The sequence below is a fragment of the Amblyomma maculatum genome, chromosome 1, assembly GCF_055883805.1.
Source record: "Amblyomma maculatum isolate TAMU_Amacu chromosome 1, ASM5588380v1, whole genome shotgun sequence".
Lineage (NCBI taxonomy): Eukaryota > Metazoa > Arthropoda > Arachnida > Ixodida > Ixodidae > Amblyomma > Amblyomma maculatum.
The window spans coordinates 314,566,153-314,854,510 of NC_139344.1; the positions used below are offsets into that span (position 1 = coordinate 314,566,153).

At 47.0% G+C, this 288,358-nt stretch overlaps 8 protein-coding genes across 17 annotated transcripts in view; 4 read left to right on the forward strand and 4 right to left on the reverse strand.

The window, feature by feature from the left end:
• LOC146207156 (proton-coupled zinc antiporter SLC30A2-like) overlaps positions 1–5,749 on the reverse strand; it is a 52,863-nt gene extending 47,114 nt beyond the window's left edge. Inside the window, exon 1 of the mRNA XM_084576353.1 lies at positions 5,732–5,749. Within this exon, the coding sequence (XP_084432479.1) occupies positions 5,732–5,749 (18 nt within the window). The remainder of the gene's footprint in view (positions 1–5,731) is intronic.
• Positions 5,750–21,215: 15,466 nt separating this feature from the next.
• Positions 21,216–74,082, reverse strand: LOC146207157 (haloacid dehalogenase-like hydrolase domain-containing 5). 6 transcript variants are annotated; one of them, XM_084604858.1, is made up of 10 exons: positions 74,065–74,082; positions 62,200–62,482; positions 61,014–61,126; positions 55,377–55,467; positions 52,326–52,362; positions 51,911–52,085; positions 36,886–36,931; positions 30,015–30,157; positions 26,675–26,837; positions 21,216–26,249 (listed from the first exon to the last, which is right to left on the reverse strand). In XM_084604858.1, exons 2-10 carry the CDS (start codon positions 62,398–62,400, stop codon positions 26,046–26,048), a joined length of 1,173 nt encoding a protein of 390 aa, XP_084460984.1. In that variant the 5' UTR covers positions 62,401–62,482; positions 74,065–74,082; the 3' UTR covers positions 21,216–26,045. The 6 variants fall into 6 exon arrangements, with proteins under 6 accessions (XP_084460984.1, XP_084461055.1, XP_084460829.1 ...); XM_084604929.1 differs by lacking the exon at positions 74,065–74,082 and adding an exon at positions 64,867–64,883; XM_084604703.1 differs by lacking the exon at positions 74,065–74,082 and adding an exon at positions 63,776–63,838.
• Positions 74,083–93,769: 19,687 nt separating this feature from the next.
• Positions 93,770–94,954, forward strand: Dpck (Dephospho-CoA kinase). The gene has a single exon (XM_084605055.1). It carries the CDS (start codon positions 94,057–94,059, stop codon positions 94,750–94,752), a length of 696 nt encoding a protein of 231 aa, XP_084461181.1. The 5' UTR covers positions 93,770–94,056; the 3' UTR covers positions 94,753–94,954.
• A 49-nt stretch (positions 94,955–95,003) lies between these two features.
• LOC146207159 (uncharacterized) lies at positions 95,004–112,392 on the reverse strand. Of its 2 annotated transcripts, XM_084604977.1 has the most exons (9): positions 111,872–112,391; positions 111,661–111,811; positions 111,345–111,566; positions 110,763–111,261; positions 109,523–110,007; positions 105,236–105,409; positions 104,385–104,485; positions 99,683–99,821; positions 95,004–95,216 (listed from the first exon to the last, which is right to left on the reverse strand). In XM_084604977.1, exons 1-9 carry the CDS (start codon positions 112,045–112,047, stop codon positions 95,004–95,006), a joined length of 2,160 nt encoding a protein of 719 aa, XP_084461103.1. In that variant the 5' UTR covers positions 112,048–112,391. The 2 variants fall into 2 exon arrangements, with proteins under 2 accessions (XP_084461103.1, XP_084461137.1); XM_084605011.1 differs by lacking the exon at positions 99,683–99,821 and having other exon boundaries at positions 95,041–95,216; positions 111,872–112,392.
• A 5,165-nt stretch (positions 112,393–117,557) lies between these two features.
• Positions 117,558–121,257, forward strand: LOC146207160 (uncharacterized). The gene has a single exon (XM_084605119.1). The coding sequence runs from the start codon at positions 118,125–118,127 to the stop codon at positions 120,072–120,074; it is 1,950 nt and encodes a 649-aa protein (XP_084461245.1). The 5' UTR covers positions 117,558–118,124; the 3' UTR covers positions 120,075–121,257.
• A 2,389-nt stretch (positions 121,258–123,646) lies between these two features.
• On the reverse strand, positions 123,647–128,610 carry SA1 (stromal antigen). Its single transcript, XM_084605189.1, has 2 exons — positions 127,586–128,610; positions 123,647–127,144 (listed from the first exon to the last, which is right to left on the reverse strand). Exons 1-2 carry the CDS (start codon positions 128,258–128,260, stop codon positions 124,499–124,501), a joined length of 3,321 nt encoding a protein of 1,106 aa, XP_084461315.1. The 5' UTR covers positions 128,261–128,610; the 3' UTR covers positions 123,647–124,498.
• A 43-nt stretch (positions 128,611–128,653) lies between these two features.
• On the forward strand, positions 128,654–216,749 carry Ctps (CTP synthase). Of its 4 annotated transcripts, none has more exons than XM_084605273.1 (18): positions 128,654–128,826; positions 129,235–129,415; positions 129,500–129,669; positions 129,959–130,060; positions 130,136–130,252; positions 130,333–130,416; positions 142,178–142,357; positions 144,784–144,972; positions 159,617–159,705; positions 159,847–159,941; positions 164,748–164,854; positions 179,761–179,857; positions 184,654–184,806; positions 195,835–196,070; positions 202,882–203,134; positions 210,886–210,930; positions 212,190–212,273; positions 213,899–216,749. In XM_084605273.1, exons 1-18 carry the CDS (start codon positions 128,743–128,745, stop codon positions 214,147–214,149), a joined length of 2,517 nt encoding a protein of 838 aa, XP_084461399.1. In that variant the 5' UTR covers positions 128,654–128,742; the 3' UTR covers positions 214,150–216,749. The 4 variants fall into 4 exon arrangements, with proteins under 4 accessions (XP_084461399.1, XP_084461558.1, XP_084461463.1 ...); XM_084605337.1 differs by having other exon boundaries at positions 128,669–128,826; positions 129,188–129,415; positions 213,899–216,101; XM_084605401.1 differs by having other exon boundaries at positions 128,684–128,826; positions 129,208–129,415; positions 213,899–216,746.
• Positions 216,750–282,201: 65,452 nt separating this feature from the next.
• On the forward strand, positions 282,202–283,559 carry LOC146207163 (tetraspanin-33-like). The gene has a single exon (XM_084587087.1). The coding sequence runs from the start codon at positions 282,285–282,287 to the stop codon at positions 283,125–283,127; it is 843 nt and encodes a 280-aa protein (XP_084443213.1). The 5' UTR covers positions 282,202–282,284; the 3' UTR covers positions 283,128–283,559.
• Positions 283,560–288,358: the final 4,799 nt, after the last annotated feature.

The window sequence follows — 288,358 nt, forward strand, 5'->3', positions numbered from 1 at the left end:
GCCAACATCAGACACCATCGGGTCATTCTAGGCGAGAGTATCTGCGGATACTTTCTTTTCTCCCATGATGCCGAGGAGCGGTTGGTGATCATTTAATACGGTCACGTGCCGGCCAGCGATGTATTGGTGAAAATGGCTCACGCCGAAAACTACTGCGAGACCTTCCTTGTCTAGTTGGGAGTAGTTTTTTTCTACGGCTCCCAAAGTTCGCGACGCGAACGCAATTGGGGCCTCTCTGCCGAACGCATCTTTCTGGGCTAAAATCGCCCCGACGCCATATGGTGACGCATCCACGGACAAAAGTAGAGGCTTTGTCTCATCGTAATGCGCAAGCACTGTGGAAGAGCGAATCAAACGCTTGAGCTTATCAAAAGAAATCTGGTGCCTCTTCTCCCACGTCCAGGGTGTGTTTTTTTCCAGAAGCTTGTACAGCTTAGCGGCAACCGTAGCTCTGTTTTCTAGAAACCGGTCATAAAATGCCAAAAGCCCTAGTAACGCCTGCAGAGAAGTCTTGTCAGTCGGCCTTGGAGCCTGAAGGATAGCCTAGACCTTTTCCTCGGTTGTATGAACGCCTTGCGCGTCAATTTTATATCTGAGAAATTCGACTGACTTGATGCCGAAGCGGCACTTTTCTTACTTGAGGCGTAGGCCTTTCTCGCTTAGCCTCGACATGACTTTGTCTAGACGTTGCGCATGCTCTGTAGCGTCCTTCCCACTTACAATAATGTCGTCAAGGTAAACACTCACCCCAGGAATTCCTGCCAGTGTTGTCTCCATCATACGCTGTAAGATGGCTGGCGCAGAGGATATTCCGAAAGGAAGCCGTTTCACTCAGAACAGTCCTTTGGTAGTGTTGACGGTGAGCACTGCGGCCGTCTCGTCGTCGCCCTTGAGCTGCTGATAAGCCTGGTAGAGATCCAACGTTGAGAAAATGGTTCCACCACGCAACTTTGCGAATACCTCCGTGATTGTTAGTAGTGGGTACGCCGTCGTCTTGACCACTGCGTTAACTGTGCTCCTGTAGTCGCCACAAACACGAAATGTTCCGTCCTTTTTTACGCACCCACACTAAAGGTGTAGCCATCTCGGCATGTTGCGTTGGTTCCAGGGCCCGTATTCCGAGTTTGCGTCGTTATCCAAAGTGTCGCTATCTACCGTTTTATTCGCAACAACCCGCAAGACCAGCGACAGCTGTTCTGGCGGGCCTGCAGGATTGAGGCGGCCCATGAAGCCCTGGACTGAGGGCTCCACTCAGGAAGAAAAGGAAGTTTATATAATAAGTGTTTTTCCTCCTCCTCCTCCCCGGCCTCGAGTCATCTGATTGGTGCAAACGCCGGAACATGATGTTGCCACCTGTTCCGGTTCCGCAGTAGCAACATCCGGTTCCTGCGTTTTGACCAATCAGATTCAGATGACTCGTGGTCACGTGAGATAGCGACACTTCGATAACGACGCAAACTCGAAATACGGGCAGTAAGGAGTGGTTCTTTTTATCTTCTTCTTTCTGGTAACAAAGTATTGTGCCAATAGCAAGATACTTGTGAGAAGACAGTGCTCTTGTTGAGCACTGGTAAATGAGTTTTATATACAGAAGACTATTTACAATGACTATATACAACTCAGCGTGATGTCTCACCGGCCGCCCCGTGAACCCACTCCACGGCTACTCGGGAGCACGATCCGCGTGCCCGGCTCCGGTCGAGACCAAAATCTCTCTGTTCTGCGATGGTGCAGAGCATCACGCGTCCCGCGCTCTCTCACCACGCGAAAAGCAAAAAAAAAAAAAAAAAAACACGAAGTTTATTTGTTCTAAGGCGCGAGCAGGAGGAGTCTCGTCAAACCAGGCAGGTTCACATGTGTTTTCACTCTCTCCCTAAAAGCTCCGGCCTCGGCGCCGTACACAGCCTGGAAACGCGGCAACGAACGCCCACCCGCAACAGGTACAGCGACACCCCCTCGAGGCAGGCAAGGTAACGCCAATCCCGGACATTGTCCGCACCGCGCCACGCCGCGGGGCACCGGCCCTATCGAAGAGTGGATGCCCTCGCTAACCGCAAGCCCCCCCCCCCCCCCCCCCCCCCCCCCCATCACAAGCTTAACTCTTTAACGAACTTCGTTTTCCCGTCTCCCCGCCTCGGACGTGTGGGCGATTCGCACTCGGCCACGGAGGATGCTGTCTTCCCGCACTCTGCGACCGGGCGGAAACGCGGCCATCAACTGATAAGGGAGACTTCTAAGTTCTGGTTCATTTTGGTTAAAAAAAAATACGGAAACGAGCTTTTAGCGAAACAACGAGCGCCGTCCGAACAAAAGACCCCGACGCCCCCGCCGTGCGTAGAGCGGCTATTTTGGTGGTTAGTATGGCACCGGTTAAAATGGAAAGAGGCAAATGAATGACGCCAACCTTGCACGGGACCAGGATGTCTTGTCGTTGAAGACGGTCGAGTTCTTCCATTGCCTCTCGATACGCAAGGGGCACTGGACGCGCCTTACAGAACTTGGGTGTTGCGCCTTGCTCTTAATCCAAATGAACCAAGGGTCCCGTGTAGCCGTCGATGTCTCGCTTAAACACATGATGGCGTGCGAGAACCTTTTACAGCTCTGGTGTTGGCTCAGCGACCTGATTAATTCCGTGCAATCGCATGTGTAGCGCGGAAGACCAGTCACGTCCAAGCAAATTGCAGCCAGATCCTTTCATTACCAGCAAGGGTAGCACATAGTATTTTGATTTAAATCGCACACGAACTTGTGCCGATCCAAGAGTGCGAAGTTCCTCTCCCGACCAAGTGCGCAAGTCAAGGGGTTCTTTTGTTAGCTTTGGGGCGTTCGATCATTGGCCATGTTTGGCGGTAAGTAGCCTCGCTGATTAAAGAACATGCGGCGCCCGTATCGACTTCGAAATTGAGCGGCCTTCCCTCGATTTTCACATCAACAAGGAATTTGGGGCAGGGTTTTCGCTCACTCCCTGCGTGCAGCTCGTAGCACGAATCGATGTACGGAGTATCGTTGCTCGTGGACTGAGCGTTCACAATGTGCGTTCCTGGCCTGGTGTTAGGCTTGCCTTCCTTGGTTTCCTTCTTGCGGGAGATGCACACTTTCTCGATGTGGCCTTTCTTAGAGCAAAAACGGCATTGTGCAGTCCTGAATTTGCAGGTGGGAGCCTCGAGCCAGCCGTCACATCGATAACAGCGTCGTTGCTGCGGTGGATTCTTGTGCTCCTTTTTGGGTTGCGAAGTTTTGTATACTTATGCGGAGTTCGTCACTCCCTTGAGTCCTCGCTGCTGCCTCGACGCACTTTCTGCTGACATGGCCAGGTCAAAAGCACGCTGAAACGTCGTCTTTCTCCGCGAACAGTCTCTGTTGGAGGTGCTCGTCGCGGATGCCGCAGACGAATCTGTCGCGAAGCATGACCCATGACGTCTTGGGGCAGCATGGTGGGATTCATAAGAGCAGTTGTGTCTCCTTCTGCCGATGAAGTCGATGTTGCCGACGTTGTCGTCAGCACTCCGAAGTTGCAGTCGGCTGTCAAACTTCTGAGGGCTGCGACGTAGTTGCTGATCGATTCTTCAGGCAGTTGGTCGCGTCGCTGGAAGGCTGTACAGCTCAGATGGTCTAGGGTCGAAGTGCTTCTGGAGAAGTGTGACTAGGTCTTGATAGCTGACTTCTCCAGGCGTCTTCGGCGCAACCAGCGCGCAAGCAGTCTCGAAAGTCTTGGTTCCACAAAGCGTCACGAGGAACGCGCGCTTCTTCATATCGTCGGTGACGTCGCTTGCAACGAAGTATAAAGTGAGACGCTGCATCCACAAAGACCAATTTTTGCCATTGAACGGCTCGATGGCGCCGTGCTCCTGTAGCCATGGCCTGACTTTCAACTGCGTCTGTTCTAAATCCAACTTCTCGTCGTCAGTGTTATGTTTGGGGCGTCGGAAGCCCCGTGAGCGAGGAACCTGTCGATTAGGTTGCTGGGTAGAGACTGCATTTATTGCACCTTTCGGAGAGAGGAGAAAAGAAGGAAATAGAGAGGCGCTTGTAAAGAATGCGTTGCTCCTCGTGCTCTGGTCGCGCGCATGGTCCGAGGACGGTCCAGTTCCGCACGGCTCGGCATGGCAACTGAGCGGCCATGCGTCCGTCCACAGTGCACAACGTGTACACAACACATCGAAACGAATCTCTTAATTCTCTCACTTCCTGGTTGGCCAACTCCATTTCAATCTTTGGGTTGTACTGTCGTTCTATTCTTGTCGGGCGCCATCTAAATGTTTGGGATTTCACGGCCCTATATTGCAGCCACAACTGAGAGAACAGTCGCAGCATAAGTTGGCTTCGGCGCAGTGTAATGCTCTTCCGCGGCTTTCGTGTACATGGCAAAGTGATTTATTAGCACCGCCATAGGGCCAAATCGACCGTACAAAAATGAGGTCAGGCAAGCCTGACAATGGCAATGTTATTGTAAAAACATGGAGCTGTGCTAAGGCTAGCTGCTAATAGTACACCTGTACTACAGTATGAGAGCTATACGGGAAAAAATTACGGTAGATTTGCGTAGTTAATCAAATTCGAAGTAGGTGTGTAGCACTGCTTATCCCTGCTATACCTTTCCATCGCTTGCAGTCGCGCAGTCCGTTGTCCTTGAGTTTCTAACGCACGTTTGTTACTCTTCGCTTCGGCATCCGTTTCACGATGACGCTTAGTGTCTTGAGCAGTATCCTGAGCACGCTCGGCACGTTTCCTCATTCTTTGTACGCGTAGATCCTTGCGCCGTTTAGCTGCAATGTCAGAATCAGTAGACACCGATCCCGCTGCCTTCGCAACCGTTGTACTTCAGCACATCGAGCACGGCGAACCTGCGCCGCAGTGGCAGATGGTCCGGCTTTATCTATTGCGACGCGAAGCAAACGCGTGGCGCAGCCGCGTCCTCAGCTTTCCTTACACCATCTTCCGAAATGAGCGAAAACAGGCACAATGTACTCCTTTACAATGAACTGCTCTGCGGCCGAAAGGTCTGGGGTGGAATCATAGAGGGAGAGAAAGAGAGAGGGAAAAGCGCTTGAAAGCACAAGCTGCTTCACGACGCGGCGAGTAACTCGGATCCGAGATCCAGGGAGCACCGCGCGTGAACGTCTGCTGTCCGTGAAGGCTGAGTAGTGACTGATACGAGGGGAGAGATACCGAGGACGCGCGAGCGACACACGACAGCTCACTCCGGAGTAACACACGCTTTTGCAACGCTGCCCAGTGACGGCCGCCACGCCCGCAACAGACACGCCCATATCTCACTGTCTTACTCTCTCACTGGGTGCATCTATGCAGCCGCTTCTCAGTGTTAAGTTGCGTGATGCGGGCGTCGCCACTTTTCCTTCCTTCTAATCAAGTTCACGGGTGGACAGAGAGAGAGCGAGCAACTTCTGCTGCAGCTGTGCGGCCGCTCCGCCTCCTCAATGCTGAGTCGCGCGACGCACACGTCGCCACCTTCTCTTTCTTCACTTCAAGTTCACGAAAAGAGAGAGAGTGAGCGGCTTCGGACAGACATCGGCGAAGTCCGTGATTGCGGCCAGTATAGTGCTACGCACTAAAAAAGAAACAATCCATGATTTCGGCTTCGTGGCTACTCCGAACGCGAGACCATACAAGCATGCTTGAACTTTACATGCCCCCAAGCTCCACACCGCTGGCATCGCGCTCGGAGGTCTTCACACCCCCAGAGTAACTAGAAAGGATTCGTGGTCCTTACCGCTCTTAAGATGTCCATTGCGGTCTCGTGGCCGGTTAAGGGCACAGGATCAGGCTGCGCGGCTGGCGTTTCGCGTTCAAGTCCTTGGCTGCCCATCTAGCAGCAGCGGCGCATGCGATTCTTCTTCTTCTTGTTCTTCTTGGTTTTTTTAAACATCCTTTTGGATTGGATTGGATTGGTACTGAGGCTTCCCTTTTTTACCAGGTGGACCAGACAAGTCCTAGCCAAGTCAATTCCCTATCTAGTATGCCTTATCCAGTTCTCAAGGCGTCGTTTGGTTGTCTCCACAGCCACAGCCCTCTCATCCCGCTGTGTCGCATCACTGTCCACCGCAGCGTCTCCTTGTGGCTGTCCAGACGTGAACCCCAGCACCTGCGGCAAAGTTGACCCGCTAGGCTGACATGGCATGAGCACTTGCACGGCCGCTATCGAGCGGCCGTGGCACTTGGCAAGTCAACACAATATGTTCGATCGTCTCTATCTCCCGCCCGCACACCGCACACAAGACATCCGCGTTGTCCTTGCCCTCGATTCGCGCGTGCCATTTCTTCGAGCGCAGCACCCCCGCACGGGCCTCAAAAAGCAGGGCGCTCCCCAGGGAGTTGTCATAGAACAGCTCCTTCTCGTCGTCACTTCGTTCTCTTCTAAACGAGCACATCGAGCTCGTGTGGCCAGTCATTCCGCGGCTTCTTCTAATCGCGATAAGTGTCCGTGCCCAGATATACAATTCTGAAACGGCGCTGATTGATTGATTGATTCATTCATCGAAACTATATATAAATGCATGGAAATTCTAGGAGCCTTGAGTGGGCCGCCTTGTGTGGCAGTCCAGTGGCCTGCGCAGCAGCGTGGGCCCTATACGAACCAGTCCTCGTTGCTGTTCGGAGTCCTCGCTGTGCAGAGTGGACCCCCACTGCTCCAGATTGGGAAGTTTATCGACAGCGGGATTGAATTAGTATGCCCACCGCATGCGAAAGGCCGTGACTATTTCTTGTATTATTGGTTATTTCTTGTATCATTGAATTACTGTTTATATATTATGCTATTTTTTGTATTTATTGGTTTGTATACAGGGACTCCGGAACTTTTTTTTGAGTGGGGGGACAAATGTTGTCAGTTCATAATTGTTATTTTTCAGATAATTTTGATTTTATTTTTTATTTTAATTTTGTTTTATTGTTAGTTAATCATTTTATCTTAATTTTTTATTTAAATTTAGCCCCAAATTTACACTTTGTAAATTTAGTTTTACGCAATTTGAAAGCATGTTTTACCCGTAAAAAAGAATGAGGCCATGAGTTGTTCGCAAATACAGCCTTCTAAAACACTATCGCACTTCGTACTTTCAAACTACTCGTTACTACTCGCTCACAATTACCAACATGATTCAAGTTCAAGCAATAGAAAAGCTGGTTTAAACCAGCTTTTCGAACATAACTTGAGGAAGCCAACAAAAGGTTGTTTAAGGATTCCAACAACTTGCCTTACTTTGCGACAAGAAATTGGGTTGTTGGCTCAAGGGTGCCCTGTTCTTACAATCTGTCAATTTTCACGCCAGCGAACGAAATTTGGGCAAAGAATTGAAAAAGGGCCTTAATTTGGTATGAAACAGATAATAAAAGCCTTATGTAAGGTGCTTACTGGAGCACCAAGACCGTAAGCAACGTCCGCAAACCAAAGCGACGGGGGTAGCGTTCGAATAAACAGTGCAGTGCCAACAAGGCTCCGGCTGAACTTCATCTACCTCTCCGGGTTGGCGCGCGAGCTGATGGCGATCGGGATTACTACAATACCCCCCGGCGGAAAAGGAGCCATCCTGGCGACTCATGGTGAGGAAAGGGTAGGGGGATCATAATACGGCTTGAGGCGGTCGACATGTACAGTTTCTCGGCCGCGGCGGCGATGATCTGGAGATGGGTTCAAGGGCTCTACTACGTAATTGACGGGAGAAGATTGTTCGAGAATGCGGTAAGGTCCATGATAGCGCGATAGGAGTTTGGATGAGAGGCCGGGTGCAGAGGAAGGCACCCAGAGCCAAACGAGGGCACCTGAGGGATATGAGGGCGCTGGATTTGTAGGGTCCCGGTTATGCTTTGTTGAGCCTGGTTCCCCGTTGTGAAGGAGCGCGCCAATTGTCGGCATTCTTCGACAAATGTGTGCGCTTCAGACAGTAGAGTGGTCTCTGAAGCGTCGGGGTGGTAGGGCAGGATAGTATCCATGGTGGACGTGGGTTCACGACCATATAAAAGAAAGAAGGGGGAGAACCCAGTCGTAGTCTGCGTAGCCGTATTGTAGGCGTACGTTACAAAAGGCAGCACTTGGTCCCAATTAGAGTGAGCGCTATCAACGTACATGGCTAGCATGTCACTAAGAGTGCGATTAAATCGCTCAGTCATGCCGTTCGTTTGGGGGTGATACGCTGTGGTGCTCCGGTGAATGATCTGACACTGTTTGAGGAGGGCTTCGACAGTGTCGGAAAGAAACGCACGTCCGCGGTCACTGATCAATTCTTTCGGTGCGCCGTGACGAAGAACGAGGCGATGCAGAATGAACGAAGCAACATCCCGTGCGGTGGCAGACTGCAAGGCCGATGTTTCCACGTAACGGGTTAGGTGGTCAACGGCTACGAGGACCCAGCGGTTGTTAGCCGACGTGGTCGGAAGCGGGCCATACAGATCGATACCGACACGGTCAAAAGGGCGGCTGGGGCAAGGCAATGGCTGCAACGGAGCGGCTGGCTGAGGGGGTGGATTCTTGCGACGTTGGCAGGCGGTACAGGATCGGATGTACTGACGAATGAAGCGGTACATGCCGCGCCAGTAATATCTCACACGCGGTCGAGAATAGGTTTTCATGACACCTGCATGGCCGCATTAGGGATCGGCGTGGAAAGAGGCGCAGATTTCAGCACGGAGATGTCGCGGAATCACGAGAAGCCACTTTCGCCCTGTAGGATGGTAATTGCGGCGGTATAAAAGTCCATCACGATCGAGTGGCGAAGTGGTGGGCCTGACGACGAAGTACACGTGACGGAGACAGCTTTGCGGGCGTAGACAGGAATGTTAAGAGGGAGGATATCCATGGATCCTTCTGCTGCTCAGATTTCATGTTGGTAATGTTGAGCGGCGACATATCGTAGGCACAAACGAAGCCAGCCGTCCAGTCATTAGGGAGCGGAGAACGGGAAAGGGCATCAGCGTCGGTGTGCTTGCGTCCAGATCGATAGATGACGTGGATATCGTGCTCCTGAAGACGTAACGCCCAGCGGGCGAGGCGGCCGGAGGGGTCTTTGAGGGAGGATAGCCAACAGAGCGCGTGATGACCGTAAATATAGGGACGAAACTTGGTAATGGCCCATATGATGGCCGGACACTCCTTTTCGGTCACAGAATAGTTCGATTCCGCTTTCGTGAGGGTACGACTAGCGTACGCGACGACATACTCGGAATATCTAGGTTTCCGTTGAGCAAGAACAGCGCCCAGACCTACGCCGCTTGCATCAGTGTGTATTTCGGTCGAGCAGGCAGGGTCAAAATGGCGGAGTATAGGGGGAGAGACTAGTAGGCGGCGTAGTGTACTGAACGCAGCATCACAGGCTGGTGACCAAGAGGAGAGGTTCGGGCCTCCGGCGAGAAGTTGCGTTAAAGGGGCGATGATACTGGCGAAGTTGCGGATAAAACGGCGGAAATACGAACATAGACCGATAAAGCTGCGAAGTTCTTTCAAGGTTGTGGGCTTGGGGAAGTCTGCGACGGCACGAAGTTTGGTAGGATCCGGTAGAACGCCATCCTTGGATATGACATGACCAAGTATTGTGAGCTTGGTAGCGGCAAAGTGACATTTCTTCAAGTTGAGCTGTAGGCCGGCTTCAGTAAGGCACGTAAGGACACGCTGAAGGCGCAGAAGGTGGGAAGGGAAATCTTTCGAGAAAACGACAATGTCATCTAGATAACAAAGACACGTTTCCCATTTGAGCCCAGCCCACTGAGAATGTTATCCATCATTCTCTCGAAGGTGGCGGCCGGGCGTTGCACAGTCCGAATGGCATCACATTGAATTCATACAAGCCATCGGGAGTAATGAAGGCTGTTTTCGAGCGGTCAGCGGAAGCCATCGGTACTTTCCAATAGCCGGAGCGCAAATCTAGCGACGAAAAGAACTCCGCTCCTTGCAAACAATCTAGCGCGTCGTCAATTCGTGGTAGTGGGTAAACATCTTTGCGGGTTATCTTATTCAGACGCTGGTAGTCCACACAGAAGCGGATCGTGCCATCTTTCTTCGTCACCAACACTACGGGGGAGGCCCAAGGGCTATGAGATGGTCGTATGATGCCCCGTTGAAGCATATCGGCGACATCGTCACGAATGACGCGGCGCTCAGTGGGCGACACGCGATATGGTCGCTGCCGCAGGGAAGCATGAGGACCAGTGTCGATTGCATGAGAAACGGTCAAGGCGCGGCCCAAGGAAGGCTGGGACACGTCAAATGATGCATTGAAGCGCTGAATGAGGGCGACTATTTGATCCCGTTGTGCGGACGGAAGGTCGGTCGCGATAGCTCGATGAAGGGCGTCGACAGGAAGCTCATCACTCGTAGCAGCACGAGACGTCAGGGCAGCGACGTGAGGAAAAACTTCAGGTTCGGAGAACATGTAAGTGCGATCAGGGTCCAGCTCTTCAATGTAGCCGAGGCACTCCCCGCGAAGAACAGCCGCTGGGCAGGGAAAAGGGTTGGAAGCATCGATAACCAGCTTCCATCAGAAATCGTTAGAACGGTGAAAGGAAGAAGGAGGCGGTTATGGTGGGCGGAGGCGAGTTTGGGCGTAAAGAGAACAGGACTAGGGAGGGCAGATGTCGAAATAAGGGGAACGAGAACAGAAGAAAAGGGAGGAATGTCGGTGTCCACAGCCACAAGGAGTTTAGCAGGGCGCACAGGTGGGTCACACAGGGAAACATTACACACAGGGGAAAGCTCAACTTCAGCACGGGCACAATCAATCACAGCACTGTGAGTCGACAGAAAGTCGTAGCCGAGGATGATGTCGTGGGAGCAGTCGTAAAGCACCACCATCTCGACGAGATACGTAATGTATTTGATGCAAACTCGTACCGTGCACGCTGCCACAGGGGTGATGCGCTCTGAACTGGCCGTACGAATCGAAAAGGCAGAAAGCGGCGTCGTGACCTTGCGAATTTTGCGGCAAAGGGCATCACTAATTACGGAAACGGCAGCACCTGTATCCAGCGCAAGAACGGGAAAACCTTCTACGAACACTTCAATGAAGTTGGCGAGAGAAGGCGGATGACTTAACGAGTTCGTCAAACGCGCAGTTCTTGCCTACGGAACTGCGGCATTTAGTTTTCCCCTTGCGTAGGGCCCTGTCGCCAGAGCATCGGCGAAATGGAACGTCGGCGAGGCGAAGGCGAATGGCGTGTCGAGTACTGAGCCCGAGGTGGAGACGATCCAGAAGAGACGTTGCTCAAGGGCGGCTCAGGATCGTAGTGGTACTGACGGACTGTGTTCTCAGGATGAAGCGGGCGCTGACGGCAAAGGCAAGCGACGTGACCCGGGAGCCCGCAAGCATAGCAAATTGGGCAATTGTCGGCGGTTCGCCATGGGTTTGTAATGCGTCGTCGCGGTCGAGGGATTCGAGACTGAGGGACCATGAAACGAGGTGGAGCATAAAATGTAGGGCCGTTCTGGTAAGTCGATGTAGGAAGCGGACCGCGCGCTCCAGCGGTTACTTGAGCGTAAGTGAGTGGGGCTTGCACAGGAGCGATGGGAACACTAGAAGGCAGCCCTTCGGCGACTTTCTCCTCGATAACTTGGCGGATAGCCGGCGAGATGGATGGCGCGTTGGCCGGCGCTAATTGCGAAGTGCAGACGGTCGGCTGAACTGGATGGAGGAGGGACAGCTGACGTGTAACTTCTTCGCGGATGAAGTCTTGGATATTCTGCATAAATTGAGTCTGCTCCGCAGATGGCGTAGCCAGTGCCAAGCCAGCAATGCCGGCAGGTGCGGCAGCCCGCCGCGTAGAAGCGCGTTGCTTTCGTAGCTCGTCAAACCTAGCTCTGGCACAGGGTTATAACCATGAATATTCAGAGGATGTCCACAAATGGTCCTTATGTCCAATGTCATTTGTCAATATTGTGTGGATATTGAGAGGATTATTCGATGAAGATAATCATTTAGTGGATATTTTGAAGATATTATTTGGTGGATGTTTTTTCAGTGTATAGAAATCTGGGTAAACTGCCTAAATGTTTTAGTGGATGTATATTTAACTTGAAGTTATAAACGCAAACATATTGCGCATGTGTCGTCTCATACAGGGGAGATACGTTTACTTATTTTTTGTCCTCTTTTTTTGTCTGAAGGAATTATTTGTTATTTACCGGCACATTTATTATTTTTTTTCATGCATGCCAACACGTGCGGAAGACTAAACTTTGTAGACACTCCTCACGCTGTGGTCACTGTCACGAACGCCAGAGTTCCGAAACGAGAACCAACAACAAAACTCTATCAGCTGGCAGCCTAGTAGGCACGGTTGGATGGATGGATGGATGGATGGATGGATGGATGGATAAGGCTGAACCCTTTGAATCGGGCGGCGGCGCCACAGGCTGCCTAGCCGTGAATAGTAATATATAGTGTGGACCTATTCTTGCCTTCCTTTCAGCCACCAATCAGCTAACCTTCGTTTGGTTATTTCTACCCTTTTAAAGTCTATTTTCCCTTCATTATCCTTAAACCCCAATGCTTTGGCTAAATCTGGCCCATTGCCTTGAACTATAGGGCGGAGCCCTTTACAGGAAATTATTAAGTGTTCAGGCGTTTCCTCATCCTCCCCACACACCCTGCACAGCGTGTCTATCTCTTGGTACTTGACTCGGTACGTCTTAGTCCGCAATACTCCTGTCCTAGCCTCGAACAACAATGGGCTGCCCCTAGAATTATCGTAAATGTTTTCTTTGGCTATTTCCTGCTTGAACGTTCGGTACATTTCTAATGCTGATTTAGTCTCCATCCCTATTTTCCACAGACCCCTCTCTGTTTCCTTAACCTTTTTCTTAATTGATAATTCCTGGCTGGTCCCCCTACTGCTGTCCAAATATTTGCTTGCCAATTTTCTTGTCCGCCTTCTCCATCTTGTGTCAACATTCCTCATGTAGAGGTAGCTGAAGACTTTCCTAGCCCACCGCTTTTCTCCCATTTTTCTCAATCGTTGCTCAAACGCTATCTTGCTGCCAGCTTCCCTGCTCTCAAAAGAAGACCATCCCAGGTCACCCTGCACACCTTGGTTTGGCGTATTCCCATGAGCTCCCAAAGCAAGCCTACCCACCCCGCGCTGTTTAATTTCCAACCGTGCTCGGACCTCTGATCTCATACACAGGACTGCGTTGGCAAAAGTCAGACTAGGAACCATCAACCCTTTCCAAATCCCTCGCACCACTTCATACCTATTGTAATTCCAAAGCGCCCTGTTTTTCATGACGGCTGCGTTTCTACTTCCCTTAGCTGCCACATATTTTCCATGCTCCGTTAGGTATTCAGCTCCAGTATTTATCCACACCCCAAGATACTTGTACTTATCCACTACTTCCAGCATGTCCTCCTGTATCCTATGTTCGCCGGCCTCATTATCATTAAAAATCATGACTGCCGATTTTTCCTTGCTAAACTGCAGACCTAACTTATCTCCCTCTGTACCGCAGATATCCATCAACTCCTGCAAATCTACCCTGTTGTCAGCCATCAGTACTATATCATCTGCATACATTAGTCCTGGTAATGACTGTGGGATAAATTCTCCTTGCTTGAATAAAGAAAGGTTGAAGCCGAGTCCACTCCCCTCTAGTTTAGCCTCTAATCCTTGCAGGTACAGCATGAACAACAAAGGTGACAGGGGACATCCTTGTCTAAGCCCCTTCTTTACCTCTACAGGCTTCGACACCTTTTTTTCCCATTTTATTAGCACTTGGTTATCCTTATAAATATCTTTTAAAAGATTAGTTACTCCGCTTTCCACACCTAACACATCCAGAATACTCCATAAGGATTCTTGAAGTACACTGTCATAGGCTCCTTTGATATCTAGAAAAGCTAGCCATAGGGGTCTGTAGATTGTCCTCTAACCTCCTTTGTTTCCGGAAGCCATTCTGCAGCTCTCCCAGCACCCCCTTGCTCTCTACCCATGCCTGCAGTCTGTCCTTTATAATCTGCATCACCACCCTGTAGACCACTGATGTTACTGTTATGGGACGGTAGTTGCCTATGTCAGCTTTGTCCCCCTTTCCCTTATATATATCATGCTCATTCTACTTAGTCTCCATTCATCAGGAACTTTGCCATCCATTAACATTTTGCTCACCACCTCTCTTAACGTTTCCTTAGACTTTGGGCCCAACCTCTTTAATAACCTTACAGGAATACCATCTGGGCCTGCTGATGTGCTACTTGGTACTCTCTTCTCAGCCCTTTCCCACTCTCTTTGTCCAATTGGAACAATTGCACTAACCGGTCTATCGTCCTCTACTAAGGCACCTAGTACATTTCTTTGTTCTTTAAACTTTTCTCACATCGTTAGTCGTATATGCTCTATTGCCTTTTCCCCTTCTAGCCGAATACCTTGATCTGTAACAATAGACCTCTGCTCTAGGCTAGTCTTATTACTCAGGGAATTCAAGTGTTGCCAGAATTCCTTAGCTGAATTTTTATCCCTTTTGTTTACTTCTGACAGCCACTGGGAACCTTGTCTTCTAATTTTCTCATTGATTAAGTAGGATGCCTCCCTTCTACATTTTATGTATTTATCCCATTTTCTCTCAACGTCTGCTTCTGGGTCTCCCCTATGCTTAGAATATATGTGTTCCCTGGAGGCTTCCTGGCGTTTCTCTATGGCCTTCTTCACCTCCCCATCCCACCGGCCGCGCCGCTAGCGCCACCGCCAGCACTGCCGTGGCAGCCGCCTCAGCTTGCTGGCTGCGTTGTTTTGGTGGTTCGTTCGCTTGTTTTTTTTTCTTCCGCGTGTTTGTGTTTTCTTCGCAACGGCGGCCTTTTTGTTGTGTGCTTCACGTAGTCCCGCGCCCAAATTCGGCCAAGCACCAGACAGCTGTGCAGGAGAACAGCTAAAATGGTGAGTGTTGGTTACTGTTTGACAAACAAAGTGTTACTGGTATTGTGCAATTTTAGTGGCGGTGATTTTACCAGTCGGTTATCATTTCGGTTAGGGGCATACATCGCTAAACATACACGACGTTTAGTTCGAGCTAGGATGATTGAACCGTCCATGTGGGCAAAATACTCAGTGACGCTTCTTTGCCTCTAGAAAGCAACATGCGTGTGGGACTTGTTGTTGAATAGGGAGGGCAGCCAAGCTAGCGGCATTCAGATGCGATTTTGGGTGTCTAGACAGCCTGAACTCGAATAAAACACTTCGCAGGGAAGTCCCTCCGCCTACCATATACATTACCTCTTATTAGTAAAGTAGACAGCTTCTAAGCGCAGCTCTAGAGGCAGTTTCGGCCTTGTCTTGTGATTGTGAAAAACAGCTAAGAGTCGCTCATTCATTGCTACTCTCGAATACGGCAGGCATTCAAGGGCTTGGGTTTTGATAACTGTTAAAGTTCTTATGTTTAAATTTGCTATGCTTTTAATCTTGTTTAGGAGTCATCAGCATTTTTCTGAATTTAGTCATTTTTTAACATCGTCTAAATTTTTCTGGTGTTCATTCCTTGAAATTTTCTTTCATGTAAGTCGTGTCACACTTATTGAGATCCTAGGGGTCTTGTATGTTTTTTCTTACACATGTTGCTTTTTAATTTAAGCTGAATGTTGCCCTGGGAACACTATGATTGCATCAAAATCCTTTCCACAGTTTGCGAGGCCCAGCATATGTTTACGTTGTATGCATGTGTATATTGTTGGTGTAATTACACAGATGAACAGTTTCCTTCCAGGATACCCACCATTTCACTTTTTTTTTTTTCCGGTTTATATTAAAAGGACTGTCGTTACCACTTCTTGCAGTGTGTTTACAAAATATTTTGTGAAGAATGGAGTGCTGTCTCCACAGGTGTGCTTGTTTAGGATATACTGCCAGTGCATTCCGACTGCTGCCGAGTTCATTTTTCCAAGCTCAGATTGCATCAATGAACATGCTTCATTTGCCTCATACCCACCATTCTACTTTTTTCATGTTTGTGTTAAATGTGCTGCCGTTACTATTGAACATGTATTTATATATGTGCATTTGTATATTTACAGGTCATCAATGTGCCCCCCCGGACCTGATATCACAGAGGCAAAATAAAACATAAATGACCAAATAAACATATGACTGTACAACAACAATAATTTTTCTTGGTGATTTTCAGCAGTCGCTGCAAAGTATGAAATCAATTAAGCTTAGTGCACTCTAAATCTATTTAGGGCATATTCCCCAAGGAGAAGTATATTTACAGGATGGTAGTAGCTGCACAGTAACGTCCACCCACCCTACTTTATAATAAGCGAGTAATTGCTCAATATCCACCCAGGTGGAGCCATATGGTGCTTGGTTGGACATTATTGAACAATTATTCGCTTATTATAAAGTAGGGTACTCCTAATGCACAACTCACAGCACAAAAAATATATTTTTTAATATCCACACAATATCATTTAATGTCTCATCAATATTGTGTGTGGACATGCTGTGGGCATTATATGGGGGTCCACAAGTGTCAAAATGAACATTCCATGGATGTTATGTCAACATAATATCAACTTTTGTAAACATCATATGGACATCAGATATCTATTGGTGGATGTTCATTGAATGTCCATTGAATATGATATGGTTTGCTGGGATACGGAAGTAGGGTCCCTGGCCGACATCATATAGTACGCATCATCAGTGAGACCTTTTAGAACATGTGTGACTATTTCGGGCTCGGGCATGGACGGATTGACCCGCTTGCAGAGGTCAACCACGTCCTCAACGTAGTTGGTAAACGTTTCCTCGGGAAGTTGAAGCCATGCATGGAGGCGTTGTTCGGCGCAGAGTTTGCGTACCGCAGGACGGCCGAAGACATCCGCGAAGTTCTTCTTGAAGACAGACCACGTCGAAAGATCGGCTTCGTGGTTTCGAAACCACAGATTTGCCACGTCCGTGAGGTAGAAGAGGACGTTGCTCAGTTTTATGGAATCGTCCCAGCGGTTGTAAGTGCTGACGCGCTCGAAAGAGGCCTGCCAGTCGTCAACGTCATGGTCGTCGGTACCACTGAAGAAAGGTGGGTCACGAGGGCGTTGTGCCCCGGGACAGAAGATGGTGGCAGGAGTGGCAGGGATGGGCGCCGATGGTTGGCTGGGAGCGTCCTGCATGGTTGTGGCCAAAGGCGGTAGCGTGCGGTTCCGAAGTAGTGAGGGGTGTTCGCTAACCGACGCACGGCTGCTACAGCAGCCCACTTCGAACACGGAGAAGCTGCGGCAGCGCGGCCCCAGCAAGATGACTGCGTAACACAACCCTGCGAAGACCAAGGTAGTGTGGCCCGATCTAAGGAGGGATATGTGTACGCTAACCGGTGCATATGCAGCTGCCCTGCCTCTGCACTAACGGACGAACGGTCACTCCAGCTGCAGTGTCTCCTCCCGGTCCTCCGTGCTTGCGAGCCGGTCACTTCGGAGACCAGACACCATACCAGCAGGGGTCCCCTTACCCGCGACGACGCGCGGGCCAATGAAACCCGAGCCGCACGGTTCCACGGAAGACATCCATTCCTTGGACCGTGTGCGCGACCAGGCGCCAGAAGCAATTCTTCACCACGGCCGGTCTCGAGGGGGAGCGCGTTTCTCTCCCTCGAGACCGGCCGTGGCTTCACAAGGGCTCGCGTTTCTCTCTTTCCCTCTCTTGCAAAAGTGACAATAAACTATATATTTTCTATCCGGTAAACGAGTTGAGAAGTTCCTCGCTCACGGTGCTTATAACAACGGGTACCATCGGTGATGTGACGAGTGTGTCTGTAGACTGCAGAGGGTGTGTTCTTCAGCTTTGTTTAGCGTGTCGTGAGGTGTGGGTTTAGCCTGTCTGTAGGCTTGTAGGAATGAGGCAAAGGTGCCGGTGGACGGCAGCATTCCCTCCCGTTGGTTCCGTGTGTCCCAGGAACCGTACGATTGGGGCTCGAGTAGGGGGGCGTTTTGCTAAGAGTATTAGGCCTGATTGATTGATTAGTCCGTTCTTAATATTTCGGCAGGAATTTCGGGAATATGTGGGCACATTATAGGGTTTGGGTTGGTAGCTAGCACTAGCGCAGTGACTGCCTCAGTCGGCGTGAGTAGGGTTGGACGTCCGCAATGACGCGTAGTGGATTTTGCTCTCGTGATTCGTTACGACGATGGTCATCCACCCTTGGCTTGGACTGGCTGCATCCCCGAAGAGCGTGTCCGGGTGATCATCCCATTTCAAGAACAGGCTTTCGGCTCTGGCGCTTCTTCGCATTATATGCCGGATGCATATTTCTTGGTATTCAGTGAACATAGATGCTCTTGCGGAAGCTCCTTCCTTTGGCCTACAGTGTAGGGTAAATGTGAGGTTATCTTGCTCAGATATGTGTCTGGCATGTTCGAGTGATGGCCAGAACTATGACAGTCCTTGCGCCTCTCGCATTTCTGAGATACATTCGCTGCTGCACAATTTCGATTAAGGGACGGAAGGAGATGCAGGGAAAGCAAGTTTACCGCAGAGATGTTTCTCTTATACCAATCTTCCGTTATTTCCTCGAGGCAAGTTTTGTTTTATTCGACAAGTATATCGAATAGGTTAACGTCCCAAAGCGACTCAGGCTATGAGAGGCGCCGTAGTGGGAGGCTCTGGAAGCTTTGCCCACCTGGGATTACAGCCCCTTCTTTAATGTGCATAGCATATATGAGCCCTAATTGCTTTTATCCTTCATTAAAAAGCGACCGCCGCGGCCGAGTTCGATCCCGCATCCTTGGGCACATCAGTCGAGTGTCCTAACCACTGCTCCAACGAGGCGAGGCAAAACAGGGTTGAGCGATAGTATAGGAAAATGAGTTCCTCTCAAAACTCTGCTAATCGTCAATATACCCCTAATGCGCGCTTTACTTTTTTCTTTTTCTTTTTCAGTTCTATAGCGCCTTCTGAAAGTATGCGCTATCATTTCGGCTAGTATGTTTAAAATCGCCCACACACAGCACGGCAACACATGCAAATTATCATGAATATCCAAACAGCATATTGCAGTAGGGACAAGACGTAGCTAGCGACGCCCGTTCATGGCTTGAGCGATCCCCACCTTGCATGAACAATTGCTCCGCAACCACCGACCGGGGCTAGACGTACGCGGATGGGCTCCCGCCCGACGCCGAAAACTGCAAGTCGTTCTTCCCACCGCGGACTCGAGCGGCGCTGGCGCGCGCTTGTGTCCGCGTATTGAGCCAGCTGGCCCTACGGCCTCCCTACAGATTCGACCTTTTCGGCGGGGGACTTGTTGGCGGGGGACTTCCCGATGGCGGTCCAGCCTGCAAGCACGCAGTCAACAAGCGACGGGCACCGACGACCTCCGGCGCTGCATGGTATACACAAACACAATACACACACAATAGAATTAAACAAAGACGTTAACACAGATGACGTGTTAACGTCTTGGCTTAATTATCTTGTGTGTATTGTGTTTGTGTATAACCATGCAGCGCCGGAGGTCGTCGGAGTCGTATAGCCAACTAGCCCGCTCGCAATAGTACTACTAAGCGACGGGCGCAGAAGCTCCGCTGACAGTCCAGACAAGCTGAAAATTCTCCTCTACTTCCGATTCTTCTGCCTCTGTGCGGGGAAATCCGTCGAACGCACTAGAAAAACTACCGAAAGACTCATCAACCGGGCATTCGCCGTCCCAAACTTCAACCCCTTCCGAAAAATATCAAGTCCTCATTCGACCAGTACGTGGACTTGCGCTAGCTCAAGAACTACCCGGCTCGGATAATTTCGATAGAGCTTGTTATGTATAATCGTTTGGTTAATACCTTGTTAAGGAACTAAGCAAAATGATGAACAAAGGACAACTGAGTTTAGTGGCTAGAAAAAATTCCAAGGGTTCAACGCTGCTGAACCAAATATTGAGCGAAAGCATTAGCTGCGGGTGACCGAGCATTGTTCTTTTCCTTCTTCCTCAGCCCAAGCCGTATGAACATGCCTTAGTGGCCTACAGGGGTAACGTGAATGCCAGGATCCTAGCAGGCTGATTCTGACATAACCATCCCATGTGAAACGAGACCCAAGTTGGCAGCTCCTGCCAGCCCACACCCGTGTCACGTGGGGTGTGACGTCACAGCGTCACGTGGGTAAGACGTGGCTCCGGCCGCGCTACGCTGAAGGTTCGAAACCTATAGTAGTATTGCTTTCGCAATAAAAGGAAGCACTTCCTAACGCGATTGGTTCGCACAAAGTTCGTGCAACGACTGCCTGCCACTGAGTCCCCTGACGCCTTTTTCGTTGTCCCCTCTTCCATCCTTGCCCCGAAGACCCCTCTTTTCTCCCCACTCGAGGCTCCGGCGTTGAGTGGGACTTTCCAGGGACGTCAAGCGACTGGCGCGGCCCAGGGGGTCGAGCGGCGTCCTCCTCGAAGCGGCCAGGAGGTCATAAATTAGACCACCCGAATGTCCGAAATAACGGAGGCGGTAGTCCAAGCATTCTCCGCATGGAAAACAGTTCTGTCGCGAACAACGTTCACAAAAGCGCTAGTCTTTCCTGCCAAGACCTGACGAGGGTGAAAGAAAAGTGCATCCTCTGATCTTACGTTGGGTCCAACAGCCTTGTGATCGGCACCTCTTACAAAGGCATATCGGTGAAGCTTTCTCCAATTACCCACCTCACCCTGAACGAGAGCATCCGTAAGCCTTGTGCATGCGCATCCAACCCTTTTCCAGCCACCACACTGAGGGATCATCCACGGACTTAATCCCCAAGACTCATGCGACACCTTCATGGCGGAGGCCGCGCATCAGATAAAACCTCATGAAGCTCTTCGACGCCAGAATTTTCGGCTCTTCGAAGACAGCCTTTCTCACTCGAATGACCCCACCTCCCCCGATCCGTATAGACTACGATGACTGCGAATATTTATGCTTCGCGTACAGGCCAGCCAGGCAGTTCTCCCAGACGTCTGTCCGACACCGTCTGTGTGGGGCTCAGAATTCGCTCCTAGCACATCAAAGCCAGCCCATATGTGGACTGTGTGGCGGTCAGCACGAGAGGGGAACTCGAGAGCGTCTGAAACATCGACAGCGGAAAAAAAAAAAAAAACACGATCCACCACTGGCAATTGTGCCACGAGTCATCAGTGCCGTCAAGACATGGGACCCCAGATCTACAACAGATGGTTCTCAATGGACGATGAGAACCATGAGACGATGAGCAGCCTCCACTCGCGAAGCCCATCCAACTCCAAATCCCGGATGAAGACACAATTGTTCAACACCATGCGAGGATGCAATATCATTGCTTTATTCATAAATAGGCATCTCTAGCTGTCACAGTGGGTCTTCAGTATATGATAAATTAAAAATTACAGAGTTCACAGTATATAATCCTAAAAGGGGAAAAAACTAGTCAGTCACCTTTGTTCAAAAACATCTTGTTGCCTCTACTACATGTAAACACAATTAATGGTGTTGTAAGATTAGAGGGGAAAAAAAGTTTAGTAAAAAGTCAAGGCCTTGTCTAAAAAAACTCACTAACCGAAACACCACTAAATAATGTGCATTCCATACAGACTACAAAAAGGCACTTCAAACACAAGTTATTTTTAGCACACAGTAGTTATCACTGTTTGTTGCATTCCTAACCAGACAGGAAACTATAATTTAACAGCAGAAATATATTAACCTATGCCGAGGAAATTCTGCAAGCAACAGCACTACTACAAAATGGCAAACAGAAGTGTGCCCAAGGCACCAAGGAATTATAGCAAGACATTAAGCTTAAATATAAAGAATATAGTGGTACTCTAGAACGGCTTGTTCAACTACAAAATGATAACTATATGCTTCCACACACAGAAGCCAGACCTTCTAAAACAGGCTACTGTATGTCTCAAGAAAAAATGTAAAGTACAGGACAAATATCAAAGCATACCTTATTTTAAAAAGAGCGAAAAAAGAAAAAAAGAAGTTGCAGTTGTTTCAAAACACTCCACACCAAGAGTCTTGAAGCATAATGTAAAGGGATCATTCTATGGACACCCAGTGATCCAGCACTTTTTCAACCTGCGGGGATATTATTGAAAAAATCTCACAGGTTCCCTACACTTAAAGACTACACTTACCAGCATACTTTTTCTTTTTCCAACAAAATCCATGATGGTCGAAAAAACACTGGATTACTTGGCGTGGAATGACCCAAAGTCTATTTAAAAAGCAGTGTTTGAACTTTCCACTACCGAAAAAAATATGAGGATTGAGATTAATGTAGCACTTGTGAAGATTACGAAGACATTTAGTGCACTACTGACACACACGCACACACACACACAAATGAACAAGGAAAGAACATGCCATGAAGTTAGGCAACCCTCTGAGCCTTTGCAGTGAGTAAAGTAAGTGCAATAAAAATGAGACGGCAACAGTGCACTGCAATGTAAATAGCTGAAAATAATTACAATTATGATGCAGGCAAAACAACAGACCGCTTATATAACCAGCAACAATAAACAATGGTACACAAGCATTAAAACATTCTCCAAAGAGTTATCAGCTTCAGCAAAAGAAAAAAAAAGTGTAAGCTGCCTCCTTAGTAAAAATTAGCACAGCAGTACAAGGCATTGTGAAATGTGAGCAAGTTTGTGGACAATCCAGTCACGAAGCAAGCCCTCATTTCAAGCCCACTCGGCATAAAAAAACAGCACACCTGAACAAATACTATACTAAAGTAAAACTCTCGTGTGCGTTATCAAAGGAAGAAGAGAGAGAACAAAAGTAACCAAACCAAACATGCCTGCTTTAACGAAGTCCTGTAAACAACGCAGTATACAGGGTCTTGAATATTTGAGGCCCGGGTTTTAAAAAAATCCTGTGCAAAATCTACTGCATTATTCGAGCTGAAGTAAGGTTCACAAAGTAGCAAAATATGGTCTATGTTATTTGATAAGTGATTCGACATTGGTACTTGCCTAAATTTTTCAGAATCGACGAAAAACTGCTCTCGGCGGTGTGCACAATTTTCGCAGAAGAGAATAGAAAAGCTGCTTTGACATGGTGCGCCATCTGTCGAACAGCAAGACAAGAGCGCTAATGGGCGGGATGGTGCTTGCCTCAGCGCTCGACAGATGGCGCACCATGTAAAAGCAGCGTTTCTATTCTTCTATGAAAATTGTGCACATCGCCGAGAGCAGTTTTTCGTCGATTCCGAAAAATCTAGGCAAGTACCGATGTCGAATCACTTATGAAATAACGTAGACCATATTTTGCTACTTTGTGAAAGTTATTTCAGCTCGAATAGTGCAGTAGATTTCACATAGAATTTTTTGAAAACTTGGGCCTCAAATATTCAAGACCCTGTATATGTGAACACTGTGCGTTGAACAAATGCAGAAAGTGATGCAGTCAGTCTGGAGATGGCATGCTAGAACACACGAATGTGACAATTCTGATTAAAACAAGTCAACTAAGATAAGAAGTGAAATGGGTCAATGTAATAGAAAGAAAAGGAAGAAACAGAAGGCAAAATTGTTGCTTCTGTTCTTCACAAATTCGGGCCTGCTAATAAATTCCACAGGCACGAAATTCTAGCCATGGGCCAGAGTCCTTCAGAAGTCTTTTGATAGTGTGCTCAATGAAAAAAGAAAAACAAAACAAAAAACAAAAAAACCACTGCAAGAGTTGCCAAGCCTTTGACACAAATCAGAAAAAGCACAGAAAGCTTACATTTCTTATTGTCAGGTTAAAATCCCATCTGTTAACTTGTCACATATATTCTTAACATAGACAAACGTTTTCCTTTGGAACATGCTCTAATAAAGCTCATGGCAAGTCTAGGTGTGGCTGCAGTGGAAAAAAAAAAAAATCTAAACCTGTTTGTGATCGTGGCTTTCGGCCCACAAAAAACAGGCAAAGTTACACTGGGCTATTAAAAAGCTAAGATGAGCTAACAAGGGAGCTAATGCATCTTACATACAAATGAATGCTGTAAATTAAATTGCAGTGAATTAAATAAGTGTATTTATCTGTCTAGTGAATTCCCTATTAAGGGTAAAAACATTCCTAAACTCTGCATTTGGGCACGCATTAGTTTGTCAAAAATGTAATGTGTACTAAACTTCTCTCTGCCCTCGTGTGCCAGTCTGCCCATTTTCTCGAGGCATATTTGATCAAATATGGGTCTTGTAGCCAAGAAAATAAGAAATAACTAGTAATATACCACATGACCTGGCTACATTGGTGAGCTTAGACACATTCAGAATGGTAAAACTTATTGCATTGTTGCCCCATGTAAAAAATGAAAAAGCAACACAGTGTATTAAAAAAACACGAAACTTTAAAACTTGTCAGGAGGCTGCGATGACTTTACACGTATAGCAGAATGTGGATGATACTAATACAGAGAAACTGATGTAATAAAGTGTGCCAAGCAGACAAGCATTCCTCTTTCCCACCCACAGTCCACACAAAACTACAAAATAAATGCATTACCTCCTTTCATACACCATGCTTCCATTATCGAAGTGTCATGTGATATGCATCTAGTATCTATCACTATAATGGTAAAAATGCAGCCCTAGCTACTTAACCACGAATAAAACATAATCAGGAAGAAAACCTAGCCCTTAGTGAAAGCATACGCTGATGGCTGGTCATGTAAACAAAAAAAACATTATTGGAGGCGACGAATGTATACACTTATTGGCACAGTAAACAAACTTCCCACACTGCATCCAACCAAGGATGAGATGGTGCTATAACAGCAACCACCAGACGTGTTTGCAAGAGCTTAACCCATTAAAAAAAGTTCTTGCTAACATGTGGCAGCATAGCACACTGTAAGGAGCCACACCTCGATTGTTTGGGAGGCACAAAATCCCTCAGGAAGAGGCTGGCGACAGAAGGTTTGTCTGCTGGCACCCACAGCTGTCCGAGCTGCCAGACCTGGAGAGATTTACGCTCCGCTGTTCCACCCAGATGACTAAACATGGGCTGCCTCCGCTTCACCGCCGCTACTCCTGCTGCCTGACCTGGGGGCTGCGAACGAGTCCCTTGTGCAACTGACTGCCACATGCTGCAGCGCCGAGGCCTGCGGTGGACACCACCGTCAACCCTATGCCTCTGTTCGGGCCGCAACTGGAAACCATCGACTACGTCACTGCCCACTCGCCGCATCTCCTTGACGTGTGCCCCCCCATTCGCAACGCTCATTCAAATCTTGAGTGGACTTTTCTTTTCTTTTAGATTTCTTTGTCTTTTGCGCATGCATTCCTTTTTTCTTTTTCCATGCGTGTTTACATTCTGGTATTTCAAAGGTCAAATCAGTGTTGTTTTTTTCCTTATGCCACCGCCTCGTGCTTTCATCTCACTGTGGTATGATACCAGAAGGTACTTTTTCCCCGCAGTTTTCCCCTCATATCTCACATAAAAGTAACGAGAAATGGTGAATAATGTATTTTTTCAGCCACTACATGTCAACAGCAGCATCAAGCTGACACTGTGCCCCGCCGTAGCGTGCAGTTTCTCTTGCAAAATAAAATGCTTTTCCTGCTTGCTTAAATCCTCCTAGACAACCACAGCAAGAAAGAATGCCACAGCTCTTGTTACACTCGAGTGTTGTGCGGTATTCTGTAACAGCCACGATGCTGAGCATGAAGAAAATTCTTGAGAAGCCCCTGGAGCCCAGTTCCTAACTGCACCTGTAATAGGATCAGATACCTGGGATGATGTGTTTAACCACACCATGCATATCTACCATGCATAAAGCAAAAACTAAGGACAATGAAACCTATTGCGTCAAAGAAGCATTTGCAACCAGTCTCAGTCAAAGAAAAAAATCCCAAGGAGCACCTTACAGCTACTTGCTTTCCAGTATCAAGCTGTCATACACTACATATAGAAAGAAAGACATGGCTAATTTCATTTCTTCTTTCAACACCGACACAGACAGGAGCTGTTACATGAACATCTCAGACAAGCTATTGTGTAACAATACATTTGAAATAAAAAAAAAAGAGAAATGCATGAAGCCAAGAATCCCTAAAAGAACATAACTGAGAGAGCAAGAGGTGTGCACGACACAGTCCTCATTACAAACCATAGTGCACTGCAACAGCATCAAGAGAAACCTTCCCGTTCAAAGATTAGGTCGACAGCAGAAAGGATGTTGTCAACGCGGACCGCTGGCTCCTTGAGACCAACTTCGACAGGAAGAAAGTCGCGCGGTGTGTGTTCACAGGTGTCATCGTGCAAGTCCTCGTTGTACACTCCCGTGTGTACCAGCACGGAAATGCAGCTCACGGCACCACAGTTCCCCACCATCTGTGCCAAACAGTGAATGGCCACTTTTAGCACCCAGAGAGGCTTTGAAGAAACAAGGGCAACATGTGCAGCCAATATCACTTCATCTCTTTTTTTTAAGGCTTGAGGTCGAGTGCCCGTTGATGAGTGCCTAACAACTGCTAGCATGAAGCAGAATTTATGATCAAAAGTAGCTCAGGGGCCTTCTACATAGTATGCGACATAAAGTGCAGTGTTACAACAACACAAAAACTATCAAACACTTCATGTTCATTAGGTTTCACAAAAAAAAAAAGTAATGAAACTTCCTGCAGCGAATTGATAAGCAGAACCTTTTACTGGCTAACCTGCACACAAAGCTGGTGTACCAACTATTTTTTTGAAATGCATCACATAGAAACATGGGAAATGGTTGAGAACCACCAAAAAATGGTGGTGAGGCTTACCTCAGCGGTAGTGCGAGCATCCTTGGACATGGTGGAGTTCAATGTCTGGCGGGCAGAGTTAGAGCCGGCTGCCAGGATCGCCTTGGAAAAGTCGTCTTTTCGTCGACGCTCCAAGTAGCGGTTGTACAGATTGGCTCCATAAATGTCAGTGTTTATGTTGTCCCTTTAAATCAGAAAAAAAAGAGAAAGAAAAACAGCAGGAAACAAGTAGTTGAGCTACCAAAGAGAGTAACACAAAATGGCCCAGGCAGAGAAAAGGTAGTGGCATTGTGGGATTTAACATTCCAAAATGTCAAGTGGGCAACGAAAGACACCATAGTGAAGGGCTTCTGATTAACTCACCAGCATTCTTTGACATGCATTGACACTGCACAGTTCATGGGAATTTTCGCCTCTATCACAATGCAGCCACGACCTTCCTATCCCATGGCCTTGGACTAAGCAACCAAGTGCCACAGGCAATGCGGCCAAAGTACATGCCTTTGAAGATGATGATGATGCTCGGGGCCATACCCTTTCCAACGGGTTGGCACCAGAACTGGTGCACAGGCATCAACACAAAAACCATATGTGAGGATGCTGCGCCCAGACGCGGCAGCCTCTAGGAAACAAACTGGATGACAGTCGAGCAGACGACACTCAGACGCTACCATACTACTGACGCAAAGAAACAGTATAATGGAAGATGAATGCAAGGCAGCTGACTAATAAATGCACATTTTGTACAAGCACGTGATAAGAAACAGAACTAAAACGAAAGAGAGAAAAAAAAACACAGCTTGAGCTAGTAACGTTGTCTGCTACATGGCCACCGCTGTTTACTTGGTGTCGCTTTGCCAAACAAGGGACGTGCTTGGGACCTTATCCTGTTGATCCCCATTAAGTACACGCAAAGACGTGGCAGTGGCGACATCATATTGCACACTTTCCATGTGGTTCCTATAGGAGCGACGCATCGCAACACTGCACAAACTGGTTTGCCACTAAGGGCATGCGGTCGAACCTATGTGTTATGCACGCAAGTTGTCCACGCATGCACGGACAACGATTGGACGTCACCGGACGGCACTCTATATATTACGTGTCGCTTTTGAGATGTGTTTCTGAGTACAATGCGTGCGTTGAGCAGACGAGCTCATGTATCTTTTGTACTTGGGTGCATTGAGCAGGCGAGCTCATGCGTCTTTTGTACTCAGGTGCCAACGTGCATCTGAATCCCACCCACAGTCGGCACTATTTCTTAAATTAAAAATGCTGACAGAAATCTAAAAGCTCAGTTTGCGGTAAGCGCAGTTAGCGGCATGACAGCCGTTTGGTCTGCCATGTCGGCTTACCGCGGCTTCGCGGAATGGCCGCGATTGATGCTGTTTGTGAACAGAATATGCAGCACACGTCAGTTTATGTTGTCACCAACTGCGCCGGTTGCGAGGTCAGCAAACTGTTCACGAAGAAACGAAAATACCAGTTTTAAAAGTATCTGCAGCTCTGATGGAGCTGAAACTTTGAGGTTAAGTTGCTTGGCACGTCAGGAATAGGATGCAATAAACAGTTCATATTCCAAAATGGGTGTCTTAAACAGTGATACAGGAGCTATGAAAGATGCTGTATTGGACAGCTCCATCACACAGCACTTGGGCGCTTTTTACATTGCGCCACCATTAAAATGTGTCTGCCCTAGTAACTGCTACGATAAGATAAAAGCATCACATTGTGGCAATGCAAAAAACTTGCTCATCCATCGTGCATCAACACAAAAACCGTACAAAATCACGACCCTTACATATTATGACCCCATGTTCAAGCATTTCCATCACACTTCTATTATATCTGTAACCCCTACTGCTGGCCAGCAGTGCAGGGCTTCTGTAGCCTCGTTCTGAGGTCGAATCAAGCAAGGTCACCACCCAAAGTTAAAGCCTGCACATGAGACACAACCAATGGCAACAGCCAGCATTAGTCAGGGTGGCGCAAGTGTGCATCCAAGCCCACGACATGCTACTGTAGTGTCAAAGCAGTAAAGATGCCAATGCAGAATAGGTTCCTATTTCGAGTATCCATTCTTGCTGACCTATCTGCTTGACTCAGCAGCAATTGCGTGCACACTGGAAGTCTCTTTGGCCATCTACTTTTGGACAGACTGGACCTGACCCCTCGGCTCCCCGACCTTACTTAATGGCATTTACATAGGAAAGCTGAACACCTAAAGTCTAACAAGATTCAGTTGGGTGTGCATAAATGTCGCTCATGTGGTGCTCTCAGTTCCAAACTTCACATGGAAACTATAACTGAAACTACACCATCAAAATGACTGCACGCTTTGGACCATCTTCTTCATGTTCAATCTGTGCCCGCGTTAACACTTTCCTGCCTGCGCCTATTCCCATCGATAGCACGCTATCGATGGTTTCACGATTCAAATTTTCCCCCTTTCGAATTGCTCCTCGACGAGTGGCGTTATCCAGTGGGAATTAGAAGAATCCTTCTTTCAGCTTCGCTTTTGGTTTTATAGTTTTTTCCACTGTGCCGCACCCGTCCAGATGGTCTCCGGAGTCAGGTGATCGGGGCTCTTTGTTACATGATGGCATCGACGTCGCATGCTGCTGCTGCGCGGTAACACCGCATTTCCTTGGAAGTTGACGCATCTGAGTGCTCATCTGTGGATGCTAACAGCATTCAACTCTTCAGACTTGAGCACCGACAGTGAAACTGGGTCAAACCGACACGGAACGTCAATAGCCATGCCCTGACAAGTCTTGCTTTCACCCCCGAAAAGTTCCGCTTTTGCTGCGCACTGATCAGAAGAGATCAGTGTTCTGAAGGTCACAGGTGTTACCTGCGGAGTGTCAACGTCTTTCGGGCGGGATTACTTGCCGCCCTGAGCGCAGAGAGTCGTGTTTTCCGCTAGAAGACAGCCAGAGGTCGACCTCGACTACTGTTTTCTTTCCGAACTCAGCAAATGCTGTACACAGAAAGCTAGAATTTCAAATTGCATTGGTTTTTGTTTTAAAAATGTATACATTAAAATTTTTTAATGTTTTATCTGCGTCAAGAAACTTTAATGCTTTTGTGCGTTTGCTTTAACTAGAATTTTTTTCTGATAGGTTCTTTTTTTGTCACTTGCTCAATAAATATGTTGATTACCACTAATACCATTGTGAAGAGGAATTTCTCCTCTACTGTCGATACTAGACACTCCTGTACCAAGCAAGTTTTGTAAACAAAAAATGTTAATGACGCCATCCGAAAACCACCGCTTTTCCCATGGGCAGGAAAGTGTTAAGAAGGAGCGTGCACAAAGATGGCAGGGCAAGAGAAAAAACACAGAAACAAAGTCACGCACCCGATTGCGAACAAGCGGCGAACTGGATGTGTAATGCCCAGCCTGAGGGCCTCTTCCTGAACACAGGACTCTGCATGCAGGTACGTTATCTCACTCGGCTTTCCAATCAGGGCAGTGTAGATCATGTCTCTGCCCGTTACCTTCTGCAAGAGTAACATCAACACAGCACAGTTCTGCTGCCATAGCTGCACATGTTCGCACTAAATCAGCACAACAGAAAATACAAAAATAATTGGCGCTGGTGTACCTTTAACGCATTTAGGACATATCAAAAAAGCGCTACAATAAGATGTAGATGAGCAGTCTGAGCAGTCTCCCCTGAATCCATGCCAAATTTTACTATTTTTGAAATGACTCGGAGCAGACTAACCAAATCTACTAGTGCCCTAATATCTTGAGGACCTACCTCTTGTTCACCTTCTGCTTAGTATTGATGCCTGGCGCTACATGTCTAGTTTTACCAACTCACCCCAGACGCAAAGCTACCTATAACTGCGGTAACTGCGGCCGAGTCACGCAAAGGCTTGAAAGTGCGAGTAGTATTGCTTTCGCAATAAAAATTCTGCAAAGCTTTCTCTCTCCCGTTCGTCCCTCTTTTCTGGTCTTCATTTGCAACAGCACTTACTATGCATGCGCCGACAAGCCAGCTCAGCATGTGGCAGACAGACCATCGGATGCTTTCTCCAGTATGTATTGTGAACCCTCTGTGCGTGGCGGGTGGTGTGCGACGTGTGTCGTGCTGAACGTGCGCTATCACGTAAGCTATCGCAGCTGCGGACATTAAGAATTTGGATTAATCAACGAAACTATGTGGTCAGCTGTGATCATGACGCCGGCTTTCAGCATCATTCACTTCAAACAGCATTTGCTGCTATCGCACATTCCAATGATTTTGTGGCAGTGGACGGCACCAGCCCCAAGCGCGACGTGATAAATCGAACCAGGCTTGTGCAATCAAGCCATCAACGGGCACTCTACCATATTCGCTCCCCGCCACCACAGGAGCTAATGTTAAAAGATAAACACACTGTGACGTTATCACCGCGCAGTATCTAGGTGCGCTGCCAATAAATGAGCTGTGGAATGCGATGGTGCAAAACGAAAAAGTGCGCCACTGACTAACGCATTTACTGCGAAAGCAATACTACTCTAGGTTTCGAGCCTTCAGCGTAGCGCAGCTGGTAGCCACGTCTTACCCACGTGACGCTGTGACGTTACACCCCACGTGGGCTGGCAGGAGCTGCCAACTTGGGTCTCTCATTCCACATGTGACGGTTATGTCAGAATCAGCCTGCTAGGAGCCTGGCATTCACGTTACCCCCTGGCATTCACGTTACCCCTATAGGTCACTAAGGCACGTTCGTATGGGTTGGTTAAAGCGGGGCTTTATATGTGGGCTGAGGAAGAAGAAAAAGAAGAAGAAGAACGCTCGGTCACCTGCAGCTAATGCTTTCACTCAATATTTCGTTCAGCAGCGCTGAACCCTTGTAATTGTTTTTTTGTTTGTAGCGAGAAAAAAAAAGACAGACAGATAACTTGGTACAGTTGGACCTGGATATAACGAAGTTAACAAAAGTTCGCAATTTCTCATTACATGCAGGTTTTCGTCAGATGCAGGCTTTGTATGAATGCTCGCACGAATGATGCAGAAACTAAACCGAAAGGCTTTAGATATCAGTGAAAGTAAACTCACCCTTCAGGCATTTATTTTACAGTAAAAAAACTGCGTAATCTCTGCTTGTTTCCGCGCGAGCGAAGGAACAACACAGTGCTCCAATGAAGCTAAATCATGTAATGCTCCTTTGTCATCGCACGAGCCGACGAAACGACGCAATACGTCGATTGCGTTCATCACCTCCTTCGCGGTGGGCACGTCACATGGATCTGGCTCACAGGAACCATCATCACAGACATCGAGATTTTGCATGTTTTCGGCAAGTGCCTCATCATTCATTTCTTCCGTAGCGACGGCGGCGCTGTCGGCAAACAAAAAGTCGCTCAGGTCGATGTCGTCGGGGACACCACCTTTGCTGCGTAGCTCATCCCATGCTTCGGCCACATCGGATAAAGCTGAAGTCTTTTCTTCCTCGTCGTCGGCACCAGCCTGCATGTTTTTTGTAATCCCTGCCTTCATAAAGCACTTCTTAATAACTTCTGCCCTGACTTTTTGCCAGGAGGCAGCAAGCATTTCAACTGACTGATAAATATCTATCTTCAGCTCCCATTCCAGACGGATGTTCAGAAGAAGCTTCTGTATCAGTCGGCGCCGGTAACAGCATTTAAAACTGCTGCTGATTATTCCTTTGTCCAGCGGCTGTATCAGTGATGTGCAATTAGCCGGGAAGTAGTGCAAGTTCGATGTGAGACAGCTGCAGGCCTTCAACATGGTGCGCAGCGCAATCGTCCAGAAGAAGCGGCCTTGCCGCTTGACATCCTGGTTGAAGTCTTTCAGCCATTCAGAAAATATTGCCCGAGTCATCCACGCTTTAGTGTTCTCCATGTATTTCACAGGCATAGGCTTCGTCCCCTTAAAGCACCTGGGACAGGCACTTTTTCCCACAACTAGCTGGACTCGCTTGTCAGTGCCGTCGAGGTTGGTGCACAGTAGAACTGTTACGCGGAGTTTGCTCTGCATTTCGCCGCAGCAGTCATCTCCTTTAAGTGCCAGAGTGCGGCCTGGAAGCATCTGATAAAAGAGAGCCGCCTCGTCGGCATTATAGATTTCAGCCACTTCGAAGCTGCTCAGTATTCCAGGAAGCGTGTCAGCCACTCACGAAGCAGCAGCATCGCTGTCTGCAGAGGCAGATTCGCCGCAGATGACTTTCGCGATGACATTGTGTCGGCTCTTGAAACTTTGAAGCCACCTGTTGCTTGCTTTGAAGTCATCATGGCCCAAGATGCACGCAAAATCCTTCGCCTTCTGTTGTAATATCGCTCAGCTTATGGGCACATTTCTGGCTCGCGTGTCCAAAAACCACGTGAACACTGCCTTGTCCACATCATCATATGTTGACAGTTTGAATCTTTTCTTAGCCTTTTTTTCAGGCTCCACAGTACTTCTAATCTTCTCTTCCACACTCAAAATTGTTGACAGGGTGCTCGCTGGAATGTTGAAACGAGCGGCGACGTCCTTCTTCTCGCCCGCGGAGACTGCATTTAAAATGGCAAGTTTGTCTTGAAATGACAAAACTTTTCGTTTTCTGGCCGTTGAACTCATCACGACGAACTGACGCCGCAGATACAGGCGGAGCCCCATGAATAGGCAGAAAAACTGGCCTAGCACTTCCGAAACACATCTGGCGAACCAACACTGCAAATCCGCAGACACACAAGACGTGCACAAGACGCAGAACAACGGACAAGATGGCGAATGCACAACATGCGCAAAAATTGCATGTGCTACACGCACTTACATTACCTACAAAGAAATCAACTGCAGCCACAAATGCCACCTGGTGTTGCACTACACTACCAACGCCTGAGGAGGCTGCTGCGTTAGCCACAGAGCGGCGCTAGACTATCATCATCATCACTAATTTTGCTTGATTTCTGCGATTACAGGCGTTTACGTAGCTGCTGGCTTCTTAGAGTTCTAATATTCACTAAATTATTGCCTTTCTTCGGCCAAATTTTCAGTAAAAGCTAAAAAAATAATGAGTGATCAGCTTCACGAGTTCGTTACAGTAAGGTTGAACGCCGCAACGCCTTCGTTACATAGAGGTCGAAAATACATTGGCTTCAATGGGTGTGGCGTTGGGGAATTTAAAAACCTTGTTAAATTCAGGAACTCGTTGCATAGAGGTTCGTTACATCCAGGTTCAACTGTAGTTGGTAGGGGCGAACGACAACAGCGAGTTGCTAGGACAGAAGGTTCGTTCAAACGTTGTGACGGCGGTGTGCCCCATTTCGACGTAGAGACAATGTCATACCACTAGACGTCTTCTACACCCGAATGAGAATGGTCAACAACGAGAGGCAAGGGGCGCTCATACGCGAAGCGATTCCCCTAAGGCACAAATAAAGCTGAAACCATATAGTAAACTATTATGTGCAAAAGCCATGTCTTTAATTTAAAGCCGAACCTAAGCGTAGCCATGCAGATTGTTCTCACATAACTCTAGGCTTAACTACAAGCTAAAGAACAGTTTATTTTTTCAAATTCTTGGCGGAAAAAGTGGAGGGCAAGTTCATTATTCGACTGGGTTGATTACTCGACAAATGCGGTATCATTTTTTACTATTACAAATAGCGTTTCAAGCATATTTCTGTATATCAAATTATCCAAAATAGCACAAATCAGCGTGAATGACAGAAATTGCAGCCCCTGTATCAATCAAAGCTTCAACCGGTAAACCTTCAGCGATAACAGCAATCACGTTATACGGGCGATCAGGAGGACTTTTAGTAAGGTCGCAGAGTGCAGTTTGACCTCCGGAAACTGCAACACTTAGTTTTCCGGATGGCGGACAGGGAGAACGGTTGCGGGGCGGAGAGGGGAAACTGAGCGACGGTATGGGGATGTGGACCGGCGTCGGGATACATGGTTCCCACGAGGCTCAGAGGAAGATACTGGAGGTGGGGAGGATCGTCGAGGTGGGCTTGGAATAGACCGGCATTGATAATATGAGGTTGAAGGCATGTCGCATTCGAAGGTGTCGTAACCACGGCGCTCGTTCTGAAGGCGGCGACGACAGAAGCGGGATATATGTCCTCTAATACCACAGTAATAGCAGACTGGTCGGGGGGGACGCCAAGGTGCGTAATTGGGTTGTGTAGGTTGAGCCATCGCCATTGCATTGACGTGATTGTATGTTGGTGCTGGTTGGGGCGGGGGAACCAAAGAAGGGCAGGATGCAGCGACGTGCGCGTAGGTCGGCGCTGGGCGGTTTGCAGAAGGTTCGGTTGTCATAGGGCGGCTGATGGTAGCTAACTCTTCTTTAATCATGTTACGGAGAACGGCGTCATTAGGAGGTGCGGAAGTATGATCGCAGCCATGTCAACAGAAAGGATTGAGGGCTTGAAGCTCCTCGCGGATGATTGCTCGAATCATTGCCCGCAGATCAAGGTCAGCAGAGGTCGGACCAGTTGCGAAGCCGGGCTGTAATCGAGAGGACTGCAGCTGGTCGAGGCGTTGACAGGTCGCACTAATTGAATCAACACTTGAAGGATTCTGGGCAACTAAGGTGTGATATGCCATAGCATTGATCCCTTTTAAGACGTGGTGCACACGTTCAGGTTCCGTCATGGTGGGGCTAATGCGCCGACAAAGTGCAAGAACAGCCTCTATGTAAGACGCATATGATTCATCGGGACCTAGAAGGCGGGAAGCGAGCTTGTTTCTCGCGATCTCAGTCCGAACTGCCGGGTCGGCGAAGTATTGGCGGAATTGCTGTTTGAAAGTGGTCCAGTTAGTAGTGTGGGGTTCGCGATTAATGAACCAGTTTCTGGCGACCTCAATTAGATAGAACGAAACGTCGAGGAATTTTAAAGCATCGCCCCACCGGTTATAGGCACTGCAGCGTTCATATGTGTCAAGCCAGTCATCCACGTCTTCGTCACGACGACCAGCGAACAGCGGTGGGTCGCGTTGACGTGTGGGCAGAGTCGGAGGCATCGGTGCAGCTGCGGTAGAGGGTCCGGCCGGGTCGGGATTGCTCTCGGTGGACATGGTTATGGTGGTAGTTGCCAAACGGCGACCGGAACGTAGCTCCAGCGAGAGGCAGCAAGGGGATCGAATTCGACCTCCACCACTTGTGAAAGAAGGCTAGGTTGAGACGGCAAGGTTGTGACGGCAAGGCCAGCGATGACTTGTCTAGCGTTTTAATCCGGTGACAAAACCCAGGCGCGTGCCGGAGCCGGCGCCGCGGGACGATGATGATGGTATGTACAAATGAAAGAGGAAGATCATGGCATATACAAATCAAAGGACATCCACGGAAGGCTCACAATATCAACTATTTTCTGATCCCCTTCAAATTCGATATAATTGGGTACGACAGGCATCTTATTTTAAATTACTTTTGGGTAGCCTCACCATAATATATGTATCATGATGCTGAACATCAACTAGGGCCTGTATCTTTTGTTCTCTCTCTCTCTCTTGTATTTACAGGCTTGTTTACCATGCCTTATACAACATGAAAGTCCCCAACATGTATTATGCACATATTCTTATTTTTCAGGCCTCTAATTGTCACGCTACATTGCTAATTTTGTGTTTAACCAAAGGAAAAAAACAGCACTAAATATTAGACAGAACACACAGAAATACGAACGGGACAGCGCCTGTCCCGTTCGTATTTCTGTTGTCCCGTTCGTATTTCTGTGTGTTCTGTCTAATATTTAGCTCCGTTTTTTTCCTTTAGTTAAATACAATGTCAGACCAACTAGCCCAGCAAGAGATACTGTGTACATTGCTAATTGTTATCAATAATTAAAAAAGATTGTTAATTTTCATAAACTCTGCATAAGCATTACTCTACAACGAGTATTTTTTTCTCGTGTTTGATTCCTTTATCATATTTCACTCTTTCCATTAGTTTATCACATGTCCTTTCTACAAGAACCGTCATGAGACTGACAGAATTTTAAATAAATAAATATATTAGCAATGCACATGAGAAAGTGGGACTAAAAATCATATGTTGAGCTAGTAGGACAACAGATGCAACACACTAGGATAGCATTACAAAGCATTGACAGGAGAGGCCTGCACCGGAGTACAGGTATAAGAGCACATCTGAAAACGTGGCTGGCTGTCAGACCCATGGCTGCTGAGCAACCTGCAGATGTAAGAGAGCCAAAGTGCTCAGGAGTCGACAGTCACTATAAAATGGCAGAAAAACAAGTTCTAGTCTAAAAATTACCTTACCTTGTACAAATTCTCCAAACAGACTAGAAAGGCGCCGTGGCCAAACCTGCATGCAGAGAGAGAGAGAGACAGAAAAGAAAGGTCGCCACTAATAAATGAGAAATATAAAATGCATCAACGAAAACAAAGTGCACATTTAGAAAGTTGACAAATTAAAGAATTTCACTCTTCCATCTCTTGCTTCATTTTGCTTCTTCAGTTAGCAGCAATACCCATATCAGACATCACCACACTGAATGTAACTATTAATGCTACTGTATACCAGGGCCTGTATTCAGAGTTTGCGTCGTTATCGAAAGTGTCGCTATCTTCCCGACCTCGAGTCATCTGATTGGTGGAAATGCCGGAACGTGATGTTGCTACCTCTTCCAGTTCCGTAGTGGCACCACCCAGTTCCGCGTTTAGACCAATCAGATGACTCGAGGTCACGTGAATAGTGTCGTGACGCTGGGGCTAAGTCGACCCGGCCTTCACTTGGTAGCGTGCAGAGACTCCGGGTTCATGAAGGATTGAATCTTCGAAGTTGGTAAAATATGTACAAGCAGGTTTAATGGCACTTTGAGAAAACTTATTTACATGATTATTTACATGAAGAAGGGCACATCAGCAAAATGGCAAGCGTTAAGAGTTCATAGCGAGAAGCGTCTGGATGAGCCGTTTACCCAGGGCTCAGAGCGTCATTTCGTGCTCTGCAATGTCCTTATAACCCCCTATGTCCAGCCCCTCTCTGAAGATGCTGACCAACCAGTTCCAGGGCACGCCCCTCAGATATCGGCATCCAATCGAACGCATCACTGCACTGATGGTCTGATGCACTGACTGGTCCGGCATTGTTTCGTTGGGCGTGGTCACTTGTTGGCGGGTAGAGCTTGGGAACGGCGAGGAGGTACATTTCTATTCTTCAGCAAAGAATCGATAGGCTGGTTCCTTCCTTGGATTTCCTTCTCAGAAACCCAAGTGCACGTGCGCGCTGCATACTGCTCCCAGCATTGTCCCTTTCCAGCAATTGCAAATCTTTCCTGCATTCCCGGGAAATCCTCTAATGGCCGTAATCACCTTGCTCCTTTCTTGTCCTGTACGTCAGCGGACGTGTCACTCTGTCGTCTCCTTTGGACAGTAGGCATTCCTCACTGACCATAGCGCTTCTCGACGGGAAGGTTGAACAATTGAACGAAAGCACTTCCGGCTATTTCCCACAGGGCGACATTTCTTTGTATTTTTCTAGACATTCCCTTGACAGGGCCAATTTGGCATTTGCAGGGTCTCCACAAAGCAAAACAGGCTTACACAAAAGGATTCATGGAAACAGGCTCACTTAGAGCCCTTGTACTAACAGCACATATCCACAGCACTTATCCATGCCCACAGGCGAACAATAAGCGCGCAAGTGCGGATGATGCACGGTCATAACAGCCTGTTGAACAATTGAACGAAAGCACTTCCGGCTATTTCCCACAGGGCGACATTTCTTTGTATTTTTCTAGACATTCCCTTGACAGGGCCAATTTGGCATTTGCAGGGTCTCCACAAAGCAAAACAGGCTTACACAAAAGGATTCATGGAAACAGGCTCACTTAGAGCCCTTGTACTAACAGCACATATCCACAGCACTTATCCATGCCCACAGGCGAACAATAGAGCGCGCAAGTGCGGATGATGCACGGTCATAACAATGCCGACACTTCGATAACGACGCAAACTCTGAATACGGGCCCAGGTTCCCGTCCAGCGGAGAACCCAACAGTAGGAGCGTGTTGAGAAAATTCGCATAGGCCAAAAAGGTCTCCTATCTTGTGTGAAATGGTGGAATTGAAAAGTAAATGAGTTGCATTGAAAAGAAAAATTACAGAGGGTGAGACGAAAACCAAACCCAGGACACCTGGATCCCGAGTCAGGAAAGGGTCGCGCTAAGCCATGCAGGCACATTTATATGGCCTGGTTCAACGAGGCTTTACATCTATGCCTTATGGTACTTACAAATGTACGCTGATGAGTATGTGTAGTGTTAGAGAGGCAATTAAAAGAGTAAGCACCACCTTGCAAGCATGCACTAAATCACTAAAGTGCACGAGATTTGAACCAAAAACCTAAATTATCATTGCCATGCTTAGAAGCACCATTTTGCAAACATTAAACAAAATACAAAATGGCAGAAGATTTGAACCAACAGTTTAGATTGCCACAGGTATGCATGGAAGTGTGTCATGAGTGCATGTCTGTGAGGGGTGGGTGCACACGAATGAGGATCAACAAGGTTGGTTGGTTGGTTGGTTTGTGGGGTTTAACGTCCCAAAGCGACTCAGGGAGATGCTGATGGAAGCCACTCACGCTGTCGCATCATACCCCCAAAGGATGAAGTTTCTTTGGCTAGTCTGTGGGGATTCACAATCCCCGATATTATAGCGGCAGCATGTAACTATGACACGATTTACGCGTGCTGTTAGGGAGGTTGGCGGAGGAAAAGGCGCACTAGCCACTCCCCACTGCCTCCCAGTTTCCTGCAGTGGCGCTGCCGTGGGCTTCCCTCTTACCTCCCGGCCTAACCGTGACACCTTCTCTCCCTGATCAGAGTTGAGGAGCGCTTCTGTCGCAACTCGCTCGGGGTTCTTAGGAGGTTGAGCGCGCACGCACGCGGTTCATGATTTCCGCTGGGGAGACCACCACCATACGCATCTACCGCTATGAGCCGTGAGTGCGAAGTCATGCCAGGTGAGCAGAACACTCCTCTCACCTCCTTGCATGTGCTTCCCATTTTGGTGGGTTTTTATTTCATTCCTGTACACGAGCGGGACGTTCGCTCGCTAAGGCGGTTGTATTTGAGTGTTCTCTTGCTGTGTACTCGAGCACAATAAACCCTGTTTGAGTATGTAACTCGTTTTGTACGCTGATTGTGATTTGTCTTGTACGCTGCTTGAAGCAAAGCCTTTGGAACCTCCATGGAATCGGCCACAGATGACAAACAACCGTCCGCTACGAGAAAAGCGCAGAGTTCAACATTCGGTGCAAGAGGCGGAGCCAGATCATTACACAGACACTACAGGGGCACTTCAAGCTTATGTAAAAGCAAGCACTGACTATGAGAGCTTATATACTACCCTCATTTGTCCATTGCTTCCCGACATACGCCACATATGTTCATACAGAACAGAGGCAACGCACCTTCCTTCTCTAATAGCAGAGCTCGTTGTCATTCGCGATGGTTTGTCCATATTAGGAGACAGCCTATATGCTGCACCCCAGACCATTTTGATCTTGCATACAGAATCTAGCCAAGCGGTCCGAGCATTACGGAGTATAGCCAATACCTTCGACATCAACAATATCTGCAATATTGTGCAAACATATCCTTGCCCTGTGCGTGTGGTGTGGGCTCCCCACACTACGCTCCGTCTCACAGAAGCTGATGATGTGTCCTGTTTCCAGAAAGTGACATGCCTCTGCCTATGTTAAAGTTGTCCGCGAAAGGTGCCGCAGTGCCTGCGAAAGAATTTCTTCGCCGCTCCACGCGTGCTTTAATTCCACTGTGTGGATCAAACCTTCTCGGCGATTTAACTCGCCGTGAGGAGGTGGCACTGAGAAGAGTCCGCATGGGTGCTGCGTTAACACCTGCTGTAAAATCTTCCTGGACCACCCAGACTGCTCCCATGCGCCCTTTCTGCCCTGCCCCTGCTATGGAGGCCACACTAGACCATTTCCTAACAACTTGTCCTGGTCTTCGCGTGGCCCGCAAGGCACACCTTAGAAACCACTCTTACCACCCTACCAGACCGCCCGACACAGGGGTATGGACACATGGCCCACACCACCGAGAGCTGTTGGCATTCATTGCTGCCACAGGCCTGTATCAATATATTTAAACCCTTATGCCGAAGGGTGAACTTGCGCAATTAAAAAAAAAAAAAAGAGTATGTAACTCGATGTTTGTCCCCTCTGGCTCGAACCTGCTGCAGTAGACTTCTCGCACCGCGGGTTGGAGGTCACAGCTTCCCCCCCCCTCGTGGCGCATTCTTTTGAGAATAACCCCCATAAGGTTCAACGTTCTAAAGCAACTCAGGCTGTGAGAGATGCCACAGTGGAGGGCTCTGGAAAGTTTCAACCACCCTGGGTTCTTTGATGTGCACCGACATCGCACAGCACACTGGCACCTTGCTTTTTGCCTCCACAAAAAGTGGCCACAATGGCCGGGATTTGATCCGGCGTCCTTTAGTTCTGCACTATAGCCACTCAGCCAAAATGGCAGGCGGAGGAAGAAGAAGAGGGGGGGCAGAGGTCTTGCGCCTCACCAATTTTTTATTTATTCAATCTAAATTCAATCTTTCATAATTGCATTCCAAGGAACAGAGTAGCATACAAATGTTTTATCTGGTGGCTGTGCAAGCACGTCAGGATACAATTTAATAAAAAAGTATCCAACTATAACCACACAAAACATCTGGCCATTTTTCATTCTTGTTAAGCGCATAAGAGGTTATTAATTCAAAACTGCACTCAAGGAACACTAAGAAAAATTCAATCCAAGTTTTGCACTTTGCAGAAAATTGATCTCATAGCTCTTTTCTGACATGGTGACATATTTGAAAGAGAAAAAAAAAATAAAGAACAAGAAAGAAAGCAATTATTGCCAGAGAAAATAGATTTCAAAATAAAACGTTCTTTTTTCACCACCAGATTACAACTTGTGCAAGCAAGGACAAAAGGAACTCCAAAAAGACAATGTAACCTAGACTCAGGATTTTCAGCTGAATCTTTACGCACTGAAATACCCTCACAAAAAGAGCTGTCAGTAACAATGCCTATATTTTTTCTTTTTTGCCTTATATGTATAGAGCCTTTTTCTGTAAAATCACATATGTTACTGGAATGCATTAATCTATCAATACAGGTCAACTTCAGCTTCCCCATTTTTTTTAACACCATAGGGTGCCATCATATCTGGCAAGAAAAGAAAGGGACATGCTGCAATCTCTGCAAGGGCTGTTTTCTTCCATAGGCTTTATCTCCGGGTCCGAAGATGACTGATAATTTTAACGTGGGACCTGTGGACCTCCTCCGTGGGACATGTCTGTCATGCTTCCGGTCCAAGCGACAAGACTGGCCTAAATCTGCTGTTTGCACAAACATTCTGTGTGCACCTTTCGAGAGCACCCACATCCCTTCTCTACTTTCGAAATAAAGGGTTCTTTCCACGCCCAGTGATCCGGCATTGTTTCAGCCATCACAGATCTTGTCGCAAAAAAAAAACTTTCAGGTTTACATTTACCAGCGTACTCTCTCTTTTGAAAAATATTTTCGCATCCTGACTGCACTTTATTTTGCTATATAACTGGCAGAGAATGCACCAGATAAAACTTTTCTTGCAGAAGTAACTTCAATTGCTGAGTTATGTTAATGGTTGAGATGGGAGATCAAACGATTGCCAAGAGTCGCAAAACAGCTTACTTCCCATTCGCTTCCATATAGCATACAAAAAAACTTGTGAAATTAGAGAGTTTAAACATCTGCGCTGAAAAAGTACAAAAGCAAAGAGGAAATTCTTAAAAATATGATAACAGTCCATGAAATAGGGACCTGTATAAAGGTGTTTTCAGTTAAAAATAACCCACATGCTAATGAGGAAAAATTGCCAAATAGCTAATCATAAGCAAGAACGTTGGTTTTGAACAGCACAAAAACTACTCTTGGTGCGCTAAGCAAGTATAAAATAAATATCTTTACGAGCCTTAAGCCCTATGTAAAAGATAAGGAAAGTTTCGTAAGAGTATTATTTTTTAAGTGCAAGATATTATTTTTTTCAATATTTAGTTCTTTAGGCCACAGGCTCACGCTGTTTTGAGCAATAAAAAACTATCCTTTCTACCCTAACCAAAAATGTGAAATTAACACCTTTAAAATCTTACGTCCCGTTTAACAAATAAGGAAAGTTGCAAAAGAGCTATTTTTTTTTAATGTGAGAAATCATTTTTTTTGAAATCTGAACACCTTAGAGTGCTTCTCGCAGATGCCGATAAGTGGCTGCGGTTTAAGCACGGTCTACAATTTTGAAAACAGATTTCTCACGGGCATAAAGTAAAATCTTTTCGAAGCATTTTTTTTTATTCCTTAAGCTGAGCCTAAACATTATAAAGGTCATTGTTTCGCATTTTTTCTTTGGACATCAAGGGTAGTTTTTCCTGCTCAAACCTGACATGTTGGCTACAGGAAGGACAGGTAAAGGGTAAAATTTTAAACTGGCACTTAAAAAATAATTATTTCAAAACTTTCCTTGTTAGTTAAACAGAGCCTATGGTTCCTAAAGGTATTTATTTCATGTTTTTTCTTTGGCCAGCAAGGGCAGATTTATGCTGCTCAAAAGTGACGAATGGCTGTGAGAAGACATGAAAAGGATTAATAAGCAATAATATCTAGCACTTCAAAAAATAATAACCTCATGAAACTTTCCTCATCTTTTACACAGGGCGCAAGGTTCTTAAAAGTATTTTATATTTTTGCTTGCCATATCAAGAGTAGTTTTTTGCTGCTCAAAAACAATGTTCTTGCTTGAGATAAATTTGAAATACTTTCCTCGTGACTGTGGGGGTTATTTTTGACCAAAAATATATTTTTTTTACTATTCCTTGTTTTATGAATTCTTATCATAGGTTAAAAAAATTGCCTCTCTGCTTTCGAGCTTTTTCAACAAAAAAGTTCAAACTCTAATATCGAATGTTTCTTGTACGTTATATTTTTTGTGTAATGAACGAATTGGCAGTAAGCTGTTTTGTAGCTATCTTATACCCTCTTTACACGGGCAGAGTTAACCACGGTTAGCGTAACTGCGGTTACGCGAAACCGTGGTTAGCCCATTTACACGGCAGACTAAACCATGGTTACACCCCTAACCGCGGTTATCGCAAACAGAGTTTGGCAACCTCGGTTTACGTCATTAACCAAGGTTATGGCTGCGTCTGTTGACTGAGGCTGCTCGTCGGCACCTAAGTGCGCGAAGCGTACGAGAGTGTCTGCTTCAACAGTGTACTTGTTTGCCCGTAATGAATAGGCAGTGTCTATACTGTGCAGCCCGGCGTCTTTGGTTACGGCCTACAGCCAAGCGTCTGCGTACTGGAGCACCATCCTGGGTCTGCAGTATTGTTTGTGCGGCTTGGTGCTAAGCGCGGAACGTCATAAAATGCGCGGTCTTAGCTTCATCATGAAAGTGCACAAGTTCGCAATGTTTGCAGTGCGGGATGCTGCGAGCAGGCTGAGGTATGTTGCACTTACCGCAGTGGTGAAGCGTGCGAGCGCAGCGAACGATGGCGGAGAGCGTAACCCCCTAGTTGTCGATAGGCCTAAATTATTTCTCTTCGAAGCCGCGCCGGTCGGCACTTCAACGCTGTCGAAATGGCGTACTCGTGAAACTTCCAGATTGTGAATCCTATTCTGCCACCGTAAATTAACAATATTGTTACGGGAAATATTCACAGTACGGCAGTTGTCCGCACCACTGAGGATGATCACAGCACAGCACTCGTCTGCGTCTTCTTCTTCTGGGAGTTTGTCGCACTTCTTTTTCGTCAGCACGACCAGCGAATACCGCTCAGTAACACTACCCCCCTCGGGAAAAGCACAGTCCCGGTGCATTCTACGTTTATGAAACAGAATGTGCATAATAGGGCTTCAGGCAAGACACATGCACTATTTCAGAGGATGGCGCTCTGGACGAGGATTTCGGAAGCACAGATTCAACTTCGTACGTGACGTCTGTCACGAGCCGCAAAACTCGGTAAGGGCCTGTGTAACGGGACAAAAGTTTTTCACACAAGCCCACGTGACGGCACGGGAGCCAGAGCAAGACGAGTGACCCTAGGAGTGTAGTGAACAACACGGTGGCGACTGTCGTACTGGAACTTTTGAGAGTCTTGGGATGCAGAGAGCCTGGCATGAGCTACCCGGCGGCCATCATGAGCGCGGGCTACGGCATCACTGGCGTAAGTACTGGTGGCGTCTGCCACGGGTAGTGAGGTGTCGAAGGGCAGTAACGGATGTCGGCCAAATAACAAATAAAATGGTGAGTATCCAGCAGTAGAATGGACAGATGAATTGTAGGCAAATGTCACAAAGGGTAGATGAACGTCTCAATCCCGGTGGTCGTCAGACACATACATGGACAGCATGTCTGTGAGGGTACGGTTTAGGCGTTCCGTGAGGCCGTCGGTCTGGGGGTGATAGGCTGTGGTGAATTTGTGGCGGACGGAGCACGAACGGAGAATTTCGTCAACCACTCGCGACAGAAAGCAGCGGCCACGGTCAGTTAGTAGTTCACAAGGGGCACCATGATGTAGAATCACGTTTTCTAGGAGGAAGTCAGCAACATCTGTGGCGCAGCTGGTCGGGATGGCTCTGGTAATAGCATAGCGCGTAGCATAATCGGTGCCGACGGCGATCCATTTGTTCTGAGGCGGAAACTGGAAAGGGCCCAAAAAGGTCAACACCTACACGGGAAAACAGGTCAGTGGGTATGGGGATTGGCTACAAATGGCCTGAAGGCAAAATTGTGGGCTTCTTTCGACGCTGACACAATTCACATGCGGCAATGTATTGCTGGACGGAGCAGTAGAGCCCCGGCCAGTAGAAGCGTCGGCGCAGGCTGTCGTATGTGCGAGACACCCAGGTGGCCAGCCGTAGGAGCATCATGGAACTGGTCAAGGATGGTGGAACGCAGATGTTGAGGAACGACGAGCAAAAGGTCTGCGTTGTCTGGTCGCATATTGCGTCGGTATGGGGTGTTCTCATGGAGTACATATAAGGAAAGAGATGGATCAGGTCGGTCACAGGTCAGACGGAGGATAATAGAATGGAGCAAAGGATCTAAGTGTTGTTCGTCGGCAATGTTAGAAAAGGCCGACATAGACAAGACACATGCGTCATCGTCAGAGTCGGTAGGACTAGGGGAGTCGACGGGATGACGGGACAAGCAGTCTGCATCTTGGTGAAGCCGGCCGGACTTGTACACGACGGAAAATGTATACTCTTGTAATTGAAGCGCCCAGCGCCCCAAACGGCCTGTAGGATCTTTGAGGGAGGAAAGCCAACACAAGGCATGATGGTCTGTTATCACAGTAAAATGCCGGCCAAACAAATAAGGGCGGAATTTTGTAATAGCCTAAAATAGTGCCAGGCACTCTCGCTCTGTGATAGAGTAATTTTGTTCGGACGTAGATAAGAGGCGGCTGGCATACGCAATCACCCTTGTGCGGCCGTGTTGTCGCTGGGCAAGTATAGCTCCAATGCCATGGCCACTTGCGTCGGTGCGGAGTTCAGTATTGGCAGATGGATTGAAATGGGCCAAGACGGGTGGAGTTGTGAGAGCAGCAATAAGTTCCGAGAAAGCTGCAACTAGTTCAGGCCCCCAGGAGAATGAAACGTCTTTCTTTAGGAGATTGGTGAGAGGACGAGCTAGCGCTGCGAAATTTGGGACGAATCGTCAGAAATAAGAACATAGGCCAATAAAGCTTCGAACATCGCTGGATGAACGTGGGGTGGGAAAATCTCTGACGGCACGAATCTTGTCAGGGTCAGGCTGAACGCCGGCAGTATTAACCAAGTGACCAAGGACTTTGATTTGTCGGTGACCAAAGCTGCACTTTTTGGAGTTTAGTTGCAGTCCCGCGCGGTGAAAAAGCGCTAGGATTGTAGAAAGGCGACGGAGATGGCTTTCAAATGTAGACGAGAAAACTATTACATCGTCAAGATAATACAAACAAGTGGTCCACTTGAAGCCTCGGAGCAAAGACATGCGTTCGAAGGTTGCTGGGGCATTGCAAAGGCCAAAAGGCACGACTTTGAATTGATAAAAGCCGTCAGGGGTGATGAACGCCGTTTTTTCACGGTCTCTCTCGTCGACAGAGGTCTGCCAGTAGCCGGAACGAAGGTCGATGGACGAAAAGTAGCCGGCTCCGTGCAAAGCATCAAGCGCGTTGTCAATACACGGAAGAGGATACACATCTTTTCTGGTTATCTTATTTAAATGACGATAGTCAACGCAGAATCTCCAACTGTTATCTTTCTTTTTGACCAACACAACAGGGGAGATGCCCAGGGGCTACTGGAAGGCTCAATTATGTCGTTCGGCAACATTTTGTCGACCTCTGTTTGGATGACTCGTCGCTCGGTCAATGAGGGCAGAGTGAGCTGTTAAAAAGTCAATGCCAAGGATAATGTCGTGGGGGCATTCTTGGAGGACGGTGAACAACACTGGAGCATGACGACCACCAATGGTAACTCTCGCTGTGCACATGCCAACCACGGCAGCAGGGCTTCCATTGGCGACGCAAACTGTGGGCGAGACGGCTGGAGTAAGGACTTTTTTGAGGCGACGGCGAAATGAGGAGCTGAGAACGGACAGTTCGGCGCCGGTATCAATGAGAGCAGAAACGGGAACACCATCCACAAGGATGTCGATGCGATTATTTTGTAGGGCAGGGGTCAGCAGAGGTTTTTCAGTCCGAGTCACAAATGCAGCGTCACCTCTGGGAGCTGCATTGGCTAGTTTTCTGGTATGTGGCTGGAATAGGACGGGGACAAACTGCGGCGAGGAAGAGGAGAACGCGAGCGTCTGGTCTGCAGGGATGGTGAACGGTTGGCAGCACGAACAGGGACACCGGGGTCAACAGTGGTCTGGTCGGGGCAAGGTGAGGCATAGCGAGGGGCTTAGTCTCCGCGGCGGTCAACGTAGGTGAATTGACGAGATGGCGTGTACCAACGGCTACGGCAGTGCCAGGAAATGTGACCAACGCGGGAGCAAGTAAAGCAGATGGGGCGACTGTCATGGGTACGCCACTTATTCGGATTGCGGTACCGATATCGGGGCGAGAAACCGGCGGTGGGTGAGGCAGCTGCAATCACTGGAGGGGCAGGTCCTGAATCCATGATGTCGGTGCGGCAGGTAGAAGGGAGACCCATATTGGCAACTCTTGGCGAACAACAGCCTGAATGAGTGATATTGCAGCCAAGGTGTTGTCGGGGGAATGCGAGAGTGAAGCTGCAGGAGTCATTGCCTCGAGCTCTTGGCGGACGATGCGGGTCAAAGTAGTGTCATTAGTTGGCGGTCGAGGAGGCGGAAGATCGACACAGGAAGAGCTGGCAGCCGTGTTCGGTAGCCAGTCGAAACGATGAGATATGCACCTCTGTTTCGCTTGTTCGAAACATCGACACACTTGTAGTACAGAGTCCACGGTGGAACAATCCCTGCATAAAAGGAGGTTGAAAGCATCGTCGGCAATGCCTTTTACTATGTGGCAGACTTTATCCTCCTCAGGCATGGAGTGGTCGACTTTGCGGCACAGGGATAGGACATCCTGTATATAAGTGATGTAAGACTCTGTAGACGTTTGCGTGCGAGAAGCGAGCGCCTTTTTGGCGGCAAGGTGACGGCCAATGGGCTTTCCGAAGAGGTTGTAGAGCTTCTGCTTACAGATATCCCAAGATGTGAGGTCCTCTTCATGGGTCTCAAATCACACCCGCGCTGTCCCAGTCAAGTAAAAGATGATATTAGCGAGCATAAGTGTGGGATCCCACCTGTTATGCTTGCTGACTCGTTCATATAGGGCCAGCCAGTCGTCGACATCAACGTCGTCGGTCCCACAGAAGGTTCCGGGGTCACGAGGATGGGCCATGACGAGAGCAGGTGCGGCGGCAGTAGATGTAGCGGCGTCAGTTGTCATAGTGGTGGCAACGATGCGTCGGCCGCTGCGGAGATCCAGCTTGTGACGGGGATCGAAAGAATCACCTCCACCAAGAGATGTTACGGGAAATATTCACAGTATGGCAGTTGTCCACACTACTGAGGATGATCACAACACAGCACTCGCACAGCACAGCACTCGTCTGCGTCTTCTTCTGGGAGTCTGTCGCACTTCTTTTTCGTCACCACGACCAGCGAATACCGCTCAGTAACAATATGATTAACTTTGGCGACGCATTAATCGCACAGCTGGTATAAGCAGAGTGGTGAGCCGCAATGCACTGGCGTTAGCTGGCTTGAGCAGAAACTTGATAGCATCGTGGTTATCGGTCTTGCCAGAAATTTGCTGCTGGTCAGTGATCCTCAAGAGCGATTCAATCCTGATATTCGGCTCAGTATTCCAGATGCCAATAAATTTAGCACACTAATTTGTTTCTGACGTCGGCGCAAGCGATCCGCCATGTCGTTCGCGTACGGTCTGCAGGAGGAGCTCGGGCCAACGCTGCGGTGTTTACAGTGGTTGATGAGGTGCTGCCATCGTGCGGGGCTTGACCGCGCTGTTGACGCCTTGTCGGGCGGCACTCCAGAAAATATGTTATAAATAACATATTTGTAAATGCTGCTTCGTTTCGCAGATCACTGTGTCGCTTCGGCTGTACTTTATAGGCAATGGCGGCCGTAACCGAGAACGGTGGCAAGCTGTGCAAGCACAGCTAACTGCGATTGGCGGTTAACCGTGGTTAAGTTCGGTAACCTTGGTTAAGCGTAACCGTGGTTAAGCCGGCTGTGTAAAGAGGGTATTAGCAATCCTTTGGTCTCCATTTACGACCATTAAAATAATTCAGCAATTATAATTCCTTATGCAAAAATAATTCTGTTTACTACACTCTCCGTCAGTTATACTGCAAAATAAAACTGCCACCAGGACGTGGAAACAATTAACAAAAAAAAAGGGACACCGGTAAGTGTGGGAACCTGTGTGAGTTTTCCAAACGAAATCTGTGATAATCGAAAACACACTGGATCACTTGGCGTAGAATGACCCAAAGGAGAACTTCACAAGCTCCTATAACCTGCCCCATGGAGTTGAAAAGAATGTGCACTTGGTACTTCTTGATAAAGAGAAAATGCATATTGTATATCATGATGCATCTGCATTGTGCTTGTTCTTGCTGTGCATAAACATCTAGGTGAAAGAATTTGGTTCAACGAATTAAGCAATTTTTTCTCACCATGGCTTGTTTAATGTCTCAATATTATGCTATGCAGTTCCCCAAAAAATATTGGTATTAAATAAAACCAAAACTGTACACTGCATATGTATTTCAAACTTTGCACTCAAAATAAGTCTGCCAACACAATGCATGGCAAACCCTGCTGCTTCTCTTTTGCCTTAGTGTTCCCGTGCACAAGAAAGCCTTGCCATGCCAAGCAATGCCAAGCCTGCCAGCTATGCATGAACCACCCACAGCTGTCTGCTTAGACAGGAGTAAAGGGCTCACAAATATAAAGGTACAGACACACAGTGTCAGAACCCTTTATAACGAAACAGTGTTAAAGGCCCCGTTCACCAAAAGTTCGGTGTAGGCGTTGTGAGGCAAAATCATGAGCATGGTGCTGGCAGCCGCACTGACTGGACGTAGGGTTACCCGACATTCCTTGCGGGAGGAGCTGCCAGCTCTGGCCTTTCTTTTAATATAGGAGGGTGATATCAGAACCGGCCAGCCAGAACCCTTGCATTCACGTTACCCCTAGGCCAAGCAAGCACATTTACACGGCTTGGTTAAAGCAGGGCTTTATAAGTGAGCTGATGACCTAAGCTATCGTGTCATACCCTTAAAGGCGGAGGCTAAGTGAACCCTTTTAAATCCCTACCCCATCTCTCAAGTTTCTGTTTCAAGAATAGAAAACAAATGTAAGGACAATGAGGGGCTTTGTTGCAGAACCCCTTTATAGCAAAGTCACTGGGGCCGGCAAAAATCTTTACTAGTATATCGGAGTTTTTGCTCTATCAGTTGTTGGTGATGACATGGTCCTGAAGATGCTGTCTCGTAATTACCTGCCTACTTACTGAACACATCCTGTTGCTTAAAAAAACAAAGAACTCTAAACCATCTCCTTCCTGTCGTCCCTTCAGCGACTTTCCATCGCCCGTGTGAATGTGTGACTTCGGGAGCAGGGATGAGTTTGCCCCGTGCTTGACATCGTGCACCTCCTTTCCACATCCATAATCGCCGGAATCACCCACGTGAATACCACTTAAAGTGAGAGGCAAAACCCACAAGCCACGTCTTTGCTGCCTCGTGCTGCGAATGTTCGGCCATTTCTTCCTTCCCCATTTCTCACTGCACTTTTACTCTCTTTTATTTTCTGAACAGACCACGCTGCCCTCTTTCGATGTTCATAGACAGCTTTACTTTTCTTTTCTGCACGCTGCATGCTTTCCCTCACGGCTACAAGCCTATATAAAGTTGGATTCTCCAGAGTGCTGAAACTATTAAACCATTTGGCATCGCCTTTTTTTTTTTTTTTTTAGAAAAGAAAAAAATTTTGCCTCGCGATTTTCGGTATCTTGCGTGTGGCGAAGTCATTTTGTGGGAGGTCGTCGCCACGGCCAAACGCACTTTACTATCACCGATTTTCACCAAAAAATGTCTTTACTATAAAAGGGGAAAAATGTACAGTCGTCTATGGAAGCTGGACTGGGAGTTCAGTTTTCACTTTACTATATTCGAGTTTACTATAGCGGGGTTCTGCTCTATGAGAAAGAAGCCAACAGCCCCCAACACAAAGTATATATATATATATATTTTCTTTGTGTCAGTCATTGTGAAGCAATAACGTAATCATGGAGGCAAACAATTACAAAGTAGGAGATAAAACAACACCAATGTCGCCGATGAGACCTGAACCCATGACCTACCAACTGAGCTTTGGCTACGGCCGTTCAATTTTGCTCCGAACATGAAATTTAGATATCACAGATTCAGGCCTCACCACCGGTATGTGGTTTTTTCTCCTAATTTGTAATCAATTACCTTCACAATTACATTATTACTTGACAATAATCAACACACATAAATGCTCCACGCTTCCCTTTGTGTCAGCGGCTCCCTTCTGATGTGCTTCTTCACTGCCTAGTATGTCACCTGCTAATCTTATCCATTCTGTCATAGGAGGTCCCCCGGACAGTTTATACTTCGGGACCTCCTTCTGTAATACTGATTATCCATGCACATGTACCTCACAGTGAAAATAAAGATGAAAGAACAGTGTAATTTTATCTCGGACATTACTGTGCCTCACCTGGGTAGGCACGCTTCAGCCATCCACTGCAAGTCCATGTTGCAAGCCAGGATGGGCAAGTGTGGGTATGGAATGGCCGGGGCAGCCGCACATGGGAGGCCGTTGGTCATGAGCACATCAATGATCAGCTGCAGACTGGTCTCCCACCTCACAGGCTCCCCAAACAATACCACAGCTGAAACAACCAACACACAGCCTTCTCAGACCCACATCTAGCTGCACTCATGCTTTGAGAGAGGATTTACATCTCTCAGTTACAACATTATTTTGAGTTTCAAATATAGCGCACTCGAGGTACAGAACAAAGTCTACAAGACCAGTCTGTCAATGACTAAATTCTATGTCGTGCTTGCAAAATTACATAATTATTAGTGTCAACATAGCTCGGTAGATATGACTTATTCATGCATCTTACCTTCAACCCTTGGGAAGTATCGCTCATAGGGTGATGGCTGTTCACAGTGGAAAAGAAAAAATTTTTTTTTTCAGTACCCAATTATCATGTCAAAGAAACTCAATATTTATGATGTCAACAAAGAATTCAAAGACTACAAATATTAGTATGGTTTGCTAAAGCATGATGAAGTAGGTCATAATGAAATGCTCATACAATTAAACCATATTAATATAATTCAGGAGACTAACAGCAACTAAGAAGTAGCAGGCAGCATAAAAGAACAAGTCATAACTTTCGAATATTACCACAATGACCACAATGCTAAGCTAGAAACATAACAACACACCCTTTGCTGCAAATCCACTCATTTCAGACGAATACAATTCAACTAGATCGGTTAAGCTAGAAACATAATAACACACCCTTTAATATAAAACTCATGCTGCAAATCCACTCATTTCAGACGAATACAAATCAACTAGATCGGTTTGATGTAAATGTGATCAACTTCTACATTCCAATTCCAAGGGACTAGATGTGGAATGAAAGCTGGTGCACGAAATTCCGTAGAAAAAAAGAAAGTGTTTATAAAGCCACTGAGAGGCCCTATAAAATGCTATCACTTAAAGCCGCACATTGCCATCTGCTTCCATCATGCCGGACGATACTGCCTCAACATCGCCGCCCCTCCCAACCACGGTCCTGTGTTCTGGAGCTCTACGGCAGCGTGACCCATGCCTCTTCAGTGGCTTAAGTAGTTTTGCTTAGTGAAAGGAGAGGACAACATCTTTACAGTTGGCTAAAGTCATGGCATCGCTAGCAGAGCGTCGAGAATGCTGCATTTGTTGCACTATAGGCAAGGCACTGGTCTAAAATCATGCTACCAGTGAAGACAAAGGCAATCATAAGTCTACACAAAAAGGAAAGACTCACTAATAGAAAGAAGCAGTTTCCAAGCATTTAATACTTGCATATAGGTTAAGGACTCATATCTATATTTTGCTTGGAGTGAGCACCAATAGTATTGAGTACAACCAAAACTGTCTGCCCACTGTTTGGTTCGGTTTATGGGGTTTAATGTCCCAAACAGAGACTTGGGCTATGAGATATGCCGTAGTGGAGGGCTCCGGAAATTTCTTTCAATGACCTGGGGTTAACATGTGCTGATATCACACAGCACATGAACACCAGTCCATTTTGCCTCCATCGAAAAGAGGCCCCTGCAGCCAGGACCTGCATCCTGTTTGGCTAGGAATGCTCAAGAACTACACAAGGTATTACCATGCCACACTAGAGCACTGAATAAAGCGCACCATATCGTGCTCACCATAATTTTTAATAAAAAATGGACTACTGTAATGGATAAAAGAGGAGCAGACAGCTCGGCAATGGCAAATGCGTACTGCTAAGCATATGGAACAGGGCTGTTTTTTGAGCAATCACAAATTCATCATCGCACAAACTTCATACACAGCAGTATGCTCCCATGTTGTTAGTTCACCTTAGTTTTGATCCTGCCTCCATAAGCACTTTTTCTGCACATCTGCTAATTGTGTTTCAGCATTCAAGACACTCTTTCATGTTCATTTAAGCAGCGTTTATATGGACCTGACAGTAGTGGGTTGAGTTATCGAGTCGAAAACCGTTTACAGGCTTCACATAAACGCTGTTGGGTCAGGCTGAGAAGTTGAGTTGAGTCAACTCCTGCATGGGGGTGGGTTGACACAACTGGACTCCACTGCGGGAATCATATAAATGCGGTCGAGTTGTCAGGGCACAGTGGGAGAGGAGAACAGCATGGAAAATGCTAGGGATATGTGGGGGAAGAAAAGCATAATCGGGTGCAATCTACTAGTTCTTCGCCTCGAATCGAGGCACTGCCATAATCACCGCTCTTCGGGTTCATGTAAACCCAGTAAGGTAGAGTCCCCTCAACTTGACTCCTCAACTCAACCCCCACAGATGGGTCCATGTAAACAGGGCTTTAGTATTTGTCAAGTTAATGTAATTTGTCAAAGATGGTAGCATGTTAATCCTCACTGAAAATTGGAAAATAGAACAGACACAATATGTGTACCAGCTTTATCTAGCAAATCACACATTTGGCATTCTTTCCTGAGTTCAGCTTTTTCAGTGGTTTGGTTTGTGGGGTTTATTGTTCAGGCAGCGTAAATATCTGGTGTTATTATTTAGGTTCAGATTCAGGTACACAGAGAGTTATTTCATAAAATGTTGCATAGTTTGGTTTTTTGGCGGGTCATACTTAGCAGCAAAAGAAAAGTTATTACAAACGCTTATCTTACACAGCAACAGCAGTTAATATGATGCATTAATTGGTCAGCGCCTGCGCTATGGCCTCCAACTTCTGAAACGTATGTTTTCAAATAAAGTTTTGTTATGAATAATAAGCACTAAGAGAGGTTTAAAATCATCAGTGAAATGAAAGCATCCCTGTGTAATAAGCCCCAAATATCTGCTAATTCTTAAGTGTTGTCTTCATGTGGTGCTCTGGAAATCTATTTTCTCTACAAGTGAATCGTTATAAAACTGGTTCACAGGAAAGGTGCATGTACCTGGTGCATGTACCTGTCACACTTGTTCTGTGGGCACCTGACCCATACCATAAGGGCAGGGAGGAAGGTGGGAGTCAAAGCGGAAAGAGAGAGGGGTGCCGTAGTAGAGGGCTCCGGAGTAATTTCGACCACCTGGGGATCTTTAACGTGCACTGACATCGCACAGCACATGGATGCCTCTTCGTTTCGCCTCCATCGAAACGCAGCCGGCAACGGTCGGGATTGAACCCGGATACCCCAGCACAGTAGTCTGGCATCTTAGCCACCTCCGCACCGCGGAGGGGAATGAATCTTCAGCTTTAACATGATTTTTAGTAAATGTCTAGGGTACAGGAACCCAGCAAAGCTCCACAAAATGAGGGATCTTTGACACAGACATAGATCGGCATGAAAAGGCTTGCACACAACTAGACTGGAGCTTGTGCCAGGAGGCTACAATATGTAATATACATGCAAGACAAGAGGCAAGCAGAGCACACACAAAATTTCAACTCACCTCAGTTTGTCTGCGCCTATGATCTACAGCATCCAAGAGAGGAAAATGAGATCGCAAATGATCAACTGTCGAGACTTTTGTAAAACCTAGCCTGCAAAGAGTACATATTGTTGCAGTTAAGGCTTCTTATTTTTTTGCACTGCCTTTTCTTGCTGGTTGTTTTCTGCAACTGTGGTGTGCACCATATTACAGCATAGTTATCAGAACATTCGTGATAACCATTCCACACTTGTTGCCATCGATGAGAGATGCACATGGTGCTCTTGCTTAACTCACAGATGAATGAACTCTCTTGTGTTACAGATGATGAATCATTTGTATAACGCACAATAGCATAATTTCACAGCAATACCCAAAACATTCTGTTTTTTGTCACACTTCAACTGTGTAGCGAACAATTTGCAAGATACAGCCAATGCAGCTTGCTGACCACGAAACTTCCATTGCTTGCAATGCAGACGTGTGATAGGTAGCCATGCATACTATACAGGTCAGTGTCTTTGTCACAAAACTAGGCTTCTTGGTGGAACCAGCATATTTGACACTTGTCAAGGGTAGCTTAGTGATTAAGGCCCACTTAATATTGTGGTATATAGTCGCTTGAAATATAATTGGGTCTTTTGTATTTAAAGGAGCACAAGCACCTAATTTGTGTGTTCGTGTTACATCCTTTGTAGTGATGCGTAAGATATCACTGTACCTGGATCACGATGTCATAATCACCTACGACCGCTGAATAATTTATAACTGAATTTCTTTTCTCACCTGTTTCGGTTTCAGCAGCTGCGCGATGGCTGTGACGTCAAAGTCAAATCTAGGTCACGTAATTGATGAAAAAAAAAAAAAGCGATATGATCGTTCCTCTGTTGTTTGAATTCATCATTATCAGCAGCAGTAGCAGGAATATAACCACTGCAGGGTGAAGGCCTCTCCCATATTCCTCCAATTAACCCAGTCCTGTGCCAGCTGCATCCACTTGACTTCGGCGAACTTCTTAACCACACTGCCCACCTATTTTTCTGCAGCCCCCTGCTACGCATTCCTTCCCTTAGAATCTAATTTGTTACCCTAAGCGACTATCGGTTGTCCCCGCTTCGCACTACATGCCCTGCCCACTTCTCCTTGATTTCCAGTAGAATGTCATTAACTCGAGTTATATCTCTGGCCCACTCTGCGCGCTTACTATCAGTTAGTGTAACACCTACCATTTTTCTTTCCATAGCCCTCTGCGTTGTCCTCAACTTAAGTAGAACCCTTTTCATTAGCCTCCACAATTTAGCCCCATTGGTGAGTACGAGTAAGATGCAACGGTTGTATATTTTCCTCTGGTAAGCTGATAGTCATAATCTGCAAATACTTGCCAAATGTGCTTCACCCCAATCTTATTTTCCTAGTTTTTTCCCTTTTATGGCCTGGATCCACGGTTACTGCCAGTCCTAAGTAGACATATTCGCCTATCACTTCCAGTGCTTCGCTGCCAATTGTGAACTGTTGTACCTTCCCGAGGCTTTGAACATTACCATAGTCTTCAGCATATTGATTTTCAAGCCTACCTTGCTGCTATTCCTGTCTAGATCATCAATCATTCTCTTGCAGTTCATCCCCTGAGTTGTTACTTATCAAGGCAATGTCATTGGCAAATTGCAGATTACTGAGGTATTCTCCATCAACTCTTATCCCTAACTGTTCCCATTCCAAGTCTCTGAATACTTCCTCTAAGCAAGCTGTGAATAGTACAGGGGAGATCGGGTCTTCTTGCCTAACACCTTTCTTAATGAGAATTTTGTCACTTTCGTTATGCAAAACTGTGGTTGCTGTGCAGCCACTATAGATATGTTTCAGTACTTTCACATACTGCTCGTCGACATACTGGTTTCGCAACGCCTGTATGACTGCCGAGGTTTCTACTGAGTCAAATGCTTTTTTGTAATCAATAAATGCTATGCATAAGGGCTGGTTATATTCCGAGCATTTTTCTATCTCCTGGTTAATGGTATGATGATCGATAGTAGAGTACCCTTTCCGAAAACCTGCTCGATTTTTTTGCTTGATTGAAGTCTAAGATTGTTCCGATTCTGTTAGCGATTCACTTTAGTAACCACTTTATACACAAGAGATAGTAAGCTGATTGGCCTGTAATTTTTCAAATCTTTAGTGTCTCCTTTCTTATGAATTAAGATAATGTTAGTGTTCTTCCATGACTCCAGTACAGTCGATGACACCGGGCATTGCGTATACAGGGTGGCCAGTTTTTCTAGCACGATATCCCCCTCCTTCAGCAAATCCGTAGTTACCTTGTACTTCGTCACTGGTGGCAACTTTTGAGTGCTTTTCAATACTGCCTATCTCGTTATTGCCCTGACTACTTCGGCTACTATATAAATCTGTATAGAACTCCTCGGCTAATTTAACTATTTTTTCCATATTCGTGGTGACAATGCCCGCCTTGTCCCTTACCGCATACATCTGACTTTTGCTTACGCCTAATTTTCTGTTCACCGCTTTAAGGCTGCCCCCATTTTTTAGAGCATGCTCAATTTTCCCCATGTTATACCTCCTGATGTCAGCTACTTTACGTTTATTCATTAGCTTTGATATCTTTGCCAGTTCTATCCTGTGTCGGGTTGGAAGCTTTCAGACTTTGGCGTTTCCTAATCAAATCTTTCGTCTCCTTAGATAGTTTACGGGTGTCCTAACTATCCTACTTCTACCGTGCACTCAGAAATGATATCTTTGAAATTATTGTTCATTTCTTCTAGGTTAAGGTCATCATCCTCAGTTAAAGCTGAATATCTATTCTGTAGTGAAATCCTGAATTCTGCATTTCCCCTCACCGCCAATTCGTTGATGGACTTCTTCCTTACTATTAAGTTTCGTTCTCTCTTCAGATATAGACTAATTCGAGACCTTATTATCCTGTGGTCAATGCATTGCACCTTTCCGATTACCTCTACATCCTGCATAATGGCGGGGTTAGAACAGAGTATGAAATCAATTTCGTCTTTTAGTCTCCCCATTAGGGCTTTTCTGTGTTCACTTCCAGTTTTTCCATCTGCTGAAGGCATCCATGATTCTTAAGTTATTGCGCTCTGCAAACTCAACTAGTAACTCCCCTCTGCTATTCCTAGAACCAATACCCCAGTCGCCCACTGCCTCGTCTCCAGCCTGCGTTTTCCCTACCCTGGCACTGAAGTCACCCATTAGTAAAGTATACTGCATCTTCCCATTTCCCATTGCCAATTCTACATCTTCGTACAAACTTTCTACTGCCTGATCATATGACTACGTAGGCCTGTACAACCTTCAGTTTATACTGCTTATTAAGCTTAATTATGTTGCCTGCCACCCTGTCATTAATGCTACAGAATTCTTCTATATTACTAGCTATATCCTTATAGACAAGGAACCCTACTCCTAGTTTTCATCTCTCCGGTAAACCTCGATAACACAATATATGTCCGCCCTTCAGTATAGTATATGTCTCATTTGGCCTTCTAACCCTACTAAGCCCTATCACATCCCATTTCATACCCTCTAATTCCTCTAGCAGTACTGCTAAACTAGCCTCAGTAGCTAGGGTTCTAGCGTTAAACATTGCCAGGTTCAGCTTCCAATGGCAGCCTGTCCGGAGCCAGATATTCTTAGCAACCTTTGCTGCATTGCAGGTCTGACCGCCGCCGTGGTCAGTTGCTTTGCAGCCGATGGGGACTGAGGGCCGGGGGTTTGTTAATAGGAGGTTGTGGCCAATTACGAACACTAGGGTGGCCAAATCCTGTTCTGGTGAGAGAGTGCTTTTCCGGAGGCGTTTTCCGGATAGGTCGCACCCCAAATTCACTACAACGCTAAAGCCAGCCTGCCTCAAGAACAGGAATCACAATAAGTGAAGAATCAGTGATTATATAGCTGTTTTTTCATAGTTATTAAAAGGATTTGCAGTGCTAAAAGACAACAAAGAGAAAAAGAAGCACAGGGCGGCACTACAGGTACAGGTGCGGGAAGGTATCCGATGTATTAATGATAGGCTACGGGAGCACAAGAACTCGTTAAGGACTGGCATTGGCTCCAAACTTCCCTTACATTGCAGAAAATGCAGTGATGGCACATGTTGAGCACTTTTGTATGACACGACTGTCTTGAAGAGATGCAAGGACACGATCGCCCGACAGCTCATTGAATCATATCACATTGAAAGAACTGGTTCTGGCTGCGTGTGTTCGGTCACATTGATGCCGCACCGGAATGAATACCCCTTTCTTGATAGTTTGGAAGATTATAGCTCGTTTCAAGATAACTACCCGTCACCTGCTGCATATATTCGCTTGTGGTGTCCCTTTTTTGTCTGTGTCCGTTTCCGTGTCGCGCCGCCGTTAATTTCCATATTCTGTGCGTTTACCTGAAATAAAGTATTGCTGAAAGTAATAGCGCCGTCCTGTGCTTCTTTTTCTCTGTGTCTTTTAGCGCTGCAAATCCTTTTAATAACTATGAACCAACAAACCCAGCTTAGAGTTTTGTTTTTTCATGTTGCGTGGGACCTAGCCTTGATTGTGACGTCATAGACAACTCCCAGCTGCTGAAATCGAAACCGAAACTTGTGAGAAAATGTGAAAATTATTTAGCGGTCACAGGCAGAAAGCAGATTGCCACAGCAAGTTGCGAATAAGAAATTGGAGCCTTCTATTTACAAAAAGAGAGAAAAAAAAAAAAGAAGAAAAACAGGCACTTGGACATCTGGAACACTTGAAATGATTAAAATGCCACGTTAAAAAGATATGGTTGCACAATTCTAAGGTACTGCAAAATGAACTTGACTACAATAGAAGCCTGTGTGCTAATTCTATTCAATGTCGAATTATGTGCAATGTGCACCCTTCAAAACCCTATAAATACAGTATTGTGTGGCATCGTGAACATAGTCTATGGCAAGGCTTTTCTCTTTCAGCCAGAAATAGCCCTCTTTCCTGGTTTTTTTTTTTTAGGTTCGTTCTTTAACGATTGGCTATTCGGATGCACTCTGCTATTATCAACAAAGCCACAATGCCAAATGTTCCTGGTGATCATTCCATAGTTGCCAGTTCAAAACAATCCAGTCAGCCTACGCCATGGCATTTCAAACATCAGGCACTGCAGCGCCTTAAGTGCTCTTGCATTGAAGTTTATCAAACTTAACATCCAGAGGAGTAAAAATACTACATCTGCTGCTCTGTGGTTCAGCGCTAGTGTGAAATGTTCAATACTGTACTTCTGCACACTTTTACAAAGCAATAAGCTACACAATGCTGAGTCAGCAGCTAGTCAATTTGAATACAGAACAGGGAGGAACAATGTACTCAGAAAGGCATACAAGAGACAGCAGAGGGCAAACTATGCAGAAAATACAAGACAAAGAGGAGGCACCATATGCATGGAGTGTCATCGCCTTCTTGTCTTGTGTATTCCATCTAGTTTGCGTTGTCTTCCAATGTGAATCTACATCAATTAGCCCAAACTTTTGCTATACTGCAAGAATAAAGGGGCAGAAAGTTTAAATGGCCCATTCCTGACCTCAATCCCTAGCTTGCCTGCACTCCTTTTTCCCTTATGCTATTCCATAATTACAAACTAAGGTTATAGAAGAGATAAGACAACTTGTTATCTTACCCACGTGCTATGTCCACTATGGGGCCTTGCCCAGAGATCAGGCAATGTTTGTCATGAAATTGCTGAAACATGCGCAGTGGACTGTGAGACATAACCACCTGCTGTTCTGTGATCTGTGCAAAAAGGGAGGGTATGGGAGAGAAAGTAAAAACTGGGAAGTTTGTCGAAAACAGCTGTTCCTGCCAAAACAATGTTGTCATGTATAATTCTTCTTATCCAAACACAGGAATAAACACATGCCTACGCATTTGTTTCTCTAACATGACAGCTGCATAAAATGGAAAACTATGGCACATTCGTCATGACAGTATGACCGACATTGTCAAATAAAATGCAGTAAATTGACTCAATCCAGGCAAGGTGAAGTTCAAAAGTAACAGGAAGACTTTGAGAAGGACATGGAAGGGTGAAAAAAAGCTTTTTTTTCTTTCCTTCTGTAAGCACGAGTGACTGTACAACCAAGGTATTGTAATAGTCTTGGTGCCTAAAGTAGCATCAGAGCTCATACAGTGTAAGAGAAATAGGCAATAGAACCGCATTTAACCTGATGAAGAAGCTGTAAAGAAATCAAACACAGTTCTTAAGTGTGCTTTATCGAGAACAACAAACAAGCTAGACTCTCAACAATTTGAAAGAAGCATCAACAAGTTGGGTACAGTCTTTGCAAACACATTCTATTTTCAGTGCTGAATAAAAATTGCATTACTCATACTGTAACATTCTATTGTGCTGACAGGATATTCCGTTCGCCAAAATTTATTCAGCATGGTGAATTCAGCAGCTCAGCAACATCCACAAGAAGTGAGCCTAATAAAAAATGCATCTTTGACTTCACTGAAATGCCATCCTAAACAAATCCTGCTTACACTCAATGTATTACTGATTGATAAAAAAGGAGAACAGCGCAAAAATAGGATGAAACGAGGAACAACACAGCGCTGTGTTGTTCACTCCTCGCTTTGTCCTGCTTTTGCAGTTCTTTTTTTAGCAATGTTAAATCAACTAGTCCGCAACAACATCCTCGTGTATTACCGATTATGGCTAGCAAGAGAAGTGCATGTACTAGGCCACACGTGCAGACATAAACCAGTAAGCTTGCTTATACCATTCATTACAATGTCCACAGGCGCAGGTATGAAAAAAGAGAACATGCAATTCATGTTGAGGACACTGCAGTTCTACTTACTTTGACTCCAAGCCATTGTGAAAGTTGATCGGCTTTGTCTTGCCGCCGTGAATTGCCAGCATTAGTAACAAATATGGTGGGCACCCTGAATTTTCCTTTTGAGTCCACCAGCTTCTGGAATGCCTTGACAGCATGCGAGATCACCTTCCTGCCTCGGACGATGACGCCATCAATGTCGAGCAGCAGGCCAAAGTGAGCCATGACGACAGGCTACTTGTTGGTCAGTGCGAAAGCGTTGTGCAGACTCCAATGCCACTCCAACTTCCTGATGAAGTTTCATAGACTGCAAGGTAATTAAAAAAAACCTTAAAATGCATTCATCTAAGAAAAAAGAAGCCCTCGCCAGACACTCCAGAATACTTAGGAGTCCCATGTAATCCTATACTTGCCAAGTATGGGCTGATATTTGTGAAAACACTACCGAAAAAGCTAGCGACACCAGTTTCGTACATGCAGCCTGATACTCCAGTCAAGGCCTCGCAAATACCTGACACACGCTTTCTTTCCACTTTTATATTTGCTATATTATCGAGGGGCAATGGCATTTGTAATGTACTACCATACCATGTCTGCCGAGCGGCCTACGATCAAGTCGTAGAACAAGCGAGTAATTTTGAACTTTCGCTACAGCTAAAACGGCCTCCAAGATAACAAAAGCAAATTCTCTGGAAGGCACAGTACTGAGATTCGCGGGGCAAACGCAGTGACACATCCTGCGGCGTGTCACTCTAAAGAGCACATGACACGACCTTGCAGAGCGATTGCCGGCAGCAAACGGGCGGAGCATTACATGATAATATCGGCGATCGACTAATGTCAAAGCACGGCCCGGGAAGTGATTTTAGAAGCGTTCACATCACGAAACGCTACCAGTGCATGATTAGTATCTTCGGAACGTCAGAAGAAAACAGCGGGAGTGGGGCCCAAACAGCTGTCTCCACGGTTACGCAACTCTGTCGCCCGATGCGGCCTGTGAACGTCCGCGCGCTCTTCAAGGTTGGGGAGGCTTCGGCCAATTTAACGTCGTTATCAGCATTACGTATATATGCGCGTGTCATGCCAAAGCAGAAATGCGACACGTCCTAACGCAGCGCTTGAGGGGACGAGTCACTAACAAGCAAGCATTGCTCAAGCATATACTCGTATGACAGAACGGCAAGTGAGAGCCGAGAAGCGGCATATCAGCTGACTCCATCGGCACAGAAAGATCACTGCTTCATTCACGTAAGGAACAGCGAGTGAAGGATACACCGTGTGACAAGCACTTCTTCCGGATTCGAACAGTACAATGATTCGCTAACACGAGGAGTACCGCTAATCCCTTCCGCGGCATTCTGTATTGCAACAGTCACATTAATTAGGAAAGCAGTTTGACCGACGAAGAGAGAGGGGGCCAATGGGAAAAGCCCTCTTTCATACGATTTACACCAGCTCAGTTCACTAGTTCAGACGAACTAACGATTCAAGTAGCTGCTTACCTAGTCATGTGAGATTACGGGGCCAGTTTGTGTCCAAGGGGCCGCATCAATAAGCTTCGCAGTGTTGTTACTAGGTTATTCAAAACGGTTTTCCGTACCTGCCATGGCGACTGAGGAGTTTTCTCCGAGCCAAGGAGGGGTGTGTGCGTCAGTGGCCAATCAGATGCTCAGATCTCATTGACGTCACATTTTGAGCAACTGTCAGGCGGCACGTGTTTCATCTTTTTTGATTGATTGATTGAATTCTAGTTCACTATAATTGAATGTCCTTTATTGAACGGGATGGCTCATGGCGTATGAATTTTCTTGGATGACGTTCGCCTGCGTCCGCTATCGGGGTGATGTCTAGCAGGGGCCAACGTTACGTTACTCTGGGGCTACGGAAGCCAGACTGTACACGCTGCGGTCTCGTCTGGCCGAGGCCATTACGCGTTCGTTAGGCTAGCGAGTATTAGGCGTGCGTGCTTTTCGTGCTTCTTCCATGTACTAGTAACGTTGGTACCGCAGTTATAGCAATAGGTGGTGTCCAAATTCTGGCTGACATGAAAGGCTAATTGGTGGCTGAAAGAAAGGCCACCGCCCGATTCAAAGGGTTCAGCCTTATCCATCTATCCACACTGCGTCACGACAAGGTTCTGTCGCGTGAATATTGACTTCCGGGTCGTTTTTGTGGTTTGCTTTCTGCTGGCATTCCTTGCAGGCGTGCGGTTTCGACCTTTATTCTTTTGATATTTGCGCTTAAATTGCTGGAAATGTGGTGTTGTGCTCGGCTTCCAACTACGGCAACTCAACTAGAACGCGATACAAGAAGTTTCGAGTGTCGTCGAGTTGTGAACGGCGAAAACAGTTGGCCGTTGCGATCCGCTGGCTGACCGTCGACGGCGAGTTGCACGTAGCTAGTGTTTTGTCAATGGCAAGTGTTGGATAGCGCTGTAAAAGCCATGAAATTTTGTGAAGTAGGTTGTTTGCTCTCGTTCAAGAGCGCCAAGTTCTCTCTCGGGCGACTGGCTATGAGCTGTTTTCGCATGATGACGGTAGCAGCGAGCGGTCGTTCCAAATCTTCAAAAGGTTCGCAAATTGTGTTATTTGGCCTCCGTCAGTATAGCGTGATATGATATTGTAAGTACTGAACAGTTTTCTCCCCGGCCATTTCTGCTAAATGTAAGTTTCTAGAACCACGGCTGCTCACCAATCTGCTGCCGATGGTTGGTCTCGTTGCCTGACTAGGCCAGCGCCACCGTTAGCGGTTGTGTTGTACGGTTTATAGATTGTTGTGTAAGCAGTTATTTGCTGATTCAACTCCAGATAACGAAACATACTTTCGCCAGCGAATCAATCAGCGTGAGCACGCAGAAATAGAGGGTTTACAAAAGTACGTCTGGCAACCGTGAGCGGCCCCCAGATCCCACGCTGGCCGCCATATTTTGTTCGCTCCATCCGTTCGCTTCGTGTCCGTCCGTCAGCGCTCGCCGTTCTGTTCGCGCTTTTCACGTTTTAACCCAGTGTGCTGTGCTTGGACCTCTGTTCGGTCCCTAGCGGTTTCTGTTAGAGACGCCTAGAAGCGTATTTTGACAGCCGAGACGTGGCAGGGCCCACCCCACCGGCTGCGCTGCCGAGTGCAGTTACAAATTGCTCTACGAGTCGTGCATGCCCCCCCCCCGCCCCTCGGCAATCCGCAGCGCCATCCCTATCCAGGTACAGTATTCAGAGTTCTGTAATGTGGATTTTTTTTGTCTGTGCGCCTTTGTTGTTTACTTAAATGCCTATGAGAGATCATCGCGAGTTTGTTTGCTTGGTTTGCGCAATCACCGTCACTCATCCCACTGGAAGATACTTGGTTGGTGAAATGAGCGAGGATGCATTTTATTTTATGATAAAAGGATCATGCGTAATTTGACGTAAGTTGGAGTGGCGCTTAGCACTTTCCTTCCCATGCCGTCGACGCAGTAGTTGGCATTAGTCTCGGAAATAATCGGGGGCTGCGTAAAAAAAAAAGTGTCAGGGTAATTTGTGCTTCCAGTGATTGTATATTGATTGGTGTGCGATAGGCGATGACGAGTTAATAAAATCTTTGTAATTAATTGATGAAATAAAGAAACGAAAAAAAGAAAAATTGGAAAGTAAGGGTTTAAAGGTGTCTGAATGAAAAACCAGTGCTTGGTGATGCTAAGGAAGAAAATTTAGAATGTGTAATTGATTAATTGAAATAATTGAAGAATGTGTTCAAAAGTGTCAAATTGCTCAGAATGGAAAGCCGATCGTTGCTGACGCATGCGTATTGGTGTATAAGAATATAAAACGTCAAATAAAATTAAAATAAATAAAGAAATAATAGAAATATAACATACATAACATATAACATACTACACTTGTGTGTAGTATGTGACTTTTGATGAATTCATATTTCACTGCATTGTATTCTTTTCGCCCCTCCTACTAGAGCCCAGTTAGGGCCTGCAGTATTTGGTAAATAAAATAAATAAATAAAAGAGCTAAACTATAACACGCGAAGAAAAAAACATCGTGCGTGTGTGTATGAGAGAGAGATACTATCGCGTTATACCTTTAATGGCGGAGCTTAAGTGACCCTTTAATTTTTCTATAACGACATGATATAATATAAATCTGATTTTATGAACACAGCCAGTTGCACAAAGCACAAACACTTCGCAGTAATGTGAGTTGACCTTTCAAATTTCTTTTCGTTTCAGCCGAGTCCTTCCTCCCCCGAGTTCCTCGAAGCTTCCAATGTCAGCGCTTTCATATGAGATTACTGCTTCAAATGTTTGCTTTCTGACAGAGGAAATAAACAAGAACTTGACATATTTAAAAATTGCTGTGAGTTTCAGGTAGCTGTGAATTAGCGAATCACCGGGAGACTCAAAAAAACACAAAAGTGAAGCGCACGCTTCGTTATTTTATAGGCCGCGCTGGCAGGTATAAAACCTGAGCTGCGCGCTCTGGACGTGGACCGGTCGAAGCGGGCTGTACGTGATCATGTTACAACACACTAGTGGAATGTCATCTTTTCCTGCTTTTCTAGACGCCGCGGGTTTGGCAGCCGCTTGCTTTTGCAGCGTGAAACACGCACCTCGGGCGCACTAGACAACCGTATTGCTCTCTGCACCAAGCACTACCATTTCGTACGACTGTAAAAAGTAGTTTCGGTAATCATGCCTGTGTCTTAAATCAAATACACAATGGTAAATGTAACCTACGTACAAAATGTTTCAAAGAACGTATTTGCACAATAGCATTCGTTACACATGCATTGCTCCTTCTCCCGTGTCCTCCATCGCAGCATAAATTTATCCTTCAAGTTCACAAGGCTCCATAGCGCGCAAAACAATTAACCTTGCTGTTTTAGGCGATAGCACATTCTGTGAGCTTGCTCTCAGTCAGAGGGACGTGCAGTAATGCTTTACATGATGCAAGTGACCCTTGTAAAGCCGATTAGGACTGCAAACGAACGGCCGCATACACGCGTATACCATGATTTCGTGCGCGTCTATGACGTGCGCTGGCTGCAGTAGGGCACGCAACAACATGCTGGCATCATTCTGAATCGAGCTTGGAGCTAACAGCGACTGCTGTGATGTTAAAAAATTAAACAATCGCTTGTGAGCATTCCAATGCACCTTCCGGTGCATGCATGGGTTCTACGAAGGCGCACGTTGACAGCGTACTCGATGGGAGGCGCGGGCGGACTGAGCAAAACATGGCCGCGGCGCACAGTTTCTATTTCTTTCACTAGATGGCGCTAACTTTTGTAAAGCCTCTATTGCGGAGAAATACAAGCAAGATGGATAAAGTTTCCTGCTTGTCCAGACCTGCTGGTGCTGTAATGTTTAATCTTGTCCTAGCTGTGTAGAGAGACAGTTAAAGACTGTTGCAGGATAAAAATTAACAGCATTTTTTTATACTCTGGGTCAGTAATAAAAATATTCACTTCCGGACAGCTCTAATATATATTGTCCAGCTATTTTTCATCTTTCATTATATGGCACGTAGAAAAGCTGACAGCTGAAATACATGGTATAAAACCAAATTTTGCTGTTCAGCAAAGCAGTTTTATGATGGCCTAAGTGCTGCTGAACGTGCATGCGAAAATTAAATGAATGTACTACTTGTGATCCAATGCAAGGTGCTGCATACATGAAGTTCATGTGTTATCTTCAATCGTAGCGTGGCTTTCAGATAGAAAACAAGGCACTGGTGGCCATTGGCTATTTCAAGAAGTGCAAGCAAGGTAGGCAGAGGCTGGCCTAGCTAGCAGCTTTTATGTCTGTGGGTAAGAAGTATGAATCTTGCCGATTTCTGTGCTCAGTGCATTTTCTTACAGCTTGCTATTACTCGCCCACAGGTCTATTGAAGCTCATTTCTACAGCCTGTACTAGGCATTTTGCCACAATATACTATTGCTCTTGGAGGTCATTAATCACATGTTGTAAAAAATGTGCTGCAAAAGTTCTGCCGGTGAAAATAATATACGAGGTGTAATTACAGTACGAGAATGGTTTCCTATTTCCAAGAATCTTTGCTCTTTCATGGCTGTATAATAGACTATAGTCACTTCTATCATTGGCTATTTTCTTGTGCCTGACTGTTTCTCTGGTGCCCGTAGCAAAGCTCTGCTAAGCATTGATACTTTGCTTTCAATTGATGTTTTCATTATGAAGAAACACAAGACAAGTTGACTTTATGCCTGGCTTTTCATACTTGACTCCTTTACCTTGAACACGTTGCATATAGTGCAGTACATTCCCACATTTCAGTATGTCTGCATTAACAGCTTATGTGCCTACTGGAAACATCTTAATGTACACAATCTAGTTTTTCTGTCCAGTCAGACTCCAAGCAACAAGTATAGCTAGAACAGCAAAATAGTTACAGGCTCTTCCCAGCTTTGATTGGAAGAAATGATGGTTTTGCATTCTGAAGTTTCTGGAGGTTTCAAGAGATGCCATTACAACAAAGCATTTGTTTCAGCACTTCCCTTTTTTTGACTGATATAATGCAGCAATCAGTATTGGGCAATCAAGCATGGGAATTTCAAGCATGGAGAGCTTCCACGGTTGTATGTGAATGGCGTAAAGTGTCCCACACACTATGCTTGCTTAATTTTGTTTACGAGTGGGGTTTTCTCGCATGCACTGCAGCCTCGGCAAGTGGATATATGTCTCTCTGACTGCCAGAATAGCTACATTACTAGCCAACCCAGGCCCTCAACAAGCATTAGTAGAGGTTTTTGGCCGTATAGTCTTGGCTACATACATGTTGGGGTATGATATGCATGCAGAATGAATATAGCAGTGCTAAATATGGAACTCATGCATCATGCGCTGCATCTTCGTAATACAACTCAAGTAAAAATCAAATGCTTGAGAGATTTTTATTTATTTCATGATCCTAATGTTTTCATTGATTGACAGTATGATGTTAACCATGATACAGTTCTTTGGCATTCTACCTCCTACAGTTTTCAAAAGAAAAAAAAACTAGCACATATGTAAACAAAATAAGTTGAGCTGTCAAGAGCATGTATCTTAATATAGCATTGTGCACACTTTTAAGGTTTAGAAGCACTGATAAGTAAATCTAGATCTTCTGGAGAAATAGCACAACACTGTTATAATCGCATGTCACAATTTTAGCTGAGCAACTAAAACATTGTGTATCGGCTGTGCTTGGAGGCAGCTGCAGTACACCACAGGACAAGAAATCCTAGCTGCTCTGACTCTCTCGGGCAGTGCAGCATAAACCGAAAAAGCTTTGTAAAGGCTAAAAAAAGAAGTGCACAATATCTGCCTGGTATTTGCATGCTTTCAGCTCTCCGCTGTCGCAGCTACACCATGCGCGACAGTTCGCTTCTATGTATCGCTATACTGCGGTTGCCGGCAGTCTAATTATCCAGCTTCTGCTAGCGAAAAAGCTCTAAAGAATGCTTACTCTAGTATATATTAGAGATATATGTAGCGACTGCATGATAACATCAACGAAAAACGAACTTTGGCCGAATGAATGATGGATGCTAAACTTAGCGTGAACAGACGACACACGTGCTAAAGGTTGCACTTGCAACAATTTTTTACCCGAATCTTCAAATACTAAACGTTAAATGGGGTCATAACGTGTGCAGATCATTATGACCTTTTCTACGACTTCATTCGCGCATATAAAACACATGCAGAGTCGAATTTAAGCTTGTCGATGCCGAGTTTCATTATTATTATTATTTGAAACTTTATTGCCGCCGATACAGGAGGTTCCCCTACTCCCCCACCCAGGTACGCAGACCCGAATAGGGGGCTGGGACTCTGTGACTAGAAGCGCGCAACGATACATTGATTATTTGCGGCCTCAGCCGCCAGGTGGACGACTTCTTTTTGGGTCTCAAGGGTTTCGCTTTGGAGAAGGGATTCCCAAGCTTCCGTGTCATGAATGTTGGCCACTGCCCCAGGCGAAAAGGGACATTGCCAGATTATGTGATCTAGTGTACCTCTCTGTCCACAGTGTTTACAGTTTTCGTGTTGTCTGTCATCTACTTTTAAGTGGTGCAGCCATACCAAGTTGGGGTAATTTCCGGTCTGTAGTCTGCGAAGACTTTTGGCCTCTTCGTTGTTTAGCTCTTTATGTGGAGTGGAGAATGTTTTTCTGTTTAGTTTGTAGTATTCATAGATCTCGTGGTAGGTGTTTAACCTCTCCTCGGGTTCTGGGTTGTCGACCTGCTCGACGTTCGTCCGGTGCTAGATATCTCGGGCGAGCGCGTAAGCGGCTTCGTTTCCAGACACCGATTCGTGGCCTGGGGTCCATTTTATTGTGATCTTCCGTGAGATCTCCCTGGATTCGAGAATTGTCTTAGCCGTGGATGACAATCTTCCTTTTGTCAAGTTCCAAATGGCTGTTTTGCTGTCGCTTATAATCACTTTAGCTTTTGTGCCGACACAGGCTAGCGCAATTGCTACCTCTTCAGCGATGACTGCATTTCTTGTTTTTATAGACGCCATGATTAGAGGGGCTCCGGCTCCGTCCACCACTGCTGCGACTGCAGCTCCCGATTTCCCGGTGGCTGCGTCAGTGTACGCCACGGAGTTCGGGTCAAGCTTGCTCATCGCCTTTTCGGTAGCTTTGGCTCTGTCTTCTCTCTTTGTTGTGAATGGGGCTCATGTTTCTTGGCATGGGTGGGATGTACAGGTTGGTTCTGCAGTTTTGCTGAGGTTGATCTTGGGGTCCATCCCTCTGTCGTGCTGGAGCTCGACTCATTCTAGAATTTGCCTTCCCGTTTCGGATTGACTGAGTCTCTCCATTTGCGCTATTCTTATGGCTTCCATTATTTCCTACCATGTGTTGTGTACCCCTATTCCCAGCAGTCTGGTCGTAGAGGTGCAGCTGGGAAGGCTGAGTGCGCTTTTGATGCTTTTCCTTATTACGACGTCTATTTGTTCCTTTTCCCTTACTGCCAGGTTTAGGTAGGGTGTTGCATATCTTACCCTACTGATTATATAAGCCTGTACTACTTTTAGCAGGCTCTTTTCTTTGAGTCCCCTGTTTTTGAGAGAGACCCTTCTGTTGAGACCCGTTACTTGTGCAGCGTAGTTCTGTAGTTTGGCTATCAGGGACCCGTTTCTGCCGTCTGCCTGGATGATGAGTCCGAGGATCCTAATCTGGTTAACCTCGGGCACTTTTTGACCATCCACTGTGATTTTGAAGGTTGGCTTTTCCTTTTTGTTCGTGTAGATTAGTAGCTCTGATTTTTATGGTGAACACTTGAGGCGTATATTTTCCGCGTACTCTGTGACCATTCTAGCGGCGTGCTGGAGTTTCTCCTGTATTTCTGCGTCCGAGCCTGTGTTTAACAAAATGTTGATATCATCTGCGTAGAGGCTAAACTTGATTTCTGGTATTGTTTTTAGCAGGGAGGGGAGGTTAATCATTGCTATGTTGAAGAGCAATGGCGAGAGAACCGAACCTTGTGGTGTGCCTCTGCCTGTTGTCCTGATGATTGGGGATTCTGTCTCTAGGAATTTTAGCTTGAGTCTTCTCTCTGAGCGAAAGCTGCTTACGTAAGCGAAGGTTCTTGCACCAATTTTTAGATCTTCGCGGTTTTTGAGGATTGCGTCATGCCTTACATTATCGAAGGCCTTAGTTAAGTCTAGGCCAAGGATGACTTAAGTGTCTTTGGTTTTTCTCTTGTCCATGATGTCATGTTTGAGTCTCAGCATGACGTCTTGTTGTACCGAGGAGCCTTTGGAAGCCAACCATTTCATAAGGCCATAGTCCTTCTCCATCCATATAGTTGGCAAGTCTTGTTTTGACCACTTTCTCCATCAGCTTCCCCAAACACGAGGTGAGGGAGATGGGTTTTAGATTTTCCAACTTGTGTGGCTTTCCTGGCTTGGGTATAAAAATGACATCTGCCGATTTCCATTGTATGGGGAGCTCACCCTCCTCCCATATTTCCTGCATGTATTTGGTAAGGCTGACAATGGAGTCGTCGTCTAAGTTCCTGATTAGTTTGTTGGTTATGCCGTCTGGGCCGGCAGCAGAGTTCCTTTTGAGGCTGGCTATCTCTGCCCTGACCTCGGATTCTGTTATCGGTCGATCTAGCTCCGGCTTGTCTAGTCCCCGATATGTCGGCAGCTTTTGGTTGATGCCATCTCCAACGTAGATGTCTCTGAGTTGATTGAAGAATTCTTAATCTGTGCCCTCAAAGACGTGTCTTATCTTCCGCTGGTTTATGCTCGAGTTGGTTTTGGACTGTGCGGGGCATAACAGGTAGCGGAATATGTTCCACGTTTTGGGGAGACTCATTTGTTTCTCCATGTTGTCAGGATTATTTAGCCAATTTTGTTCGCATAATTTTACAGCATATTTTTCAATCTCTTTGTTGAGTCTCTGGATTCTTCTTCTTAGGTTTCTATTTCCACCTCTGTCCCTTTAGTCTTTTTTCCATGCTCCTTTTGGCCTCCCACATGCGTAGCAGGTGTGGATCCATGATGGCGGGAGCGTCATCTTCTTCCACGGACCTGTTTGCGAATCTGTTCAGTCCATTTTCTATGTCTTCGACTCTACCAGACGATGTGTTCTGGTTTCTCTCTTCTCTAAATTTATCCCAGTCCGTGAGCCTTTGTGGATTTCCTCTTTTTTGTACCAATTTCATCTCTTGAGGGATCGTGTGTTTTAGAATGAAGTGGTCGCTGCCCAGATTGTGGGTAGCATTTGCCCATTTGAGTCCCGCTAGGTTTTTGGTGAAGGTGAGGTCTGGCGACGTGTCTCTTGAAACACTGTTGCCAGCTCTCGTGGGAGAACTTGGGTCTGTGTGGAGGGTGAGTGCTAGCTCTTGCGCATCCTCCCAGAGCTGCCTGCCTTTCTGGTCTTGTTTGTTATACTCCCATTCTTGGTGCGTGGCATTGAAGTCGCCTGTGATGAATAGGGGGGCTCTGCCGGCTGTTTTGATAGCGTTCTTGAAGAGAGACCTAAATCGCATTTTCCTTTGCTTCGGTGTGCTGTATACGTTGAGAATAAATATGCTTTGCCCGTTCTTGCCACCCGTGATAATTTCTACAAGAACCGTTTCAATATCTTTGGGGGTAATTTCATGCTGGATGGTCGTGACATTTTTTTTTGACGAGAACGGCTACTCTGGATTTGTTACCTCTGTCACTGACGTAGGCTCGGTAGTTAAGCTGATTTGCGCAGTTTGTGCCTGTTTCTTGAAGCGTTATTGCTAACGGTAGGGTTTCTTCTTGAGCTAGGTATTGCTGTAAGAGCGATTTCTTGCTCTTATAGCCTCTGCAGTTCCACTGTAATATTGTGGTGGAGGTTTTGAGTGTTTTTCTTGATACGGATCAGTTCATCCTTATTGTTGTGGCTGTCCATTTTGTTCAGCCATGAAATATTCTACGTTGTTCGCAGGTCTTTCTCGGAAGTTTTTGAACTCGTTAGCTAAGCACTGTAGTTGCGTAAAAGTGGCTTCCATGGCTTGCTTCAGCTCTATGATTATGTTCTCTATTCTGTCTATTCTGCTGATTGTGTGTCTCATTGTAGCTTCAAATTTTTCCTCCATTACAAAGTTGTTTTCTAATTTCTCTGCGCACCTTCGCTTGGTGGGTGGAGGTTGGATGGAGCTTGTCTTCTCCACATTGTCATTTGGTGTTCTAGGGGAGTGTTTGGGCGTGGAGGAGGAATCATTTTCTTTTAGAGGAATGACAGTGGGTACTGGAGTGTTTATAGGAGTGTGGATTTTCTGTCTAAGTGTTTGCATCTCCTGCTTGAGTGACTGAATGACATCTTTGAGCTCTTTGACTGTATCTCTGAGTTCACGATTTTCTCTCTCTAGTTTTTGAGTGTACTGTGCAGGCTGGGAATCTCTCTTGTCAAAGCTCACCTCTTTGTCGGCTTCTGCTTTTTTCTTAAGGCTCCATGGCTCGTCCGGCGCTCGCTTGGCCTTGTCACCCAGGATGTCCGCATGGTATGCTGCCCTTCCTGTGGATGTCGACCTCGAGCGGCACCTGCGAACAGGGGACGGGGAGGAGGCAGAGAGGGGTGGGAGAGGGGATTTGCTTCTGCTTCTCGGTCTTCTTTCCTGTAAGGGGGTCTTGAGGATAGGTAATATTTCGTGTCCTTCTTGGCTTTCAAGTGCTTCTTCCAGCATCTTCTTCTCCCAGTAATTTTTCTTGACCTGATATGGGGTCCGAAACATAGCTCTGCATTTCTTGTCCCCTAGCGGGTGCTCCTTGCCGCATAGGATGCATCGAGTTTCTTTGCAGTTGTGATCCTTCTTGGGGTCTCTCTCTCCGCAGTTTCTGCACCTTCGGATTGCACCGGGGTTTGGGCAGACGTCTGCCCTGTGTCCGAGCTCGCCGCACTGGTAGCACACTTCGTATCTTTTCTTGTACAAAAGACATCTTTCATAAAAGCCAAAAAGTTTGATTGTCCTTGGTACACGTTCTTCTTCGAAGATGAGAAGAATCGTCGTGGGCCTGGGACTCAGTCTTCTGACCGCAATGATTTTAGGGTTGATTCCCTGCCTTGCATTGAATTCTAAGTCTTGGATAATATCTTCATCTGAGATGCTTAGGTGAACATTGTGGATCACTCCTTTACCTCTCCGTTCGGGGACTGCTATGTATTCCTTGACTTCCTTTTTGTCGCCTGTTTCCGTGGTGATAGATGCAATTCCTTGATATTTCGACGCTCTATCTCTGAATTTGGTGGCAACGAGCAGGGTTTGCTGGGCATCATTAGAGGAAATGTCCTTTCTCGCGTCTTCATGCGAGATTCCAGTCTCTTTGCAGTTTAGCTATGCCGAACTTGGTTAGGGGGCTTAAGCCTCCCTGTGGGCGCAGTATTATTCTCGTGGCGTTTTCCGGTATGCACACGTATTGCTTTCCTACCGATTTCTCCGCGATTTTCTTTCCAGCGACGCGCTTGTCATGGTGCGTTCCATCTTGCTTGGGAGCGGCGTCTGCTTCCATTTGCGTTCTTAGTTGTAGCGGCTCGACTTTTCTTCCTTTTTTGACTTTATACCAGTCTTCCATTACGTAGTCTTCTTCCGCGAAGCTATTACAGCCCTCCGCGTCCATCGGAGCTGTTTCATTTTGCCCTTCTCGGGGTATGGCTGTCATTTCTTAGCCCCAGGGGTCGCCGGGCTGGCTAAGCCTCGTGGTCAAAGTTCTCGGTGGCCTAAAAGATCGAAAGTCTGGACCTACCTTTAAAATATTGGTGTCTTCTCGACTCCTGGTGCCTCAGCTGGCATTCCTGTTAGAAATTCTTGGTCGCAGTCGAGGGATTCGTCGATGGGTTCGGATCTTCACAGAGCCCATGCAGTCGCGTCCACCGCCGACAAGAGCCGAGGAGGAGCCCATGCCGAGTTTCAAACACAGCGCAGCAGACGAGCGTTTCGCCGATGGACCTGGAAGTTGAATTACCCAGCGTGCTTTGCAGCTCGCTTAAGATTGGATACCACCTATTCCTGTAGATGTGTTTTTATGATGATGACGATGATGAAAACATTTATTGGCATTGGCTTAAATTAAGGGAAGGCTGGTCGGGTCCCTAGTCCGGGACACTGTTGGTAAAAGCCGCTGCCCGTGCTCTTTCGACGAGGGCTCGTTGTTCCTAGAGGTCCGAGCTAGACAGGGCCGCCTCCCAGCCTTCCCACGTTGGCTGATTTATTTATCAATATTGGTATTTTGTTGACAAGCCCATACCATATGGTAAAGTTTGCCTTCTGGCCACAAAATTTGCACTGCGCCGAAAAGGATTCGGGCTCAACGGCGTGAAGTGTTGCTGGATTATTAAATGACATACCTTCGAAAGTGACACTCTTCTGATTTACTAAGACCCTTAGCGGGCCTCGGGAATGTGTGCCTTTCAAGGCGCAAATGCTGTAATATCTCTGAATATGTTGTTAACGGAGAGGGGGAACCTAAATCAGCACGGGAAGACATAGAAGGATTCCGGGGAAGAAAAGCTCAGGCCGAAGCGTGTGCGCGCGCGTTTCCTTCAACTCCCTGGTGACCTGGTACCCATATTAGCTCCTTCTGTGCAGCTGAAGTCCTACATTGACTCAGAATTTTGCAGGCTAGCGGCGTGACTCTGCCACGCATATAGTTTCTCTATAAGCTGCCTGGGAATCTGTAACTATGTATTTCGATGCGGAGTGCGTTGCGACTATAGGGGCTATCACCACTTTCTTCATAGCCTGCGTATCCCCGTTACGAACTGAAAGCCCGTCCACGACCTGCATTTGGTGCACCACTGATATTGTTGATATCCCCGCTACAGGACCCGCAGCGTCCACGAAGAAGGCTCCTTCTCTTGAATAAGATTCGTTCATCTTCTTGCTTCTCGCCACTCGTCTAGCATGATGATGCTCCGGGTGCATGTTTTTGGGGAGCGGAAGCGTAAGGAATTTGTTCTTCCACTCTTGAGGTATATCTTGTCTCCCAGCCACTTGTCATGGAAAGCAAATGTTCAAATTTTCTAAGACCCTGCGACCAGTCTTGGTTCTGGCCAGTTGCATTACCTGGCTTGTAAGATGGGCGCTTATCAGTTCATCAGCCGTATTGCGCACCCCCCGTTGTAGCAGACGCTGCACAGATGCTTTCATGGGTAACCCGAGCGCCTTCTTAGAAGCAGTTCGAATGATAACGTCCAGGTGGTTTAGATCGGTTTTCCTTTCTTTCTTGCAAGATAGTCAAGCACACATCAAGATTGATGACACAAAGTCCGAGCCGATACCCATGGGCACCAGGGGGACGCCTCAGGGAGCAGTCCTTTCTCCACTGCTCTTCAACGTCAACGTTACTAACGTTGCTTCAACGTTGCCCTCATGCATCTGCCAGAACAACTTAATGCCATAAAGGGGATCCGCCACGCCCTCTACGCAGATGACATAACCACATGGACAACGGAGGGCAACTTGGGACAGATGGAGGAGGTATTCTAAACATGCTATGTTCGGATCAACTAACCGTTTTAATTTCACTTGGAAAGAAATTGAATATTATTCTTCATGCACAAGACAATCACACATTCCTGCAAACGGCAAACACGTTTTGGTGTCTTTCTGTCCTGACGGACACTTTGTTCTTGTAACGTTGCTGCTGACCACGGTGCAAGGGGTGAAAATGGGGTGTAAGTTCTGTGGGCGTAGTGGATGCAAACTGCGATGAAGACCTAGCCATGGTAGAATTAGTATGGTAGCGTAACTCCCATAGAAGCCTGCGTGGGTCTGAGCCATATCTGAGCTATATGGGCCTGGTGCGCTGCAGCTTTGGCCGAACATGTGGCGCCGTCTGGGAGGCGCCGCTGTAAAAGACGGCTGTCTGGATTTGCAACCGTGGGTAGCGCCGACGCTGTGTTCCGATTTCTTCTTGGTTCCCCGTAAGAATAAAAAAATAAACGCCGATTGAAACAAGGGCCTGTACTTAGTCATTTCGAATCTCATATCGCACCCATTGCTTTTCGTTTCGGCTGCGCATTTCCCGCTTTTTTTATTTTGTACCGTACTTCACGCTAGGTTTCTTTCAAGCATGCACGAGTGATCGCTTGTTTGTATCGAGCGCGCAGCACGCGAAAAACACATAGAAAAACTGGTCTTTTTTTTATATATACTTCTGGACCCAACTCGAGCTCTAAAAGTTGTAAGCAGCACTCGGCAGGTATTCAGACACGGCCTGTGTTGTAGAGAGCGAGGAGCCTTCCTGCCCAGCGGGAGCTTTTTTTTTTTTTTTTTTAACCACTTCCTAATGATAGTTTCCAGCTGTTCTCGGCGCTCGCTTTTGGGATGCCTAGCCTGACGTAGAAGCACGACATGAAGAGCGAAACACATTGCAGGAGTGCGCGCTTTCTGACTTGCCACGCGTTCATGGCTCCCCGCAAAGAGAAAATGTCCTTAACAGCTCGATTTGCTTTTGTGTTTATGAGTGTCATAATATACTTATAAAAGAAACCGTCGGGCAGCAATCGAAAATCAAGTTTTTTTGCGGTTTCCTTATTGGAAATCATAGTACGAGAGCGATGTGTCGCATCGTTAACAGTGGCACCCGGCCTTACAGATGCAACTGGCATCTGTGATATTGCGTGGGTTTGCCAACAACTCCATAAAAAAAAAAAAAAAAAAAAAAAAAAAGAAAAAAAAAACGAATTACATATGTGGTGAGGAGACGCCGAAAGGGCCGAATAAAACTTACCTCCAAGCTGACGTCGTAGAAGGCGGTTTTCATTTCGGCAGCGCATTTTCTGAAGATATCCGAGGGCCCTTATGCACCGTGAAGTTCCCCGCGCACTCCATACACGTGCTGGCTTCGTACAGTTTCTGACCGCGCACCAAGCAGTTATTCTTAAATTAAGCCTCAACATTCTCGATCGCCCGAAATCCCCCGAACAGCACGAGCTGCGGAGCTTGCTCAGCTATGGCTGTTTTTCCGCGCACTGCACCGTCACAAGTCACCACTCATTTCGACGCATCGAGTAGAAAATAAAAACTACGGTAGAACTGCCGAGCGCCGAAAAGGCACGTGCACGCAAGGCCCGACGCCTTAGGGTACATCTCCAGATACAGCCTGCTCGTCCCGCCCTGGGGAAGACGGGATCTTTTGTTTTTTTTTCAAGAGCCTTTCTATTGACCAACGGAGCCCAGCTCTCGGCTCTCGCTTCTGGGGGGTCTAGCATGCCGTCTACACATACACTGCCACCGAGGGGAAAAGCCAGTGCTGCGCATTGCACACTGGCTTAGTTTTTGTTTTATTTGTCTACTTTCAAAGTGCCATATTGTTCGAGTTCCGAATTCCTACTTCAAAGAAAAAAACCCGAAGAGCCGCCAGCAGAAGCGCTTGCGCGCTGACGATGCGCTGCGCCCAAAGCGCCGGCGGCCTTCTACCAGACGGCATGAATGGGTAGCGGCTTTCTTCGCTTTGCTTTTGGTTTATTCTTCAACACACACACATGGTACATGTGTCTGTTACGTACGCATGTGGCACGAGGCAGGAAATGACGGACAAACGTTTTCTTCTAACAAGGTTTCTGCCGAGAAGCGTAGACTTCGCGTTCACCCCGCCGCCTCTCTCCGACGAGCAGACATACCACATACGGGTGCGCCGGCGGAAGGTGGCGCTACTTGTTCCGGGGCAGTGGCGCCTCCTAGTGTTCCTGTATATGCTCCCTAGGGAGACGGGAGCATAATTGTTTTTACCAACAGGGTAACCAAAACAGTGAGAGGTCATCCTTTAATACTACAGCTTATTTAGTTGTTTTTTTTCCTAATCAGTATATCACTCCCAGCATCACAATTCTGACCTAAAAAATTTGTAGAGTCGAATGACCTAGTACGTATCTCTATTCCCTTTGTCCTCAAACCTTTTTTTTTTTTTTTTGCTCCCTACAGTCATCGACTAGCTAGCTATTGCAGCTAGGATGCGCTTATAACAGCGCCGGCGCCGCGGTGTTGCCGGCCGGCATCACATGCATTCGCCGGCGCATTAGTTTGGAGTGAGGAAATTAGGCCCTTTTTAGCCAATAAGAGCGGTCACCGAGAGCATTTCTGGTTAAAACAATTCATAATGAACTATTTCGCTTAGAAAAAGACCGAATTATATCGGGACGCGTGGCAACGGGACGGACGACCGTTGCCGACAGCCTGCGCGCCTGAAAGACGTCGCACCGAGAAAGCTATTTTGCAAGGAAACGTTTTGCAAATATACGAAATGTGCAGAAGAGCGGAATCACCGCAAACATATGGTGTGCAGTTGTCTCTGGAAAATTCGCCCGGCCGGCCTACGAACAGGTCACACTGCGTTGGCGAACCTCGATTGTTTTTGTCGCCGAAAGGTCTCACACAGATCTAGATATAGGAAAAGCAATTAAACTGTGATTTCCCCGGCAATTCGTGTGGTGTGACAAGCTGGTTCAGAAACCTCTTCGCGGCTCGAAGCGTGCCGTCGCTGCCGTTTCCACGGTGTCCGCACCGCATGCAAGCTAGGCCTCGTGCCTCTCCGCCGACGGCCATCGGCTGGGCAGCTGCCGTTTGCTTGCGGCGCGCCGCCGACACCACCGCGCCATGCTGCCGGGTTATGATAGCCGGGTCGCGCCCGGGCGCTCTGAAAAGCATGGGGAATCCAGGGACGGTCTAGGGAAAACACGTGCGCCCTACATCCGGACATGACATCATAAAATATCACGTGACCCATGACGTTAATTATGACGTCATATATGGCGTTACAAATTTTGGGCCAATCAGCGTTTCCAGCCGAGCTACCCCTAAACGCTTGTAACACTAGCGCCTCCATACCAGCGCTACAGTGCTCTACCAGCGCACTAGGGAAGGGTATTTTTGCACACCGTGAACGCGCAATCACGTGACACAAAAGTGACGTGGGGCTACTACGTGTGTCCTGTCGACGTTGGTTTTGTTTGTTTTCTTTTTTATTCTACTGGGGCAGTGAGAAAAGCGCTTGGCCGTCGGAGCGCGGCCAAGGCGCGGCTTCGAACTGGCGGAGGGAGAGCATCTAGCCGTCCGCACGCTTTCTTCTGTATCCCCCCCCCCCCCCTATTAGTGGGGAGAGGAGGGGCGGGTAAAGCCCCTCAATAAAGGGGCTTTAGGGGCGGGCAGGCTAGCCAACGTAGACAGCGTGGTTTCAAACCAGTGACGGCTTGGAGCTGCCCTCGGTAAAGCAGTATGCACGCTTGCTTCCTTTCTTCTTTTTCCCTATAGTTGTAATGTATGGGCTGGTTTGGTTTGAGAGGCAGCGGAGGGAGTGCTGAAGATTTGCTGTGTCGTTTACTTGGCTCAATCAGCCGCTTTTGCACCTTAAAAGTTACGCCTCAATTATGTACACACACACACACACACACACACACACACACACACACACACACACACACACACACACACACACACACACACACACACACACACACACACACACACACACACACACACACACACACACACACACATACACACACACACACACACACACACATATATATATATATATATATATATATATATATATATATATATATATATATATATATATATATATATATATATATATATATAGTGACGTATCCGTAAGCTATCTAACATCTTGTATAATTTCACAGCTTAATTCCAAACATCAACGTTTACGCGCAAGATGCTGTAGAGTTATTTGCTTTTTGCCACTAAAAAACTGCATGTGTGTGGGCACGCGTGTGTGCAAATAACTCATGCGCAGGTACTCAATATATTTGAGGACCCGCATAAGGTCAGTACTCTTGCACGCTTTCATTGTACAGTGAGGAAGCAAACTCACAATCCCTGCAGCGTGCTGCGAAGAAGCAGACTCGCGACTCGGAAGTCCCTGCGTCGCTTCGAATACCAGCTCTAACCCCGCCAGACCACCGGAAGATAGAGAACGAAAGCAAAAGACTGCGAACGCACAAAATCTGCGCTCACTCATTCCCCCGGGGGAGGAAAATTCTGTTTACCGCTTGGAGCCATGGGGGAGGGAAGAAGACTGTGCTGGAGGAGGAGCCATGGCGTGGACAAAACTAACTGCCGCGAGCGCTTTACAGAAGAAAAATACAGAAGAAAGCGTGCGTGCTGGTAAGTGCGGACGGCTAGATGCTCTCCCTCCGCCAGCTCGAAGCCGCGCTCCGACGGCGAAGCGCTTTTCTTACTGCCCCAGTAGAATAAAAAAAAAAGAGAGAAAAAAACGTCGACAGGACGTGCAGAAGTGACGTAGTAGTCTACGTCACTTTTGTGTCACGTGATTGCGCGCTCACGGTGTGCAAAAATACCCTCCCCCGCACTAGGCCCATAGTAGGGTGTCCCATAGTGCCTAAAGCTTTGGGCGGGTATTTGTGCAGGTCGAGAATGCGCGATCACGTGACACAAAAGTGACATGGAGCTCAGTCTCAGTTCAGTCGTTCAGTCGTGTCCGACTCTTCGTGACCCTATGGACCATGTCACGCCACGCTTTCCGGTCTCTCACTATCTTCCTAACATCACATAACTTCATCTGCAGTGCCTCGAGGATGCCATCTAACGATCTAACCATCGCGTTTGCTGCCTACCCCTTCTCCGGCGACCCTCAACCTTTCCCAACATCAAATCTTTCTCCAGCGACTCCTCTCTTCTCATCAGATGACCAATGTAGCTGAGATTTAACTTTAGAATTTGACCCTCCAATGAGCAGTCAGGGTTTATGGTCGACAATATCGACTGATTTGATCTTCTGGCAGTCCAAGGAACTCTCAAGAGTCTTCGCCAGCACCACAATTCAAACGCGTCAATTCTTCGGCGGTCAGCCTTTTTCACAGTCCAACTCTCGCATCCATACATCACAACTGGAAAGACCATAGCACGAGTTATACGGATCTTGGTTGGCAGACTCCGCTCTTTACTATGCGGTCAAGGCTAACCATTGCTCTCTTGCCCAGAAGCAGGCGTCTCCTAATTTCATGGCTGCAGTCTCCTTCCGAGGTAATCTTGGAGCCCAAGAAGAGAAAATCTGTCACAGCTTCCACTTCTTGTCCACTGATGCTCCAGGACTTGATAGGGCAAGACGCCATGATCTTTGTCTTTTTAATGTTCAGTTTAAGCCCAAACTTCTCACTCTCTTCTTGTACGCGCATCAGAAGTCTCTTGAGTTCCACGTCACTTTCTGCCATTAAAGTGGTATCATCCGCATATCTAAGGTTTGTGGGATTCGGGTTTGCTGCGGCTGCCCTTTGAGCGGCCGCCGCCCGCTTCCCAGTTCTCCCCGTTCCCTTTCTCCCGCCTGAGGCGGCGGAGAGGGGCTCGGACGACTTGTCACTGTCGTTCGGGCCACAGCTCCGCCCTGGCGTCCCAGTGGCTGTTCTCATTGGCGCCTTTTGGCGGGAACACGGCACCGCTTCGACGGCCGCGCCTGCGCGACTGTCCGAGCGGAGCCCAGAGAGAGACCCCTCCGAGACATCGCAAGGTGCGTACGCAACTGTTCTTGTCTGCCGGCCTTTGTCCGCGCAGACCAGTGTGTACTCGAGTTCGTCTGCTCCGGGTCGTACCTGAGAGCGAAGCTCGAGCCTGTCGATCGTGATCCAACGATCCGCGACAGGCGTACCTTGCGGTGGTTGCCCACTCTCTCTCAAAGGAACCCTTTGGTCACTGCGAGAGAGAGATCACAGCACGCCCTTGCGTGCTTGTGGCGCGCACTCCGTGTCACTTCGTGAGCGCAGGGGAGCCTTGCTCCTCGCGCGCTCACTTGACACGGTGACTGAGTATGTGTGTGTATGTGCGTTATGTATATATGTGTATGTGTGTGCGTGTGTGCTGCTGGAGGATGGCGTTTCAATAAACGTCTCCTTTGTGAACTTGGAGGTTTGTGTCCTTGCAGCGAAGTGCTCTCCTCCCGGTGGAGGTTGAGTGCGCGCTGCGGTGTTTCAGTGTGCGCGTGGTGACGGCTGGTCGGGGCTTCGGCTCGCGCGACGCTCGAACCCGCGGTGGTTGGTGGCCTATGTCCACGTAGAAACCACAGGTTGTTGATACGTTTTCCAGCAATCTTCACTCCAGCTGAAGACTCGTCCAGACCGGCCTTCCTCATGATGCACTCTGCATATAGGTTAAATAGGCAGGGCGACAGTATGCAGCCTTGCCTCACTCCTTTCTCAATCGGAAACCAATCAGTAAGACCATGCCCAGTTCTGACTGTGGCCTCTTGTCCTTCATACAGGTTCCTGAGGAGACAGATGAGGTGAATTGGAACTCCCATCTCTTGGAGAGCTTGCCACAATCTGCTGTGATCTACGCAGTCAAACGCTTTCGCATAATCAATAAAGCAGAAGTGGATGGGTTTCTGGAACTCTCGCTTTTTCCATGATCCAGCGAAGGTTGGGAATTTGGTCTCTAGTTCCTCTGCCCTTGCGAAACCCTGCTTGCACGTCCGGAAGCTCCCGATCCACATACTGCTGCAGCCTACCTTGGAGGATTTTCAACATCACCTTGCAAGCATACGAAATAAGCGCGATCGTGCGGTAGTTGGAACAATCTGTGGCACTGACTTTCTTTGGAACGGGGATGTAAACTGACCTCCAATCCTGTGGCCACTGCAGGGTTGTCCAAATCTTCTGACATAATGTATGCAGAATGTTAACAGCGTCATGGTTGAGGTTTTGAAGCAACTCAGCTGGAATGCCATCAATTCCGCTAGCTTTGTTCTTAGCAAGGCTGGCTAAGGCCCATTCAACTTCACTCTTCAGGATGCCTGGCTCGAGATCAGTAATCACCACCGTCTTATGTTGGGTTTGCACATTCGGGTCCTTCTTGTACAGTTCTGTGTATTCCTGCCACCTCTTCTTTATCTCTGAGGCTTCAGTGAGGTCCTTGCCTCGTTTGTCCTTTATCACGCCCAGCTTAGCACAGAAGCTTCCTTTGATATCTTTGTCTTATAAAGAGCTCTTGTGTTCCTTAATTGGCTGTTGTCCTCAACTGCTTGGCACTGTATGTTCAGGAAGGCATTCTTATCTTTCCTTGCTATTTTCTGAAAATCCGCATTGAGAACCTTGTATCTTTCTTTTTCCCCCATAACTTTTGCCATCCTCCTTTCCTCAGCTATTTGCAAAGCCTCTTCAAATAACCAGTTTGCTTTCTTGCATTTCTTTTGCTTTGGAACTACCTTAGTAGCAACTTCTTGTATCATATCACGAACATCAGTCCACATCTCTTCGGGCTCTCTGTCTTCTAGATCTAATTCTTGAAATCGATTCCTTACTTCCACAGCATATTCTAATGGATCATACCTGAAAGGCCTTCTAGTTTTCTGCGTTTTCCTCAATCGAAGCTTAATTTTGGCAACAAGAAGCTGATGATCGGTGCCACAATCGGCCCCAGGCCTTGTTTTTACTGCTTGTATAGCGCTTCTCCATCTCTGCCGGCAAAGAATATAATCGATCTGATTCCTGTACAGACCATCCGGTGAAGTCCATGTGTACAGGCACCTCTTGTGCTGTTGAAAATGAGTATTCGCTATGGTCAGGTTGTTTTCTTGACAAAACTCTACTAGCCTCTGCCCAGCTTCATTTGGCTCGCCAAGACCGGACTTGCCTATAATTCCGGATATTTCTTCACTCCCGACCTTAGCATACCAGTCTCCTATGAGAAAAACGACGTCTGATGATGGGGTGCGGTCTAAAAGGGATTGTAGGTCCGCATAAAATCTCTCAACGTCAGCTTCTTCAGCAGTAGTGGTCGGTGCACAGACTTGGATAACTGTTATGTTGAAAGGGTGACCTTGGATCCGAAGTGAAATCATTCGGTCGTTTTTGGGGTTGTACCCTTGCACTGCTTTGCCCATTCTTCTGTTTACTATGAGAGCGACCCCATTCTTTCTCCTGGATTCGTGCCCACAATAAAAGACATAATGGTCGCCGGAGTTAAATTCTCCCATTCCGGTCCACTTGAGCTCGCTGATACCCAAGATATCAATGTTCAATCTGTCCATTTCTCGCTTGACGACATCCAGTTTACCTTGCGTCATAGATCTTACATTCCATGTTGCGATGTGATATATCTCCTTGCAACATCGGACTTTCCGGTCGCTTCCCGACACATCCACAACTGAGCGTCCTTTTGGCTTTAGCCCAGTCGCTTCATTCGTCCTGGAGCTACTAGGAATCGCCCTTTGTTCATCTCCAGTAACATGTGGTATGCCTTCCAACCTGGGGGGCTCATCTTCCGGCGCCATATCATTAATGGTATTGTGACTGGGCATAGGGTTTTCTTGGCAGGAAATACTGGAGTGGGTTGCCATTACCTTCTCCAGTGAATCACATTTTGTCAGAACTCTCTGCCGTGACCTATCTTGGGTGGCCCTACACAGCAGAGCTCACGACTTCATCGAGTTTCGCAAGCCCCTCCGCCACGACAATGGCAGCGGTCCATGAAGGGGGACATGGAGCTACAAGCAGATAAATGAAGGGGAAATGAGGGTGCTCGTTATAACACATGAAGGAAAGAAGCCAACAGTCGGCGAGGCCAAGGAAAGCATTGGGGATAGTAATTTGTCTTTTTTTAATTTTTTTTCCGCAATCACATAAATTTTTAATGTAATCTGGTCAGGGGAAAGATAATTAAACGCAAAGTAGAAGAAAAAACAACGTGCCGATGGTGGGAACCGAACCCACGACCTCCGAATATCGCGTCCAATGCTCTTCCAATTGAGCTACATCGGCCGCTGTCCCCCCTGCTACTTTCTTGGGTATTAATGTCTGTATACGAACGTTGAGAGTGTTCACCAGCGCCACCCTCAACCATAGCGGCGGACGTAGAACCTCCATTGTTACCGCCAGCGTCACGTAGAACGTGATCAAGAGCGAGGGCGAAAGCTGTGCTAGAACCCTCTTACGCTACCTATGGCTTCAAGACTGCCAGAACCGAGACCCCCGTAAGCTACAAGCAGATCAATTAAGGGGAAATGAGGGTGCTCGTTATAATACATGAAGGAAAGAAGCGAACAGTCGGCGAGGCCAAGGAAAGCGTAGGGGATGTTACTTTATGTCCTTTTTTTAATGTTTACTTGGATAATCAAAGAAATTAGTAATGTAATCTTGTTTAGGGGAAGATAAATAAACACAAAGTAGCAGAAAAAACAATGTGCCGATGGTGGGAACCGAACCCACGACCTCCGAATATCGCGTCCGGTGCTCTTCCAACTGAGCTACATCGGCCGCTGTCCCCCCTGCTACTTGCTTGAGTATTTATGTTGTCTGTATACGAACCTTGAGAATGTTCACCAGCGCCACCCTCAATCATAGCGGCGGACGTAGAACGTCCATTGTTACCGCCAGCGTCACGTAGAACGTGATCAAGAGCGAGGGCGAAAGCTGTGCTAGAACCCTCTTACACTACCTATGGCTTCAAGACTGCCAGAACCGAGACCCCCGTAAGCTACAAGCAGATCAATTAAGGGGAAATGAGGGTGCTCGTTATAATACATGAAGGAAAGAAGCGAACAGTCGGCGAGGCCAAGGAAAGCGTAGGGGATGTTACTTTATGTCCTTTTTTTAATGTTTACTTGGATAATCAAAGAAATTAGTAATGTAATCTTGTTTAGGGGAAGATAAATAAACACAAAGTAGCAGAAAAAACAATGTGCCGATGGTGGGAACCGAACCCACGACCTCCGAATATCGCGTCCGGTGCTCTTCCAACTGAGCTACATCGGCCGCTGTCCCCCCTGCTACTTGCTTGAGTATTTATGTTGTCTGTATACGAACCTTGAGAATGTTCACCAGCGCCACCCTCAACCATAGCGGCGGACGTAGAACCTCCATTGTTACCGCCAGCGTCACGTAGAACGTGATCAAGAGCGAGGGCGAAAGCTGTGCTAGAACCCTCTTACGCTACCTATGGCTTCAAGACTGCCAGAACCGAGACCCCCGTAAGCTACAAGCAGATCAATTAAGGGGAAATGAGGGTGCTCGTTATAATACATGAAGGAAAGAAGCCAACAGTCGGCGAGGCCAAGGAAAGCGTAGGGGATGTTACTTTATGTCCTTTTTTTAATGTTTACTTGGATAATCAAAGAAATTAGTAATGTAATCTTGTTTAGGGGAAGATAAATAAACACAAAGTAGCAGAAAAAACAATGTGCCGATGGTGGGAACCGAACCCACGACCTCCGAATATCGCGTCCGGTGCTCTTCCAACTGAGCTACATCGGCCGCTGTCCCCCCTGCTACTTGCTTGAGTATTTATGTTGTCTGTATACGAACCTTGAGAATGTTCACCAGCGCCACCCTCAATCATAGCGGCGGACGTAGAACGTCCATTGTTACCGCCAGCGTCACGTAGAACGTGATCAAGAGCGAGGGCGAAAGCTGTGCTAGAACCCTCTTACACTACCTATGGCTTCAAGACTGCCAGAACCGAGACCCCCGTAAGCTACAAGCAGATCAATTAAGGGGAAATGAGGGTGCTCGTTATAATACATGAAGGAAAGAAGCCAACAGTCGGCGAGGCCAAGGAAAGCGTAGGGGATGTTACTTTATGTCCTTTTTTTAATGTTTACTTGGATAATCAAAGAAATTAGTAATGTAATCTTGTTTAGGGGAAGATAAACACAAAGTAGCAGAAAAAACAACGTGCCGATGGTGGGAACCAAACCCACGACCTCCGAATATCGCGTCCGGTGCTCTTCCAACTGAGCTACATCGGCCGCTGTCCCCCCTGCTACTTGCTTGAGTATTTATGTTGTCTGTATACGAACCTTGAGAGTGTTCACCAGCGCCACCCTCAACCATAGCGACGGACGTAGAACGTCCATTGTTACCGCCAGCGTCACGTAGAACGTGGTCAAGAGCGAGGGCGAAAGCTGTGCTAAAACCCTCTTACGCTACCTATGGCTTCAAGACTGCCAGAACCGAGACCCCTGTAAGCTACAAGCAGATCAATTACGGGGAAATGAGGGTGCTCGTTATAATACATGAAGGAAAGAAGCGAACAGTCGGCGAGGCCAAGGAAAGCGTAGGGGATGTTACTTTATGTCCTTTTTTTAATGTTTACTTGGATAATCAAAGAAATTAGTAATGTAATCTTGTTTAGGGGAAGATAAATAAACACAAAGTAGCAGAAAAAAACAACGTGCCGATGGTGGGAACCGAACCCACGACCTCCGAATATCGCGTCCGGTGCTCTTCCAACTGAGCTACATCGGCCGCTGGCCCCCCTGCTACTTGCTTGAGTATTTATGTTGTCTGTATACGAACCTTGAGAGTGTTCACCAGCGCCACCCTCAATCATAGCGGCGGACGTAGAACGTCCATTGTTACCGCCAGCGTCACGTAGAACGTGATCAAGAGCGAGGGCGAAAGCTGTGCTAGAACCCTCTTACGCTACCTATGGCTTCAAGACTGCCAGAACCGAGACCCCCGTAAGCTACAAGCAGATCAATTAAGGGGAAATGAGGGTGCTCGTTATAATACATGAAGGAAAGAAGCCAACAGTCGGCGAGGCCAAGGAAAGCGTAGGGGATGTTACTTGTCTTTTTTTTAATGTTTACTTGGATAATCAAAGAAATTAGTAATGTAATCTTGTTTAGGGGAAGATAAATAAACACAAAATAGCAGAAAAAACAACGTGCCGATGGTGGGAACCGAACCCACGACCTCCGAATATCGCGTCCGGTGCTCTTCCAACTGAGCTACATCGGCCGCTGTCCCCCCTGCTACTTGCTTGAGTATTTATGTTGTCTGTATACGAACCTTGAGAGTGTTCACCAGCGCCACCCTCAACCATAGCGGCGGACGTAGAACGTCCATTGTTACCGCCAGCGTCACGTAGAACGTGATCAAGAGCGAGGGCGAAAGCTGTGCTAGAACCCTCTTACGCTACCTATGGCTTCAAGACTGCCAGAACCGAGACCCCCGTAAGCTACGAAGATTAGCTGATTGGTGGCTGAAAGGAAGGCAAGAATAGGTCCACACTATATATTGCTATTCACGGCTGGGCGGCCTGTGGCGCCGCCGCCCGATTCAAAGGGTTCAGCCTTATCCATCCATCCATCCATCCATCCTCGCTCAGAGTCGACACGCAGGCTTCTATGAGAGTTACGCTACCATTTGTTCTGCTACCATGTAACATACACTGCGGCAGAGAAGGAGCCCCCGTGAGCCCACTACGCCATTCTAGCTCACTTTAGCTATCTTTAGCCTCGCCGACTGTTGGCTTCTTTCCTTCACATATATATATATATATATATATATATATATATATATATATATATATATATATTTAAGCTGCGTTCGATTCAGCCGTGGTTCTCTGCACCTCCGGAACCGGTTCACGGTGCGCTGCACCAAAGCGCTCGATTCACAGCAGTCCCTGCACCTTCGTCCGCGATTGATTTTGGTGCACTCGTGGTGCCACTCTGGTGCAAAGAACCGCGGCACCCTCCTAGGAGGAGGTGTAAAAATGTGGTGCACCTGTTGACGGCGCTAGCAGACGACGCGCGCTGCCGATGAGATGAATTTGTAAACATCTATGATCTAATTGGACATTTTTTTTCTCGTCGTCGACGGATCAGGCGTCATTATCCGGAAAAATGGCGAGTTCCTCTAAGGTTTTTTGTAGCAACCTGAATAGCCTCTTGAGTTCGAAGCTGAAATATCTAGCACAAGCGCTTCAGTTGTACGGGAACTTGGTGAATTGCGGTCTGTCGATCGGTCTCGGTCTGAACCACGATGTAATAACTGTGTTGACGTGAAGGAAAGCACGGCGTCGGGTTCCCCGTCCTCACTGTCGGAGGACTCCAGAAATTCCTTAAAAATGACTTCGACGACGTTGTCGTCCATGGCCTCGCGAGGCACAAAAATAACCGCACAGCGCGAACAGCTCGCGGCCAACGGAAACAAGCGAGCAGACGACAAGGCTCGATTGAAAATGCCGCACCAGTAATGTGTGGCGCTGCTGGCACGCTGCACCTGAACCACAGAACTGGAACTGCACCTCGCCGGCACCTGACTGGCACCAGCGGAACGTTTTCAGAATCGGTGCCGAGAACCAGTTCTGAATCGAACAGACCTATATATATGTGTGTGTGTGTGTGTGTGTGTGTGTGTGTGTGTGTGTGTGTGTGTGTGTGTGTGTGTGTGTGTGTGTGTGTGTGTGTGTGTGTGTGTGTGTGTGTGTGTGTGTGTGTGTGTGTGTGTGTGTGTGTGTGTGTGTGTGTGTGTGTGTGTGTGTGTGTGTGTGTAGTGACGTATCCGTAAGCTAAGTAACATCTTGTATAATTTCACAGCTTACGCGCAAGATGCTGTAAAGTTATTTGCTTTTTGCGACTAAAAAACTGCATGTGTGTGGGCGCGCGTGTGTGCAAATAACTCATGCGCAGGTACTCAAAAACAGAAAAATAAGCAGTTCATTACGTCACATCCGCCAAATTACAAACGATTCCTCCTCGCCTATCTTCTTTCCACTCGCGCATGCGCAGCCTACTAAGATCGCGCGGTGGCGACTATACTTTCTGGTGACACGAACGGAAGGAAAATGGGCGCCTCTTGCACGCCGGACGCCACAGACCGCCGCTGGTGGCGCTGCAGTTACGTTTACTATAAAGCCCCTTGATACAAATTATCAAGGGACTTTAGTTTACTAGGACCGCGTGCCCCTCCGCAAAGGGAAGTCAAGGCTTGGCGCGCCGTGCAGTCTGCACATTCTTGCGATTTTGCCCTCGAACTTTCAGTTCTGCCTTCCATCACAGCAACTATAAGACATCTCTTCAAAAGCACCATGCGCAGTTCGAAATAGCCAGGAAAAAGACCAACTCGCACTGTTTTGCTCCGAGATGCCGAAGCGCGGCTATCCGGGTGCTCGTCACCTTTGTTTGCTGCTCCGAGGGACAACAAACATCGCACAAAGTGGAAACGAAGCTTGTGAAGGCAGGAGAAGCCTCTCACAGAAACATTGGCAGTGTGTGAGCATCATTTCGAGCCGCATCTCATCCTGCTGAGTGACTACGCACATATATGATCAATGGCAGAAGTGAGGATATACCGCGTGAAATCAATCACTGGCACCTGATGCGGTGCATATGCACTCTTGCCGGGTTATCCGGCATATTATTACCGTCAAACCCGTGTAGCCAAGGCTGGATGTGGGCAATATTGATGTTGCAGAGAGTTGTGCTTAGTGCAGATTCTTGCTATTAAGCCTGTGGCACCAAACGACAGCCGACATATTTTGTACCGCGTGTCCAAGCTAACTTCAGCCAAGTGTTAAAAATAAACCATTTGAGATAGGCCTGAGAAACCACTTGCTGCAGCCACTTGGCGCACCAGTTCTGAACAAAAGGAAGACTTCGGGGAAGAAAGCTTTGACTGTTTGCGTGATCTCGAATACTACCACTGGCTCAATAAAGCAGAAGCTGAGATTAAATTAAATTCAATTCCGCGTAGTCATAGTATGTCCTTGGATATCTAGCTGGCACATTTATTTAATCATTTATTCATTCTTATTAGCTGCGGCCGTGACTAAACAGCCCAGTCTCAGCGCTATACTGGCTATACAGGCTGATAATTTTTGTATTTCGTGGGCTTTCTTTAGAGCTTGGAAAAACGATGAGGCTTTCTTTATCGGAAATAAATGGAATGGTGGTTTTAGAAGGCGCTCTCAAATTCTGCAAACCCAGTTATTGTCTAAAGGCGATAGTTAATCAATTAGAAAAAATAATTACTAATTACTTAACTTCAAAATTAAAAATTGCCTGGGGCGAACCAGTTGGCTGGCAGCTGTACTCAAACTAACTGTGATAAAAGCTTTAATCTTTTTTTTTTTTGAAAAAAAAAAAGATAAGTCACATGTATTAAACTTGGCTAATTTTATTAATTTTAAGGACAACAGAGGCCTTTTGTACCCTTCAAGTGATACCAGTTTGTGGCTGACCTTGAGAATGTGTTTACAACCTGCTTCAGCCTAAATTCAAGCAGACAGCTTGTACTCAGTATATGCTACTGGCCAATCAAACCTGCTAACTTGGGTGCTCTGACCACTGTCAAATTGGTGCAGCTGAAATCACTGCTTAACTACCCGCATGCACTTTTTCACAAAATGCATTAACCAGCGCAATGTCAAGATTCAAAGCACCTGAAGATGAGCAGATGGATGCTCTTAGGACTATTTGTGTAGTAAATAATTTCACAAAACAACTCATTGCTGATGGCTTCTGTCCCATGCACTCAAATAAAATAAAACAGCAGTGGAGAAGCCTTGTGAAGTACCTAAACAAAACTGCTCTGCCCGTCTCATATATGTATTTTTGGCATATATGTTATGCATATGAGATGATGAAAAGATTTTAGCACCTGACTTACAGCGATTATTTATAACAGATATTGTTGCTGTGAACAGAGAATAATGGTGACGCCACAGAATATCGACGGATAATTCGTTTCAAAGCGTAGGACTTGCTTTTTTCATGACCACTTTGTAATATATATATATAGCAGCCTGAAGCTGCTCTTCACTTTACCAGTTGGCAAATTTCCTAACGCTAAGCAGATATCAAGCTAAAATGAGCATTCCTGGTTACAAGTGGATACCGAATAGCGCAGTGTAATATAATCATCACTATTGGATAAAGGAAAGTTACTGCGGCGTGGTTAGAGAGATGCGAGAACCCGTGCCTGCGCACGATGCCTGGCCGCTCTGCTAACAGTCTGCTGCTGACAGTTGAGTTGGCTCTGTAATAAAGCGGGCTCTGCAGGGCTCAGAAAAATACCCGTCCCGTACAAATGAATGTGCCGTAACGATTTACAGTGCGCGATAACTCGTCCCGCATGAGCTGTAGCAGACGCCAGCGAAATAAGAGCGCTTTCACCCTAGTGCAACGGCGAAAACCCAAATAATGTCGAATGAAACGCCTTCTATCATGGGTGGAGGTCCACATGCGTCGGCATAGGGAAAAAATCACCACTTTTACTGAATAGGCGCACAAAAGCATCGGTACAATGTCGCACTATTGCAAGAAAGCATTGAAAAGTCGGCTAGTAGATGTTGCAGTGGCGCCGTCTGGCGGCGTCAATGAAAATCGGCGTGCCCGAGCGTCGTCGTTCGCGCCACTAGAAAGTCCGCCAATCCAATCCAAGCTGCAGCGCTCCTCCAGCCCCTGCCTTGCTAGGGTGGCTAGCCGTTTCTTCCTTTTTGTTGCTTTTTCCCCTCCGCAGTCTCATTGTACTATGTGCGCTCACGGTTTTTCCGTCCTCGTTTCACCATTTTGCATTTCATGCTTTTTCCGGCAACCTGTTTCCTTTGCCACAAGAAGCTTAGCAGGCGCAACGGCTGCTTCGCGCTGTTGCACCGTCGGTCTTTGACGTTCTGCGATCACACGCCGAAAGCGCTAAATTACTGCGAGACATGTTACTGATCGGACTGACCGGTGGCATCGCGTCGGGTAAGAGCACGGTCGCCGGAATTTTGCTTTCGCTTGGCATCGATGTGATAGACGCCGACAAGATCGCCCGCGACGTCGTTGAACCAGGAAAGCCCGCCTGGCAGCAGATACGGCGCGAGTTCGGCTCAGAGGTGTTGCTCAAAGACGGTCAGATCAACCGGCCTGCGCTGGGGCGTATCGTGTTCAGTGACCACGAAAAGAGGCGCAAGTTGAATAGGATCACTCACCCCGAGATCCATAAGGAGATGGGCGTCCAGTGCGTCAAACTTTTCCTGCGAGGTCGCCAGTTCGTCGTCGTCGACGTGCCGCTGCTGTACGAGACCAAGACGATGCTTCCCTTCATGCACAAGGTGATCGTAGTGAAGTGCTCACCCGCACAGCAGGTCAAGAGGCTCATGCTCCGGAACGGCTTCAACGAGGAAGAGGCGCAGAAACGCATCGATTCTCAGCTGCCCCTGGAGCAGAAATGCGACCTTGCAGATTTCGTCATCGACAACACGGGGGAACTGGACCGGGTGCGCGCTCAGGTCGAAGACATAGTGCGCCAACTCAGGAGCTCCTGGGTACACTGGAAGTTGCGCGGTGCCGTGCTCCTCGCAGTTCTGACGCTGCTGCTGGGTGCGACGTGGGTGGCCGGTCGGATCTGGAGCGCGCTTTGATTCCGAAGGGAGGTGCCGGCTCACTCCCTAAACACAGACGTGTGTACTTCTTTCATACCATAGTGCAGTGTACCATTAACACAGTATACTTTGATACCAGGGCAATGTGTATATACAGAAGGTTTTATGGCATAACTCATTTTTATGACCATGTACAAATTGGCGTTCACAGTGTGCAATATACGAATGGTGATAATCAAGGCTCACTGTCTCCAATTTACTGTTAAATCATACCAGTGGATAAAACGATGCTAGACATGCTGATGCTGTTTGTACACACTGCTTGACTCTGAACTGCCACTATGTCTTGATAATAACAAGGTGTCAATGCTGCTGGGCAAACTTTTACGTGTCTCTACAGAGAGCTTGTTCACCAGTGCAACCATCTGGTCCATTTGTATGCGTTGCTGTTGGTCCAACTGATCCAACTTTTCCTTCACTTCTGAAAAGTTCCACAGACTTTCCTGAAAGAAAAAAAAAAAAGAAAAATTACGGCCGATTTGCATAGTTAATTAAATTCGAAGTAGGTGCATAGCACTGCTTAACCATTGTACTTCAGCACGTCAAGCACGGCGAACCTGCACCACAGTGCCTGACGACCGGCTTCATTCATTGCGACGCGAAGGTCCTCAGCTTTCCTTACACCATCTTCAGAAATGAATGAAAACAGGCAACAGGAGGTAAGCACAAGCTTTACGACGCGGCGAGTGGCTCGCAGCCGAGGTCCAGGGAGCACGTCTGCTGTCCGTGAAGGCTGAGGAGTGACTGATGTGAGGGGAGAGATGCCGAAGTTGAAGACGCACGAGCGACACACGACTGCTCACTCCGGAGTAACACACGCTTGTGAAACGCTGTGTCGGCCGCCACGTCTGCAACTGACACGCTCCTCTCACTGTCTTACTCTCTCACTGGGTGCATCTATGCGGCCGCTCCGCCCCATCAGTGTTAAGTCGCGTGATCCGGGCGTTGCCACTTTCCCTTCCTCCTCTTCAAGTTCACGGAGAGATGGGTGGACAGAGAGAGACGGTGTGACTTCTGCGGCAGCTATGCGGTTGCTCCGCCTCCGCAATGCTGAGCCACGCGATGCGCGCGTCGCCACCTTCTCTTTCTCCACTTCAAGTTCACGAAGAGAAAGAGAGTGAGCGGCTTCGGACAGACATCGGCGAAATCCGTGATTGCGGCTAGTAGTGCTACGCACTAAAAAAAAAAATGGCCGATTTCAATAGATAATCAAATATGAAGTAGGTGCGTAGCACCGCTTATCCCCGCTATACCTTTCATGCATACACTTCAGCGATTTACACTCTCTCCAAAATCTTCCCTCAGCTCACGCAAGAGGTGGCCAACAGTCACAAAGACAAACAGCGCCGGCGGTTGTGCGGTTGCCAAGAAAATCGCATTCAAATATCCTTGTCGCAGCTTGATTTTTCGCGAGCCTCTCAGTGGCGTGTACCTTTCTGGCAGCAGCCTTCGCTTGCAGTCGAGCATCTCGTTGCCCTGGAGTTTCTACCGTACGTTTCTTCCTCTTCGCTTCGGCATCCATTTCACGCCGACGCTCAGTGTCTTGAGCCGTTTCGTGAGCATGCTCGGCACGTTTCCTCGTTCTTTGTGCTTCTAAATTCTTGCACCGTTTAGCTGCAACACTAAATTCAGTAGACTCACGTTCCCGCTGCCTTCGTAATCGTTGTGCTTCAGCACGTCGAGCCCGGCGAACCTGCGCCGCAAAGCCAGATGGACTGGCTTCATCCATTGCGACGCGAAGCAAACGCACACACGCTTGTGCAACGCTGCCCTGGGACGGCCGCCACGTCCGCAACTGACACGCCCCTCTCTCATGTCTTACTCTCTAACTGGGTGCATCATACTGTCGCTCCGCCCCCTCAGTGTTAGATCGCGGGATGTAGGCGTCGCCACTTTCCCTTTTTCCTCTTAAGTTTACGGAGAGATGGATGGACAGAGAAAGAGAGAAGCTTCTACTACAGCTCCGCGGCTGCTCCACCTCCTCAATGCTGAGACGCACGCGTAGCCACCTTCTCTTTCTCCGCTTCAAGTTCACGAAGAGAGAGAGAGTGAGCGGCTTCGGATAGACCCCGGCGAAATCCGTGATTGCGGCTAGTAGTGCTACGCACTAAAAAATGCAACGGGCATCTGGCAACTGCTGTAGTGTGAGAGAGACCAAAAACAATGAAGCATAAGTTCCTTGATTAGAATAAACTAAAATTTGTCTCATGATGGATGTGAACCAGTTTTCCATATGACCTAAAGAGAGGAATTGCTTCAGGGTATGGATCTAAATATACTTTTCACATCAATAGACAGTATGCACTGGCGCTCATGTAGTGCCCAACTACGCAACCGGCTGCCATACTTGTGGTCCAGGTAGCAGACGAACGCCTCCACTAGCATGTTTTCCTAGTACGGAGATTGTCTTTTGGAACTCGTGAACATGGGAAAATCGACCAGCCGTCGCCATGCTCTACAGCAGCAAGAAACTAAATCTGAAATAAACGCCATTTTGGGTGAGCAGCTGCGCTGCTTACGCTCTGCTTAGTGCTGCTCGAGCCGAGGTCGAGAAACGGGTCCAACGACGCTGTGGACCGACTCGAAACAAATAATGGTCAGGGGCAGCAGCGCTTCAGTGGAATCGGAGAGTCGGAATTTGGAAGCGTTATTATTAGCACACTAGAGAATCTTTTATTTTTCTTTTACACAAAAGTTGCTGTCCACTGTCGCATTCCGTGAAATCGGAGAGTCGGAATGTAAAAGTGTTATTATTAGCACACTAAAGAAATGTGTTTTTACACAGATTGCTGTCCACTATCGCATTTAAGGACAGCTCATTGAGGCACCAAAATGGGCGAAGTGCGTAGTGATGGCTCATTTTTAAGCTGTACACCGTGCGTGTTAACAAAAGTCGACACACGAGTGTGAAGCCGATACTTGGTACTCGGCGCTTTATCCCTGTGTGTCTGTCTTTCGTGTTGACATCTGTAAACACGAGTTAAACTGGCTGGTTTCTGAGTTAGGCGGCAAGCTTGCATTATTGCTCTGGCGCAAGCATAGATTCTCAGCATGTGTACAAGGAAAAAAAAAAAGTAATCGCCAGGGTGGCAACGATACCCCTAGGAAACAGCGCATGTCCCAAGGACTCGATCGTTTCAAGGTCCAAAACAGGCCGAGGTCACATATTTCATACGTACAGCTTTTGGGAAAATCTAATTGGTGTCTATCCTGAGCTTATCCGGGATGCACCTTGTCCTAAACGTTCGCAGGTAACCCCAAGGGTAAACTCTGAAGCACTATGTTTAGGTCACATATGCAGAAGAGATCGAAATCAAGGGTCGCAGATACGTCATCTAGAGTAATGCAAGAGCCCCGTAGACCCGCTGCAGCCGGACAATGGTGACAACAGCCATTCCAGAACAGATCATGTGCCCACCCTAAGTGGCGTTTGTTTAAGACACATTTTCAAGCAGCTGTCGAGTGCGACAATTACAGGCCCGATTTACGATACATGCGAAGTCTAAGTGACAACATGAATGTGGCAAGCGAGCAACCGTAACAAGATGAAAGCACTTTTGGAGCAATACTGGCAAGATTTCGTCTGCTACGTGCACCACAAAAACGGCTGCCGATGACATAGTTGGGCGCCATGTGGGCTCAGTGCATACCACCTATACATGACTTTGTCTTTGCCGTAATCTAAATTGAAAAAAAAGTGTCGCAGGAAATACTCATGTGGATTCTTATCAAAATTGTGATGCAACCATTCTTTGTGCAGCATTCAGGGTGGTTTCCAACGACATATACACCTCTGACAAGTTAAGTGTCCACTGAGAAGTGAGTTACTGCACCTTCCTTTCCCCCAAAGCCAACTTAAACAAAGTATAAAAGTATTTGCAGAATAAGAAGGTGGTCTTAAAGATGCTGAGACAGATACTGCTCCTTTCTTTCTCCAAAAACCAACAGAGACAAAAAAATATGAAAGTATTGGCAGGACGAGGAGGCAGTAAAGCCGCTTCATGTCTACTCTTAAAGGGCCCCTAAAATATTATTTACAGTAATATTCTAATGCAAGTAATACATAGAGGTGGTCTTTGCGAGTATATGAATCAAATTTGAAAGCTTTGCATGGAGCCTATAATTTACAAATAATTTTTTTAAAAATGCTCCTGGAGACCGCCCGCAGCCTATATGGGTGAAACATCCCTGCACACAAACCTCTCCAGTGACTTCGTTTCGGCATGCTGAGCGCACCCGCTCATTAAATGCTCCAAAGTTACGTAGGTAGCACGGGACATCGTCGCAATTTGTTTTCTGTTTTTCTTCCGCACCAGCATGGACTAAATTGAGCAGGAAGAGGAGGAACATTATTTTCGGCCGCCCATATGTGTGGTGCTAATGAAGCTAGCTTAAAAATTTTTGTATTGCAGAGAGGATTGATGGGACACCTATTGCTCGTGTGAGTTTTCTAGTTTCGGTAAATAGCTTTTTATGTACCTTTTACGGTGCAGCTAGAGCATTCCCCCAATTTTTTCATTAGCCTTTCTTTAGATTAGTCAATAAGAAAACTTCCCCTTTTATTTTTGCACTGTGCAATTTGTTGGCCAAACATGCATGAGGCTCTCAATCAGCTGAAGTGGCAGACCATACAGCTGCTCAACACACAAGACAGCTTATGTCTGTCAGGTGGTAAAAGCACATATAAACAATCCCTCTAGATGTGTTTTGAACCACTGTTTCTTCTTGGGATATTTAGCCATGTCTTTTACCACTTCACCTAACCCTGTGCTCTGAGGGGCACTTTCCTGGAAAATTAAACAGGCATCATTGTGTATTAAAGAAACAGAAGGCTTTGTGCTCTTTATAAGTTTTTTCACTGTGTAAGGATCCATTGTTTCTAACAAGCAAAGGTTGCTCTCTCACTCACATTCTTTGGCTGAGATAGGGTAGTATTTTCCTCAGGACGAGCAGGAAACTCAAGCAGTGCACGGAATTCACGTTGCTTTCTTCTCAACTTCTTCAGTTCATCCTGAAGCTCCTTATGAATATCGAAAGGTATATTCTTCCTAAAAAGCAAGAGCCCCTTTTTATACTGATGCATATGATAATGAGGAAGAAACGTGCTGGGTAGCTACACAGCAATAGATGTAATGTTGTCAAAGAAAAGTCAAGCAAAAAAGACAGTTTGGCGTTTCAGGAGACTTTTCTGTTTGAAAGACCTATTCTGATGCTGAATTGAGAATTACTTAAACCCCACAAGAAGGCTTCACTGCTCAATGCAGGTGCACCGAACACTGCAGTTTGTTCAACAACCAAAATTTGAATGATGGCTGAACTTTTCAACATATAGCAAATATGCCTCAAGGTCACTGGTATTGGTCATCCCTGCCAAATGGATGCAGCTGACACAGGACCAGATTAATTGGAGGGATATGGGGGGAGGATCTACAGTGGGCACAGTCAGGCTGGCAATGATGATGAGGATTCCATAAAGAAAAAAAAAAGTAAACCCAAAGCCATATTGCCATCATTCCATAATGACAGTGTAAGCAAAGGCGTGCAGCGGTGGCGTAGCGGTAGAACATCCGCCTCGCATGCAAGAGGACTGGGGTTCAAATCCCGGTGCCGTGCAATTCTCCACCGGATGAAAAAAAAAAACAAATCCGCGTGTCGATGGAATTGCATAAACAGGTTTGGGGTGCGACCTGATGCCGGTGAACACCTCCGGCAACGCACTCCCTCACCAGAACAGGAGTTGACCACCCTGGTGCAGTAATTGGCCACAACCTCCTATGATAAGCTCCATAAAACCCCGGCCCTCAGTCACCAGCGGCTGCGGAACAACTGACCACGGCGGCGGTCAGACCTGTGACGCAGCAGGGGGTGCTAAGAAAGCCTGGCTCCGCTGGACAGGCCGCCATTGGAAACTGACCCTGGCAACGTTTAATGCTAGAACCCTAGCTAGTGAGGCTAGCTTAGCAGTGCTGTTAGAGGAACTAGAGGGCATGAAATGGGATGTCATAGGGCTTAGTGAGGTTAGGAGGCCGAATGAGGCATATACTGTACTGAAGGATGGGCATGTACTGTGTTATCGAGGCTTACCAGAGAGGCGACAACTAGGAGTAGGTTTCCTTGTCAATAAGTATATAGCGGGTAATATAGATGAATTCTATAGTATTAATGAGAGGGTTGCAGGCATCGTAATTAGGCTTAATAAGCGGTATAAACTGAAGGTTGTACAGGCCTATGCACCTACATGTAGTTATGATGACCAGGCAGTTGAAAGCTTCTACGGTGATGTAGAGTCGGCAATGCGAAAAGTAAAGACGCAGTATACTGTACTAATGGGCGATTTCAATACCAAGGTAGGGAAAAAACAGGCAGGAGACAAGGCAGTAGGTGACTATGGCATTGGTTCTAGGAATAGCAGGGGGGAGTTACTAGTTGAGTTTCCAGAGCGCAATAACTTACGAATCATGAATACCTTCTTCAGCAAACGGAAGAACCGGAAATGGACATGGAAAAGTCCTAACGGAGAGACTAAAAATGAAATCGAATTCATAATGTGTTCAACCCCCGCCATTGTGCAGGATGTAGAGGTAATCGGGAAAGTGCGATGCAGTGACCACAGGATGGTGAGGTCCCGAATTAGCCTAAATCTGAAGAAAGAACGCAACAGATTAGTAAGAAAGAAACCCATCAACGAATTAGCGGTGAGGGGGAGGGCAGAAGAGTTCAGGATCTCGCTACAGAATAGGTATTCAGCTCTAATTGAGGATGGCGACATTACCCTAGAGGCAAGGAACAATAATTTCAGAGATATCATTACTGAGTGGGCGGTAGAAGTAGGCGGTAGGATAGTTAGAGAGGATACCGGTAAGCTGTCTAAGGAGACGAAAGATTTGATTAAGAAACGCCAGAGTATGAAAGCTTCCAATCCAACAGACCAGATCAATATGGCCGAGATATCAAAGCTAATCAATAAGCGCAAGGTGGCCGATATAAGGAAGTATAACATGGAGAAAATTGAGCATGCTGTAAAGAACGGGAGAAGCCTTAAAGCGGTAAAGAATAAATTGGGCATAGGCAAAAACCAGATGTATGCGATAAGGGACAAGGCGGGCAACGTCATCACTAATATGGAAAAGATAGTCAAAGTAGCCGAGAAGTTCTATACAGATCTCTACAGTAGCCAAAGTAGTCAGGACCGTAATGAGATTGGCGGTAGGGAAAAACAGTCAGACGTTCCACCAGTGACGAAGAACGAGGTCAAGAAAGCACTAGAAACTATGAAAAGGGGGAAATCAGCTGGGGAGGATCAGATAACTACAGATTTGCTGAAGGACGGGAGGATATCGTGCTAGAAAAACTGGCCACCCTGTATACGCAGTGCCTGGTGTCATCGACGGTACCGGAAGCATGGAAGAATGCAAACATTATCCTCATTCACAAGAAAGGGGACTCTAAGGACCTTAAAAATTACAGACCAATCAGCGTACTGTCTGTTACGTATAAGGTATTTACTAAGGTAATCGCTAATAGAATCAGGACAACCTTAGACTGCAATCAAGCAAAGGATCAAGCAGGGTTTCGGAGACGGTACTCTACTATCGATCATATCCATACCATCAATCAGGTGATAGAAAAATGCTCTGAATATAATCAGCCCTTATACATAGCATTCATTGACTACGAAAAAGCATTTGACTCAGTTGAAACCTCGGCGGTGATGCAGGCATTGCGGAATCAGGGGGTAGACGAGCCGTACGTGAAAGTGCTGGAAGATATATATAGTGGCTGCACAGCAACCATAGTTCTGCATAAAGAAAGTAACAAAATTCCCATAAAGAAAGGTATTAGGCAAGGAGACACAATCTCCCCAGTACTATTCACAGCTTGTTTAGAGGAAGTATTCAGAGACTTGGAATGGGAGCAATTAGAGATAAGGGTAGATGGAGAATACCTCAGTAATCTGCGATTTGCTGATGACATTGCCTTGCTAAGCAACTCGGGGGATGAACTGCAAATAATGATTGATGACCTAGACAGAAAAAGTAGAAAGGTAGGCTTGAAAATCAATATGCAGAAGACTAAGGTAATGTTCAACAGCCTCGGGAAGGAACAGCAGTTTACATTAGGTAGCGAAATACTGGAAGTAGTAGGCGAATATGTCTACTTAGGACAGGTAGTAACCGCAGATCCGGACCATGAAAAGGAAATAACAAGAAGAATAAGATTGGGATGGAGCGCATTTGGCAAGCACTCGCAGATTATGACTAGCAGCTTACCGGTATCGCTCAAGAGGAAAGTATACAACAGTTGCATCTTACCTGTACTCACCTATGGGGCAGAAACGTGGAGGCTAACCGAGAGGGTTCTACTTAAGTTGAGGACAACTCAGAGGGCTATGGAATGAAAAATGATATAGGGTAACATTAAGAGATAGGAAGCGTGCAGAATGGGTCAGAGAAATAACTCGAGTTATACTGACATTCTAGTGGAAATTAAGAAGAAGAAATGGACATGGGCAGGACATGTAGTGCGAAGAGAGGATAACCGATGGTCGCTTAGGGTAACAAACTGGATTCCAAGGGAAGGAAAGCGTAGCAGGGGGCGGCAGAAAGTTAGGTGGGCGGATGAGATTAAGAAGTTTGCAGGGGTCAAGTGGATGCAGCTAGCACAGAACCGGGTTAAGTGGAGAAATATGGGAGAGGCCTTCGCCCTGCAGTGGGTATAATCAGGCTGATGATGATGATGATGATGAAGAAGCAAAGGCAGGCACAACTGATGAATCATCGCAGTGGCAGCATGACAGTGCGTGGTATGAGAGGAGGTCAGTAGACTGTTGCCACCTTGTACACAGTTCTTGCTTCTTTCTTTCTGACAATCAAGGAAAAAAAGAAAAGGTCATGTATGGCCAGTGGTGCGTTCTGCAAAGGTGCTCCCCTGTCATGCTGAAAACAAACAAAATGGGTCCGACAGATAGGTCTGCAAGCCCCATTGCTGTGTGGTGCGGCCACCCCAACAGTCAGTCACCTCTGCTGATCTTTTTACTCATACCGATACATATGTATAGAATATGTATACCTAATCAATTTGGCCAAGCTAATGCATTCGCACTATTTAGGGAAAGTTGGAATGCACAATGTGCCGCAAGGAGCTGAATATACCGAAAACTATAGCAAAACAAGGCTAAAGTTCGAATGAGGAGGAAAGGGAAGAAGAGATACTCCATTTTGTCAGCTCTGTGCAGTGCAGCTGAAGCTACAGAGGGATGCACTGATTTCAGAAAGTGCACAACAAAATGCTGTTCCACACTTAATTACATTGAAGGCACACTGGCTACTCACGATGAAGAATCTCAGACATTTTTTTAACTCTCTCTTAAAGTCATGACGCCTACTTAAAATACATGTTTATGTGAACACGTAACAGAAACACAGATTTAAATGTTTCACAGGGTTGCAGTATGGTCATGACTTACCACTCTTGGCTTTGGCTGCACTGCATGAAGATACAGCACAAGAGTATAGGAAAATAACTAAAAGGCCTGCGGTGACACACATTTATAATGAAAAGTGCAAGTAGCATTCATGACCAAAGTACAAAAAGCAAACCTTTCAACTCACTTCAGGTGGGCTGCTTCAGCTTGCATATTGCAGTTTGCTGATTTCAGGCTCCTTACTTTGGATTGGTATATATCCACTGCCTTTCGGTATTCCTTATTTCGCTGTAGGGGTAAGATGCAGGAAACCATGGAAAAGAAGCAAATCATCCAAACACGTACAAATAAAGGTTTTCTTGCCACCTTGGAGCATATATCGTGCCTACTAAGATAGTTGCTAATATGCCAAAGAAATCCCATAGCCACTTTCTTTTTTTTTCCCATATAACATAAGGAAAACTTGAGTGTTAGTTTTGTACATATTATTTTTAGCTGGAGTAATGTGCATACAATGCAACAAGAATATAAAGAGCCAAGCACATCCCGACTTGTATGGAGCGTCAGCGAGAAGATACATAATTACGGCTGGCTACAACCTTTAATAACTGCTTGCTGTGCATTCTTTGTGAAGATGAAAGAGCAGAAGGAATGATGGAACAGTCAGGATATGAGACATTGAGGAAAGAAAGAGCGACTCATGGTCTTGGCTTAATGAAGCTCAATGAACGTAAACAGACAGAATGACTTGAATACATGACGAAGATGCTGCAAATGCGACTAGTAGTAACACTCAGAGTTGGTTACAAAGAGCATTTGACATACATGTGAGCAGTGTTGATATCGTCAAGAATTTGGACCACACTTAATAAGTACTTTTTGTACCATTGTAAATAAAACAAAATCAAATGTAAAACCGTGCACATCTTATGGCAGCCGACACGTAAAACCAGAGCAGCCAGATTTTCATGTGAAAAAAAATGTGCTCTTGGCAGTCTTCCTAAAGACAACAAAACCTTGCTGGAAAATTTTACTCACCTCCTTTAGGGCCTTCAGCTTCCAGTTAAATTCCTTGTGGGCCTGCCGCAACTCAGCTTCAAGTTCCTCAATTCGTTTTACAAAGTCATACTTCTCCTGCTCCCATGCTAGCTTCATCTGCATGCTGGCCCTTTCAGTCTGCTCTGAGAGTTTTACAGCATTTAGATGAGCAGCCTGCAACAATGAGTTAGATGTCATGAATAAATAACGCAGAACCCATTTTGATGTCAAGAATTTGGCTAATACTGAAGGACATCTGGACTGTGAAGCGGTGAAGAATTTTTATACAAAAACATTCAAAGGCAGGCAGTTACTCTCAGCAACGAATGTAGAGGAAAATGTGAGCTCATGTTTTTGGACAATTTTTATGCTGCATTGTTTAAATCTGTTACTCAAAGGCAATCTGCAGTGAATATACGAAAGTGCTTTTGATGCATTTATGCACTTATCATCCGAAGAAACACTGTACCACTGCCTGTAACACGTGCTCTAAAACCTCTAAACACTTATGAAATTCGGTGAGACATGACTTCTGAAATCTGGCATGGCAGGAATGTCCTTCTCGTGTGCGTTGTTTCCTGCTGTATGAGATTCTAGAATACATATTTGCAACTGATTGAACAAAGACGAAACATGAGTGGCAAAATATCAAATGTGTTTTGAGTTGTTGCTGCCAGAATGCCAGTGATCTTTAAATCTAGCATGAATGGCAAGCACCCCCGATTTATGCTGTGTGTGAGAAACCATTGCAGAAAAAGGGTTACATTCAAAGCATTTTGCACTAATTAGCATTAAATGGTGTGCTAAGAATGCAACTGTGTACAAAGCGAACTTGCAGCCCTCTCTCTCAGAGCATGTGTTGTGCATAGAAGTGATCCCTTTATTGTGGATGAATTTCTTGTCCACCATGTTACAAACAAGGTGGTTTTATATTTGCTGTAGAGAGAACACAGTAAATAATGCTTTTCAAGAAAGTAAGCAGATTTACATGCCATTTTTGGGCAGACATGTTTTGCCACCAATAACGACATTAAATATATGACATGACGACGCGTACCAGCTTCCTCCTCGACAATATTACACCGATAATGGCCTCCATCGCTCTTCCTCTCCGCCGACTTCCCCTGACCGGTCTATGATAGCACGGCCATCGCGTCGTCGCTCCCCATCACCCTTTCGCAGAACTTTGTCACCCCTTCGCCCTCCATCTTCAGCTTCTACCCGCCACACGGAAAACTAACCTGTGCAGTTTCCGGAGGTAAAGCTCCACCGCCTGCCGTCACTCCAATGCCTCCTCTGCTCCCATCCAACATATTGACTGTATTCATTGAAGGAAATGTACTGGAAGCTTTAATTGATACCGGTGCCGCTATTTCCATTATGAAGCTCGACTTGTGTTTAAAACTCCGAAAAGTGTGCACTCCTTACACCGGTCCTCCTTTACGTGCTACAAATGGTCAGAATATTAACCCTTGTGGAGCGTGTACAAGCCGAGTCACCATTGATGGCATCTTGCACTTCAATGAGTTTGCTGTCCTATCCTCCTGTGTCCATCAACTCATCTTCGGCTGGGATTTTCTCCAAAACACCTCAGCAGTCATTACGTGTTCCCCTCCCACTATTGAGGTCACTGAATGCAACATTGTTGCCGATACAGAACCACCTTCCTTCCGCTTAGTTATGCTTGCCGATCATGTCCTCCATCCGGGCAACGAAGATATTCTATCCATGACATCTGGAGCAGTCACCGATGACGACGTCCTGATTTAACCCAGCACCGCCACCATTTGTGAGGCAGAAGGACACACCAGCAAATTCACCTTTCTATTTCAGATAGGCCAAAGCAGCAGCTACCCACTAGCCACAGCTCATCAACACTTTGTCTTCTTTCCACGACACGATGACCGACGATGATTACGCTCAGATGAAGATGAAGTTCACTCACAGTGCTTACAATATATATATATATATACATACATATATATATATTGCATTTTTAAGCTTGATGTGCATCTTCGCAATACAAAACTATTTCTATGATTCTCAGGGTGTTTACTTGACAACTTGTGGCATTTCGATGTCATTTCCACCAATTATGAAACTTGGTGCAAAATTTTTGATATCCTGCAGAATGTTGACTGGTATTTTGTGCTGGAGGACCAAAATATAATCTTTATGAAGGCACAAATATAATATTTTGCCAGAAAAATATTTGTTTCTGATGGAAACAACAATGGCATCTGAAAGGGTTATATAGCAAAACATCACTTTGTCACATTTTTCTGGAAAAGTATGTTCTCTACACTGGAATTCTTTTCTGTCAGAAGCTTTAATGCAGACATCATATGTGAGCTCGGCTATTTACTTTAAATAGAGTTACATAGAGGTTAAAAATGACAGTGCTAAACCACTAAATTAAATACCTGATGCCAATTTGGCACCAACTTACCCCATGGATACAGGTATATTAAATGTGTCTAAATCCTGTGAGACTTTACAACAGGTGACTAATAAAAGGATGAAAATGAAACCGGAGGAATATACAGGGCAGCATCTGTTCTGTATGTCCTTGCACCTCTATATCCATGTTTCTGTAGGACTGCAGTTACTCGGAATTATACATCCTGTGAAAGCAGAACATCAGCATTTTTTTTCGCAAGAATTAAAAAAGTAAAAAATGCTTGCAAACAAAGAAATTTAAAATAAAATTAAAAGGATGCTCAAGCTTTTTCTTAAGAGTGAGGAGCGAAGTGCCTTTAGCACTGTCTTTTCATTTTTCATTCTGCGAATACTTTTATATCTTTTTGTTTAAGTTGGTTTTTTAGGAAAGAAAGGTGCAGAGTCTCACTTCTCAATGAACACATACCCTTATCTGAGGTACATATGTAATCGTTACAAGTCTCTACTGCAAACTAGCCTCCTACTTGACTAGAAGATGGATGCTAACTAAAAGGAAAGTAGAATGATATGACAAAGAATGGTTGCGTTACAATTTTGATACGAAATCATGTGTACATTTTCTTCGACAGTGTTTTTCTCAGTTTAAGTGACAGCCATGGCTCTTCAACCAAATGAGCTGTACACGCTTCACATAAAACAATCCAGATATTAAAACAAGCTTCACCAACAAAGAATGATTAGATTCAGAGAGGACAATACAATATTTGATGCAAGATGCAGCAGCCCATTCCACAGGTAGTCTACATAGGTATCTGGAGGGCAGGAGGATGACCTTCTTTCCAAGAATTTCTGATAATGCAATTTTTTTTATGAGCATTAACTCGCATGCTCAAACACGCCTCACCTGCACGGAACACCCTTGTGACTAATCTCACCTGTCACATCTCATGGCTGTGAAAGAAAGACTGCTGTGCTGGCTATTGAAGATAGCAAAAGGTTCTGAGAGAAAAGTTCGATGGTTTCTTTTGCTTGATATAGAGTCTTGTCGTGAGAAGTTTTTAATTTTTTTTGTTCATATACCTTAAAGACTCAAGCGGCACTACATAGGGCAAGGAGGTACAATAAAGGTGTAACATACAGAATATACACAAAAAGAGGCAGACATTTAGATAGTTCGTACATGAAGTAAACACGTCATCGGAGGTAAAAATGTGCTATAGAACATTCTCAGTCTCTGGAAGCACTTCAGGCTACCAACAAATGCGTCATGGTCAATAATTGATATCACGTTTTAAGGGAGTGGAGTGTTGGTGTAAATTTCCAGCTACATCTAGCAGAAAATCTTGACGACTGTACTTAAAGGGGAGTGTAACACCCTCCCATGGCATCACATCTCCTAGTAGACACTACTTTCACCCATTCCCATGACTCATAATTCACTCCTCAGAAAGACTGCACTTGACAGTTATTTTGGTGCCCGTTAAATGTAGCCAAAACCAAAAGCTTTGTTTCATTTGTCTAGTTTAGACCACAAATATTGCCTTTTTGGTTTCTGCCTACATCTTTCTCCTGCCTAGGAAAAAATTCTGAGGATGCTGTGAACATGCAAAAATCGAACTGTCAGAACAACTGAGATCCTTATCATACCAAAATCATACATGTGCTAGGAAACACTAACTGCATAATATTCTAGTTTCAAGTTTCCATTCACTTGATTTTTGGGTTACAGACAGGATGAACTGTACCAGACAATACAGAACTCTATGCGATTATGATGTCACAGGAATGCAATTCTTTCTTCAACTGAAAGGTTATCTGCTTAAACCAGAAATTGCCACTGTGTATAAGAAGGTAACATGTGAGGCTTAAAACACATAGTACTGTTACCTGTAGCTCAAGCTGTAGACCCTCAACCTTCTCTGAAAGTGCTTCCTTCTGCTCCTGCGTATCCTTAACAGTGGCATGACTCCTGCTGAGCTCTTCATCCACAAGCTTCAGACGTTGGTGCAGCACATGATTCTCAGCTGCAGCCTTGTTTGTGTCATCCCTTGCATCCAACAATGCCTTCAACTTGGCCTTCAGAATGTGAACCTCTTCCTCCAACTCTTGCCTCTGGCTGTCCTGGGCTTGTTTTAGACGTTTCACATGCTTCTCGCTCTCAGCAAGCCTTTCTAGTGTGGCTTCTTTGGAAGTTGCGAGCTCTTGGAGCTTTGCTTCTAATAGGAGCTTTTCAGATTTCAGCTGTCTGGCGTGATCCCAATCCTTGGCTCTTGCAGTGTGGAGCTTCTTTTCCAGCTCCTTTTCCTTTTCTGCCAGCTGTTGCTTCTGGTTGCAAGAGCCCTTCACAGCCAGCTCAGCATCTGCTTTAGCACCTGAAGAAAACAAACATGACTCACCTAATGTTTGATGATGCACATGCAGCCAGCAGCAAAAGTTTACAGAATGTGAATGTGATGACAAAGTGAATTCAGTTGCAGGCTAGAATTGAAAGTAGTAGTCTGCACTTATGTGTGCATATGCAACCATGCAAAGATTTTGCTTGTCCAGTGTCCCCATGCTCTTTCATTCCCCCATCAGTATAGTCCACATTCGGTGGAACGCCTCATTAGCATTCTAGCACTGATTGCAGCTAAAATCTGATACATCCTGCAGAATAATTTAGTATATATCATACCAGAGTGTTTACATGAATGTAAATCAGATGTTCCCTTTAAGTTTTGGCTATACTGTCCATTCCTCTTGCCAATGTTTTCTAACCAAAGTAATGCACAAGGGTCTGGGAGCCCGTCTTTGAGGGGAGTCCCCCCCCCCCCTCCCAAAATAAAAAGGGAAACGAAAATGTACCAACAACAAGAACAGACTGTTTTAATTTTGGATAATTCACACGGCCAGCTTGAACAAGCTATGACACACACAGCTCTTAACCAAGAATATTTTCACTGCTGTCCTTGAATGAGCCAAATTAACATGTTTGTGCAGATCAAGTCCGTAAGCCATTTCTTGCTGATTTAGCGGCAACCTAGTGCACTCACTTTGCAGCAACAAAAATTGTTTCCAGAACCCGTGATGGCTGTGCTAATGAAACGTGAAGTAGACCCAAATTTGCCTCAACATATACAGAACTCACTTGCAAGCTCCAGCAAAGCTTTTTCATACTTGGTTTCGAGTTCGGCCTTCTGATGAACGCTGTCCATCTTTAACTGAGTAACTTCTGCCTTATGCCTTTGTTCAGCCAAGGAAAGCTTGTTCTTCAGGCTGAGCTTTTCTTCCTCAAGAGAGACAAGCTCCTGTGAAAGTCGGTTTACTTCTTGTCGATACCTGCCCAGTGCCTCTTCCAGTGCCTCTCTCTGTGAATGGATGCTTTTAAGCTTTGTTTCTGCGACTTTGTTAGCATCCTCAGCTAGTGCAAGTGCTTCTGCATGTTTGTGCAAAGCTGTCTGGTGCTCTAGCATTGCACTGTCTTTTTCACTTCTCAGCTCCTGCAGTTGAAGAGAAATGCCCTTCAATTTGCTTTGTAAGTTGACATTTTCTTTTTGAGCATTAAGAAGCCTTGTCAGGATGTCTGTTACTTCTGATGGGCTTTGCTGACTCTTTAAACGTTGTATTTCCACTAGCAGTCGATTGGCCTGTTGGAAGGAAGGTGGTAGGCAATTCAAATTATGGCATTATTACAGATTTTGAAGTATATGAAAAGAAACATCTACAGTACCTCAGCTTTGTGCTTGAGATCCAGTTCTTGTAGGGTTCTCTGATGAATCTTTTCTGCACTTTCTAACTGCGCTTTTAGCGTCGTGATCTGAACATTTGCTTCATGCAGAGATGCTTTGCACTTGTCATGATTTACTTGGAGCTGCTTAGTGTAGCATGCAAAATTATTACGTAGCTCTTCTTCTATTTCTTTTCGCAGATCATCCTCACTTATAGCACTTAACTGAAAAAAAAAAAGAAATGAAAAAGAGAGAGAGAGAGCAAGAACTAAGATGTTTGAGAAGCATTGAAAGTGAATATTTAATAGGGTGCTTTACCTTGGTACGAAGTTCACTAATTGTGGAATCTTTCTGCGCAATGATCTTATCGGCTTTCTGCAGCATGCTGGCATGGTTGTACCGTACGTCATGATGAGCTCGCAAAGCGTCTTTCAAGTCCTTCTGTAGCCTGACGTAATCCTCCTGCAGTCTGGAGAAGCGGACGCTGTGTTTGCGATTCTACAGTTTACCCATATAGTTAGGCACTTACCTCACATGGGCTGCCTTCAGCTTCTCGAACGAGTAAGTTTGCACGTCTCTGACGTGACGCTTTACATCACTGCCCATAACTTCAACGAACTCGTATGGAGCCTGTTCCATTGACTCTTCATGCGCCACACACGGCCATGGAAACTTTCGTGAAGTAAAATATAACTGCCATGTCATTTAATTGCATGGTACGCTTTACAAGCAAGGCGTCCTCTATACGCAAGTTCATGTTTCAGATGTTTCAGACGCACGAAATGTGACGCGTGCAGTGTCGTGCGTGCGCAAACAGTGTATCCACAACAAAGTTCATAACAACCGCTAGAAAGGTGGCGACATCTACGAAGCGCGTGTAAGGTGGCTAGAGCTCGTTGCGCGCCGCAAGATTTAATGTATTGCGATGGTTGAAGTAAGTACATACGTAAGTATACTACATACAGCGTTGTGCGCTCTCGACCAGTCAAGAATGCATTGCAAGCGGCCAAGAAAACGGCAGCAAACAAACTGCAGAGCACGGTGGAAGAAATACAAGGTCGAGGTGCTCCGACGGCGCGGCCGCGCTGCAGCGAGCGCGCGCAGCCACCAGGGGCAGCACATGTTCTGGGGGCCATCCTCTACCCCGGTTCTGCAGGCGTGCCTATGGAGCAACGGCGCGCGCGCTAATAATTTCCCACTTAAATCAACATTAAAATGCCCCAACTATTAGATATTTATTTTTAGATATTTACACCCAGACTTCTGAGCAGGTAGAAACTTTCGTAACGCTGACTAAACAAATAACTCCATTTCCGAGCAAACAGAGACGCGTCGTCTGCTCGAGCAGACGACACGCTGCGCTCGCCGCTCTGGAGCGCGCACCGGCGTGCTTCTAGCGCATTGCTGCTAATTGTTGCCACTTCTGGCCAATACCGGTTCAATGCCTCTTGGGTAGAGGTTCAACGCACGTGCAATGGAGCTTCGCTATTTTATCCGCCCCTTGTTCGAACCGCAACCAGATGCCGATAACACAGCGGTGAAGGCAGGAAGATCAAAGCGCTGTCGGAGAGGTTTGAGCGCCCGCTTCACCCTCGCGGGCGCGACAACAACCGTTGCCACATGAGAAACTGCGCTGCGCCAGATGGTATCAGAAGGAACGTGGCGCTCCAGTGGCAAAGCGAAGTATCGAACACACACACAAAAAAAGCTAAGCTATCTGTAGCCAGATGCGCGTGCCTATTTCAGACGACGGCATCCACACGGTCAGACTGGGTCTTTTGCCGCGCGTTCGATCTGCGGTTCACACTTTATGCTGGCACGCATAGCCTGGACTGCTTGAAAGAAACAAAGAAACTGTGCACAGGAATAAAGGTAATGTGCGTCGTCGAATGATTAAAATAAATGATTGCAGCCAAGAAACATTCTGTTTTAATGAGGCAGTTCTCCATGACCTTCGCATTTGTTCATTTCACTAATAATATTTGGAATACGTTGCTTGCTCATTGAATTTTATCGTATTTTTGTGCAATCCGTGTTTTGGTGAAGGTAAAATTCGAAAAACATCTCTGTGCTGCCCGATGCCACAAGCGCATCGGGAACACCACGCGTACAAATTACCGAATCATTCACTACGGTGTCTGCCAGCTAATTTGCAACATCGAGACATAAATGAATAAATACAATATTATGCCACAGTTGAAAAATAGTGTGCGATTCACAAATGACGTAGAACCTTGAAACCCGCGTCGTGTGCTGAGACTTGCGCAATTGCGTTATTGGAATGGCCGTAATTACTAGCGCTACGAAATTATGCAATATGCTTTCAATGAATTTGAAAGGTGAAGTAAAGGAGAAAAGGTGGACAAAGTTTAAGAAATATAAAAAAAAAATAGTCTTCAGAAATTTTCATTGTACGCTGTTTTCTTGAAATTAGCGCGATCGTACGTCTGTATTGAAACGTTATATAAAGTTAAGTTTTCGCAGTTTGATAGATAAATATGCTTAGAACATAGTGTGGAATGGATGGAAAAACTTTATTTTCGTCAGAGAGCATGTGTGGACGATTCCGTGTTAGATGGCCATCAACCCATGGCTGACGGCGACCTGGGTGGCCCACTCCACGGCCCTGGTCTGGACATAGTGTGGAAGTATTGCCGCCCTACCACGAGAGAGAGAGAGAAAGAGAGAGAGAAAATAAACATTTATTTCATCTATAGAGTTTGTAGTGATTAGATGTCTGCCATCTTCCGTAGCGGTGGTCGTCCGCCCTTATTCCAGGGCCCCGCAGGATGCCGCCGCCAGCTGGGCCCGTCGGATCAGACCTTCTTGGTCTTCCCGCCGGTCGCTGGAGAGCATTCCCTCCCACTGCTCCACACTTGGGTTTGTTATGATAGGCGCTACTGGAATTCCTTGACATTCCCACGTCGTGTGATATAGCGTGGTTGTCTCTAAGCACCATGGGCATTTATTTGTGTATTGTGTGGGGTACATTTTGTGTAGTGTGTGTAGGTTCGGAAAGGAACCTGTCTGTAGCTGCCTCCACGTGACGGAGTCCTTGCTGAGGGATCTGTGCGGGGGTGGATACCGCATTCTGCAGCCTTTGTAATAGTTCAAGATTGCTGAGTACTCTTGGGGTACGGGGTCGTTGTCCAGAGGGTCGCACGTGTTAGATGCCCGGTATTGAGCGTAACCTCGAGCTATCTTGTCCGCCTTCTGGTTTCCCCTTACCCCGGTGTGTCCCGGTATCCACACGATCGTGTGTCTGATTAGGCCTTCTTCCTCAGGTTGTTTCATTGGGTGGCCGCTCGAACGAATTATGCGGATCGCTCGATGACCGATTCTGCCCCGCAGATAGTTGCGGCACGTTGCTTGCGAGTCTGTCAAAATTGTCAGTGACTGCTTCTTCCTGTAGCCTTCCGCCAGGGCCATAGCTACTGCTACCTCCTCGGCCTCGACGACCGAGCAGTCTTTCAGCGATGCGCTGGTCACTTCTCGTAGATTCGAGTCAACAAGCGTCGCTACCGCGAACTTTTTTTTTTGAGACAAAGGCCTGCAAAATAGGCAAAATTTTATTTCCAGGGCCGATTTCGCCCCGCCGCGGTGGTGCAGTGGTTAAGATGCCTGACTACTGTGCCGGTACCCCGGGTTTAATCCCGACCGCCGGCGGCTGCGTATCGATGGAGGCGAAAAGAAGAGGCGTCCGTGTGCTGTGCGATGTCAGTGCAGGTAAAGATCCCCGGGTGATCGAAATTACTCCTTAACACTCCACGCACTCCTTTCTCTCTTTCCGCTTTCACTCTTACCTTCCTCCATTCTCTTAAGGCGCGGGTCAGGTGCCCACAGAACATTTGTGACAGGTATTTCACCTTTCCTTTCCTGTGAACCGATTATACTTTGCGAAATTTTATAAAAACAGACCATGGTGTTTCTTATAAATTTGGTGGAAAGGAGTAGCCGGAATCGCTATGCGGCATCAACCTCTCCTTTAAGGTTCATGTAAATAATAAAAAAAAAAACTACACTTCCCTAAAAAAAACAAAAAAACAAAGTGATCAAAATACAAACAAAAGCATGCATATTTTTAGTGAGCCCATGTTCAGCTGCCTAACTTTAATATACTTTCTGTAATCATCAACAAATGTTAATAACACATGACACATAATAACAAAAGTTAATAACATAAGCGCGGCACTCCATTCCTTCGTTATTATTAATTTCCTGTGACCCGAAAAAACAATTTGGCAGCAAAACCAATTGCACATATCTTCTTTCCAGTCATCGGGCAACAATATATTAAATTTTAAAATCAATTTATAAGGTCGGCCCAACGTTACTAGATAGGATCTAGTAACGTTGGGTCGGCCAACCATCCTTTGTCTGATATTACTATAGAGGCTAGCCTCTATAATCTTACATGGGAGCTTGCATGAAGCGATGCATGCCGGGTAATCCGCCATGATGTTGCCGCTGGCAGCAGACGGCGGGCAGCACAGCCAGTGTGAATTGAGTAAGTGCCTTGTATTTTCGACGGTCCACCGAGCAAATACACGGCTTTTCGTGCGCTGCTCTTACGTTCGTGCAGTTGTTAACAGATTCCTGAGGAACGTACGCGTCTACGCTGTGCCCGAAAAATCGGGCGCGCTATGAAGAAATGCAATTGCAGTGCGACGCGGACAGCTACGCGACAACGACTGACTGCACTATGCGTCTGGACCTGGCCTCCCGTCGACATCGCCGGCATTCATGATTCTAGTTCTAGCAAGTATGTAGTTTTATACTTGCCCGGATTGGTGTCGTTCTCGCGTGTGTTGGCCCATGCGAGCCATTCGCGTCGGCGTCGCTAGAGGAATCACTTGACTTCTCGCCCTCATGCAGACGTATTGCCCGAAGTCGGCCTGTCCAATCGCGCCAGCATCGTCTGCGCGCACTACGCGCCTATATATGTAGACGAGGTTGTGTGGCAGTGCCGTGCTGCGTCGTCTGCTGCCAACGACATCATGGCGGATTACCCAGAATGCATCGCTTCATGCAAGCGCCTCCTTTACTTTGCTATAGCATTCTACATTGTTCTGTAATACACGACACACGCATGTCATCATCATCATCATCATCATCATCATCATCATCAGCCTGACTACACCCACTGCAGGGCGAAGGCCTCTCCCATATTTCTCCACTTAACTCGGTTCTGTGCTAGCTGCATCCACTTGACCCCTGCGAACATCCGCCCATTTAACTTTCTGCCGCCCCCTGCTACGCTTTCCTTCCCTTGGAATCCAGTTTGTTACCCTAAGCGACCATCGGTTATCCTCTCTTCGCACTACATGTCCTGTCCATGTCCATTTCGTCTTCTTAATTTCCACTAGAATGTCGGTAACTTGAGTTATTTCTCTGACCCACTCTGCACGCTTCCTATCTCTTAATGTTACCCCTATCATTCTGTTACCCCTACCTACACCGTGAGCTGCCTCTTCGTCATGTTCTTCGCAAAGACACACACGTGTACATGGTAATAAAAAGAAATGCGAGCTAAGGCGCGCCTACGAGTTCCGCGGTTTAAATTTCTTGCGTCATGTTTACATTTGGGCTGCAGCAAAAGCCTTCTACAATTGTCCGTAATGCAATAAATCAGGACATTAGCGTGGTTTTGTTGTCAACCGGAAAAAATAACGGCCAGAAGAAATTCAAACAGCGGAGTGCGCGAACGTAACTGTGTTCGTTTTTTTTTTTTTTTTTTTTTTTTTTCAGCGTGACAGTACCTGAAAATTTGCACATATGTTGGCAGCTGTGAAGGCTCACACAGTTATCTTGAACTCCTTTGGATGCTTTTTACGCACCGCTCACAGGAGTGCTTTCAGGAAATATTGTATTACTCGTGTTTGTCGTAAACCGCAAAGCTGCATACCAGTTAAGAAATAATTCATGTGGCCCCGAGTCGAATTATAACCCAGAAAATGTGCAGAAATTTGAAGGTAGATACCTCCAGCAAAAAAAAAAAAAAAAGAAAAAAAAAACGAAATTGTATCAAGCCGGCGAACGCCCCTATGCATCAAAATCAAGCGCCCGTCCTAGGCGCGCCCATAGAAACACCAGCGAAACGAGCGACGAGACAGGCCCCCAGTACCGGTGTTACTCCTGGCGGCCGGGTCATGCGTAAAAGTCACACCACGGCCACTCAACTCAATAGAGGCGCCATTGAGCGGCCGTAGTCACACTAAGCGGCCGCTTCTCGTGGCGCCGTCGGAGCACCTCTCTTTCTTCCACCGTGCTATAGTGCCTGGAATATACTATAGTGCCTTTCTTCCACCGTGCTATAGTGCCTAGAATATACTGTAGTGCCTAGAATATAAGTATATTCTAGGCACTATAACTGCACTATACTATAACCCGTGCCAACCACTGCTGCGGCCATGCCACACCTAGCGGCACAGCCGAGAACTAGAGCGCGCAAGTTGATTAATTCGCTTCATCCGAGGAGCAAGTGAGAACAACCCAGCCTACGCAAGGCACTGGCGCTATGCTGGCGCACGGTTCACTCAAGGCTTGTTGCCATTAAGTGGGACGCGCAATGTGGACGTTCAAAATGCTTCTCGGTAGTGTTCTGCTACGCAGTTTCGAATGAGTGAGACGGCTCGCAGGAGTCAACACGGGACATCGGCCCGGCCACAATGCAACTTCTGTAGTCTTCCTGATTCTCCTATTGATGCGTGTCGTGAGCGGCACAGCGCTGCTATTCGTTGACGTGAACGCGACGTTTGCGCTGCAACTGACCCTATATCAAGATGAAAGAGACCGTCCCACCGAGCTCGGGGACTACTGCCACAGCCGAAGCTTACGCGAACGACGACGGCGCAGCCAAAAAGCCCTGTCGAGTGTGGTTGGTGCCCGCTTGGATAGCGTTCAGCTTTGTCGCCGTTCTGGTCATCGCGCTGGGTATGCTAGCGTTGTGTTTGTTCAGAGTAAACGCTCTTGAAGGAAAAGTTGCTAGCCTGGAGGAGCGTACGTACCAGCTAGAAGTCAAGAGGGATGGGTTGGCGGCTGACCAGCTCTCATCGGCGTTCCTCGCAACGAGGCGGCGAAGACGGCGGCGAGACGTCGAGCCTAGCTGTCTTTGCCCTCCGGGTCCACCTGGACGCCGAGGCAGGCGTGGACCGAAGGGCGACATTGGAGAACTCGGTCCACCAGGTCCACCTGGCCTTCCAGGGAAGCCAGGCTTTCCTGGTGCAATCGGCATCGACGGTCCTAAAGGCGATCCTGGACCTATGGGCCTTCCCGGTGTAGCAGGACCGAAGGGCGACAAAGGCGACAAGGGAGAAAGCGTCGTCGTGAGGTCTACCAAGGGCATGAAGAGGTCCGTCACGCGACTACACGGTGGTACTCTCGGATACACGGAAGTCATCGCCATGAAAGGTGCGCCCGGTGAGCCGGGTCCTCCGGGCCCCCCGGGACTACCGGGCTTCGATGGGCGAACGGGATCGCCGGGGGAAATGGGACTACCGGGCCCCAAGGGCGACAAGGGGGACCACGGCTTCGTCGGTCTGCCGGGAGACCCGGGTGTGCCCGGACTTCCCGGGCCGCCCGGCCTGAAAGGAAGTGCAGGACTTAACGGTCGTGACGGGCCGCGTGGCGAGAAAGGTGACCGCGGCGACCCTGGTCATCCCGGTGTAGATGGAGAGAAGGGAGAAAAAGGAGAGCCTGGCTCAGTAGTGACAACCGACGGTGTTTCTATTCCTACTTCATTTGTACAGGGACCGCCTGGCCCGCCAGGCCAGAAAGGTGAGCCAGGTCCAAAGGGCCCCCTGGGCCCAAAGGGAGAGAAAGGGGATGAAGGAAAAAAGGGGAAAAGGGGTCGCATTGGTATTTTTGGTAAGCCCGGAGCAAAAGGAGAGAGGGGTGAGCTTGGTTTAAAAGGGGATCACGGACAACCTGGTGAGAAAGGAGAAAAAGGCAGCTGCGGTGATCCAGGCCCACCGGGAGAGCCTGGGGAGATAGGCCCTCCTGGTGCTGTGGGACCTTTGGGAGAAATGGGTTTACAGGGATTACCAGGCCTTCCTGGATATCCTGGGCCCAAAGGTGAAAAAGGCATTCAGGGAGACTATGGGCCCCAAGGTATGATGGGGCCACCAGGACTGTCTGGCCCTCCGGGAAGGCAAGGACCTAAAGGTGAGAAAGGCAACAAAGGTGAATCATCAGTGGCAAAGTATGCCAGGCATACTCTTTTGGGAACTATGGAAGAGAGAGATTTTTCCATGATGGGTGGTCCCCCAGGGCCACCAGGTCTGCCTGGGGAGCCTGGCCTCCAGGGGCCACCAGGCATCAAAGGAGCAAGAGGTGCAGATGGGCAAAAGGGGGAACCTGGGCAGAAAGGGGATGCAGGTAGTCCAGGTCCTTTGGGGCTTCCTGGTCCTGCTGGCTCCAAAGGGGATGTGGGAAAGCCAGGTTTTGATGGAAGACCAGGGCTTGTTGGGGAACAAGGCGAGCCTGGCCGTAAAGGAGACAAAGGGGAACCAGGAATACCAGGCCTGGATGGCCTCCCTGGTCACCAAGGTGAGCCTGGAATTCCAGGTCTCAGAGGCAAGCCTGGGAGAAAAGGGGACAAAGGTGACAGTGCTTGGTCTACAGACCCCTGTTTGCCTGGGCCTAATGGCCTGCCAAGCAAAGGCTGTTCAGGTGATCGCCAACCAGATGGCCTGTCTACTTCTGCTTCGACAAAGCACCTTAGCTTCCACTAGCAGGTTCTCATTTCACCGTTTTCTGTTGTGTAAAATTGTGTCCGAGAGTGGGTGCCTTTGTAGATTTATGCTAGTTTGTTTTCACTGTGTATAGGTCATTTTGCTGTGTCTTTCACGTGCATGTACATGTCTGTGAATCACTTTTTTGAAATTTTGTGACGTCTTTCGTAAGTGTTGTGCTGAAGATTTTTTTTAAAGCTGTACCAAATTAGAATTTTACCTTCATGCCATCAGAACAGCTTGTTCACTGAAAACATCTTTTGAGATAGTTCCTTTTCTTCAACAGTGCTGGTATTGCTATGGATACAGCTGCTTTTTGGCTGAAACATGCCTTTTAAGGTCTACAAATCCTCCCAAGTTGTTTGCCCTTGCATACAAGTATGTATCTAGCTTCTGTGATGCCGTCCTAGCAGTTCAAAGTATGCACATCTTATAGAACTATGTGCTTTCTATAAGTGCTGTTTTATCTTAAAGGTGCATTCAACTTGAGTAAAAGCTTTTCAAGCTGTCTTGTATGGTAAACCTGCAGTGCTGGTTCTCTGGCAGCTGTGGGCAGCCTTTTGCTGTCATGCATGTGTGTGTCATATAGGGGCAGCTCTCTCTGCAGTAGCACTGTAGACATAGATGTTAGCGATCGAGTACAGTAGTACCTGCCTTGGATTGATCTCACAAAACTGCTGTTCCTGCAAGTCTCATTGCCTGCTACATTCCTTGCACTGCTCAGAGTTCTTAAGCAGCAATACTCTCTGAATGTGTCTATACTAGTGCCAAATACATGTGCTTTATATACACTTAACTTTACACATTCTACATTTGTGTTGTATTTTTTGCAACAAACTGCAGACTGTTTTATTTAATTGTACTGATGCAAACTTTTACTTCTTTTCACTCAACGTGGTGTATCCTATTTAAGCAAGCATCTCTGTTGAGCTTTCTGCTGGGCTAGTTGGTGCATGTTGCTGAAAGAAGTGCTGATGCAAACAAAAGTGCGAGTGATAAGCGCTTGTCCTTGCTACTCTTGTATCTTTGTTAGTGTTGGTGCTTCTTTCAGTAAGCATCTATGCTACATTTATCACCACTTGTATAGAAGGAAACTAATAAACATTGCATCTCATGTCAAATGGTGCCTTTACATATCTTCAAAAGAGCTTTTAATTTTCTATAGTTCAAGGCCTAGAGCCAGGATAAACTCCATAATCACAATCCAGTGCCTCTTCTGGGACTAATCCTGCAGCGAGTTTTGTGGTCAATGCTCGTCTTTCTGGGATGAATTTAGCACTGCATAAAATGCAGACTGCACAGTGGTGTGCAGTCTTCGTATATGCTTAAAGGAGCATACCAAGTTCCTCACATCATTGCAAACATATTTATCATAGCGAGGTCAAGGTTTTAATGTTCAGAGATACAAGATGCTTGCTGCATGGTAACTCTATGCAGAACCTAGTCCTAGCAACAAACCAACAACAAATTTAAGGTTCCTGCAATTTAGAAGCCATTCGTATAGATACCATTGAAATTCATAGCTAGCTTTTATCAATTTTCATTGCCTTGTCTTAGTAGGTTAGTGTGCCCAGTGACTGCATCTTGCTGCAGACTTAACATGGTGAGCATGGCAGCAGAATTCAGTGGACATCTGAATACTTTGAAGGAGTTAAGCCTTATGTGCCTGACGAGTACCAATTACTCATGGTAGTGATGAATGAATGAATGAAAACTTTATTGGTTTTTTAGGAAGTAGTAGCGGTAGAGGACGGAGTCTTCGTCTTGAAGTCTGTGTCCTCCTTGGCCGTGGGCGGGCCCCTAGTCCAGGGCTCCACTGAGTCGGGCCACCTCGCTTGCGTGTGCTACGAGTGCCCTTTGGGCCTCTAGCTCACAGCTGGTGAGCCAGCTCTCCCATTGCTCCGCACTTGGTGTTTTGTGTTTGTGAAATGCTTGATTCCTTCCGCACTCCCATGTGACATGATATAGTGTTGGTTTTGCTCCACACCACGGACAGTTGGCGCTTTACTGTGTTAACTTTCCCACAGAATTTTGTGAATTGGAGCCATGCTCGGATCTTCTTAAGTGTGTCACTTCATAAACTGTAATTGGTTTACAGGAAAGGAAAGCCACAGTATCTGCCACACTTCTCAGTGGGCACCTGAGCTGTGCAGTAAGGGAAGCTGAGCGTGAAAGAAGAGCGAAAGAGGCGGTGTAGTGGTGGGGTACAGGATAATTTTGACCACCTGGAAGAGGGAGAAACGTACTTAATGAAAGGAAAGGCAGAAAGGTCGGCTTGTGGTAAAAGACCCTGGCCTGCTACTCCGCGCTGTGGAAGGATGAAAAGGAAAATAAAGGAAAGTTAGGGTACGAATGGAAGGTGACGATGTCATTGTACAATGAAGTTCCTTGTCATGATTGAAGTTGTGTATGAGACGTTGCACATAGTTTGTGGGACTTTCATACACACCAGGTACACATTGCACAATGTACTTGTTGGCTGAAGCAGCAAGACAAAATATACGCGTGAATTGGTAGGCAGTCACACTTTTCGTCAGCATTAGTTTCAATGTTTTTCGACAAGTCATGAACGCTTTTACATCAAGGAAGGGCAGTGCTTCCACTCCTGGCACATCAAGAAAGTGTTTTGAAGCCACTCAAGGCCAAAATAGCACTCTGTGTGCATAACTAAATGCTTAGCATGTTGAGCTAGGCAATATCCACCAAGAGATTTACAGTGGAAAATATTTTTCGCTGCAGTTATGCACTGTACTGGACTGTAATGCATTTCATGAAAGCAATTTTACTCTAAGGCAAAACTTTTCTTTCGCAAAAAATGCTCCACAATATTGTGGGTCTTCATGCAACACATATAAAACCACCATCTTCCATTTCTAGATGCCAAAGTTTAGCACTACTGTATTGGGTGTATTACAGAGGTAAAAGTTATGTGCCAGTGACTATTTTATTTGCAAGGCCAACATTACTGGTCTTTTCACAAGGAAGGTCAAAGGTAGAAAAAAAATATTTGGGGAACACTTATGGGCACGAGGCAACAGCGTTAACAGCTACCCTCGCGCATCCTCATTTGCGCACAAGCCTTTTGCCATTTGCTTAATTAATAATCTCTTAATTTGTGCCTCTATTTTGCACATACTTCTTTAGCATGCAGTTGTACGTGAAAGGCCCGCTTAACCAAGTCGTATGAATGGGCCCCTGTGTGGCCTAGGGGTAGCGTGTCAGACTCTAATACATAATACATAGGTCCTAAAGGGTTCAATTCCTCTCACCTCGTATGAAACTTGCTGCAAGCTAAAGCCTGCCAAAGCGATGCCCATGATTTTTCGCTCGCATTGGCGATGCAGAACAAGAAGGTGCCAAATTTTCTGTTGAATAAGGCCTTTAACAATATCGTGTTAATAAGTTGCTATGAATGCATACATTTATACATCGTAAATGTATGTTTTCAGCAAAATATATAACACACGAAACATTAAAACTATATCCGATGCATGCACCCTAAAATTTACCCTTCAGCTAACAGGTCAAGTCTTCCTGATGAAATCTAGTGTTCTTGAGCAGAAAACAGTTGATGGATGTACAGAGCACATGTTTTATTTGTAGTGAAGGTACAACGAGCCTTGGGGACAACATAGTACATGGGCACATTCCAAGGGTTAAAACGTGGAAAAAAAAAATACTGTGGTACAAAGATCGCAATATGTAAATAAACAAAACAAGTTGTCAACTACATGGACTACTTTTATAACTGGGTTTACTCTACAAAGGCAGCCAATCAAGTGTACGGGAGAAAATGTGAGAGGCATGGGTGTCTGCAGAGCTGCCTACTAGGAGAAGGTGTAAACATGCAGGCAACTATACTTCCATAGCAGTTTACATAGGACATTTGCCCTACCTGTGCTACATTATGTAGGCTCAGACTACTGTAGAGACAGCAATGGCATTGTACAGGACTTCTGGTTAAAAGCTAAATATAAATATGACACACTATGCACATTTCTTGCACAATTAAGTGGAAAGTAGAAAAATGTTCGGATATTTTGCTCTGTACTCGACTGTGCTCATGCATGAATATGCATTTCTACACCGATAGCACACTATGAAGCACTTGGGAATAGTACTTTGCTCAGCTGGTGGGAGCATAAATACTTAGACATAGAAAGAAAGAAACAAGATGCTGCAGACAACATATTCATATGTAAGGGAGGATATTAACAAATAACTCATAGCAGAGCTCTTGGCAAGCATTGCAGTCAACACTGCACTGTACAAAATTCAACAGCAGTCCGAGATAACCGGTGGACGTTGTTCTACTGTCCACTTAATTTTGCAAGAAAGTCAATTCAGCTTGTATCATCTGAAGCTGAAGCGTTCGACACAAGCAAAAATGATTGCCCATTAATTTACACAAACATGGCTTGGGCTCAGTGTCTAAACTCCGACTCTGAGCCCCTATCAGAGTCCTGGTCTATCTCTTCTTCCTCCGCGTGGTCATCGTCCTCACGTTGCCGCTTTCTTCCCCGGTACTGACGCCCTGGTGCTCGCGCCACGGGCTGCTCTGCTTCACCATGCACAAGGCTGGTTCGGTACAGGAGCAGGGGCTGCCAGTCGTCTGCCCGTGAAGCTGGCAGCTTGGCTTGGACATGCCTGTCCAGGTATTGGAGGACCACCTTCTTGTCCTGCTTCATGAGTTTGTTGGTGAACTCGCAAAGAAGCTCCAGGAAAGGAAGGTTTGGCGGTGGCCCCAGGGGGTTCAGTGGGTTCTCGAATGGCGTGCAAGCGAAAACAATGCCTTCACGATGAAGAGCTGCAATAGAGTCTCTGTTCTTCACTTGGTCAAGACCAAAGGACAAAGCAAATCGCTTGGCCAACTCCTTGATGGCTCCAAAAGTTTCATCTTGGCGGGAGATATTCCCCAGCTGGTCTCTGTCCAAAGAGTTGAAGAGGGACGTAAGCGACTGCACCATGGTGCGTGCACAGTTGACCTTGTTGATTTCGCGAGCTTTTCCCAGTGTTGCTTTGATGATGTCTCCATAATCATTATAGAAACGAACATAGTGTTTGAAGACATCCGAGGCCTGGCGCACACTGATGACATTGTACACAACAAGCTTGCAGAAGGAAGCTAGGAAGTTACGGCGCTTGTGCAGCTCTTCAATCTTGCGGTGCTCGTCTTGTTCATCATCAGCAGTAGAGTCATCTTCAACAAACACATTGCTCTGAATGAAGTCTCCAAGGTTTGCCTGCAATGCGCGATCTGGTTCGAAGACAAGAGCACTGAAGGGCTCGCCTTCACCTAGCTGCCGACAGAAGATGATGAGGAGGTCACAGATGCTCACAAAGGCTTCTTCCTGCAGGGCTCCAGTGCAGTGGCGAAGCATGTACACCATTGTGTCCATGAATTCCCGAAGGCGGGCCCTCAGGGCGTGAACATGCGGCATCTGAATGTTGCCTTCATCCAATACGGCTAGGTCCCACATGATGCCAGACGAACAGCACGATATCGCATGCTTAACACCTTCAAGAGGCAAGGTGCGCTCACCAGCTCCTTTCACCCAGAAGTCAAAGATTCCCTCCCAGATGGTCCAAGGACCCAAGTTGTGGCAGCCATAGAATATTGACACTTTCTTTAATGCTGACTGCACAGCATAGATGTCATCATCGTCTGCATCATCTCCAGCTTCTGCATATGCAGACAATGCTTGCTTGTATCGACCAACCAGGGAGTCAATTAATGTTCCTCGTGACACTGCACAGCGTGAATGGACAGCCAGCTCCTCGCTGCACAGAGCCTCATACGTTTTGGCACATGTTTCAAGCACTTCTGTGTTGTCGTGACGTTCAACAATCTCCTGTATGAGTTTCAGTAGCGAGTCAAGAGACTTCTCTTGCCGGCTAGAAGTATAGATCTCCAGATCGAAGTACTGCGGCAACACCATAAGATTTGCAATTTTTTCTTGGTCGGCAATATACTTGCTAAGGAGGCTTGGCAATGCCTGAATGAAATGTTCTGTCAGCTTGACACGGTCATCAGCAACCTGCTTCATCTCCTTGTTTGTTATCTGCTTACGGTTCGGCCCTCTTCCGACGGGCGGCTCGCCAGTGGCAGCTTGTTTGGTGCAGCAGACCATGATCTCAATGAGGGAGGTCTCTTGTCGGTCATCTAGTTGCTCTTCATCTGGTCCTGGCTCTTCGAGCAGTAGGTCAGTCATGCACTCCCAGTCCTTCATCATTGGATTACTGTCGATCAGACTGTCTACAAGGTAGGCGCCATGTTCGTGCAGTTCACTCTCGATGAAAAACTGCACCAGGTCACGGATAAGTGGTGTATTAACTGAGCGTTTTTTGCCTCGTCGTGTGCGCAATCCTTGCACAGCTGCTTCGTCTGGCTGGAAGAGCCTCTCATTAAGGAACTCTCCAGCAGCTTGGGCCACAGCTCTGTGCGAACTGTACACTAGTTCGTAGACGTGTTCACAGTCCTTGTCAGTCAAGATTTCCCGATGAAACTTGTGGATGCTAATGACAAGTTTAACGGCATGGACAGCCACCTCATACTCTTTGTCCAAGGTCATAGTGACTATGCGATCCTTGAACTTATTGGTGAAAAGCTCCATCTTACTGGTGAGCTCTTCTGATGAGTACAGGGGAAGCAGCGCTTGCAGGCACCGCAGCCGCACATCCCCCACCTTGTCGTGCAGGGTCCAACCCAGGTACTTGAGGTAACTGTCATCAAGGAAGTGCTGATGGAATTTCTTCATCCACTGGCCGATTTCTAGCATGCAGATAGAGCGAACCTCCGGAAGTGTGTCTCGATAACGATGCACAAACACACTCTTGAACATGTAGGTGAGCATGTTCTTGATCTCTTCCATGTTTTCTTCCAGGTCCTGCCGTTTGGTCATGAGTAGTTCAAGACGCTCAGTGGCACGCTTGTCCTTGTTCTTTTGTCGCTCAGCTTCATATTGGCGCTGGGTATTGTCTAAGCTGATGCTCAGGTTGAGAGCCACATCGACGAGCGCAGTCATCAGCTTCATGGCAGCCAGTGTGGATGTGTGCCGGAAAGCACGAACCTGCGTATACATCACAGGATTAAGTGTTAGTCAAGCCAGAAGGTAAACAGATACGCACAAATGGCACAATGTTTCCCATAACTAGCCTTCAGCGTCAAAAAGTAATTAAAATATGCTAAACAAAAGCAGATAATGCAGCACAGTAGCAGTACCTAAAGAGTGCTTCATACAACCGTCTGTCAGCCTTGCATGTATCTTTAAATACTATTTATCCAAATTTTACATGCATATTGCCTTTCACAACCTGGTCTGGGCTAGTGCATTTCTGAATGCACAGTCGTGACTAGGATTGTCTGAATGCTGGAGCAGTTTATACGCATCAAATGAAGCAAAATAATGAAGCTGTTGCTGTGGTATGGGTTAACTGCTTGCACCTATGACTAGGTGGTTTCGCTCGAGCACAAGCATTATTAGGAGCTTGGACTGATAAGCTCTGCTCACCTGAGAATCGGATAATCCGGTCAGTATAGAAATAACGTTGTCCATTAAGAACTGGTCGTAGATGATGCTGTACTGGCACTGGCGCACCATGACCTGCACGAACTCGCAGAAACTTTGCCGAAACTTCTTCCATTGAGGTCCCGTCATTATGAGCGGGTAGTCGCCGCTTTCTTCGTCGAACTCTTCGGTCATCTTCCGAATTATCTGATTGTGCTCCATGGTGACCTGCATTTGCGGCGTGATGCGGCCCTTACATCCGGAACAGTGGAAGAAGAAAGTCATGAGATCCAGAAGGGCAGCATCTCTATCTTGCTTATAAGATTCGATCCAGTCGTCGACCACCGCAGTGAGCGAGTGGCGACCTTGTCTCACCACATCGTACAAGCTGCCCGGATCCTCACTGGTTATGCTTTCGGATGCGTTGCGCCTCCCGCCACGGCCTCTGCCACCGCCACGACCGCGGCCTCGTCCACGGCCACCGCCTTCTCCCACGCGGCGTCGTTTTCCGCGGGACCTGGTGCCGAACTCGACTTCTGAAGAGTTATCGTTCGACTCATTGAGCCCGTCGTCCAACTCTGAAAAGAAGTCGTCTGGGTCGAGACCCGAGTGGTCAGTGCCATCGTCCTCGCTCTGCCGAGTGCGTTTACGCCCTGCTATGGCGTTTCGGAGGATCATTTCCGCCGCTTATGGATCGCTGTGCACTTTAGCCGTGGAGGACCACAATTTTCTTGACTGCCGCTTCACACGAAAGCAAATCTGTGACAAGTAAACACTCCCACTACTACTACCTACAACACACGTATAATTTTAGCGGGAACAGCCGCCATCAGGCGTCCGTCTTGTAAAGTTCGCGTCGATGGCAATGATAATGACAGCACCCGCGATAAAAGTTTATAAATTTCGAGTTCAAAATTCAAACATTAAGATCAATTTGTCATCAGGGGCGCAAAAAAAAGCACAAAATGTACGACAATAAATTCAGTCTGATTAGATTCACCAAAATGATGACCTTGATTACTGCTACTATCGCCATCGCCTACCGCTACTGCCGCTACGCTACGCCGCTACACCAGCCACGGCGGAAGTAGCACCAGCCACACTACTGCGTCACAGGGAACCGCGGGGCAAGAAGACTGGCGGCGAGGAGCATTGAATGAATGACGCGCGCTGTGCGACTCGCGTTGACTTTACGGTCACGTTTGACTTCAGTCGCCAAAAGCAGCATACCGCCGGGTCACACAGTAAGTAAAATTACCATAGTGACTGCGTTCTTGTTACAGTACCAACAAGGCATGGCGCGTAAACGGGCTGCTACTTGGCGGCTGGCTGTGTCCATTTCGCGCGGAAAATGGTTCCTTTATTTCTTATGATATATGCATTCTGCAAACTTTGTACAGAGCACACCTTGCGAACTCTCGCGCTTCTTGTTTCAGTTTCAGTTTTTTTTTCCTCTATGTGTTTGTAGCAGTAACGTCTCTTGAGCGGTGAAACAAAGCGTACATACGCGAGGAAGCCACGTGCTTGTGGAGGGGAATTGCGTTGCACAGACAGCGGTGTTTGTTCCAATATTTCGTTAACCTAACTTGACGTAAATATCTACAGGCGTTCGTTCCTTGTCCCAGTGAAAGTAAGCCCCATCCCATCTCCAGCCTTCTGCCACCACGATGAAATACATCCTCGTCACCGGTGGTGTCATCAGCGGCATCGGCAAAGGTGTGATCGCTAGCAGTGTTGGCACCATCCTCAAATCGTGCGGCCTTCAGGTCACATCCATAAAGATAGACCCATACATCAACATCGATGCTGGGACCTTTTCACCGTATGAGCACGGTTAGCGAAGCCTTTCTTTTTTTAATTTTTGTGCACTCGGTGCGCGTGACCCTACACAATGTTCTCGTTCTGCCTGATTCCTAGGCGAGGTGTACGTTCTTGACGACGGCGGTGAAGTCGACCTAGACCTGGGAAATTACGAACGCTTCCTCGACATCACGCTGCACAGAGACAACAACATAACGACTGGCAAAATCTATCAGCATGTCATCAACAAGGAGAGGAAAGGAGACTATCTTGGAAAGACAGTGCAGGTACTTATGCTGTGAGCGTTTTGGGTAATAGATCTACTGTAGATGAGTTTATTTTTCATCCTTGAACTTGATTTGCACGCTTAGGCATGCTTTAGTACATTAAAATTTAAACTACCCTTTCATTAATTCGTTACAGAACTGTGACTGCTTAAAATAGAGTGGTGAATTTCATGTAACAAATCTAGTAACATATGCTACAGATTTGACAGCTATTTGCTGTCATTGCTGTCCATGTAGTTATGTTTCTTGAGCTTACTGTCGCACACTATATAGGAATGAGTTCTTTCAGGTTGTTCCGCACATCACGGATGCTATACAAGAGTGGGTTCAGAAAGTTGCACTCGTCCCTGTCAATGACTCTAACCAAACACCAGAAGTTTGCATTATTGAGGTAATAAGATATAGCTCTACAAGCTAAGATATAATGAGCTGTGCAGAAAAATTAAGCTCTGGTCTGATCTTTCAGCTTGGAGGAACAATAGGTGACATTGAAGGGATGCCATTTGTTGAAGCATTCCGGCAGTTCCAATTCCGTGTCAAGAGAGAAAACTTCTGCTGTGTTCACGTGAGCTTGGTACCCCAGGTATGAAACTATCAGAAAAACTAATGTTTGTTCAGAACTGTGTAGGCCATTTGAGCTGAGATGAAAACTTGCTTACGTAGCCCAAGAGCACTGGCGAGCACAAGACAAAGCCAACACAAGCCAGTGTACGGGAATTGAGAGGCTTGGGTTTATCTCCAGATTTGGTAAGCAGTCATTGTTACTCCCTGTGGTGTCTAATGGCATTGCTTAATCACTCCCGGACAGCTGTCTGTGGCTCCTCGGCAAACGCTGTGCAGGAAAGGGAAGGAGATGGGCCTTTGTCTGCATGTTGTGAGGAGTGGCGCTACCTCAACACTAGCGACCCATCACTGTATCGCCTGCCTTTCAACCCTCCACTGCCCTAAAGCGAATAATCCGCTCACCATGGCATGGGGACAAAGGCCCTTCTCCTTTGCCCCAGGAGGTGTAGCTTTGAATGTTGCCGTATGCATGTCTGTGTACTCACTTAGCTGACTACCTTCCTCATCTCATTGTTCTATTCTTGGTGCCATTGCAGTTAAACCATATGTGACTCTGCAATGTGAACAATAGGAACAAGTGGTGGAGAGTTCTCTTGAAAACCTTAATTTGAGATTTAACTGAAAAATCTTAACATATTTAGTGTTCATTGCACAGTGTTCAAGGTGGCCCTGGAGCTTTGTTCAACATTTTGAAATAATTAGGAACAGTTTTTCGAAATACCAAGTAAAACTGGTTTGGTTTATGGGGTTTAAAGTCCCAGCACGGCTCAGGCTATGAGAGACTCCATGTAAAGCTGCTTTAAAGCAGCAGAAAGAGAAAGCCAAAACTGGATTTGTGGTTAGGGATGTTGCTCTGGTTTACAGACAATTTCACGGACATTATAGGAAAAAAACACTCATATACGCATTAAATTGCTGATGTATTGAGCGAAAATGATGACTCTGCTAATTAAATGCCGGATACAACCTCGGGTTCAGCAATGGCATAGTGGTAGAACATCCACCTCGCATGCAAGAGGACCGGGGCTCGAATCCCGGTGCCGCATAATTCTCCACTGGATAAAAAAGAAAAAAGCGTGTTGATGGAATTGCATAAACAGGCTTGGGGTGCAACCTGATGCCGGTGAACACCTCCGGCAACGCAATCCTTCACCAGAACAGGATTTGGCCACCCTGGTGCAGTAATTAGCCGCAACCTCCCATGATTAGTCCCATAAAACCCCGGCCCTCAGTCACCAGCGGCTGCGGAACAACTGACCAAGGTGGCGGTCAGACCTGCGACTCAGCAGGGGGTGCTAAGAATTCCTGGCTCCGCTGGACAGGCCGCCATTGGAAACTGACCCTGGCAACGTTTAACGCTAGAACTCTAGCTAGTGAAGCTGATTTAGCAGTGCTGTTAGAGGAACTAGAGGGTATGGAATGGGATGTCGTAGGGCTTAGTGAGGTTAGGAGGCAGAATGAGGCATATACTGTACTGAAGGATGGGCATGTACTGTGTTATCGAGGTTTACCGGAGAGGCGAGAACTAGGAGTAGGTTTCCTTGTCAATAAGTATATAGCGGGTAATATAGATGAATTCTATAGTATTAACGAGAGGGCGGCAGGCATCGTAATTAGGCTTAATAAGCGTTATAAACTGAAGGTTGTACAGGCCTATGCACCTACATGTACTTATGATGACCAGGCAGTTGAAAGCTTCTACGGTGATGTAGAGTCGGCAATGTGAAAAGTAAAGATGCAGTATACTGTACTAATGGGCGACTTCAATGCCAAGGTAGGGAAAAAGCAGGTAGGAGACCAGGCAGTAGGTGACTATGGCATTGGTTCTAGGAAAAGCAGGGTGAAGTTACTAGTTGAGTTTGCAGAGTGTAATAACTTAAGAATCATGAATACCTTCTTCAGCAAACGGAAGAACTGGAAATGGACATGGAAAAGTCCTAATGGGGAGACTGAAAATGAAATTGACTTCATACTGTGTTAAACCCCCGCCATTATGCAAGATGTAAAAGTAATTGGGAAAGTGCGATGCAGTGACCACAGGATGGTGAGTTCTCGAATTAATCTAAATCTGAAGAAGAAATGCAACAGATATAAGTAAGAAAGAAATCCATCAACAAATTAGCGGTGAGGGGGAGGGCAGAAGAGTTCAGGATCTCGCTACAGAATAGATATTCAGCTCTAACCGAGGATGGCGACATTACCCTAGAAACAGTGAACAATAATTTCAGAGATATCATTACTGAGTGCGCTGTAAAAGTAGGCGGTAGGATAGTTAAAGAGGATACCGGTAAGCTGTCTAAGGAGACTAAAGATTTGATTTAGAAACGCCAGAGTATGAAAGCTTCCAATCCAACAGACCAGATAGAATTGGCCGAGATATCAAGGCTAATCAATTAAGCGCAAGGTGGCCGATATAAGGAAGTATAACATGGAGAAAATTGAGCATGCTGTATAGAACGGGGGAAGCCTTAAAGCGGTGAAGAAATTGGGCATGGGCAAAAACCAGATGTACTCGCTAAGGGACAAGGCGGGCAACATCATCACGAATATGGACAAGATAATCAAAGTAGCCGAGAAGTTTTATACTGATCTCTACAGTAGCCAAAGTTGTCAGGACCGTAGTGAGATTGGCGGTAGGGAAAAACAGTCAGACGTTCCACTAGTGACGAAGGACGAGGTCAAGAAAGCAATAGAAACTATGAAAAGGGGGAAAGCAGCTGGAGAGGATCAGATAACTACAGATTTGTTGAAGGACGGGAAGGGGAGGAGGGGGGGAATGGGAAATTTCGTGCTAGAAAAACTGGCGGCCACCCTGTATATGCAGTGCCTGGTGTCATTGACGGTGCCGGAACCATAGAAGATTGCAAACGTTGTCCTCATTCATAAGAAAGGGTATGCTAAGGACCTTAAAAATTACAGACCAATCAGCTAACTGTCTGTTACGAGGTAATTTACTGAGGTAATCGCTAATAGAATCAGGACAACCTTAGACTGCAGTAAAGCAAAGGATCAAGCAGGTTTTCGGAAACAGTACTCTACTATCGATCATATCCGTACCATCATTCAGGTGATAGAAAAACGCCCGGAATATAACCAGCCTTTTTACATAGCATTCATTGATTACGAAAAAGCATTTGACTCAGTAGAAACTTCGGCGGTGATGCAAGCATTGCGAAATCAGGGGGTAGACGAGCCATACATGAAAGTGGTGGAAGTTATATTTAGTGGCTGCACAACAACCATAGTTCTGCATAAAGAAAGCAACAAAATTCCCATAAAGAAAGGTGTTAGGCAAGGAGACACGATCTCCCTAGTACTATTCACAGCTTGTTTAGAAGTATTCAGAGACTTGGAATGGGAGCAGTTAGGGATAAGGGTAGATGGAGAATACCTCAGTAATCTGCGATTTGCTGATGACATTGCCTTGCTAAGCAACTCGGGGGATGAACTGCAAATAATGATTGATGACCTAGACAGGAAAAGTAGAAAGGTAGGCTTTAAAATCAATATCCAGAAAACTAAGGTAGTGTTCAACAGCCTCAGGAAGGAACAGCAGTTTACTTTAGGTAGCGAAGCACTGGAAGTAGTAGACGAATATGTCTACTTAGGACAGGTAGTAACCGCAGATCCGGACCATGAAAAGGAAATACATAACAAGAAGAATAAAATTGGGATGGAGCGCATTTCGCAGATTATGACTAGCAGCTTACCGGTATCGCTCAAGAGAAAAGTATACAACAGTTGCATCTTACCTGTACTCTCCTATGGGGCTGAAATGTGGAGGCTAACCAAGAGGGTTCTATTTAAGTTGAGGACAACACAGAGGGCTATGGAACGAAAAATGGTAAGGGTAATATTAAGAGAAAGACCTTACATTCCATGTTGCTATGTGATATATGTCCTTGCAACATCGGACTTTCCGGTCGCTTCCCGACACATCCACAACTGAGCGTCCTTTTGGCTTTAGCCCAGCCGCTTCATTCGTCCTGGAGCTACTAGGAATCACTCTTTGTTCATGCCCAGTAACTTGTGGGACGCCTTCCAACCTGGGGGGCTCATCTTCCGGCGCCATATCATTAATGGTATTGTGACTGGCCATAGGGTTTTCTTGGCAGGAAATACTGGAGTGGGTTGCTATTACCTTCTCCAGTGAATCACATTTTGTCAGAACTCTCTGCCGTGACCTGTCTATCTTGGGTGGCCCTACACAGCAGAGCTCACGACTTCATCAAGTTTCGCAATCCCCTCCGCCACGACAAGGCAGTGATCCATGAAGGGGACTGTTTCGCAAGGGCAGAGGAACTAGAGACCAAATTGCCAACCTTCGCTGGATCATGGAAAAAGCAAGAGAGTTCCAGAAACCCATCTACTTCTTCTTTATTGATTATGCGAAAGCGTTTGACTGCGTACATCACAGCAGATTGTTGCAAGCTCTCCAAGAGATGGGTGTTTCAATTCACCTCATCTGTCTCCTCAGGAACCTGTATGAAGGGCAAGAGGCCACAGTCAGAACTGGGCATGGTCTTACTGATTGGTTTCCGATTGAGAAAGGAGTGAGGCAAGGCTGCACACTGTCGCCCTGCCTATTTAACTTATATGCAGAGTGTATCATAAGGAAGGCCGGTCTGGACGAGTCTTCAGCTGGAGTGAAGATTGCTGGAAAACGTATCAACAACCTTAGATATGCGGATGATACCACTTTAATGGCAGAAAGTACTGATGCGCGTACAAGAAGAGAGTGAGAAGTTTGGGCTTAAACTGAACATTAAAAAGACAAAGATCATGGCGTCTTGCCCTATCAAGTCCTGGAGCATCAATGGACAAGAAGTGGAAGCTGTGACAGATTTTCTCTTCTTGGGCACCAAGATTACCTCGGAAGGAGACTGCAGCCATGAAATTAGGAGACGCCTGCTTCTGGGAAAGAGAGCAATGGTTAGCCTTGACCGCCTAGTAAAGAGCAGAGACATTAGTCTGCCAACCAAGATCCGTATAACTCGTGCTATGGTCTTTCCAGTTGTGATGTGTGGATGCGAGAGTTGGACTGTGAAAAAGGCTGACCGCCGAAGAATTGACGCGTTTGAATTGTGGTGCTGGCGAAGACTCTTGAGAGTTCCTTGAACTGCCAGAAGATCAAATCAGTCGATATTGTCGACCATAAACCCTGACTACTCATTGGAGGGTCAAATTCTAAAGTTAAAGCTCAGCTACATTGGTCATCTGATGAGAAGAGAGGAGTCGTTGGAGAAAGATTTGATGTTGGGAAAGGTTGAGGGTCGCCGGAGAAGGGGTAGGCAGCGAACGCGATGGTTAAATGGCATCCTCGAGGCACTGCAGACGAAGTTATGTGATGTTAGGAAGATAGTGAGAGACCGGAAAGCGTGGCGTGACATGGTCCATAGGGTCACGAAGAGTCGGACACGACTGAACGACTGAACTGAACATTAAGAGATAGGAAGCGTGCAGAGTGGGTCAGATAAATAACTTGTTACTGACCATCTTGTGGAAATCAAGAACATATGGGCATGGGCAGGACATGTAGCGTGAAGAAAGGATAACTGATGGTCACTTAGGGTAACAAACTGGATTCCAAGGGAAGGAAAGCGTAGCCGGGGGCGGTAGAAAGTTAGGTGGGCGGATGTTCGTAGGGGTCCAGTGGATGCAGCTAGCACAGAACCGGGTTAATTGGAGAAATATGGGAGAGGCCTTCAGCCTGCAGTGGTTATAGTCAGGCTGATGATGACAACCTAGTATGTACAAGCCTCAAAATTTCGCATGACCTTGCAGTGATAAGTGGTTAGTGTTTAAGATGCAAATGCAGTTGTTGCTCATAGAAATCTTCTGAAAAAGAGGCCACCAAAAAGGCAAATATTAAAATAGATTTATGTTGCAGTGAATTGCTGGATGGTGGCCAAACTTTGTTGTAGAAGAAAACGTGCAAGATTTTGTTAGAAAACATGAGTTCAAAAAGCCCTCGGATTTGCCCTTTAAGTGTTCAGGGTGCTCGAATGTTTGTGTTACTATTAGGGGTGTGTGATCGTTCTAAATTTAGATTTGAATGGAATATGTTTGTTATTCTGTTCATATGCAAGAACTTATATTCAGAATTTTCCGAATGTTAGAAAATTACATACACATCTAAAATGTTCAGATTCACCACCACAGTTTCACTGCACTTTGTGCAACACTGCAATGCTTGGCCGTGTTGACTGTTTATTGAAGCGTCCTGAAAATGCAGCGGAGCAGTTTTGTGAAGAGGGACCTTCTCTTTGGTGAAGAGGGCCGTCCAGGCAGCTTGCGCAAAGCGAAGCTCTCGATGAAATGGGAAAAAATGTAGTTTTCATTTTAGTAGTTTCAAATACAGACAACCGTTGTGCATGTTCAAATTACTGTGGTGCAAACAATTAGTTTTTCATGCCCACTCAATTCGAGATTTTGTTTAATTTGAACTTTTTTTCTGGGCCCTAGAAGACTAAATTGACGAAATCAGCAGCAGTATGACAGCTCCACCTGGTTTCATGCAGGTTCTTCCTGTACAGAAAGCCGGTATACCGGAATCCTGTGTAACATTTACTATACTGGAGTTTTCAGTTGGGTGTACACTTCCATGCAATTTTAGTTCAGTGTTTTATTTTTTAATATTTCAAGAAATCCCTAAAGGTCTTGTCATAATGTCTTGGTAATGTTTTACTGTTTGCTATTTTGAGGGTATGAAACCGGAAATCGTATTAGCCGGGAACATATCAACGAGGTTCTACTGTATGTGCTGTTCAATGCTGTGCCTTTGGTTTAGGTTACCTGGGTAAGCTATATGCTGGGGTTTCTCAAAACTGGATTCTGTGGAACCCTTTCTATCCTTGGAGGGCATCTTATCCTCCTCAAGTTTCTAAGTTCATGAATTTCTCAATTCCTGTCTTTTCTTTAGCCACTTTATTTAGGACTGACCATGCCCTTATAGCATGGTAAAAGATCAAACATGAAGTTACAAAAAGGAACATCTATCTGAGGAACTGAAGAAAAGACAAAAGAAACTTACAATAACAGAGTTGTCAACAAGAACCAAATATTACGGGACAACAAAACATAAAATGAACTTCATAAAAAAACAAAACGCGTAATACGAAAAAACAAAATTCAAACACATAACAGTGAGTAGAACAGAACCAGCAGAAACCTACACACTGCTTTCATAATTTTTTTTTTTAAGGTCATGAAATGATGTTGCATTTATTTCAGCTGCAGTTGTGGAAGGTAGCTGGTTCCATCAATAATGGTTTTGGCTATGAACGATTTGGCAAAAATTGAAGTGGGGTATGTGATGCGTTCAACCTTGAAAAGATGGTGTTGAAAAACTGCTGAGGTTGAATTGAAAGAAATCATCTTGAAGCAAGGGATGATAAATTTTGTGAAAAAGAGTTAAGCGAGCTAGTTTACGACTATGGGAAAGGTTTTCAAGTCCAGCATGAGCTTTTAATGCAGTGATGCTAGTAAAACCTGAGTTGTCTGAAAAAATGAAATGAGCAGCACGGTTTTGCAGGGATTTGATGTTATCTTTGATGTGGGCTTGATCTGGGTCCCGTATGGCATAACCGTATTGACGATTTGCGCCTGAAGGTTGAGATAGACGAAAAGGAAAGCGTGGAGCTCGAGGAGCAATGTGAGCGCCATGTCAGGATTTCAACCTCTGTAAAGAACGGTTAGTATCGGCTGGCGTGCCTTCCTTCTATAATTTCGGTGCTGATACCCGGGAGGCTGTCGTGAGCTCTGCCGGTCCTTCCTGGAGGTTACCAGAAACAACGCATCGACCCTCCAGGAAGGCCACCAGGAGCTCTGCCAGCGAACTTCCAAGCGAAGAGGAACGCCCTTCTGACACCAGCCGCCTTTTTGACGGCAGATAGAGCACGTCAAAGCCAAGTGTACCGCTCAATTCATCGAATCGGGTGCTGGCACTCGGCTCACCTTCAGGCAGTTTCAGGAGCGCCTTAGAGTATGCAATGATGGTCTGCGATTCGTCAACGAACAGCTAGAGACATTTCTTTCGCACAAGGAGGTAGAAGAATTTGCATTAGTTTTACAGTACGAAGTCTCAGCTGCAGAAACTTTGACTCTTCTCCGTCACCACGTCGAGGGTTTGCAAGCGCCACCTCCTGTTGTGCACGCTCTTAGTCATACTATCAACCAACACTGCTAGTGAGATCCCGACGGCAGTCAATTCCTTCGATGAGTGCTGCTGAACGAGCAGGCCGAGTTGGGTCTCTGCTGCCAAAGCTCGACTTGCTCCGTTTTGACATGTCCCACTGGCCAGCCTTTTGGCACGTGTACCACCATGCCATCCATACTAACCCAGACCTGAGCAACATAGGTCGTTTTTATTACTTGAAAAGCCTGCTCAGTGGAATGGCAGCACAATCGAGGGCATTCAAGTGTCAGAAATCTCAAACGGCGACGTCATCAGCATATTAAAGACCTGCTTCGGAAATCAACAGATTAATATTCACCGGTACTTGGCCAACCTCCAGACACTTAAGCCCATCAAGTCTCCTGCTGATGTGGTTGCGTTACGCAGTCTTCAGGACTATGTCACCATCAACCAGGGTTGCATGCGCTAGGTGTGCCTGAGTTATCTTACTCTGCCATGCCAGTAGAGATTCTTGTAAAAGTAATACCAAATGAAGTCGTGATAGACTACTACAAGCGGTAAAGCATCCAATCAAATCACACTGAACAGCACTCGGCAGAAGCGGAGCTGCAATGGTTGCTGGAGCATCTATGCATCGATATGGAAGCTCGAGAACAAACTGGATCCATTGGGCTATCGAACCGTCAAAAGATGGGTCATGGCTCACCGTTCGTGACCACATGCAGTGGTAACAACGAAATACGTGGCTGGCGTTGGAGCGCCTGTGAGTGCTCTTTCTGCCCTTCGACACGCGCACGCAGCACAATCTTGCTGTTTTGACTTGTGTCTACCAGAGCGGAGCAGCCTCTTAGCCAGATCTGGCCATTGTTTTAGATGCACGAATCCAGGGCATCGGTCGAGAGACTGTCATCGTAACATTCGCTGTTTGCAGTGCGAGGGGAGGCATGCGACTTCAGTCTGCAATTGTACTGATTCTTCATGGCAAACAGCTACCACTGCTAAAGGCATCAACTTGCATGCCGCGACTAATGATACAACAAGTTACGTGCAGACACAAGTACTGTTGCAAACGTTTAGAGCATGGTTGATCACAGGGAGCCACTCTATGTACATCAGAGGCATATTTGATAGCGGTAGTCAACAGACTTTCATTAGAACTGACGTCTCTTGGAAATGAGGACTACGGCTCGTGAGGACTATCGATTTGGCCATCAAAGCGTTCGGGACAGCTACAGAATATACGGCTATGCAAGCTCAATTTGGTGCACCTGCATGTGCGAAGCCAATATGACAACATCAAAGACAAAATTGAGGCTGTAGAAGTTCCGTTTATTTGTGACGCATGGCTGAAGTTCCTAGTGCACGTGTTTGTTAAACGGTTGGTGCAAAAAAAATATCTTGCTGACAAGATGGGTTTTCCTGGCCTGAATGACTTCAAAGAAATCGATTTGCTTATCGGTGCAGACCAACTTTCTAAGTTCATATTAAATGAAGTCTGTTCCCATGACCAGGCAAATAGCTTCGCAGCCTTTAGTAAAAGGTTTGGTTGGATTTTGCAAGGCCCTTGTCATGGAGGCATTTTATCTCAAGTAGGAACAGTCTGCGTGCTTCGAAAAAGCTCTATTGATGCAGAAGTTTCGAACTTACACTCCCAACGTTTTTGGGAGCTGGACAGCATTTTCATATGTGACACTTCAATTAGCGCTTGCCAAGACAGCATAGTTTTAGAAAGTTTTCCCAAGAACATCCAGCTGCGAAACGTGAGGTATGAGTCATTCAGGAGCACAAAATGACACTTGTGCCCTTTGGAACGACTGCAAGCTCGTTTCTTTTGGGCGCAACATTACTGCCCCATTTACAACACATTGAAGCCTTTTTACAAAGTACGGCTGCTTTCCTCTCCACTTGCTTTTACGTCGGTGACCTCTTCGCCGGTGGTTCGAGTTCTAAAGAAGCCTTTGAGCTGTACGAAGAGGCAAATAGAATCCTCAGCGGTGCTTGTGTGATGCTACAAAAGTGGGCTACGAATGATCTGGCGTAACAAGAACACATCGATAAAGATGCATCACCAGATTCACCTTCTGCACTCACGAAGGGAAAACGTTTTGTCCCATTCTCGAAGATATGAGATATTCATCCTTTCATCGATGACGCCATTGTGTTCAGGATCAGGAGCTAGCGGCAAAATGATGCAACGATGTCCACCAAAGTAATGCCTGTGTTGCTCCCTGGTGAAGACCCGTCCGCACGCCTTGTGTTGTTGCATGTACATCCCAGTGTTCTCTGTGGTGATGTAGGCGACAAACTAACCGAGCTGTGAGGAAGTTTCTGGATCACACGAGCTGGTCAGTGTGTTAAATATGTCTTGGCAAAATATGGGGTGTGTGTGTGTTTTTGGCTGAAAGCAGCTATTGCTCCGACAGCGCCTCTTCCATGCGAAAGCAGAATGCTCGATCTTTCGAAATTACAAGTGTTGATTCTGCTGGTAGGCGAAAAGACCGTCTAGGGGCATAACAAAGCTTCAAACTTATATTAAAAAGCAACATGTGAAAGACTATCGTGCTAGTGATAGTATAACGTGGAAGTTGATTGTCGAGAGAGCTGCCTGGTGGGGAGGGGAAACATTGATCAGAATCGTAACAATGTGCCTGCAGAAAACAATTGGAAAAGCATATTTTTTTACGCAGCAGCTGTGAACATTACTATCTAAAACTGAAGTTGTTAATTCAACACCAATCACCTTCATTTACTGCGGTCCTAATAAGCCATGTGTTCGTCACATTTCTTGTTGAGATATCGTCCCTTGTCTATGCTAGAAAGTAGTGATGAAATGCAACAAAGATGTTCTAAATCTCTGTCACTCATGAAAATGCACAAAAGCTGTTTGACAGACTGGTATTATCTTGGAATGTATAATGGGCAAAGATGGGATAGTGTGCTCGTGCTGAATTCACTTACAGCAAGGATGGGAGGTAGTTAGGCCTATTTAACATCCTATCTATCAGTGGTTGTCACTTCGGGGCCCGGAGTGTATTGAAGATTTGTGCCTGAAGCTTGAGAAAGAAGGAAGAAGCGTGGGAGCATGGGGCTCGAGGAGCAGTGTGGGGGTCATGTTGGGATTTCGACCACAGTAAAGAACAGCTAGCATCGGCTGGTGTGCCTTCCTTCTTCTATATACCGTACCTAGATTTTGGTTGAATTAATGTAATATAAGCTAGTTTACGTTGGAGCATGTCGAAGGTTACGTTTTAAGAGGCCAAGTGAACGGTTAGCAGCTGCTAGAGTCAGTTCCAGGTCAAGTCTGACTGAAGGTAAACTCGTAAATACTTAGCTGTCTCAACTGTTATGCCATTTGTGGTTGGGATGCGATAAGAATTTCTAGTAAAGGACATGAGCTTTGTCTTGGTTGGGTTTATGGTCATTAGCAACAATTTTCACCAAGTGGTAGTAGAATCGAGTTCAGCTTGTAAAGGTTGTCGGCCATAGTCATTTGAGATGGTTTGGTCGGCAACATAGTCTAATTTGTAAATACCATGTGAATTCTAATAAAAGCAAGATGAGCAATGTTTACTATACTGTTTTGTTGTTTTGTGCTGATCAGATATTTGATTAATATTTGAAAATATTTTTTTTCCTTTGTTTATATTCCATTTGGATTCCAAAATTTTAATATTTGCGCACTCCTAGTTACTAGCAAATGCTGCAGCGAACTTTTTTTTATTTCTCTTAGAATTTGGGCATGTGATTGGAATCTGCACATGATTTAAATATGTTCTCGGTGTTTGTTATACTTTTTTACTTTTGCAGATTGTTTGTCGCAGTGAGAATGAGATCACAAAAGCTGTCAAGGAAAAGATCTCCAACTTTTGCCATGTGGAGCCTCGGCAAGTATTGTGCATGCACGATGTGCCTAGCATCTACCATGTGCCCATCTTCATGGAGGAACAGGGCATTGTCGAGCTCTTTGCTGAGCGTCTTCACCTCCAGGTAAGCCAAGCAAAGTTGTGATCAAGCTGATATAGTGGGGAAACCTTTATGGGAGAGATAAATGGGGAGTAAAGGCATACGTGCTGTAAGTAGTGCTGTGCAGGGAAGGGAACTGCTAGTACAGTAAAACCATATGTTTCTTGAAGAATGCTGGAAAAAGTACATACTGTCTGGGAAGACGTATGATCCAAACTGCCTGTTTTTGAAAAAATTTTAACTGCTGAATGAGGTACAAAGGCATTTAAAATTGAGACTTTCACTGCATAAAAGTGTAGATTAGCATTTATAGACATCCAGTATGCACAGTTTTTTTTTTTAGCTCTCGTAGTATTCAGTCCGTACTTGCGTGTTGTAAGCGGGGAAGAGATCTAGTAACAAATCCAAATGTGCCACTTCTTCACGGCGTGTGATTTCGGCAGGGTGAGTAGATTTGGCTTGTAGGCGAGCATAGTGAGCGCTCGTACTAAGCGTTGTTGCCTCATCCATGGCGTAGCTCTACAGGTTTGCCGCAGTTCTGAGCGTATATATATGCCTTCGCAAGCGAGTGGCTGCTTGACGGCTTATATCCCCCGCTGTGCTTCAGCAGCTAAAGAGCACCGCGCATGCGCAGTGAGGGACACACCTAAGCGATGAAGTCATGCGCCGCACTTGGCGGAGACCAGCGATATGTACCGGTTTGCCACGTGTGTGATGTAGAAGAAGAAGTGAAGCAGCAGCAGTCGAAGAATGGAGTGCTGCCCGCTCCGTGCACCACACGTGCAAAGAAAAAAAAAAAAAAAAAGCGGGCAGCGTTCGGCTGAAGGTCAAACTGTGGTGTACGCGAAAAGCGCTGAAGCTAGCCGAGTGAAGCTTTTGCTTCAAAACTGGGAAGGGTTAACCGTGAAGAGACGGCAAGGTGATTTGGAGGAAGATCTAAGCGTGTAGCTCAAAAGAATGAGTTAATGATAGGGTGAAGAGGAGAGGCCTTATTGTAAACAGCAACCCTTCATAAGAATTGAATAGTAGGGGATGGATATTACAGAGCATTGTGCCACTAAAGGGTAGCTTTGTGACAAGAGCCGCTTTGCTTATGGGAGCCCACCCTTATTCGTCGGGTAACTGATGTAGTTCTTCCTTGCCTTGCTTGGTGCCCAGTTGAACAAGGTTGGTGCCTAGCTAAGCCAAGCGAGAGACAAGAGAAAGATGAGAAGGGAACGAAATGGAAAGAAAAGAGCAAATGGTTGGTTGTACAAGGCCGTGGCCTAGTTGCAGTATGGTATGGTTGCTCATCACATTTAGCTCAACACAGGAATGATAGCAGTGCGCCAGTGGCTGAAAGTGTGAAGCATAATTTTAAATTTTTTTGCAAGTAAATTTAATATGACCTAAAAGCATTTGGTGGCAATTGTGAAAAAATGCACTGTGCATGTGACATAGCATATCCTCCCAGGCTTTGGATCACCGATTGAGAGGGAAGTGAGAGCAGCAAGGGAAGGAAGTAGTACTAACTGCCACATTAGCATCGTAGTAACCGTTAGGGAGCTTGTTAGATGGTAAAAAGTACACAGGTTTTTCTAATGCTCTTGCTTTAATAACAAACAGGTACTTCACCATTGAGCGTTTTTGTCAATGATAAGCATGTCAGGCCTATGTCAGACAGAAGCATGCTTGAAGCGTTGTAGGGTGCTAAAGGTGCCAATCACTAGAAAACTTCCCAAGGGTGTTGGAAAGCCACACAGGGCCTATCGCCAACTTGTTAAAACTGAGACGTCAGCACTGCTTAAGCAAAAAAAAATGAGATACTGACAGGAGGCAATTGAATAAAGAAGCTGAAGGAGGAAAAGGCTCCCCTTTAGTACCATCTATCCTCCATGAAGGCACTACTGGCCAGTGCTCGTGAGTTTATCAGCATAGTGGAAATGTGCCATTGATGCAAATGCCCATACCAGTAGCGCTGCTGGAGCGCATGGAAATGGTAGACTTTATTTTTGAATCTATCAAGTCCAAACAGACAAAAGCTTTAGATCAAACTTGGTGTTCGGTTATGAAGTACTTAAGCAAGCATTCCGTTTGCTGCAAGTCTGTTCCGAATTGTTGCTTAGGCCAGTTGTGTTGTTTTAAACATCATTACATGTTTTGGCCATTTGTCGTGTCAGAGGTGCGTGCATAGTCTGCAAAAGCATTCAACGTTGCATAAAAGGGTATAAAAAGAGGGATTATATATGTCAGGAATGGAAAATTGAAATTATCAAGGGCGTTTCACTGTAGAAACGTACTCCGAAACATAGCTCGAGCGCTTCAAAGTTTGTTTTATTGCTCCAAAGCTGCTCTAGAATGGCATTATTACTGCTTCCTGAGCTGCTCCAAAATGATCGAGCCTGCTTCCACTCCTGAATTATTTGCATCTTGACAGGTTTTTCATTGCAGTAATGTTTGTGTCTTTGTAGGTCCCAACTCCAAGACCTCGGCGGCTTATGTACAAGTGGCGTGACCTCGCGCTTAAGGCTGAACGACTTATTCGGGAGGTGACAATTGCACTGGTGGGAAAATACATCAAGCTGCAGGATGCCTACTCTTCAGTTATCAAGGCTCTTCAGCACGCTGCACTTGCCTGCAACCACAAGTTAAAAATTATGGTGCGTGGGCTGTTTGCGTAGTTATTCCCTCTGCTTATTTATATTGAGCTGTACAAGCAAAGAACAAATCACGTCTGCCATAAGCAACTGCTTATGGTGGACAGCTGCTGAGTTATTTATGAAAGATGAGATTTATTTGTGGTCGCGTATCTTTCGTTTGCTGCTCATGGTGTACGTTGTGCTACTGGTACAGTCAAACCTTGAAATAACAAAGTTCTACTTGCAGCCAAAAATATTGTTAACCGCGAATATTGTTACGTTCTCATTTTTAAGTGCCCAAATAAAGTAACAGGTTCGTGGAACACTGCTAGCAGATGGGAATTTGTAAATTGCGAATTAAGGAAATAATCAAGAAATTCTAGCATTAATAGCGCTAACCCCGGATGTTTTTTTTGTATATTATCAGGATAATAACGGGTGATAACAAATGGATGCGAACACATCATTTTTCTCCGTGTGCGCTAAGAGCAAGCGCAGTGCCTAATACTCAAAGCCGTCGCCATATGACGTCACTGGTATCGTTATCATCATCCAACATTTGCAAATGAAGACGAGTCCTTAGATCAGCTGATCTAGGGACTTATTGTCACGCAACTTCGCAGAACGTCGTCGGAAGATGAAGAACGGTTGGTTAAATCGGTGAACAAAGAAGAACAAGGGCAGAAGGACGTTTGTACGCTTCGCCGCAGTCCTGTTTGGACCGACCCCTGTAAATAAACCCCCCGTGCGTACAAAGCACGTAACATCTTGGTGAGAGGTGCTTGGGTAGCAACCACAGAGCCTTCCATCTACCGAAGAAGCCGTAGACTCGCTGGCTTACCACCATTGCCATCGGATATGACTGAAGACGGCACTACCGAGCAGCCAGGACCATCCACGGCAAACAACTGGCCCCATTATCGAGAGCCGCATACATTCTCTGGAAAACCTGAGGAGGACGTTGATGAGTGGCTGAAACACTACGAAAGAGTGAGTAAATACAATCACTGGAACGCTGCTACTAAGCTTGCTAACGTGGTGTTCTTTCTTGCCGCCACTGCCTTCGACTGGTTCGATAACCACAAGGACTCCTTAAGTACATGGGCTATCTTTACAAGCGAGATTAAGAAAAATTTTGGGGATGAACCTGCAAAGAAGAAGCGCACTGAACAGACTTCGCTTCACCGGGCGCAAGTACCAGGAGAAACTTGTACTGCATGCATTGAAGCCATCTTAAAGCTATGCAAGCAGATCAATCCCACTGTGCTTGAAGAAGACAAAGTCTGCCACCTCCTGAAAGGAATAGCGGAAGACGTTTATAATTTTCTTATTAGCAAAGAGAGCCTGAGCACCACTGCCGATGTTATAAAGCATTGTAGAACATTTGAGACTCTCAAGCTGCTACGAATTACACCTAAATTCGGAAGACGTGGCCAATGTCACCTCTGTAGCCAGTGTTGAAGCCTGTCCTTCAGTTTCAATGGCTGGTATGATACGAGAGATTGTACGCGAGGAATTGTCAAGATCCAGGGATACCATCTGTGGTGAAGGATATTTGCGGCAGAGTTGTGCACCGCAGGCAAATGTTGCCGCCCTGTCCACTCCGTGGGTTCAACCTAGTGGCGCTTCGCATATGGACGATTGGCGCAGCTCTACTCAACGTTATGCCCACCAGCCAACGGAAAGGAGGCCCGCCTACTCTGGAAACGTGGTTTGTCAGGAGCGAGAGCCTGGCTACGACCAACGCCGCGACTTTATTAGTGAGGACTCTTATGCTGATCGCTGGCGCCCTCAACCTGTATGCTACAGGTGTGGCATTGCGGGGCATTTTGCTAGATACTGCCACCGCCGTTTTCCAGCTGTCCAAGACTACCGACCCCCCGCGAACATTCACGGCCGGCTGCGCACCGAACAATAGCTATCTCAGACTATGTTCACTTGGTCCTTATACCATTCGACATATTTGCAGAATTCATCTCCTGCATCTGATCGTAGTGTGACGCCGCCACCCCAGCGCCCGCGCAGGTCACCTTCCTTTCGACAGCGTTCTTCCCCTCCGCCTCAGGGAAACTAGGAGGCACAGCTGATGGAGGTGAGGCCGCCGGCGAGCCGATGATGTCCATACCTCTACCCATGTTTATGTTAAAGAGCAAATTGGAAATGTTTGTTGATGGTGTGAAAACAATGGCTCTTGTGGACACTGGTGCTACAGTATTTGTTATGAGTTTGAGTTTTAAGAACTGTTTAGGTAGGAAAGTAATGTTCAGTGGTGACCGTGCAGTGTTCGCTGGTGAAACTTTAGTTCCTCTTGGTGTGCGTTCTTTGGATGTTGTTATTGGCGGCCTCAAGTTTAGAGTAGAATTTGCAGTGCTGCCTCGGTCAATGCATGATGTTATTCTTGGGATTGATTTTCTGCAAGAGTGTGGTGCAACTTTAGACTGTGGTACGGGAGAGATTGCTTTGAATCCTTCACTACTTTCGGTTCGTGTGGATGACTCGACCCCTGATTTTGGAGCATTTGCTGTGGAAGAAGACACAATTGTGCCAGCGTTATCTGCAGCATTCGTGCGGGTTACCTCTATTCGCAATGAGTGCGAATTTTTTGAAGCTATAGTAGAACCTACGAGACTCACCTGCTCTAATAGAGTATTCTTTTTTTTAAGGACATAGTTTTCAATGCAAAGGCACGCGGCCAAAGGAAAGAAGGAGAAGGAAGACTGTGTTCGTCCCTATAGTCTTCCTTCTTCTTCTTTCCTTTGGCCGCGTGCCTTCGCGCTGAAAACTATGTCCTTAAATCTAGAATACCAACTAGCCCAACAACTAACTCTACCGAAGTATTCTTGTGCTTCATTGCGTCGTTCCTGTGACTAGAGGCCGCACTGAGCTGTGGACAGTGAACCACTCTGAAGAGCCAACTGTGTTGCCTCGGGGCCTAAAACTTGCCCGTTTCGAGGAAGGCGTATCCGGTTTCGTCGCGGCATTAAACAGCTCTGTCACTGAGCAGCAGGTGCAGCCAGGCATGGAGACCAAAGTTCCGGCTATGATTAATAAGTCTCTTTCTACAACTGAGCGCCGCATTCTAGTGGAACTACTACTAAAACACGTGGCAGTGTTCGACTTTGCCAAAGATGACTCAGCGCCACTGCCTACCAGTCGTATTCATCACATGATCAACACCGGGTCCGCACCTCCAATACGTCGGAAAACCTATCGAGTCTCAGCAACTGAACGTAAGGTAATAGATGAGCAAGTTCAGGCATGCTAAAGCGCGGCATTATTTGAGAGTCCTGTAGTCTTTGGACAGCTCCAGTTATCCTTGTTAGAAAGAAAGATGGCACATGGAGGTTTTGTGTTGACTACCGCCGCTTAAATGCAGTCACGAAGAAAGATGTCTACCCGCTTCCATGCATAGATGACGCAATTGACTCTCTGCACTCAGCTTCATACTTTTTTCTATTGACTTGAGATTCGGTTACTGACAAATCCCCATGCACATTGCAGATAAAGAAAAAACGGCATTCATAACACCAGACGGACTTTATGAATTTGACATTATGCCTTTTGAATTATGTAATGCGCCTGCCACATACGAGCGGTTCATGGATACAATTCTCCGTGGACTAAAGTGGCAAGTTTGTTTATGTTATTTGGACGATGTTGTAATTTTTGGCAAAACGTCTAGTGAGCACAAGAGCCGTCTGGATATCGTACTTGATTGCATGGAACGAGCTGGTCTTGTACTGAATGCAAAAAAAATGTCATATTGGTGATCGTGAAACAATTGTCCTCGGTCACTTAATTGATAAAGAAGGTGTCTGACCAGATCCCAAGAAAATTGAAGCTGTCAAAAGTTTTACTGTGCCCAAATCGGTAAAAGAGCTGCAGAGCTTTTTGGGGCTATGCTCGTACTTTTGACGCTTTATACCGAGGTTTGCAGACATTGCTTACCCGCTCACATGTCTACTACATAAAAATGCACCATTCAATTGGACCAGCGATTGTGACTCAGCTTTCCGTCATCTGAAGTTTCTTTTGACCTCGGGCCCCATCCTCCGCCACTTCTGCCTATCAGCTTCAATTGAAGTACACACTGACGCAAGTGGTATCGGTATCGGCGCTGTACTTATACAACGCCATGGACGCGATCAGCATGTGATAGCATATGCCAGCCGCTCATTGAGCAAATGCGAAAGAAATTACACGGTTATGGAGCAAGAATGTCTCGCCGTTGTTTTTGCTGTACAGCGCTTCGTTCCTATCTGTACGGGAAGGCTTTCACCATCGTGACCGACCACCATTCTCTTTGCTGGCTCGTAAGTCTTCGTGACCCCGGTGGGCGGCTCGCTCGATGGGCTTTACGCCTACAAGAATTTAATTTTACTGTGGTGCATAAAAGCGGCCATAAACACTCAGATGCTGATTGTCTTTCGCGTTTGCCGCTTCAAACAACTGATGACGACGCAGACAACTTCGATGAATATTTGGCTCCAATTCACAAACCTTCCCCGATCTCCGAGTTTTCCAAAGCGAGCAACACAAAGACCACACATTAACCTCTCTGTTTGAATCTGCCAATGATCCTATGAAGAACACATTTGGCATTCGCGAGGGAGTGCTTTACAAGAAAAATTTCGCCTCTGGGAGAGCACGCATGCTTCTTGTCGTTCCGGAAAGTCTGCGCACCACAGTTCTAGAAATGATGCATGATGACGCTACGTCTGTTCACCTGGGAGTGGCCCGAACACTCCGCCGCACACAGCAGCGATTTTACTGGCCGAAGATGCGTTCAACGATCGAGTGATATGTAGCCAGCTGTGTGCAATGCCAGCGCTTTAGGCTGTCGACTGCAAGTCCACATGGAAAACTGCAGCCAGTCACACCTCCAACAGGACCGTTTGAGCAAGTTGGCATTGACCTTCTTGTACCTTTCCCACGATCCTCTAAAGGGAATCGATGGATTCTTGTGTGCGTGGATTATTTAATCCACTATTGTGAGGCAGCTGTGATACCATCCGCTACTACGTCTGAAGCATCTAATTTCTTACTTCGATTCGTTATTCTTCGGCACGGCCCTCCTGCAGTCATCATTAGTGACCGTGGACGCCAATTCACAGCGGACATTGGCGAAGAACTTTTTCGCCTCAGCGCCTGCAGTTTTTGCCACTCCACGCCATATCATCCCCAAACGAACAGTGTGGTAGAATGAACTACAGTTGAATCCCGCTATAACGAAATTCACGGTGCACGAAAAAAAATTCGTTCTCGCGGAACTTCGTTATCGCAAAAATTTGACGTGAAACGCAGAAAGAATTGCCCAAGCAGCAGCAAAGGCGTTTAATGCCAAAAATCTGTAAGCTTGGTTTGCTTACGCTTCACGGCGAGCAACGCCGTCACGCGATTTTCGCACTCGGTCAGCAAACCCATTGCAACATCGTCGTCTCGGACAGCAACGAAATTCCTGATGACATCAAAAGCGTCCATCACCTGTACGGCGGTTGCCGCAGCCGGCGCTTCCTGTACGTCGTCGTCTTCTTCATCGGAAGAGTCCTTATCATTCCGGGCAGCTTTTATGATCTGCTCATCACTCACATCTTCGTGAACAACAACACAAGCGTCAGCGCCGATGTATTCGTCGAGCTCGAGATTAGGCGGCACGGTTCCTATTTCTCCCAGCGTTTTCCAGGCGGCCGCGATCCCCGGAGCCGGTGACGCCTCTTCGTCGTCGTCTGTAACGCCTGGTGTTAGGCCAGCAGAGTGTACGGGTCGACCTTCGGCAAATCCGGCGTGCCTGAAACAGTTCACAATTACTGAGCGCCCCAGTGTGCTCCAGGCAGCAGACATAATCTGCAGTGCCACGTACAAGTCCACCTTCGTGTCTCGGCCGGTTTCAGTGTTAAAAAGCAGCCGCTGAATTAACCTCCCGCGGTAAGCGCGCTTCAGGCTAAGAATCACGCCCTGATCGAGAGGCTGTAAGACAGACGTGCAATTGGGAGGGAAAAACCTCAGCTCCGTGTTAGTGAGCTTGACTTCGTCGGAGTGATGTGCTGAACAATTGTCCAAAAGCAAGCAAACTTTACGGCCCTGCCGCTTCATGTCGCGGTCGAATGCCATCATCCACTCGGTGAAAATAGCGCGGGTCATCCATGACTTGTTGTTCGCCTTGTACTGCACAGGTAGGCTACGAGTTCCCTTAAAACAGCGCGGCTTGGCACTTTTGCCTATGACTAACGGCGGACGCTTGTCCGAGCCATCCATGTTTGTGCAAAGCAGCACTGTGATGCGTTTTTTGCTGTGTTTGCCGCCGTGACAGCACTGCCCCTTGAAGTCGAGCGTCCTAGCCGGCAACATCTCGTAGAATAGCCCGGTCTCGTCGGCGTTGTAAATGTCTGCAGGCGCGAAGTTGCTTAAAATTCCGGCCATGTTACTCGCCTTCCAAGCAGCTGCTCCGTCCACGTCTGCTGACATTGACTCGCCGCACAACACTTTTCCAACGATGTTATGGCGGGCCTTGAAACGGTTTAGCCAGCCAATGCTGGCTTTAAAATCATCAATGCCAAGTAGGCATGCATAGTTCAAGGCTTTCTGCTGGACGATGCTTCCGGACAGGGGGACGTTGCTGGCTCGTGCTTCCACAAACCACGCATGCACTGCTTTGTCCAACTCTTCATGGAGGGGCCGCGTCACCTTTTTGTGCTTCGAGGATGTGCCTGAAGCAAGTGCCATTCTCACGCTGTCCTTATTGCCTAGAATCGTTGACAGCGAACTTGCAGGAATTCCGAAGTCTTCAGCAATTGCCGCTTTCTTCCTTTCGCTTTCTGCTTGGGCGATTATTTGAGCTTTTTGCTCAAGGGAAAGAGTTTTGCGTTTTTTCACTTGCGTTGCCATCGTGTCCTGCGGATGAAAACTCGTCGTTGTCGAATAGAAAGGCAGCGAGTGAACAACGCGACCACGACACAAAGCCAAAATGGCGGAACTGCAATCACGTGATTTCATGCTTAATGTGGCTTTAGATTTGACTTGGACTTCTCGCCAATAAAACTAGTTTCGGTTTCGACTTTGAACGCGAAAATTTCGTTGAAGCGGAAACGCACTGCAAAAATGGTTCGTTGTGCAGAGAAATTTAGGCCATTAATTCTTATAGGATACTCGCGGGGAATAAAAAATTATTCGTTGTCGCGGAAATTTCGTTGTGGCGGTATTCGTTGTGGCGGGATTCAACTGTAATAGGACTCTCACCACCAATTTGGCTATGTACGTCGCTGCAGATCATAAGGACTGGGATGGCGTTTACTGTTCATTACTCATGTATACAACGCAGCGCAACATGAGACAGCAGGTTACAGCCTCTTCTACCTTCTCTATGCTCGCACGCCTTGCTGTGGCCTCGATGCCATACTGCCATTTTTCATTCATGACGAACCTTCTCTTGCTACCACACTCTGCAGAGCTGAAGAAGCTCGCCAGCTGGCCAGAGTTCGAATTTTATCTTCACAAGAACGTTCTAAGAACCGCTACGACGCCCGACACCAAGTTTCTTATGTTCCTGGTGACAGTGTGTGGTTGTGGACACCTCTCCGTAAGCGTGGTCTTTGTCAAAAACTGCTGTCACACTACACTGGACCGTTTGTTGTGTTAGAGCGCATCAGTGATCTGAATTACGTTATAGCACGCATAACTGTGAATGGTCGACGGTCACTGTAATCTCAGGTGGTGCATGTAGCCCGCCTCAAGCGATTTCATTCAAGAGGTTCTATGTTACTCGCCTGACTGGCTTCGTCTGCGAGAAGGGAAATGTCACGCGCCTTTGCAGAACGTCGACGGAAGATGAACGGTCGGGTAGATCGGTGAAGAAGAAAGAAGAACAAGGGCAGAAGGACGTTTGTACGCTTCGCCGCAGTCCTGTTTGGACCGATCCCTGTAAATAAACCTCCCGTGCGTACAAAGCACGTAACAATATTATAGTAAACTATATGAGTGATATGTTCTCATCGCCCATGCCGGCTCGGCTACCTTGGGCGTGGCAATCTTGTGCTCAGGCCTCACGTACACGTGCCATATTTATTTGCATAAGAACCCACCTCCCACTTTTGCTGCTGAGAACTTGCAAAAAAAAAAGAGAATGCTAGTGGTTAACGCTGGTTTCTTGCCACGTTCCTCCTTTCGGGCAATTACAGTCCAATGTATTCCTTGGCAGCGTGCCAAGATGCTGAGCAGCCAGAGCATCCAGACCATCATGGTGTCTTGGCATTAGCTCTAGTGGTGGGGGGGGGTGGACTTGGCAGTGTGCCAGCGGCCTTGTAAGCCTGGTTTTCAGTGTGTTCGCTTGATCACGCAGCGATTGGGATGAGCGCCATCTTTCCCGTACCACAAAATCATTGGAACGTGTGATCGCTTCGAAATATTTGAAGGGAACGATGACAAAAGTTGGAGTCATGATCGCGGCTGACCGTGTGCTTTCTTTGATGATTGATGGCTAGAAGGATGGACGACTCTTGCACATGAAAAAAGAAAAGAATCTCAATTCCTGCGTGTTGAACCCAGCCCTCATAATCGCGTCTATTTTTCTTGAAAAAAGTTGGTTTATGTGGGAGTAAATACGGTATTTCCGGTTAGCGCTTTGTCATTATGACTTGCCAGTGATGTCATGGCATGTTGTGTCCTAAAACTTTCGCACCGCGGGCTTTGTATGCGCTCGACAGATGACACGGTGGTGGTGGTGGTGGTACGCTCATGGTGGGAACAACGCGAATGTCCCTGTCATCGTTTTGTTTCGCTCACAGATTCCAGACTGGCGGAAAAATTGGAGCGTAAAAGGGGGCAAATGTAGAATGCGGTGTGTCTCGTCTGAAGTTACAGATCTCGTCAGATTGTCAAGGTGGCTGCTGGTTCATGAATGTGATGCGCGGGGGGCTGCGTTAAATCGAAAGTGCGGCACAAAATTTCTTCATTTAATCACAAAAAAAAAAAGTTTTGATTAGGGCAGAGGTTAGGAAATAAAAAAAAATCTGTTACATTGCTAATTTCGTTACAATGAGGTTCGTTATATCGAGGTTCGACTGTATAGTAACATCAGTGATAATGGGCACTGAGAGGGTACCTGCGGGTGCAATCACAGCTTGCGTGTTTGTGTCATCCTTAAAGGCTCCATGAAAAGCTGTTTACCTAAACTAGAAAATGCACATAAGTAACAGGTATCCCATCAGTCCTCTTCTCAACGCAAGCATTTTTTGGCTAGCATCACTAGCATCGACAAGCTTCCAATCCAACAGACCAGATAGAATTGGCCGAGATATCAAAGCTAATCAATAAGCGCAAGGTGGCCAATATAAGGAAGTATAACATGGAGAAAATTGAGCATGCTGTAAAGAACGGGGAAAGCCTTAAAGCGGTAAAAAAGAAATTGGGCATAGGCAAAAACCAGATGCATGTGATAAGGGACAAGGTGGGTAACATCATCACGAATATGGACAAGATAGTCAAAGTAGCCGAGGAGTTCTATACAGATCTCTACAGTAGCCAGAGTAGTCAGGACCGTAAAAAGATTGGCGGTAGGGAAAAACAGTCAGATGTTCCACCATTGACGAAGGACGAGGTCAAGAAAGCGTTAGAAACTATGAAAAAGGGGAAATCAGCTGGACAGATTTGTTGAAGGACGGGGGGGATATCGTGCTAGAAAAACTGGCCACCCTGTATACGCAGTGCCTGGTGTCATCGACGGTACCGGAATCATGGAAGAATGCAAACGTTGTCCTCATTCATAAGAAAGGGGACGCTAAGGACCTTAAAAATTACAGGCCAATCAGCTTACTGTCTGTTACGTATAAGGTATTTACTAAGGTAATCGCTAATAGAATCAGGACAACCTTAGACTGCAATCAAGCAAAGGATCAAGCAGGTTTTTGGAAACGGTACTCTACTATCGATCATATCCATACCATCAACCAGGCGATAGAAAAATGCTCGGAATATAACCAGCCTTTATACATAGCATTCATTGATTATGAAAAAGCATTTGACTGGTGATACAGGCATTGCGAAATCAGGGGGTAGACGAGCCGTACGTGAAAGTGCTGGAAGGTGTATTTGCACGATTCTAACGCGCACCTTTTTCCCCGAAAATAAGCGTTCAAAAATACATGCACGTTACAATCGGACTCAAATTGCAAAAAAATAACTCCAAACTGAAACCTACATCTCAAAAACCGAAACGAAGCAGCTCAATGAACGATAGCCAGCCGCATTTCCATCATTATCAGCAACCCGTTTTGAGCCGGATCCATCCATGAGCGGATCCAGCGTTTCGATCGCCATATTTCGCAAACATTCTGTTTCGCTGGTGTACCCAGAAGCTGCGTTGGATTTGTGCATTCACTCACAGCACAGTGACAAGATGGAAAGGCATCGACGGTTTCATTACGAGGCGTCGTTTAAGCGGAAAGTAATCCTGTTAGCAGAAAAAGAGGGGAACCGGGCAGCTTCCCGTGCATTAGTTGTCCCGGAGACATGCGTTCGCGATGATCATTTGTGGTCGGTTGACAGTGGAAAAGAGCTGACTTCCGACTCTGATGGCGAGTATGCTATTATGTTTCCATCTCGTGGTTGTGTTTGTGTGTTCCGATTTGTGTTCTTGAGTTTGATTAAATGTTTTAATCAACTTTCAGACGCTTGCTGACTGCGTTATTCAGTGTGCGCGGTAGAACCGGCGCCAAGTTATTTTTATGGTTTCCGGGCCTTAAATATTACTTCGCGTTACAATCGGGGGCACGTTAGAATTGTGCAAATACTATATAGTGGCTGCACAGCAATCGTAGTTCTGCATAAAGAAAGTGACAAAATTCTCATATTCCCATAATGAAAGGTGTTAGGCAAGGAGATGCAATCTCCCCAGTACTATTCACAGCTTGCTTAGAGGAAGTATTCAGAGACTTGGAATGGGAGCAGTTAGGGATAAGGGTAGATGGAGAATACCTCAGTAATCGGCGATTTGCTGATGACATTGCTTTGCTAAGTAACTAGGGGGATGAACTGCAAATAATGACAGATGACCTAGACAGGAAAAGTAGAAAGGTAGGCTTGAAAATCAATATGCAGAAGACTAAGGTAATGTTCAACAGCCTCGGGAAAGAACAGAAGTTTACTTTAGGTAGCGAAGCACTGGAAGTAGTAGGCGAATATGTCTACTTAGGGCAGGTAGTAACCGCAGATCCGGACCATGAAAAGGAAATAACAAGAAGAATAAGATTGGGATGGAGCGCATCTGGCAAGCACTCGCAGATTATGACTAGCAGCTTACCGGTATCGCTCAAGAGGAAAGTATACAACAGTTGCATCTTGCCTGTACTCACCTATGGGGCTGAAACGTGGAGGCTAACCAAGAGAGTTCTACTTATGTTGAGGACAACCCAGAGGGCTATGGAACGAAAATTGGTAGGGGTAACATTAAGAAATAGAAAGCGTGCATAGTGGGTCAGAGAAATAACTCAAGTTACCGACATTCTATTAGAAATGAAGAAGAAGAAATGGACATGGGCAGGACATGTAGTGCGAAGAGAGGATAACCGATGGTCGCTTAGGGTAACAAACTGGATTCCAAGGGAAGGAAAGCGTAGCAGGGGGCGGCAGAAAGTCAGGTTGGCGGATGAGGTTAAGAAGTTCGCATGGGTCAAATGGAGGCAGCTAGCACAGAATCAGGTTAATTGGAGAAATATGGGAAAGGCCTTCGCCCTGCAGTGGGTTTAGTCAAGCTGATGATGATGATGATGACTACCCCGAAAATATCGGCGATCAAAAATGACACTTATCCTTTCCCCCCTCAACTCAACGCATGCTGGCACAGAAGAAAAAAAAGTTAAGGAAAGAAGCCACGACGGCACCCCACCACGCACCTTTCCGCCCGCATCACTGGGGAGCGTCCAATGAGTGGGCATACCAAGTAATCCTGATGACGTCAAACGTATCGCCCCAATTGGTAGCAAGCGGCCGCTAGGAGCACTTTCTAGAAATTACTTGTAAATTATTAGCTCCACGCAAAGCTTTAAATTTGGCTCGAATACCTGCCAAGACCACATCTGTGGATTTCTTCCACTAGAATATTGGAAAAGTACCGTTTCAGGGGCCCTTTAATGGTATGGGAGACTGTTCGAAGCACCCAAGATTCTGCACATTGCACACAGTGGACTACGGCTAAGGAATTTTGTAGGTCTATCGCAGGAGGTCATATTTGAGATTCTACTCTAGAGTGCTATTCATCAAATAAAGAAAAAGAAAATTGTTGATTCCCTGTTTCTGTTACAGTAAGTTGATTTTTAGAATACTTGGTACAACAGTTTTAAAACATCAGTAGTTCACTGAGCTGATGCTAAAATTGGATCGCAGGCCAGAGGCGATGCTTTGAATGATGCAGCTGTGGTGACATGAATATGAAGGCAAATCCAAATGAAGTCTTGCATCTTTGTGCCTCACCCCCTGGTGACTACATGCTGCACTGCCATCAGAGTGTCCTTCTAGCCTTGTCATAGAAAAAGACTGCCTACTGTGGTCTGACCTGCCTGAGCGATGCATGCGCATTTCTGGTGGTTCATACATTATGCTGATTGACATTTTTGAAGTCTCTCTAAATATCCTGGAACCTCATTCAGTTATATTTTTCAAAATCAGGTGAGAACCCGGAGATATCGAACTCGAAGAGGATCACGAAATAGTTCGATATATCGATAATTTGATATACTGAAATCGGCTTATGACGGCACTTACGATGCGAACAAATGATACCGTATTTGTCGCTTAATCAACTAACTCCCATAATGAACCCACCCTCAACTTTTGCACCCGAGAATTAAAAAAAATAAAAGTTAAGGCCAGCTTACTCACATGCAAGCAGTTGAGCGATCTCAGTGACGAGTGGCAGCGACAGAGCAAAAAATTTCCAACTTGTTGAAACTGTGTCCCTCTCGCTGCTTGAGCCACCGCGGCAGCTCAAAACAAGATTTCTGTGTCTCCGCGGCAGAAATCGCGAGCATTTTCGCTTGCATGCCGATGGCGCGCGCCACTCCGTTTGGGTCGTCTCATGCACAGCTAATTTCTTGGCAGCATGCCAAGATGCTGCGCAGTGGTAACGTGGCGTGTTTACCTTTTGATAGCTCCTGCGGTGGCGGGGAGCGAACTTGGCAGAGTGCCCATGATGTCTTGATTGCACAAGCCTGGTTCGATTTATCACGCCGCGCTTGTGGCGGGCGTAGTCCATTGCAACAAAATCATTGGAAAGCGTGATAGCTAAATGCTGTTTGAAGCGAAAAATGCTAAAAGCCAGTGTCATGATCGCAGCTGACCGCGTGCTTTCGTTGATTCATACATGTAAGGATAAACGACTCCCGCAAAAGGAAAAAAAGAAAAAACTGCCGCTTCCTAACGTCCGCATCCACCATATCTTATGCTGAGCCGCACGTACAGCACTACGATAAGAATGGATGACTCTCGCTAAAAAAATAAAAATAAAAAAAAAAGCAGAAAGAGAGAGAGAGAGCAGCCGCGCGCGCAGAGGGTTCGTGACACACGCTGGAGGAAGCATCTGACATTCTGTCTGAAAACAGGCTGAGCTGGCTTGGCACATGCGTAGCGCGTGCTACTGCGAACGAAGGCCGGGAGACAGGAAGGAGAGAGAGAGCTCGGCAAAAGAGTGGGCACACCCTTGAGCTTCACTCTATCGCGTTTTTCCCCTCTCGTTCCCACCGGTTCTCTCTGGTTCATTCACGCACATGGCTTGCAAACGTCGCGTGCTGGTGCGCGGGAAACGATAACTGCAGATGCGCGCGCCTTTGGGGAATGGGCGCGGCGCTGCCCTAGACCAGCCGTCGCCCAACTGTCCCCGCTCATTCCTTCCGCGCGTTGCTTGAAAACGTCACGCGGCAAATGGCCGAGGGTCATGCGATTGTATTTGGGGAAGGCACACGTTACAGTGTGTGGGGCGGAGTTCGATATATCGAACCACTGGTGAAATTGAGTTTGATATTGTCACGCTAATGACGACGATGAGGGATGGTGATGGTGAGGCAGAAGAAGAAGACGAAGCGTTGGTGCCTGGGGCTAGTAGGCTTCACCTTATCCCACTGCCATATCACTGTAAATAAACACCCCTTTGCTATTTCATCGTAACAATATATAACGCGGCTTTCCTATACTTTTACATGGAATTTTCTAGGGGATATTCCGTGAATTCGATATAACCAAAATTCGATATATCCGGGTTCGACTGTAGTTGCCTCTTAAGACATATTCGGTGTATTTTATTTTACCATGCCATATGTATTTTTTGGAGGTCCTTTCGGTTGTAGTTGGCCTGAACAGTTTGAGATAGAAATAGATAAAATAAAATAGTGACATTTCTTTTAAAATTCTTCTCAGCTTTCAACTCCTCCCTCACATTATATTCGTGCGAATGCAGTTTTAAGGTAGCGATGGTTTCATTATATTTATTGTCATTTTTGCTAATCCTTATAATAACGATACCATTAAGAGTGGTTGCTAATGCTTAGTTTCTTGAAAAATGATCCAATCTGCTATTTTTAGCATAATCGCGGTAAATCGCGGGCCTTGGTCATTGTGTTGTTTTGAATGGGTGGTCATTAGTGTAGGCGAGAAGTTCAAGAATAGTTCATTTTTTGTGCAGTACATAGATGCTGAAGAGCTGGAGCCCGCTATGAAAGCCGAACACCCGGTCAAATTCCATGCAGCCTGGCAGAACCTGTGTGTTGCAGAGTGAGTTGACAACAGTAGGTTTGATTGCCTTGCATGTGCATGCCCACATTTTCACCTTGTGTTAAGCTGAGAACTGTTCCCCTGTATTCGTTGCGTAGGTTCTGTTTTCCCTACATGCTTGCTTGCTGGATTTATTCTTAGTGGCATCATCGTTCCTGGAGGGTTTGGAAGCAGAGGTGCAGAAGGCAAGATTGCTGCCATTGAATGGGCTCGGAAAACTAAGAAGCCATTCTTAGGTAAGCAACAGTTTTAATGTACAGTGTTTAAGGCACCATTCTCTAGTAAATCCAGTGGTGTTTGGTGATGGCATTGAGAATTCACGAACAGCATCTCTGGCAGGTGGTAGGTGGGTGACATGGATGGCCACTAATTGGTCGGTGGATTGTGTGACATGGCAGAGTTGGCAGGAGCTGCAAAACCCTTTGAGATGAAAGTTGGAATGGGAATGGAACCCCCAACCAGGACCCTCACATTCCAGATCAGAAATGCTAACCCTGGGCCAGAGGTTCTCAAACTTTTTTTTGCCTCAAAGAACCCTAAAATTCATCAGTCCGTGCTGAGGAACACCCCCTTTTGCTTGTTTGGTTCACTTTGGCAAGTATTTGTCTTCTTGCTTTTAGCAGTTACATTTTTATCAAATTTCTACTTCTCAGTCATGCTCGGACCTTTAAATTAGAAACAAAGAAAACTACCACCATAAGACCATTGCTACCTAGACTGGCGTTGGCTGACCCAGTCGGGCTGCGCACAAAATCATGTGGAGGCTTTCCCTGGCCGTCTCCTTACTCCGACAACAGTGCAGTGTGGGTGTATTTTTCCACTTTGGCCGATGCTGGGTTTTTGGCTCACATAGGCTCGCTAGTGGTAGAACGTTACCCCAGCGCTGACGATGCCATCGAAATGCTTGGAAGAGCACTCGGTGAAGGGCACACGCTTTTTAGCCATGTCTCGCTTTACTCGCCGGTAGGAGCTTTCAGTTGCCACATGCAGAAGTGCACATAACCCAACATGTGGCCCCCTTTACGCTCTGTCAGTCTGGACATACTGTAATGACGGAACAACTTGGCATGCTGCTAAGGTCTTCGTTGTGGACGACGTCCATGCTGATTGCAGAACACTGAAGAACAAGCTAGCCTGACGTTCTAGAATGGGTTTTAATGAACCAGGTACTATGCCTGGTCTGCAAGCATTGCAAAAAGTGAGACCGAACATGCTTGCTTTTGCATCTGGGCTTTGTCCCACCACTTGTGGATGACCTGGCACACCTTGCAGCTATCGCAGGCCGAGTTTTGGATGTGGATGCCATCCCTTCTTGTCGCTTAATGAAAAAAAGGGATTCTAAAATAGTTTCCATCTTTCTCTTATCATTTCTTTGTGGCTGTGATGTTTGAGTAAATATCCTCAGCATGATATAAGAGCATGTTGAAGATGCACTTCTGGGCCCAGTCATTGTGCATCAACTGGAATCCTTTTCTTAACTTTTTTTTTTTTTCGACCTGTGGATGGTGAACCTACCTGCTAAGACTATGTGTTTGGTCGTAGTTGCACATGGCAGCTGTGCTTGTGAAAGACACGAGCAAATTTGCAAAGTGTTGGTTGCACTTCGAAGCTTGGTATCTGCTTGTTTGAGAAAGCAGTACAAATTACAGCAGTGCATTCATTAGTCGTTCTGCGGCCATCACTAGTATCTGGAGATTTGTAATCTGTGGCTAGCTCAAACGTTGAGAGCGTTGCTGGACCTGCGCTAGAGAAGTGCACTGAGCATTGCTGCTGCAGCACTGTACATGTCGTTATCTTTTTATTTTATATTTTTCCACCTTTTTATTTTTAGTTTGTTTCATTTTTATTTGCATAATTATTTTTTTTTATTTCCCTCAACGCTTTCCAGCCTCCTTACGCTAGGCACGGAGAATTATGGACATGTTTGCAGGTAGTCGGGGTAGAGTAGTTAGCACGCACGTCTGGGATACATATGGCGGTTCGAGTCCTGGCGTTGACACAATCCTTTTTTTCTTATTAACAATTAAAGCTTCGCAATGACATGCTGTGGTCACAGGCTCTGCCCATATATCCTGTACAAACCACTTATGGCAAGAAATACTTTCATACTAAAAACCCGAAACTGATTTGAAGACAGTGCAGTGAGCGATGAAAGGAAAATGACAGGTGTACTATCACAGTAAGAGAAAGGACTTGACTAGTGTGATGTGAGAGCATTGGGCTGCATATACATTCGAACCCGGATATATCGAACTCGAAGGGGATAGCGAAATAGTTCGATATATCGATAATTCGATATACAGAAATCGGCTTGTGACGGCTCTTACGATGCGAAAAAACGATACCATATTTGTCACGTAATAAACCCACTAGCATAATGAACCCACCCTCCACTTTTGCACCGAAAATATGAAAAAAAAAAAAAAAAATATGTTAAGGCCAGCTCGCTCACATGCAAGCGATTGAGCGATCTCAGCGACGAGCGGCAGCGACAGAGCGAAAAATTTCCAACTTGTTGGAACTGCTTCCCTCTCGCTGCTCGAGCCACCGCGGCAGCTCAAAACAAGGTTTCTGTGTCGCCGCGGCAGAAATCGCGAGCGTTTTCGCTTGCATCCGTCACCCCGTTTCGGTCGTCCCATCTAAAGCCCCTCAATAAACTAAAAGTAGTGCCAACATGTGAAGTTTGCCGCCCGCCTCCTCTCCTGCGCTCTCCTTCGTCGTTCGACCCTCTCATTGGCCGAGCGGCGTCACGTGGGCGCGCGCGCTTTTTTTTTTTGCTGGGCGTGCAGCTTCCTCCTTTCCAGCGGGGCGAGCGGCGCGCGCGCGGCACATATCGCCGTGTGTTTTGCTGCCACGCGGGCTGCTACTAAATCGTTCCCGCTGGCTATTTAATTTTTTTTTCAAGCATGTTGCGCTCTTTGGCCGGCGGCTGATAGAAGCACGGTGGTGAAGGCGAGTTCAACCAACGCAGACATCGCATACAAATGGTGTCACGCACTGACAGTTGAAAACGGAACCGTTTCAGCGCAAAATTAAAGAAAAAACTGCTACCACGCTTCTCAAGTTTCACGGTAGCTTACAATTCAGTCCAACCTGCAAAGAAACCACACAGACGGCAGCTTCCGCAGCCTAGTTAATTTTTTTTCAAGCATGTTGCGCACTTTTGTCAACGGCTGACGGACTCAAGGAGGTGAAGGCGAGTTAAATCGACGCCAAAATCGTGTACGTATGGTGACACACCATGGCAGCTGAACACGGCACCGTCTCAACGCCAAATATAAAAAAAATAACTGCTACCTCCCTCCCCAAGTTTGCCGGTAGCTCACAAGTCAATCAAAGCTGTAAAGACTCCACACAGACTGCAGCCTCCGCCGCCTATAGTTAATTTGATCTGCAGCTGAAATTGAAAATACATGAAAGACAGCTGCTGCCACACTTCTCACTTCTCAAGTTTACCGGCAGCTCGCAATCCAGTCAACGCTGCAAAGAAACCATACACAGACGGTTCGAAAATTGTTCCTGTCCGCCGCCTAGTTACAAATTTTATAAAGCATGCCGCTGAGTGGCCAAATGTGACGAACTACGGACACACGGAGATGACGGTGAGTTGAACCAACGCCGAAATCGCGTATATGTGGTGTATGACACTCACAGCTGAAACTATTCTGGCGGGAAATCCCTGTAAACATTCGGTAATTATGTTTCAGCAGTGAGTAATATTTTAACCTGAACACATTGCGACAAAATGCAAGGCTCTGGTGAGACCCGGCGCACGGCCGCCTCGATCGGCGCGCGCGGCACTGATCGAGACGGCTGTGAAGGGCGCCTGCTCCGGAGAGCGCGCGTTAGTCGCGCACCACGTAGGTGGAGCCACGGTCGAAATGCGAGAGGAGGAGCGGCGCCGCCGGAGGAGGAGAGAGGAGATGGCGCTACATTTAGTTTATTGAGGGGCTTTAGTCCCATCCACAGCTCATTTCTTGACAGCGTGCCAAGATACTGCGCTGCGATAACGTCGGGACGCGTTTATCTTTTGATAGCTCCTACGGTGGCGGGGAGCGAACTTGGCAGAGTGCCCATGATGGCTTGATTGCACAAGCCTGGTTCGATTTATCACGCCGTGTCATGATCGCAGTGGCTGACCGCGTGCTTTCGTTGATTCATACATGCAAGGATAAACGACTCCCAGCAAAAAAAAAAAAAAGTCCTGCTGCTTCTTAACATCCGAACAGCACAACGATAAGAAAGGATGACTCGCAAGAAAAAAAAAAAAGCCGCTTTTTAACATCCGCAGGCGCCATAGCCAGCCGCTCGCAGAGGGTTCACAACACAGGCTGTGGAAAGCGTCCGACGCCTGTCTGAAAACAGGCTGAGCTGGCTTGGCGCATGCGTAGCGCGTGCTGAAGGAGAGAGATAGCTCGGCAAAAGGATGGGCACACCCACGCACATGGCTTGCAAACATCATGTGTTGGCGCGCGGGAAACGATAACTGCAGATGCGCGTCTTCGGGGAATGGGCGCAGCGCTGCCCAGACCAGCCGTCGCCGAACTGTCCCCTCTCATTCCTCCGCGCGTGGCTTGAAAACGTCACGCGGCAAACGGCCAAGTGTGATGCGATCGTCTTTGGGGAAGGCACACTTTCCAGTGCGTGGTGCGGAGTTCGATATATTGAATGACCGGTGAAATTTAGTTCGATATATGACGCGGCTTTCCTATACTTTTACATGGGATTTTCAAAGGGATATTCCGTGAGTTCGATATAACCAAAATTCGATATATCCGGGTTTGATATAACCGAGTTCGACTGTATTCGGATACAACTCAGGAATGCAGTGCAAAAGTCCCTGAAAGGAAGTCTTGCAGTCAGTGGCATTGGCCTGTTGTCATAACTTTGCATTAATTACTTTCCCTGGTGGTTGCCTTGTTGCCACAATGTATCTAATTTTTATTTACTTATTTTTGTTGTGTCCTGGTCTGAAAGGCACTTATGTTGTCCTATAGACGAGACCAATAGGCAAATTACATTACCTGCTGCCTTTTGTGCAGGTGTCTGCCTTGGCCTCCAGTGTGCAGTGATTGAGTTCTCTCGCAATGTCCTAGGGTGGCAAGATGCTGACTCTGCTGAGATCAATCCTAGTACCTCGCATCCTGTCGTGAGTTTGTGCTGCTGTTTTCTTGTTCCTGTAGTCAGTGTGAGGCTTTCACATCTTTAAAATCTACCTGCAATTCAGATTAAAACATGTGTGATGCTGCTTATGATTTCCTGAGCCATGTATCAAGCTGTTTGGCTAATTCTTTCATAGCTGATTTGCCAAAGATATACCATTGCAAGTCCTACAGTACAGTTCCAGGCCACATCTGGTGCAAAAAGATTTGTTTTTCAAAAGCAAATTATTTTGGATGTTAAAGACAATCTTTCTTGATGTGCAGTTTTACACTTCTGAAAATACTAAAACTGTTCTGTACTGATTTTTTGGCTTTATCCTCTATCCATTTTATTAGCAACACTGATGCCACATGCTGCTTTTGAGACTGGAATACCGAAAATTTTAGTGGGCACTTTGGATGACTAAAATGTGATGAGGCGAAAGCCTTATAGCGCCCGCCAACGCTATAAAGCGGAGGCGCTGAGATCAGCGTTACCAGCCGTGTTAGAGGAAAATAAAGATGTTCAGCGCATGCTCGGCACAGGCTGTTCAGAATGAGAAGCCTGCCAAGCTGGTTATCTTGCTCTGGTGCTCCGCTGCGACCCTGCAAATTTGCAACAGTGGTTACTCCGGCCTAAAAAATGACAGACCCCAGCAACCTACCGCCCTCAGGTGATCTTCCGCCTGACGCTACTTTGCGCCAATGGGACGTCGCGGCTCTCCAGCTCTGCCTACCAACATTCTGGCCCAAGTGTCCGCAGATCTGGCTCGCCCGAGTGGAAGTCATCTTCCATCTGCACCACATCACCTCGGAGGCATCTCGGTTTCGTCATTTACTTTCCAACCTGCCTCCTGAGGTGGCGGACATTATCGCTGGACCCTTGGGCGATGCCCCGTACCAGCGACTAAAGCAGGGCCTTCTGGACCGCACCACGGCGTCCGAGAGTGCGCGCCTCCAGCAGCTGCTCACCTACGAAGAGCTTGGAGACCGCTGCTCCTCCCAGCTACTCAATAGCATTCGGCAGCTCCTGGGCGAAAGCAGCGCAGACTCGAATGGCACACTGTTAGGCAGCTCTTCCTTCAACGCTTGCCGCAGTCCACCCGCCTCATCTTGGCTGCTGTGGAGGATTTGACTCTTGACCGCCTCGCCCAGCTCTCTGATAGAGTCCATGACGCGACTTCTCCTTCCGTCGCTGCCCTCTCTTCTCCACTGGAGACCTCCGTCATTTCACGGTTAGAGGCCCGGATCGATCAGCTGGCTGCTTCTATCGATGCCCTTCGGACGTCCTCTCATGCCCAGCACGGTTTCTCCTTGAAACCTCGTCGCCGTTCGTCTTCGCTGAGCGGTCCGCATTCGTCCAGTCCTCGCAGTCCGCGTATCACCGAACTTTCCAGCACTGCGCCCGCCAGTGCACTCCACCATGCAACTGGTCGGAAAACGCGGAGCGAGATCACTGACGGCGGCGTGTGACCTCGCTCTTCAACCTGGCCGCCTTTTCGTCGTCATGGATCGGATTTCTGGCCTGCGCTTCCTCGTCGACACTGGTGCCGAAGTTAGCGTACTGCTGTCCTCTAAGGCTGACCATGCTTCCAAGTCACATGGACCTATTCTCCGTGCGGCCAACTCAACCTCCATCACAACGTATGGTCTCTGATCCTTCACTCTGGACATTGGCCTGCGGCGCACATTTCGATATGTTTTCATCGTCGCTGATGTACATCAACCCATCCTCGGATCAGACTTCCTGACGCATTTTGATCTGGATGTCAGCATGCGTCACCATCGTCTCATCGACGACAAGACGCGCCTTTCCATCACTGCCGTTATATCGGCTGTCGCTTCCACAGGCATCCGAGCTCTGATTCCGCCATGCCCGTACGGCCAACTCCTTGCAGACTTTCCCCGAGGTCACGAGGCCTTGTAATCTCCATCAGCCACCCAAGCACGGTATAACACACCGCATTGTCACGCTTGGTCCGCCTGTCACAGCTCGTCCGCGCCGCCTCTTCGGTGAGCGTCGGCTATTGCAAAACGGGAATTCAACCACATGCTCCAGCTGGGTATTGTTCGCCCTTCATCCAGTGCTTGGGCCTCACCACTCCATCTGGTGCCCAAGAAAGAACCGGGTGACTGGCGTCCGTGCGGCGACTACCGAACTCTCAATGCTTACATGGTCCACGACAGCTATCCCCTTCCACACATCCAAGACTTCACTGGACATCTGGAAAGCTGCAAGATCTTTAGTAAAGTGGACCTTGTCAAGGCGTACCACCAAATTCCTGTTGAGCCGGCCGATATTCCGAAGACGGCCATCACTACACCCTTCGGACTCTTTGAGTATGTGCGCATGTCATTTGGGCTACACAACGCAGCTCAAACTTTCCAAAGATTCATTGCTGAAGTGACGCGTGGACTCCTGGCGGCATTTGCCTACATCGACGATATCCTCGTCGCGAGTCGTTCTCCACAGGATCACAAGCGTCATCTCCGGGAACTCTTTTAACGCCTCCAAGAGTTTGGTTTGGTCGTCAATGCCCAGAAATGTGTTTTCGGCTCTTCTGAGCTCGAGTTCTTGGGCCACCACATCTCGGCGCTGGGAATTCGTCCATTGCCTTCTCACGTCCAGGATTGTTAATGCAAGCTCCGTGAGTTTCTGGGCCTAGTGAATTTTTCACGGCGCTTTATTCCGCACTGCGCCGAGCTTTTTCACCCCCTGACTGACCTTCTCCACACCACCAAGTCCACATCGTCGGCGATTTCTTGGTCTCCCGAAGCTCAGGCCGCTTTCACGGCTGCAAAACAAGCTCTCGCCGATTCAGTCGTCCTCATCCACCCTAGGACATCCGTGCCCACTCGCATCATGGTGGATGCTTCTAGCGTGGCCATTGGTGCGGTTCTCCAGCAGCAGATCGACTCCGAGTGGCACCCACTGGGTTTCTTCTCTCGGGAGCTCCAGCCTGCCGAGACTCACTACAGCGTATTTGGCCGTAAGCTGCTTGCCATCTACTCCACCATCTAGCGCTATCGCCACTTGTTGGAGGGCCAGCCATTTTACGTTCTCACGGACCATAAGCCTCTGGTGTTTGTGTTCCGTACGAACTCTTCGAAGTATGTCGCCCGTGAACTTCGTCAGCTGGCCTATATATCGGAGTTCACAACCGATATTTGACATATCAAAGGCACCGACAACGAGGCAGCTGACTCACTTTCATGCATTACCTCCATAGGCGTGTCTTCACCTGCTGTGGACTGGCAATCTCTTGCAGCTTGAAGACCCTGAGCTGCAAGCCCTGCTTGTTCACCCCCGAGCCCTCTGTCTGCAGCTCGTGCCTCATCCATTTGTACCCGGATCGCTCTGGTGCGATATATTATCGGCCCTACAGCGACCGTTCATGCCGGAGGCCTTTCGTCGTGCCATTTTTCATTTCCTCCACGACATCTGCCATCCTAGCATTCGAGCCACACAGCGTCTCGTTACCCAGCGGTACGTCTGGCCGAACATTAACACCGACGTTCGCCAGTGCACCCGCTCGTGCCTTGCTTGCCAGTCTGCCAAAGTGACACGCCATACTAAGACTCCCCCCTCAGTCTTTCCTGCCGCCTGGATCGCGTTTTGACGATATTCATCTTGACCTCTTTGGACCGCTTCCCCCCTCTCAGGGCTACAAGTATATTCTGACGATGGTTGACCGCTTCACCTGTTGACCCAAAGCCATGCCAATTCCGGACATTACTGCGCAAACAGTTGCCAGAGCTTTCATTTCAGCGTGGGTTTCCCGCTTCGGCTGCCCCGGCATTGTTACCACGGATAGCGGCCGCCAGTTCGAATGTGCCCTTTTCACTTCGCTCACACGGCTACTCGGAACTCTTCTTAGGTACATCCCTGCAGCTTCCCGGAGACTTGTTCGTACCTTCGGCTCCCTCGTCCCAGCCCCTACAATACCTTCATTGCCTACAAGACTGTCTTCAGCATCTGCGCCCAGTGCCGCCTCGCTCATCTGCCCATCAAGTCTTCGTGCATCCAGACCTTGTTTCCTCGACGCATGTGTTTCTCAGGCGAGACGCTGTAAAGGCGCCTCTTACCCCCTCATACGACGGCCCGTACCGCGTCTTCAACAGGACGACAAAGTCAGCGACAATCTTGCTGGATGGTCGTGAAGAGGTCTTCTCTCTAGATTGCCTGAAACCCGCATACCTCGAGACACCTCCCCAGGAGCTCCTCTCGGATGTTTCCGGCTTATCTGCAGACCTACTTGCCACCGTGGCCCCCCATCTCTGCCCCATTGGCGCTTACATTTCGCCGTTCCGCCTAGGCGGGGGGCCCTATAGCGCCCGCCGACGCTATAAAGCGGAGGTGCTGAGATCAGCGTTACCAGCCATGTTAGGGGAAAATAAAAATGTAAAGCGCGTGCTCGGAGCGCAAACTCGGCACGGGCTGTTCAGAATGAGAAGCCTGCCACGCTGGTCATCTTGCTCTGGTGCTCCGCTGCAACCCTGCAAGTTTGCAACAGCCTCTATAACAGCCTCAGAGCACGTGAGCCGGGCGGCTCACGTGCTCTGAGGCTGGCATGAGCAGGGGGGTAAAGCGCAGTGAGGAAGTTGTGCTACACTCATGTGGTGGCATGATGTTATTCCTATTAATTATTTTGCGTTATTAGCGCTAGAATACTTCCAATGTAGATTTGTAAAGCATTAAATTTCATGAAGAAATGGTTTCACAGTTTATTTTCTTAATGTTGTAAAATTTAAGTGATATAAAGGCTGATAAAAGCGTACTTGCGAGTCTCGTATCGTTTCTTATACTGTACCTGGAACTAGAGGGCGCTGGCTGTACGCAGCTGTAGCATGCGAGAAGTAACATTATGGCTGCGAACACGATTTGCAAAGGAGTGGAGATTGTTTACATGGGAGTGCAGCCATTGCTTTCACTCTAGTGTTAGTATAGTATTAACGCAATGGGCATCAGTGTGCTTTTAATTTTCAGTAAACATTTTGATGTTCTTAACGGCCATTAACACTGATGATAGCCTTTTCACTATTGTAAATTGCAGAATATGATTGATCAATAGCTTTGTGTTTTACATTGTTGTCTATGCTCATTTTCATCAGCAGCTACATTTTTGAGCCTCTTCACTCGTCAGACAAACTGAACTTCAATAATCGGGGAAAACCTGGAAAAGTCAGGGATTTTGAAAATAAAGGTTTGCTAAACACCCTGATACTGAAAATTTTTGAGTTTACGCCCTATGCTTGACCACATGGACTATGCAGTGAAGCATTCTCAAAATGCGTGTGTGGGGGGGGGGGGGGGGGGGGGGGGGCGTTTTGTGGAGAGACCTTCTCTTTGAGGAAGAGGGCCTTTCCGACAATGGGCAAACCGCAGCATAGAAAAGCGGGAAAGAACATCGTTCTCACTTGGGTTTCATTTCAAATGCACAACCAACGTGCAGGTGTTCATCATATAAAATTACTGTGATGGTAACTGTTTTTTCCAAGTTTTTTAAGGCCCATTCATTACTCAAGCTTTCGGTTATATTGGAAATTTTTCTGGTCTCTTCAAGGCTGAATTTGCTGGAGTTTACTGGGTTTGGCAGCAGTATGACAGCGTCACCCGGTTTCATGAAGGTCTATCCTATGCAAAGAAACCGGTGCACTGAATCCTGTATAAAATGTATACAGCCAAACCCACTTATAACAATATTGAAGTGCCATGGAAATATTGTTATAACCGATAATTGTTATAACAGAGTTAGGCTGAAAGGTTAGGTTATTATCTGAATTTGTACGCCTTTAGAAAATTTCATCTATGGCACTACCACAGGGTGATGAGGTTCTGTTGCTGTTGTGTGGGATGGCTGTTGTTCCGATTTCTGTGTAATTCATTTTTGTTTTGTTTGTGTGTGCATTCAGAGACAATTTTTGATTGACTATTGTTTTTCATCGTGTTCTATATTGCTCATTTTTTCGTTTTGTATTTTCCACTCCTTTTAAACCCCCTTTGGTGGCTGTAATAAATGAAATGAAATGAAATGAAAAACAAAGAACATAAGCTACACATTTAATGAGGGTGAGGTAGCTTGCACTTTATTTCGTAGCTGGAAGAAACGTGCATAATCCGTAAGCGTTTTCAATTTCACAGCAATTTGGCCGACATCTTTCTTCAGGGCATCTAACTGCTGCTAGCGGGTGTCCCTTGTGTTTCGTGTTCTTTGTGTCCGTGTTTTTAGCGCTACAAAATGATTCCAACAAGAGATTACCAACTAGCGCAACTTCAAGTTCGAAACTGCTGAACATAGTGCAGTGTAAGGTTCTTAGCAAAAACAAAGTCCCGCAGGGAGTCTATCATTCTAAGAGCCACCTGGTGAGATGTAATCTGCACCGGTTCCGGTTCATCTTCGTCGTTGCTACTGTCGCTGTCCTCCGTGCCAATGACTGCTGTGGCGATAGCCTTGTCTGTTGGCTCTTCATCTGTCGCGACTGTATCGTTGGTGTGCAAAAATTCCTCAAGTCCCGACGCATCATCGTCACTACCGCTCGCTGTCATGTCAAAGCCTACTCCAGACAAAAGCATGCATGTACTGTAGAACCTCGTTGATACGTTCCCAGTTCATACTGCCACGTGCCTAGTGCCGCACGACAGCCGTGCTTGGTGCCGACGACGACAAAGCGGTTGTTGGCACGAGCGGCGCGCTGGTGCTGGACTCTGATCGGAACTACAAGCCAACCTTATTCTCGGGTCTTCGGCTACGTGTACCTTCACGGCTCCCTGTGACTTGAGTCGTGACACTGGTGGAGGTGCCATCGATGACCCCTTCTCTTGCGGACGACCCTACGTGGCCGCCACTGGTGACCACTCCTGTTCATCGTACCAGCCGACGGCTCCGAGGCTTGCCCCTCGAGGCCTTCCCTCTTGACGAAGAGACCCTAGCTGTGGCAACGACACCGCCCGCCCATACCATGACTGTCCCTTCTACCCCTTCGTCCTGTCTCATCCTTCAGACCCCACATACCCCTAAACCATTTCACGGTGAGCAGTTTGAAGACTCCGAGGACTGGCTAGCTCACTACGAAAGGGTCGCAACGTTTAACGGCTGGGATGACGCTGTGAAAATGCGGACAGTTGAATCCCGCCACAACGAATACCGCCACAACGAAATTTCCGCGACAACAAATAATTTTTTATTCCCCACGAGTATCCTATAAGAATTAATGGCCGTGCCCTGACCTCTCGAGTTCAACGTCAGAACGAAGGGGTCGCAATGCACGTTGAAGCGCCGACCCGTCCATGAGTGAGGAGAAGGTGCGGCACCTGATGCACGGCGTCAAAGACCAGCTTTTTTCCGGCCTTGTGCGGAACCCGCCCACCACCGTCGCGGTGTTTCTGGCTGAAGCTGTGATCATGGAGAAGCTTCTACAGCAGCGATGCAGCCAGTACGCTCGGCCGCTGATTTTCATCTCCGCACTGCCGCCGTCTGACCGAACCGACTACAATTCCGGGGCAGATATGAGCTCCCTTCACGACCTCATTCGCACCGTGGTTCGCGAGGAGCTCCAGCAACTTCATGGATCATTTACTCCTGGCGCGGCTTCCCTGGCCAGCATCATCCGTGAGGAGGTCCAGAACACACTCACGCCACCAAAAAGTACAGTCGTTCCACCACCACCCCCGGGCCTCACCCAGCGGATGACTTATGCTGATATCACACGCCGCCCAACCCTGCTACCTACCCCTTCGCCTTACACGCCACCTCAGGTCACCGTGCACGCTGCGGAACCGCTGCCCCTTTGGGCAGATCGGCGCCAGGCGCCCCGGAAGACTGATCACTGGCACTCTCCAGATAACTGCCCTCTCTGCTACCACTGTGGCGAGGCAGGTCACCTCTACCGGCAGTGCCCTTATCGTCAGATGGGCCTTAGAGGATTTTCCCTCGACAGCCTTTGTCCACGGCCTGGTCAGCGGCCTCAGGACATCGCCGAATACGTCACCCGCCAGCGTAGTCTGCCACATTCTCCTCGTCACGAGTCGCGCTCGCCTTCGCCTCGTCGCTCTTCGCCCTCTGGGCCACGGTATACCGCTGGACGCCATGGTTCCTCAAGCCCTCATCGGGAAAACTAGCTCCGGCGACCTTTGGGGGCGAGGCCGCCGCACACCGATTCGCCGCAAAGCTTCCACCGCCGCACCGCTCGATTCGCCCCGACGTCGAACGCCGAATTCCTGTCCAGTTTTTGCCGCACAGACCAGATCGTCCCGATGTCGTCCGCATTGCCGACCAGTTATCACCGCCGTGTCGCTTAAATCGCCCCGTCGCAGACCACACAACTGCCCCCCAGCTTCCGCCGCCGCACCGCTTGCTTCACTCCGACCTGCCGTCGACATTGAATTGTCCCGACGCTGACCACCCAACTGCCGTCCAGCTTCTGCCCCCACACCGCTCACTTCACTCCAAACCGACGTCGACAGGCCCTGGTCTTGGCCGGGTCTCCCTGGACATCCCTGTTATCGTCGACACGAAGGAGGTCAGCGCTTTAGTTGATACGGGAGCCGATTATTCTATCCTTAGTGGGCGGCTTACAAGGACACTGAAAAAGGTGATGACGCCATGGAACGGACCAGACATATGGACGGCAGGCAGACATGTGGTTGCACCACTGGGTATGTGTACAGCCCGGGTTACGGTGCAAGGCTGCACATTTGTTGCGACTTTTCTTGTTCTACGCGAATGCTCTCGTGATGTTATTCTTGGCATCGACTTCCTTCGTGAGCATGGTGCCACTATAGATCTATCGAACCGCTTGAGGCGGAGTCACACTGCGGAAACAGTTGGTCAACTCTGTCCGTCAACAGCGTGTTCGCGCAGTGTTGGCGGCCCTGTCACATCGCGCCAACACGAACTATTGGGAAACATGTCGTTGTCGCCCTCCAACAGCTGCCGCGAACTTGTTCTCCGACAGTTGGGCGACACCGTGTCACACCGCGGAAACTTGCTGCTCGTTGAGGCGCTGATGTCAGGAGCCGCCCATTTTGCTACTATTTCGCCCAAATTCATGCGCTATACACGTGCCTGTGAAAAATTCAATAGACAAAGAGGCTGTCCCAATTACTCTGAGCTTGCTTTAATGATGAACGAGGGCACTGTTATTATGGGACCCTCGGTTCGGCTCTCACTCTGGTCGATCTCCTCAGGTCCCGTCCTGAGAAATGATGAGCAGTTTGGAGGAATAGGCAGAGGCTTACGGCATCTCTGCCGTGATTTATCTACATACTTACAGGAGTACAGGGAAGTCACATGAGAGGCATTTGTGAAGCCTCGACCGTGAGAACGCGAATCCGACAGACCACCACCTTGGCTTGCAACACAACACGAGTGGAATTCCTCGTCCGGACGTCGAGTCGGCGTTCTGACCGCACAACCATACAGCTCGCCCACGCGAGCTTCGCTGATCCGATCACATCATACGCCTTATCAATAATTAACCACTCGATTACAAATACACTTCTTCGTTTCACACACGCACGTTCGAACACAGTTTTCAAACATCCGCTCTCCGTGCTGACGCACCACTCATTCCTTCGCCCATTTCTTCACATGCCCGCTCTCATTGTCGACGCACCACGCACTGCTGCTCGGTGTCCCGTGATCGCACTCTCTCACATCAAAGCATGGACGCTGTATTTGCTGAGCACTAAGCCCATTTTAAAAAGAAAACACCACTACCAAAACAAGGTAAACACGGATGGCACGGCGCCAGCCACCGCGGCGCCGAATCGTCGGAGGGACGCTGCAGATGGGGGTTGTCAGTTTACATGTTCCCAGGCACACACACGGGACGCCCACGTTTGGTTCAAGGTTCACACAGCCGCCGCCAAGGCGGGAATTCCCGGCGCAATAAGTCAGCCGGCGACGTTACGGCTGGCAGGCAGCAGCGCATATCATCGCCACTCGCGGGAGGCGCCGTTGCCGAAGCTCCGCGCCCTTGCCAACGGGTGAATGCGCTGCCTGCAAGACGCCACAACGGGGGAAATGGTTTGCATGGAAACTCTGCAAAAAAAGAAAACCGTATCTGCAAGTAGGAAATTCGCAGGAATGAGTAATCAGCTCAAATATGAGTACTTTTGGTTGGTCTGTTGTCGTCCGGAAATTCGCCCGGCCAGCGAACAGGCCGAACACCGTTGACGGACACTGTTTCCTGCTTGTTTTGGTTGCCAAACACTGTCACACCGAGGTAACACTGCAGCAACCTGTTTGGCTTCCCGACTGTTCGTGCGGTGTGACATGCTGTTGGGGAACAAGTTGGTTCGGAAACTTGTTGACGGCTTGTTTGGCAAACTTGTTTGGTTGAACACTGTCACACCGAGGCAACACTGCAGCAACCTGTTCGGCTTCCCTGCTGTTTCTGCGGTGTGACATGCTGTTGGGCAACAAGTTGGTTCGGAAACTTGTTGGCGGCTTGTTTGGAGAACTTGTTCGGTTGGTGTCGCTGTTGTGTTTCCGCAGTGTGACTCCGCCTTTGGTGACGTTTTCCGCCAAACTGGCCACTGAAAAGCATGAGTACTGTGGGTCCCACTCCACGCTGTGAGTCGCCGATGATAGCCTCACAGTGCCACCACGCGCCAGCATCCTCGCCAGAGTTACCTGTGACGAGCCACATCACGGCCTCCGGGTTGTTGAGCCTAATGTCTCCCTTTCACTCTCCTTGGGAGTTTCTGTGGCAAGAGGTCTTTGTTTCCTTCATGGAAGAGAGACGGAGGTCTCTCTTCCATGAAGCAGAATGAAGAGACTGCATCAAAGGAACTATCACGTCCTCTTTTAAAATGAAGCTTAACTCTTTCGGGACCGCGCCATAGGCCATCGTGTAAAAATGCACGATCAAATTGCGCGCTCAAATATCCGCTCATTGGAACACGTGTCGCCATCTAGTGAGTAGTCTAGTATCTAAACTTTCGGTTTTGGTGTAGTTTGCCTTTTTCACGGCAGGCGGCGACGCGGGAGAGATTTTAATCTTTGGCGCGGCGGCAGCGCAGATTGAGAACCATGGCATCAACCTCGCGTCAGGCCGCAAGAAAGCACACACAAAAAAAATGTTGTACATAAGCCTCCCACTTTTTTTTGTCTTGAAGTTAGAAAAAAGGCATTGTATCACATTTTGTATATTCTGAAATATTTTTATTACTCTTTTTTATTTCCGTATTCAAGAATTTCCTTCTTTTTTATGTTTTTTTAAGAAGAAAAGTTATATTTTGAGATTTTTTTGTGATATCATGTATATTTTTAAGGCATCTCAATTTTTTTCTCGTGAAAGTGCGTTCATTTAGCTGCATAACAATATATGTTACAACAAGCTAGCAGAAAATGTCATTGAATAAAAAAATATTTTCCAAGTTGTATCACAATTGCCTTCTTTTCGGGCGGTCCCGAAAGAGTTAAGCATTCTCCTACCTTTTCTTTTTTTTTTTTGTAACATGAGGCCTCTTCATGCTGGCCTGCATGCTCAGCACTGGGGGAAAGGCGCGTATCGAAAAGATTACTTGGAAGTCCGTCATTTCTTCAGGTCACGGATAGATGTCCTCGAGATTAAAAGGTGAACACAGGCTCTGCACAGAAAAGATCTATAACTTACTTCAAAGTGAACGATTTCTGATCTACATTTAGAAGAGGAACTACACTGAAGTATTCTCGTAATCTAGTTCACGTAGCGAGGTTCTTTAGTTACTTGCTGGCACATGTTTCAAACGCGAAAGGTATTATAGACTCACGAGAGAACCTCAAAATAATCCCGCTGCCCCGTGTGTTTCAATGGCAATGTCGGAAGAGAACTTGAAAAATTCCAAGAGACTATCAGTGTATGTAGTGCAAGTCGGACAGCTGCACAGACTGATTTTGATCTGGATTGTTAGTGAGTTCATCGGCAATTCGACAGAAATTTGAATATTTTCGCGATGAGGAAACAAGCTAGCAATGAGGGCGAGGAAATTTGCTTGTCAAGAAGATGAGCAATTCTCATTGATGAGCAATTGTCACGGCAATGATTATAAGTTGGGCATAAAGTTTCATATGCGAATTAAGCATTTGTTACATAATAGTTCTTCTGAAGCAGGTCAATTAAATGAAATTATGCACAGGGCTTGCAACTCGGAGCTAATGCGAAGAGAGAAGACATAAGAACTGTAGAGAAATTCGACAAGCAAGATGATCACAAAAATTAAAACGTCGTAAAATGCGTTGAAAAAACGCATGCTGCGAGTTGCTACAGCTGACAAGAAAAAGAAAAAAGATACCGCAGTTAAAAGATAACCAAGCATTCGAGCTCCTCATTCATGCATTGAAGTGCATTCGCTGCAAATATTTTTGAAGCAATACAAAATCACTTGCAACAAAAGATGGCTAGAGGAGGTTAGGAATGTTAGTGCTCATTTTCCACCATGTGCAATAAAGTATTATGCTGCCCACTCAAATATTTCCCAAAAGAAGTAGAGTGCTCTCCTCTGCATTGCTTTATTGTAATCTTGCAAGGTTTGTATGTGTTGATGAAATCAAGTTCTGGTTGTTTGCTGCATTTCACTTGCGTACGACATTAGTGTTGCTGATAGCATTAAATTGTTGCTCTTTTTGTTCTTGTTGCATTAATAAATATATTACATTCATGCAATTAACTTCTAATAGCCTTTCCGGCACTGCGGATACCTTGAATATTGTTTTAAAACTGCAGTCCACTGCTAGTTTGAAATGACATTAATTTTCCCTACAAGCAGTAAAATTACTGTTTCTTTGAATTTTTTGTGTGCGTATGTGTATGTGTGTGTGTATGTGCGCAAAGGCGGGTGGGCCATCTCTCAAGGGCACAACTAAAACAACAATCACAAGTTCACAACTCCCTGTGATTACTTGCAATAAGCATTGAATAAACGCATGCTTGTTCAGTCAGTTCCTTTCGCAGTGTACATGCCCATTCTCATTGATTCCTCTTTCAGTAAACTCATTAAATAACGCTTCACATCTGACATTGTTTTAGACGACACAGCAAAAAACTTTTTTTATTATATTGCTATCGCGAGAGTGCCAATATGAGGCTGTGTTCTACACCATACCTGAAAAGTAGGACACTAAGAAAAGAGGTTCTGATAAGACGACGACAGAGGCCGTTTATTCATAATCTGTGTTCATTATATTGTTTGACGCGAGTAACTAGACTCCGTGCACAGCATGAACAGGCAGCTTTTTCTGCATGTAATGGAGGCAATCTGTGCAGTGCAGGCTGTAGCAGTAAACGTGACGCCCACTGCATTACCTTCTAAGGTTGGAGTGCTCCTATGCACTGAAATAACACGCTAGAAACACAAGCCAGAGAGTAAAGCAAGAAATAGTGCGAGCAAGCCGGCAGCGCTGTCACACTCATTTCACAGCATAACGCAAACACGTTCTCCGAGGTAATGCTTGGCTTCGAAGCCAAAGCTGTAGCAATGTAGCAATAACTTCAATGCAGCCATGTAGAGTGCAATGGCAGCACGCAAAAGCTACGTGTGTGCCGGCCGTTCCACGCTGCATGTAGCAGACGAAGCGCCCTGCAAGGAGCAAGAGTTGACCGCAGCGCCGTTAGTTATCGCGATGGCCACCGGGGACCCACTTCTCCACTGGGCGGTATGGGGAACTGTGAAACGGAGTTTGTTCTAATAACGTTGCTGAATTCTGTGAGAGCTAATAGAGGAGCTGTGCATGCTTCATGTCTATAAAGGCTAATCTACACTTTTATGCAGTGAAAGCCTAAATTCTAAATGCTTTTGTACCTCATTCAGCAGTTAATTTTTTTAAAATAGTAGGTAGTTCGAATCATACGTTTTCCCGGATAATACCCCAGCATTCTTTAAAAAACGTATCAACGAGGTGTTACGAAGTGTTATGGGGTAATGTGCCGAAGGTGCCAATCACTAGAAAAGTGACGTGAAGAAGCTGGAGGATGAAAAGGCTATCCTTGGAGTGCCATCTACCCTCCTGCGTGAGAACTTGTCAGCACTGGCTTAGGATCGAAAAGGATATGCACAAGATTGAGAGCAGAATTGTGTTTCATTGTTGTAAACAACAGTCTAGTGGTACTGCTTGAGCGCATCAAAGTGATAGACTCCACGTTTGAATTTATCAAGTCGAAATAGGTAAAAGCTAGTGGTTAAACTAGGTGCTCAGTTCTGAAGTGCGCAAGCAAGCATTCTGTTTGCTGCTAGTTTATTTCGAATTGTTACTTAGGTCAGCCTGCATTATTTTAAACATTTTTTCAAGTTTTTGGCAATTGTCTTATATGAGAAATAAGCACCATAAATAAGGAAATAAATATACCTGGAAATGTCACATGGCATGTTTCGCACAATGACATGGGCTCATTTAGATGCTGCCTTTTAACATAGCTTCAGAGATGGAAGCAGGCTGGAGCATTTTGGAGCAGCAGTAATGCCACTTTGCAACAGTTTTGGAGAAATCTGTTTTGAAACACTTTTCTCAGGCCAGCCGCATTTGATAGTTGCAGACAATGTTGCACGAAAAGGAATCAAATTGGCAATTTTGTGTGTCAGGAATAGAAAACTGCAACTATCAAAGGTGGTTGTCCTAACAAACATATTACAAGACATGGATTTCTCCAAAACTTTCTTTCCATTGCTTCAGAACTGCTGCAAAGTGGCATTACTGCTGCTCTCTCGGCTGCTCCAAAATTCTCCAGCCTGCTTCCATCCCTGTCAAAAGGCAACATCTAAATGGGCCCATGTTTTTGTGCAAGACATGCCGTGTGACATTTCTAGATATTTTTATGCCCTTATTTGTGGTGGTTATTTCTCAAATGGTGCTTCTCTTTTGTTATGTGCAATGAGAGATGATTCATTTATCCAGGTGTGGTGTCCTTCCTTGTGCCTGAATGCTTTGTGCAGATCATTGAGATGCCTGAACACCATGTGGGCCAGATGGGTGGCACAATGCGTCTTGGAAAGCGAGAAACGATATTCAACACCCAGGACTCCGTATTGAGTGGGTGACACCTTCTCTTTATTTTGCTTATTCCTGCTTGCCTGTCTGTTTTTTTTTTTTTTTGTGCTTGACAGCATGCCTTGTTATCTCCAACGCTTCAGGAAAACATGCCAGTTTGTCTGAAATGATGACTACTTCTCTTTTTAAATATAGCCATATCCTGCTACAATGAATGCTGCGAAAACAAAACATTTCCGTTTCCCCATTAGCAAGCCATAAAAGGCAGAGCAGTTATTCCTGTCTACAAGAAACAGTTTTCACATTGAAGTTCCACTTCAATGAAATTATGTACTCAGGTAGCACACTGTTTTTTTTTTTTTCTGTGCACTGGCAGCCTCTCTCGATGGAACATCTCTCCACAAGGGACTGAAACCTGCCTTGTGCATAGAAACAACTGTGCCCCCCCTGCTCTTTTTTTTTTTTGTTACGGGTACTGAAGACTTCTTTCAAGCACCTTGGGGAGGCGAGCACCAGGCCAGGCAGTGGTTGTGCTGTTAGGCAAAACAGGTGGGCATCCGGCCAGCAGTGCGGGAGCCAGGCTCACCGCCTCCGGAAGCCGACGCGTGGGTTCTACCATGAGGCTGTTGCTTGGGGACGTTGAGGAGAATCCGAGTTTTAGGGAGGAGATTGAGTAAAAAGGGATGATCTTGGGAAGAGTCCTTTGAAGGGCAACGCGAGACAATTTTTTTTCCACATTTTGAGTTGATTATATAGTACTCTGTTGGCCTTTCTTTTTTGGATGAACGATTTTCAAAATATTCAGTGAAGCAGTTATAGAACAGTAAATTACAGTGTAAGCTTGTTGATTCAAACTTCAATAATATGAATTTTCAGATAATTTGAACCTTGCTAATTGGTCCGTCCTAGCTTTATTGAAGCCTCTGTATAAAAAGCCTGTTAATTTGAATGGAAAATTCGAACTACACTTTGCCATGCCTGGCAGCCACTTGCCTGGTACATGCTCACAGGCAGTCCTTACGATAAGTAATCAGGCTGCATTGCCTCAAAAATTAGGACAGAAATTAAGATTGGGTAAAAAACTATGAAGGAATGGGTATAATCAAGCTTACTAGTAATCGACAGTGCGAATAGACACGGACGAACAAACAACAGCAGGACAGGCGCTGACTACCAACAGATTTATTGAAAGCGAGGGGCAGCTTATAAACGCAAACCATAACCATGTGACATCACTAGAACAAAAGGAACAAAAATTATCAATCAAGAAACGTCATCTAAAGGCTTTTATCTGAAACAGTTGAAGATCACTACAAAGCTAAACATATCCTGAGGTGACACACACAATAATAATGGAATTCAAAGAATGGGACACCGCATTGCCAACGATAACAAAAACACAGCACAAGCGCAGTCAAGACCAACGATCGAAGCAAAAGCAGAGTCGAAAGTAAAAAATAATAAAACGAACAAACAAGCTCAACGGGTTAAGCAAAACAAGAGTCAAAAGTAAAAACAACAACAGGACTAACAGGGAAAAAAAAAAACACTGAGTGACAGCAGAGCCAAACCTAAAGGCGCCGGATCAACAGCCACGGAAACAACCATAAAAAACCAGTAAAGCAAAGACTGTGTCAAAACTACAAAGCAGAAGCGGGAACAGCTCTAGCACCATTCTAAAAAAACCACTTCCTTGTCTGACAGAAACACTGAAGGTGTGCTGACACATTGGTCTCCAGCCTTAGTAATTAGCAATGCCTCAATGATGACTCTTTCTATTTCAGTTCGAGCCCGTGCTTCAATTTTGGTAACTATATGATAGCTCCACCAAGTTGCATGCAGATCGTTCTTGTACAAAGGAGGAGGAGAAATGGAGGGCGGAAGGCTGGGATGTTAACCAGAAAGAATGAATTCCGGTTGGCTACCCTGCACTGGGGAAGGGGAATGGGGGATTAGAGGGGGATGGTAGAAGAGAAGAGGAGGTGAGAAAGTCATGGTCTGTCAATGAGGCTAGTCTCTCTTAAAAAGCGAAGTGCCCTGTAGGCTTTGAGCACAGATGCCTTTTGTGGCCATGGTCCCAAGATCTTCCCTTCCATTAAGGGGTGAGCGTCCAGACTATCCAATGCAGTACGCAGCATAAGTTGTTCAGTTGCAAAAGCAGGGCAATCACGAAAGGAGACGCTCAATCGTTTCATCAATGCCACATTGTTCACAAGCAGGGCTGTCAGCCATCCCAATCAGGAAGACGTATTTCTTTGCGAAAACAACGCCAAGCCATAGGCACCACAGTAACATTGTTTCAAGACGTTTTTGTACAAAAAGCCAGCATATGAAATCTTGTATAAAATTTGTACTTACTTCAGTGCAATTCCAGTTTAATTTTTTTTTGCGAATACCGAGTAAATTGTAAAATAAAAAAGGTGAACGATGTTTTTTTTTAACTTTCTTTTTTTTCTTTCTCTAATCAGATATTCGATATTCAATTCGCTATTTGAAGGCATTTTTTTTCCTTATGTTCGTATTCGATTCATATTTGAAAATTTCAGTATTCACACACCCCTACTTATGACAATCAGATCTTGTCACTAGACCACCATTATTTATTTTATTTTATACATACTGCTAACCTCCTTGCGGAGGTTGTTGCAGGTTAAATGAAAGCACAAAATGACAAATGTTGACAGTCTACACTTGCTAACTTTTTACACAATTCTATATGGCAGTAAAAAAAAAAAGTATTAAAAGAAAAAAAAATTTGCCGACGATTATGTTACTTCCTGATGCAAAATTTGAGCGCAGCTCATCAGCTGTTTCACCTTTTCGGTAGATTGAGGCAAAGATTTCGAGCAAGACATTTATGTACAATTACAGACAACTTTTTTTAATTTTTCACACATATTACTTCAAGAAACACTCCACTTACAGTTCTTGACTGTCATGAAGGAAAGCTTTGTGGTCGTCACTGTTTCACCGTTTTGGTAGATTGAGGCAAAGATTTTGAGCAAGTCATTTATGTACAATTGCAGAACTTTTTTAATTTTTCACGCATATTCCTTCAAGAAACACTCCATAACATATCTTGACTGTCATGAAGGAAAGCTTTGTGGTCGTCCGAAGCCTTCCACTACGGCACCTCTTTTTCTTTTCTTTTCACTGCTGCCTTTCGCCTTTTTTTTTACAGCTCTGTTAAGGTATCTGTGCAGAATTGTGACAGATACTGCGCTTTTTCTTTACTGTCAACCAATTTTAAACGCCGCCGATGCCTGCTGTACTGTTATTTCTATGTGATCTGTGGTGTGGCGTTTGAGGAAGCTCCAAAAGAAAGGCGCCGCACCAACGCCTGGATCGAACGCCCGGCGGGGTCAGATTCGTATATGCGATAGTCTCTTGGTGACATCATCACTAGTCATGACCAGATGTGACTTCATTATCACTTCAGGTTATTAGACATGGCTGGATGTGACATCATGATGACATCACATCCGGTCATGATGTCACGGCCGGTGACGTCACCATGTGATGGCATCATAGTCAGTCATTTGTAATTATTCATGACTATTTAGTCATGACTAATGATTAATTAGAAGTAGTAGATGACTAGTTAATAATTAGTGAGTACTGGTTAGTGACTAGTTAGCCATTAGTACTGGTTAGTGCCACGGAGGGCGGAGCTGGTTACGTGGCCGATGGCGACGATGACGCGGAGCGCAGGAACTGGCGCCAAAATTATTCACTCATTAGTTAGCACTGGTTAGTGACTAGTTAGCCATTAATACTCATTAGTGCCATGGAGGAAGAGGGAGGCGAGCTGAGGGCTGAGAGGGGGGCGGAGCTGGTTACGTGGCCGACGGCGACGCAAAACGCAGGAATAGGCACCAAAGAGCTTTGCTCTAAAAAATGCTACAAGCACATCAGTGAAATCATGCTCATGGTGCAAAGGCGAGCGCACATGGAGCTTGTGAAGCCAATCAATGGATCAGCCCGGTGTGCTGCGGATGTGAAATCCCCGCGTGACCACGCACACATTGTGCATGCTGCAGATGCTTACATGCCATGGCAGTGCAGGGAAGGAGAAAAAAGACTGAGACTTTGTAGTCTTCTTTGATAGGGCAGTCCATTATTAATGTTTTCAAAGGTACCTGTTGTAGAATGCGCGCTGGGCGCTGGGGCAGATACATCGCTGCATATGTCCATACATACTGTTCATCAACTGGTGAGGTTCATATGCCTTGCGAGCATGGTTTTCTGTTTCCTTTCTTCCATCACTGCCCTGCAAGCTCATCGAATTTTCTTCTGAAAAACAGGATTCGTTCAAAATGCCAGTGGCACGAACGCTTGCGAAGGTTCCGCTGATGGAATGAACATGGCAGAGTATCGAGGCTTGGAGAATTCTTAAATGTTGACAATACACTTGCAAAAAATGAAGACTTCTCCAGCAAGGTGATCATCTCAGCTCTCACCTGTGCTGACAGCTAGGACAAGCAGGTGCCTGCGAAAAACAGGCCCTACAAATGATAGAATCTGAGACTTCTCATTTCTGTTAAATTTCCCTCAACTGATTATGTGCAATTATTTGGCATCCTTGAGAGAGATGTGAACTAAATATGCCATGAACCAGTAAAAGCTGGCTGATGTTGATTGTATCCTGCAAAGATGTCTACATTGTAAGCTACTTTCCTGGCATTAAATTTCTCTTTTCGACATAACCCTGTTGCAATTATAACAATATTTCCTTGACACTTCAATATGATTATTCGGTTAAACTAATAGAGTGTCTTCTCAGATCCTCGTGTTGTTTTGCATGAATTGGCCAAAGAAAATTCTCATTATGAATGCAGGGAAGTTGTACCAAAATGTAGACACAATTGAAGAGAGACATCGGCATCGATACGAGGTGAACCCTGCTTATGTACCCGAGCTTGAAAAGGCTGGCCTGAAGTTTGTTGGCAAGGACACTACAGGGAAGCGCATGGAAGTGATTGAGTTTCCTGGTAAGTTGAATAGATTGAGCAGTTTTATTGGAGTGTTGTTGCTTGTTAACAGTTGATGTCACCCACAGTTTTTTTTTTTACCATATAGACTCAAATTCTATTGCATTAATATTTTTTTTTTACATAGAGTGTGCATGTAGATGGCTGTTTGTGAGCATTTGGTGAGTACATTGAAGAAGTATGTAACAAAGTCAGTGGTGGAACTGTTGCTCAAATTTTGAATATGAATTGAATATATTTGTTATTTGTTTCATACTTGAAAAACTTATTCAAAAATTACAGAAAATTCTCAAATCCATCACAGTCACCCGCACTGTAAGCTTTACCGCGGTGCTTGACCGCGTGGACATTGCACTGAAGCATCCTCCCCCTCCCCCTCCTATTTGTTTTGTGAAGCGAAAGCTTCACTGCACCATGTGAATCCAAGTCGCCACTCGTGCCACAAGCCGCTACTGCGCATGTGCCGTAACCATGACAACCAGCTGCACCGTTTCACAGGTGTTCTGCCGCTGCGCTCACTACAGATAGGAGGAGGAGGTTAGCGGCATTTCGGCAGATGTGTGCGCCACTGTGGAGAGCCGACTGAGTGGAGCAGGAAAGCGTCAGCTGGCCAGCATTGCATGCACAGGGCATGAAAGTGGATTTTGCCTAGAACGCCGGTAAACAACGGAGCGCTGGTTGTATTTGGCGCTACGTCCGCAGCCAAAGCTTCCTTTATAAATCAGTTTACAATTTGCAAAAAAAAAGAATGAAAATGTGACCTTGATCTGATTAGGTGTAGGTGTCCGCCAAAGTATGAGATGCCTTCCTTTACCCAAATCCTCCCGAACCCCGATCCACGAGTTCAAAAGGAAGTGTTACAGGAGTCATCACTGCAACACTCACAGCTTTTGCTCTATCACTAGGTTCAAGCCATGCTTAAACCCCCACAATTCTTGAAGAAGCCCGTAACGACAGTGTGCGCAAAGCAAAATACTTGAAAAAACCGGGCAGTAACGTCATTCTCAGCTGGGTTTCATTACGAATGCAGAAGCCAAAAAGGTTCTGCTGTCGAAAGTACAGCAGACAGCTAAAAATTAAAGAAAAAGGCAAATTTTGGGCCGTGGCAAAAGCAGATTGGTTGGTTAACGGAAATAGAAGTTTGTGCCATTTTTGCATTACGGGGAGCCTGGCTAACCAAAGTGCTCGACAAGCTGGAAATAGCCTAGATGAAGAGACACGTTCAGCAAGCAAACTAGGAAAATATTTCACGAATGCAGACAAGGGCGCTGCACCAGGTGTAAAAGCTGTGAAAGGAATTGGTTATTACATGAGGGATGGGCTGCTATTTCATTTGAAAATAGATTCGATGGCTGCCTTGAATTGATATGGATTGGAGTGGTGCACGAAGTCGACTGGCAGATTGTTTCAGTCCCAAGCAATTTTGATGAAGAATGAGCGAAGATGAGCTGTAGTCTATATATCTTGTATACCTTACACATTTTTCCACATAGTCAGACCTTCGGCATAGCGTGCAATGAGTTTGAAGAACCCACTCTGACAAATGTCGGTGCCCTGCGATGATACACCAATGCCACACACATCAAGGCTCACACAAGATCCCGATTCGTTACTTCAAGAAATGCTTCGGTGCAGCAGACAAGGACAAAAAAGATAAAATACAGTGGAGAAAGTACTATAGGCACAAAATGATTAGCAAACACGGCACGTGTGACACAAGCGAACATCGTCTGCACCAAACCTAATCATTTTGATAGAAACTCTAAGTCATTCTTGAGCAGTGTCACAGATGGATTGCTGATGCATGTGTTTGTCCTGGAACGAAGAATGACTGCTGCTTCAAAAATTTCTCTTTCAAGCTGGTCCTTTCTGTGGCCAAAATAACTGTACCACTGAAAAGCGGGAAACAGCCGCATCCTTTGCATTGCGCCAGCAGGTGCTCCCCAATGCTGTTCTCGAGAGAATTTGAATGTTCTCTTCATTTACGCATCTGCCGGTTTGTCCAACATAAAACTGACCACGAGTGAACTTGATTTTGTAGATCACGCCTTCTGCATGTGGGATGAAAGGATTTTTGTGTTTTTTGCCACAGACTGTTCTTTCTGATTGCACCCTGCCAACCATCGGGCATAGTTTTGACAGTTTACAAGGTGCCTTAAAAACCATGCTGACACCATGTTTTGTAGACACCTTTTTAAACCTGTGAAGGATGGTCTCCGCTAAGCAAATGTCCCCACTATGTCTGTCAATACTGCTTTCTGCGGCAGGTTCCACTTCAAGACATCTACTTTCTGATTGACAGCATCATTAAGTGGTGTCCAGAGCTTGTGGGGCATTGACGTCAAGTTTGAAAAATTGTTTGGATGTCATTGCATCAGCAATACACAGTAGTCTTGTGTCTTGCCAATACATTCGGATCCTTGGAAATTTCAAGACTGCCATGTATATCATAATGCCAGTGAAAACCTTTATTTCTTCTGATGGGACATTGAGCTCAATTTCATCCCTTTGCAACATACAAACGTTGTTGAAACGTGATAGGTTGATTGTTTTTAGAAGTACTTTGTAAAGTAGTCAAGCAACTGAAGAGTAGGTGATGCTCTTAAGGGTGCAGCCTCAGCACCCCCCCACCACCCCCCTTTTTACCTCGTGAACACTTGTTCCTAATTCACTTCACTGGTGCTTTATTTCTTTGGTTGGCGGCGACTGCTTGTTCTTTTCATCATCGCTTTACTGATGCTGTGGTCATTTGCAAAAAACTTCATTTTAAGCACCCTAGAATGAAATGAAGTATTGCAGTAAATAAGAGGAAAAGCTTAAAATTGGCTTTGTGTGATGGAGCGCCTTGCTAACCACAATGTTGGCAGATTCTTCAAATTCATTCTTTGAGAAGTTCTCATTTGAGATGTCTCGTTGGCTATTCTGGTCAGAAAAGCTTGAGCCGATGTAGTCGATGCCTTCTGCCGGCTTACTGACTGCTCTCTAACACCTAGAATGCATAAAATATATGTATACGTTTTGTACTGCCACTTCAAAATGAAATAAAACAAAACAGCAAAACTATGTTAGAATTTAACAAAAACTGCAAAACCTTCTCGCTTGCAAAAGGCCGTAACCGTAATCGCGCTACATTTGTTGGGTCAGCTGAACATACATATACTGTTTACTGTAAAGCTGCTACTGCGGGGATTTTTCGCACCTCTACTGGTGTTATATACATAAGGATTCATTATAAATTTCTGGTCCATTACACTGTCTTACCCTACTTTTGTTGGGGGGCAAAGCCAGGGCGTTCAAGCGTCCACTACCTGGCGATCGGATTTCAGCATTGCCTGCAAGACTCAACTGCAGTTTGCCGGTTCGTGTGGGAAGTGGCGATAGCTGTTGTCAATGGCAGGAGCTGCCATCCTGGAATTTCTTTGGCTGGCCGCTGGCCGCGTTTGTCTGTTGCTGCCAAACGTTTGGCTAGATGAAGCAGAAAATGGAAAATTGACTCTTATGAAATTGCGACTCTATAGAATAATGTCCCATAATCACTTTAGCGAAAGTTGTTTTTAAGAACAATTTCTATATATCCCATTTGTTGTCGCAAGATTCGCTTGCTATGAAACAGCGCTTACATTTATCTGCAGCAGAAGCTTACAATATGAGTGTTTTCAGAAAAAAAAAATATTGTAGAGCTGTTTCACTAAACAGTTAGTTGACAACCAATTTATTAGGTGTAGCTGTCTTCAAATGGGACATGTTCTTTCACATATTTACGCGAAAATAATTTTTCATTGCAAAACGGGATATTGTAATTTTTTACGGTAGAGAATGTCGTCCACTTTTTGCCCAACAGCTACTGTTGTTGCACGGGTATTCAGTTTTTCCTGTCCCTTCTCCACAAACAAGTGTTCGGAACTCGCATGAAAGACTGCCAAAGCGAAACATTCTCAGTTGGTGCTTGAAATTCAAAGTCCGCTCGTCTTCACCCGTGCAAGAGTTGCAACTGTAACAGTGTACAACGACATGTGCGCCTGCTACCACTGTTAACCTTTTTATCTTCTAGTAATCATCGGTTTTCGGTAGTTTTTATCTTGCTAATATGAACAACAGGGTAAAGAAAAAGATTTTGCTAGCCGCTGCACTTAACAGCAAAGCTTCGGCCAGCGGAAACGAAACGATCAGGGAAAGGAAGGAAAAAAAGTGCGAAAAAAAGAAAGGTCAAGGTGAAGTATGTAAAAAATCTTAGAAAATATGAAAAGACTGTAAAGATAGCACCTCTCTCGTATCAGCTGAGCAGCTTAGATACTTTTAAGCTATTCAGGACACTTTGTGTGCAAGAGACTGCGTGGCGCGTGAGCTTTCTTCGTAAAATGGCCTGGCACCCACGTTGCTATCACCACGTCCCCGCATATCAGAGAGGAGGAGGGCAGCACGCTCTAGTTCGAGGCTATTTTCCTCCCCGCCATGAAAGCGGTCTATAAGATAAACAGTTTTGTTGTCTGTTGCTAAATAATCTTTCCACCACGCTCTGTTCATATACATTATATCTTGCTCTCAAGCCGACCTGCACAAAGTGCAGATATCTCTCTCGTCGTTTTTAAAATAAAACACAAGTTTGTACGTGGTTAAAAAATAACCCACATTGCCGTTGCTTCATTATGCCCGTATAAAATCTACACCTGCCGATGGGTCCTCTTGGAGACTTGAGATAGTTGCTTTTCAGTAAAGCTCTTGAAAAGCGTGTCCTTTGACAATGCTGAGGGGCACCCCGTCAATGGCTACAAGATCTAGTGGACTTTTGACCAATGCTTTCCTTTCAGTGCTATGTAATCAAACCTTACTGTACCAGCAGAGATGGGAGCTGGCATTTGGCCAGCAGGAGGGATACGCGCAGTGGGCGTCATGCCGACGTCATGTGCCACCTTGCGTCTTCGATCGAGTTGATGACCCCTGTAAGTGGCGGCATCAAAAATTCATGAAGAAAGCATTGGGGAAGCGCAAGCACAGATGCTGGTATGCAGGGCCACAAGAACATTGTACTCACATACTTACTTTCCCAATGATTTTGTACTGCTTAAATGTGTGTTAAGGAAGGTAGAGAAAGGAAGGTAGAGAAAGTCTCGATAGTGTACAAATCGCGAAAATGAAAGAAGGGGTGCCACGCATATTTATTACAGTACAGTCGAACCCGGTTATATCGAACCCGGATATATCGAATTTTGGTTATATCGAACTCACGAAATATCCCCTTGAAAATCCCATGTAAAAGTATAGGAAAGCCGTGTCATATATCGAACTCAATTTCACCGGTCGTTCGATATATTGAACTCCGCACCACGCACTGGAAAGTGTGCCTTCCCCAAAGACGATCGCATCACCCTTGGCCGCTTGCCGCGTGACGTTTTCAAGCCACGTGCGGAAGGAATGAGAGGGGACAGTTCGGCGACGGCAGAGACATTAGTCTGCCAACCAAGATCCGTATAACTCGTGCTATGGTCTTTCCAGTTGTGATGTATGGATGCGAGAGTTGGACTGTGAAAGAGGCAGACCGCCGAAGAATTGACGCGTTTGAATTGTGGTGCTGGCGAAGACTCTTGAGAGTTCCTTGGACTGCCAGAAGATCAAATCAGTCGATATTGTCAACCATAAACCCTGACTGCTCATTGGAGGGACAAAATCTAAAGTTAAAGCTCAGCTACTTTGGTCATCTGATGAGAAGAGAGGAGTCGCTGGAGAAAGATTTGATGTTGGGAAAGGTTGAGGGTCGCCGGAAAAGGGGTAGGCAGCGAACGCGATGGTTAGATGGCATCCTCGAGGCACTGCAGATGAAGTTATGTGATGTTAGGAAGATAGTGAGAGACCGGAAAGCGTGGCGTGACATGGTCCATAGGGTCACGAAGAGTCGGACACGACTGAATGCCTGAACTGAACTGAGTCTGGGCAGCGCCGCGCCCATTCCCCAAAGGCGCGCGCATCTGCAGTTGTCATTTCCCGCGCGCCAACACATGACGTTTGCAAGTCATGTGTGTGGGTGTGCCCATTCTTTTGCCGAGCTCTCTCCTTCAGCACGCGCAACGCATGCGCCAAGTCAGCTCAGCCCGTTTTCAGACAGACGTCGGACGCTTTCTCCAGCGTGTTGCGAACCCTCTGCATGCGGCGGCGCGGCGGCTGAGGTGGCTATGGCGAAATTCACCGTCAAAGAAATACAGGCCGCCATCCTAGCCATGCGCAGAGGCACAGCTCCTGGGAAAGACAAGATCACGGTGCTCGCCAATCTCCACGAAGCAGCCCTCACACAGCTCGCGAATTACATTAACAACTGTTGGCGCATGGGCCGGCTGCCAAACGAGTGGAAGACTGCGGAGGTGCACTTCATCCCCAAACCGGGCAAACCCATAAATATTAACAATCTACGGCCCATCTCTCTCACCTCCTGCGTAGGGAAAGTTATGGAGAAGGCGGTACACATCAGGCTTACCCGATATCTTGAAGAAAATGACTTGTACCCACACACCATGTTGGGATTCCGGCCTGGCCTATCCACCCAAGATATACTCCTCCAGATTAAGGAAGAAGTCATAAACCCCCCTAACAAGCCTTTCTTCAGGACAATTCTCGCTCTTGACCTCAAGGGGGCGTTTGATAACGTAAAGCACCACTCTATTTTGGAAAATATGAGCCACATCAATTGTGGTGCAAGGACCTATGCATATGTTAAAGATTTCCTTCACGGTCGTAACGTCTACGCCGACCTCGGTCTGGCAGAACCCAGCCAAATACAGCTAGGCACACGCGGCACGCCACAGGATGTTGTTCTATCACCCTTACTTTTCAATATTGCTTTAATCAAACTCCCAGCCCAACTAAATCAGGTATCGCATCTATGGTACGCCTTCTACGCGGATGACATCACTATTTGGACCACGGCCTATTCCACCACGGAAATCGAAGACCGCCTTCAAGAGGCCGTAACCATCGTGCAAGCCTACGCCGCTAACTGCGGCCTTACTTGCTCCCCCGAAAAGTCGGAGTTGCTGGTACTACACAGCTCCCACCAGCGCAGACCCACTGTTGAAGTCAACCTCAATGGAAACCCAATACCACAGAAGGACACCATCAGGGTTCTAGGGCTTTACATCAACGACAAGGGCAGAAATGTGTACGCCCTCACACGGCTCAAAAACACCAGTCTGCAGGTTGCGCGTATGATAGCCAGGGTCACTACCAACGACAGGGGTATGCTCGAACAAGACACCCTGCGCCTGGTTCAAGCATTCATCATTAATAGAATTGTGTATTCGACACCGTATCTGCACCTCAAAACGGGAGACTATAAGCAAATCGACTTCATTATACGAAACGCTGTTAAAAAGGCGCTGGGCCTGCCCCAAAGCACTTCCTCAGAACGTCTTTTGCAATTAGGGGTGCACAATACAGCCGAAGAACTCCTTGCCGCCCAACGCGCCACCCAGATAAATCGACTAGCAGCAACCCGCACGGGCCAGACCGTTCTTACGGACCTTAACCTGACCAGCCCGCAAGGTCTCGTACAAAAACAGGCTATACCGCCCGGGTGGTCAGGCTCGTTCATAGCCAATCCCCTACCCCGCAATATGCATCCTCTGTTCCACCAAGGGCGCCGGAAGGCGCGGGCCAAATACATCCAGAAAAAGTACAGGACGGACACTGAATCCTACTACGTAGACGCAGCAAAGTCAGAAGCGGGGTACGCGGTAGCGGTTGTGATTCACCAACAACAACTGGTTGATGCCCTCACCTTCTGCGATGACAATATAGAAATGGCGGAGGAGGTGGCCATTGCTTTAGCCGCCACACATACCACCTGCGCCTATATAATAACAGACTCTATGGCTGCCTACCGCAACTACATCAAAGGGTGAATATGTCCTCAGGCTGCCAGAATATTGAAAAATTATGGACACCCCAAACAAGACAAATGCCTCGTCTGGACACCGGGACATCAAGGCGTGGAAGGGAACGAGTGCGCCCATGCCGCTGCCCGAGCTCTCCTCCCCCGGGACTCGACCCCTCCATCCTCCACACCGCCTTATCCCGGCCCTCTGGCGACGTATGCGGAGAGGTTACAGCACTGCAGACTCTCTCGCAGAAAATATCCACCCCCAGCCAAGGGGCTCTCCAAAGCGGAGGAAGTTAGATGGCGACGCCTACAGACAGGTACATATAAAACACAAGCCCTTTTAAACACAATACACCCCGGGTTCTGCGACCCCAAATGCAAATATTGCGGGGAAAAGGCAGGCCTGCACCACATGGTGTGGACCTGCCCACACAATCCTCCAGATGATCCGAATGCAGTGCCAACAATTGAGGGGTGGGAGGCTGCCCTATCCAGCTCTGGACAAAAGGCCCAACGGGCCCTCGTGACTCGTGCGCGGGTAGCAGCGGCAGCCGCTGGAGTCCCGGACTAGGGACCCCACCTACACATCCCCCTCCCTTAAATATACTTAATAAAGTTTTTCACTCACTCACGCGCCTGCGGATGTTAAGAAGCCGCAGCTCTCAAGATTTTTTTATTTATTTATTATTTTTTTTTGCGTAAGTCATTCTTTCTTGTTGTGCTGTACGCGCGGCGTATCGTAAGATATGGCGGCTGCGGATGTTAAGAAGCGGCAGGTTTTTTTTTTTTTTTTTTTATGGCGGGGATGTTTATTTTTTTTTTTATCGTTTATCCTTGCATGTATGAATCAGCGAAAGCACGCGGTCAGCTGCTGCGATCATGACGCCCGCCCCAAGCGCGGCGTGATAAATCGAACCAGGCTTGTGCAATCAAGCCATCACGGGCAGTCTGCCAAGTTCGCTCCCCACCGCCGCAGGAGCTATAAAAAGATAAACACGCCGCACGCTGCCAAGAAATGAGCTGTGGATGAGACGACCGAAACGGAGTGCGACATGCAAGCGAAAACGCTGGCGATTTCTGCCGCGGCGACACAGAAACCTTGTTTTGAGCTGCCGCGGTGGCTCGAAGGGCAGAGGGACGTTCCAACAAGTTGGAAATTTTTTGCTGTCGCTGCCGCTTGTCGCTGAGATCGCTTAATCGCTTTTTTTTTCTTTTTCCAAATTCTCGAGTGCAAAAGTGAAGGGTGGGTTCATTATGCAAGTGAGTTGATTACGCCACAAATGCGGTATCGTTTTTTCGCATCGTAAGTGCTGTCCCAAGCCGATTTCTGTATATCGAATTATCGATATATCGAACTATTTCGCGATCCCCTTCGAGTTCGATATATCCGGGTTTGACTGTAGATGAAGACTTGCAAATTCAAAAAGGAACAGAAAATGGCAAATGAAATGAGAAAATTGCTTTTATCTTTGTAAACAAATGATTAAGATTCCATCAGCAATGAAGTGTGTTTTTTACTTATACCTTTATCAGCAAAGTTCACTAATTTTTTCTTCACCGTGTTTTATGGCTAACTAGGATTTATATACCTTATGTAAGTTATTGATTTGGTTTATGGGGTTTATTGTCAAAAAGTGACTCTGGCTATGAGACAGCATAGTGGAGGACTCTGGAAATTTTATTCACTAGGGGTTCTTTAATGCGCTCTGACATCGCACAGCACACGGGCGGCTAGCTTTTCGCCTCCATCAAAAGCGGCTACCGTGGGCGGGATTTGATCCGGCATTCTTATGCACAGCAGTCGAGGCCCGTAACCATTGCACCACCATGGCGGGGCTGACGTAAGTTATGCAACACTTTTCTGCCCATACAGCTGAGGATCATCTTGCGCATAGGCTTAACAGGAAAACATAATTCGTTATAGGGGTGTGTATAAACTCTGATTAGACTGACGTCAGTACTATTCATGCAAGCTGCTGCAGACTTTCTCCAAGTTGCTTGCCCTCGGTGCATCGGAATTCTGCGAAAGCTTGCGAACGGGGTTAAGGGGAAAACAGATATTCTCGAGAGTGCCGGGGTTGGTTTGTGGCTTTCTTTCCCGCTTCTTCGTCTTTTCCTACATTTTTCCTTTGCCTTTGAAGGCTTGCTATGGTGCCTGGCCTTGCTGCAGCATTTGTACCTCGTTCCTTTACATCTGTTTTCTGAAATTATTACCGCTGAAACTACGTCTCGAAAGATCTATCCTTGTCCTCAAACCCTCCATCTTTTCCTCTCACCTCACCATCTCTACCCTTCCTCACAATTACCCTCACGAATTTGCAGCGCCAATTCTCCTTCACCTCGCAGAGATCCTCATGAGGCATGAACAAGGGAGCTTCGCCCCCTTACACCAACGACGCGTAAAGGAGCCATCGAGACGGCTCGCAGTTGCTGCGTTTTTCGTCATCCTGCGTTCTTTAGACCTGGCCTGCTTGTATGTGCACATAGGTTTAGTCATTAAATGGTTCATCCCTCTGCCCCTAAAGCACTGCAAAGAAGCCATCATGTTTCTCCTCATTAAGTCGCCTTTTCGTGGGAATGGGCGCCTTATAGATTGTCTCATTGGCTTTTTTTTTTTTTTTTTAATGCTTCGTCCCTTTGCACCTAGGTGCTGCAGGAAAGCAATTGTGGTGGGTGGGCATTGCTGTTTGGTTTTCATGTCGCAAGCCCCCAGGTTTGGCTCCCTCACGCATTACTACATGTTCGGTTGATTGCCAAACATATTATATGGCCGCAATCTGTCAAAATTTTGAATTTAATAACTGGGAAATTGTGTTTCCTGGAAACATATTAACTGGGATAAAATAGTGCAACTCTATGCAAGATATTTTACTGCTCATGATTTTGAGCTTATGAACTGAGAATGTATCAATGAGGTTTGACTGTATCTTTATAGCAGCAGTTCAATAATTGTTTTTTCAATATTTCAGCAGCTTTAACATGTTTGTTAATGTTTGGTCTCAAAGGAATGCCGGTAGGCTGCTGTTGTAAGAGCTGCTAGGTGTTTGCTTGCATTTGAGGCTTTAAGCTTTTCAAATGGAAATGAACGGTGATAATGTTATGTGCACGCTTGTCAGCTGTTAGCCCATTCATGCTACATTTATATTTATGTACTTTTGCAGACCACCCATATTTTGTGGGAGTTCAATTTCATCCAGAGTACATCAGTCGGCCACTAAAGCCATCCCCGCCATACATGGGGCTTATATTGGCTTCGTGTGGCCGTCTCAACAGCTTTCTGCTTCGTGGGTGCCGTTTGTCACCGCGACATCTGAGCGACATTGGCTCGTCCTCTGAGGATGAATCTCACGAGGTGGTTCCTGCCCTTGTTGAACCAGCCTCAACGATGCCTGCTCGGGTACCGTTATTTTGCATCGTTTTCTCTTTGTAGTTTGTGGTCTTTTCTCCTTGAGTGGAATAATATATACAGGAGTCTACCGATTTTTGGACTTGTACAATCATTTGACTTTATTGAGGGACTCTTGCGAATCTAATGGCAATACGTACATGTTTATGAGCAATATTTTGGACCCTATGAGGTTGAAAACTTTGACCTCTTGAAGTGCAGTAACATCTTAATAATTCGACCCCCGTTTGTTCGGAAATTCAGATAATTTGAAATAGGAGCGCAGTCTTGGCCGACACCCATGTAAGTCTATGGTATTGGACGCTCATTAATTCGATCAATAGGTGGCCTCACTCTGGTTAATTCAGATGAAGGATCATGACATGGTATGACCCACATAGTTTGTGGTTACCAAGATGGACTTTCCCGAACCTCGGTTGCATGGACCAGTTGCATGGACTCACACTTAGCGCGTGTTATTTCAGGTACGACAATGATTGGAAGCGCCGATAATTTGAAAAGAAGTCAGTGAAGAGTGATAGTGTTTCATGTCTATATTTGTCTGGCACGAAGCAAAAAGATTGTGACGGCTGTCTGAAGCATACCGCACGCATACTGCACTGCAGCTGTGGCCATGACTCACAGCCCAGTTCTAGCGGTAGGCTGATATGTTGGCGATGGTTGCAGCGAACGCGGTGAGCTCGCTGAGACTTGCACCATCACTTGCACCGACTACCTGAAGCAGACGAAGAAACTGTTCAGGTATATCGGCCTGCCGCTGCAACGGTCCCGGTGGAGCCACGGCCACAGCTGATTTCGTACACTCAAACCACGGTTGAGAGCACCACAATTGTGGCTTGTGGCGTACGAATGCGGCAGCAACGTCATATTTTTGTATTTCACCGTCTTTTTTTAGAGCTTGGAAAAAAGATACACGCGAGGCTTTCTTTATCGGAAATAAATGGACTGAAGGTTTCAGAAGGTGCTCTCCAACTTTGCAAATCACATTTTTGTCTAATTGCAATAGTTAGTAAATTAGAAAAATTATCATAATTACTAATTAGTTAATTGCAAGAAAAAAATTCCTTGTGTTGCACCAGATGACTGGCAGCTGTATACATGTAGTTTCTCTGGTCTACCTCAAATGTTTTATTTTTTAACCCTTGGCTAAAGTTGCGTGGACACTCTGCGTATGCTACAGGAAAGTAATAAAATAACCTCATTTATTGTATTGCATTTATTGCACTGTTCATGAAACCTTTGCTTTCTTCTTACTGTGTTTCGCAGAGGCCGCTTTTTGTGTGTGCTTCTTTTTGGTTTTTGCTTTCCATCTAGCTCTGACTACTCGGAAGGTGCCTAGCAGGGCATATGTCACTTTTTCTGCAGTATTGCTGTTACTGCTACGAGGCACACCACATGTCTTTTCATATGCTGCAGGCAACTTGGTGCTTGCATTGGGCCATCTCTGCATCACACTAAAATGTATTGCAATGCTGTACCACTTGAGAATGCTTCCCCATTGCTTTACAGCTGTTGAAAGCCTCCTCCTTGAATTTAGCTTCTTAGTAGTAGTGCGTAACGAGAAGGGGGTGGGCCATGAGAACCACTTCGAAGATGTCTACTGTGGAAAGAGGAGGGTGTAGGAGAGGTTTTTCATGGGACCCACCTTCAGGGTGGCTACTGTTGAAAGAAGAGGGGAGGGGGCGGTGATTACATGGCAAGCGAGAGACTAGGAATGAGGCTCACTTTTTGTGCGGTGGCTGATGGTGGCACAGTGTGCTGCCTGGAGATGAGTGCTGCACGAAGAGTGAATTTATTTGGAAAACTGAAAAGAGTGCTATAATATAGGCACACCTGTAGGCCTACCAGGCATTAACTAATACAGCAGGAGTCATTTATATTAATGCCCTGATTACTGTTTTTTGATAATGAATTTTGTCAGTGAAAAAAAAAAAAGTGATACGGCAGTTTGACTTATTGGTTGCATGGAAAGGGAAGTTCACTAAATGCTGTGGGTATGTGTGGCCGATTGAGGATGAGGCAAGACGCTGGCAAAATGCAACAAGATGGTTCGGAAACAAACGCATGAGAAGCAACTCTAGTGAGGCAAGGCCTTCCTTGTGACGCCTGAAGACAAGTTGTGGAATGCCACCCAGAATGCAGCTTTCACGATGAAACATGGCATGCTTAGCTTTTGCGTATCATTTCACTGGACTGCAAGCCGTATGGCTCATAAATTCTGCCACGGACCACAAAGGTTTGAAAATGAAACCACGCTGTTATGGGTGCACCGGTAAGCGCACTGCACTGTTTGAGGTACAGCATGATTGTATGGGGTCTTTGTGGTTTGTATTTGCCACAAAAGGTTATCTTCAGAAAACAGAACATTTTATTGCAGTAATGTCAACGGCCCTGTTTTGCAGAGCGAAGAAATCATGGGCTTGGCTCTGGCAAATAGCAGTTAGCAGGTGACATGACTTTGCTGATTGGTGAGGCCACATCACATGCCAACTCGTGCTTCTCATTTGAGATTGGAAGGTGAGGGGATTCTGGGTGAGCAATGAGACACGCTACTCATAGGCCACGCAGGCACGTTTGTATGGGTTGGTTAAAATGGGGGTACCCTCGTCTCTGGTCTTTCTCATAACTGGGCTGCTTACAACTGCATGCGAATGAATACATGCGGAGTAGTAGAGGCGTGAATTAAGGGGCGGATGATTAAGTGAGTAGCAAAGTGCATCTGTGTTAATGAGGGTCTGTGATGGGGCCCGCAGACAGAAGCCATTAACACAGTCTCATCATTACTTTAAAGGCGGAGCTTAACTGTTTCCTCAATTACAGTCTTATGGGGAACCAACTAAATTATCTCAAATTGTTCAACTTGTTCTTGGCACATGATAGCCTCAGTTGCTAGTGTGCCGAAGCACCCAACAAACAAACATCACATTGTTCAGCTTATCTGCAAATTCATCTTAAAGGCCAACGAAATTTTTCACTCCGTAAAAGAAGAATTTTTTAGTATGTCAAAAAAGAGCACTAAAAGCGAAATATAGCATTCGTAACTGAATCGAGCGTTTCAGGAATCGAGCACCAAAATCTTTGTTTCTTGAATTGAAACTGGAAAAAGGGTGGCCATTACTATGAGCCAGAAATGTCATAGAAACGGTTGCAATCGGGCCCTTGGGTGCTGTAGTTGCAGCATACTGGTGGCTTGTTGCTTCTTGCAGAAATCTCAGCGAGTGGGCAGGGGTTTTGTTCGGGTATTATGAGAGTCGTGAACGTCGATCATTTGAGTTTACGAATTCATATGATTATATGTTCATATGATATGAACTCATATATGATATATGAGGGTGAACGAAAGCCAACTACTATTGGCATGGACTACAGTGTGTTTTGCCCTATCATTTTCGTACTGCTGGAATGCATGCGATGCACACGCGGCGCATGATACAGTCGAACCCGGATATATCGAACTCAAAGGGGATCGCGAAATAGTTCGATATATCGATAATTCGATATACAAAAATCGGCTTGTGACGGCACTTACGATGCCAAAAAACGATACCGCATGTGTCGCGTAATCAATCCACTCGCATAATGAACCCACCCTCCACTTTTTCGCCCGAGAATTTGAAAAAAAAAAAAAATGCGTTAAGACCAGCTCGCTCACATGCAAGCGATTGAGCGATCTCAGCGACGAGCGGCAGCGACAGAGCGAAAAATTTCAAACTTGTTGGAACTGCGTCCCCCTTGCCGCTCGAGCCACCGCGACAGCTCAATAAAAGGTTTCTCTCTGTGTCGCTGCGGCAGAAATCGTGAGCGTTTTCGCTTGCATGTGGATGGCGCGCGTCACTCCCGTTTCGGTCGTCGCATCCACAGCTTATTTCTTGGGAGCGTGCCAAGATGCTGCGCAGCAATAACGGCAGGGCGCGTTTATCTTTTTATAGCTCCTCCGGTGGCGGGGAGCGACTTGGCAGAGTGCCCGTGATGGCTTGATTGCACAAACCTGGTTTGATTTATCACGCCGCGCTTGGGGCGGGCGTCATGATCGCAGCAGCAGACCGCGTGCTTCCGTTGATTCATACATGCAAAGATAAACGGCTCCCGCCAAAAAAAAAAAAAAAAAGCCTGCCGCTTCTTAACGTCCGCAGCCGCCATTTCTTATGCTACGTCGCGCGTACAGCACAACGATAAGAAAGGATGGCTCTCGGAAAAAAGAAAAAAAAAAAAAAAAGAAAAACAGAGAGAGCTGCCGCTTCTTAACGTCCGCAGGCGCCATAGCCATGTCAGCCGCCGCGCACAGAGGGTTCGCAACACACGCTGGAGAAAGCGTCCGACGTCTGTCTGAAAACGGGCTGAGCTGGCTTAGCGCATGCGTAGCGCGTGCTGAAGGAGAGAGATAGCCCGGCAAAAGAATGGGCACACCCACGCACATGGCTTGCAAACGTCATGTGTTGGCGCGCGGGAAACAATAACTGCAGATGCGCGCGCCTTTGGGGAATGGGCGCGGCGCTGTCCAGAACTGTCCCCTCTCATTCCTTCTGCGCGTGGCTTGAAAACGTCACGCGGCAAACGGCCAAGCGTGATGCGATCGTCTTTGGGGAAGGCACACTTTCCAGTGCGTGGTGCGGAGTTCGATATATCGAACGACCGGTGAAATTGAGTTCGATATATGATGCGGATTTCCTATACTTTTACATGGGATTTTCAAGGGGATATTCCGTGAGTTCGATATAACCAAAATTCGATATATCCGGGTTCGATATAACCGGGTTTGAATGTACGCACGTTCATGCCCCTGATGGCTGCACACTGTTTCGGCATGATAATAGCGACGGAAATTCAAGAAACTTCGACATTGTTAACAAACCTGGCACCAATAAGCCATCCTTCAGCCTCAAGCTCCTGATTGCACGCTGTCTGCAGATGGTTCACACACAATGGGCCCGGGTTGAAAATGCTTCACAAGTGCCCATTTCTATGTCATATCCAGTAAATTGCCCAACTCCACGACATGCCGCCAGGTGCATGCTTCGTCTGCTACACTCTTGTAACTACAGAAATAGTTTCCTGCAGGGTATGAAACTTCATCTGGATTGGTTTTAAGACTCACGGATCATATTGAAGCCAAACTAAAATTTCGTTTCAGTTGGCCTTGTAAGCTTGTCTTAATGGGAATTTGCTGTATTTATCTGTGTCAGTCCTCTCTATGAAAACTCACAATAAGAGTTTCTGCCAGAACATAAAATTTAAAAGTGCAGCACTAGCAACAGAGGTTGCTAGGGCTGCCTGGTTGCATGTTGCCAGTTGAATAAAAAGTTGGCTGTGGTTGAGCTCTGGTTAACCCTAGTTGAATTGCGAAAGCAATGGCTGCGTGGCTGCGCTTGTGGTTGTAGCTTGTGGTTAAGCTTTGGGTTTAGCTATATTATATAGACTAGACAAACTGTTCAGGTAATGACTAGGCTTTTATTCTTTATACCAATGATGTCGCTGCGATGATCAATGAAGTAGTGGGACTTGGTCTCCATTCTGCTGACGACGTGCTCTGTATCTGCCGAGGCTTTGTGTAAAACTAAGTCTAAACTGCTTCCCCAATGTGTGGTGGTTTCAGGTTGTTGCTGACTCAACTCGAGTAGACACCGCTCCTCTGCAGCTTGAACGAAGGCGTAGTTCTTGTCTTTATTGAAGTCCCCCGTCACGACAACAAACTTCTTTTCAGTTCGGCTGGACATTCCGGTAGACAGAACATCCAATGCAGTTTCAACGCTGGCTTGGGGAGATTTATACACCCTGGTTACTACGACCCCTCTCTTGCACAGTTTTACCCAGCGACGGCAGCGCCATCTGTTGGAGCGCGTTTTGTGTAATGCATCAAAGTTCACCGGCGTTTTAGTTGGCAGTGGTAAAGGTGTTTATTGCATTTAAATATGTGGGACACTTTAGCTCCACCTTTAGGCTACCTGCCCACATATAAAGCCCCGCTTTAACCATGCCGTATGAACATGCCTTAGTGGTCTATAGGGGCAACGTTAAACCAGGGTCCTGGCAAGCTGATTGTGACATAACCGTCCCATATGAGACGAGAGACCCAAGTTAGCAGCTCCTGCCACGGTTTCGTTGCGCTGGCCATTTGTGGCTACGGCATATAAGCATATGCAACGAGCTGAGCTGGCTGGCTAGTGTTGCTTTCGCAACAATAATATATAATAATAATAATTGATTCACAGGAAAGGAAAGCACAGTATCTGTCATACTTGCTCTGTGGACACCTGAATTGCACCGAAAGGGAAGGGAGGAAGGTGGGAGAGAAAGATGAACTGTAGTGGAGGGCTACGGAGTAATTTCGACCACCTAGGAATTTTTAGCCTGCACTGACATTGCGCAGCACATGGACGCCTCTCCGTTTTGCCTCTATAAAAATGCAGCTGCCTGCTGTCAGGATCGAACTTGGGAACTCCGGCACAATAGTCGGATGTCTTTCCACGGTAACACCGTGGTAGGGTAGATGAATGCTCTGCTGACACTAATTTGTTGTTGGTGCAAATGAAAATTTGTATACCAGTAAACTGGTTCATCTGCCACCTTGCGTTCAGACATGTCATCTTAGTTGCAGTGCAAGAAGGTGTGCAGTGGTGGTGATATGCCAGATTGACTCACTCATACGGGCAGCAAAAGACTGCCAGAAACCACTTTGACACTTCATTTCTGTTTGTGCAGCAGATCGAATGCGACAAAACAATTTCATATGCAGAAATCTATCGGTGCCTTTTGCTTGTAGCAATTGCAGCTCTACATTTGTTGTGTTATTCTTCTTTTGCAGATACTGTTGCCTACCCGGGAGTCTATCAAGCATCATGGCACTCCCCAAGGAGCGCATGGCGCTACAGTGATGCCAGGGTTTTCGCGGAGTGAAGATTATCGCTCGGTCACAACATGCAACGATGATCCCGACCCACCCACGCTGTCCGAGGGCCACCACACGCCACCAAAGTGCAACGGAAAAATCCTCAGCATGGATGATGTCGACGAAGCTTTCAACAGTGCCTGCTCGCTGTCTAAGCCTCCCAAAAGTGGTCAGCACGATTCATAGCCATTTTGAAATTTGCTGCCACAGCGATGGCCATACAGTGCTGAGAGTTTGCACAATATTCTCCTTCTTATTCATAGAGAGTTGCCTGTATTTCAGTTTTGACCGCCTTTTCTGTACACGACTATCATTATTATTTCATTGCTTGTTCCGATGTTTAGGGAATCCTCCTAGGTGGAGTGTTACTCATTGGCATCCATCCAAGAACAGCCCTATAGCTGCAAAGGAAAGCCACTCAGTTTCCACATAACCTTTCATTCTGTAAAAGCTGTATAGCTTTCTTTTATTGGCCATAGGTCTTTGGCTGCATGTGTGTGCAGGCTAATGATTAGTACCATATTTACACGATTGCAAGTCTACCCCTCAAATCTCATGTCCCGAAAAAAAAACATAACGCGGTGGGTGCTCTCAACAACAAAAATTTATTGCCTGTCTGTACAACCCGTCTCCACTTACAATTATGTATTTCGGTGATATACGCAGCAAGCTTGGCCTCCAGCTCTGAATAGCATACCAACTGTATCCCTTGGAGGCCCCTTTGCTTGGCATCACAGTTCAAAATTCTGTCTCGCTGCCACTCCCTAACCCATTTAGAAGCTTCGAACTTGCGACCCACAGCACAGATATTTGTTCGGCATAAATCATAGCCGCTTCCTTGAATGCTGCACGGAACAAGCGTCGAATGCTTTTTGGACTGGAGAGCTCGTGACAAAGCATGTAGCCGGTCATAAAGTCAAAAGTGCAAAAAATGCAAACGCGCAATGAGCGAGAACTCAATGCATAATCTGTGTCGGCTCTTCCATCAACCATCGACACTCCCTGGAAGTGCCGCCGTGTCACGTGACCCGACGCGATTGATGTGCAAAAAGGGAGCGTCGCCGCAATTCGAACAGCGGCTCTTCCGTACTATCGACATTCCCGCAGCTGCAGTTTGTGCTGCGCAGTAAAAGCTGAAAAAGAAAAATTCTTCCCGAGAAGCATGCACAGTAGGGCAAACAAATTTGCCGTAGCCTCCTTGATATGGTTTTCACCTTGCTCTTGTTAACAGTGCCATGCTTTGGTTTTGATTGTAAGTTGACGCCCCCTAACTTCAGATTTTTGAATTTTAAAAAGGGGTCGACTTACAATCGCGTAAATACGGTAATTACTCTCTTGCTATGACTATAGAGTACCAGTGGTTGCAATGCGTCAACAGAAAAAGCCGTAGAAAATGAAAGTGCCGCGTATAATTTGTTTTTGAAGACCTTCTGCAGGCTTGCATAATTCTCATTAAAATGGAACATTTTTGCTAACTGCTTGGTATATATTTCTGCCAGGTGTTTAACATAATTTGTCTGTTGCACAGCTGTATTTTTGATGCAGGGCAGGTGTAGCCAGTAGTATTTTTATCGGGTTCGGATGCCTTGTTTCCTCTAGAATAGTGTGTGACTTCAGCATTTCAAGTGCGCTTATGCTTTTTTATGTGTTCTGTTGAAAAATGGTTGTGTATGAAATTGCCACTGCATTAAAGCAAGGCGCCCGTGTGCTGTGCGATGTAAGTGCACGTTAAAGAACCCCAGGTGGTCGAAATTTCCGGAGTCCTCCGCTACGGCGTCTCTCATAGCCTGAGTCGCTTCGGGACGCTAAACCCCACAAACCGAACCGAACCGCATTTGTGATGCTGAAAATTGCCAAAGGTACTTGGATGGGTGCTCACCTTGGTGCTTGGAGTACATAACTCTTGTTAGCCTAGCTGAACTGGGAAGGCTTTTATTCAATAAGGCAGGTAAAAAAAGTTCCGAGAGCACTGTAGAACCTGCAGTGGAGAAATGCGAAAGCCTGAATATCGCGCTCCCCTTGTCGAACACAACCAGCATTTCGTTGAACGCATAAAAGTTCACTGGCGTTCTATAATTGGTTTACACGAAAGGAAAGGCTCTGTATCTGTCACTTGAGGAATCTCACAGACGCGAGATTTCCACCATGAGCAAAATGGCTTTCGCCTTAATAACTGGTTCACAGGAAGTGAAAGGCACAGTCCCTGTCACACTTGTTTCTATGGAGAAATGAAAACGTTTTGGAGTACAACTGAGCTCACAGCTGATGACCGGATTTTCGCGTAATGGGGCTAGGAAAGCTTTCGCTTTAATATATGTCGATACTTCCTACTGTTTAAAGTTTGGATTTAGTGTCCTGGAACATTATTGCTGTGTTTCCAGTTCTTTCTATTTCCCAAATCATACTCTCTAAATCACGGACAATAAGAATATTCTGTTCAGTTAATTTTTCTTTCAATTAATATGTTCCCGAGTAGCGTGCTTTACTATATCCTAAATTTCAACTGTTTCTGGTATGATGCTAACATGTTTAACGACTGATTGCACATCTGTAAGCATACAATCAGGAGGAATTTGGGGCATGCAACGTAACCTGATATGCAGTGAAAGTCGCACATCGTGATGACTGGGCATGCAACGTAATCTGATATGCAGTGAAAGTCGCACATCGTGATGACTTCTGTGCAGTGTGAAGATGCAAACGGCGAAGCATCACCCGTTGTTTCTTTACCTTCTGAAAAAGAAATTCATGTTGTGTAAATATTGAAATTTTGTAATGTGAATGTGGGGAAAATGCCTTTAAATATTGAATAGACTACCTGATCAGAGAGGGGAAAATAAAATAAAATACAAAAAAAGGAAAATTAAAAATATTGCAAACATTGCTCTTTTTATTTTAGAATTGACATGGTATTTGCAAATGAAATTAAACTAGAATTGCACAGAAGTGCATACCTTACTGAAAAATAACTTTTATACAGGATTCCGTATACAGTTTTTTTTTCTACAGGAAGGAAGTGCATGAAGCAAGGTGGAGCTGTCATATCGCTGCTGAATACAATAAACTCTCATTAATTCAGCCTCAGAAATCAGAAAGGCTTCCAAATTAGCCGAAGGCTCGAAATATTGAATGGGCCTAAAAAAATTGCCAAAAACCGTTTGTATCACAGTAATTATATGTGATGAACACCTGTACGATGGTTGTCTGCATTTGAGATGAAAGCAAATTGAGAAGTTCTTTTTTTCCTGTTTAATCAACTGCTTGGCTTTGCGCACACCGTCGGGAAGGTCCCCCTTCACAAAACAGTCCCATTGCGTTTTGAGGATGCACAGCTCAGTGTGGTCAAGCATTGCAATGAAGCGTGCATTGCGGTGAAACTGTAGTGTATTTGGTAATTTTACAATATTTGGAAAATTTCGAGTATCAGTCTTTCTAATAGGAGTATGTATTGCACAACAGACATATTCGATTCATATTTTAAATTCCGCACACCTCTTAAAGTTTGCCTTAAAGGGTAACACGACTTTTGAAAACTGAAAAATTGCAAAACAGTTGAGATTATATATATTCTGCTAGCATGTTTCATAAACTGCCCTTTCTGTAATTATCAATGCCGAAATCATCGTAGAAATACGAGAAATTAATTATATAACAAGCTCTGGCAGCACCGGAGCCGTGAGCAAGTGCTCAAAACGTCCAAACTTTGCACGCCTGCCATTCTTCTCCCGTTGAACCGAGCGCCCTTTCTTTTGCCACCCTCGACAGCTGTGGTCGAGGCGTGACTCACTTCCAATTGGGAGCCTTTTAGGGGCTTTCAAGCTTTCGAGGCTGCATTAAACGAACCGCATGTTTCACGAGAATGTGGGGAATCAAGCCACTGCTATTGGCAGTTGTACATGTTGAAAGGATGGTCTGTGCCAGCTGCCCCTGCGCGTCGCTTGCTCCGGCTCTTTGTTCCCGTTATTGGCTGTGTCTTTGGAGTTTGTGCGCACTCTTTGCCTTTCGCCATTTTTGCGATTGCCGTCTATCATCACTTGCCGTGCCCTCCAAAGAGTTTTGCGCAATGTGTCAATCGTTGCATGGTCACTCACGATGCTTCAAGATGCCACACATGTTCGCTGCACGGTAGTGTTCTATGAAGGCTGTCCACATGGCGAAGCGTACAGCCAGTGATTGCATCGACGCCTGCAGCATCCTATCATCTGCTAGAATGGAACTTAGAAAGCAAGGAAATTTAGAAAAGCCCTTTGATGCCTGTCCAGAAATTACCGCAATGAATTCTGCATTGCCAACACATCGTTCAAATTCTTCAGGCCTGGTGTAAAGGACACATGTGACCCATATGATATATTCCTGTATTTGAAAACCAGCCTGCACAGCTCTGTGGAACTTGGAAGTTATTAAAGTGTTTATGCTATGAGCCCGCCCTTAAAATTTCATAAGGATATCTTGGCCAACAAAAAAAAAGTTGGCGTTCTCTCAACTTCCTAGAACCAATTTCTTTTAATCCATTTTTTTTTTCTTGTGTGGCTGCTTAGGACAGCTGTATCTCGGGAACTACTTATCAGATTGTATTGATGTTTATTTTAGTCCATACCACAGTAAATTTCTGAAGGCAAGACAATCCCAATTTTTCATGATATTGCATCTGGAATTAGTGATAAGCAATAAAATTTGGTTTATGCAGGTCTAATTAGTAACACTAATTTGGGGCGTTGTTAAAAATTTTCAGCACTGTAATTTTGAAAAAGGGCTTTGTGTTGCCTTGTGGCAACTATCCAAGAATGACCGTAATGGGTTTCGCAGTGCCAGCACATTTCGCAAATTCTCCAGTTCTGTCCTAAGGGCCCTATGCAAACCATTTCGATATATTCCTCTAACATGAAAGCCAATGCAACCAGCTTTAAGAAACTAGATAGTTATTGAAATGCTTGTGTTATGACCCTACCCTGAAAATTTCATTCAAATGTCTCAAGAAATAAAGTTGGTGCTAAAGGGTCGCCTCTCCCCTTTAAGGGCTACAGCAGCAAAATTTTAATGCGACTACAATACCGATTTGTGATCGGTTAGCCCTAAAACTAACCATAAAAATGTTTTGTGTGTGTGTTAGGAAAGTAGTTTTGTTAGAAGCGTTTTGAAAGCAGTGTAGCAGATGATGCATGTACCTGGTAATGTGTTGCATAGCTGAGCGATGATGTCTGTACAGGCACTGTCCTCAGGCTGGGGCCAGTATGGGTAGATGGATTTCAGGCGGTTTGCACTAAAGGGCTAGAGACTAAAATGTGGCTTGGAGGTTCTAGGTTTATTACAGTGGTGGAGTTACTAAATTTCCATTGATTACTGCACCGAAATGCTGTGTAACTGTTGAGGCACGAACATGCATGGTGTGCAAAAATGCATACGTTGCAGACGCTTCAGATGCACAGAAGACATGGGGCAAAACAGATTCTAGTCTGTGTTGCTGTTCGTCTGCAGTGCTGCAAATTCCTTACATTGGCATTTGTGTCCCTCACAATACCCGAATGAAATGTGTGCCCACTCACTAAGGTTTCTACCAGCATACATTAGCATGGGAAAGAAAAAGAAAGAGAAATACATCCTGCATACGAACACCAGGAAACAATCGCCACAACTGCAGTGCCCGACGGTCCTGTTATGCCCCTTTCTGGCTCTTAATAATGGCCGCTATGGTTTCCAGTTTTGGATCAGAAAACCACAGGTTTCTTTGGTGATTTCTGAAACGCTCGCTGCAGTTACCAGTGCCATATTTTGTTTTTAGCATCATTTCCTGGTGTACTACTAATGAACGCTACTTTTAGGGAATGAAGAGTAAAAATTTGATTGGAGGTGGCCTTTAACAAATCAACCACGGGGCACTACGTGAAGCATAAAAATGGGGCGGCTTCTTTGCACTGCATGAGAGCTAGGGAGTGAAGTATGGGAGCTAGGGAGCGAAGTATGGGAAAATACAGCTTGAACAGAATAAATGGTTTTATAGCAACAATACAGGGGCAGGTAAAGTTTTGTCGACACTTGAAAAGGAGATACAATAGCAAAAAATGCTAGGCGACATATTTATGTAATGAAACTGCCAATAAGTGTGTGACCCCATTCAGCAGTGAAATTTTTTAAACTTAGGCATTTTGAACCGTCCGTTTATCCTGATAATTTTTTTTTTTGCCTTAGTAAAATATTGACACGGTTTTGCTGCATTGTATTTGTGCAAAGTTAAATTTTTAATAAATTTTGACCTAAAATTGCATTGAAGTTCATGTAAGCCTTCAGCTGCCAGCAGTTCAATCTGAGACGCCTTTGTGAAGTCTTAAAGTACCATTGTAGTTTTCATAAAGCAGTATCATAGTGAAATTAAATCAAATCAAATCTTTATTTCAATGCTGACTAGGCCAACGGCCTTTTTCTACATGGCAGCATGGCATACAGCAAAAGCACACAATTCTTCTTGAAATTTGAGACAGAAAAAGTGACACAAATGAATGTTTGCAGAAAGCAAGCGATATGGTACAGTTAGTAGAAATGTAAAAATAGGCATGTAGGAGGCAAAAATCTTTTCCAGTGAAACCAATTACCTGAAATACTGGTCCGGTACATCATTGGTGGTGGTTTAACACATTGCCTCACTTTTTTGTGCTGGTCGGTGCAAGTTGAAGTGCATGTGACATTCTTGATGTTACTCTTGATGTGCGATGTTCTTAAGGTTGCTCTTAATGAAAGAAGAGTCTACAAGCTGGAACAGACTTGCAAGTGAAACTTCCCATGTGTGCCAGAAATGAACAACCTCTGGGTCGTGTTGTGTAAAATGATATTCTCCAACTCTTTTTGTTTATTCTCATGCTGTGAAGGAAGTCCTGTCTACATAGCCTTGGTTGCGTAGCCAAAGAAAGCATATTGCTCATGCTTTGCAGTAGCATGTTTCTTTTTTTTTTTTTTATTATTAAATGAAACTTGCAAGGTTCTCTGGTGCTGGTGCTTCTGTTTCACTTGGAATTTCGAGTTGGCTGATATCATTGGCATCCTATAGGCATTGTATTCTGATTTTGTTATGCTTCATTTTGCTTTGGAGTGAATACTGAGTGTGCCTGTTTTGAATGGCATTTTTGTACACCATTATTAATGCATTGTACTGCAGTTGAACTGTTTATTGTCTTCGTACTATTCAGTTCTAGGTTGTCTGGTACCTTTGGGAAATCATGAACTCATACTCTCATTATTAGTGGAAAAAGTTTCATTTCTAGTAAGCCTCAGCTTCATAATTGAGGGTGTGTTAAAGATAATCTTGCAATGCAATGCCCTTCTGAATGTATCAAATGTGATCAGAAATGGGAATCCGCTGTAGGCATATGTACAGTGTCCATAATGACATTACTAAGGAGATATTTTTTATGTTTCATGTAGGCGGTAATTTTATTGCTTATTGCTGCGTACAACTTGACACCAAGTATAGGTAGACTCTTTTAGAGGCTGTCTTTGCTGAGAACAAAAAGAAAAAGAAAATAGTTGATTTTCAGAATTCGTCTGCACTTCCCACTTAAGTGGTTAGTTGAATTATCTCTGTGGGCAAGTCCTCCTTTAAAGTTGTCAAGTGGTGGGCATTGCTACTGCCAAATATTGCAAAATATGAATATAATGGCTTTTTCATTGTTTATTACAAGGTGGTTTCGCCAAATTGTGAATACATTTAGTGTTAGGCTTAGAGACTGCTGACAGTATTTACGGTGTCACATTTGTGCCTGGAAACTTGGGGCTGGTGCATACTTTGTGGAACTACTTTAATCTTTTCTGATGGCTGAAGCTGTACAAGTGCAGTGGTAGCCTGTGCCTTCAGAGTTTTCTTTGCCAGTCTACGCCTGTGATTTTAACAAGATTCTTCCAACCGTTCTACATCTCTGCTCTTTCCTGCAGAAAAATCTGCTGAGCAGCGCCATTTCATCTATAGTGTTATGAAAGGTAAGCGTCACTGTAACTCGTGAGAATTGTTTTCCCATTTCTTTTGAATTATATTTTTTCGTTACCGTTTATGACTTGGCATTATAAACAGTGTAAATGTTTTTTAAGGTCTGTATTGGTATACTTTTGGGCATTGTTTAATTATATCATGACTGTATGCAAATATGCTTTCTGCCTTTTGCTCATCTGCACTTTATCCCGTTATATCCTATTAAACTTAAAGTTGCACTAAAGAGAACCTTGAAGGCATCTTTTAATTGTGAGATCTCGATCTACACACTCCAAGCTTTCTTATAAACTTGGAATTATTGCCCTGTGTGGTGGATTTTGCTGGTAAAGTCAGATAAAACGTATGGCTCCCACCTTTCTTTTCAACTCTTTGTAGAGAGTAGGAGGAGTCGCCCAACGCGCCAATTTGTTTCAGGCGATCGTGTGGCGGGCTTGCCACTCTGCCGTCAGCGGAGTAATATGTGGTGTGATCGTGTGAACATGTTGTATATAAAATAGTGCGCTTGCACTGTGTTTGTTGTTTTGGTGACATGCTTTGTGAACCACAAATAGGTGTTGATTCTATCTAAATATTGCTACCTGGTGTCATTGGGGGGCACCTGAAGAAGATGAAGTTGTGGAGGGAGTGGCTAATGTGTGACAATATTATTTGCATCTTATCCAAAAATGCCAATAAAGGTTACTTTGGGTGTCTCCACAGATTAGAGGATTTTCATTGGCCATCACAGAGTGATGAGGTTGAGTCTTGCAAAAGCAGAGTGTGCAGGTATATTTTTATTGCTTTTAGCTGGATTTATGACTATTTGAGCCTTCCATGGATCTTCTTTTATTTGTACATACCATCTTCATCCCGTGGCGCCGCCTCCGGCATGCGCCTGGATTCGCCATCGGAATATGCGCTAGACATGGCATACCTTGCCTTGTTGTCTTGACCTGGCCTTCTTTCACACTGTATTGTCTGAGACTAAAACTGTTTATTCAGGAAACATAAAAAACAAAATAAAATTGAAAATGAAATTTTGCAGAGCTCTCTTTAGTGCATCTTTAATATGTTTGTAGCTGTAAGCATTGATCCCATTTATTTATATGCATTTAATTGGTACATTTTAAAATTTGTATTAGTGTTGGAAAAGTGCGCAAAGAAAAATGACCATGAACAATGCACATTACTTTCTGTGCTTGTGAAACCAATGTGTGGCAACATATTTTTTACAACTAGACAAGTTTGCTGTTATCTTTGTATCTTGCAGGATTGACGTTGTATGGGACTGGCTGCTCAGGCTCGGACATAGATAGTGATGTCCTTAGACCAGCATCTCATGAGAACTCTGCTGGTAAATAAGCATGCCAAAGTCCTATCTCATTTTCAGAGCCCCGCCGGGGTGGCGCAGTGGTTATGGCGCTCGACTGCTGTTCTCAAGGATGCAGGATCGGATCCCGGCCTCGGCGGCCGCTTTTCAATGGAGGCGAAAAGCAAGGCGCCCATGTGCTGTGCGATGTCAGTGCACGTTAAAGAACCCCAGGTGGTCGAAATTTCCAGAGTCCTCCACTACGGCGTCTCTCATAGCCTGAGTCGCTTTGGGATGTGAAACCCCACAAACCAAACCAAACAATCATTTTCAGTGTCCAGGTCCTCCTATACAAAACCTACAGCACTGAGTCATGGCACTGTGAAGAGCATGATAGATGAAGATATGAATAAGACAGTTTTAACGTCTTGTGAACAATAGTGAAGTATTAGTTGCGTTTTGCATCTAGGCACATGTATGTTCAAACCTTTCATTCAGGAGAATGGGGTGCCTCAGGGGTGTATCTTAAGCACCACGCTTTTCATTATAAAAATGAATTCTGTGGCAAGAATAATCCTATGGTCCATTATGTATTCAATATATTTTGATGACCTGCAAATAGCCTGCACATCCGTCAGTATACCAGTGTGTGAGAGGCAAATACAAATGACATTAAACGAACTTGTGGGATGGGCAGACAACAATGGTAAATTTTCTCCACAAAAAACGGTAGCTATTCTTTTCTACCTCAAAAGAGGGCTTCACACTGGCCCCAGTCTGTATTTAGATGAATCTGCACTGCCAGTAAAACAAGAAAACAAATTTTTAGGCCTGATCTTTGATAAAAAACTTACATTCTTACCCCACATAAATAACCTAAAAAAGAAAGCTTCTCGAGCCCTAAATATCCTTAAAGTGCTCTTACGAAAACGGTGGGACTCTGACAGGACATGTCTTAGGATTCCTCGCTCTCTGGTACGCTCCTGCTTAGACTATGGAAACTTAGTGTATGACTCGGCCAGACCATCATACTTGAAACGACTCGACTCAGTACACAACACAGGCCTCTGTCTGTCAACAGGGGCTTACAGAACACCAATAGTCTCTATGTCGAAACGAATGAACCGTCCCTTACCGACAGAAGAACCGTGCTGACGGGTGCATACATACAGAAAATAAGATCTCTTCCGAAACACCTCTGTTATCCTATCGTTACTACATCACCATCCAGAACTCTATTCAGCAATATACCCCGAGCAGTTAAACCAATCCTTCTCCGATTTGAAAAATGCAGAGAATTAGACTTACTAGATGCCCTTCCCAATATTGCCCATGGACCAGATCTACTCCCACCATGGGAGTTTTCCCTCCATGTGTGACTTTACACTGACATGCTTACATAAAATGCAAACTCCAAGAACACATATTGCAAGAGTTTCTTTCACTAGATGAAAAATACAAAACATACAAGGCATTTTATACAGATGGATCAAAGACTGCAGATTACGTGGGAAGTGCAATAATCCAGGGAAGTTTGGAGCAAATAGTGTGATTGCCTCAGTGCTCATCAATTTTTACTGCCGAAGGTTATGCCATATCAGTAGCCGTAGAAGCAGTACTGAAAGAAAATATTAAACGCAGTGTTATATATTTGGCTCTTGTCATTGCAGTGCTGCACCCCAAAAATGCAGAGGAGCCCTTAATTGGAGACATCATAAACAACGCAGTAAAGGCTTACAAGCAGGGACAGGTAATCGAATTTTGCTGGGTCCCTAGCCATGTAGGTATTAGGGGGAATGAGAAAGCCGATGAATGTGCTGCACTGGCCCGTAACGGTACAGTAAAACAAATCGACTTTCCTTGCAAAGATTGCATGAAGATCATAAGGAATAAACTAAGAACAAAATGGCAGACTTCGTGAGCATGAACAATAAACTACACCTTATTAAGCCTATAATTGGGGAATGGAAGTCATGCAGCCATCAAGAGTGCGTTGTCGAAGTGATCCTATGCAGTCTCCGCATCAGACACACACACCTCACGGACAACTTTTTATTTCTGCACCAAGAGAAACCTACATGTGAAGCATATGGAGATGAGTTCACAATCATCTTTTGGTATCATGCACAAAGCTCGACGAAATAAGAAAAAGACATTTCATAGATCTCTATAATGAGCACATCCCACTCCACCCAAACCTTCTCCTCGTAGAAAATGCCCTTGTCGAATTTACTTGTGTTCTCAATTTTTTTCAAAGAAATCAACGTCCTAAACTATGACATAACTGTAAACAATGGTCTTTCTAACACAACACACAAAACCCTGTGTTTGGCGCATGGTGGCCTTAGTTGCCTATGCGCCATAGAACCCAATACAATACAATACAATCTTAATGTTCTGGATTAGTTCGGCTAGGCTGTCCACTCTTATGCTAAAGTATGGATAAAAACTTAATGCAGTCACTTATGCACTATATATGTGGATTTGTTTTATTTTAAATGTGCTAGTTTGAATGACACCTATTCCAGTATCAATGCAGTATAAGGTCTGGTTCCCTGACATACCTTGTGCTTTGGGCTTAGGAGTCTCTACATGGTAGATTACTCATAACGAATTTGGTGTGATATGAAGTCAAAATTCCCCGGCTGAAAGTTCGGTGTGCGAAATGGACAGAGTTTTGGATATTCCGAATTCTCTCTCATGTGATTAAGGGTGATACGGACATGGGAGCTGTAAGCACTTAGTGATGGCACGCTGCTGTAAATATTGTCAGCTGTTATTTCTGTGTGAAGGCATTTCTTGTTTCGGATTAGGGTCATTGTACGCCCACTTGTGGTCTGCCTTGTCAGATTTGTTTCATGAAAACTGCAATATGCATAATCTGAAATGTCTAAAGTATTTCTACCAAAAATGTATAGTGATGTTAGTGCACTATGAAAATTTCAAAGGAATGGGACAGGGCAGCACTAATAAATGATCAGAAACAGTCCACAACTACTTTTAGTTACATTTGCACAGATTGTGAATCTCTGTGGTTTGGATTATGTAATTGTATTCAAATAGAGTATGAAATTTTAGAAGAAGGAGGGCGTACACCAAGGATGCCTCTGACTATCTTTAATCCCTGGCTGTCTACACGATTCTCAATCTGCCAACATGGCGCACAGTCTCTATCTCGCACGTGCTCCCAAACCTGCCTTCTTCCTCTTCATTCTGTTTGCAGATTTGCAACAACTTTTATACCACTTAATCATTTTGTCATAAAAATATGAACATGCTTTGGGAAACAGGAAAAATAGCCATTTCATTTTGTTTAACATATCTGTCTAATACCTATAAAAATGTTTGCATGACATAAAATTGTATATTTAAAACAAAGCACTGAAGTTGCAGAAAATTGTTTTGAACCATAAACACCCATTTATTATATCCTGAGGTGGTCCAAATGAAAATACAAACAATAGCAGGTTTAGTAAAATAGTTTATTAAAAGAAAGCTTTTCTTGGCTCATGAGTGGTGTGATCAGATTGTGTAGAGTGTGGCACTTCAAGAAAAAAAAAAATATCTCTCTTCACCGGCAATCGAACAGCTATCCCTCTGAGCACGCACACCACTGCTGCATGCCGGGCTCGTAGGAAACAGATCGTAATTGTCCTTGTCTTGCGAGTCTGCCTTTCCCATAACAACATAAAGGGCTCCACTGTGCCTTGGCTAAGGATGAGGGATGCAACAGCTACTGTATGCGCAATGATAACGGGAGAGGAGGAATCAGGGCCAGCCACAGCCAGGCATGGACTAGAGTCGGAAAATTTTCAGTGCTGCAAAGGTGTCCGCGTGCACCATTTTTCTTCCAGACCGCCGTTCCCGGCCGCTGTCTGAACGCTGAGTGATTGCTTTCATACGCTTGGAACATGCTTTTAAGCTCAGCAAAATGGAAGGTGCTGTCACGTTTATTCGGAACAGTGCCACCAGTGTTTGTTTGGTCGCTAACTTTAATATCATATAGTCAGCAATCGACGGCAAAAAATAAGTGTGTGAATGGATCAGTGAAAACTAGATCGCCTGCACTCACAAGTCCCCGGCCATCCGGAATACCATGGTCTATGCACAGCGGTGTTACAGCATTATAAAGTGACTGTGTGTGTGTGAAACAGCATGTCTGCAATGATTGCAGAAACGTGTGTATATTGTTAAGTCATGGAGAATGCCTTGGGTTGACGCTGGTGCGCCAGACACCAAGGAGGGGGTGCGGAATTTAATAACTTGATTATGCTCTGAACTGACTTGCTTTATATAGTGACACAAAGTGAAGCAGCAGGTTCGCTGGGACAGCATAAACAAACCTACATATATTGTAGTAATGTCTAAAAGTATCAGTATAATTTGCATTGCTTTTGCAGCGCCAAGAACACTGATTGGGCTGCCTTATTGAAGTTCATTTGTTTATCTGACATTAATTCTTTTGCAGCGCCATCATCAAGTGAAGGGAAAGTAGCGGTAACTCTCTGGTCTCACCCATTATGGCCGTGAAAAAAATGTGTTTTGCTATACCATCTTACTCGCATGTTTCTAAGATATTGCACTTTTCATTAGCTAGATGGTGCTGCTGATGTAGACTCATTGCCACCCCCCTTGTGCCACCTATTTGCTAGAACCTCACTGATTATCAGTAGATGTTGCTTTCATGTGTGCTTGACACACACTGGCCAGAAGTTACCAGTTGGGAAGATACTTTGTTTGGCGAGTTGGTACACGTTCATTATTAATTTAAACAGCGCGAACAAGAAGGCAAAGGACAAGATAAAAGGAAGCCACAGTACAAGCGCTTAGTACTGCGGCTTCCTTTTATCTTGTCCTTTGTCTTCTTGTTCGCGCTGTTTAAATTAATGATGAACCAGTAGGGAACACACAACAAATCTGTTGTGCCAGGTATTCTAGTCTATACCAGTCTGCTGGGAGCCGCAACAGCATTTAACTAGAAATAAATAGCCAAGAAATTTGCACAGATAAATTTTAGGTACATTCATATTAATCAAAATCCAAAAAAGAAGTGGTGTGGGTGCACATCGATCTGCACATGAGCATGAAACCGGACGCATTCAAAAGTGTATAAAGATTTATATGTAACTGAATATAGATATGTCTCTTACCAGCCGGCTAGATATTTCACTTAAAGGGGTCATGACGCGAGATTCCGTTCTCTCAATGGTAGGTCCTCTGAGCAGCGTCACCTAGCTACAGATATTGGAAATATTGTAAAAATGAATAAGAGCGCATTTAAAGTCTGCCGTATTCATTGCTTCAGTGGCGCAATGGATTGACACTACTTGCCTGAGCACCGAGTGCATAAAACATCTGTTTGGGTCCTGTAAGTGTAACATTTTTGATTTTTTTTCAAAACTCAATGTTAAAATAGGTTACCAAGATCGTTCCGGGGGGGGGGGGGGGGGCTGTTCCCCTTTAGGTTGCATTATGTGATGTTTTTAATACTTAATAGCCGCAAAGCCAGTCATGAACAAAACCACGAGGTGATAGCATGACAATGGTACACTATACAATTAGCTTCACCGTAATCATTTCCTGCCTTCATTGAGTCTGTTACCTTTAGGTTGCGTGCAGAAACACCTCTCGGTAACAATCGCCGTTTAACCCGCTCAGAGGCAACCAGTGAGGAGAAAAGTTTCAGGACCTTACCGGTGAGGAGACGGAATTACGCGGTCATGACAGCTAATATTTGAGCATAAACCGATTATTGCGTTTCACTCCAAATACGTTAAATTATAAATCCTCGAAATTTGAACTCATTCGGTTTCGTAGATAGCCTTAAAATGAATTTTTAATATTAATATCGAAAGCAGCTTTCTGGTCTGGCAACCATTAGCCGCTGACGTCACGAGATCTCCGCCTGGCGGAAGAAGCCGCGAAGAGCCAAGACCTCTTTACCTGCATGGAGGAAGGAAAAACTAGGAGGGAGGGAGCATGACGTCGCGTGGCCAACTTTCGGAAGCCAAGCGCCGATGAAGGCGCTCCCTTCCCGGTTTTTCGCTCTCCTAGTTAGACCCTATGCTTTGATGTCGGTGCGTTTTAGTGCGTGGGCTCCGCAAATTTCGACCAGCCAGGCCCGATCATCTCAACGGATCTCCAAAATTCTTGGAGCTTGAAGAGGAACAGAAGCGGACCACTTGGACACCAAATTCGAAGAGGTGGGCCCATTTTTGGGTTTTCTACCGGTCTTTGAGTTTGCCGAGCGGCGGGGTGCGAGCTAAGCCTCGTTAGGCCTAGCGCGACAACGGCCGTTCGAGGACTCTCCGGCCTCGTCACGAGCGACGACGGCGATGGAAACGGTCCTCTACCCCGACAACCGACCCAACACAGAGGGCATTAGAAGAATCACCAAAAGATTTCATGGAAACCCAGGAGATAGAAGAAGATTGCGACGTCAGCACTCGGCCAACGGCTGAGGCGGGAAACGCGGCGATTTTCGCGCCAAACGAGGCTGCCATGTTGGGCCCTCAGTGCTCGCAGAGCGAAATCGAGCAGGAAGACTACCAAAATTGGGAACTAGCCAGATTGAAACGCAATAGGAAACCCCGCAAGGAACGGAAAAGCCCAGATCTCCCGCCTCCCGCCCAAGCGCAATTAGGCGCGAAAACCCCGGGGGGCGCCTCGACGGCAGCTGGAGTGCCAGCTGCGCTGAAGCAAGACAAGAAGGAAGCGGCGCGCCGGCCAGGCCCAAGATTGCTGCCGCTCCCTAAAGACGACTTGAAGGTGATCCTGAGACCGAGGGGCCTCGTGATACGATCGCTACAAACCCATCAAGTCGCCCGAGCCGTTGTCGCAGCGACCGGTGCAAAGTGCAAGAGCGAAGACATAATTATAAGACTACGAAACGGTTCGAACATCATCATAGTCAGCACAGACGATGAAGATACGGCCCAGAACGTAAGACGTATTACCCATCTTACGTTTGGCAACAAAGCGTATGAAGTCAACGTCTACGTAGCAGCTCTCGAAGGCACTCAGAGAGGCGTGATCCACGGTATAGAACCGGGGACATCATCTGCCGAACTCAAAGCCAACCTAAGGGTGCGGACGCAGGGAGTCAAGATCCACAGCGCCCGGATGCTTGGAAAGTCAAGTTTAGCCGTCATCACGTTTGACGGACCCACCACCTCAAGACAAGTACTACACTACGGAGGAGAGATGTGGTGCTACCCATACCGCCCGACGCGGCAGATTTGCTATATCTGCTGTCAACAAGGACACAGATCGGACGTCTGCCCCAACCCGGAGGCAAGGCCTGCAGACTCTGCGGGACGCAGAATCCAATGGAAGGACACTCGTGCACAACCAAGTGCCTGGTCTGCGGAGGCGATCACGCAGCCGGCACGAGGGAGTGCAAGCACCGCCTCAAGACGGCCGAAGAGCTGCGGGGAGGACCCACACGAGGCGGGCCTACACAGCGACAAAGCCGGAGCCGGAACCGAAAGGGAGGACGTGGACCAAGGTGGTCCAGCTCGGAGCGGATCGGGAGCCAGGCCCGGGACGAGGCGAGCCAGTCCAGAAGCCGGTCGCGGAGCCAGAGCCGGGGCCAGAGTCGGATCAGAGACGAGTTCTACCCACCCCTGGTAAAGCAAAGCGGAGGCCCGGGACAACAAAAGCAACAACAAAAGAAAAGTGGAGTGAAGGTGAGCTGCGGAGCAGGCCCTTCCAAATCACGTTTTCCGCACTCGGGACAACAAAGTCAAACAAACAATGAAAGGAAACTAGCTGAGGAGAATAGGGCACTTAAAAAGGAGCTCTAACTCTGCCGCGAGGAAACGCGGAAACTTAAAAAAAAAGAATAGATGACCTCATAAAGGAAATGCAGCTCCACTGACAGGGTTTGCCCCCTGCGAATAATGAACCCGGCCCCGCAAGCGCCGAAACCGCCCTTGGAGCAGCACACACAACCACAGAGCGTAGAGAGCAAATTGGAAAATTTTATGCGTATGATGCAAAACCAAATGATGCAACTGCAGCAGAAAGTAGCGCTACAAGATCAAAATTTCCGAACATGTGTTAAAAGCCAAAACACACAAAAAACCACAAACGACGCCAGAGACAGGTTTTTTAATGAAAGAAGATTCGGGGCAGAAAACCAGTGGAAAAAAGCAGTGACGCAACATGGCAGGACAGAACCAATTAGATATATGGCAGTGGAACTGCAGGGGATACCGGCGCAAGCAGGGACTCCTTCAGCAGTTCATCAATACCAGACTCACACCGCCAGACATCATCATGCTACAGGAGACTAACACCACACCCACATGTCACACATGTCAGGAAAACGGACGCGTCGCTACCCTCATCAGCAATAAGCTGGTCACCATAGCACACAAAGAGATTGAGGGCACACAGATAGAACATATAATAACAGAAATTACGCCCAAAAAGAAGCACAAGGCAAAGAGCACCTTCGTAGTTAACCTTTACAACCCCCCCAAACAAAAGAGTGGCGATTTCAGCAAGCTCTTTTCGGAAGCAAATAAACTAGCCAAGACGAACACCTTAGTAATCGCGGGTGACTTCAACGCAAGAAGCGCGAGCTGGGGATACCAAAAAACAGAGAAAGTGGAAACATATGCGTGGCGGCGGAAAGCATAAACTGTGACCTCCTAACGGACGAAAATCGACCGACTAGGCGAGGTAACAGTGCGAGTCCAGATACCTGCCCTGACCTCATCTATATTAAGGGAACAAAGCAGGCCGAGTGGGAAAATCTGCTGGAAGACCTAGGCAGTGACCACTACATACTAAGAACGACAATTGAAGCAGCCAACGTAAAGAAGATCGGAACGGCCCACCTTACCAACTGGGACGTCTTCCGCAAACACTACGAACAACTAAAAGGGGAAAGCAATTCCGTGGAGGAGTGGGGCCTACAACTGAAACAAATACAAGAACTCTATATGAAAGAAATAGAACAGAACAAGTACCGGAGGTGGACAATTGTCCACCTCCGGTCTCGGCTGTGGGAGGTGGTTCGTTCGAAACCCGCCGCCGGACACCCACCGGTAAAAATGGGTACAAGCGTCCCCCGGCCTGGCGCCCGGCTCTCACAGGGGTGTGCGCTTGGAAGAGACTCCGCAAACCCTGCTGCGCTCCTTCTGGGGCAAAATAGTTTCGAACACTTCAGCCTGCAAAGGTGGTTCGAGTTACCGTGTTTCACGGGGTTAAAAACTGAAAACGAGTCGTGTCCTGCACACGCGAAAATTCAGAAAAGCCTTGTTTCAAGTGCGAAACGCTTTAAGCCAGTGTGTCGAAAGACGTAAAGGTTCACTGTAACTGATGAAGTTCACTTCTCAGAGATCACTGCAGTCCCATGGCAAGTCCGGATTTCCGGCCTGTCTGTCTTGCCTCCCATAGGCCGAGCAGCCGCTTAAGCGGCTGCTCGGGCTATGGGAGGCAAGACGCGGGCTCACCAAACGCTGGAAAAAGCAAAAGCTAAATAAAAAACTCAAAAAGAGGATCGCGGAAATCACGATAAAGGCAGAGGAGCCTACAACTGGCCAGGGAGGGATGGCAGCAGTTCAGCACTGAACGGCACGCTCAGCACGGCCAAGACGTGCGCATACTAAAGGCCCTCATAGACCCAACCAAGACAAAAACAGTGGCAAGGCAATTCAGAAATTGGTCCACCAGTACGACGGAACAGACGAAGAACTGCTAGAAGCAATCCGCATCAAATGCTACGGAAAGGACAACCCCCAGGACTACGACGGGGAGTACCAAGGGGCGGACAATCCTGCAATGGACAGGCCGATCACGAGAGAGGAAGTCCAGGCGGCGATAAGCGCGACAACACGAAATACAGCAGCCGGCGCAGACAAGATCAAGAACGCCTTGATTCGCAACCTCAGCGACGAGGCAATCGACCAGCTCACGGTGTACCTAAACATGCTGTGGGCAGAGGGGATGGTCCCGAAGGAGTGGAAGCACGCTGTCGTGGTTATGATACCCAAATCCGGCAAGAAGCTTCAGATAGAGAACCTGAGACCCATTTCCCTCACGTCGTGCCTTGACAAATTGTACGAGAGAATCGTCACCAGGCGAATCCAACAATATCTAGAGGGCGAGGAGCAGTACCCGCACAGCATGTTCGGCTTCCGGGCGAACCTGTCAATGCAAGACGTCCTACTGCAGATCAAGGAAGAAATCAGACACGGCACCCAGAACTGGCGAAAACATTATCATGGCCCTGGACATCAAAGGGGCCTTCGACAATGTTAGCCACGAAGCCATCATGGAAGGCCTAAACAACGCCAATTGCGGAAGGAGGACCCACGACTACGTAAGATCCTTCCTATCGGAATGCACAGCGACAGTGGGGTTGGGAGACCTGCGAAGCGACACCTTCACCACCCCACGAAAGGGCACGCCGCAAGGATCCGTAATCTCACCAGTGCTCTTCAACATTGCGATGATCGGACTGGCCAGAAAACTCAGCAAGATCGATGGCATCCAGCACGCAATGTACGCCGACGACATTACGGTCTGGACAAATCGAGGCTCGCTAGGACAAAAGCAAGAGAGACTGCAGGAAGCAGCAACATGTGTAGAAGAGTATGTGAGAGAAAGGGGCCTAACCTGTTCCACGGAGAAGTCGGAACTTTTTAGGGTAGGGTCCAACCCCACCAAGGAGGACCTGACAGTAAGGTTAGAAGGCCAAAATATACCGGAAAGGGACATGATACGTATCCTAGGCATGTGGAATTAAGGAAGCAGAGGATGTACCCACACAATCAGTCTACTCAAGACGTCAACAGAACAAGTAAGACGCATGATAAAGAGGGTATCGCAGAACAGAAGCGGGATGAAGGAAAGCGACATGATCAAGCTCGTCAGAAGCCTGATAGTCAGGAGAGTCACGTACTCGTTGCCATACCACCGCATGACCAAGAAAGGCAAAGAGCAGACGCAGGCGCTGCTAAGAATAGCGTACAAGACGGCACTCCACCTACCAAGAAACACACCAAATGAAAAGCTGCTACAAATGGCCCTAGACAACACATTCGAAGAACTAACGGAGGCCCAGCTAAGTGCGCAAATAGTCAGGCTCCAACACAGTCACCGGCCGCAAGCTCCTAGAGAGATTAGGACACGACGTAGAAGGGATCGTAGATAGAACAGCCACCATTCCAGACGAGGTCCGTCAAACACTGGATATCAGCCCCCCTGCCGAGAAACATGGATCCCAACCTCCACGCCGCTAGAAGGCAGGCCAGGGCAGACTATGTGCAGCGGAACCTAGCCACAATAGAAAATACGGTATACACAGACGCGGCCCTATACCCATGGGACCACAGGACCAGAAAGTTCAGAGTCGCGGCAGCAGTGGTTAGACCACATGGGGGAACCAATCAGCAGTGCGACGTTAAGAAACTACGGTAACGGAGGGGGAGGAGGCTGCCGTAGCTCTAGCGGCGGCCGAAGGTTACCGTAGGAACAAGTCTCTGATAATCCTAACAGACTCCAAAGCAGCATGCAGGGACTACACACGGGGCAAAATAAGCAAGGAAGCGCTGAGCATCCTCCTCGAAGCAAGGCTTCCAAATAAGACCTTAAGACACAGGATTTTCTGGATACCGGCACACACCGGAATAAGAGGGTAACTCGAGGGTAGACAGTCTAGTTCGCGAGATCATGAACCGAGCAGGGCAGTCAGAAGCCCTGGAGGACCCCATAACGGTGGAACCAACGTATACAGAAATACTTAACTGCCACAGAGGGCGGAGATTCAAATACCCACCACCCCACACATCATTAACACAGCACGAGGCGGTCTGCTGGCCGAGACTGCAAGCAGGGACTTTCCACAATCTATACATACTACACAAGATGTTCCCTACACAATACAGGAACACATGTCCGTAGTGCGGGGCAACACCCCCACACTATACCACATCACATGGGAATGCGAACGAAACAGAGCCTTCCACAAACTAAATAACCCGAGTGCGGAACAATGGGAGGGTCTGCTGACCAGCAGCGAGCTCACGTCCCAAAGGGCACTGGTGCGGCACGCCTGCGAAGCAGTAAGACTCAGCGGTGCCCTGGAATAGGGGCGCCGATCTTGTGAAGAGGCCGAAGATATGAAGACATCGGCCCGCCGCTAAAATAGGCAGCTACTATAGGGTTGCCCAAAGCTCAGATATGGCTCAGACCGAAGCGACAGTTTTTTTTTTTTTTTTTGTAACCCACGATTGGGTGCGTTATCGGCCCCGGTTCAACTTTCAACTTGCGTGCTGCGTGCAAAGTGGGTTATATGTGTCAAAAAGTCAGAATTTCGTACTGCTGGTTGTGGTAGAGCGTTACAGCAAGACAAAGACTGTGGATGCTCGATAAGAAACTGATTGCCGCTGCATGTGCGCAGCTCGGCCTCCCAGGCATGCCGCAAAAGTGACAGCTTGTTTTATGAATACACGTCTGCGTGAGCGACGTCTCGTTGCATCTATTTTAATTGAATGGTGAAGGTGAGATTTTATTGCCCCCGAGACGCGTGTCGCAGTGCGCAGAGCCTTCTGTTCCGCTCCCTTTTCTGCGTGTTTTGCTTAATGTATCACAGGGATGTTCCTATTGTCAGTGGGATTTTTCTCATGGATATGTTAAACGCTAATGTAAATTTGTAGCCTCACATTGACTTCTCTGAGCGACACGTTAAGCGCTAGTAAAAGAACGGAATTGTGAACAGGGAGAGATTTGAGTTTGTAGAGAGCGAAGCTTTACCGTAGTTATTTTCACTTCTCAGATGCATTAACTTCTAAATAGCAGCAATTGCCATTTGAATTTCTTACCTAAGCTCTTAGGTGTTCTAACGCTAGCGTTACAGTTATTCCGTTCGTTTTTTTTTGTTATTTGACACTGATATGTATACTTTGTTCGCAAAATCTCTTACCTTTTTATAATCTCACCGCGTCTCGTTTTTAGACCTAGGCTCAGGTCATTTTGTTATCACGAAGATTTCATGAACACCATGACAGACGAATGGATGATGCTCGCTTTTCTTCAGTTAAGATTTGCATTGTGACGTGTCTATGTAAGTAATCGTGAATTAATAAAGCTTGGTTTTCGATGTAGCACAGCTTCACTCATTTTATGCCCTGAGTGAAATCCCTCAAGCCATGTGATTCTTATCTATGTGCTTGCCGAATTCACTTGAATACCCTTTATGTTTAGAAACGTTCCCGAAGTAATAGCCCCAGAAACGTTTACATGACGCGCGACGAAAGACTAGGCTAACGATGACGGAGCCAGAACTATGCTATATATGATAAGGTGGTTGGAGATGCCGTAACATTTCAGTTAACGTAAAACTTGGAAGTAGAAATCTATGTCAAGTAAAGTTGGCAGAACAGTTAGGTGTCCATCTTTCCGCCTTATCCGAGCATCGTTCTGTCTCCGTCGTCGTTGGCCTTGAGGAGGAGGTAAACTTTATTAAAGAAGAGGTCGTAGGCGCGGGGTGGGTTGACGTTCCTGTCCCAGCGGTGGGCTCCTCTTCTAGGCCGGACGCCAGGTGGCCGACCGACGATGTCGTTCGGCGACCTCTTCGGCCCGCTCCGTGACTCGGAGTTGAACCTCCGGGTCGGAGCTGAGCAGCGCGGCCTCCCACTGAGATTGGGTAGAGAGCTGCAGACTCTGTGATGGCTTGTCTTGATTACATGAGTATAGGATGTGTGGTGTGTCTGCCTTTTGATGTCCGCAGAGAGAACAGACAGGGCAGAACTGCTCTGGGAACCATATGGAGTACATGTACGGATTAAATAAAGTGTCTGTTTGAAGCTGCCGCCAGGTGACTTGTTGTGTTTTACTTAGAGATCGATGTGGTTCTGGGAAGATTTGTCTTTCTTTCTTGAAGTGGGTAGTAATTTCTTTGTAGGTTGTCATCCGCTCCCTGGCCGACCTGAGCTCAGGGCAGCGCACCTCCCGGTTAACTACGAATCCTCGGGCAAATTGGTGCGCTGCCTCGTTCCCAGGATGGTCCGAATGGGCAGGGACCCAGATCAATGTGATAAGGCGGGTATGGGAGATTTTTTGTAAGATTTTGATGGCTGCGGAGTGGGCCCTTCGATTTGCAAAATTTCGAATTGCGGTTTTAGAGTCGCTAAGGATGTATTTGGCAGTGGTGGAGGTAATGGCTAAAGCTATGGCAGCCTCTTCGGCCTCCTCCGGAAATTTTGTTTTATTGATTGTCGCCGATGCGAGGGGAGAACCTCGATGATCGACAACTGCCAGGGAAAAGGCATATCTGTCCGCATGTTCTGCCACGTCCACGTGCGCCGTGTCTTTCTGTACTGAAAATCTTTCGTGTAATTTTTGTGCCCTAGCCCTTCTTCTGTCCGTATCGTATTCTGGATGCATGTTTTTAGGCAGAGGACGGACTATTAATTGCTCGCGCACATGTCTTGGAATCGGCAAAGTGTGGGCCCGGGTCCCTTCATATTGTATTTCTGCTTTTTTTAGCATGAAACGTCCCGTTTCAGTGCTTGATAATCGTTCGTATTGTGCGGTGAGGTGTGCTTCCATAATTTCCGCTAAGGTGTTATGAATTCCTAACTTTAGTAGTGTTTCATTTGGGGTATTGCGAGGGAGGTTAAGCGCAATTTTATAGGACTGCCTAATTAGTGAATCCAGGTCGTCTCTTTCTCTAACTGTGAGGGTGACGTATGGTGTAGAGTAGATAACTCTGCTAAGAACGAAGGCTTCTACTAGTTTCCTGGTCTCAGCTTCTTTAACTCCTCCACGCCTATTCGCGATTCGTCTGAGGAGGAGGGAAATTTGGTTGACGGTGTTTTTCAGTTTCTTAATTAGTGTGTCGTTTTTTTGGTTTGACTGTATGAGCATTCCCAAGATTCTTAGTGTTTCCACTTCTTGGATGGCTGCACCTTCCGCGTAGATTTTGATCGCAGGCGCTTTATTCTTTCTTTGACGCTTTGGGTGTAGAATGAGTAATTCAGATTTCTGGGGGGAACACGCGAGTCCCGCGGCTTGCGCCTCCTCTACGACTACGTCTACCGCTTGTTGTAGCGTATCTTGTATCGTGCCAATACTCCCCTTGGTGATCCAAAGGGTGATATCGTCCGCGTACAAAGAGTGTTCTAGGTCTGGGATTCTTGCGAGTTCGTGTGCCATTTTGATTAGGGTTATATTGAATAAAAAGGGGGAGAGGACCGATCCTTGCGGAGTCCTCTATCTCCTAAAGTGAAGGTGTCGGATTTGATAGTACCAATTTGAATTTTAGCCGTCCTATCGGAGAGGAAGTCTTTGATGTAGTTAAAAGTTCTTGCGCCGACATTCAGCAGTGAAAGAGATTCTAGGATTGCTTTGTGTTTAACATTATCAAAGGCTTTGGTTAAATCTAGGGCTAGGATTGCCCTGGTACTCCTTTCTTGCTCATGAGATAGGACTTCGTTTGCTAGTCTTAGCATCGTATCTTGTGTTGATAAATGTGGTCTAAAGCCGACCATAGTGTTTGGATATAAATTCTCTTTGCATGTGGGATTGGAGTCTGTCTAGTATGACGTGCTCTATCAGTTTTCCTATGCAAGAAGTAAGCGAAATAGGTCTGAGGTTTTCGAGCGCGAGCTTTTTGCCAGGTTTTGGGATGAATTTAACGATGGCATGTTTCCAAGACGCTGGGAGTTTTCCCTCCCTCCAACACTCGTTCGCAAAGTCCGCGAGGGCTGTGATAGAAGCATCGCCTAGATTTCTGAGTGTCTTATTGTTAATGCCGTCCTCTCCTGGGGCGGATGTTGTACGTACCTTAAAGAGGGCTGCTCTTATTTCCGCCATTGTTATGTCAGCATCCAGGATGGAGTTAAGCTCTCCGTTATAATCGGGCAGGGGCTTCGTCTCACGGGTTGTGCAGATGTATTTCTGCTGTAGCGTGTCTATAATATCTTGATCCGTGCCTGGGTCTATGTTTAAAATTTTGGTGATTTCCTTTTGAGTGGTAGCTTTGTTGGAGTCCGGATCAAGGAGATGCCGCAGAAGATTCCACGTCTCCCTCGTGCCTAGATTGCCATTCACATTTTCACAGATATGGTTCCACTGCTGTCTCGCTAGTTCCTGCGGTGTGGTGTTGAATTTCTTTCGTGAGGGTGACGATCCTGTTTCTAAGCTTTTTGTTATATTTTTGCTTAAGCCATCTTTTTTCTAGGCTCTGCCTTGCCTCCCACATGTGCGTAAGTCGGCTGTCAACCGTATTTACGCCTAAGTCATGTACTAGTTCCTTAGTGGCCTTTTCCACATCCGATAGGAGGGTCTGTGTCCAGTGTTCTAAGTCTATGATTAGTTCGTTATTTTGGTCGCGGATAGTCCTAAGTTTGTCCCAGTCGGTGATTTTGTTTTTTCTGGGTTGGGGTTTGAGATTGGCAATGGTGATTTTAGACATATGATATAATGGTCACTTCCCAGATTTTGTCTGGTGTTGCTCCAGCTTAAGTCTGGGAGATTTTTGCCCATCGTTAGGTCCGGGCACGTGTCCCTGGTCACGCTGTTGCCTATCCTAGTAGGCTGCATGGGGTCCGTGTATTGGGTGAGCCCTCTTTGCTGGATAAAATCCATTAGGGCCGTTCCTTTCCTGGATATGGTTGCGCGTCCCCATTGCACGTGTTGAGCGTTGAAGTCGCCCACAATTAGGGTTGGGTTTTGGCCTGCGATTTGGAGGGTTTTGAGTATAGCGGCTTTCGCTGGTCCAGCCGGTGCCCTGGGGTGGCTGTATGCGTTTAGTACGAACAGAGAAGAGGAGTTTCTTCTGCTAGGCAGAATTTCAATTAATATACAATCGAGCTCTACGTTTTCAATCTCGTGGTTAACCACGGTAAGATTTCTATGTACCAACGTAGTGGTTAAAGGCTGTTCTTTGATGTGACATGGCAGAACTGCCCGGTACCCTGGCAGTTTTAGTCGAGACATTCTGGGTTCTTGAATCACTATAACATCAGGTTTTTCGGATTGCGATTGAACGTGTAACTGCAGATTTGTTTTTTTGTTGCGCATAGACCTGCAGTTCCACTGCCAAATTGTTACGGTTTTAGGATTGGCCATTTTGCTGGGATAGATCGAATGGCGCCCCTTGAGCTGAAGGGGGAAGCCGGTGTAAAATTTCCTGTAAAACGGTGTCAATTACTCCGAACTTGTGATTTACATCCTGTATGTGTTGTTCGAGTCTTTGTGTTAAATTATCAACTCTTTGGGTTAGACTATCATGTTTCTGGCTGTGCTCCTCTACTTTTTGTTCGAGTTTTGGGACTCTATCCTCCACTGAGGTATTTCTTACGTCAGCTGCTACTGCTCGTTTTTTGCGAGGTGTTTCTTCCTTGCTAACTACGCTTACTGGGGTTTCAACTGATGCGGTCACAGTAGTTTCCATTTCTGTGACTTCCGGCAATGGGAGTGGTTTCGGAGGTGGGTCCTTAGATATGGCGGGTGCTTTTAGTTTACTATTTTCCTCCTCCAAGTGTTTGATTCGATCCGTGAGAATTTGAATGTGGTGGAGTGCCTGATCTAGTTTAGACTGTAATGTCTGCAGCTCCATCCCCTTCCCATGAGAGGCCACTCCTGCCCAGCTCACCTGTTTCGGCCCGGGGCTCTGAGTCTGGCTGCTAGTGCTGGCGCCTCCTCCACTGCTGCTGCTTCCGTTGCGTCCGCCGCTGCTGCTCCGTCCGCTACGACTGCTGCTGCGTCCGCTGTCCAAGGACGGGAAGGAGCTCGAGCGGTCCTTCCTTTCGGTAGATGTTGGGTCGTCACATGTCCGTGATTTGGGTCTTGATTGGTGCTCCGACTTTTTCGTTTGGTGTCGTTGAAATCGCTTCTTGCAGCTGTTATCGCCTGTGCGGTGCCCTCCTCCGCAGATAATGCAGACCGGGTCGCAGACTTCTTTCAGGTGTTGGTTGCCGCAGTACGGGCACCGTTGTTGCGGTGGCTCCGGACATACGTATCTTCTGTGGCCGACTCTTCTGCAGTTTGTGCACGCCTCTACTTTGGGAATGAAGGGGTAAACTGGGTACAGGACTCCGAAGTAGACGATGCTATCTGGGAGTTCGTCCGCGTCGAAGTGAAGCAGGAGGGACTTTGATGTTTTTCCCATGGAGCGTGCTTGAACGATGTCAGGGTTTCTTTTTTGGAATTCGGTCATCATTTCTTGGTGCGTTTCGCCATCGTAAGCCCTATAGATAATGCCCTGCAGGGCCCTGTCCGGAGGGGCGATGTACGACGTCATAACAATATCTTTGCCTTCTACTCTGATTTGCTTGACTGCGACGTAGCGTAGTGCGTTTGCCTGCACCGGCGTCGATATGGTGATCACATTTTTTGCAGAGTTGGTTCTAGATTGGTCGTTTTCGCCCGCGGACGCGGTGACGCCGCTCGCTGTTGTGATCGCTTGTCTGATAGATTTTTCGGTGTAGCGCGTGATGTCTACGCCACGCGTTGGTCTGTAGATGATTTTATAGTCCTTCTCCGGAAGTCGGGGTAGCTGTTTCTTGGGATGTAGCGGAGGGAGAGGTTTCGCCTTCGGTTTCTCGGACTGCTCATTTTTCTTCTGAGGTGTTAATGACTCAGCTTTGGGGTTCTTAGTACGGTAAGAAACAATTGTCTTCCAATCTGGTGTTTCGAATTCGGCTGGGGAAGTGTTCGTTCCAACTACGGCGTATTCCATGACTGCCGCCGTGGCGTTCGCGCCGCACTAGGCCTGGCGTTCGGGTAAGCAAGGGCGCCGGAGCGACGCTGGATTTAGACAGTCAGAGCTCGGTCTCCCGAGCTCCGATTTGCGTAAATAAGGTCTTGAAAGGTGCCTTGTACACTCACGGTTCTTGTCCGTGTGTCGCAGTCGACGTATCCGGGTGGCCTTGTTTTTCGTCCAAAATAAAAAATCAAATTCCCCGCCAATACTACGTCGCTGTGACGTCACAACGTCACGTGTTTGCTTTGCCGCACAGTTCGCAGGGGACGCCAAAAAACTAAAGCCTCGCTCACAGTGACACGCAGGCTTCTATGGGAGTTACGCTACCATTTACTCTTTCTACCATGGATCTCATCCGCATGTCGTCTGCTATTCGCGGTGTCGGCTGCGCTCTTGCATGCACGCCGTGGACGGTGGTCACTGAGCTTTTTTTTCTTCAGCAAAAATAGTTTAGTCGCATATTCTTTTTTCTTTTGACAAGCCGTCACTATAATATGCGACCTTAGTGATCCTCGGACTTGTTTTGGGCTTCATCTAGAGATAGTCGAGGAGGCCGAAATCGATTGCCTTATGCTGTATTATTTAAGCGTACAATCAGAAGCATATGATTCTTACGTTATGAGAGTTAGCTTGTCAACAAAACGCTCCCGTATATAAAAAGGTGCATGTTAACGTTTCCTTTCGTCGTGTGCGCGGCGAAAGGGGGAGGGATTGGCGTTGTGTTGCTGATTGCTGGGCTATTGCCCGCCCAGTATGGCTATGGCCAGCGCACGAAAGCATGCGTCGCCACCGCCGCTTCAGTCCAGCCATGGCAAAATCCATCGTGATTCGAATGCGCTTCACTGCCTGCACCGAACAAGAGCCTCCCATATGCCGCCGTCTCCGCATCTCGCCTCCTCCCCTCTAGCCGCGCGTGCGACTGCGACCGACTTCCTTAACCAAATGGCGTCTCGTGAGTGCTTTAACGTAAACACAGTAAACATACACCATTTACTATTTAGTGTGTGAGCCCTAAACTCCCGCAGGAATTTTTTTAATCGATATTTATTGCAGAATGTGCCGATTCGCGGATTGCATGTGCCCAGCATGTTTGTTTATCACAAGCGGCGCCGACAGCTGCCGGCTGCGCTCGCCAGACATGGTCACATCGACGCTTCCCGCTGAATGTGCACGCGCTTTGCGATGTTGTCGATTTGGAATGTCTACAGCCAGAACTATATTCGACCGCATTCAACCGCTAAAGCTTGTGAATGCGCGCTCCTTAATCGCCGAAACTGTAGACCCGAACCCCGCGTACTCGCGCTAGGCCTACGATCGTCGCGGAACGGGCCGGTAGTTCGGCGCTGCCGACCCACATAGACTCTTCCCGCGATGATGATAATGTTGGCTGGTCTCTTGGTATTGGGTGGATAACTGGTTGGTGTCCCAGCCGGAAAAAAAAAGAATAAAAATTGTCGAAAGACAACAACTAAGAAGTTCACACACAGCACTTCACCCGATCACACTCCCCCGACCGCGCCTACCCACAAACACACCCCCACACACGACCTAAACTTTATCACAGTTGGCGAACCGGCGAACTGCACCCCACAATTCGGTGAGCCTTTTCTTCGTCGCCGCAGTTGCCTTGAGCAATGATTTGCCAAAGCTCACTTTACAACGGCCGCGCTGTCTGCGGCGGAGCCGTCTGTTGCTGCGGGTGGGGTTGAGGGGAAACCGAGCGGTGATGATGATGTGACTTTCCCCTTTGTATCGGGTGGGCGCAGAAATGTAGCCTGGCCGTTATTTGGAAGAAAGAGGAAGAAATATTGGAGAGGGGTGGGCGGAGAATAACGATAGGAGTACTAAAAGCAGGAAAGAGGGGGGGGCGGAGCGGATAAGGGTAATATTGTCGGCACAGGTCACAGCGCGCTCTGCAGGACAGCCTCGCTGCGGTCCACACTTTTATCCCCAGGATTTCTTGGGCTGGGTTGTACAGTCAGTCATCCACCACCACTGATGCAGACGCTCTTTGGATGCCGTCACTGTCCTAGCCGGCGCGGCTCTGTCCAGTTGCGAACCTCAAGGCCTGTGGGAGGGTAGTGCCCTCTTGGTGCACTGGCGACAATCTAACACACTCGAGAACAACGTGTGCCATGCTCTCCTGTGCCTCTCCGCAAGCTCGGCAGGTGGCTCTCTGCACAGCTGGGGATTATCATTGGCGATATAGAAGGGTTCGGAGCGCCCCTGCGCGCTCCTCAAAAAGGAGAGCGCTGTCCGTGTTGTGCTTGTAGCGCAAGAGGGTTCTAGCACAGCTTTCGCGCTCGCTCTTTATTACGTTCTACGTGACGCTGGCGGTAACACAGGACGTTCCACGTCCGCCGCTATGGTTGAGGGTGGCGCTGGTGAACACTCTCAAGGTTCGTAAACCCGAGAAAGTAGCAGGGGGGACTGCGGCCGATGTAGCTCAGTTGGAAGAGCACCGGACGCGATATTCGGAGGTCGTGGGTTCGGTCCCCACCATCGGCACGTTGTTTTTTCCTCTACTTTGTGTTTAATTTTCTTTCCCCTAAGCAGATTACATTACTCATTTCTGTGATTATCCAAGTAAAAATTAAAAAAAAGACATAAACATAATCCCCAATGCTTTCCTTGGCCTCGCCGACTGTTTGCTTCTTTCCTTCATGTATTGTAACGAGCACCCTCATTTCCCCTTCATTTATCTGCTTGTAGCTTGCGGGGGTCTTGGTTCTGGCAGTCTTGAAGCCATAGGTAGCGTAAGAGGGTTCTAGCCCAGCTTTCGCCCTCGCTCTTGATCACGTTCTACGTGACGCTGGCGGTAACACAGGACGTTCCACGTCCGCCGCTATGGTTGAGGGTGGCGTTGGTGAACACTCAAGGTTCGTATACAGACAACATTAATACCCGAGAAAGTAGCAGGGGGGACAGCGGCCGATGTAGCTCAGCTGGAAGAGCACCGGACGCGATATTCGGAGGTCGTGGGTTCGGTCCCCACCATCGGCACGCTGTTTTTTCTCTTCTACTCTTTTACTTCTACTTTGTGTTTTATTATCTTTCCCCTAAGCAGATTACATTAGTCATTTCTGTGATTATCCAAGTAAAAATTAAAAAGAAAGACATAAAACAATCCCCAATGCTTTCCTTGGCCTCGCCGACTGTTGGCTTCTTTCCTTCATGTATTATAACGAGCACCCTCATTTCCCCTTCATTTATCTGCTTATATATATATATATATATATATATATATATATATATATATATATATATATATATATATATATATAGTGATGGTCTATAGCGATGACGAAGTGAACAGTGATTGCGCGAAGAGAAGAAGACGATGAAGACAGAATAAAGCAGGGCGTTCCAAGGAGCGGCCGTGTCTCTGCTTGTTCTCCTTCCCAATGGCGCAGTCGACGAACGTCGGGCCTGACCCGGACCTCTACGACCCGCCGCTCCTTCTTCAAAGCAGCCGGACAGTCACACGGCCGGCTCACTCGGCGCCTGGGACCCCTACTCCACCCGAGAACGGCGTCCATGCCTCCTCGGCGGATTCGGCTCTAGCGGCCCTACTTCCCGAAGTGCTCTCCACCCTCCGGGAGGTATATATCCGCCACTTTCGCCGCAGCGCTTGGTCGCGTCTCGATGTCCTCTGGGTACCCAGTACCATCGGTACCGCTTCCGGAGTTCCGTGGCTTCTCTGATGACTCCAAAGCATGGGTTGAACTTGTTGACGATGCTGCCCGGCGTTCCGCCTGGTCTCCAGCCACCACGCTCGCCGTCGCGGAGGACCATCCCGTGGTGCCGCCCGCGCCTGGCACCAGTACGAAGGTCGCCGCTACACCACTTGGACGGCCTGGACCTCCGCCCTTCTTGCCGCGTTTACACCCCTGGCCAGTGCGCACGACGCCGAACTCACGACGATGAGAGCGCGGCGCCAGGCTCCAGATGAAGACGTCGCCCTTTACATTTATGATAAGGTCCGTCTTCAGGCCTGCAACATCGAGTGGCCCGCGTCCGCAGCCAAACAGTACATTGTCGAAGGGCTTCACGATACCACCCATGCATCGATTATGTCTACACTGGACACTGACAGCCTTTCCGTCTTTGTCTACCGAGCGGCCTCCTTGCACGACACCGCCAGTCGTCGCGGGATCCTTGCTGCCGCCGGGACATCTGCCGCAGCACTACAGCAACGCCGCGGTTGCTTTTCGTGCGGACAACAGGGCCACATGTACAAGGATTGTCCTCATGCTGCCCGCCCACTCATACAATTCCAGAACCACCCTCTTCCCTTCCTGCCGGTTCATATTGACGGCATCGGCGAGTTGACCGCACTGGTTGACACCGGCGCTCAGCGAACGGCATTACTTCCACGTCATGCGCCGGGCCCGATGAGTCAATGGACCTCGTCTCCTCTGCAAGGCTTGGGGGGAAGCGCTGTTCCCGTCGGTGCAGTCGATATCTGCATCCGGACTGAGGCTGGCAGTAAGGTCCTGGTGGGCGTCCCGGTGTTTGCGGACTTGCCTGCTGACCTCATATTGGGCGCAGACTACCTCACGTCCGGGGACGTGGCTCTGTCCATCGAAAACGGTAATGTGCAGCTCCGCTCGTGCCGTACCGCCTTTAGCCTGCCCGTTGGCGAGCATCCTAAAAGCGAGGTTAACCGCATTCAACACCAACAAGAAGCGGTGGAGCACCCAAAGAAAGCCTCTGTTTCCCGAGAGCGGATGAGTGGAACTGTGAAATGGTTTAACGTGGTAGGCGGATACGGCTTCATCAACCGAACTGACACTGGGGAGAACATTTTTGTCCACCGCACCGCGTTACAGCACTCCCGTAAACATCGCCGCATCCGGAAAGGGCAGCAAGTTGAATGTGAAATATTTCCAGGAAAAAAAAAGCCTCACTGCGGCCACTGTCAGTGTGCTAGATGTGAAGTCCGTGCAGAAATGTCGCGAGTTCGTTAGGAAGGTAGGAGCCCATACCTACCGGCGTACTCAGGGAAGCTGTGCACGGCACTGTGCTTCCGGTGGAAACGATGGTAGCAGTAACAACTATTGTGGTGAAGTTTCTTCAATTATTGTCACCACTGCGTATGCCTCACGAAGTCAGTTCCAGATCAGGGAAAAGCATCGAATACTGCGCAAAGAAAACAATTAGTCAACAGCAGATAACTGGCATTGGAGAAACATTCAGGAGCGTGACTATTATCAAGGCCTCAGCAGAACGCCCAAGTGGCCTATAGCGATGACGAAGTGAACAGTGATTGAGCGAAGAGAAGAAGACGATGAATACAGAATAAAGCAGGGCGTTCCAAGGAGAGGTGTTTCTGCTTGTTCTCCTTCACAATATATATATATATATATATATATATATATATATATATATATATATATATAGGGTAAATGAGGGTGCTCGTTATAATACATAAGGAAAGAAGCCAGAAGACAGTCGGACACCTTGCCGACTGTTGGCTTCTTTCCTTCATATATAAGTGTGCCGTGGCCCCCTTCTTCCTCCTTCCTCGTCCGTAACAATACCCGGGGGCATCAAACGATTGTTCCGATCGTGGACGCGTTATCTGGCGTTACCATGCTGTTATCTGTTATCTGCATGCTGTTAATGTTATCTGGCATACCGTGCTGGCGTTCAGCAAATGAAAAACGACGCGTCTGGGTCGGTTTACGAAGAAGATATTGAGCGTGCAGTTGAGCGGTAAAGCGGTGTCCATCGATTGCGGAGTGGTGTTGCCCACCGGTGTGTGATTTCCACTTGTAATACCGGTGGTGGAGGTGAAATAATCGATCCCGTACAACAAGCTGGATCTCCGCAGTGGCCGCCATGTCGGTACCGTCACCATGTCCACCGACGCCACCCCATATACGGTCGCCGCCCCAACTGTCGTCATGGCTCAACCCCGAGACCTGGGCACCTTCTGCACGACCGACGACGTTAATGTGGACGACTGGTTGGCCCTCCACGAGCGAGTAATCAAGCATATCCGCTGGAATGAAACGCTTATGCTGGCAAATGTCATACGTTATTTGACCGGCACCGCGCGCGTCTGGTTTGAAACGAAGACGAGCTCACATCTTCGGACGTATGCAAGCAAACGCTCCAGGACCTCTTCGGCAAACCAATTGGACGCCACCTTGCCGCCAAGAAAGACCTGGCATCTCGCGCCCAAACTTCGTCCGAATCCTATATTTCTTATATGAAAGACGTCCTAGCCCTGTGCCGGAAATTCGACTCTGTTATGAATGAGGAAGACAAAGTGGACCGCATACTAAAGGGTGTAGCCGACGACGCTTTCTACCTCCTCCTGTGTAAGTACTGTTCTACTTTGGGCTCTGTTCTTCAGGTGTGCCGGCGCTTCGAGCAGGCGAAACAAAAACGCACATGTTACCGTTTTGACCGCTTGCCGAACACAGCTGCAACCTCGTCCTGTACTGACCTGCCTACTCTCCGTCAGCCTTCCAACCCGATTAACTTGACCCGTATCGTCCGCCGCGAACTCTAGGCCATGGCTCCTGCTGTTTCCTCGTCGCAGCTGACGGACAACATTCTGCCTACGTTATTCTTCATCCAGGCTGTTGTTCGCCAGGAGGTTGCTAATATGGGCATTTCTACTCGCCACATCCCGGACACCATCTACTCCAACTCAACCCTTCCTTTGATCGCTGCTGCCTCCAACCCCAACTTCACGCCTCAATACCGCTACCACAATCCTAATGACTGGCGTACCGCTGACGGTCGCCCAATCTGCTTCACTTGTTTCCGTGTTGGTCATGCTTCCCGCCACTGCCGCAACCGCTGATACTCGCTGTCACGCCCATTCTACTATGTCAATCGCAGTGGCGTCTCAGCGCCACGCCGTTTCTCACCCAAACCCGACCCGCCCGGTGCTGATGTTGTTTCACCTGTTCGTGTTTCCAGCCGGTTGCCTTCCACGCAAACCCAACGTTCCCGCTCTCCTCTTCCTCGCTGCAATTCATCGCCGTCCTATGCCGGCCACTTCTCGGAAAACTAGCTGATGCAGCTCCCGGAGGTGATGCTGCATTCACGACCCAGACCGAAAAACCTCCGTTGCCCTTTGCTCCACAATATAACCTCATCGAAGTCCTTGTCTATGGTGTTCCTGTCTCTGCCCTTATTGACACCGGTGCCTAACTCTCTGTTCAGTTCTTCGTTAAGTCCTCGCCTGAAAAAAGTCCTGACGCGAGCAGTTTCGCCCACGTTCGTGTCGCCAATGGCAGCCCTGCTGCCGTGCTTGGCATGTGTACCGCCCGCGTAACCATTGCTGGCCGTTTCACACCAGCGTTATTCACCGTCCTTCAATAATGCCCCATGATCTGATCCTTGGCCTTGAGTTCTTGACCGCTCACTTAGCCCTTATTGACTGCTAAACCGGCATTCTAAGCTTGGACCTTCCCCTCTGTTCTGAAGGCGTCTCGGCGCCAACTCTCATTCACTGAGGAAAATATTCCCGCCTCCCTCCTGAAGCTGTTGTTTACATTATGTGCCTTTTCCCGCTCGTGCTTGATGGAGACTGCCTGGCGTGCCCTATTACAGGCGTCGTCCTGCAACATCCAGTCATCCTTCCTCACCTCTCAAAGCAGAAAGCTGGGCTAGTTGGTGAGTCATCATAAATAAAAAGACTAGCGCAAATAACACAGACACAGACATAGGAGAAGACAGAACGAGCGCTAAACATCAACTGAGGATTTACTTGCAATAAAGGGAACATAAAAGCACTTGGTGGCACTTGCGCACTCTAGTCAAAAGCAACAATCAAAAACTAATCAAAAGGGGGGCAAACTGTTTCTTGCAACCGGTGCACTTGCATCTGTAAATTGAGAGCAGTTTACAGATGCAAGTGCACCGGTTGCAGAAGGCCGGTTTTCCTAAGGACACAGTGACGGCTGTGGCGGAATGCCTCCTGAAAGAAGTCAGGGCAAGTGGTCGCCCTGTCATGCCAGGCGAAAAAGGACTCAAAATCTGAGGCGTGCAGCCATTCCTTACGTGCATCAGTTATCGCACCGGCTGAAAAAGGTTGGAGAGAAGTGCGGTGTGGACGTTTTGTTCACCGTCCCCGAAAAGCTGGTGCTCATGTGCAAAGTCGTTAATGAGGACAGGAAGCCGATCTGCACGGCTGACCTGCAACTCGATTCTGTCGACACGCTCTACAAGCTCTACGGTCTGTGACATCGACGTATGCGTCCTGTCCTTATCGGCCTTGCCCCACATAGACGACGAACAGCGCTTGGACTCTCCGGTCTATCATCGACCCTCTCACTACCGGCCATTCTCATCCTGCCCTCGCCACATATGCGACCTGATGGCGCTGAGCTCTTGCTCGTCACTCCGAAACATCTGCGCTCCACGATCCTCGAACAATTTCATGATGCTCCTACGGCTCGACATCTTGGCGTGTCCAGCACGTATGACAGCTTGCGCCGACGTTTTTATTGCGTTAGCAATACTACTCCAGGTTTTGCCTCGTCGCGTAGCACCGACCGTAGCCATGGTTGAGCCGAGCAGTCGAGCACATGGTGCCCCATTGCCTAGCAACCGCTTCAGCCGAGCTCCGCCAGATGGCGGCATCGTCGGCGCGCCGCGCTTTGCAGTGGGTAGCAGCGGCAGCCGCTGGAGTCCCGGACTAGGGACCCCACCTACACATCCCCCTCCCGTAAATATTGTAGCGTGTGCAACAGCAGCCGCTAGGCGGCAGCTCATCGAGTCTCGTGCGCGGACTGGAAGAAGTGGTCTCGTGGCGTTCGAGAAGAAGCTGAAGTCGGCTGCTGTCTCTCAGTGCTCTCTCTGGACCTACTCTTCTGTGCCTTCTAGGTCAACCCCCCCTATTAAAACCAACCTTCTGGTTACGGGCCTAAACGGCTACGTGACACTGGTGGAGGTGAGGCCTTGAATTACATGTCTCGGGCCTCTCGCAGCCGCTCATCGAGTCCCAACCGGCTTCCGCTCGTGTCGACACCCGTTCATCGCTGCAGCCGTCGCCTCCGAGGTCTGGCGCCGGAATTTGCCCCTCTACCTGAACCGACGCCAGCTGATCAGCAGTTCGAGACTTCTGTAATGGCACAGGCAAGTCAGCACCAGTTGCTGCTTCAGCAGCCTCGTACGCCCCCCAGTTTCCATGGCGCTACTGGGGAAGATGTCGACGACTGGATCGACCAGTTCGAGCGAGTGGCGCAATTCAATCAGTGGAGCCCTGCTCAGAAGCTGCACAATGTGTACTTCGCCCTTGAGGACTGCGCCAAAACATGGTATGAGAATAGGGAAGCCAGTCTTCAAAGCTGGGATTCCTTTCGCCAGCAGCTGCGGGACACTTTTTCCAGCCATGACCGCCGTGATCGCGCACGCCGCCTCCTAGAAGCTCGTGTCCAACTACCAAACGAGAGCGTGGCCATGTTCGCTGAGGACGTGACGCGTCTTTGCCGACGGGCTGATCCCGACATGACGGAATCAGCGAAGTTGCGCCACCTGATGCAGGGCGTAAAAGAACCCCTCTTCGCTGGTCTGGTTCGGAGTCCACCTCAAACCGTCGCGGACTTCATCAATGAAGCTACCCTCATTGAGCGAGCCCTGCAGCAAAGATACCGGCGCACGGAGTCTGCCTGTGGTCAGCCCTTCAGCAGTGTGGCCACATTGAACGGATCCACTGACGATCACTCTCTGCGTGAGCTGATCCGCGAGGTAGTTCGCGAGGAGCTCCTCAAGTTCAACCTTGGATCGCCTAACCCGACTGCCGTGGCTGTCACCGAAGCCGTGCGGGAAGAAATACGTCAGACATTGTCCCCGCCTGAGTCACCGTCGGAGCCACGTTCTATGAACTACGCAGCGGCTCTTCGTCGGCCTGCAGTGCCTCCTGCGCAACAGCTTCGATTCGAAGCACAGCCGCCACCCACTTTGCAGCCACCGTTCTACCAACCGTCCTTCCAGCCGCCATACCAGCAGAGCCTCGTCATACAGCCGTCCGCTCCTCAGCCACTATACTACCAGCCTTCCTACCAGCCACCGCCCCAGCAGAGCCCCGTCATGCAGCCACCGGTTCGGAAGGCAGACGTCTGGCGCACTCCTCGCCAACGGCCGCTGTGCTACCACTGTGGAGAACCCGGCCACTTGTACCGTCGTTGTCCATACCGTGAGCTCGGTCTTCGGGGTTTTTCTCGGGATTCCCCGCGTCCCCGGGTCGGCGAACGCCCTCCAGAAATCGAGGAGTACCTCGCAACCCGTGCAACCCCTTCAGGCAACCGTACACAGTCTTCTCCCGCGCGCTACTCGTCACCTAGCCGCCGTGATTTTAATGATGCGCCGGTCGCCAAGCCCACACCGGGGAAACTGAAGGCGGCGACCTCAGGGGGGCAGGTTGCTGACGAACGGAACCGATATCCCGAAGACCCCCCCGTGACGACTCAGTCCGATGCTGTGACTAGGATGCCGCCGCCGCCACATGAATCCGAAACTCCCAATCAACCTCAAGCCGATCAAGTTGTTAGCGCCGACCTTTCCGTTCTCGTCGACGGACACCCAGTGTGACGATCCCTCCCATGTGTCCCCGCCAGAGCGTCTCCTCTACGGCAGCCGAACCGGTCTGCGTGGGGGAAGAAGCGGGAAGGGAAAGAGTGAATAAACGCTCTCCCCGCGTACAGCGAGGAGGGCCAGTTTGTCTCCCGCTAGCAATGTGTACAGTTTCCTTTCTGGGCGCCTCATCCCGCGCCCTTCTCAGGGCACGTTGGTGACCCAGGAATAGACGTCTTCGGGCTCGGCCCCTAACAACCCCATAACAATTCTGGCGACGAGGTAAAAGTTCTTAAGGCATTGCATTACAATTTCTGCAACCATGCCTACCTACGGAGTTTCGGAGCCGTTTCATGGGGAAGGAGCAGCCTGGACCGAGTACCTGGAGCGTGTGAAGCTGTTTTTCGACGCCAACAGCGTTCCCGGGGAAAAGCAAAGGTCTGTGTTCCTGACGTGCTGCGGACCCAACACATACTCCTTGCTGCGGAGCCTAGTGACGCCCAAGACGCCCGACCAAGTCTCCATCGACGAGATATTCAGCGTACTCACCAGCCACTTCATTCCAAAGCCTTCAGTGGTGGTGTGCCGCTTCAAGTTCAACAGTCGCCAACGCCAGCCAGATGAGTCCGTCAACGACTACACGGCATCACTAAAAAAGCTGTCGGCGAACTGTGAGTACGGCACCTTCCTTTCCGACATGCTGCGGGACAAACTCGTTTGCGGCATTAACGATGCGCCAATGCAGCGGCGCCTGCTTGAAGAGCCAAACCTGACGTTCGAGTCAGCAGTACAAATCCTTGTTGCAATGGAGACTGCCAAAACTGACTCAAGCATGCTGATGCAAGCGCAGGAGAGGGCCGAAGCTCAAACAGTTCACACTGCAATGCGAGCTCAGATGAAGCAGACAATAAGCTGCTATCGCTGTGGAGAACCACATTACGCGACAGCATGCCAGCATGCCAAATCCAGGTGCAACGCTTGCAGCAAGATAGGGCACTTAGCAAGAGTATGCCGCTCTACGAAGAATAAAGACACGACGCCGAAGAACGTGTCGAATAAGTACGGCAAACAAAGGCAACAAAAGCAGCCCGTGCATAGTCTTGGAAGCAGTGAGAATGTTTCTGCTCCCAAGCCGCAGGTCTACGAGACGTGGCAAATGAACGGCGAGCAAACAATTCCACCCTTCATTGCAGTTTTGCAAGTTGCAAGCAGGTCTCTCCGAATGGAGCTGGACACGGGGGCCAGCGTTTCCGTAATGGGTGAAACTGCATTTCAAGAGCGATTTCCCGATCTCCCAGTAGAGCCTTCAGACGTGATACTGAAAAGTTACTGCGGAAGACTTACACCCGTTAGGGGCAAGGTCATCGTGCCAGTCCAATTCGGACGGAGAGAGGCTACATTGCCATTGTTTATAGCTCCTGATCACTGTCCGACTCTTCTCGGGAGAAACTGGATCAGCGCGCTACAACTTGACTTAAATGACGTCAGAGCTGTGGAATCCCTTACAAATATTGATAAGCTCCTCGCTGGATACAAAGAGGTATTTTCAGAGGGACTTGGAACAATGAAAGGCGTGAAAGCGAAAATTGTTGTCAAGGCAGATGCAGTCCCCAAGTTTTTCAAGCCGCGAACAATTCCTTTCGCGCTTCAAGATAAAGTCGCAGAAGAGTTGCAAAGAATGCAACGAGAGGGAGTCATTACTCCCGTCAGGACGTCAGATTGGGCAGCCCCTATTGTTCCTGTGCTCAAGCAAGACGGCCGCGTGCGCATATGTGGCGATTTCAAAGTAACAATCAATTCTGCAACAGTGCTGGAAAAGTACCCTGTGCCGAGAGTCGAGGACCTGTGGGCGAAGCTTTCAGGAGGCCAACAGTTCACAAGGCTAGATTTGAAAGATGCTTACCAGCAGGTAGAGCTTGATATCGACTCACAGAGGCTTGTGACAATCAACACACCTCAAGGCCTTTTTCAATACACTAGACTGCCTTTCGGAGTAGCTTCAGCGCCAGCCATTTTCCAGAGAGAAATGGAAAATTTGTTACAGGGCATGCGGCACGTCACTGTGTACTTTGACGATATCTTAGTAACGGGTCTAGACAAGGCAGATCACTTAAAGAACGTTGCCAGTGTGCTACAGCGCCTACAAGAAGCAGGTCTCAAACTCAAGCTTGCAAAGTGTTCATTCTTAGCTCAAGAAGTTGAGTATCTTGGCCATGTCATAAATGCAAATGGTCTAAGGCCGACACCAAAGAAAGTAGAAGCTGTCGTTAATGCTCCGAGTCCGAAGGACATCAAGCAACTTCAAAGCTACCTCGGACTAATTAATTTTTACAGGCGTTTTCTGCCTAACCTCTCGACAGTGCTTCACCCTTTGAACCTCCTGCTTAAAAAAGAAACTGCATGGAAGTGGACAAGCGTAGAGGAACAAGCATTCAGAAAAAGTAAAGAACTACTGACCTCTGCGCAGGTACTACAACACTTTGATTCCTCAAGACAAATTGTTCTCAGTTGCGACGCCTCACCGTACGGAATTGGAGCAGTCCTCGCACATCGAGATGAAACTGGGGAACATCCCATTGCATTTGCATCGAGAAGCCTTCTTCCAGCAGAGAAGAATTATAGTCAACTGGACAAAGAAGCCCTTGCCATGATTTTCGGTGTCACAAAATTCCATCAGTACCTATGGGGTCAAGATTTCGAAGTGATAACTGATCACAAACCTCTTCTGGGACTCCTTGGGCAAGACAAGCCTATTCCTGATAGATCATCACCCAGAATGATACGCTGGGCAATTACTCTGTCAGCGTACAAGTACAAGCTTGTGTACCGCCCTGGCACCTGCATCAGCAACGCCGACGCGCTGAGCCGTTTACCGCTTCCTACGGAGCCCGGCGCAGTGCCCAAGCCTGCGGAGATTTTCATGCTTGAAAATGCGTATCCACGACTTCTTTCGCCATCCGCCATTGCCAAAGCCACAGATCGTGATCCTGTGTTATCAAATTTACGTCGTGCGCTACTTACTGGGGATGAGCTGCCAAAAGGAAGTGAGTGGGCGATATTTCAGAAGAACCGCACAGAGTTTAGCGTGCACGAAAACTGCATTCTACGAGGAACACGCGTCGTCGTTCCCAAGCAACTACAAGCAGAAGTTCTCGACCTACTTCATGAAACCCACCCAGGCGTGGAAAAAATGAAAGCAGTTGCAAGAAGCCATGTCTGGTGGGATGGACTCGACAGCAGCATCACAAAGAAGGTGCAACTCTGCAAAACCTGTCAAGAACATCAGAGAATGGGACGGAAAGCACAGTCGAATCCTTGGCCATTTCCGAAGAAACCATGGTCGAGACTGCATGTGGACTTCGGTGGTCCATTTCAAGGCCACTACTTCTTCGTCTTAGTCGACGCCTACTCTAAATGGGTAGAGGTGGTTCCTGTTCGTACGCCTTCAGCGGACGCCACGATCCGATGCCTGAGAAACATATTTGCAACTCATGGACTTCCAGACATCATTGTCTCTGACAACGGCACCGCATTCACCAGCGAGAAATACGCTGACTTCTTAAGCAAGAACGGCATTCGACGTATCCTGATCCCACCATACCATCCAGCGTCCAACGGTGCAGCGGAACGTGTTGTACAAACAATTAAGGGGAAATTGAAAAAAGCGGCTCCTGGAGACTTCCAGACAAACATTGACAGGATCCTACTTTCATACAGAACCACGCCACACGCGTTTACAGGATCCCCTCCTGCAGAGCTTCTTATGGGCAGGCAGCTGCAAACTCCCATTCAACGAGTGCATCCCGACATGAGAGCACGCATGGAATTCAAGCAGTTAGGGCAAAAGGTGCGCTCCGACAGAAACGCACGGAGAAGCACTTTGCCTCCAGCAGGAGAGCGCGTCTTTGTTCGGAACTTCCGACCAGGCCCATCTTGGTTTTCCGGTACCGTCAATTGTCCCACAAGTTCTTCGTCTATTCAGGTAGAGCTTGAAGACGGAACGCTGTGGAATAGACACGCGGACCATGTGCGACCGCAAACGACGCCTGCCATTACCTACGACGACGAGGATTATTTTCCGGCATCAGCCGCGACAGCGGTCAACGATCCGCCGCCCCCGTCTTCCCCGTATCCCTGCTCGAGTACCGAGCCGCCGACAAAAGCATCGGCGCGCTTTCAACGGTCAAGCGGCATCCCCTCGGAACGCCAGCTTCGACGGTCTTCGCGGGTTCGGAAGCCTGTGGATTACTACGGACTTTAGAAGACAAACAAGACATTGTTGTGCGCTTGTGCTGAGCTGCAGGCTTCATAAGAGAGGGAGGAGTGTGACGATCCCTCCCATGTGTCCCCGCCAGAGCGTCTCCTCTACGGCAGCCGAACCGGTCTGCGTGGGGGAAGAAGCGGGAAGGGAAAGAGTGAATAAACGCTCTCCCCGCGTACAGCGAGGAGGGCCAGTTTGTCTCCCGCTAGCAATGTGTACAGTTTCCTTTCTGGGCGCCTCATCCCGCGCCCTTCTCAGGGCACGTTGGTGACCCAGGAATAGACGTCTTCGGGCTCGGCCCCTAACAACCCCATAACACCCAGTAACAGCTTTGGTAGACACCGGAGCAGACTTCTCAATAATAAGCAAAAATTTCGCAGATCGGCTCTCTAAGGTGAAAACTGAATGGCTGGGGCCGCAAATTCGTACTGCTGGCGGTCACCTTATGACGCCGATCGGACGATGCACTGCCCGAGTAACCATCGCCGATTCAGCCTTTGTAGCCGTTTTTGTTATCCTGCCACACTGCTGCAAGGATCTCATACTCGGCATGGACTTTTTACGTGAGCATGGGGCGATTATTAATGTTCCTCGCCGTACTGTAACGTTTTCGACGCCTGAAACGATGACCGCTGACTCAGAAAGACGCCACGCACCTTTACGCATCGTTGACGCGGATGTATTCGTGCCGCCGCGTTCGTCTGCTCTCGTCGCAGTCAGGTGCGACGATCAGTCCTGTGCTGCCGGTGTTGCCGAACAGAACATAGAGCTTCTGTTACGTCATGGAGTCTGTGTTGCACGCGGTATAGTTCATCTGACTAATGGTCTAGCTCACGTACTGATTACGAACTTCGGGAACGAACGGCAACGCATCGCTAAAGGCACCACGGTAGCTTACTTTGAAGGTGTCGCAGAAGCAGCCCACGGCTGCTTTGTTCTTGAGACCAACACGTCTGCCAGCCAAACGCCCAACTTCGACCCTGATGTGAATCCTGCTCTATCACCGGCAGAGAAGGACAGACTCGTTGGGCTACTCTTTCAGTTTCAAGACTGCTTCTCATCCGCCTCCGCGGTTAAACAGACGCCCTTGACCAAGCACCGCATAATAACCGACGACCGCACCCGACCAGTCAGGCAGAACCCCTACCGAGTGTCACCGCGGGAACGCGAAGTCATTGCTCAACAGGTCGACGAGATGTTAAATGACGGTGTCATCCAGCCATCGAGGAGTCCCTGGGCTTCGCCTGTTGTCCTCGTTAAGAAGAAAGACGGAAGTTTAAGGTTCTGTGTGGACTACCGTAAGCTCAATCAGGTCACAAAAAAAGACGTCTACCCGCTGCCACGTATTGATGACTCATTCGACCGGTTGCGCCACGCGCGCTACTTTTCGCTTGATCTCAAGAGTGGTTACTGGCAGATCGAAGTCGATGAACGTGATCGCGAGAAGACAGCGTTTGTCACGCCCGATGGACTTTATGAATTCAAAGTCCTACCTTTTGGATTGTGCTCCGCTCCAGCGACATTTCAGCGAATGATGGACGCAGTTCTATCTGGTCTTAAATGGCAGATGTGTCTAGTCTACCTGGACGACGTTGTTGTGTTTTCACCAACGTTCGAGGAACACCTCCAACGTCTCTCCGCTGTGCTACGGGCTATCAGATCTGCCGGCCTCACGTTAAAACCACAAAAGTGTCACTTTGGCTATGAAGAGCTCATGTTCTTGGGCCACGTCGTCAGCCATCGAGGAGTTCGTCCCGATCCCGCTAAAACAGCTGCCGTCACCAAATTCCCTACTCCATGTAACAAGAAGACAGTTCGCCGTTTCTTGGGCCTCTGCGCCTATTACCGCAGATTTATTGAAAACTTTTCACGCATTGCCGCTCCGTTGACACGTCTCACCCGGGATGATGTCACCTTCACCTGGACGGACGAACAGCAAAAGGCATTCGACGAGTTACGGCACCGCTTGCAGACAACACCTGTACTTGCCCATTTCGATGCGAATGCCGAGACTCTGGTCCACACAGATGCCAGCAACGTGGGTCTAGGCGCTGTACTCGTCCAGTGGCAAGACGGTGCCGAGCGAGTTATCGCATACGCAAGCCGGACTTTGTCCCGTGCCGAATCAAACTATTCAACCACCGAAAAAGAATGTCTGGCCGTTGTATGGGCGGTGATGAAATTTCGACCCTATCTTTATGGCCGGCACTTTCGGGTTGTGAGTGACCACCACTCTCTGTGCTGGTTAACAAACTTGCGAGACCCCTCCGGACGCCTTGCACGATGGAGCTTACGGCTACAGGAGTTCGACATGACCATCGTGTATAAGTCTGGACGTCAGCACAACGACGCTGACTGCTTGTCCCGTTCACCTGTCGAGGCTGCGCGGGAAGACGAAGAACCAGACTTTCCCCTTATCGCAGCCGTCGACGCGCTCACTGTTTCGCAGCAGCAACGTAATGATCCGGGTCTCGCACCACTTATTGATTTTCTAGAAGAGCGCACTACAGAAATTCCCCGTCTCTTCGCCAGAACGCATTCGTCGTTTTGCATGCAAAACAATGTTTTATACAAAATCAACTTCGCTCCGACGGGAAGAGATTATCTCCTCGTCGTACCAGAGTCTCTTCGCGAAGAAATCTTACAGGCATGTCATGACGAGCCCACCGCGGGTCACCTGGGGTATGCTCGAACTCTGGCCCGAATTAAGAAGAGTTATTATTGGCCAAACCTTGCGGCCGCAGTACGCCATTACGTGAGAACATGCCATGATTGCCAGCGACGAAAAACACCGCCTGTGAAACCGGCCGGTTTACTACATCCTGTTCAAGTGCCAAGATACCCATTCGAACAAGTTGGCATGGATTTGTTGGGTCCTTTTCCAATTTCTGATTCCGGCAACAGGTGGATAATTGTCGCTACAGATTACCTTACGCGTTACGCTGAAACGAAGGCCCTCCAGCGTGGTACGGCAATCGAAGCAGCGAAATTTTTCATCGAACGCATAGTCCTCAGGCACGGCGCCCCGAGAGTTATAATAACGGACCGAGGCACTGCTTTCACTGCCAAGCTACTGGAATCTGTCATGCAGCTAAGCGGCACTACCCATCGCAGGTCAACAGCCTACCATCCACAAACTAATGGCTTGACAGAACGTCTGAACAAAACTCTCGCCGACATGATGTCCATGTACGTGGATGTTGAACATCGGTCTTGGGATGACGTCCTGCCGTACGTCACGTTCGCGTACAACACGGCGCAGCAGGAAACAACGCAAATGACGCCTTTCTCCTTATTGTATGGCCGTGAAGTTTCGACAATGCTCGAAGCCATGTTGCCCCACGACGGCCGTGACCTCGAAGTTGGCGCCGAGGAGTTCACTCAACGCGCAGAACAAGCGCGACAGCTGGCGAGGGCACGCATCCGGAACCAGCAAGGTCGAGACGCCCAGCGGTACGATCACCGCCATCGTGTAGTGACTTTCGAACCGGGCGACAGAGTGTGGCTCTGGACTCCGATTCGACGTCGGGGACTATCCGAAAAACTTCTGAAACAGTACTTTGGCCCATACAAAGTGCTCCGTCAGCTGAGCGACGTGACTTACGAAGTGCTTCCGGACGGCTTTTCTTCTACTCGTCGTCAGCAGAAATCCGAGGTTGCTCATGTCGTGCGCATGAAACCGTACTTTTCGCGAGAAAATTAGTGCACCGCCTACCGCATGTTTCTTGCTTAATTTTTTTTTCTTTCTGCTTTTGAATTCATCAAACTCGCATTTATTTTTTTTAGAGAGGGGGGTAATGTAGCGTGTGCAACAGCAGCCGCTAGGCGGCAGCTCATCGAGTCTCGTGCGCGGACTGGAAGAAGTGGTCTCGTGGCGTTCGAGAAGAAGCTGAAGTCGGCTGCTGTCTCTCAGTGCTCTCTCTGGACCTACTCTTCTGTGCCTTCTAGGTCAACCCCCCCTATTAAAACCAACCTTCTGGTTACGGGCCTAAACGGCTACGTGACAATATACTTAATAAAGTTTTTCACTCACTCACTCTGCAGTGGCGCCGCTGCCGAACAGATGGTGCGCCGTCGCTTCGGCCTCGCACTGATTGTTTTGCTATCATCATCATCATCATCATCATCATCATCATCATCATCATCATCATCATCATCATCATCATCCTGATTATACCCACTGCAGGGCGAAGGCCTCTCCCATATTTCTCCACTTAACCCGGTTCTGTGCTAGCTGCATCCACTTGACCCCTGCGAACTTAATCTCATCCGCCCACCTAACTTTCTGCCGCCCCCTGCTACGCTTTCCTTCCCTTGGAATCGAGTTTGTTACCCTCAGTGACCATCGGTTTTCCTCTCTCCGCACTACATGTCCTGCCCATGTCCATTTTTTCTTCTTAATTTCTACTAGAATGTCGGTAACTTGAGTTATTTCTCTGACCCACTCTGCACGCTTTCTATCTCTTAATGTTACCCCTACCATTTTTCGTTCCATAGCCCTCTGGGTTGTCCTCAACTTAAGTAGAACTCTCATGGTTAGCCTCCACGTTTCAGCCCCATAGGTGAGTACAGGCAAGATGCAACTGTTGTATACTTTCCTCTTGAACGATACCGGTAAGCTGCTAGTCATAATCTGCGAGTGCTTGCCAAATGTGCTCCATCCCAATCTTATTCTTCTTGTTATTTCCTTTTCATGGTCCGGATCTGCGGTTACTACCTGTCCTAAGTAGACATATTCGCCTACTACTTCCAGTATTTCGCTACCTAATGTAAACTGCTGTTCCTTCCCGAGGCTGTTTAACATTACCTTAGTCTTCTGCATATTGATTTTCAAGCCTACCTTTCTACTTTTCCTGTCTAGGTCATCAATCATTATTTGCAGTTCATCCCCCGAGTTGCTTAGCAAGGCAATGTCATCAGCAAATCGCAGATTACTAAGGTATTCTCCATCTACCCTTATCCCTAACTGCTCCCATTCCAAGTCTCTGAATACTTCCTCTAAATAAGCTGTGAATAGTACTGGGGAGATTGTGTCTCCTTGCCTAACACCTTTCTTTATGGGAATTTTGTTACTTTCCTTATGCAGAACTATGGTTGCTGTGCAGTCACTATATATATCTTCCAGCACTTTCACGTACGGCTCGTCTACCCCCTGATTTCGCAATGCCTGCATCACCGCCGAGGTTTCAACTGAGTCAAATGCTTTTTCGTAATCAATGAATGCTATGTATAAGGGCTGGTTATATTCCGAGCATTTTTCTATCACCTGATTGATGGTATGGATATGATCGATAGTAGAGTACCGTTTCCGAAACCTTGCTTGATCCTTTGCTTGATTGCAGTCTAAGGTTGTCCTGATTCTATTAGCGATTACCTTAGTAAATACCTTATATGTAACAGACAGTAAGCTGATTGGTCTGTAATTTTTAAGGTCCTTAGAGTCCCCTTTCTTGTGAATGAGGATAATGTTTGCATTCTTCCATGATTCCGGTACCGTCGATGACACCAGGCACTGCGTATACAGGGTGGACAGTTTTTCTAGCACGAAAACCCCCCTGTCCTTCAGCAAATCTGTAGTTATCTGATCCTCTCCAGCTGTTTTCCCCCTTTTCATAGTTTCTAGTGCTTTCTTGACCTCGTCCTTCGTCACTGGTGGAACGTCTGACTGTTTTTCCCTACCGCCAATCTCATTACGGTCCTGACTACTTTGGCTACTGTAGAGATCTGTATAGAACTTCTCGGCTACTTTGACTATCTTTTCCATATTAGTGATGACGTTGCCCGCCTTGTCCCTTATCGCATACATCTGGTTTTTGCCTATGCCCAATTTATTCTTTACCGCTTTAAGGCTTCTCCCGTTCTTTACAGCATGCTCAATTTTCTCCATGTTATACTTCCTTATATCGGCCACCTTGCGCTTATTGATTAGCTTTGATATCTCGGCCAATTCGATCTGGTCGGTTGGATTGGAAGCTTTCATACTCTGGCGTTTCTTCATCAAATCTTTCGTCTCCTTAGACAGCTTACCGGTATCCTCTCTAACTATCCTACCGCCTACTTCTACCGCGCACTCAGTAACGATATCTCTGAAATTATTGTTCCTTGCCTCTAGGGTAATGTCGCCATCCTCAGTTAGAGCTGAATACCTTTTCTGTAGCGAGATCCTGAACTCTTCTGCCCTCCCCCTCACCGCTAATTCGTTGATGGGTTTCTTTCTTACTAATCTGTTGGGTTCCTTCTATGCAAGCTGCTAAAGAGAGGTGTCGGCGACAAGCCTGGCAAGAAAGCGAAAAGGTGCACAGTGGAAAAACTTGACGAACGTGAAGTGGAAAACAAATCGCATTACCATCATATCGTATTCATTGGCATAAATAAAAGCAAACGAGAACAGTCTAACCATTGTGTGTCATGTGTTACTATATAGCCAAACTATCAAACCGTACCACAAGCTACACCACAAGCGAACACACAAGCGTAGCCATGCGGCCATTGCTAACGCAATTTACCAGGCTTTACCAGAGCTAAGCCACTGTAAAGCAAACTAGCGCACTTCAAAACACAGACACAGGAAGGGAACGACAACACAGCGCTGACTTCAACTGGTTTTTTATTAGAGAGTGACACAATATATATGTACGAAAAGCGGGCGCGAAAGAATTGATAACAACTGCTGAGTTTGCAGGTGGCGTAAAACATCGAACGCGAAGTTAAAAGGCGCACGATAACAATATAGGTCAAAGCAAGGCAAAACGGCAGGGCTATAAAAAAAAGAAGCGAAAAAGGGGGAGGCCAATAGGTAAAAACAGTTAAAGATGGCACGATCCGAAGATACGTAAACTAAAATTGAAAAAAAAAAAAAAAAGCCAAAAGGGGCATTAAGAGCGATAAAAAACACAAAAGGGGCATTAAGAGCGAAAAAGAACCAAAAGGACAATTAAGAGCATTACAAGACCAAAAGGGCATATAAAAACAGAATACCTAAAACAACCAAGGCCAGGCCGCTAGAGGCTGAGGAGTGTGCCCGGAATCTAAACATTAAAACTACTGTGCGTCTGGTTCAAATATTCTAACTCGCGTAAATGCACATCAGTTCACACGCGAAATCATAGAAGCCGCTCACATTCTAAAGCTAGGTCGAAATTGTATTAGCACACCCTCAATAGCCCTGACTAAACGCGAGTTAGAATAGTTGAACCAGACGCACAGTAGTTTTAATGTTTAGATTCCGGGTACACTCCTCAGCCTCTAGCGGCCTGGCCTTGGTTGTTTTAGGTATTCTGTTTTTAATGCCCTTTTGGTCTTGTAATGCTCTTAATTGTCCTTTTGGTTCTTTTTCGCTCTTAATGTCCCTTTTGTGTTTTTTATCGCTCTTAATGCCCCTTTTGTGTTTTTTATCGCTCTTATTGCCCCGTTTGGCTTTTTTTTTCGATTTTAGTTTACGTATCTTCGGATCGTGCCATCTTTAACTGTTTTTACCTATTGGCCTCCCCCTTTTTCGCTTCTTTTTTTTTTCATAGCCCTGCCGTTTTGCCTTGCTTTGACCTATATTGTTATCGTGCCCCTTTTAACTTTGCGTTCGGTGTTTTACGTCACGTTCAAACTCAGCAGTTGTTATCAATTCTTTCGCGCCCACTCTTAGTACATATATATTGTGTCACTCTCTAATAAAAAACCAGTTGAAGTCAGCGCTGTGTAGTCGTTCCCTTGCTGTGTCTGTGTTTTGCTTTCCAAGATGACTTACCAACTAGCCCGTTCTTCCACCCTTGCTAAGCCTCTGACAATTTGTTTTATTGCGAAAGCTATACTATAAATTTCGAACCTTCAGTGTAGCGCAGCCGGTAGCCACGTCTTACCCACGTAACGCTGTGACGTCCCACCCCACGTGACACTAGGGTGAGAGCTGGGCTGCCAACGGAAGCAGTCGGCAGGAGCTTCCAACTTGGGTCTCTCGTTTCACATGGGACGGTTATGCCGGAATCAGCCTGCTAGGACCCTGGAATTCACGTTACTCCTATAGGCCACTAAGACATGTTCATATGGCTTGGTTAAAGCGGGGCTTTATATGTGGACTGAGAAAGAAGAAGACCGCTCGATCACCCGCAGCTAATGCTTCCGCTAAATATTTGGTTCAGCAGCGTTGAACCCTTGTAATTTTTACTGGCCGGGTCTCTATCGCTCAGTCCAGCATTATGTGGCCGCATGTGAGTTGTGCCAGTGTCGGAAAAAGCCATTCGTATTACCATCGGAACACCTGCAGCCAATCTCCATCCCGAATGACCCGTATTTCCGTGCTGGTGTTGATTTGCTTGGGCCCTTCCTAGTCTCCGCCTCGGGCAACAAATGCATCCGTCGAGACCAGAGGTGGGCATTTGACCTCAAAAACCTCGACCTCACCTCAAACTCAAAAAATATTTGGCGACCTCACTCAACCTCAACCTCATCAATTGAGGTTGAGGTCTCCCAGGCGACCTCACCTCACTTTTCAGGTGACCATTAGCGACCTCACTCAACCTCACCTCAAACTCAAAATGTGAGGTTGAGGTCAGGCGCTCGACCTCAAAAAAAAAAAAAAAAGAATCATTAAATTAAACCGTAACTTAAAGCAAATATACATTTCTCGGTAACCCTGGGGTATATATAGGCTAGCCAGAATTTTGTCGTATCAAGGCTGTATTGTACTCCTAATTTTATACTACAATTAATATCCTGGATAAAAGCAGAGAAACTCTGTACACTACATGTCCAACTCTGCACTAAAGTGGCAATCCTCTCCCCCTCCTCGCCTACCCTTTTGTGGTCGGTTTCAATCTAAGGCCTACATGGGTACCACGTTACTACGCATAGGCCCATAATGCAATTAAAAGAGTTTATCCCATCTGACCCACGTGAGTAAGATTCGTATTAGAAATAAAACAAGCCAGTTCTTACTATAAACTGAAAAGACAAATGCTGTTGACCCTAGTGACGACGACAACAATGACGATATGCTCTTTTTCTTTTCTTGCCACATAGCGCTAAACAGACAAGGACACAGCGAGACACACGGGACGGGCACTTTTTTTATCGCCCATCCCGTATGTCTGGCTGTGTCCCTGTCTGTTTAGCGCTATGAGGCAAGAAAACCGACACCAACGCGCCCAAGCTTTCATCCTTGCTCTTTTTCTTAATTCGAAAAAAAAATTGATGATTGCCGAGCTTTTTTTTAATACACTGTACATTGTTTTGCGACAGAATACATTAAATTAAGAAAAAATAGGTATACAGTCGTGCCTCGTTAGTATGAACGCTTTGGTTTCCGACCAAAACTGTCCATAAAGCGAGCCATCCGTAATAACGAGTCATGAATAAAAACGAAAAGTATATAATTGAGAAAAAATTTATAATTAATGGCTGCTGTTTTAATTAATTTGGGTATATAAGCACCGCCGAGATGTCTATGCTACCCTCTTCTCCAAAAATCCGTCGACGCGAAACGTCATGTCTGTTCTTAAACCTTGTCAGCCATCCTCTTGAGTAGCTGAAGTCAGTAACGCCTAGACAGAGCGTAGAATAATATTTCTCAGTAAACATCTCCCTGTTTTACTGAACAAAAATTCCGTAAGTCATCACAGGTAAAACCTATCAAGACGGAGGAGAAGAAGCACCCATAATGTTGCCGAGGCAGCGAGCCTTCTCTTGAAGCATTTCGTCGCTCACGACAGCACCATTCGCGAGCACATTTCCGAACCACATTAACAAGGCTGACTCCATTTCTTCGAACTGTGCTGGGCGCTGTCGGACTGTGGCTTACGCTGTGATGCCGACGTTGAGCCATTTATCGGAGTCCGGTAGTATATATAGATGGTATACCGTCGACCTGGCGAGGCTGAGGCCTAGTTGAACTTGGGTCCAGTCTTTCACGGCTTGGATTGACTGAGATTGCTTTTGCCGCTTGTATTCATAGATTTCCCGCTTCGCGCCTAAGTTCAGCTCCATTCTTTTGCGTTTAACTCTCACCATGCCAAAAGTCAGACTAAAGTTGAGAGTTACAGGCTCCTGCTTCTTTGCACTCTTTTTCCCTAGTTAACCTCCCTGACTTTCCGTTCTTCTGATTCTCTTTCGTACCTTGTACTGTTTTTGTAAGGAAGCGAGGGAGTCAAGTTGGCAGGCTACTATACAGAGGGCTATCAAACAGCCCTTTCCTGTGCCGTTTGTATGTGTTCCTATGAAACAAACACTGCAAGCTGAAGTACAGTTTAGAACGACGGCTAGCCGACTACGAAGAGCTCAGACCTTGTCAAGGCCGCATCGTTGATTCAAGGCGAAGCCGACATGCGGATCGCTGTGGTGCAAAATGTGGTAGTTCGGCAGCGCAACAGTGACGAGAACCAGGAGCATGAGGAGGAAGGGCGTCCAGGACGGGACGCCCGGTCCTGGTTGCGTGGTCGTCGCGTTTCTGTTGTCGCTCTACTTCGTGAGTGTGTCTTAACCCTGACCGAAAAGCGTTAACGGCTTCATGGAACACACTTTGTGTTCTGGGATAGGAAAACTTCAGTTCCCAGCCCCAATTTTGGCGCTTGTCTTTCTTCTTATTGTTTCTTCTTACGCTTTTACCGGCCTCTCTTCTGTTCTGCGACCACATGTTGCTGTTTTCCCGACTGCGGCCTCTAGTTGCGGCGCTGCCGCTGCACCCGGAAATCTTCCGGTTCCCTCCTTTTGGGGTCTTTCTTAGTTAGCTGACCCTCGGTTTGCTGTGTACGATCCCTGTCATCCACCCTCCTTTTATCCTCCCCCCCCCCCCCCCCCTTCCCTCCTAAACGACGACACGCCCGCTTTGGTTCTTTCCAACTCCACAGGACTCGTTCAGGCATCCGACCGTATCGGCTGTCGCATAGGTTCCCAGCTTGCGTACCCTTCTTTAACTTGCGTTCGGACTCTTCTGCTTTTTTCAAACGATGTCCATATTAACGAGACACAAATACATGGGCCGAATAGGCTGTGTGAATTCATCCCATCTCCATTGTTCAGAGAGCGAGTTTCTGTATTAACGAGACATAAATACATTGAGAAATCTTCGCCCCTAGAAAAACTGTCCATAATTCGAGTCCTCCATATTAACGGATGTCGTATTAACGGGGCACAAATTTTCCGTAAAAGCCACTCATGAAACGACTTGTGAAGAATAAATCCCCAAAAAACAAACAAAAGAGGAAAAGACAGCAAAACACCAATTAATCATAAAACTCGGCTAATGCCGCATAAACCTTCAGAAAATTTCGAAGAGGAATGCTGTTTATCTTATGAGGTCCCAACCGGCCAATCCTGGGCGTTAGTTTATAATTCCGTGATCCCGTGGCGTATTGCAAGAATTGGCGAAATTGCTTCTTCGAACACCACGCTTACATTAAAAAATTACTAGGGTCGGAACTGCTAGGAAAAAGGGTAAACGAGAACCACTTTGCTGTCGCGAACATCGGCTCGCCCGTCAAATTTCGCCGGAGCAAAATGTCCTACTTCCACCCGCCTAAAACACACACACACACACACACACACACACACACACACACACACACACACACACACACACACACACACACACACACACACACACACACACACACACACACACACACACACACACACACACACACACACACACACACACACACACACACACACACACACACACACACACACACACACACACACACACACACACACACACACACACACACACACACACACACACACACACACACACACACACACACACACACACACACACACACACACACACACACACACACACACACACACACACACACACACACACACACACACACACACACACACACACACACACACACACACACACACACACACACACACACACACACACACACACACACACACACACACACACACACACACACACACACACACACACACACACACACACACACACACACACACACACACACACACACACACACACACACACACACACACACACACACACACACACACACACACACACACACACACACACACACACACACACACACACACACACACACACACACACACACACACACACACACACACACACACACACACACACACACACACACACACACACACACACACACACACACACACACACACACACACACACACACACACACACACACACACACACACACACACACACACACACACACACACACACACACACACACACACACACACACACACACACACACACACACACACACACACACACACACACACACACACACACACACACACACACACACACACACACACACACACACACACACACACACACACACACACACACACACACACACACACACACACACACACACACACACACACACACACACACACACACACACACACACACACACACACACACACACACACACACACACACACACACGATATAAATACTTGTACGTCCGAACCGAATACTGGATGTCATTTCGCCAACAATTCTGAGACGAGCTTCTTTGTGGTATTCACTTGTTTTCCTTTGAAGAATGAACTAATAAATTGCACGGTGGTGTCTCCGAAGCTGCTTCGCCGCATGCACCGTAGATGAATCTAGAGAAACCGTTTCCCCTTTACTGTCGTATAGTTACAGCACGTAAACGTAAAATAAAGGCAAGAACAACAGAAAGGAGGCGAGCAAGCAGCCCGGAGGGACCGCGCCCCCGCTGTGCACGCGCTCCTCCCTTCGCCGTCCGTCTATAGCAGACATGGCAATAACTGAATTACAGTAATGAAATTACTGTAATTGAATTACTCTTCTCGGTAATTTGTAATGTAATGAGTTTCTTTCTCGGGTTGGTAATTTAGTAATGTAATGAATTACTTTTTGGCAGTAATTTCGCAGCAAAAGTAATTAATTCCTTTCGAAATTACTTTTACTAAAGTGCGCCACTACTCCTTCAATAGCCAACAAAGTAGAGTGCCGCGAAAGCAAGAACGACGTGCGGCAAGCGAAGCCAGCGTAATGGATCGGCAAAGGGGGACAGTGCGTCTGAGACCTCGTGTGTAGCAGGGGCAACCATTCTCCAAGTAGCAGGATACAAGGCGTCAAGGGAATCCCGAAGGGAGAAATGGTGCAAAAAGGCTGGAGCTGAAAACTAGTTGCGAGCGCGGCGCAGCGGCGCTCCCTGCTGCGTCGACAAGTGCACAGTGGTGCCTGGTTACACTCAACACCACGGTGCGAGGGAGGATTGGGGCTGGGGGAGATAGGCGGAAGGGTCCATGACGTGAGGCACCGTGGCTTGAGCATTACTGAGCAGTGAGCACGTATGTGCCGACGTCGATTCTTGGGACTGCGGAAGCAATAAATAACCTAGCTTCTTCGGGCCCTTCAAATGGCGGAGACAGCTCCGTGCCAGCAAGACGCTGGGTTCGCCGGTCATTTCACGACTGTTCGACCACGTGTTTTTTTTTTTTTTTTGTAATAGCCCGTGCTGTAGGAGAGAGGGAAGGAATAGCTCTCTGGGACAGAATTTGGCGGGAAGACGAGAGAATGTGTGTCCTTCGCGTCCGAAGACCAAGCTTTTGTTTTGTATATTAGCTTTGATTAGTTTTTGAATGGATGGAAACTAGAAAGTAATTTAAAAGTAATTTAATTTCTCAGTACAAGTAATCATAATGTAATTTCATTACTTTTTAGAGCAGTAATGAGTAATGTAATTTAATTACTTTTCTTAGATTTTCAGCAAAGTAATTAGTTATGTAATTTAATTCCTTTTCAAAAGTAATTTTGCCATGCATGGTCTGTAGGCATCTGGTTTCGCTCATGCGGTGAATGCCCAACTGTCACCAATACACACCAAACGGCAATGGCGTATGTGTGCCAGCTCCGCTTTCAGAGACTAGATCGCGCTTTCCAATACTTGCAAAAGAAAAAGAAAAAAAAAACTAAATGACCGCGCGGGTAAGTGGAAAGGAGGGTTGGGCTATGGGCCTCTGAAAAAGAGCGTAATGTGAGGGAAGAAGCCTGTTCTCTTTTCGGCAGTGTACGAAATGAATTGACATACAAGAAAAAAAAAATATATATATATATATACCATGTTGACGAAAGTAATAACAAATATCGCACACTAAAAACAGAAGAGAACTGCGCTTCCCAGAGCTTATAGAAGGTTTGAGACATCGACTTAATACGGCATTCCTCAGTGCTAGCATGTAATTGGCTTCACATCCAGTACGTAAAAATTGATGTTTAAAGAAAAAAAAACAAATATCTGAAAAAATTATTCCGACATCTGGCCACAAAAATTTTCATCCGATTGATTTGTCCGTCTCGAGCAGACGGGGGCACAAAACAGACACGTTCAGTTCGCCACACCAATTCGTCCGTCTAGACACCAAAATGTCCAGCCGGAAACCATCTTAATACTTTCTAGCTCATAAAAACATGTAGGAGAACGCTGTTCTCTTTTTGTTTTTGTTTTTTCTGCGCCTGAATAAGAGATTTAAAGAAAAACCTGATATTATGAAGTTAAGAATCCCTTACTCTCCTCCTTCCTCCCGCATTGCTTGATTTCAATAGAATTTGAGAGAGAAATAAAGAGCCTTAGCGGAGCGAAATCATTTTTTTTTTTCATTGCGCTTGACTGCATACAAGCCCCATATATTTTTTTGTCTGTTCTATCTCGGCAAATGGTTAACATGCGCATGCGTTTTCCTGTATACCAGTTGCGTCTTATAAGATGTGCCGTCCATTTCATCCCATTGCAGTTGTTCGGGGCCACCTGTGAATCTGTATAAGAAACAAGCAGCACAAAACTAAGAGAGGTTGTTCTGGAAAATACAAGAATATAAATTTACAGGACCGAAATATAGAACGATGACGTACAATTCGAAAGGGAGGACTTCGATAAAATGCCCAGATGGTATTGTGCCGGTTTTTCTGGTTTGTTCATGTTTTTTTTTTATCTGTCAGTATCACGTCCCCTAACAATTTCGCTGCACCATTTTCTGTTAAGTTTCCGTGTAATGTACAGCAGGGTCCTTTATCGAATGTAAGGCAGCAGCCGTTATAGCGCCTGGAAACGGGCATGCACAAGACACAGTTCTGCACCGCGCCGTCTGCGCAAAGACACTTTGCTTCGCTTTTTAGTTTGCTGCTTTCTTTGCGGCCTTTGACAAAAGCACCGCAGGTCAACGTGAGTTATGTGCTTTGCGCGCTCCTGGGTGTCTGAGCCTGCCGCAAGCATCGGCACAAACAAGTCAGAGGAAACGGGGTGGCTGGCGGGGGGCATGAGGAGTTCGTGAAGTAAAAAAAAAATACATATCTCCTTCCAAGTAGAAGTAGACCAGAGGGAAGCGGTCTCGGGCTGCTGACATTACGGTGGAATGCCGAAAGCTGGGCAGGGGCTGCCGCATCCGGTCGTCCGAGTGGGGGTTAACCAAACACCGAGAGTCGGCGGGCACACCGCGGCAGTACGCTCGAGCTCCGCGTCAAAAGGGGCGCTCTTCGAAGAAAGCCGCGGCAACAGCAAAAAGCCTGGACCTCACAATTTCGACCTCACACAATGACGACCTCACTCAACCTCAAACTCACGCGTGAGGTTGAGGTCCAATTTCGTGACCTCACTCAAAAAATTTCGAGCTGTCACCGACCTCACCTCAACCTCACCTCACTCCGTGAGGTTGAGGTCATTTTGAGGTTGAGGTCGACCTCATGAGGTTGCCCACCTCTGGTCGAGACCGATTATACGCGTTACGCCATTACCCGCGCAATCCAGACTAGCTGCTCTAGAGACATCGCTGATTTCAAGACGTGATACACGGTGCCATTCGTGTTGGAGTATCACTGCTTCCTCTCCAGAGTGACTGACGAGCTACTTCGTGTGTGCACCGTCCGCCACACCACCGCCTATCATCCTCAGACCAATGGCCTCACAGAATGCCTCAACCGTACGCTCATAGATATATTATCAATGTATGTCTCTGACGACCACCGGGATTGGGACATTAATCTACCATTTGTAACATTAGCCTACAACTCATCTCGTCAAGATACCGCTGGCTACGCTCCCCTTTATCTTTGGCCGACACCCATTACTCCCCTTTGGTACATAGCTACCCGTTACTGACGCCGCCACTAGTACTTACGCCCGTGATGCCATCTCCCGTGTTAATGATGCTCGCCACATTGCTCGAGACAGGCTTAATACGGTCACCACCGCGATGTGCTCACCGTTCCCGGCTCTCTCGTTTTATTCTGGCTCCCATTCCGCCAGGTGGGCTTGTGCGAAAACTTCTACCACGGTACACAGGCCCCTACCGTATCTTGCGTCGAGTCACCGAAGTCACATAACGAAATTGAACCTCTGAACGCGAAGTCTTCTGCACCACGAGCTTCCGACATTGTGCATGTGACACGCCCCAAGCCGTATTATTCACACCCTGTTTCGTTCCCCTAGAACACAACGGGACTGTGCTTTTGTGGCGAGGGTAATGTTATCTGGCGTACTATGCTGGCATGCAACAAGTGAAAAACGAAGTGTCTGGGTCGGTTGACGAAGACGACGTTGAGTGCGCAGTTGAGCGGTCTTTACCACTCAACTGAACACTCAACTTGCAGTTGAGCGTTTAACACTCAACGCGAACGGCTCTGGAATTAGTTTTTTTCTCGTGCACTGACATTACACAGCCTTTTGCAGCTCGCATCGAAACGTGGCCCGCACACCCAGGACTGCAAATTCGCTCTGGAGCTGAACAGCCGAGCGCCATAAGCGCTCAGCCGCCACGGCGGGTCAGAACTCAATAAGATTGGGGAAATCTGGCTGCAATCTTTTAAGTTGCGTCACAACGCGACTTGCCCTCCAACCCAAGCACGTACGACGAGGCAGCTAGGAGGAAATGTTAGGGCAAGTTGGTAACGATGCTTTGCTGACAGAGCCTCGGCAAAAGAGCTAGGAATGACGATTTCTTTGCGAGAAAAAAGACAAACTCACGGATGTCGAAACCATTGCAGCCCGATGCTTCGCGATATGCCAATGCCGCCGCCAAGGAGAGCAGAACACAGAACTCAGCCGGTGAATAACGCATGGTCGAGAGCAAAGTGCATGAGTGACACAGGCAAGCTTTCTGCTTATTGCCAGGGAACAGAACAACAGTCATCAGCAGTGCAGGTTCGAGTTGACTGTAGCCTTGCACTGCTGCATAATGCTATGAAAGGAAACGGGAATATGTTCTGCGCTAGACACAGCGTCGGCTGTGCTCATGGTGGTACTCGTAAAAGATAATAATACCTCGCGGCATTGCAGGGAAATTGACGATGCAGCTGCTCGCCAAACTCTCTCATAATTCTTCCGTTTTCATTGCTTTTAGTGGAAAGGAGAGGCCACGGCCTGACCAGAGCTGGCATAGCAGTGGTTCAGGTGGTAGCCTTCGCAATGCCATGAGGGTAAATACATGTTTTTATCTTCAATGTTTGACACCACAGGGTGCCTATCCCGCCCGGCAATGAAACATCTGTGCACACACTGCTGCGTCTGCCGTTCATGGGATCTCCATGAAGTGGGGCGACGGTAACTCATGTATATAACATAGGCTCTGTCCCCACGTCATTCAATAAGCGCGGGAGTGAATGTAAAGAAAAATCTCGATAAAAAAGAATGGTATAGTGCCTTAATAATCAAGGCATTTTTACCTATGCTACAGATCAGATATGTGCGAGATTAGATATGTGCGTGAAATGTGCACGATAGATAAAAAAAAGAAAAGAACGCTGCAGCTTGACGTGCCTCGGGAGCTTGGGAAAAAGTATTCAGTAGCTCTCATTCAGTATCTTTATGACATCTCAGTATCGCTATCTCTATGCCAAAATGGAACCTAAAGGCAGCGCGCATCATGAAGGGAACCGTATATGATACGCGCGTGCAGTTGACTGTGCTCTGTTGCTTAAGGTAAAAAGAAGATAAATATAGATGAATGAAACTTTCACTTCGATGATTGGTTTAAATGGTGGCTTGGCTGAAACACATCTGAGAATGCAAGTTGTAAGAGCACGCACACTCATGGGTAAATTGTTCATATCGAAAATGTTTCAATTTCATGTTGTAGGTGATTAGTTAAAGTAAAGAAACGAAAGAAAGTGTCAGTAAAAAGGACTCTAAACGTTGCCTTACGCGCTCAAAAACACATATGCAATATACTGTACCACGGCAATAACAGGAAAGGTGGCTTTGAATTATGCTCACTGTCACAAATAACATTCTCTGTTGCACTCGATCGCGATAATGAACTTTTGCATTAAGAAGCTACATTAGCGAGGTCACCACCGACGACTTTATCGCCCACTCAGAGGCGTAGCTAGAGAATTTGAGCACCTGGACCGTCAGAGGAGGAATGAGATTTGGTTTGAACCTACAGCTGCCGCACGAGGCACCCTATGCGGCAGTTCCGCAGCCAGAAATACTTTTGAGGGTTGTTATACACCGATGGCCGAAGGATGGGGGGACGCAGCGCTCAGAAAATGTCGGGGGTGTTCTAACACCTAGCAGGACCTAGCGCACATACTCTGTGCAGCTAAGAGGTCTAGTGATAGTTTTCCCAGTGTTGCAACCGCTGTAAGCAACCGGCATTAGCAGCAGTCATGGAAACTGCGACGACGGCATTCCCTCGTGTCATCCTCGTATGGAAGGTACGCCACAACACTCGCCCTGCGGAATTTTCGCATGTTTTCGCGTCCACGTTTCGAACCACTTCAGTTTCCTCCTGACTAAAACCGACATTTGATCCAGGTGCTCATGTCGTGCATTCACTTAAAATAGCACTAAGGATATAACCGCTAATCTGCCGCATTATTTCATTCGTATATATTACTCAACAGCGCATTAGCGAGAGGACGGAGCGTAGACACAGAGAAGCGCTTGTCTGTGCCTCTTTACTAATCCGTCTATGATGTACTGTTGGGTACTATGGCTATCTTCATTCGCTGCCATCACATTTGTAAGTGCGACTTGGGAAGGAAGAGGGGGCCTTTAGAAGCTGATATTGGTTCACTAGCCGTTGACTCGGCGATATAGCTGCAGGTGGCACCAAAGAAGACGCTCCTAAAGCTTAGTAAGATGTGGGCCTATACAAAAGCCCCTCAGTGAACTGAATGCAGCGCCATCTTCTTTCTCCTCTCCCTGCACCACCGCTGCTACTCTGAGGCGTGCCTGGCCGGTTTGGATTGCAGAAGAGCGTGAGGGGAGTGATCGCTGGCACTAAGGTTCGCACGAGGCTTTCAGAGCGTATATTTGCCACCGTCTGTTGACGTATGGCTGGCAGTTGAAAAACCAAGAATGTTGGGGTAAAGTGGTCTACTTCAATGCTTCAGTTATTAGTTCTAAGACACTTTGCCGCGCCGCGCGCGGCCTCGGCCTTGGTTCGTATGCAACCTCCGCCTCCGTGCTTAAGTCGCTCATCGGCAGACGACCGAACTGAAAGGTCCTCAAATAGGCTACGAAAACCAATCACCCACCAGCAGTATTGCGGTTATATCAGAGCTGTCACTGAGCTGTGAGCTGCCGCTAAAACGGTGGAAGCGCGACGTAAATCCCCACAGTGAAGTGTTCTTCCATCCGGGCTCCCCTCCATCGTCTGCCGCTTGTCAGAGTACATAACGCAATGCTGGGCACTTGTGAGCTAGAGAAGGATCCTGTGAGTTAAAGAAACGCGTCCTGCGTGGCGTCTATGCGATGCCGGCCGCGGCGGCTGCGCTTCGATGGAGGTGAAACGCGAAGACCCCCGTCTACCGCTTGGCAGGCGGCTTCCTCTGCTATGCTGTCGATGAACGAATGCCGATGGAACACCATCAAGTTATATTGTTTATTTATTTATTTATGGCGCTGAGTTTGCCACACGGCATAAAAGGTGGTGGTATAGCGTCACAGGAATGTGTGGAGTGCAGCCATGTGCAAGAAGTCACACAAACTGCGTGCATAAATGTTGTTTGTTGTCCATAAGTGGAAATGAGAGTCATTACTTGGTGAAAGTCCAGCTTTTTGTAGAATGCTGTTGCGCATATGCGAAGTTCCTGGGCATGTCCATATTAGATGCCGTACAGTGGTGTCGCAAGCCGGTTCTTCGCAGTGTGGGCATTTGTCGGGAACTGAAATAGTAGTACTTTGCCACTGGTGTCGAACGGCGGGCGTAAGAGCCACTCCGACCCTCAGCCGTCTCAGAGATACCTCCTCCACCCTTGTTAGATTGGGGGGAAGGGGGTACGTACACGGGGGAATTAGAGCACGTGTACGCTGCCTGAGGGATGCTGATGATGTCAAATGGGTCAGGAGTGGATCCGGTGGCAAAGAATCATGAATAGGTTGTGACACATCATCTGCATGAGGAAGCATGTCTGCTGTTATGGTATTCAAATTTTTGTTGTCTTGAACCCAGTGAATGGTTATAGTCACTGGATAACGGTCTGTGCGACAGTCTGTGCGACCCTAAGAGTGCCATGGACTTTCTTTAAATGTTTTAAGGCTTCTTTAGAGTGAGTCATTATTTGTACTTTTTTAAACGTAGGGTCGGCAGGTAACGCTTCTATGGCGTTTAAGATAGCTTGCAGTTCGAATGCAAGAGTTGATTTGGCGTCGGTAAGGTAACTTCGATTGGTGTTCAGGTGAGGGTGGGTTGGGCTTATAAAAGCAACTGAACCACCTGTTGGGGTTACGGCTGCATCTGTGTAAATTATACAGTCATCATGTGTTGCGCAAGACGTTATTGGGAATGATGATGAGAGCTGCGACTTCTTGGTGAGTAGTGGCTTATTAGAAGTAAGGTGGTAGTAGTCCCATGGAGGTGGTTGGTTGTCTAATTCAAGACGAAGGGAAGCTTTTCTTGCTCTGTTTGTCTGTCTTTGGGCAGTTAATTCTGCCAGCGAGTTAAGGTGGGCGTACTCCTGGAGCAGACGGATAGGAGTTGATCGAGGCAGTCCCGTAATGACTCGCATGGCCTCGTGGTTGAGTGCCTCAAGTGTAGACCATTGCCGTTTTGTCAGTTTCTGAAACTGTGCCTGGTATAGAAGCCGCGGTTGAAAGACAGCACGGACAAGTCGGCGAGCGGTATCTGATCGGGCACCACCAGAACGATTTGCTATTCTTCGAATTAGTCCCAATGTGTTCATGGCACTTTTGCGTACATCGGATAGCCAAACTGTGCCTTTTCCTGAAGAATGTACATGGAGACCCAACACCTTGGTATGTTCCACTTCAAGGAGGGGTGTATTGTCAATTGTCAACGCGAATGGATTAGCTTTGAAACTTCTGCGGCCGGCCTTATTGCCCACATGGACATAGCATGTTTTAGTGAGGTTGAGGGATAGGCCTGTGTTGTTGAGAAAGTTTTGAAGGATATTTATGGCATTTTGCAGGGAGTCTTGCTGCACCTGCACTGAGCGGTTTGTAGACCACATAGTAATGTCATCTGCGTAGGCTAGCACTTTAATATTAGGAATTGAGGCAAGTTCATGTATGAGAGGAATAAATGCAATATTAAACAAAGTTGGGGCTAAAACTGAGCCCTGCGGTACTCCACGATTAGAAATGAAATGTCCTGTTGGTTTTCCATTTACACGGATAGCAAACGTTCGGTGGGAGAGGAACGCGTGAATTGCACGACAAAGCTGTAAGGGCATTCCAAGTGATGACATAGTATTGAGGATCGCTGTGTGGAGGATGTTGTCGTAGGCTTTCGTGATATCTGTTGCCACGACTGTGCGGACGAGACGACTGTGAGATGAACAATATATTACTTCATTGGCAAAAAGTTGAAGACCATCTTCAGATCCGTAACCAGGCCGAAAGCCAATCTGTGAAGACGAATATTTGTGATGATGGTCAAGCCACCAGGATATTCGAATGGCAAGTAGCTTTTCGTACAATTTACAGATAGTTGGGGTAAGAGAAATCGGGCGTAGAGCACCAAGGGTTGTAGGTGGTTTTCCGGGCTTTGGTATGGGAACTACTACAGAATGTTGCCAATCTGGTGGCATTTCACTGGAAATCCAGATTTCATTGAAAATTCTGAGAAGTGAGGTCAATGATTCACCTCCTAGATTACGGAATAGTGTATAAGGCACACCATCATGATCGGGTGTGGTGTTTGGGTGGATGTCTTCAATCGCAGCGATCAGCTCAGCCATGGTGAAAGGGCCCGTGATCTTATCATCTGGGTGGTGGCTGTCGAGACTGAGTGGAACCGGTGCAGGTTGGCAGTTGCAATTGGGGAGGAACTGAAGAGCTGCTTGTTTGGCAAATTCTTGAGGTGAAAGACGCAGGGCTATTGGAATACTCTCAGCGTAGTCCTTAACTGAGGGTTTTCGTTCCATTGAATGAAACACACGCCACAGGGGGCGGTTTCCGATCTGAGTACTTATGTGAGAACACCAGTCTGTCCAACGTTTGTGTAGAAGGTGCTTAGAATACCGACGGGCTTTAGCGGTTAGTTTATGAAGTTCTGCTATGGCAATATTATTGGACGGATGCTGACTGACGTAAACGTCCATTTGCTTGCGCCGTGCCCAGAGGTTAAGGAGGTGAAGGTCAGGGTTTGGTTGGTCTTCATTGATGGTTGAAGACACGGTGTGCTGATTTAGAACTTGCATGAAAGTAGAAAGTGCCGAATCAGGAGTTATTAAGATGAGGCGAGCATCTGTACGTAGAGTATCCCAAGAAGTAATGTGAATTTTGCGGCGAATTTTACGTAGTGTGCTTGAGGTAAAATCGATTAGAATGGGGGAGTGGTCACTGCCCCAGGTGTCTGGTTCGCAATTCCAGCGAGGATTCCCAGGGCCTAGCCACCACGTAAGGTCCGGAGTCGACGCCGGTGCACGCGGGCGGGTACATTTTGTCAAACTGTTGAGAAGTGTAAACGACTGGTCAAAAAATGTGTCGTAAATTTGACGTCCACGCTTAGAGTCTTGTATATAACCCCAGGCTGTGTGCGGTCCATTGAAATCTCCTCCAACAAAAATCTCCAGCATGTCCATTCAGCACTCTACTATCACAGAAGCGGAAGTGGCGGCGATCGTACTGGCCATTACCTAAGGAGACGCGACCAATCGAGAGCTGCACGTAATCACCGACTCACAAGCGGCGTGTCGGCTCCTCCTTGCAGGCAGAATACCTAAAAAATTATCTCGCTTCACAACTAACCCATTGGCTACAACCTCACAGCTCAAACATCAGATCACTTGGGTTCCGGGGCACTCTGGATTGGAAGGTAATGAGGTCGCGGATAGGCTAGCTCGAGGTCACACAAACCGAGCGGCCACTAATCCCGATCTCACAACCAGCATTCCTGTCCCAGCGACTTACGGCGCGCGACTTAAGTACCTACGGGAACAACGTAGGATTTATCCCCCTCCACACAAGGGTCTAAATGCACAAGAAATGCGGGAATGGAGACAGCTTCAAACCAACACTTACCCCAACCTACATCAATACAACATAATGTTCCCAGAACACTACACAGACATATGCCCTTGGTGCAATGACCAGCCCACCGCCTACCATGTCACATGGGGGTGCACAGGCCCCAAACCTCCACACATAAACATGCACCATTCGGAGGCGCAGTGGGAGGCCACTCTGCAATGCTCTGATCTAGAGACCCAGCGTAGGCTGGTAACTCAGGCAAGAGCGGCAGCCCAGGCCACTGGGGTCTTGAAATGAAGACTCCACTCACTGCCCCCCCCCCCCTTTTTTTTTTCTTTTTGAAATAAAGTTTTCTCTCTCTCTCTCTCTCCTCCAACAAGTATGGGTACACCTGGGTATGAGGTGCGTAGATGTGTGAGCCATCCAAAGTTGAGTACAGTAGATATCGGTCGTGCGTAAAATGATACTAATATAACTGGAGTACGTTGGGGCTTAGTAATAATGGCGGTCACTTCTTGACGGGTATTGCACCAACGGGATAGGTCCATTGGAGAATGAGGAGTGGATGAATGAACATATATTGCCGCTTTACCGGGAGCAAGACCACTGCGGCGGTCGGGTATCGAGGGGCAGTGATATATGCAGTAACCAGATAGAGGTGGAATAGCGTTATGCTCTTGTAAAAGGAAAGCCCATGCATTAAGTTTTCCTTCTTGAATACGGAGCTTCAATTCAGGCAGTTTGTTAGTGAGACCTCTACAGTTCCATTGCATTATAAAGGATTTATGGTTAGTGGCCATTAGTTTGCAGAACAGATGCTATCATTTCAGGCAGTTTCTGCAGCAGTGTAATCAGTGATGTCATTGAAGTTGTAGCTGCAGATTTTTGAGGTTGGGCATAATTTGACTCAAAATGACTGTACTCATTAGAGCGATGATGTACTTGACGTGTAGGCTCAACAGGCGATTGGTGCAAACGTTGCAGTAAGATTAACCGACGTTTGCAAAGGTGATCAAGCTGTTGGCGAACTTTGGCAATCTCTTCATCTATGACAGAAATATTGTTAGGCATAGGGGAACTAATTGGTGGAAATTCATCTTCCGTTTGACGAAGAGTACGGGAACTGTGCTTCGAAACAGATGCATAAGATGAGCGGATTTGAGAGGGCGGAGGTAAATATGTTGGCGTCAAGTCGGTACTATCCTCCTCTGTGTGGTTTGATAGAGCAGCAAAACGGTTTGAAATCTTGACTGCATCAAAAGTAGGCTTATGTACTACACGACGTTTCTTGCGAGGGCACTTGGGATACGTAATGTCGTGATCGTTTGTTTTACAGAACGGACACGTGAAGGAGGGGAGGCCGTCCGCTGATTGTTTTGGTAAAGTGTCCTCGGATGCAGGGCATACTTTTTTGATGTGGCCTTGTCGTAGGCATCGGTAGCAAAACACTGGGGCAGGCCGGAAAGGCTTCGGATGAACGACCAGCCCGTTGTAGAACAAATGAGTAGGGAGTTCTAAAGGACCCTTCAAAAGTAGAAGAAATGTGCCTCGGTTACCTAGTTGGCGGGCATTTAGCACAGAGTGCGAGTCTGATAAAAGATCCGCCATAACCTCATTTGGAGGTGCCTTAGGATCCAGGTTATAAATGACACATCTTTGCAAGCCAGGTCCAGATGCTAGGTATGCGTGCACAGGTACATATTGAGAGTCACTGATATATATTTTATCAATATGACAGATTTTCTCAGCATCGCCAAGGGAGGCTACTTGCACTGTGATTGAATTAGAGGGACGGTGGTAAATAAATCCTCGGTAGCCTGTTGTACCCAGTGCGCGGTCAATAAGCTGTTGCACTGATCTTGAAGAAATTGACGTTATGTCATATTGAAATGTAGGCTTAATATGTACTCGGAAGGAGCAGGCTGCGTCAGGGAGCCCGTATTTCGATGGGGTTCTTGACGAATTATGATCGTCTGAAGAGGGTTTTACCTTCTTTGCAGCTGGTTCTGTTGAATCGGTAAGAGACCGCATAGGAATGGTCACAGGAGTAGGCAAGCTGTTGGAAGCTGAAGTCGGTTGATCCCCTGAAGCTGGACGCGGCGACTTTAGTAGCGATGAAGTAGGTGCTGAGTTGCTTAAGAAACATCCTTGAGGTAGAAGGTTAGGCGAAGCAGTAGAGGTGGTGACAACTGCATGCGATCTTTCCATGTCATAGTTATTGTTCATGTCCATTGGCCAAGTTGAGATAGGCCTGGGCGCCTCACGAAGTGAACGTTGGCATTGTGATGGGTGCACTGGAGGGGTCGTCTTGAGGCTTTCTGAAGTTCCTGGGATCTTTAGGCAGCGTTAACAGCTGACATTATAGGCGGCGAAGTGAACACAGCTTAAAAAGAACAAAAATTGCCAATCGGTAGAGACAGGGCGACGGCCCAATTTCAACTTCATCGTCGTCCGAGTTATATCAAGTTATATTGAAGAGGGGTTTATTGGGGGTTGCTTGGAGGACTGGAGACGGCGACCGTTGACGCAAGACGATCGTAGCGCGAAGCACGATCTCGTTCGAACAAGACAGACGGAGCTTCCAGTGCCAGCTGATCGGAACCCAGCAGTCTTCATCGTCGTTTGCGTGGGCGCTGAATGATCATCTTCCTTGCAATTGCCCCGGCGGGAAGAGAGAGCCATCTCGGCGACTCAAGGCGAGGGGACGACAAGGGGATCATAGTATGGATTAAGTCGACTGACATGAACAACTTCTCGCCCGCGACGACGGTTGTCCGAAGAAGGCGTTTCCGGCTCCACGACGTAGTTATCTGGGGATTTACGCTCAAATACACGATAAGGGTCATTATACTTTCCTGAGAATTTCGAGTCAGCCGGAATACAGAGCCAAACGAGGGTGTTGGCAGGAAAGTCAGAAGCAGGCTTGCCGTGATCCCTCTCATGTCGGCGAAAATCTTGAATGTCCGTCGTGAATGAGCGAGCCAACTGGCGGCACTGCTCAGCATTACGGGCAACAGCAGAAAGAGTCGTGTACTCCGAACTGTCGGTGTGGTAAGGGAGTATGGTGTCCAGTAGACAGGAAGGCTCACGACCGTATAGCAGAAAGAATGGGAAAATCCAGTCGTTGCTTGAGACGCTGTGTTATAAGCATATGTTACGTACGGAAGCACCTTATCCCAATTAGAAGCGTTAGAAGAAACGTACAGCCTTTATCAAAAGTTTACAGCCCAGGGGGTCTACTGAGCGATACTACGTGGCTCGTAATGCATTCCCAGGCTTTCATACTTATTGAAGGCCTGAAGAATTTTCGTCGTGCCCTCTCCAATGGCTAGGAATTCCACGATTATTACAGAAGGCATATTATACGGCTTAAAACAAACCCTCTGTGCTGTAAACTTTTGATAAAGGCTGTACATGGCGAGCATGTCACCAAGAATTCGGTTAAACCTTTCTGCGAGGCCGTTGGTTTGAGGATGGTAAGCTGTGGTGGTTCAATGTATTGTTTGGCAAGCTTCCAACAGCTTGTGGACCACTTGTGATAGGAAGACGCAGCCGCGCTCACTGAGAAGTTCACGAGGAGCCCTCTGACGTAGAACGAAGTGACGCAGGGTGAAGGAGGCGACGTCACGAGCACTAGCCGTAGGCAGGGCTGCAGTCTCCGCGTAGCGAGTGAGGTGATTCACGGCGACTATTATCCAGCGGTTGCCTGATGTCGAAGATGGAAGGGGGGTATAGAGGTCGATGCCGACACGATCGAAGGGTCGCGCTTGACAATGCAATGGCTGTAATGGGCCGGCAGAGGGTCGCGGAGACGACTTCCGCTGCTGACAAGCAGTGCAGGAGCGAATATAGCGGCGGCCAAAGTTGTACATCCCCCACCAGCTGGCGAAGGTGCTCGTATGTCTTCAACAAGCCAGCTTGTGCGCTTCGCGGGTCGGCATGGTGATGGACACAAATATTTGTGCGAAGATGGCAAGGAATGACCAATAGCCATTTCCGACCATCCGAACGATAGCTTTTGCGATACAGCAGACCCCCCCCGGATTGTAAAATGGGAAGCTTGGCGACGAAGGGCTCGCAGGAATGAAGACGTTGAGGACGCGGTGGGACGTTTAGGAGCGAAGATATCCAGGACTTCCGGCGTTGTTCAAAAAGGCAGGTCGTCGGAAGTAAGGGCTGCAACGGAGGGTTCGGATATCGAGTTCGGGTGCAGAAGAAGGTAGCGGCGAGCGCGACTAGGCGTCAGCGTCGGAGTGTTTGCGTCCCGATCGATATATCACATCGAAGTCAAAGTCTTGAACGCGAAGAGCCCAGCGGCCGAGGCGTTCAGAAGGGTCTTTCAGGGAAGCCAACCAGCAGAGGGTATGATGGTCGGTGATGACGTTGAAGCGGCGGCCATATAAGTAGGGGCGAAACTTCGTTAAGGCCCACACGATTGTCAGACACTCCTTTTCCGTGACGGTGTAGTTAATTTCAGCATTCGTTAGCGCTCGGCTAGCGTAAGCAACTACGTATTGGGAAAAGCCGGGTTTGCGTTGAGCGAGGACAGCACCGAGGCCGATGCCACTGGCGTCAGTGTGCACCCCTGTAGGAGCGGATGGGTCGTAACGGCGGAAAATGGGCGGCGAAGTGAGTAGACGTCGGAGCGTAGTGAAAGATTGTGGTTCAGGTAGACAAGTCGGCGGGACCATTCAGCAATTTTGTAAGCGGTGCAATATGGTAGCGAAATTGCGGACAAAACGGCGAAAATATGAGCATAGGCCGACGAAGCTGCGCAGCTCTTTAACAGAAGTCGGTTTCGGGAATTCAGTTACCGCACGTCCGGATCGGGTAGGATGCCATCTTTGGACACGACAAGACCCAGTATTGTCAGCTTGCGGGCGCCAAAACGACATTTCTTCAGGCTAAGTTGAAGACCGGCGCCAGTGAGACAGCTCAGGATTTGGTGCAAGCGCATGAGGTGCGTCGGAAAATGGGGAGAGAAAACGACAATATCATCCAAATAACAAAGACAAATGTTCCATTTGAGGCCGCGTAAGTTGTCCGTCATTCGCTCAAACGTAGCAGGAGCGTTGCAAAGACCAAGCGGTATCACGGTGAACTCATATAGTCAATCAGGGGTAACAAAGGCTGTCTTGGGTCGGTCAGACTCAGCCATAGGGACTTACAAATAGCCAGATTCCAGATCCACGGACGAAAAGAACTCGACTCCTTGGAAACAATTGATGGCGTCGTCAATGCGGGGTAGTGGGTATACGTCTTTACGGGTAATTTTGTTGAGATGGCGGTGGTCAACGCACAATCGTATGTAGCCATCCTCATTTTTCACAAGTACCACGGGGGACGACGATGGATTAGACGAAGGCTGAATTACATCACGTTGTTGCATGTCGTCGACCTGCTCAGCAATGACATGGCGCTGCGTAGGCGAAACACAGCAAGGCCGCTGGCGAAGGGTGGCATGACTGCCGGTGTCGATGTGGGGAGTAACCTCAGTCGCACGGCCTGATGAAGTCGTCTGAACGTCAAACGAAGAACGAAACTTGTTAAGGAGAGCAAACAGTTGCTCTCGGTAAGTCGGATCGAGATCACTGGCCACAGATGATTGAAAAAGGTCCCAACTCGGTATATTGGAAGAAGCGGTAATTGGGAGGCTACGTGGGCACTCTGTGATACATGAACATAAACGGCGAGATGAGGCCAGCAACTTCAATATGATCAAGGCATTCGCGATGTCAGCGGCACTGCGGTTAATATCGATGATAGCGAAGGGAAGAAGGAGCTGACGGCGAGAAGCGAACATGGGAGAAGGCGCAAAAAGAACAGTCGCGTCTAAAGAAAAAAACACACTCACAGGAACAATCACAGTACAGTTGGGCGGAATGTCGATGTCGTCGGCCACAGCAAGTTTGGCGCAAGAAAAATATGGCGCATCGTCAAGAACCGCATCACAGAGCGCAGAGAAGGCGACGTGGGCGCTGGCGCAGTCAATAACAGCGTTGTGGCGGGAAAGGAAATCCCAGCCAAGAATTAAGTCATGCGAGCAGGAGGCAAGCACTAAAAACTCGACGATGTATAATACGTCCGCGATAACGACACGCGCTGTGCAAGTGCACGAACGCCGTATATTTTTTATTTTCTTCATCTTTGAAGTCAGTCCGGCTGATTCTATTCAGCCAAACCGCCCTCAGCGCCACAACTCGATTGCGCTACACTCAGACGGGCGGATGGATGGATGAATGGATGAATGGGGATGGAAGGAAAGGTTGCCGGAATGTTTAAAATCTGGCCTGCTACTCTGCACTGGGAAAGGGAGAAGAAAAAGGATCACGATGGGTGACGATGTGGGGGAGGGCATATGAAACATATACAGGCATGGCAGTTTGCTTTACAAGCGGGAATCGAGTCCGGTGGCGCACAAAAAACGCCAAAGAGCCGAGACATCCTTGTCCTGCCCAGCAGCAGTTCCTCCGAAAGAGGCCTCTTGTTCAAACGCTTCAAGAAACGGCTATCACATTTCTTTCACGCGCATACATTTGTCATACCAATGATATATGGTCCTCAGCACAAGAAATTAACTATCGCATACTTTCCAATCCTGAAGTTAACAATATCGAATTTTTTGGAACATGGAGCTTGAATACCCCTCAAATATCTGCTAAAGCGTGATATTTCAATTGGTTACTAGACGTTTCTATATTGAAACTATAAAACATATCGTTCCAGCTTCTCCGGCGGCAGTCATTATCATCGTTGCAAAAAGGCACAGCAAAATAACCAAACCCTGCTGGCTATATTGTCACATGGTCATGGCAATGCCAAAGGCAGCAAATGGCGCTAAAATGAACTTTTTATTGGGCTGACTTGCGCTAGAAAAAGAGTAAGGCGAATCGGCGGCGGCGATAGCAGTAAGCGTGCTCGGCGGTCGTAGATTGGGCAGTGCTCAGTTTAAAGACGCAGAGAAACAATCTAGATAACAGGCCAAAGGAACACAATGCGGAGGCCTTCGTTGCAATCCTTCGGGGGCGCACCTGGCGCTACAAACAAAGTGATAAAGCCGTGACAACAAACAGGAAAAAGGTCGCTACAATTCCGCCTGCTGGTCGAAAACAAATTGAGCTCAAATGGTTCGCAATATTTATTCCTTCCTTAATAACCTAGCCTTGATGTTCCAAAATAAACACAGAAATCTGAACATCAACATAAAACATTAAACATCAATGCTCTTTAGCGCATAAGGGGAACGACATGCATGATCTATGGGCGCAGCCGGTGCCTCTGGGATGTCGTCGCACCGTCGGGAATCACTTCGTAATCCAGCTGGCCGATGCGGCGGAGCATTTTGTACGGGCCGAAATATCGCCTCAAAAGCTTTTCACTTAACCCGCGACGGCGATTCGGCATCCATACATAGGTTTGGTCTCCCGGCCTGTATTCTGCGTCGCGTCTTCGGAAGTTTTAACGCCGGGTGTCGATGAGCTCATGGTCTTTAATTCGTAGTCTTCGGGTTTAGTCTGCACGCTGAAGGCGACATCCAGGTAATTTCTTTGTCTGCGGTAACATTGAATTGCCGTGGGCCATACACACGTAGACACGCGGTCGTTGTCTCCTTGTCGCGAAAAATAGCACTAGTCAAATGGGGCTGTTGAATTAATGATGCTGTGGGTTCCGCAATGCCGGTAGCTGGGCTGAACACACCGGTGTACCTGCATACTATTGTACACGCATTCTTTCTATCCTTTACCTGTATTAGACTTGCCCTAAATTACTATTCTGGATGATTCGTAAAACAGCATTTTTATACGATTGAAATAATTTCATGGCGTTGGTTCTAGCGTTCATGTAAATTGCGCTAAAAAGATTGGAACATACACATTACTAACTGTTGCTCCTTAAATGGTCGCCGGGGACAGCATGCAGCTTTCAGTACAGTATTACTGTTCAGAGCTCGGAACTTTACCGCCTGAACACGGTGGCACATGAAGTCATTTAGGCGATATTAATTATATGAAATAATTGTGAAATTTTATGTAGCTAGCTCTTTAGAAAGAGCAGACATGTATAAAATAATTGCTCAATTATGGTCGTAAATGTTCAGTGGGAAAGCTTGGACTAGGGCTGTCCATCAATTACCTGCATCGGACCCATTTGGAAAAAAATAAAGAGCACTGCAGAATCTGCATTGGAGTAATGCGAAAACACGGATGCTGCTGTTGATGCTTCTAATTGCTTCTAATTGCTTAATTCACTTCTTGTTTATCCATTTTAGTTTTTGGTACTTTCAAGTTGCGCGCCAGTCTCTTTCTATGCCCTTTTTCGGTTCTGCTTTCGGTTGCGTGACGTCACATCCACTACGGCACCCCTATCTCTCTTACCGCTTTCACTCCGCCGGGGTGGCGCAGTGGTTACGACGCTCGACTACTGTTCCCAAGGACGCGGGATCGAATCCCGGCCTCGGCGGCAGCTTTTCGGTGGAGGCGAAAAGCAAGGCGTCCGTGTGCTGTGCGATGTCAGTGCACGTTAAAGAACCCCAGGTGGTCGAAATTTCCGGAGTCCTCCACTACGGCGTCTCTCATAGCCTGAGTTGCTTTGGGACGTTAAACCCCGCAAACCAACCAACCAACCAGCTTTCACTCCCACCTTTCTTCCTTCCCTTACGGCGCGGTTCAGGTGTCCACCGAACAAGTGACAGATACTGCGCCTTTCCTTTCCTGTGAACTAGTTATTCTAATTAAGTAGCCAATTCACTTATTGGCCTAGTTATTTTTTCGGATACAACATTTCGTCACCCTCTATCGATTGACACCACTCATTAACCTCTACCACTTCTCATTACTCACAACTGCCGCGGGCACGATTTTGCGTACACGTTCTGCAACAGAAATCTGTGACCCATAACAACAGCGCGACAGACGGGACGTGGAAGAAAGGACGACAACACGTCCTTTCTTCCATGTCCCGTCTGTCGCGCTGTTGTTATGAATCACCGTGCACACCAACTCGCCCAACAACTGGTATTGTAGAAATCTTTGAACATAGCGAAGTAATGCTTGCGCATTAATAATGTGGGTAAGCCCAAGTTTGGCTTGCCGCTGTAGAACCCGTTCTTAGGTATATCATTAATCAGTGAACAATATGATGAAATGAAGGATGTCCTCAAGAGCACAGTCGATGCAAATAAGAATTTGCGTGAAGAAAACGCAACTCTGAAAGATATTATTCGCTGTGATTCTCTTGCTGCCCAGGCCAAATTGTATGCGGCACGGAGTGAACAGTATTCGCGGAACGAAAGTGTGGAAATCAAACGCGCGCACTACATCACGCAGGATCCCCCACTGCTCCCTTTCGAAGCGCAGAGAGCACTCTCGGGGAGACTCGTCCAGTCAGGCTCTCTGGTGCGTGACGTCATGGACAGTATTCACATGTGCTCACTTCTGCGTGCTTTATGTTTTATAGAGGCGAAAAAGCTCACTGGAAGCGAGTACGCGTTCATCCGTAATGCGATCTGATAGAAAATGATGCTGCGTGAAATGCTTCGAAACCTAGTACATATATATGCCCTGGCATGCCAATGCTGCCGTCAAGCGGGCTGAAAACTTGTCATAAACAAACCCTTTTAGTAATAAAGTCAAGATCGCTGCATGCTTACACGGGGATATGGGAGAAACAATTTTTCTCTATTGGTGCAGTCAATGATTACATATCACGATGGCAGAAAGATACGCGGTGTGTGGATCCACATTCACTGTTTGGATCCCACGGTGGCTGCGTTTTGATGGCGGAAACATTCAAATACGTACTCGAGCTGAGATTCTGCGGTGCATTGAAAACACTGCGGGTAGCCAAATTAATTAAAAACCGTTCACTTTGACGCGTGTCATGGGGTCTTTTTTACATTTGAAATCTAAATGAACCGTACTTGATTGATTAAAAAGACCACAACTTGGAAAGTCCCAAAATTGTCAGTCTGTACCGTGATGTTCGGTTGATTAGTACATCGTAAGAATATGGCAGATGGGCTTTAAAGTCCCAAAGCGGCACCTGCTATGAACTCTGCTGTGAAGGGTGTCGAACCTTGGCGAAAGACACGCGCTAGTCGCAGCGAGAGTGACTATGTTGCATGTCGTTACTGCTAGCGGACCGCACAATGTCAGATGACGTATTTACCTAGGGTAAATGACACAGATGGAACTTCATGAACACGACGATGTTTACCGCTGGAGTGTGTTGCATCTACAAGAGCCATAATCGGCTGCGGCGAAATACTTGAGCCATGGAAGCTGATCTGTTCGTTTGGGGCGCGGGTTCGAAACCCAGTGACGACAATGTTTTTTTAGCGAGAGCTACACTACGGCAGTCAGAGCTGAGTTTCGCGTGATCAGCCGTAGCCAGAACTGCGCATGCGCCGTTGGTATGGCAACCAGTTGGGCCCGGGAAGAAGTTGACGGTGAGCGTGTGTAATGCACTCTTTGCCTGCAGGCTGCTTGGCATGAAGAGGCCCGTAAGCGTAAGAATGAAGCGCGAAAGACTAAGCGTAACCTGAAAAGTGGGTAGAACCAAACGCAGACACGAAGCGACAAATACGTCGAGCGGATGCCCCTACGAGAACAAGAAGAATGTTGGGAAGAATCACAAGACGCGCCGGATAAGCGAACACCGCTGGCGACGAGCGAATCGGCAACTAGAATGTTGGAATCTGGCTTTGTATATAAGGACTTTGGTTCTGTATATTCCGTGTGTGAAAGGCTGTGGCGTCGGTGGGACGTGCAAACAGTAAATACAATCATGTCGCCAACTTTGTAGTTAGCTTTCTCCGAATGGTCCGTCAATGCGCTCCTAGCAGCTAATGTTCGCGCTACGTGTAATGGTCTATTTCTAAACAACGGATTCCCATGTACAGCGTAGCCATGGGCATCGGTACCCGCTAATGCGGCCAGGTTTACCAGTGTTCAAAGATGTCGCCGAACGATGGCTTTCACCACCGATACCGTTTGTGCAGATACGCGATCATATGAAGTGGCGAAACTTCCAATTTGGCATAAAGGCAATGGTGGTTAACGTGCCGGTTAGCACGGATGAAATGCTGCGTCAACAACCGCAAAAACTCGAGCAAGAATTATAAGAATAAACTTGTTTACACATATACCGATACGCAACCGTGTCGGGCAACCCAGAGGGCTATGGAACGACAAATAATAGGGGTAACATTAAGAGATAGAAAGCGTGCAGAGTGGGTCAAAGAAATAACTCAAGTTACCGACATTCTAGTGGAAATTAAGAAGAAGAAATGGACATGGGCAGGACATGTAGTGCGAAGAGAGGATAACCGATGGTCGCTTAGGGTAACAAACTGGTATCCAAGGGAAGGAAAGCGTAGCAGGGGGCGGCAGAAAGTTAGGTGGGCGGATGAGATTAAGAAGTTCGCAGGGGTCAAGTGGGTGCAGCTAGCACAGAACCGGGTTAAGTGGAGAAATATGGGAGAGGCCTTCGCCCTGCAGTGGGTATAATCAGGCTGCTGCTGATGATGATGAATCGTGTTTTTAATTTCTTAACCGATAGAGCCAAACCAAAGTTAAACCAAGCTCTCGCTACGTATATCCTGGCCTAACTGAGCTAAGCCAACGCAAATGTTTTTCTTTATTGACAGTTAGTGCGGATACGCTCTGTCCACAGATGCTGCCTACAAATCCTGTCCACGCCATACATGAGCCAAGAAGGGTTTTCGCAATAAAAGGCTCTGCTACCTTTGTTGTTGTTGTTGTGGCTGTAGGAAGAAGGAAAATAAAATGCACAGGCCTGCTACTGGCTCTGTAGCTGAGCCACCTCCGCTGCCTCGTGCGGACAGAAGAGAGAAAGTAGAGAAGAAAGAAAAAGAAGAGGGAGCGAAAGACGCGCGCCGCAACAGCCGTCGTCCACCACCGAAGCGGTGGCGGGTGAAATGACGGCCTACAACAGATAAAAATTCGGTTGCAGGCTAACCCCTACCTGTCCCAGACCAGGATCAGCCACCCTCCTTAGTCTTTGCTTCCCTTCTCCCTTCCTTGTGTTATGTAACGCACAGTAATGGGTGCTTTGCCTCCATCGAATCGCGGCCGCATCAGTCCTAGGATCCAACCAGCGTCTTCGGGCTCAGCTGTCAAGCACCGAACCAATGAGTCATCTTGGCGGCGCATATCATACGAACGAATTAATGAAACCTGAAATAAAGCAGATGAGAAGATTCCGCTTTGATAAAGAAGAGTACGAGTATCACGAATGTTGAAATGTAAAAGTATAAGCAGGTTAATTCTTGAACGCAAAAATTGTTGGTGAATTTTTAGAAAAATGGCACGAAGCGGAAATTTGCGTTGAAAATATAGCGCTATGTACCGCAATGCGCAAGGGCGGCAAAATATGCGGTCAATTTTTCCTAGCTAGCAAGAACGTTTAGATGTGAAAAATAAAACTATACTTTAGTGCGAGCCTGATGGAATTGTTGCTAATAAGTAAGTTAAGATAACTGTTCGACAGCTTCCAGCTATGCAGTGGGCCATTCGTAGGACTTAATATTTTAAGCCCTACAATTTAAGAAACGAGGAACGCCTCTGCATAGCGTCTCCCCCCACTGCTTACCTACATCCTGCTTACCTTACATGTTCATCATGTTCACAAACTTCTGCATCTATTTCAATGATTCGCGATTCCGCAAATCACGCATTCATGACCTACACAAGAATGTCCTAATGCGAAGCACTCGATGTAGAAATGTGCACAAATACGTGTAGTCGGCTGCATTGCCTTTAAGTGCTATAATGAGTTGCTATATCCTCGCTCCGTTTTGAACTTTATGAGGACATTCGAAGCGTCAAAACATAAAAAGACACGTGTGGGATACGACAGCATCAGCAGGAAACTGGAAGACTCAACCGGCGTTGATTATTTGTAACAATTCTGCTTATATTTGTGCCTACCGTTCACCGTGACATAACAGAATTATTGTTTGTTTCTTTAGCAATGACGATAACAAGGAAGATAAGCGTAGATAAATCACATGACTGAGATGGGAGCAAAAGAAACGGGCGTACTAATCTCGAGAAGAATTCGAAGGGGTAACGAAAGGCGCTGAAGCAAAGTGAGGCGGCTGGATCACTATGAACGTTCACGTATTCCTGAAGGGCATATTGTTCCTTATGAACTTTGTCTACTGGTTCTTTGGATGCACGACGTTGCTCATGGGTGTCTACCTCTTCACAGTCAAAGTGCGAATACTGCGTCGCTACGTCGACCTGACTTTCGACCCCGCCGTGTTCTTCATCGTAGTCGGCTGCCTTGTCTTCGTCATAGCCGGACTCGGCTGCGTTGGGGCGCTTCGCGAGAACACGCGCCTTCTCTGCCTGTACGGCTTCTGCCTGTCGGGCGTCGTGGTCAGCGCAGTCCTAGTAGCCATGCTTGGCTTCTTCTGGTCCACGTTGAATCCGCCCAGAAACTCGCGCCTCGAGACCCTTCTGCGGCGCGCCGTCGTCATCTACAGGGATGACCCAGACATGGAGAACCTCGTCAACACACTCCAGTCTTCTCTAAAGTGCTGCGGAATCTCGTCCCAGGGCTACCTCGACTGGCAGCACAACGCTTACTTTAACTGTACATTGTGGAACCCCAGCCGTGAGCGGTGCGGCGTACCTTACTCCTGCTGTCGAAATCCGGGACGTTTGCCCAACGTCATGTGCGGCTACGGTATGACGGACACGTCCAAGAGGCCCGTCGGTTCTGTGGAAGGAGTGATATACACGCAAGGTTGCTTACGGGCGGTGGCAAACATGGCGCGAGAAAACTCTGTGCTGGTCAGCGTGCTGTCCGCGGTGACCGTGGGTTCACTAGCTGTGGGCATTGCTGGTGCGTGGCTTTTGACACAGTCTATCGCGGCAGCGAGGCGAGCCGCACTGCAAGAGGGCACAGCCATGCTCCAACTGCCCCGCCGGGAGTCGGCAGTGTGAAGGGAGGAATGCTTACTGAAAAGAACAAGACTGTTCTCGCATTTTGCGTCCTTTTGGTTCGCATTTGTTTTTAATCGTGAGCCTAATTATTTAAGATTTTTACACAATTTTAAGGTTACTGCCTTACATATTGCGTCTTAACAGTTTCATTTTTTTTAAAGTGAATGTTATTAACTTAAGTATAAAAAAAGAATTGTGTGCTTTTATTAGACGTCGGGAAATAGGAGGGCTGGCAACATATTTGCGCTCAAACAGCGGGATGTGTTAATCGTTGTACTTCATTTTTTTTTGAGGATTTAAACGTCCTTGTTTTCTGGCTTCCACTGCAGTCTTTCGTCATTTCAGAACTTGATAACTGTTGTTTGCCATTTATTCTTTATCTGCCCGCCAATACTCACTCTTTGACATCAAAATAAATAGTAGAGAAATAAGAACGTGAAAGTTCGCTGTGTTCTCGGCACGTTTTTGCTTGTGAACATATCATATGCATGTCAAAAACACTGCATGCCATTTTTTTTTTTACCTGAAACGTCACTCATTGCTACGAACATGCTGCCGTGAGAAACTTCCTTGATATTAACTGTTCAACGAGGCCTTTCAACGTTTTGACGCATCATATAAAAACATCGTCTAAAAGTGCTTCCGCTCTACACGGTGAAAAGGAAATGGTCCAAATCGCTGAACGATCGCAGAAAAGGTAGGGATGCTGCGGTTTCGACAACTGCGTTATTTCTATCGGTATCTGAAAACCAGACGCGCTTCCTGATCTATCGGGAGAAGAAAATATTGAAAACATTGCCCGCCGAAAAACAGCTTTTAGGTTAAACGTCGATGCAGGGTAAAATTTAGCCAATGTTTTTATTTCCTCTGGCGATGCAATAGCGGTTAGCGAAAGGCACGCTTGTTAGCTGTGGCCATCCATGCCGTACTCTGTTATTCCCTTTTTTTCCACAGTTAGTCATCTGGCGAAAAAAAGGTGGCAGCTATAACAGTGGCATGTCTGAAACAATTTTTTTAAAGCAAACAGCAAGTAGCCTACGTGTATGGCATTTTATTTGAAACCGAATAAAGTTAGGAAATGTAGAAAATGACAAAGACCGTATACGTTCAACCGTCTCGTCATGGCCCCTTAGGCACGGAACATCCACTGGCTAACCAACGCGGAATGTGACAATTTCGCTTCTTAAAGCAGTTTTTCTTGAGTGTTTACTTGTTATGCTAGTCTTGGAAAAAGCAAATGCGGTAAGGAGTACAAAATAGAGCGAAGAGGCTAACATATATATATATATATATATATATATATATATATATATATATATATATAGTTTCGAGAAAAGGAAAGAATAGCCATTTCTGGAAAGACTGTCACGCATACTGGTACGTTGCGCCAAATTTAGGCTGTAAGGGAAATGTGGCGAATCAGAGAGCTTCCGTCATAGGTCACTGACGTTTTGCAGCTGACGCAATACTTTTTGCCGCTGTGGTCGGCAACACTCGCCCCTGACTTTGTATGCTAGTACGTTTGCAGCTTGTGACGAGGAACATTTGGAGGGAATGAAAAAAATCAAACCAAGATCGTACATCACCTCTAAGCGACTCTTGGGGTTTTGTGAGGGGTGCTTAGAGGGGCCCCGGATCGATACCTGCCAATCGAGATTCTTTAATATGCGCGAATGTTGAGCTGCACACCGATGTTTCTGTATTTCGCATCTATCGAAATGCGGCAGCCAGGATTCCATCCCGTGACCTTGAGACAAGCACATGAATGCTAAACCGCTTGGCCACCACGCTGCATTAAAAAAGATAGAAAGATCGATTACGGTATTTGTGTGGATTCAGACAGCGAAGCTGAGCTTCGAGCGGACGTTACGTAATTGACAGAAAAATTATTCCGTGTTTTCGATAAGCCAGTCGTTCCTTTTGCCGCTACTACTACCCCCACTTATATTGTAACTGTGCTGATGGTCATTTGCTGAAGCTGTTATTGTATTTAAAAGAATGAGTGTATCAGCGCTATTCCATGCGAACATATCGAATGATGGCTTATTTTCAACACGTAAATTGTACACCAACTCCTGTCATAATAAAACTGCTCTGGATATCTGTTACTGCCTTTCGTAACAAAGGCGAAGCCTCTAAGGCGGCCTGTAATTGTTCGACTTGTAGATGACCCATTGAAAAGAGTAATGCAGCGACCAAGGGGCCACATGAGTGTAGAATTGATGATCAACTAAACAAATTGAGAGGCAAAATTTCTCTACTGCTTCCAATTGTGGCAAAGGTTGACGCTCTATCTCGACTAATGAAAAAAAAAATCCTCGAGATTGAAAGATCAATCCAACATCTATCAGACCAGTACGACACTGTGCTCTCTGAGCTAAAGAAAAACAGTTCTGACATTTCTGACGGTGTTGAATACGCCACTTCGCCCGCCCTCAAGCAGATGAAAAATGCCGATGATTGAAAGGAAGCAATACAGCCATCGTCAAAACTTCCAGATACAAAGATTAAACCCAGAGCCACAAGAAAATATAAAAGAGGGAATGGGCCACAATTAGAGTTTCCTGATCATATCCTTTCCGACATTGGCGATCTTTATTTTAAGCCCGGTAATAATCATAATTGGTTCACAGGAAGGTAAAGACGCAGTATCTGTCACACTTGTTCTGTGGACACCTGTACCGCGCCGTAAGAGAAGGGATGAGGGCGGGAGTGAAGGTGGAAAGAGAGAAAGGAGAGCCGTAGTGGATGATTACTACGGATTAATTTCGACCACCTCGGGATCTTTAACGTCCGCTGACATCGCACAGCACACGGACGCCACTTCGTTTCGCTTCCATCGAAACGCAGCCGCCGTGGTCGGGTTCGAACTCGGGAACTCCGGACAGTGGTCGGGCGTCTTACCACTGCACCACCCCGGCGGGGCATTAAGACCGATAATATGACCATTTTAATGCAAGGTTCTCACAGAAAAGAAAATATGCTTGCTCTCGCTTACAGGACGTGGAACAATCGAGCAATTGAGTCTTTCCTAACCTGACCATAATGACCCAATGTTTTTTTTTTTTGCTAGCGCACACAGAAAAAACTGTTCGTATGTAAAAAGAAGAGCACGCGTACTTTAGAACGTCACAAGGCAATAGTTTGCAGCGCATATATGACGAAGACGATCTGGAAAGAGTTTCGGGAATTCTTTTGAAGCAAAGCTTCGCTGGGCTAGCTGGGGCGCGTTTCCCGCACGCCGGAGTTTGACCTTCAGCCGCGTGCCTGGCGGCGCGCGGCATGCTTGCCGGCCGCTTTTTCGCACGTGTGGTGCACGGAGCGGGCGGTGCTCAATTCTTCGGCTGTTGCTTCAGAAAGAATTTTTATTAGATCGTTAGAAATCACTTCAGTTAAAAATTTCAGCTCGTCAACACAGTTCACGCCACATAATAATCTACCGCAACTGGACGAACTGCAGTTGACATACGAGGGAATAGTGGCTCCACTGCTGAAGTTAAACACTTCAAAGGCTGCAGATCCAGATGAAATACCCAATTTATTTTTGAGGAGGTAAATACTGTATTGTGTATTTGAGGAGGTAAATACTCGTAAATACTGTATTTAGCGAGTTAATGAACTCGCAAATGTACGGCGTGTATATACACACTGACAAAAAAAAAAAAAAGACGCGGAACCGCAGTAGAGAGCACCAGAGCACGCATGCATGCTTGGGGTAGTCACTGCCTAACTTTGCGCATGTGGGCCTTATATTATTAGTACTTTAAATATAGCGAAATTGTTGGCTACCGTCTTGCCCGTGGCATTTTAAAGCTGGCAACTCGACTGTGGTACGAGCGCAAGCTGAGGAAACTCGTGTTTTATAGTTTGCGCCAAGCTGCGGCGGAACACTTGATGCATAGGTGGCGAGCGCCGCGGTGCGGCGAAAGACGCTGCCACGCCCCTTTTCCAACTTACACTCTCTTCGGCCGATTGGAACGGTTGGAGAGAAACGTGCGCGCGGAGGTGATCTCGGAGGCCATGTTACAGGATTCGAACATCTGTTTTACGCGCTTGGTGCTGAGGCAAGTAGTGTCAATCCATTCCGCCACTGAAGCAACGAGTTCGGCATGCTTTACACCCGCTATTATTCATTTTTGCAATATTTCCGCTATCTGTCGCCAGGTGACGCTGCTCAGAGGACCCTACAGTTGACAGTTTTTTTTTTTTTTTTTCGAAGCGTTTGCCACAAGGCATAAGTTGAGAAAGGGGGAATGGGATGCAGGAGATAGAAAGTTAAAAGAAGGAGTGTAGTCCAGTTGTGCTTATGAATTCGAGAAGGTTGGCAGTATAGCGATTGTCCATTGTCCATTTGTCATAATCACTATCGCGATTCCACCGCAGGCCCACCTTCATGATTATCCGTTGCCTGATGTGCGTTGTTGATGGACACGTCCACAACAAGTGGCGCACATCGCAGACGTCAGGTGGAGTGTCACAGTGAGGGCACCTGTCAGTCACTGGTAGGTCTTTTTCCCGCCATCGATGTCGAACAGATGGGGTCAGAGCCGCCCCTGCCCGGATCCGGCGCACTGTCACCTCCTCCTGCCGAGTAAGACTACGGGGGAGAGGGTGCGAACACGGAGGAATGAGAGCGCGTGTTCGGTGGCGCAGAACTTGCGAATCGGAAACGTGGGACAGGAACGGATCTGGGGGAAGAGGGGAAGGTGGTGGATCGTCTGATGTGTTTATATGCGTCATAGCATCTGCTTGTATGTTATGGGGATCGCGAGCATGGCCGCGAATCCAGTGTATGCGAATAGGACATGGGTACTTTGGACATAGCAAATGTATGGACTGTGTTATTTGGAATGTGCGTCGAACGGCCTTAAGCTGTTTAAGGGCAGTGAGAGAGTCTGTGTAAAGATGAACTGCATTGAATGTAGGAACTGGTGGGAGGGAATGTATAGCATTGTAAATTGCTTGGAGTTCCAGTGCCAGAGGGGTGCACGTATCCGCGGTATATGTCACGTGAGTGTTGAGATGCGGATGAGAGGGACTATACACGGCAGTAACTCCTCGCTCTGCAGTATGTGATGCATCGGTATATAATATGCACCCTTCAGGCAGATGTGCGGATGATACCGACGGGGAAGCAGTGGGGCGATTGTCCGTGAGCTGGCAGTACGACCATGGAGGTAGTGTCTTTAAATGATGTAGTTGTAAAGACTGTTTGCGAGCTCTGTTTGCCG

Excerpts from the sequence above, each read along its gene's own strand:
- Dpck (XM_084605055.1), top strand. The coding sequence starts at position 94,057 with ATGTTACTGATCGGACTGACCGGTGGCATCGCGTCGGGTAAGAGCACG.
- LOC146207160 (XM_084605119.1), top strand. The coding sequence starts at position 118,125 with ATGAAAGAGACCGTCCCACCGAGCTCGGGGACTACTGCCACAGCCGAA.
- LOC146207159 (XM_084604977.1), bottom strand. The coding sequence starts at position 112,047 with ATGACATGGCAGTTATATTTTACTTCACGAAAGTTTCCATGGCCGTGT. Across the intron at positions 111,812-111,871 it reads CTGAAGGCAGCCCATGTGAG|ACTGCAGGAGGATTACGTCA; the intron begins GTAAGTGCCTAA and ends CCGCTTCTCCAG. Across the intron at positions 110,008-110,762 it reads AGCTTTGCTGGAGCTTGCAA|GTGCTAAAGCAGATGCTGAG; the intron begins GTGAGTTCTGTA and ends TGTTTTCTTCAG.
- LOC146207157 (XM_084604858.1), bottom strand. The coding sequence starts at position 62,400 with ATGGCTCACTTTGGCCTGCTGCTCGACATTGATGGCGTCATCGTCCGA. Across the intron at positions 55,468-61,013 it reads ATAGTGGACATAGCACGTGG|GCTAGGTTTTACAAAAGTCT; the intron begins GTAAGATAACAA and ends TACTCTTTGCAG. Across the intron at positions 52,086-52,325 it reads ATACTTCCCAAGGGTTGAAG|CTGTGGTATTGTTTGGGGAG; the intron begins GTAAGATGCATG and ends TGGTTGTTTCAG.
- SA1 (XM_084605189.1), bottom strand. The coding sequence starts at position 128,260 with ATGATCCTCCGAAACGCCATAGCAGGGCGTAAACGCACTCGGCAGAGC. Across the intron at positions 127,145-127,585 it reads CCGGATTATCCGATTCTCAG|GTTCGTGCTTTCCGGCACAC; the intron begins GTGAGCAGAGCT and ends ATGTATACGCAG.
- Ctps (XM_084605273.1), top strand. The coding sequence starts at position 128,743 with ATGACGCGCGCTGTGCGACTCGCGTTGACTTTACGGTCACGTTTGACT. Across the intron at positions 159,706-159,846 it reads CAGAACCTGTGTGTTGCAGA|TGGCATCATCGTTCCTGGAG; the intron begins GTGAGTTGACAA and ends ATTTATTCTTAG. Across the intron at positions 210,931-212,189 it reads CATCTATAGTGTTATGAAAG|GATTGACGTTGTATGGGACT; the intron begins GTAAGCGTCACT and ends TGTATCTTGCAG.
- LOC146207163 (XM_084587087.1), top strand. The coding sequence starts at position 282,285 with ATGAACGTTCACGTATTCCTGAAGGGCATATTGTTCCTTATGAACTTT.